Genomic DNA, 288,358 nt, shown 5'->3' on the forward strand with positions numbered 1-288,358 from the left:
AATAAATGGGAGTGTTTCCATAATTTCTCTTTCAGACTTTTCAAGATTAGTGTATAGGAATGCAAGAGATTTCTGTGCATTAATTTTGTATCCTGCTACTTTACCAAATTCATTGATTAGCTCTAGTAGTTTCCTGGTAGCATCTTTAGGATTCTCTATGTATAGTATCATGTCATCACCAAACAGTGACAGTTTTACTTCTTCTTTTCTGATTTGGATTCCTTTTAATTCTTTTTCTTCTCTGATTGCTGTGGCTAAAACTTCCAAAAGTATGCTGAATAATAGTGAATAATAGTGGTGAGAGTGGGCAAGCATGTCTTGTTCCTGATCTTAAAGGAAATGGTTTCAGCATTTCACCATTGAGAATGACGTTGGCTGTGGGTTTGTCATATATGGCCTTTATTATGTTGAGGTAAGTTCCCTCTATGCCTACTTTCTGGAGGGTTTTTATTATAAATGGGTGATGAATTTTGTCAAAAGCTTTTTGTGCGTCTATTGAGATGATCATATGGTTTTTCCCCTTCAATTTGTTAGTATGGTGTATTACATTGATTGATTTGCATATACTGAAGAATCCTTGCATTCCTGGGATAAACCGCACTTTATCATGGTGTATGATCTTTTTAAAGTACCCTTGGATTCTGTTTGCTAGTATTTTGTTGAGGATTTTTGAAACTATGTTCATCAGTGATATTTGCTTGTAGTTTTCTTTTTTTTTTGTGGCATCTTTGTCTGGTTTTGGTATCAGGGTGATGGTGGCCTCATAGAATGAGTTTGGGAGTGTTCCTCCCTCTGCTATATTTTGGAAGAGTTTGAGAAGGACAGGTTCTCTAAATGTTTGATAGAATTCCCCTGTGAAGCCATCTCATCCTGGACTTCTGTTTGTTGGAAGATTTTTAAACACAGTTTCAATTTTAGTGCTTGTGATTGGTCTGTTTATATTTTCTATTTCTTCCTGGTTCAGTCTCGGAAAGTTGTGCTTTTTTAAGAATTTGTGTATTTCTTCCAGGTTGTCCATTTTATTGACATATAGTTGCTTGTAGTAATCTCTCATGATCCTTTGTATTTCTAAAGTTTCAGTTGTTACTTCTCCTTTTTTTTCATTTCTAATTCTATCGATTTGAGTCTTCTCCCTTTTTTTCTTGATGAGTCTGGCTAATGTTTTATCAATTTTGTTTTTCTCCTCAAAGAACCAGCTTTTAGTTTTATTGATCTTTGCTATTGTTTCCTTCATTTCTTTTTCATTTATTTCTGATCTGATCTTTATGATTTTTTTTCCTTCTGCTAAGTGGGGTTTTTTTGTTGTTGTTCTCATGTTCTTTTGACTAATGTGTTCTTTCTGTATTTTATCAATCTTTGTAAGTGGCTTTAAATCCTTCTGGATCTGAAAATAAGTTTTGTAATGAAAAACATTTAAGAGATAAGTAAGTAAACAATGTCCAAAAATGAATGCATTAAAGGTTCATGATCAGAAGAAAATTTAAATTACATAATACTCTTATGGGTTTTGACTGTCTGCAATGACTTCTCCATTTTCAGTTTCTCCAGCAAATCCCATAGTCTTCAAAGGGCCAATATTTTGTTGTTCCCCACATTAGCTTCTTCCATTGGCTGTTTTTTAAATACTTTATTGTTTGGAATTCCAGGTTCAGATGCTATTTAGAGGTAGGTGACTATCTCAAACACCTCTTCTCTCTGTTCTTTGTCTAATCTTTATTGCCCTTGGTCTCCCAGATACATGTCCTGACTCAGAAGGAGAGAAACAAGTGGATAATGCATGGTAGGCAGAGGAAGATGATGAAAGCAAGATAGACCTGCAATATGGGAGAAAGAAGTATTGTCTTTATGCACAGCTGCTTGATCATTGTAAATTTCACCATTGATAATAGTAGCACCCAGCTCTGGAACACACAGGGGTTTCACACTTTCTCATGAATAAAGTCCCCAATCCTCAGGTAGACATTTGAGACTTTTGAAATATGGCCTATGGATTCTTCTTTTTGGTCTCTGTTCTCACTTTCATGCTTTGTCCCCATTGTTCCCTCTGTTGGAAGTTCCCTTCCTCCATTTTGGCCACTCCACTTCTTATCTGTCACTTCAGGCCAAGGGGGCAGAGACTTCCCTAGTTGTTTTCTCTTACATCCAGTTTTGGAGTTAACATGTTCCCCTCAGCATTCCTTCTAAAATATTTTGACTTTATCTCCAGTTTAGCACTTAGCATATTTCAGCATGTTTATTTCCAGAATTCTAGGTATTTTGTGTTTGCGTGCATGTCATTTCCTTTCTTATGTCCTTAGAAAGTTGATGGCAGGGGCTGCTCTATATTCATCTTGGTGTTGCTCTTCCTCCACAGAACCCATTGTGATGATTCACACATAAGAGACATTAAATGATATTTATTAAATGAAAGAACAAAGAGAGGAATACATGGAAGGAGGATCAGATGATGCCAAAAAGGAGGCAGCAAGAGAACACCATTACTATCAGCCAAGGGAGTGTGGGTGAGAGTATTATGGGTGAGATTAACTGAGGAATTGCAGTTCAGTGGCGCACAAGATGTTGACACTAAGAGAAGGTGGAACTAAGGTATGTGTGAAACTTTGAAGAGACAGCTAATTGCTCAGATATTTGGTCACACCCTCTTCTCCTCCTGTTCACTCCTCCCATCAACTTATTCATAAATCAATGGTCATATGCTTTGCTTTATTTGAATTTAATACTTGGGAAATCCATAAGAAATAATGTCTTACTATAATGTAAAGTAGTGTCCTTATCTGTGAGAAAGCTAAGAGGACAAATATATGTCCTGGGAAACCATCACAATAAAGAATTTAGGAGAATGATCTACTGACTGGTCTCTGTAACCTGTTTCTCTTCATTTCCATTACTCCTCCCAGTGTATCTCTAGATTTTTCACCCATTCCTGATTGCAAATACCAATGGTGTTTGAGGATGAGATGGGGAGAATGCAGCTTCTGAATGCCTTGTTTTATTTGCATACCTCCCACCTACTTAATAATATACACTTAGCACACATAATGTCCTTCCATGTGTAAAATCTTCTCTGCCCCCAACCACCAGGAACAGATGCCTCCAGCATCCAGTCAATTTATTTGCCATGGTGCTCATCACACTGAACTCTGAGAGTGTGCTCCTCACACATTAGCCTGTATGAAGGTACAGATATTGTTTTATATCATTAAATCTGACCCAGCATCAGAGTGTCTGGCTCATATGGGCTCATTAAAGAGTTGTTGAGTGAATATATACAAGCATGAAGGAGTGAATAATATAGTAAAATAATCAATTCTCTTTAGCTTGCTTGAAATTACTTGGCTTCTCTTACCTTTGGGTTTTTACTTTTTGAGAATAGTCAAGGACTTTGGGATGTTATGACTCTCTTAAGTAACAGGCAAAAATGTAATTTTATGAAGATTTAATGATATAATATCATTGCCATCTGGTTTTAGCACTCAGGGAATTTAATAGAAAATTTGTAACATTGTCTTTAATTTGTTTAAATATTTATGAACATCACTTTTGAGAAAACATATCTGGGGTTATTGTTTTATAGAAATCATTTTGGTGTGGTTTCAATGGTTTGGTGGTTCAACCTGTTTTAATAAATTCTACTAGAACTATCTGTAAATTTTCTGGAATCTGAGTGGGTGTCTTTTTGGATCTCATTTCTGCTTGTCCCACCTTCCAGGGCCCCAGATTAAATCAGTGTGTCTGCCACAAGGATCTTGGGACATTCAGACCAGCAGTCCTCATCAGAGCTCGTCATCATCTGATATGGAGTCTAGATAATCTGTGTCAACATATAGGAGAAATCCAGAGAACAAACTGTCTGCCCAACCTGGGTCCGAGAAGAGGCCGTTCTGGTCAGTGAAGAAGATCTCCAGCCAGACTTCATCTTCTGGCTGCAGATAGATGACTGTGGACCCCGAAGCCACATCATGGTTTCCTGTGTTGGCATCAAAGGTCTTTATGCGGTACTGCCCATTGTGTACCAGCCCAATTGCCAGATGCTTATTTGCCAATGTGATATCGTAAGAAAAGTAATAGATTCCTGGGAAAGCACAGATGAACTTCCCTGTTGCAGGGTTGTAGTGCTCTCCCTCATTGAAGAGGACCTTGTTAAATATAATTGGTAACCTTTCTTCTGGGTAGCTGGTTGTGATGCCAACAGAAAAGGCAGATTTGAGCACGATGCTTCCACATCTACAAACACCAGGCAGCCCTGTGTCCCCTTGCTCTCCTCTGTCTCCCTTTGGTCCAGGAGGCCCAACAGGACCTACTTCTCCTTTCTCTCCCTCAGGTCCCATGGGTCCTTTCTTCCCAGTCTCTCCTTGGTCCCCTTTCTCTCCAGCAAGGCCCAGTGGTCCAGTCTTACCTCTCAAACCTTCAAAAAGAGTTTATAGTTTAATTAACAGTTTCTGTAAATATAGAGTCACAAACAACATGCCCACATACCCTAAATTTTTTTCCTCAGTCAACTTTCAACAGTATACTACTACATAATTAATATTTAAATAAATAACTGATGCACTAAAATGGAAATAGAAAAATTTCATCAAAATGTCAAGAACATTTTCCTGAATATCTGAGAACTCATTTAAAACCTGATTAATTTAAAATAAGTAACCGTCATTTTGATGACACATTACCTGCTGCTAAATTAGACACATATATATACTTATCTCTATAGGAGGAATTCAAGGAGCATGATATTATTCCCCAGAGTGAGGTCATGGGGGCAGACAGAACAAGATGAATCCTTAGAGGCTACTTAGTCTTATGCGCCATTCTGCTTCTATCAGGATTATTAATATTGGGTTGGCCAAAAAGTTTTGTTTGGGTTTGGAAAAAACCCGAACGCACTTTTTGGCCAACCCAATAAAAAGTTAATCAAAGTGAGATTAGCTCATATTTATTGAACATTTACAATGTATCAGGGTTAATGCTTTAGGTGCATGCATTATATTCTTTAAGCCCTGCACAACTTTATGAATTAAGAATTATTATTACTTCCGCTGTAGATGAGAAAACTGAGCCATGGAGAAATTAGTTTGCTCAAGGAAACAGAGCTAGGGAGTGATGGAGCTGTGATCTGAACTCATGCCTGCCTGACTCTGGCATCTGAACATCTGGGGCAGTGGCCAGAGTGTCATTTGTATAGTGCACCACAGTAAGGGCTCTTCAATATGTCATGATAACCAGACAACAGTGACTGCCACCACTGTGCAGGAGTTCTTTTTTGGAGGAGAAAACCGAATCCCAGAGGGGTGAAGAAACTTGCTTCAGTAGCAAGACTAGGACTGGAATCCAAGTCTTAGCCTAGTGATGTTTCTCCTTCATCAAAATGCCTCTTACTTTTGGGGCTGAAATTAAAAAAAACTTTAATTCTTTTTGGCTCTGCAGCTAAATGGTTGTATTATTTTAGGCAAGTCCTTTACTTTCTCTGGGTCTCCATATTTGTAGAAAATACATAAGGGCTGTGAAAGGATTTCAACAAATTCAAAATCATCATACTGGAATATTTTCTGTTTGTTCAGATATTTATATCTACAGATCAACCATAAGCTAAATGTAGAGAAAATGTGATCATAGGTTGAAAGTGATAAACAAAATCTATTTAATTTTTAAACCTTATGTGTAATAACAGTGACTTAAAAGCATAAAAAATGTCATTCAATTTTATGGCCAAATCCATTCCATAAATATTTTCTTGAAAAGTATCCAAATGATTGGTAATTTGTAATGCACTTTTGTAGTCAGTGAAAGCATATTGTTGTTATGTTGTGTACTTTTACTCTTAACTATGTATTTGTTCTCAGGAACTTTTATTAAGCTAAACCTTTTATCTTGATAGTGCTTTGATATCATTTATTTGAATATTACACATACATCAATGTATGAATTTGATCATTTTTCAGTTATTTGGCAAATTTAGCAATGAAATGTTCTGGATAATACAAGTTTCAGGAGAATTAAAGCTTTACCCTTAAAACATCAAGTATTTTGTTTCAGTAATTTTAGAAAGAGGTTGTGTAATAATTTATGATGCCTAGAAAATGCTAATAATGAATGTAACCCTTTTTTGGTGACTAGGATCAGCATTGTTACTGATCATAGGACCATCCTCCAGCTCTAGATGACTTTTGTTATTAAGTCGAAATTCCACTAGCTCCAGCCAGAACAAACTGGTATTTATTTCTGGAAATAAGGCCATAATAGTCTGATCTTTCAATGTTTGTTTCTTTTTGGTAGAAATGAAATATGAATACTATTTTACTATTAAATTAACTTTCGAATCAAGGACTACAACTTATACATTGTTATTTTATTTTCAATAGGAGCTAACTTTTGCTGTCTTCATCAGTGACTGATGCATCAATAAAAGACATTTTGGCATCAGTAACAATTTCTGCCATTAAATTTCATTATGTACTGAAATTTCTTTGCCTCTATAACTTTGGGCACGTCACTTATTGTCTTAGTTTCAAATGCCCCTTTTGTACTATGAAGAAATTGGATCTAAGTTCACTCTAAAGCCATTGGGAAAGTAGTAAACAGTGACTCAGTAGACTTGACAAGCCCTAATTCAGCCATGGATTAGTTAGGTGACTGTGAAGAAGGGGCTTTACCTCTCTGACTTTAGTTTCCCAGTCCTTGAAACGAAGGTGTTGGACTAGATTGCTTGAAGTTTCATCCTCTTGAAAATTCTTTGAGATGAAACTGTAAATACTAAGATGCAATTTCACAATGCTAGCTGTGAAAAGATCTTTATAATCTCAACACTTGGATCTCTATAGCTATTTAATATTTTGAACTGCTGAGAGTTAGATAATCAGGGACTAGTGGTAATAATTTACAGTAATTCTTTCTGTTTGTATGAAGGATTTACCCTTGTGATAAAAGCCAATTAATGAAGAATGGAATGAAGGGATAAATCATTCCCCCTCCCTATTCAGTCAGACATATGCTGGGTAGAGAGGAGAATTATGGAGTGTTAGTCTATGCTTAGATACTGAAGCTTAGAGAGAAAGAATTTCTTCTTAGTTCTCCACAAAACAAGCTTACAAGGATTTTTTCTTCAGTGCCATTTCTTTTTTCCATCCATCCATCCATCCATCCATCCATCCATCCATCCATCCATCCATCATCCATCATATATGTATGTGTGCATGCATACATTTATCTAAACCATCTAATACTGATGGGTCATCCACTACATGCCAGGCACTGTTCCAAGGGCTGAATGCCATTGACATGAATGACGCCTGTCCTACCCTCAAGTTAGCTGTTATGACATATTATGTTGTGATCTGCAAATATGGGCCATAGCTAAGTTCATGAATATCCGAAGCCATATAATGAAGTAGAATAATCTGTTCATGAGGTGGTTCTAGTGTTATTTGAAGATATTTATGTGCATTCACATTAAATTAAATTTGAAAAATATGCTACCACAATAATTGCTATAGACCCATGAGGGAGACAGATATTTTTACAGAAAATTGATAATTCAGTATAATAAACTCTGTATTTGTAATTTAGAGGAGAGAAGCTGGAGAAGACATATACTTGACCTTGCCAGGGGGTTGAGGTGGATGTGGTGGGGATGAATGAGAAGACATATATGGTATTAAAGGGGAAACAGGAAGCAGAAGCTTCCAGCCAAGTTGTGTCCAGTTCCAGCCACATTAAAAGCTAATTCTCAAAGCCAGAGGACTCTGTTCTTATTGTTTGTAAATGAGGTGTGCTTCTCCTCATTGATCACAAAGGCATTCTTACCTTTCTTAGCTGTCGTATATCCTTACTTGTGTATGTATCAATATATATTAGATTTAAATAACTAAGGTTGGGAAAGTTTTATTTTTTTACTTTTGAATCTCAATTTTGTCATTTGTAACATTATTATTATTATTGATTATAATTTTAGCTAATAAGGTTATGGCTGAAATTAAGTACTAAATGTAAAATTGCTGACACACAGTAAGTTCTTAATTAATGGTGATGATGGTGATGATGATGATGATGATGATAGTGACATATTGTAATCATGTGTTTCCATATTGGCCTCCCCCACCCAAATGTTTGCATATTAAGTCAGGGACAATGTCTTGTTCATGTTTGCATTCCCTAGAACAGTGTTCTCAACTGGGAGCAATTAAACACTGCCCACCAAGGGAAAGTTGGCAATGCCATAAGACATTTTGGTTGTCACAATTGGTGGGGGATGTCACTGACATCAAATGGGATGCTGCTAAATGTCATTCAATGCACCAGATAGCCATCCCACAGTTAATAATTATTTGGACCCAAATATCATCAGTGTGGAGGTTGAGAAACACTGGTTTAGAACAATACTGGAGAGCAAGAGGTGCACAAAAAAATTTGTTAAATGAAAAATGCATGAATGGATGGATGAATGAATGGATTGATGAATATGGGGATAGCTGATTTCATATATGGTTAAAATTGTCGCAATTACGAACATTCAATTTGCTCTGAATACATATCTGTATACATATCTTTAAATAACACTAGAACTACCTCATGAAATGGATAGCTCATTTCTAGTTTATTATAAGGATTTGGATATTCACAAACTTAGCTGAGACTAATATTTTCAGATCACAGTGTAATAAATAATAACAGCAAACATTTATGGAATCCTTACTACATGACACTTATTCTATTGAGTACTTTACATGTATTATCTTCCTTAATCTTCACAATGACACTTACTACCCCCGACTTACAAATAAGGAAACTGAGGCTCAAAAATGTTTTTTTCTCAAGGATGTTAAGTTAGTAATTGAAGATGTCATGTCTTTCTGACTCCAGTGAATGTTTCTGTGACTCCCACATTATTGCTTCTAGACACAATAAACTAAAAGGGCCAGTAATATCGAACTATGATCCTGGTGTTATTATTATAGGATTTCAAATGTATTCATGATCATGATACAGCAGTAAGAGTGTTCATATGTGCTACCAAATAGAGCCTTTGAAAGATGAAATGTAAGCTCCAAATGAAAAATTCTTTATCTGATGTTGAAAATTTACCTAAAGATACTTTATCTAGTGTTGATTAAGGGTCATAGATTCAGTAGCTTCTTATTTGCCAAATATTTTCTGCATGATAAATTCAGCAATGAATTGGTATCTAATCTTCTGAATATATATTATGGTATTGTTTCATATAATAACAGTAAATCACGTGCAATGACTAGATAGAGATGTATTTCTTAGATCTACTGATTTTTTCTTCCTGTCTTTTGTTCCACATTTTACACTCAGAAACTTGTTTTCAAAGATTGATTCCATCCAAATTTTCCTCTTTTAGGGTTAACACAGCCTTGCTAGAGTTTCAATTCTGTTTACTTTGAAGGATTGCAGAATCTGGCAAGCTTCATGGGCCAACTTATTTGTGGGGAAAAAAGTGAAAATTACTGAAAGAGTAGGACACAATTGTGTTGCTGTAAAGAGCAATAAGACATCTATATTTCAGCTGCTACAGGACAGGTGGGAGAGTGTTGAACTAGGAAAGGTAGGCTATACAGTATTATTGTCATTTCCTTTGTGACAAGTAAGCCTTTTGTGTCTTTGTTAAGGATATGAGTGCAGAGCAGGATGGCCCCTGTGCTTTCGGCTCCTAGTTCCCGCCTCTCCTTCATCTCTCTGTCTCCTCCCCATCCATTTGTCTGTGTATCCATCCATGCTCTTTCGCATGCAGCCATTGCCCGCTGGCTGTACCAGCCCAGAGGTCACGGACATCAGATGTTCCAGATGACTCCAGCTCTGCCAGTCACTAGACATGCACTTCCGTCTTCAGTAATTCATTTAATCATGCTACCACTCTGTGTTCTCATGTATAAAACGTGATCACGTCCCCTTGAAAGAGTTGCCATTACGATGCAATGAGAATGCAGGTAGAGGGTTTAGAGCAGTATCTGAAGCATAGTGAGGACTCAGTAAATTGTTACGATTAATGAAGGTGAAGTTGAGAAGGGATTTAAAGGGCAATTCTCATTAGAAAAAGCAACAAAACAAGGGAGTGATTTTCAGGTGGGGGTGACAGAGGATGTTTTTTATGGAACTTCATTCATTACCTGCAGCCCCCTTTTCACCTTTCTCTCCTTTCCTGCCGTCTCTACCATCTCGTCCTGGAAGGCCAATCCGACCATGGGGCCCAGGGGAACCATTTGCTCCAGGGGGGCCTGGAGGTCCAGGTAAGCCAGGAATGCTACAGATATATCTTGGGGAGTAGCTGTCTCCTTTGAACTGATTACCCCGAGGTTGTCCACTCGCACAAATGGCAAAACTTGTAACATAGAGCAAGACAAACATCTTTGGCTCTGGAAGAGAAACACACGGACATAAATGCACCCTCTTAGGTGGGGTTTTTGGCATACTGAACATGAGAATGGACATTTTCAAAAATTCACCCCAGGGCTCACCTCTCCATGTGTGTCTAAATACCCTGTTTGCCCTAATAATTCCATTGAAAATTATTAACACTTAATTGATAGAGAGTTCTCAGTGCCCCACACAAGGGTTGGTGGAGATGAAGTCGGTGAAGATTTTTAAAATTCCAGAATAAATCACTTTGTTGCATTTTCTTTTCTGCAGGAATCAATGGTGGGCTTTGAAAAACAATGTTTTGCTTTTGCAAAAGTACACATTTTTAAAAGGAAAATTAGAGATGCAAATGAATAAGATAAACGTTAAAGTTATTCTCACCACTCACAGATAATTACTCTTTACATTTTGACGTATACATCCTTCTGGTGTTTTCTTTCTATGCTATGAAGAAAAGTGATGTTATGACATTCTTGCAAGTCTTTAACTTTTCTTCACTTAACAATATGTCGTGAGCATCTTCCCATGTCAAAAATTATTCATAATATAAAAAAAATTGTTGCATTTTCCTCTACTATCCTTTATGTACAACATTCCCCATTATAGACATTTACTTACAGTTTTCTGCTAGTATAAACACCATGCTAGATAGACATCTTTATATCTAATCTTTGCATGCTTACACAGTCATTTTCTTAGAATTTATAGGCTTTTTAAAGCAAGAGAAAGGAAGTGACATTTTCAGGAAAATCATGTTTTTCATTTGATAATCATGTATAATGCCAATTAGTGTTAATTGGAGTACTGTGCATGTCCTGAGCGGAAGTGTCTCAAACTTTAATTTAAAATCTGCAGGATATAATGCCCTACTGTCCCATTAAGCTGTTAGCACTGGGGCTCAATTAAAGAGCTGAGTGAAATTAAATCATGCATGTTGCCACATGGTCCGAGTGAAGCAGGCAACAGATCTCTTCAGCTCTGATCTAATGGGATTTGGTTTTTCCCTCCACAAAGCCTGGCCACTGAGGATGATAGATCATTTATTAGCATCACATTTGGCATATAAGCTGAGGGGTGTGTAGTGTAGGCTTGGGACACATGATTCTCTAGGCTAATGTCTTAGAGCTATCAGCATTTTGGGTGGGAGTATACATGTGATTCTGGGGTGGTATAAATGAGCAGTTTTTGCACGGTTGGACCTATGCTTTAATAAGAAATCTGTGGAAACAAACTAAAAGTCTACCGACAGATGAATGGATAAAGAATATGTGGTATATATATATGCATACACACACACACATACACAGTGAAATATTAACCATAAAAAAGAATGAAATAATGCCATTTGCAGCAACATGGATGGACTTAGAGATTATCATACTATGCAAAGTAAGTCAGAAAGAGAAAGATATGATGCCATATCAAATACCATATGATATCACTTATATGTGGAATCTAAAATATGATACAAATCAACATATCTACAGAATGAAAACAGACTCACAGATATAGAGGACAGACTTGTGACTGCCAAGGGAGAGGGTGTAGGGGAGGGAAGGATTGGGAGTTTAGGATTAACAGAGGCAAACTATTATATATAGAATGGATAAAAACAAGGTCCTACTGTATAGCACAGGGAACTATACTCAATATCCTTTGACAAACCATTATGGAAAATAATGTGAAGAAGAATGTATTTATATGTCACTTTGTTGTACAGAAGACATTAATACAACATTGTAAATCAACTATACATCAATAAAATTAAAAAAAAGAAATCTGTACAATGCTTGTGTATATGCCTGGTATATACTTGCCAAAAGGAGATAATCATAACAAGTGGGAAAAGCAATTGGATAAGAGTTTCTTTTATTTTTTTGACAGCCACATCAGAAAATGAACCAGCACAGTGTACCACTTTTATAGCGCCCATGAGGAAATTGTAACATCTTGGAATTAGATCCAGAAACTTGCCAGAGCATAGGAATGACAAACTGAGAAAAACATAGTGTGCATATGTGGTTCAAAATAAGTCTGATTCCTAGAAATCTAATTAGTGAAAAACTGAAGCAACTTATCCAAATATAGGCTCTGTATCCTTGACCACATCTCCATGTTACCAGTGCTCTTACCCCCCCACCAAAAAAAATTAAAGAGAACATTTTTCTATGCCCTGTCTGCTTATAGAACACAAACTCAAAATTATTTATCTTATTACTCACCTGGGATTAAGGCACGTTTTGAAAAGCCCAGCAGATCTGATAAACATACCAGCCCTTCCAAAGGTGCCTCAGATGAAAGAAAATGGAAAGAATCTTTTATTCAAACCCTTGTCAGTTAAAACAAGACAGGATGATTAAATTGCTAGATCTTCCACCTTGAAAAAAACTGATTAGAGGAAGCTTTGAGAAGGGATTTAAAAGAGGAGAACAGATACTTATAAGGAGGCTTTTAACCAGACATGGAATGCGATGCTGTAGCTGAAGCCAGGAGCTGGTCCTAAGAGGGAATTGAAACGATCTGGTGAGAAGGTGCTTTGGGCAGTGGCATCTCAGACACTGGTGGAGATGCTGAGAACACACACGCCAATAGTTGGGGATCAGTCTATGAAGGAGCGTTTGGTCAGAGTTGAGGTTATGATGGATAGAGGATACAAAAATTTTAAGGATGTGCTTGGAAGAAGGATGTTAATATTTCCAAGAGCCAGGCAAAGGTACTCAAAGAAAGAATAAATTAAAACAACTGAAACAAAGATATTTGTTGAACAAATAGTTTGCAATTCTTTGACAAATGCACTAGAATATTCTCTGCACAGTAGTTTAAATGCTGAAAGCATTCCCAGTTTGAATACTTTGAAAGGTGCTCAGAATGGTTATCCATTAATAATCCTCATCAGAATTGAGGGATGAGGTGTTGTTGCACCTGACCTGTGATGATGACATAATGGTGAGTGGCTTGGGTTGAGGCTTGGGACTCAGATCATCAGGATGACAAAGGGGTGTGGGTTATAACGGAAAACTACAGTGGCATTATCTGGTAATGGTTCTTCATTTCATTTAAAAGGCAAAAGCCTCATGGTACATGGTTTACAAGGCCCTACTTGATTGGTTGCCCACCTTTCTTATCTCCCTGACTTCATCTTCTTCTACTCCCTTCCCACTTCCTCATCATCTGTCACACTGGATTCCTTGATGTTTCTCAAAGATGCCGATTACACGCTCTGACTTAGGGCCTTCACACTATCTCTTCCCTCTGTCTGGAACTCTCTTCTCCAAGATGCCTACATGTCTCCCTCCCTCATCTGCTTCTGCCTTTGTTCAAATGCTACCATTTCATTAAAGCCAACCTTCACCTCTTCATCTAACATTGCAAACGACCTTCTCCTACCCATGACGTGCCCTCTTTCTGTTCTGTTTTTTTCTATTCTCCATTGTACTCATCATCCTCTAATTTACTAGATTATTCTTAATTTTATTATGCTTTTAAATTTGCAAATATCTCTATCTGATAGAATGTAAGCTTCATGAGGGCAGGGATCTTTGTCTTAGCCATTGATGTCTCCAACCACCTAGAATAGTGCTTAGCACAAAAAACTCAGGTTGAGGGCAAAGGAGATTTTGGGGGCAGGGAAGGTGTGATTTTTGTGGGAAAAAGACTAGATAGAAATTATGGAATATGAGAATATTACAAAAGAAAGAGGAAAGAGAGAATTTAAAGAAATATTCCTGGGGTCTATGGGTCCCTTTTGCAGTATCTGTTTGAGAAGTACAGATAAAGGATATAAGTTGTTTTAATTTTGTATAGTCTAAAGTATTTAAAATATTTATTTTTGTATAGATAAAACATGAACCTTCATAAAATTTAAAAAAAGATGCGCAACGAAAAGGAAATCTCTTCTCTTTCCTCTCAGTCTCCCAGACATGTAGGTTCCCTCTCTAGAGGCAATCACTGTTGCTAGTTTCTTGTGGGTCCTTCTGCCTGTAGGCATACTGTATGCAAATTCCTGCACCTTGCTTTTCCACTTAGCTTGGAGATATCAGTATATAGACAGAGCTGCCTCATTCTTTTTTTAGTCGCTATGGAATATCCATTGTAAGAATCTATTATATTTAACAAGTCACCTATTGATGGATACTTGGGACATTTTTATTCTTGTGGTATTACAAACAATAGTGCGATAGATATCTATATGTATATTCTTTGCATGTGGTTTCTGACATGAGCAGCAAATAGCTTTTCCCAGTATGTTTTTTCACTTCATTCATGTATCTTAAAAAATCTTTTTATCTTGAAGACATTTTTGGGGGTTCAATTTCTTATGTTTAGAAGGTCTTCCCCACTTCAAGATATTAAAAATAATTCTCCCACTTTTCTTTCAATTTTATTTTCATTTTTCACCTTTAAAATTTGAGCCATTGGAGTCTTTCTGATTAAAAAGTGTGAGGTAGGGATCCAACTTTATATTTTCAATACCTTGTATTAAAAAGATCCATCCTTTAACCACTGCCCCACTTGTTTGTGATGAATTTGGTTGTTCTGGCTGGGAATGAACTATGTGAGTCATGGCTCTATACACATTACAATACTTTTAAACAGCTTTTTGAGATTTAATTTACACACCATAAAACTGACCAATTTAAGGTATACAATTCAATGTACACCATAATCTAATTTTAGAACATTTTTAAAACTACAAAAAGAAACATACACATTAGCAGTCACTCCTCATACAAAACACTTTGAAAGATTTCATTCAATTATGTACATTTATGCAGAATATGTGCTAAAATGTATTACTTTTTTCCACTAGTGTGCTCCTTTGGAGTTAGAAAATCAAAGCTCTGGAAATATTGTTAATTTGAACAGATCTGTCCTGGATGTTAGTTGTAAATGACTCTCTATTCTATTTTTCTGTAAGGATTACAAAGTAACAGATCTTTAATTTTTTAAATACCTATTTTAAAAATTATAATACTTTGTGGTACTGTAGATTTTGAAGCCTTCATGTTAATGTATATTTTGAATCTGTAAGTCAGGAATGTAGTATATAGTGTTTTGTAAATATTTTAAGTCATAAAACCCTTTGTTTTGGCTAAATTAGCTATAGAAAATACTTCGAGAAATACTGAATAAATCAGTGCAAAGATTCAACTTCTAGAAAATAGGCCCACAATTTGAGAGCTTTCAGTAAATAACATGTTTTTTTCTTTATTATAAAATAAAATAAGCCCATGCATACATGGTCAACTAATACTTGACAAGGGAGCCAAGAATACTCACCAGGCAAAATATAGTCTCTTCAATAAATAAATGGTGTTGGAAAAAACTAGATATTCACATGCAAAAAAAAAAAAAGAAATTGGAATCCTATCTCACACCACTCAAAAATATAACTCAAAATGGGTTAAGGACTTAAATGTAAGGCCTAAAATCATAAAGCCTCTGGAAGAACACACAGGGAGAAAGCATTTGACACTGGTCTTGGCAACAGTTTTTTGAATATGACACCAAAAGCATAAGCAACAAAAACAAAAATAAACAAGTGGGACTACATCAAACTAAAAAGCTGCACAGCAAAAGAAATGATCAACAAAATGAATAGGCAACCTATGGGGGAGAAAATTTGCCACTCATGTATCTGAGAAGAGGTTAATATCCAAAATACATAAAAAATTCATATTACTCAATACTAAAAACCAAATAATCCAATTAAAAATGGGTAAAGAATCTGAATAGACATTTTTCCAAAGAGGACATATGAATGGACAGCAGGTACATGAAAAGATGCTCAACATCACTTATTATCAGGAAGTTGAAAATCAAAACCCCAATAAGCTATCACCTCACACCTGTTAGAATGGCCATCATAAAAAGACCAGAGATAACAAGTGTTGGTGGGAACATGGAGAAAAGGAGTACTGTACACTGTTGGTGAGAATATAAACTGCTACAGCCACTAGGGAAAACAATATGGAGATTCCTCAAGAAATTAAAAATAGAACTACCATATGATCCAGCAATATCACTTTTGGTAGTATCTATCTGAAGGAAATGAAAATAATTACCTTGAAGAGATGTCTGTATCCCCATGAAAACTCTAATTCGAAAAGGTACATGCACTCCAATGTTCATAGCAGCATTATTCACAATAGCCAAGATGCGGGAGAAACCTAAATTTCCATCAACAGATGAATGGATCAAGAAAATGTGATATATGTGTGTGTGTGTGTGTGTGTGTGTGTATAAAATATACAATGGAATATTATTCAGCCACAAAAAGAAGGAAATTCTGTCATTTGTGACAACATGGATGAACCTTAAAGGCATTATGCTAAGTGAAATAAATCAGACAGAGAAAGACAAAATATCTTGCTTATATGTGAAATCTAAAAAGCTTAACTCATAGAAACAAAGTAGAATTGTGGTTACCGGGGGCTGAAGTGTGGAAGAAACAAGGAGTTGTTGGCCAAAGGGTACAAACAAAGGATCTTCCAGCTATGAGATGAATATGTTTTGATGATCTAATGTATAACGTGGTGTCTATAATTAACAATACTGTATCATACACTTGAAAGTTGCTGAGAGAGTTGACTTAAATGTTCTCATTACACACAAAAAATAATAATTACCTGAGGTGATGGATGTGTCAACTAATCTTATTGTGTTAATCATTTTGCAATACATATGTGTTCCAAATCTTCATGTCATATACCCTAAACTTACACAACATTATATGTTAATTATATCACAATAAAGCTGGAAAAAAATTAAAATGTAGTTGGTAGACATGTAAAATTGTCCAGCTACTGTACAAAACAGTACGGTGATTACTCAAAAAATTTAATATAGAATTATCATATAATCCAGCAATTCCATTTCTGGGTATACCCAAAAGTAGTGAAAGCAGGGGCCCAAACATGTTTGTATACCCATATTTACAGCAGCATTATTCACAATAGCCAAAAGGTAGAAGCAACTCAAGTGTCCATCAACAGATGAATGGTTAAACAAAATGTGGCACATACACACAATGTAATATTATTCAGCTTTTAAAGGAAGAAATTTTTGACACATATTACAATATGGGTGAATCTTGAAGACTTTAATGTCAAGTGAAATAAGCCAGTCACAAAAGGACAAATATTGTATGATTCTACTTATATGATGTGTCTAGAATAATCAACATTGTAAAGACAGAAAATAGAATGGTGATTGCCAAGGGCTGGAGGGAGGGGAAAATGATGAGTGAGTGTTTAATGAAGACAGAGTTTCAGTTGGGGAAGATGAAAAGTTCTGGAGATGGATGGTGGTGATGGTTGTACAGCATTGTGAATGTACTAATGCTGTAGAACTGCATACTCTGGCAAATTTTATGTTGAGTATATTTTACCACAAAAAAACTAAGTAAAAGAAAAAGATTAATTGGGATGTATGGAACCTACTAGTATTCTTATTACTGTGCTTTAAAAACACCATTTACTCAATCCCCACACCACTTTTATGAAGTTGGTGCTATTATCTTCACTTTACATATAATAAAATGGAGAGTCTGAGGGTTCAAGTCCACACAGCCCTAAAAATGGCCCAGGCAGGATTTGAACTGAGCTCTTTTGTCTCTAAACACTTGGGTTTTCCCTGACATCATGTGAGGGAAGCTGTAACATTACTTCATGGCAAAGGGCTCGATTACTAATTCAAGTTGAAAATGTGTTTTGCTTGGAAATCATTAGGAGGAGGATAGGTAACCATGGAGGCCAAAACAAGACATATCCTTGGCCTGCAGGGGAAGGGATTTCACAACAGAAGGGTTTGTCATCCTCTGTCTGCACTAGGAGTGCACTGTGAGCAAGACGGGATCGGACCTGAGCTGATCACACCCCAGTGCCTTCTGTTTGTTCTTCCTAAGCTCTCCCTTTGGGGCCCTGGTTTTCTTCCTCAGAACGGCTTCTTCTGTTGGCCATGAAGTCCCTTCCTTCTCCTGTCTCTACTGCACCCAGCATAGCCACACAACCACATTGTGTTATGGCTAACTATTGCTTTTTCTTCACCAGAATGCAAACTCTATCATGAGCATTTAGGACAAAGACTGATCTACAGTAGAGGCTCAACAAAGGTTGAATGAAGGAAAATATTCATCAATATTTATTCTTATAAACAGTTCATAATTTATAAAGCTCTGTCTGCTGTATGTAAAAGGCTATGACGGCACAACAGTAATCTGTTCTAACATCTGTCAAATATTTTGTCATCTACAGAGTGACATTAAGCCTGTATCATCTTCCCAAGGACCCTTTTGTGGTTGGTCGGACAGGGAACCAATGTCCAGAGAAGTCAGCTAACTTGTTTATGGTCACAAAGCTAGTGTCAGCCCAGAGATTTGAACCCAGGTTTTCAGTTTCATGGATTCTTCTTCCAGAGCCATCTGTTTAATAAACTCAAAAGCTACCATAATGAAATAGGACATTGCAGCCACATCTGCCAAAATTCTAAAAAAAGAGTAAACACCATACCTTGCTCTGGGATGGTGGGTTGCTCCAGAATTCTAAATCCACAAGAGACTGAGGATCTTTCATGAGAGCTCAGAGAAAATCTTGCTTTGGTACCAGACAGAAAAGCAGATCCAAGTTCTCAGAGGTTTCCAAATAGTTGTGCTAAAAATAATTCTCTCCATTAGTCCCAAAGAGCCAGAGGCACTGGAAGTCATTCATTGGGTGAGGCTCAATCAGGGCCAGTTAAAAACCTCGATTTTGTTTGAGTTAAACCTGAAAGTGCCTGCTTTTCTTGACCGTTAACTGTAGAGGTGCCTCCATCTCTGTGTGTTGTGGCCTCGTTTTCAGATTTGTTTACTTAATTTTTTCCCCTCTTCATTTGTTTTCCACTGAGTGGATGTTTCAGGAAAAAGAATTACTCACTGACTGGAAATTAGTTGTTATCTTAGAGAGAAAATGTTATGTCCTTTTTGAGCATTTTCAACGTAGAATATTCAGATTCTGGAAGTGGGATTGTTTCTCATGAGATAACAAGGAAAGATGTCCCTATTCTGGGTAAATACGGCAGGAAAATGGTCCCTCATCTTATGTGCTGCAAAATGAAAGAGGGTGATGAATACTGTACTGCTGTTTTCTTTGTTCTCTGAATGGATAAATGATTGGATATTTTCAGAAGACTAATAGGTCTTTGTTCGTATAGAGAATGGATCACAACTCAAAAGGCAGAATGGTTCTCCAGACCTTATGACGACTCATCTTCAGTGCTATCAATTTCTTTTTGTCCTTTTGATATGAACTTCATGTATATCCTTACAACAGCAGTATGTAATTCATGATGGCGTTTATGGAAACTGAGGGACTTAAATGTTTTTTTTTTATCTTGCTTTCCCCACCATTCTTCTCAAGTTATTAAGAATGCTAATTGAAAGAAATATTTCCAGTTGGGGAAATGGGCACGAATCAAAAATTTGACCAAGAAGATTCGTGGGCTTTATTTTGCCTTAGCTATCCACCCTCCCATCTGGAAGACAGTCTTTTGAATTTATTGGCTGTCCAAAATCTGAGTGCCAACATAGAGTCATAAAAATAATGCCTTGAGCATAGAAGTGAGTCACAGTTTTTGCTAGAGTAGGATCTTAATCGGAGAGAGTTTCCTCATCCTCAAAATAAAATGGTTGTCCTTATATTACTCAGCTATAAAATGGAATGAAATTGAGTTATTTGTAAAGAGGTGGATGGACCTAGAGTCTGTCATATAGAGTGAAGTAAGTCAGAAAGAGAAAAACAAATACTGTATGCTAACACACATATATGGAGTCTAAAAAAACAGTATTGATGAAGCTAGTAGCAGGGCAGGAATAAAGACACAGAGGTAGAGAACAGACTTGAGGACATGGGGGGGAAGGGAAAGCTAGCACAAAGTGAGAGAATAGCACTGACATATATACAATACCGAATGTAAAATGGATGGCTAGTGGGAAGCTGCTGCATAGCACAGGGAGATCAGCTCGATGTTTTGTGATGACCTAGAGGGGTGGGATAGGCAGGGTGGGAGAGAGGCTCAAGAGGGAGGGGATATGGGGATATATGTATACATATAGTTGATTCACTTTGTTGTACAGCAGAAACTAACACACCATTGTAAAGCAATTATACTCCAATAACGATATAAAAAAATAAAATGGTTGTCCTTGATTATTTCTAAGTTTTCTCACCGTTCTTAATATTCTCTCATCTTGTGCCTCATGAGGTGGAACTTAAAAAATAATGTCAGCCACTCTATACCTTACATACAAGTAGAGGTACAAGTCACCTGGAAGGGGATACTTGTTATTGAGAGAGGTTACTCAGGTGACTCTCCACATAAAGGGAAGCACTTGGTAGTGGTTTGATGAAGGTTTTCCTCTCAGGGACCCTTGGCTGGAGAGGGGTTGAGAATATTTACTTAAAGCATCCAGGGCCTTCTGGAAAGGAAGGAACCAAGGAACCAGCCCCTTCTTTCCATGATGTAAACTTAAAGAAATTAGTCATGGATGACAGGGTTGGTTTGGTCCAAAGCCTGCTGTGAAGAAAGAATACTGTGGACCACAGAATGGAATTGAGAGGGAGGTACTTGGGAGACTGGGCCAAAAGCATTAAAGGATTTGGGGGTGGCTGGTTTTGGCGGAGTACGTGGATGAAGCTGAAAGTTCGTCTGTCTTCAGTGATTCTCTCATCGTAGCTCTCCTTTGGGGAACAGTGGTTAACACACAGTGGTGAATTAAGAGGGTCATTATATTAAAGCTTAGTAAGGCGGTAGTACTGGGGTTAGTGAGAGCATCTCCTACAAATGGACAAGCATCTACTAGATTCTGCACAATTAGAGTGTGGCAATTTGGTGGCAGCTAAAGCAACAGGACTAGTGGACAAAACTTTTGTTTTTCACTTTCTGCCTGGGATAGAAGTAGACATGACCCCATTTGAACCAAGAATGCCCCTAGAATTCTTAGATCATTCATGGAGGGGAGGATTTAGATCTTGACTAGTCTACCAGATAATAAAAGAAAATGGGATCCTGAGAACTAATTGGAAGAAAGAAAAATGGCATGACTATATTTGAACTTGAACTGGCATGTAGGTCATAGAGGCTGAATTCTTTCATTAGTTCACTCCTAGCCTAATACCACAGAACAACCCACTGTCTTGTGTAAGAAGGCCCTGACTATCTGACTTGAAGGTAACCTCCTCACACTCCCCTCTGAGGTCTTCTAAAAGGCTGGACTAGAATAGCAGTCCTTATAATCTCAATTTCTGGGATGTCAGCCTGTGGATATGTTCATTTATTTGTATACAAGGGTTGACTTTATTTTTACTGAAGTATAGCTGATTTACAATATTGTGTTAATTTCTGGTGTACAGCAAGTTGATTCAGTTATATATATACATATATTCTTTTTTCAGATTTTTTTCCATTATAGCTTATTATAAGATATTGAATATAGTTCCCTGTGCTATATAGTAGGACCTTATTTTTTATCTATTTTATGTATAGTAGTGTGTATCTGCTAATCCCAAACTTCTAATTTATCCCTCCCCTCCCTTTCCCTTTTGGTAACCATATGTTTATTTTCTATATCTGTGAGTCTGTTTCTGTTTTGTAAATAACTTCATTTGTATCTTTTTTTAGATTCCACATATAAGTGATATGGTATGATGCTTATCTTTCTCTGACTTACTTCACTTAGTATGATAATCTGTAGGTCCATCCATGTTTCTATAAATGGCATTATTTCATTCTTTTTTATGGCTGAGTACTATTCCATTGTATATGTATACCACATCTTCTTTATCTATTCATCTGTCAGTGGACACTTAGGTTGTTTCCATTTCTTGGCTATTGTAAATAATGCTGTTATGAATATTGGGGTGCATGTAAGTGATGACTTCTTAAAGGGCTTTTCTCATTCATTCTTCTTTGGATTGGTACAATCTCCATCAAAGAGCTTAGAAATGGGTAAATGTTTTGACGTCCAAAAGAGGTAGATGTGTTCTTATTTTTCTGTCTTAACTTGACCAAGGGTTGACACAATTTATGGGTGTTCATATTTGCTTTTTCTGTGTCATTCATAACTTTCTTAAATTCCCTTTAGTGTTTGATGGCAAGGTTTCTTATATTATTAAAGTATCACAATATTTTTTCTGTTCTGCAATATTTGATTTTTTCTTCTTAGCTAACTTATTATAATCTATATCTTCCTGGATTTACTCTTCTTCACAGAGAGAATAAAACCTTTGAAATTGTCTCCTAGAACATTCAGACCTCAGATGTTACTAAAGCTTGTTATTGCCTATTTCACTCATCATTTTCACACTTATTTTAGAGACAGTAGCAAAAAAAAATGGGTAGAAAAATATGCTGAAGGAAGTATTGGCTTAAAGTAAAAAAGTCGGGTTCCATTTACACCTGCCACTCATGCCAAGGCCAGGGTCTTATTCTGTATTTTCTAGGCAGACATTTTTTTCTCCTCTCAGCTTTTGATTATTTTCCTGTAGCCTTAACTCACTTTTCAACTGAATTCAGTTCAATCTAGATCAATCCAATCAACGTTCACAGAGCATCTCACAGTGTGCTGGTGAACCAGCTCTCAAGAAACAGGTACAGATTGATAGCTTTGTCAGTTTCCTTGGTGTAAATACTTCCATCACTGCCAATTTCAAGCTACCAACCTGATATTCACTAAATGCAAAGGTGTGTGGAGTTGGCCCTGGCTAGCTGGTCTAAGCTAAATCAGCACAGCACTGGGAATATATATAAGCCAATTCTCGGTACTAGAATTATTTTAAAAAGAAGGTTCTAGCTTATGTGCTAAGACATTACATCATTTTCTCCTTTAATCCTCACCATAACCTCTTGAGGTAAGTAATTTTATTATCCTCCATTCGTAGATGAGGAATTTGGGCAGGCTGATCCACAGTTGGCCCACCTAACCACTGTACCATGTACCCCCATAGGGTATTTCTAACTTTACAAAACCAGGTTCCTGCATCCACACAGCTTGCAGGTGGGTGGATTGCACGCCTGACTCCTCCTCTTCCTTCCCATAGCACTGGGTTCAGGCGGGAATCTAACCTTGTCTTTCTAGCCTCAGTGCCTCGCTTATATCATCTCCTCTTGCTTACAAGTCCCTGTTGGCCATGTCCTTCCCATGCCCTTTTCTTCGTATGCTCACTTTTGTCCTCCTTATGCTTTGCTTTCTCCAGAAAGCCTCCCTGATACTCTCAGCAGGTACAGCCTTCCCTTCCCTCGAACCCTCCTAGCATATTATTTGGATCTCTCTTATGCACATTAACTCATGGATTCTTAACTAGATCTACCGTATCAGCACACTAGTGGATTAGTTCTAGGTACTGATATTTTTCAAAAGCTCTATCGGTAATTCTGATAGGCAGTCAGAAATTGGGAATCTTTACCTTATCTACTTTTGCTCAAATGATGCCTCCTCTGTTAGTCCTTCCAAGCCAGGGAGTGCCAGTGATATAAATCTGACCTGGTCTTCTCACTCTTTTATTCTGTTCTTTTATTAATCACCTCATTACATACTTATTGAGCTCCTACTATATGCCACATACCGAGTGCTTGATCTTGGTATTCAATGGGGAGCAAACATGGAGCCCTTACCCTTAGAGAGAAAAAGTCTAGTAGGGAAGACAGACATTCATCAAATAAGCATAAGACTATGTTTAGCAGTTGTTAATTGGGACTTTCCATCATCTTGGAGTTCACTCAAGGCAGAGAATAATGGGCAATCAGTTCTCATACATCCATTTAAGACTTGTCAAAAACCAGCTGGATCTGATACTAGCTATAGTCCATTTTTACCCAAATAAGAGAAAACTAGAAATTCAAAAAGGATGAATAGTTGAAGGGAGCCATCAAGGTAGAGAGTCATTAGCTGATAAGGGAGTGTCAAGGACCTCTCCTCTCCCTTCCTATGAGGGAGGAGATGGAGGACTCATACCCCCTCCCCAACTCCCAGACTAGTGGCAGGGACCCCAAGAGATTACTGATAGTATTAGAGGTGCCTGCGAGAAAGAAACCATCTTGGTTGCCAGTTGGATATTAACTGAACTGTGAAACTGAAAGCCTTGCAGTTCTCATGGGATCAGAGAAATGTGGGGGAGTTTGACCTACCCCTAAAGTTTGATGTCTTATGTGATCATAGAAATTAGAGAATTTTGAAGGCAGAAGGCTGTCTGGAGAAGAGAGAGCAGTATAGAAGCAGCTATTGGAGAGACAAGGATGTATGAATTTCCCAAGAGGCAGATGACACTGAGGATGGCAACTGGGATTGGGCCATTTAGGTGGGATGTCTTGAGCCAGGAGGGTGTCCTTCTAGGATGAGGAAGCCAGTAAGAAGCCATCTAGCATACCACTGATTGCAGAAGCTGAGGATGGTATGGGGGCAAAGCAGGGTATCACCCAAGGACTTTATCACCCATATTAGGAAACTGTAAATCATGGAGGTCCCTCAGAAGGCCTCTAACGGCCACGGGAAATGTTCAACCAGAGAGATCCAGCATTTGAATATCTGGAGCACCAAGCAGGTATCGGCAGCCAGAAAAGAACCATACCAGTACCTATTAAGTAAACATACTTTGGTCACATTTTTCTAATCCTCCTCCCTTCTGATCTGACTCTGGACATGCCCAAAGTAGAATGAGAGGTAGGAGATGGGTGAAGAGTGAAAAGCATAACATATTCTGAGGTGAAGACTTGGAAAAGAACAAGCTTTCTATTGGATGTGATATTGAGGTGTTGATTTAGATTTAACTTTTTTTTTTTTTTTTTGCGGTACGTGGGCCTCTCCCGTTGCAGAGCACAGGCTCTGGACGCACAGGCTCAGCAGCCATGGCTCACAGGCCCAGACGCTCCGCGGCATGTGGGATCCTCCCAGACCGGGGCACGAACCCGTGTCCCCTGCATTGGCAGGCAGACTCTCAACCACTGTGCCACCAGGGAAGCCCTAGATTTGTCTTTTTAATGTCTGAAAATGAGTCACAATTGACCAACGAGATTGTTCATGTCATTCAAAGTGACCAGAAAGCTAAGGAATTTGCTTGAGTTGTCACGAAAGGGCAGGGAAAAAGATCCAACAGGATTTGACTAGAAAAAGTGGTGGGAGAAAAATGAAGTTGTTTCTTATTTATATCATATTTAAGACATAAAACAATCATTTGATAAATTCAGGAAACTCTGGAAAGTGTTTTCTGAAGGGAAAGTAAAGGGTATTATGGGAGTGTTTAAGCAGGGCAACCTAGTTGAGACCTAGGGCTTGTCTAAAGAAATGACATGTGACCTGAAATACAAAAGGGGAACAGTCATTAACCAGGAAGAGAAATTAGAAAACACTTCCAGGCTGAGAGAATGCCATGTGCCAAGGCACTGAGGTGGAATAGGATGATTTTGAAAGAAGGTCATTGAAAAGAGTAAAGGAGAGCATATGCCTGGAGGATATGCCTGGAACCAGCAGAGCTCTGCTGGGCTTGGAAGGTTCTGGTCTTTATCCTGAAAGGCTGTGAGCAGGGTTTTATGGGGCAGGCTTCCAACTCTCCCTCAACCCCAGTCTGTTACAATAATGAAGTTGATACAAATAGAGGTGATGCTTGCTGCCATTTTCCTGCCTCTCGTTGAGGTGACTTCAATAAGCTATACAGACTTCATTTGGCTTATGAACTGAATCTGCTTTCATTGTTGAGAAAGATGTAAGTTCTTGTGAGAAAAGTGGTTTGCATATTTAAAAAAAGGCAATTCACCCACTCATTGAATGAACAAATGTCATGACCTCTACCTTGTGCCAGGTGCCACCGCAGGCCCTGGAGATGAGGAGCTGAAAGAGGAAGACAGGATTCTAATGCCTTGGAACTCACTCCAGTGAGAATTTCAAGTCATTAGGGAAGGAAGGGGCCTCCAAGGTCATCTGCCTGATTTTCCCATTTTATAGAGAAGAAAATACCTTCAGTGAAAAGTGACTCTTCCAAAGGCCCCATTTATGGATAAGACCAGAGTTAGAACTCAGGTCCCCTGTAAGATTCTCTCTTCTGTACAGCATAGCTGGTTACCAGGACATGATTCCTGACTTCACACAGAGAAGACACTGCAGTATTTTTCATACACATAAATACCTATTACTGTGGATAATTGAGAGTTAACATGGTAGTATTATCACAGATCATAATACTTGATTCTCATCTTTCTACCCCAAATATCACTTCTTATATTTTAAATCATATAAACATTCTTAAAAATTACAGAAAATTTTGAGCATACACAAAAGTAGAGACCAAATGGAAAATGAGTTGCTGTGTACCCACCACTCAGCTCAAGAGTTACTGAGAGGAATATAATCTCATTGATACCCCTACTCAACTAATCCATCACCCCTGCATTTGGTACGTTTAGAAGCAAATTCCACACATCATATCATCTATTTCATAACTATTTCAGGAAAACCTAGGAATTTTTATCATCTTGGATAATAAATAACAGAGTGATTGACACCATGCAGCTTCTTCAGCCCTTGAGACTTTTAACCAAAAATGGGCTTACTTTAGAGTAGTTTAAAATGTCTTAAAAGCTAGGGAGGGTGGGAGGGAGGGAGACGCAAGAGGGAAGAGATATGGGAACATATGTATATGTATAACTGATTCACTTTGTTATAAAGCAGAAACTAACACACCATTGTAAAGCAATTATACTCCAATAAAGATGTAAAAAAATAAATCTTAAAAGCATTTTACTCACAAACTGCTACGCTGTGCACTAAAAGTTGCGAAATGTAATTTTATGTAGTCTCAAGCTTTTTCAGTGAAGTTTTCAGAGTCCACAGGGGAGCTCTCTGATGACTTGTTACAGAAATTCCAAGAAGTTTTGAGCCCAGTAAAGGCCTGTTTGTGGGTCCCAGGGTTCCAGGGAAGACTATGGTGCAGAGCTGGCCTTTAGTCCTGCCATATGTCAAGGGTGGGTGGTACTGCTGCCACGTGCAATTTTTGGCTTTTACTAACATAACCTGTCATACCATCCTAAGGTTGTTTAGGAAACACGAGAGAACTAGCATCATCTTATTTTTAATTTATGTTTTTATTGGGGTATAGTTATTTTACAATGTTGTATTAGTTTCTACTGTACAGGGAAGTGGAGTTCCCTGAGCTATATAGCAGGTTCTCATTATTTATCTATCTTATACATATTAGTTAGTGTATATATGTCCATCCCAATCTCCCAATTCATCCCACCCCTCCTTTCTCTCCTTCGTGTTCATACATTTTTAAAATGTTAGAGAGTCCTGGAATCTTGGGATGCGAAGGCTAACAGAGTGATCTGCATTGTCTTGGGCACTTAAGAATCAACAGGCACAGAATGAAGCCTGTCAACCCTGGGGAAGGATCTCAGTGCAGCTGGACATGGCCACCTCCATCCCTACCATGGTGCAGACGGAAAGGCGAGGTCAGGGGAAAACCTAACCTGGAAGGCAAACCACAGGAACCAAACCTTTGCGTGTTTGCTTTACCACTTCTATGCTTCTTGTAGCAGTGACCTCAATTTGCACATTTCCTTGAGAAATATTTGGCATATGAGAGATTCTGTACCTTTGTTTTTTTTTTAAATTTTTATTTTCTGGTGTTGTGTGTGTTCTTCTTAAAATTGACATATAACTGACACATAATATTTTATTAACTCCAGATGTACAAAATAATGGTTTCATATACGCATATATTGCAAAATGATCACCACAGTAAGTCTAGTTGACATGTAGTACCATCCATAGTTATAAATTATTTTCTTGTGATGAGAACTTTCAAGATCTACTCTCTTATCAACTTTCAAATATACAATACAGTATTATTAACTATAGTTTCCATGCTGTATACTACATCCCAGGTTTATTTATCTTATAGATGAAAGTTTGTGCCTTTTGACCCCCTTCACCCATTTCACCTACCTCCCATCCCTGCCTCTGGCAACCATCAATCTGATTTCTGTATCTCTGAGTTCATTTTCTTTTTTTTTAAGATTCTATGTAGAAGTGCGATCATATAGTATTTGTATTTCTCTGTCTGACTTATTTCATTTAGCATAATGCCTTCAAGGTCCATACATGTTGCAGATGGTAGGATTTCCTTCATTTTTATATGGCTAAATAGTATTCTATTGTGTGTGTGTGTGTGTGTATACATACATATATATATATATATATATAATATATATATATACAACATTTTATTTATCCATTAATCCATTGATGGACACTTAAAGTTGTTTCTGAAATGCCATAACATTGAATAATAGAAAATAAAAAATAGTTACCATTTATCAAGAGTTTTATTATGGCAGGGCACTGTCCTAACTGCTTTATATGCATTTCTTATTTATTCTTTACCAAGAACACATGAGGTAGCTGGTATGATTTCCCCATGATAAGTGAGGGGGCTGAGGTTAGGGAAAGAAGGGCAAGGCTGGTAAGGGGCAGAGATGGACTCCAAAACCTTCACCTTCACTAGTGATCACATTACCCATATGGGTAAAATTGAAGGCCTATTCAAATTTTGGCTTAGGGGTCTGTCTCCATGACATTCAATGCACTCGACAGCAATGAGAATGGGAAACTTCTATTAAAATGTGCTACTTCACTTTTCTTCCTTATACCTACTCTACAGTTCCTCTCTATTTTTATTGTTAGTATATGTTAGTATATGTTAGTATATGTTACACTGGGAACAGTTCAATTGACATCATGCAGAGGCAACCAGCTACTCCTGGAGGGGAAAAAGGGAAATGGGCACTCTGATCTGAAGTGCTGAGTGTGAGGCCTCTGAAAGAAGCACCCTGAGAACAAGTGAAACTAGATAAGGCACAAAGGAAAAGAGAGAAAAAAAAAGCAAGCTACAAACCCTCTGAAAAAAAATGCCTCTGCATCTCTAGCTATTGCAGATGTTGGTGTCTTCAGTGGAGTCTCCTATTGCATGGGGACCTTCAAGATGGCAGAGGAGTGAGATGTAGAGATCACCTTCTTCCTGACAAATACATCAAAAATACATCTACATGTGGAACAACTCCTACTGAACACCTACTGAATGCTGGCAGAAGACCTCAGCTACCCAAAAGGCAAGATAATACCCATGTATCTGGCTATGTGGCTGACAGGGTCTTGGTGCTCCAGCCTGGTGTCAGCTCTGAGCCTCCGAGGTGGGAGAGCAGAGTTCGGGACATTGGACCACCAGAGACCTCCCAGCTCCACATAATATTAATTGGCAAGAGCTCTCCCGGAGATCTTCTTCTGAATGCTAAGACCCAGCTCCACTCAATGACCAGCAAGTGACAGTGCTGGATGCCCCATGACAAACAACTAGCAAGACAGGAACACAAACCAACCCATTAGTAGAGAGGCAGCCTAAAATCATAATGAGTTCACAGACACCCCCAAACACACCACTGGACGTGGCCCTGCCCCACAGAAAGACAAGATCCAGCCCCACCCACCAGAACACAGGCACCAGTACCCTCCACCAGGAAGCCTACACAAGCCACTGAACCAACCTCACCCACTGATGACAGACACCATAAATAATGGGAACTACATTCCTGCAGATGCAAAAAGGAGACCCCAAACAAAGTAAGTTACACAAAATGAGAAGACACATAAATGAGAAGACACATAAAGGAGCAAGGTAAAAACCCACCAGACCAAACAAATGAAGAAGTAATAGGCAGTCTACATGAAAAAGAATTCAGAATAATGATAGTAAAGATGATCCAAAATCTTGGAAATAGAATGGAGAAAATACAAGAAACTTTAAACAAGGACCAAGAAGAACTAAAGACCAAACAAACAATGATGAACAACACAATAAATGAAATTAAAAATTCTCTAGAAGGAATCAATAGCAGAATAACTGAGGTACAAGAACAGATAAGTGACCTGGAAGATAAAATAGTGGAAATAACTACTGCAGAGCAGAATAAAGTAAAAAAGAATGAAAAGAATTGAGGAAAATCTCAGAGACCTCTGGTACAATATTAAACACACCAATATTCAAATTATAAGGGTCCCAGAAGAAGAAGAGAAAAAGAAAGGGACTGAGAAAATATTTGAAGAGATTGTAGTTGAAAACTTCCCTAATATGGGGAAGGAAAGAGTCAATTTAGTCCAGGAAGTGCAGAGAGTCCCATACAGGATAAATCCAAGGAGAAACAAGCCAAGACACATATTAATCAAACTATCAAAAATTAAAAACAAAGAAAAAATATTAAAAGCAGCAAGGGAAAAGCAACAATTAACATACAAGGGAATCCCCATAAAGTTAACAGCTAATCTTTCAGCAGAAATGCTAGAAACCAGAAGGGAGTAGCAGGACATATTTAAAGTGATGAAAGGGAAACACCTACAACTAAGATTACTCTACCCAGCAAGGATCTCATTCAGATTTGACAGAGAAAGTGAAATCTTTACAGACAAGCAAAAGTTAAGAGAATTCAGCACCATCAAACCAGCTTTACAACAAATGCTAAAGGAACTTCACTAGGCAAGAAACACAAGAGAAGGAAAAGACCTACAAAAACAAACCCAAAACAATTAAGAAAATGGTAATAGGGACATACATATCAATAATTACCTTAAGTATAAATGGATTAAATGCTCCAACCAAAAGACATAAACTGGCTGAATGGATACAAAAATAAGACCCGTATATATGCTGTCTACAAGAGACCCACTTCAGACCTAGGGACACATACAGACTGAAAGTGAGGGGATGGAAAAAGATATTCCATGCAAATGGATATCAAAAGAGAGCTGGATCAGCAATTCTCATATCAGACAAAATAGACTTTAAGTAAAGACTATTATAAGAGACAAAGAAGGACACTACATAATGATAAAGGGATTGATCCAAGAAGAAGATATAACAATTGTAAATATTTATGCACCCAACACAGGAGCACCTCAATACATAAGGCAAATGCTAACAGCCATAAAAGGGGAAATTGGCAGTAACACAATAATAGTAGGGGAGTTTAACATCCTACTTTCACCAATGGAAAGATCATCCAAAATGAAAATAAATAAGGAAACACAAGCTTTAAGTGACACATTAGACCAGATAGACTCAATTGATATTTATAGGACATTCCATCCAAAAACGGCAGATTACACTTTCTTCTCAAGTGCTCACGGAACATTCTCCAGGATAGATCATATCTTGGGTCAAGCCTTGGTAAATTTAAGAAAATTGAAATCGTATCAAATATCTTTTCCAACCACAATGCTATGAGACTAGATGTCAATTCCAGGAAAAAAAGGTAAAAAATACAAACGTATGGAGGTTAAACAATACACCACTAAATAACCAAGAAATCACTGAAGAAATCAAAGAGGAAATTTAAAAAAACCTAGAAACTAATGACAATGAACACACGATGGCCCCCAAACTATGGAATGTAACAAAAGCAGTTCTTAGAGGGAAGTTTATAGCAATACAATCCTACCTCAGGAAATAAGAAACATCTCAAATAAGCAACCGAATATTACACCTAAAACAATCAGAGAATGAAAAACCAAAAAACCCCAAAGTTAGCAGAAGGAAAGAAATCATAAAGGTCAGATGCGAAATAAATGAAAAAGAAATGAAGGAAACAATAGCAAAGATCAATAAAACTAAAACCTGGTTCTTTGAGAAGATAAACAAAATTAATAAACCTGTAGCCAGACTCATCAAGAAAAAAAGGGAGAGGACTCAAATCAACAGAATTAGGAATGAAAAAGGAGAGGTAACAATTGACATTGCAGAAATACCAAGGATCATGAGAGATTACTACAAGCAACTGTATGCCAATCAAATGGACAACCTGGAAGAAATGGACAAATATTTAGAAAAGCACAACCTTGAAAGACTAAACCAGGAAGAAATAGAAAATATAAACAGACCAATCACAAACACTGAAATTGAAACTGATTAAAAATCTTCCAACAAACAAAAGCCCAGGATCAGTTGGTTTCATAGGTGAATTATAGCACACATTTAGAGATGAGCTAACACCCATCCTTCTCAAACTCTTCCAAAATATAGCAGAGGGAGGAACACTCCCAAACTCATTCTATGAGGTCATCATTACCCTGATACTAAAAACAGACAAAGATGACACAAAAAAAGAAAACTACAGGCCAATATCACTGATGAACCTAGATTTAAAAATCCTCAACAAAATACTGGCAAACAGAATCCAACAGCACATTAAAGGGATCATACACCAGGATCAAGTGGGGTTTATCCCAGGAATGCAAGGATTCTTCAAAATCCTTGAAGACATAGACACAGATGTAGAGAACAGACGTATGGACACCAAGGGGGGAAAACTGCGGTGGGGTGGGGATGGTGGTGTGCTTAATTGGGAGATTGGGATTGACACATATACACTGATGTGTATAAAATAGATGACTAATAAGAACCTTCAGTATAAACAAACAAACAAAATAACTAATACTAAACTTTCTTTGGGTTATGTGTATGGAAATATGTTAATATAAATGTTTCAGACATTACAAAAAATACACAAATCAATCAATGTGTTACACCATATTAACAAATTGAAGGAGAAAAACCATATGATCATCTCAATAGATGCAGAAAAAGCTTTCAACAAAATTCAACATTTATTTGTAATAAAAACTCTCCAGAAAATAGGCATAGAGGGAACTTACCTCAACATAATAATGGCCATATATGACAAACCCACAGCCAACATTGTTCTCAATGGTGAAAAGTTGAAAACATTTCCTCTAAGATCAGGAACAAGACAAGCTTGCCCACTCTCACCACTATTATTCAACAGAGTTTTGGAAGTTTTAGCGACAGTAATCAGAGAAGAAAAAGAAATAAAAGGAATCCACATTGGAAAAGAAGTAAAACTGTCACTCTTTGTAGATGACATGATACTATACATAGAGAATCCTAAAGATGCTACCAGAAAACTACTAGAGCTAATCAATGAATTTGTTAAAGTAGCAGGATAAAAATTAATGCACTGAAACCTCTTGCATTCCTATACACTAATGATGAAAATTCTGAAAGGGAAATTAAGGAAACACTCCAATTTCCATTGAACAAAAAGAATAAAATACCTAGGAATAAACCTACCTAAGGAGACAAAAGGCCTGTATGCAGAAAACTATAAGACACTGATGAAAGAAATTAAAGATGATACAAACAGATGGAGAAATATACCATGTTCTTAAATTGGAAGAATCAACAATGTGAAAATGACTATAATACCCAAAGCAATCTACAGATTCAATGCAATCCCTATCAAATTACCAATGGCATTTTTTCACAGAACTAGAACAAAAACATTTCACAATTAATATGGAAATACAAAAGACCCCAAATAGCCAAAGCAATCTTGAGAAAGAAAAATGGAGCTGCAGGAATCAGGCTCCCTCACTTCAGACCATACTACAAAGCTACAGTAATCAAGACGATATGATACTGGCAGAAAAGCAGAAATAGAGATCAATGGAACAGGATAGAAAGCCCAGAGATAAACCCATGCATATATGGTCACCTAATCTTTGATAAAGGAGTCAAGAATATACAATGGAGAAATGACACCCTCTTCAATAAGTGGTGCTCGAAAAACTGGACAGCTACATGTAAAAGAATCAAATTAGACCACTGCCTAACACCATACACAAAAATAAATTCAAAATGGATTAAAGACCTAAATGTAAGGCCAGACACTCTAAAACTCTTAGACAAAAACATAGGCAGAACACTCTGACATAAATCACAGCAAGATCCTTTTTGACCTACCTCCTAGAGAAATGGAAATAAAAACAAAAATAAACAAATGGGACCTAATGAAATTTAAAAGCTTTTGCACAGCAAAGGAAACCATAAGCAAGATGAAAAGACAACTCTCAGAATGGGAGAAAATATTTGCAAATGAAGCAACTGACAAAGGATTAATCTCCAAAATACAAATAGCACATGCAGCTCAATATTAAAAAAAACAAACAACCCAATCCGAAAATGGGCAGAAGACCTAAATAGACATTTTTCCAGAGAAGATCTGCAGATTGTTAACAAAGACATGAAAGGATGCTCATAACTAATCATTAGAGAAATGCAAATCAAAACTTCAATGAGGTATCACCTCACAATGGTCAGAATGGCAATCATCAAATAATCTACAAACAATAAATCCTGGAGAGAGTGTGGAGAAAAGGGAGCCCTCTTACACTGTTTGTGGGAATGTAAGTTGATACAGCCACTATGGAGAACAGTATGGAGGTTCCTTAAAAAACTAAAAATAGAACTACCACATGATGCAGCAATCCCACTACTGGGCATATACCCTGAGAAAACCGTAATTCAAAAAGACACATGCACAAAATGTTCATTACAGCTTTATTTACAATAGCCAGGACGTGGAAGCAACCTAAATGTCCATCAACAGATGAATGGATAAAGAAGTTATAGTACATATATACAATGGAATATTACTCAGCCATAAATAGATACAAAATTGAACTATTTGTAGTGAGGTGGGTGGACCCAGAGTCTGTCATAGAGAGTGAAGTAAGTTAGAAAGGGAAAAACAAATACCATATGCTAACAAATATATATGGAATCTAAAAAAAAAAACAAGGTTCTTATGAACCTAGGGGCAGAACAGGATTAAAGACTCAGACATAGAGAATGGACTTGAGGACAAAGGGAGGGGGAAGTGTAAGCTGGGACAAAGTGAGAGGGTAGTATTGACATATATACACTACCAAATGTAAAATAGCTAGTGGGAAGGAGCTGCATTGCACAGGGAGATCAGGTCGGTGCTTTGTGACCACCTAGAGGGGTAGGATAGGGAGGGTGAGAGGGACACACAAGAGATAGGGGATATTGGGATATATGTATACATATACCTGATTCACTTTATTATACAGCAGAAACTAAGGCAACATTGTAAAGCAATTATACTCCAATAAAGATGTTAAAAAAAAAGAGGAAAAAAATTGCAGGAAAAAAATTGTGCTACTTCAAAGTTTAACACTAAAGGAACATGGAATGGTGGTGGAGGAGACTGCATTTTCCCTGTTCCTTTCATTTTCATGGAGGAGGGATTTCCCGAAGCACTCTACCTCTTTATTTATTCTTCCCCAGAGAAGGTAGAATGGATGAATTTGGGATATATGGGAAGAACTAGGTGTGTTCAGCTCTGTTGACTGGGGATGAAATTCTGCCCAGTTTCAGGGAATCTGGTTTAAGAAACTCCTTTACCATCACACCAAAGCAATATTCTTAAAAAAGGTATAATTTATAAAGAGTAAAAGTCATTCTTTTTTCTGTGTACTGCTGAATGAGTTTTGACCAATGAAGTATAACCATCACACACTAGAGACAGAGCATTTCCATTCCCTCTTAAATGTTTCCTCATGCCCCTTTGTGGTAAAAACTCTCCCCCATTCTAGCCACTGGCAGCCACTGATTTATTTCTGTCCCTGTAATTTTTCCTTTTCCAGAATCTCATATAAGTGGAGTCACACAACATGTGGGCTCTTGAATCAGTCTTCTTTCATGGAGCATAAGCTTTTGAGAGTCATCCATGTTCCTTTCTCTGCTAAACACTATTCCACCGTATGGGCGTACCACAACTGGTTTGTCTATGTACAAGCTGAGGGACATTAAACTTGTTTCTAGTGGTTAGCTCTTCTGAATTAAAGCTGCAATAAACATTCATGCACAGGTCTTTTTGTAAACGTGTTTCTATTTCTCTTGGCTGAATACCTAGGAGATAGATTGTTGGTGAATATGTTACATGTATATTTAACTTCATAGGAAATTGCCAAACTGTTTTCCAAAGAGGGTATGCCATTTTGTATTTTCAGCAGCAGTGGATGAAAGTTCTATGTGCTCCAAATCCTTGCCAGCACTTTGTATTACTGATTTTGCTTTCAAATTTTCGCCATTCTAATTGGTGTGTGGTGGTATTGTGTTGTGGTTTTAATTGCATTTCCCTAATGATGTTGAGTATCTCTACATGTACTTATTTGCTATCCATATATCTTCCTTGCTGAAGAATCAGTTCAAATCTTTTCTTCACTTTGGGTTATCTGCTTATCATTTGTTGTAAGAATTTATATATTCTAGATATATATCAAATGTGTGTTTTACAGATAGTTTGTCCAGTCTATGATTTGAGTTTTTTTTATTAGCTATGTCTTTTGAAGAGAAGCATTTCATTTTAAGTGCAGTTTATTAAAGTTTTTCTTTTATATTTAGTGTTTTTATATCTTATTTAAGAAATCTTTGCCCAACTCAAGGTTACAAATATTTCCTCCTAGAAATTGTATAGTTTTAGGTTTTATATTTAGGTTTATGATATCTTTTAATTTTTTATATGGGGTGAAGTAAGAGTCAAGTTTTTTTTGGTGGGGCGTCGGGAATTGAGAGACTGAATATACAGACAATGGCCAGACCATATTTACAACAGACTCTGACCTACAACCTTAGGCAACCTACCCAGGAACCCAACCTTCTTACCTATCATAACAGCCAAGGAGGCCAACTTGTTGTTATAAGCTAGATGTGCAGGAAGTCAGACTACTGTCTCTAGTAACAACTCTGGAAGCCAAACAATAACCCCTGCAAAAATCAGACCCACATAGCCAGGACTTAATTAATAACTGACAACTCCCTAATTTTTGTCTCCACTTCCAATGTAAGTCTAACCAAAGAAAGCCAAATATACACCCCAATCAATCACATAGGATGTCCCTTGTCTGGTAATCCCACCTACAGCTTTCCTATGAAAATTCCCTCCAGTCAGGGCATACCTGAAACCTTCTCTGTCTTCCACTATAAAGATTTCCCACTCCTCTGCCTGTTTTTGAATCCTTGCCAAAATGCAAGTGTTGGTGGCTGACTCCCTTGCTATAGTCAGCTCTGAATAAATAGCCTTTTATTGTTCTCATTTAGTTGGTCTTCATTTATTTCCACAATACGGATGCAAGCTGCTTCGTTTTATTTCTCAATTTGCATAAAATCCGGCAGGGAAGCAGGGGTACTCTTTATTGAGGCCCCCCAATAAGTGTGGGAAAGCCAACTCCTACTTTTAAGGGGTTTGCAGTCTGTAGGGGGAAGCCACTCTTTTGTACCTGAGTTACACTTGATATAAACTCAGGGATAAGAATGTGCACCTTACAGTATGCTCCTTTGGGGCAAGAATCCTATCTTATTCATCTTTGTATCACCCACTTATAACCAAGGCCTAAAATCTAGAATTGCTCAATATATGCCAGTTGATATAATGACTAATTCTAATTAGATGCCCAAATAAAAGCATGAAAAGCAGTCGACAATGAGGATTGGGTTCTGGAAGTAAACACAACGTATGTATGAACAGCCAAGTAAATAACTCTCCTACTTTCCTCAGTTTAGGCCTGGATGTCTCATACTTGACCTCTTGCAGCAGCCTCTTAATGGCTTTCTCTGCCCTTGTGGTTTTTTGCCTTCAAGTCCAACCTCTAGTCTGCTGCTAAAGTGAACTCAAACAATGAGCATTTGATAAATAAATATTGATTAAATGAAAGAAGAATAGCATTCTTCTGTTTAAAACCATTCCAATAATTCAAACTACTCTGTGATTTTATGACCTAAAGAAAAAAATATCTACAAAGGCAGGAAATACACAGTAAACAAACATGTGTTGCAAATCTACTATTTTCCAGGATGGATAAATAAATAAACAAACCAATATTAATTGAACTCAGACCTCATTCATTGGTAGTTCCCATGTTAAAGTGTTGATGAGAGCTAGATGCCTGGTTTGAAAACGTTTTGAATGTCTGAATCTTCAACTGGATTGTAAAAGAATGAAATCATTCACAGCAATGCTGATAATCATAATAATGCTGATAAGAAAGACGAGAGCAAACTGGTATTTCATGCTTACTACATGCCCAGCACTGCCGCAGCACCTAAAGTTTATTTTATCTTCCTAACAGTTGCATGAGGTTGGTATGCCACATTCTAAGCTCCTGAGGACAACAATCAAGGACTTGTTCCTTCCCAGAAAAGTGCATGGATCAGAGGAGGCCCTAAACAAAAAACGCTGAATTGATATTATTATTCCCACTGCGTATCTATGTACGCTACAGCTTCAGGTGGGTAAGGGACTTGTCCGAAGTCACCCAGTTGGTAATTTTTGGAATCAAGGTATGAAGTGTTTGGTTTCAAACAGAGTGTTCTTAGGTCCCAAGTTTCCACAATAACTGCTTCTCCTAAGATATCCAGCTAGACCACAGATGGAACTTGAGGAATCAAGAAATCCTGTGTGGAGTTTCACTCTGCTGGAGCCCAGCAGGCTGATTTGAGGCAAAGCAAAAATGAAGGAGGGCGCCTCTGAGGTCAGCTGGTCAACTCTGGCTTTAGAGTGGCTCATTGAGGTTATATCCCTGGCCCTGGGAGCAATTCTCCTGGGACCCTCACAAGACAGGAAAGAGAGGAGTTAAAAGGGAAGGGGGACCTGAGATCTCATCTCCTTGCCTGGAGAGGAAGTAGGCAGCATTTGCGGCCAGCTAACAATATCCTCCACTTTGTTAAGAGTAATAAAGAATGAGTTCAAAGGCATCCATTATGCAGAACTTGGCCATTTGACAAATACCAGGGAAAATCATAGAAGGTGCAAAGGGAAAGTGGGATTATTTGTTAGTACATCGGTGCCATTGTTTGGAATGGGGAGATTCACCTTGCTCTTGGATTCTGGAGCAACTTGGAAGCCAAAAACACCTGCTGTCCTGTGCAGCTGGTTACACAGGGCTGCTCTTTTTCTATGGGCAGATGTGGTCACTGAGACGTACATATCTGGCCTCTCAGGATATTAGCCAGCGGCCAGGACAAGGGACCTATCTGAAGGGTTGCCCCTGGCATCCCAGAGGAAGTTCCTCAAGGGGCTAATAGTCAACACCATTTATTGGGATTCCTAACTTGAAGGCAGCAAATAATAGCATCCACTTATTAAGCACCTACTCTATGCTAGCCACAGTAATCATGACCACCTAGTGAAGTAGGTATTATTACCTACTTATTACAAATGTTTATTTTTTTGTTGTTCTATATGTGTGTCTGTTCATAGATCTTTTGTTCAAAGATTTGTAATATTGCTCATACACTGTTGCTGTTTGCTTTTTATTTTTTTATCCTCTCATTGTTCTATTTTACAGTAGATTTCTTGCATGTTTGTATTCTAACATTTCTTTTTTGTTTTTAACATCTTTATTGGCGTATAATTGCTTTACACTGGTGTGTTAGTTTCTCATGTATAACAAAGTGAAACAGCTATACATATACATACATCCCCATATCTCCTCCCTCTTGCATTTCCCTCCCACACTCCTTATCCCACCCCTCTAGGTGGACAAAAAGCACTGAGCTGATCACCCTGTGCTATGCGGCTGCTTCCCACTAGCTATCTATTTTACATTTAGTAGTGTATATATGTCCATGCCACTCTCTCACTTCGTCCCAGCTTACTCTTCCCCCTCCCTGTGTCCTCAAGTCCTTCCCCTACATCTGCGTCTTTATTCTTGTCCTGCCTTTAGGTTCTTCAGAACCATTTTTTTTTTAGATTCCATATATATGTTAGCATATGGTATTTGTTTTTCTCTTTCTGACTTACTTCACTCTGTACAACAGTCTCTAGCTCAATCCACCTCACTACAAATAACTCAATTTCGTTCTTCTCATGGCTGAGTAATATTCCATTGTATATATGTGCCATATCTTCTTTATCCATTCATCTCTTGATGGACACTTAGGTTGCTTCCATGTCCTGGCTATTGTAAATAGAGCTGCAATGAACATTGTGGTACATGACTCTTTTTGAATTATGGTTTTCTCAGGGATTATGCACAGTAGTGGGATTGCTGGGTCATGTGGTAGTGCTATTTTTAGTTTTTTGAGGAACTTCCATACTTTTCTCCATAGTGGCTGTATCAATTTATATTTCCACCAAGAGTGCAAGAGGGTTCCCTTTTCTCCACACCCTCTCCAGCACTTATTGTTTGTACATTTTTTGATGATGGCCATTCTGACTGGTGCGAGGTGATACCTCACTGTAGTTTTGATTTGCATTTCTCTAATGATTAGTGATGTTGATCATCCTTTCATGTGTTTGTTGGCAACCTGTAGATCTTCTTTGGAGAAATGTCTATTTAGGTTTTCTTCCCATTTTTGGATTGGGTCGTTTGTTTTTTTGATATTGAGCTGCATGAGCTGATTGTACATTTTGGAGATTAATTCTTTGTCAGTTGCTTCATTTGCAAATATTTTTTCCCATTGTGAGGGTTGTCTTTTCATCTTGTTTATGGTTTCCTTTACTGTGCAAAAGCTTTTAAGTTTCATTAGGTCCCATTTGTTTATTTTTGTTTTTATTTCTATTTTTCTAGGAGTTGGGTCATAAAGGATCTTGCCATGATTAATGTCATGGAGTGTTCTACCTATGTTTTCCTCTAAGAGTTTTATAGAGTCTGGCCTTACCTTTAGGTCTTTAATCCATTTTGAGTTTATTTTTGTATATAGTGTTAATTAGTGTTCCAATTTCATTCTTTTTACATATAGCTGTCCCATTTTCCCAGTACCGTTTATTGAAGAGTCTTTCTTTTCCCCATTGTATATTCTTGCTTCCTTTATCAAAGATAAGGTTACCATATGTGAATGGGTTTATCTCTGGGCTTTCTATCCTGTTGCATGATCTATATTGCTGTTTTTGTGCCAGTACCATACTGTCTTGATTACTGTAGGTTTGTAGTGTAGTGTGAAGTCAGGGAACATGATTCCTCCAGCTCCATTTTTCTTTCTCAAGATTGCTTTGGCTATTCGGGGTCTTTTGTGTTTCCATACAAACTGTGAATTTTTTTGTTCTAGTTCTGTGAAAAATGCCATTGGTAGTTTGATAGGGATTGCATTAATTCTGTAGATTGCTTTAGGTAGTAGAGTCATTTTCACATGGTTGATTTTTCCAATCCAAGAACATGGTATATCTCTCCATTTGTTTGTTTCATCTTTGATTTCTTTCATCAGTGTCTTGTAGTTTTCTGCATACATGGCTTTTGTCTCCTTAGGTGGGTTTATTCCTAGGTATTTTATTCTTTTGGTTGCAATGGTAAATGGGAGTGTTTCCTTAATTTCTCTTTCAGATTTTTCATCATTATTGTATAGGAATGCAAGAGATTTCTGTGCATTAACTTTGTATCCTGCTACTTTACCAAATTCATTGATTGGCTCTAGTAGTTTTCTGGTAGCATTTGTAGGACTCTCTATGTATAGCATCATGTCATCTGCAAACAGTGACAGCTTTACTGCTTCTTTTCTGATTTGGATTCTTTTATTTCTTTTTCTTCTTTGATTGCTGCTGCTAAAACTTCCAAAAGTATGTTGAATAATAGTGTTGAGAGTGGGCAACCTTGTCTTGTTCCTGATCTTACGGGAAATGGTTTCAATTTTTTCCCACTGAGAATGATGTTGGCTGTGTGTTTGTCATATATGGCCTTTATTACGTTGAGGTAAGTACACTCTCTGCCTACTTTCTGGAGGTTTTTTTTTTTATCATAAATGGGTGTTGAATATTGTCAAAAGCTTTTTCTGCAACTAATGACATATGGTTTTTCTCCTTCAGTTTTTTAATATGGTTTATCACATTGATTGATTTGTATATATTGAAGAATCCTTGCATTCCTGGGATAAACCTGACTTGATTATGGTTATGATCCTTTTAATGTGCTGTTGGATTCTGTTTGCTAGTATTATGTGGAGGATTTCTGCATCTATGTTCATTAGTGATATTGGCTTGTAGTTTTCTTTTTGTGGCATCTTTGTCTGGTTTTGGTATCAGGGTGATGGTGGCCTGATAGAATGAGTTTGGGAGTGTTCCTTCCTCTGTTATATTTTGGAAGAGTTTGCAAACGATAGATGTTAGCTCTTCTCTAAATGATAGAATTCGCCTGTGAAGGCATCTAGTCCTGGGATTCTGTTTGTTGGAAGATTTTTAATCACAGTTCCAATTTCAGTGCTTGTGATCAGTCTGTTTATATTTTCTATTTCTTCCTGGTTTTGTCTCGGAAGGCTGTGTTTTTCTGAGAATTTGTCCATTTCTTCCAGGTTGTCCATTTTATTGGCATATAGTTGTTTGTAATAATCTCTCATGATCCTTTGTATTTCTGCAATGTCAGTTGTTACTTCTCCAGTTTCATTTCTAATTCTGTTGATTTGAGTCTTCTCCTTTTTTCCTTGATGAGTCTGGCTAATGGTTTATCAATTTGTTTACCTTCTTAAAGGACCAGCTTTTAGTTTCTTTGATCTATGCTATCGTTTCCTTCATTTATTTTCATTTATTTCTGATCTGATCTTTATGATTTCTTTCCTTCTCCTAACTTTGGTGTTTATTTAATTCTTCTTTCTCTAACTGCTTTAGGTGTAAGCTTAGGTTTTTTATTCGAGAATTTTGTTGTTTCTTCAAGTAGGATTGTATTGCTATAATCTTCCCTCTTAGAACTGCTTTTCCACGTCCCATAGGTTTTGGGTCATCGTGTTTTCTTTGTTATTTATTTCTAGGTATTTTTTGGTTTCCTCTTTGATTTCTTCAGTGATTTCTTGGTTAGTTAGTAGTGTACTGTTTTGCCTCCATGTGTTTGTATATTTTACAGATATTTTCCACTAATTGATACCTAGTCTCATAGTGTTGTGGTTAGAAAAGATACTTGATATGATTCCAATTTTCTTAAATTTACCAAGGCTTCACTTGTGGCTCAAGATATCTATCCCGGAGAATATTCCATGAGCACTTGAGAAGAAATTATAATCTGCTGTTTTTGGTTGGAATGTCCTAAAAACATCAATTAAGTCTGTCTTGTTTAACGTAACATTTAAAGCTTGTGTTTCCTCATTTATTTTCATTTTGGATGATCTGTCCATTGGTGAAAGTGTGGCGTTAAAGTCCCCTACTATTATTGTGTTACTGCCAATTTTCTGTTTTATGGCTGTTAGCATTTGCCTTATGTATTGAGGTGCTCCTGTGTTGGGTGCATAAGTATTTACAAGTGTTATATCTTCTTTTTGGATTGATCCCTTGATCATTAGGTAGTGTCCTTCTTTGTTTTTTGTAGTAGTCTTTATTTTAAAGTCTATTTTGTCTGATATGAGGGTAGCTACTCTAGCCTTCCTTTGATTTCAATTTGCATGGAATACTTTTTCCATCCCCTCACTTTCAGTCTGTATGTGTCCCTAGGTCTGAAGTGGGTCTCTTGTAGACAGCATATATACAGGTCTTGTTTTTGTATCCATTCAGCCAGTCAATGTCTTTTGGTTGGAGCATTTAATCCATTTATACTTAAGGTAATTATTGATATGTATGTTCCTGTTACCATTTTCTTAATTGTTTTGGGTTTGTTTTTGTAGGTCTTTTCCTTCTCTTGTGTTTCCTGCCTGGAGAAGTTCCTTTAGCATTTGTTGTACAGCTGGTTTGGTGGTGCTGAATTCTCTTAACTTTTGCTTGTCTGTAAAGTTTTCACTTTCTCCGTCAAATATGAACAAGATCCTTGTGGGTAGAGTTATCTTAGTTGTAGGTTTTTCCCTTTCATCACTTTAAATATGTCCTGCTACTCCCTTCTGGTTTCTAGCATTTCTGCTGAAAGATCAGCTGTTAACCTTATGGGGATTCCCTTGTATGTTGATTTTCCCTTATTGCTTTTAATATTTTTTCTTTGTATTTAATTTTTAATAGTTTAATTAATATGTGTCTTGGCTTGTTTCTCCTTAGATTTATCCTGTATGGGACTCTCTGCACTTCCTGGACTAAATTGACTCTTTCCTTCCCCATATTAGGGAAGTTTTCAACTACAATCTCTTCAAATATTTTCTCAGTCCCTTTCTTTTTCTCTTCTTCTTCTGGGACCCTTATAATTTGAATATTGGTGTGTTTAATATTGTACCAGAGGTCTCTGAGATTTTCCTCACTTCTTTTCATTCTTTTTACTTTATTCTGCTCTGCAGTAGTTATTTCCACTATTTTATCTTCCAGGTCACTTATCTGTTCTTGTACCTCAGTTATTCTGCTATTGATTCCTTCTAGAGAAATTTTAATTTCATTTATTGTGTTGTTCATCATTGTTTGTTTGCTCTTCAGTTCTTCTAGGTCCTTGTTAAACGTTTCTTGTATTTTCTCCTTTCTACTTCCATGATTTTGGATCATATTTACTATCATTACTCTGAATTCTTTTTCAGGTAGACTGCCTATTTCTTCTTCAATTTTTTGGTCTGGTGGGTGTTTACCTTGCTCCTTCATCTGCTGTGTGTTTCTCTGTCATCTTATTTTGCTTATCTTACTGTGTTTGAGGTCTCTGTTTTGTAGGTTGCAGGTTTGTAGTTCCCATTGTTTTTGGTGTCTGCTCCCAGTGGGTACTTTTGGTTCAGTGCATTGTGTAGGATTCCTAGTGGAGGGGACTGGTGCCTGTGTTCTGGTGTGTGAGGTTGGATCTTGTCTTTCTGGTGGGCAGGACCATATCCCATGGTGTGTTTTCAGGTTTCTGTGAACTTATTATGATTTTAGGCAGCCTCTCTGCTAATGGATGGATTTGTGCTCCTCTCTTGCTAGTTGTTTCGCATGGAGTGTCCAGCACTGTAGCTTGCTGGTTGTTGAGTGGAGCTGGGTCTTAGCGTTGAGATGGAGATCTCTGGGGGAGCTTTCTCCATTTGATGTTACATGGGGCCAGGAGGCCTCTGGTGGCCCAATCTCCTGAACTTGGCTCTCCCATCTCAGAGGCTCAGGTCTGACACCCGACCAGAACACCAAGACCCTTTCAGCCACACAGCTAAGAAGAAGATGGAGAAAAAGAAAGAAGGAAGGGAAAAAAAATAACATAATTAAAATAGAAAAGAAGTATTGAAAATAAAAAAGTAATACAAAAAAAGAAAGAGGGAAAGAAAGAAGAGAGCAACCAAACCAAAAACAAATTCTCCAATGATAACAGGCACTAAATCCTATACTAAAACAACAACAACAAAACGGACAGTCAGAACCCTAGGACAAATGGAAAAAGCCATGCTATACAGAAAAAAAAAATCACACAAAGTAGCATACATATACACACACACAGAAAGAGAAGACGGAAGAAATATATATATATATATATATGAAAAGGAAGAGAGCAACCCAATCAATGAACAAATCTACCAATGGTAATAAGCTCTAAATACTATTCTTATTTAAATATAAAACCAGAAACAAATTAGATGCAGAAAGCAAACCTCAAGTCTACAGTTGCCCCCAAAGTCCCCTGCCTCAATTTTGGGATGATTTGTTATCTATTCAGGTATTCCACCAATGCAGGATGCATCAAGTTGATTGTGGAGATTTAATCCACTGCTCCTGAGGCTGCTGGGAGAAATTTCCCTTTCTCTTCTTTGCTCACACATCTCCTGGGGTTCAGCTTTGATTCGACCCTGCCTCTGCTTGTAGGTCGCCTAAGGGAATCTTTTGGGAAGTCTGGGGTCTTCTGATAGTGTTCATTAGGTGTTCTGTAGGAGTTGTTCCACATGTAGATGTAGTTTTGATGTATTTGTGGGGAGGAAGTTGATCTCCACATCTTACTCCTCTGCCATCTTGAAGGTGCCTTCTGCTCTTTGCTTTCAATTTCACTCTTTAATTGAAATATATTTGTCATATAACATTGGGTAAATTTAAGGTGTACAGCATGTTGATTTGATATATTTATATACTGTAATATGATTGCCATTGTAGTGATAATTAGCCCCTTTATTATGTAACATAATTTTCATTTCTTTTTTTGTGGTGGGAATAATTAAGATCTAGTCTCTTAGCAGTTTTGATAATTATATTACAGTATTGTAGTCTGTATTCACTATACTGTGCATTAGATCTTCAGGACTTACATTTGTCCACTGGTTGCAGGTTTATACACTTAAACAGCATCTTTCCTCTTCCGCCACCCCTAGACTCTGAGAACCAACATTTTACTCTCTGTGTTTATGGTTTAGCTTTTTTGGATTCCACATATAAGTGATATCACACAGTATTTTTCTTTTTCTGACTTATTTCACTTAGCATAACACCCTCAAGTTCCATCCTTGTTATCTCAAATTGCAGGATTTTCTTCTTTCTCATGGCTGAATAATATTTCATTATGTATATGATATCATCTTTATCCATTCAACTGTTATTGGGCACTTAGGTTATTTCCATATTTTGGCTGTTGTGAATAATGCTGCAATGAGCATGGGAGTGCAGATATCTCTTTCAGATTCTGTTTTCATTTCCTTTGTATATATACCCAGAAGTGGGAATCCTGGATCATCAGTTTGCTTTTTCTTTAACCTAATATAATATCATAAGGATTTCTCTTCTGTTATTCTTTGGAAGAAGTAATTGCCAAACAATATCTGTCAAGAAATTATACCATAATTTATTTAACCTCTACCTCCCCCTTTATTGGACAATGAAGCTGTTTCCATTTTTTTCCTATTATACATGAGATTATATTGAAAACTTTTGTGCATAAGCCTTCATCCTTATTTAGGATTATTTCCTTAGGATAGATTCCCAGAAATGGAATTACTGGGTCAAAATATTTGCATGTTTTATGTCTCTCTTGGTACATGCTGCCAAACTACTTTCCAAAATGCTGTGTGAATTTATACTGCCCCATCCTTTTATGAAAATAAGGAATGTAAGCCCCTTAACAGTCAGGCACTCCTAGTCCCTGGAACACAGACAGAGCCAAGAAACTCCAAATTGGAGGTGACGTTAAAGGTCAGCAAAGCTGACCCCTACTGATGCTCGATCACAGAGGTGTGTTTTGTGGAGAGCACATCAAATCTTGTTCCACAGTGGTGTTGATAATTGTACCCTCTCTGGGTTGGTTGGCCCCAGATTCTCTACACAACCTCAGCCAGGGGTTAAGCCTTGTTCATTTGTAATTTCACAGAAATTTCACAGCCCTGTCCCATGCTGGACACATAGTGGGTGCTCAATCCAGCTTGGCAGATTGGATATAGGTGATGAGACATACTGCCTGGATTGAAGCTCTCTCATTGTTTCCCTAGGTAGACAGTCTGGCAGGACACCAGAGGCAGCTTTGTGTTGGGACAGAACAGTTGGCCCCTGGTATGGCCAGAGTTCAAGGGCACCAGAGACCCTCAGTCTCCAAGATTCCTCTTCTATAGGGTCTTTGAAGTGTGGGACACTCTTAAAAATCTTCCTAGAGACCCTTGCTCAAACAGTCGCATGACCAGGGAGGAATCATGTGACCAGGGAGGTAGAATCTATTTCTATCTCTTCTTCACCCAAGGTGTCAAGCCCTCCTGGCCCTCCCTTCAAGGTACTACCCTGACTCAGACCTACCTGTGACATTTGCCCTGGTCATGTCCTTCAACCTGGCCTTCCCTTGCCCTTCAGGCTGTATAGAACTCACCACTTTTCAAGATCCAGCTGAAAGCTGGCTCTGCTAACTCCATGCAGTTTATTCATTCCATGGAGATTTATCCAGCATCCCCTAGGTACCAGCTCCTGGCCGTGTGCTCAGGGCGGCAGTTAGACAAGCCTGTTCTAGTCCTTGCACACACTTGATTCTCTTAGAGATCTACAACTTTGTATGTTGTTCCTCTTTTTCAACCTTCAAGATCTTTCTCTCTGCTTCTTTACCTGGTTCACCCCCACACTCATTCAAAATATCTTCATTAATATTCAACTCTGTGCCCAGGCACTGGCCAACATTGAGTCACTTCCTCTTCTTACAACCTTAGAAGGTAGTTACAATGACCATTATTTTCATTTTATACATGGCAAAACTGAGGCACAAGAGGTAAGTCTCCTGTCTGAGGCCGCACAGTCTTAGACTCTTAACCACTGTATTTTACTGCTTCTTTTAGTAACTACATACACTAAAGACAGCAAGGGCTACAAAGAAAAAGAAGAGAGGCTGGTGATAGACATTAAAAAGGGGGGACCTACTTTAGTACAGGGAGTCTAGGAAGACCACTGTAAGGAAGGGACATTTAACAGGATTCCTGAGGGTGACATAGCTGGGTAAAGATAGGAGAAGAGCCTCTCAGGAAGGGAGAACAGCATGTGTAAAAGTCCTGTGGCGGGAGAGGGCTTTGGGAACTCTAGGAAATGAAAGGACAGTGAGTTGCAGCTCACAGGACAAGGCAGCCTTTAAGAGAGGAGGTCAGAGAAATAGGCAAGGTCACATCATTTCAGAGCTTGAAAAATTTGGCTTTTATCCTAAGAGCAATGGGAGCCATCAGTCAGGGGAAACCATGATCTTTGTAATGCTGAAAGTGATGCTCTGGCTACTATGTGGGGAATGGGTCAGAGAGGGCTGGGCAGGGGAGGTTGCTGACCAGTGGGAGGTTGATGCAGCCAAGTGGGCAAGAGATGATCATGGTTGGTCACTATAGTGGCAGGAGATAAAGAGATGGCGAGATTTTGAACATATTTTTGTTTAAGTCCTGATGGTGTCCCATGGGAAACTCCTTCCACAATTGTCAACACCAGCTAGCTCCAGCACCCTCTCTCTGCTCCCATGGGACCTCACCCTCTTCTCAGCCTCTTGTCACATGGGCAGTGATCTCCACCTTATCTCCTCTGCTTCCTCTCTGGACTGTGAGTTATCTGTTGTTCATTGTTTTGCTTGCTGCTGCACACCTACTTCTAGAACAGTGCCTGTCAGTTGGTAGGTGCTTGATAAATGTTTTTAAAATTTGTTGAATGGGTCATTTACTGTGTACCAGTCTCTGAGCAAAGTTTTATATACATCATCTTGTATGCTATGCTCGGCAATCTCATATGAGGTGGTTACTATTTCATCCTCATTTTACAGATGAAACAAAGTCATAAAGGGTTAATTTCCTTTTTCACACTCATGTAGCTATGAAGTATAGAGCCAAGGCTGGAATCCAGGTCTGCTGGTGACAAAGACCATGTGTGGGTCACCTAGCTATGCTTCCTGCCTGCACCTCCCTCCAGATGTGCCTCTTAGGAGAGCAGGATTCTTGCTTGGATCGTCACTGCATTAAACATCCTGGCCCAGTACAGGAGGCAGCAAGTAGGTGTGAATGAAACTCAACCAAATTTAGTATAGACATACAATGTAATATTGTTCAGCCATAAAAAGGAATGGAGTACTGATATGTATTACAACACGGATGAACTTTGAGAACAGTATTCTGATTGAAAGAAGCTAGACACAAAAGGCCACATATTGTATGAGCCTATTTGTATGATATATCCAGAATAAGTAAACCCGTAGAGACAGAAAGCAGATTGGGAATTGCCAAGGGTTGGAGCTGGGATTTAGGAATGGGAAGTGACTGCTTAATTGGTCCAGAGATTTCTCTGGGGGTGATGAAAATGTTTCAGTACCTAGATGGAGGTCATGGCTGTACAACATTGTCATTATACTAGTTGTCACTGAACTGTTTAAGATGGTAAATTTTATGTTATATAAGTTTCACCTTGATAAAAAAAATAATACATGGGAATGAAATGTATTGATACTAGCTTCAGGGTAGTAGTTAATTGAGGAGCAAGAAAAGGATAAAAAATGGGGCTTTAGCTAACCTATAATTTTTTATTTCTTTATAAATAATTTTTTAATTTTTTTATAAAAGATCTGAAGCAAAAAACAAAAAATCTGCCATTACTTGAGTTGTCGCTGGAAATTCTTTCATATAAAGAAATAGAGCTAAGACAAAACAGTGCAATAGCTGAGCAAGAGGCAGGGTTGGCCAAATTTCAGCATAATTCTCTTTCCAACAAAGCCTCTGACTTTAACGTACAGGAGGAACTTCATACAGTGTGTTGTGGTCACAGTACCTGTCGCAGAATGAATGCAATGTCAAAGTGAGACCTAACTACAGAGATCAGCTTCCCATAATTAGTCTCTCTTCCCTCCATTGGCAGAGGAGTTGTCTGAGACAGCAGGGCACATCAGAGTGGAGGGCTGGATCTCCCCAGTTGAAGCCAAATCCAATGTCATGAAAAGAGCTGGTAGTGCTCATGCATGTAGGGGAATGGGGTTCAGGCACCAACACTTACTGAGGGGTCCATGGACACTGCCTGGGCCCCACCACTGTGCAAGTGCCAACATGGCTTACTTTCAGAGTCACCTCTTGGGTGGGTTGCATTTGCCTCTGTTTTGCAGCTGAGAAAATGGAGGCTCAAATGTGGAGCATGCTCAAGATCACAGGGGAATAAGACAGGGCTGGGATTCCACCCTGTCTGTCTGGTGCCAGTAACCTGTGTTCACTGCAGTGCTTCCAGCCTGAGAGCAGACCCTGGCACATAGAAGGTGTTGGATCAGCACTTGTTCAATGAATAAATGAATGGTAGCAAAACAAGACAAATTTTTAATGGCCTAGTGGTTTGGTAAAGATGCAAAGAATTCAAACCGGCTAAGGGGCAGGTGTGCTCATAGGTTATTTGTGCAAATATTAAGCGGTACAATCATTCAGTGGTACCACATTTATATTGACAAATATATATGAAGAGTCTGAAAATTTTACAACTCTTTGTCTCAACACTTCTATTCTTAGGATTTAATTTGAAGAAAATTTTAAAAACGTAGGCAAAGCTATATATACAATGATGATGATCACAGCATAATATGTCTTTTTATTTTGGTCTTATCTGTTCTACAGTTATAGATTGACTAAGTCAATGACACATCAACAAAAGGACCACTTTGTAGTCATTAAAATCTATGTTCTGTAAGAACATTTAATGACAAAGACAAGTGTTTATAATATGTTACTTAAAGGAAGAAAGTAGGCTAACAAATACTGTCTCTAGAGTTGGAACATTCATTTTGGCTTACAAAGTAATATATTATCAGAAGATGAGACACCTCAATTCTAAAATACTAATGTGGCTATATTGCCTTGTGAGAAGGTTATGGTTGATTTGTACTTTCTACTTTAATTTCTAGTGCATTTTCTAAGTTTTCCATGAGGGACAATAAGCATATTCCTTTTGGTTTTAAAAAGTCAATAAACACTAACCCACTCTACCTATGCAATGGACAGTATCCTGTGTGGATGAAAAGAATGTTCTTTTTCTAAAAGAACTAAAACATTGATAATATAAAATATTATTTGTGGATATATATCTCAGTGTATTTTCTCTTCCTCCTCTCTTTTTTTTTTTTTGTTTCTTTAATGTATAATTTTAGCTCCTTCTCTTCCTGGTACCAGATTTAAACATTTGGTTAAAGTCCCAAATTCTCTTCTTCTACACTTACTCATTGATGAATTTGACAGCAAAGAGTCTTGAATTTTAGACATCTGGGAATGGCTGTGATTTTGGATTTGTTTTGTGAAAAGATGTATTTGTTCAGTTGAGCAAGTGTGAAGCAAATGCTTTCAGCATGTCTATTAATCTTAGTGGCCAGAGTGATGTAAGGGTATGCTCACTCATGTTTTATGGTGTTTGGTTTCATAAAAATATGTTTGGTTTCAAGGCATTGGCCCCTATTCTCTGTTTACTAGGAACGAGTTTAGAGTATGGAAGGCATCTTGAATTTTTTCCCAAACTTAGTTTGTTTTTTAATCATCGACTGGAACTTTGTGATGGTTATGACTAACACATTTTGTGAGTTCATGAAAACGTTTGTTTTAATAGGAAAAACCCCAATAGAATAGCACTAGAAATGAACCAGAAATGCCCGACACCATGTTTTACCAAAAAACTCCTGCTGGAGGATTTAGGGATAGATCTGAAATGGCTGTTTATGCTTACCACACCAATAAGACATGGAGGAGTCTTCATTTTGGTCATGGATTCTAAAAAGTAAAGGAAGAAAAGCAAAGGGGTTTTCCAGCAGAGCTGAGGAACTGAAGCCTGATTTATAATAGTTGGGACATAGCTGAAATTCTCTTTGGCTCACACCAGAGCTGAGGTTAATAATGTGCCCAATGGCATAAAATTAGTTTGTGTCTTCAAGAATCATGTTAGAACATTCTTTATCTTTATCAAGCTTCAGAAGTATGAGATGGCATGCAACATTGGCTATGTTAATACTTAGTAAGAAGGTCCCAACACAGAAATGTGTACATAGGATTTTGTAAGGAGAAAAGAAAAAGAAAGAAAAAAACACTCTATATTAAAAAAAAGAGGTCAGAGAGAACTATAAGAAAATGTTTCTTGTTTTTCATTTTTTTTATGATCATGGAACTATGCTTGTTGCTCTCTACCTTTCACTATTTCTGAAATTCTTAATGGTCAGGCATTATATTTATAATAAGAGACTCATTCATTTATCCAACAGAGAGGTGCCAATCACTAACGTTAGAGATTCAAAGATAACTAAACCACATATCTGCCATGAAGATGCTTATAGCATCCCAGGGGAAAGAGACAAATAGATTTGGAGTGAACAGTTGCCATGAGTGAGGTATGTTTGAGGTCAAAGTGTAAATCAAAAGAGCAGTGGCCAATAAAACTCTTAGAGGAAAACATAGGAAGAACACTCTTTGACATAAATCACAGCAAGATCTTTTTTGATCCACCTCCTAGAGTAATGAAAATAAAAACAAAAATAAACAAATGGGACCTAATGAAACTTCAAAGCTTTTGCACAGCAAAGGAAACCATAAACAAGATGAAAAGACAACCCTCAGAATGGGAGAAAATATTTGCAAATGAATCAACGGACAAAGGATTAATCTCCAAAATATATAAACAGTTCATGCAGCTCAATATTAAAGAAACAAACAACCCAGTCCAAAAATGGGCAGAAGACCTAAATACACATTTCTCCAAAGAAGACAAACAGATGGACAAGAAGCACATGAAAATGTGCTCAACATCACTAATTATTAGAGAAATGCAAATCAAAACTACAATGAGGTATCACCTCACACCGTTTAGAATGGGCATCATCAGAAAATCTACAAACAACAAATGATGGAGAGGGTGTGGAGAAAAGGGAAGCCTCTTGCACTGTTGGTGGGAATGTAAATTGATACAGCCACTATGCAGAACAGTATGGAGGTTCCTTAAAAAACTAAAAATAGAACTACCATATGACTCAGCAATCCCACTCCTGGGCATATACCCAGAGAAAACCATAATTCAAAAGACGCATGCACTCCACTGTTCATTGCAGCACTATTTACAATAGCCAGGTCATGGAAGCAACTTATATGCCCATTGACAGACATATGGATAAAGAAGTTGTGGTACATAGATAGAATGGAATATTACTCAGTCATAAAAAGGAACGAAATTGAGTCATTTGTTGAGACGTGGATGGATCTAGAGACTGTCATACAGAGTAAAGGAAGTCAGAAACAGAAAAACAAATATCGTATATTAACGCATGTATGTGGAACCTAGAAAAAATGGTACAGATGAACTGGTTTGCAGGGCAGAATTTGAGACACAGGTGTAGAGAACAAACGTATGGACACCAAGAGGGGAAAACCATGGTGGGGTGGGGATGGTGGTGTGCTGAATTGGGCGATTGGGATTGACATGTATACACTGATGTGTATAAAATGGATGACTAATAAGAACCTGCAGTATAAACAAACAAACAAAAAAACAACTAATACTAAACTTTCTTTGGGTAATTTGTATGGAAATATGTTATTATAAATGTTTCAGACATTACATGAAATTTCTAAAAATCTTATATGTTCTGGTATAATGTTATAAGTCATAATTCTAGTTATTACTTTAAAATGTATATCTCAGAAATAACTAAATTTCCTTGTCAATTACATTATTATGAACTTTCATCAAATCTTTAACCGTGGTCATTTTTAAGTCTTTTGTCATTTACAGACAGTTCTGGGTGTACTCTGATGCTTTTGCAAAAATGTTCCTATAAAAGGGTTTCATCTTCAAGGAATTCATGGAAAGGACTCTGACAAGTACAGGTTTCTGGTAACTGACTATACTGCTGAACAGAATGAATAAGCATTTTCAGAACTCTAATGGAAAACTGAAGAATTCATAAAAGCACTAACAAAAGATCAAGATAAAAAAATTAATTACATTGGACTGAATGAACTGATGAGGATGATTATAATTTTTGTGACTTTCTGTTTGAATAAAAAAAAAATCCCACAAGGACTCAGAGGCAAAAAATATACACATCCATTTTCACTACAAAGTAAAGGAGCTGTTACAGTGGAGGATTATTGGACTGAATGTCAATATTATGACATAGTATGAGTGTGTTTCATGTTTGGTAATTGCAATCATTGTTACTTTTGTTGTGGTCATCCATTTACAATGCTTGGTCAGTTTATTTATCTCTTGTAAAAATAAAATACAGTGTGTGTGTGTGAAAATAAAAAAAGAACTGACTATATCAGAAATTAATGAAATTACATCTACAAAGGAATACTTTGGCATATTGAAAATTAATTAAATATTATGTGTATGTATGTTTGTGTATATTTGCACATATATGCTATATCTGTGTATATATACATATATGGGTGTATATATACATATATGTGTGTGTTGTACATAGATATGTTTATATATATAGTCTCGTTATGGAATGGAAGATAATTTTCTGCTATTCAGGAAAAATATTGCTTTTAACAACAACAACAATAAAAAGCAGTGGCCATTATACTTATGTGCAGAGTCAAAATTTTAAAATAAATGAATGCACATGACTTGACCATGAGACAAAGTTTTCTATGTACGAAAGAATATCATCTCTTTGAGTCTGGGTCTGGGTCACTCTGTCTAGTTATGTGTGTTTGAGAGCATGGGACCTAAAGACTGAGGTGGTCCATTCTGCAGGGAGCTGAGTGAGGCACACACATGTGCTGGGGTTGAGGCTTGGCAACTTGTCAGTTTGAGGAATGTCATGAGTTGGTCTCTCTGAATCTTGTCTCCATCTACAGAGGCCATAACTTTACTGATGCATCTCTTGAATATTATAACATTGATGTACAGTTACCTCGCTCCCTTGGATTCTGTGTTTTAGATGGATGACCTTCTTTTAAAATTTTAACTATAACAGAAGTATATCCTTTTAGCAGGAAGTAGAGTGATAAAGAGCTCAACAAATTAGTTAGAAATCACTTTTCAGAATGAGAACACAGGTTCTGCATTAGGTCTCCAGGGGTTTTCCAAAGAGATAGAGCATTAATTTGGATTGAGAGTTGTTTGTTTTTGCTGTTGAGAAGTCTTATTGTGGTGTTTGTTAATTTTTAGCATCGCTTCCATGTTGTAAGTGGTTGAGTTTGCTCACATTGTTTATCTCTGAGTCAAAGGACTGTTATTGATTTATTACAGAAATATTTCTTTAGTGTCTGCTATGTTCCTGGCCTTTCTCAGAGCTGAGGGGACAGTGATCAGAAAAAATACAAGATCCTTACCTTCATGGAGCAATAGATAATAAACATGTAGACAAACAAATAAATAAGGAAATGGGTGATGGAAGGGTTGTGTGCAGAGGCTGCCTCTTGTTAGATCCGCATTGCTGGTGATGTGCATTTAGATCAATTTTGGTGTCAGTTGTCTGGACAGGGTGGACAACACCTGGACTTTGGGGTCAGAGTCACCTGGGTCCAAATCAAAGGAGTGGTGCCCATTGGCATTCTTAGCTGTGTGACCTCGGGAGAGTTACATAACTACTCTGAACCTCAGTTTTTCTCATCTCTGCTTTGGGGACAAGGATACTCCCTGTCAGGTTTGTTGTGATGATGAAATGCATTAAGGTAAGTGAAGTACGTGGATCATATTTAGTGCTCAAAAACTGAGATACTTGCTCTTTTTTATTGGAGTATAGTTGATTTACAATATTGTGTTAGTTTCTGCTGTACAACAAAGTGAATTAGTTATACATATTCATATATCCACTCTAAAGGTCATTACAGAGTATTGAGTGGAGTTCCCTATGCTATACAGTAGGTTCTTATTAGTTATCTATTGTATTTATAGTAGTGTGATACCTACTCTTTTTTATGCTATCTGCATCTCCTATTTCTGGTTCTGTTGGGATTGCGGGAATCCTAAATCGAACAGCTTTTCCCTGTTGTATCATCTCTGGAAAAGTAGCTCTGCAGGACACTTGTGACTTTTCCAGTTTTGTTTAGCTTTCTTTACTGGTCATAATTTGAATAATGGCCACCCAAGGATGTTCATGTCCTAACCTGTGAATATAGCAAAGGGGTTTTGCAGATATGATTAAGTTGAGGGTCTTGAAAGAGGGAGGAATATCTTGGATTAACTATGTAGGCCACTGATGTCATCGCAAGGGTCCTTATAAGGGGGAGGCGTGGGGTCAGAATTACAGAGAGAAGGTGATGTGAGGATGGAGGCAGAGGGAAACAAAATCATAGGGAGAAGATGCTATAATGTCTTTGAAGGTGGAAGAGGGGACCAGGAGATGAGAAGTGTAGGCGACCTCGAGAAGACAGAAAAGGCAAGGAAACAGCTTCTCCTCTAGAGCCTCCAACAGGAACACAGCCCTGTGAACCCATTTCAGACTTCTGGCCTCCAGAACTGTAGGATAATAACCGTGTTGTTTTAAGCCACTAAGGTTGTGATAATTTGTTATAGCAGCAACAGAAAATGAACACAGGTAACAACGGGAGACCCTGCCTGAGTTCCAGGCAACAGGCAGAGTACGAGTCTCTGGGGCTGGGCTTCTTAACATGATTTCTGAAGCTCGAAAGCATGGTTGGAAGCCCAACTCTACCACCTACTAACTGTGTGATCCTGAGAATGTGACAGTCTCTCTGTACCTTGGTGTGCCTTCTATAAAATAGGATGAAAGCATACATTTAGAAAATATATTAGGACATTGGCACGGGTGAGTGCTCAATGAACAAAAATTGTTAACATAAATGAGTTCTTACTGAAATGAATGGCTGTCTCCCTGGAATAGCGGAGGATGAATGAACTGTTGCCAGGGTGCTGGTTGAAACTCACCAGTTGTTTGAATGTTATGAAAGATGATTTTAGTTAGTATACATGTTCATTTCCTTAGAGAGTCTCTTTCAGCTGGGGCCAATGGTAGTGTCTTTCCCTTCCTGTTCACATATGGAAAGGGGATGCAAATTGGATGACAGATGCTTCTCAAAACTCTGTTTTGTCTTGGTTATAATTCAAAATTCATGTTGAAGCTCTAGCAGCCAAATAAAATGTTGCCCTTTGAACTTTTTGCAATTCCATTTGTCTCTGGTAGATCACAGGCTGCTTTGTTTCTGCTCTGCACAGAGTTATTCCCCTGATAATTCTGAAAACCAGGGAGAAAGCACGTTCACATGAAATTGTTGTGATATTTCTAAGTTTATCTAGTTAAGATCATACTGTTCTCTAATGTGGTTTTATATTTGAAAAACAGAAGATACCATTTGTGTGAATTTAACCTAAGGAAATAGTTCTTAATTCAATAAAAATATCTACATATAAAGATGTTCATTGCAGCATTAAAAACAACCAAAAATCAGAATAAACTATAATGTTACAAAATAGGAGAATTGTTAAATATATTGTGGGATAGTCACCCAGTGGAATATTATGAAGCTAGTTGAAAGTGTGGTTATAATAGGGAAAATATTTGCAATCCACTGTTAAAAGAAAAATCAGAAGATGAAATCTGTTCAGTGTAAATATAATGTTTTTTATGATTATAACTCACACATTAACAGCCTAGCAGGAAATATACCAAAATACTGTCATCCATTGTGTTAAGCTGGCGGAATTTTGAATTGCTTATTTTCCCTTCTATTTTCCAAATATTTAGCAATATACTTACATATCTAAGGGAAAATTAGTTAAAAAAAACAAAGCAATAAGCCAAAGCTTCAAAACAGTATGGAGGATGTCCAAGAAAACTATGAATGCACACTTTTATCTAAATGAAAACACCTAAAGAGTTCTAATTTCTTAGATCAGTGTTGATGGCAAGAAAACAGGGGTGAGAAGTCTTGGCCATTAGCACTTATCAGGGCATGTGGAGACCTTTCTGGCACATACACTTTCTAGCTTAAAGTCAACCAATTTGGTTTCATGAAACAAAGAAGAATTTTTCCTTCCAAAATAATTCAGTTCTGATCATGTCAATAATCCCCATTCCAGCACAGGGGCTACAGAAAAAAGAAAGAGGAAGAATATCTATTATTTACTGAGGGCTGGCTATATGCCAGTCTCTGTGTTGAGTTTTTTACATGTACTGTCTTCGCTCATCCTCACAGGTCTGTTTGGTGGGTACCATTGTATGGGTTTTACAGACGAGTTGCTCAGAAGACTGAACACTCGTTGGGGCAGAGGCAGGCTCAGACCTGAACTGTTGGACTCCTAAACTCATTATTTCAACCAGGAACTTGACCTAACTAGGCTTTCCTGGGACCTTAAGCTAATTCTGTATAATACTCTGTTTTTAAGAGATGCAACACTGTCTCACTAGATCTGTAATTCCCTGCCATGGCTGTGCAAGGGGAATTTTTAAGTTTAGTTTAGTTTCAAATAGGCAACACAATGGTGTTTGAAAAATTCATATAATAGAAGTATATATAGTGAGAGTAAGTCTCCTTCCCACAGCGATCTCTCATTCTCCAGTTTGTCTTTTCTGAGAAAACCATCGCAAATGGGGAGCACTAAATAAATACAGGTATCAGGGACCCATTCTCAAGTTTTAATGACTTAAAACCTAGGTTTGCCCAAGAACCTGAATTTTTTAACAGGCTTCCCTGATAGTTTGGATGAAGGGCCTGGGGCTGAGGATCATTGTTTCAGTGATACAGTGGTGTCTAACCAAAGAAAAAAATAGTAAATAGCAAATTCACACTGCTTATGTCAACAATATTTCACTTGCATACAGCCTTTCAGGAATATAGGTGTTTGATAAAACTAGTTCACCTTTTCTTGGATTTGCAAAATCCAACAATTTTAGAGAGTGGTATGTATTATTTGGAAATGTTTCTCAGCAGAGGTAGATTTGAAAATCATCTCAGGATTCCGTGTATCCTGACTCCAGCTGTTGTCCGGGAAGGAGCACTGACCTAGGGGAGACTGGGTGTCTCAGTCAGCTCAAGCTGCCGTAACAAAATACCACATACTGGGTGGCTTAAACAACGGCATTTATTTCTCACAGTTCTTAAGGCTAGGAAGTCCAAGATCAAGGTCCCAGGCAATTTGATTCCTGGTGAGAGCTCTCTTCCTGACATATAGATGCCATCTTCTGGTTGTGTCCTCACATGACGGAGAAAGGGCACTCTGGTCTCTCTTCCTTTCCTTATAGGGACACTGATCCGACCAAGGGGGGTCCCACCCTCATGATTTTATCTAAATTAATTACCTCCCCAAAACCCCACCTCCAAATACCATCACACTGGGGGCTAAGGCTTCAACATAAGAATTTTGAAGGAACATAAACACTCGGTCCAGAACACCGGGCTCCAGTCCACTCTGCCAATGTCCAGCTGAGAGTTCTTGGGCTACTTCGATTGTCAGGCTTTAGTTTCCTCATCTATAAAGTAAGTTGATTGGACCAGCTCAAGGGTTTCCAAAGTGATCTCTAGTGGGATCTGGAGCTCTCTCTGGGGCTGAGATGGAGGAAGGAGGTGGTAATTGGGCAGGTAGGTATCTACCTTAAGAGACCAGATGCTTCCTCACCCTCATCATTCCTCAAGACCATTTATCTATCTATCTATCTATCATCTATCTATCAAATCATCTCTCTATCTATCAAATCACCTATCTATCTATTATCTATCTATCAATCATCTATCTATCTACCTATCTATCCTCTATCATCATCTTAGTATTAGTTAAACTCCAGACTGCTTAGATTTCACCAGCTTTCCCACTAGTGCTCTTTGTCTTTTCCAGGACCCAATCCAGGAAACCACATTTCAGTTAGCGTTTTATTTGATTTTGCCTTTGATTAGATTTTATTCAAATTAATGGTTCCAGAATAACAACACAAAATGCTTGATATCCACTGGGTTAACTGCTCACTAGGTGTCTTCCACTTATTTGGGCTTAAGGCAGACATGTATGAAGATTAACTGATGCAGGGAGATGAGTAAGGTCTTCGGAGTCAGGCAGAGCTGGTCTAGCTTTTACTCTTGAAGGATATCGGACAATTCACTGAGCCTCTCTGAACTTCAGGATTCTCATTTGTAAAATGGGAGAGTAACACCTAATTTGCACATTCTGAAGATAAAGTGAGTTTGGCACAAGATGCAACTGTAAGTGACATTTTGGCTCTGGGGGCTGTTTTCCACATCCATATGGTGCTACTGACCCTCAGTTTTAGGGCTGCCTAGGCCACCACTCGGCTATACTATTGGTGCTGTCCTCCTGACACTCTTGTCTCCATGCCAGCTGAGCCTTTTAAACATGTGCATGTGCCTGGAATAATATTTAATGGCAGGCTGCTCTCCTGCTCCAAGGAAAGGCCCTCTGATATCCAGTGTTTCTTCATACTGTTGAGATGGGATTTAAAACATGCATCCTGATTCATTTATTTGAAACTAGAAAAACATTACACAATTGATACATATTAATCATGGGAAAATTAGACTATATGGATAAACAACAACAACAACAAAAAAGAAAAGAGAAATCAGCTGTTAATCAGACCACCCAGAAATAATCCTGTTATCATTTTGGCATCTACATCTGGAAAGATACATATTCTCTCTCTCTTTTAAATTATATTATTCTATGCATTACTTTTTTGGGGAATCCTATTGTCATTTACTCTATATTTACTCATGTTTCCATATAATAAATATAATTCTATAATGTAATTTAAAAATGATATTATAAGTTTGTATGGAAATTGTCTTAACTAATTCCCTATTGTGGGATGGTTTGGTTGTTTTTAACTTTTGCTTTTGCCAGTAACATTGCAATATGCATCCCTCTAGTGAAATCTTTGTGCACTATTCTCCAATTTGGAAATTTGAAGCTGGCAGCTGTCATACTCGGCCCACACCCTCCTTTCCTCTTGCTTCCCTTTGGAGAGTCCCCTGTGTGGTTTGTTATGCGTGTGGTGAAGGGTATGCTCCGTCGAGGGCAGCAAGCACTTGTTATTCATCTTCTCCTCTCTGATACATGGCACCATTATGAGCTCTCCGTATGTTCCTACCGTGTCTGCCACCTTGAACTTGTGCCCCCATTGCTGGTTCTGCTTGGATATTGATGTCTGGGTTCTTAACTCTGGTCCATCCCCTTACTCATTCAGTAGAGATCAGTTGAGAACCTAAGACGTGCAAAGCAGGAATCTGGACACTAGGTAAACAGGGCAAATAAGACAGAAAATGGTCCGAGGCAATGTTAGAGTAGAGATCTAAATGAGGCAAAGGTGTGACCAATGAATCTGGGTGTACGAGCAGTCCCTGTAGAGGAGTAGCCACTGTAAGGATGGTGCAGCAGGAACAATCCTGCCTGTTCCCAGGAAGGAGATGAGATAGCCGGGAGAGAACAAGGGCCAGGGTGTTGGAGATGAGCTAGGTTATGCTGGGCTACATCATGCTAGGTCATGGAGGCCTTGGGGAGGAGTTTAAATTGTATTTGAAGTTCAATGGGAAGGCCTTGAAGGAAACAGGAGAGGAACATGATCTGGTTTTCATTTTCAAAAGATCACTCTGCTCAAAATTTATCCTAAGCCAAAATTATCCAGATGACAAAACACTCAGCAGGGAGAATGATAACTCCTCAGCAGATACTGACTTAGAGGAAGGAACAGGGTTTTCTGAGTTTTAGTTTCCTGGGCTTTCCAACTTTCTTTTTGTGGCAGATACTGTTATAAAATCAATATTTGTTCCCCATCTACTTTTGCTACTACAATTCCAATTTTGTCAGCTGGCATTATATGCCCACTGCCTAGCCTCATTTGCCAGTGGCCTTGGGAGGCATGTGACATGATTATAGCCAATAAGGTATATATATATAAAACAAACAAACATTGAATGGAGAATTCTGGAAAGATTTGCTTTTCTGAAAGCACCATACACAATTGGTACTCACCCCCTCCTTCTCCTCTGCCTGTGATGAGCACAGAGGTGATGTCTCAAGCACAGAGTCATCCTGATGACAAGCATGAGGATGAAAGATAACATGTTAAGGATGAAATGGTGGGAAAAGAGAAGCAGTCTGGGTCTCAGGGGCTTTAATGAGCAGCTGAACCCATGCCAACGACCCCCTGACTTTTTGTTGTGTGAAGAAATAAAAACCCTTGCTAGTTTAAGCTGCTGTTACTCAGATATTCTGTTGATTGTAGCCAAAGCATTCCTAAGTGATGCATTTATCACTGAGGAAAAGTGAGCGCTGACTTCATTAGTGATTCCCCAGAATCATATGTAAATCATTAAAATTCTGAACAACTCAATGTGTTTAAATTGAAATGATTACTGAACCCAACTTGGGAAGCCTGAGTTTTGTGGATTAGGGTCCATGATCTCCATGCTAAACCTAAGTCTACTTGATATTACCTGAAGAAAAACAAACTAGAATCAAACTGAAGGAATGGTTGAACTTCAGATAAATATTTGTTCATAACAATGGATATTATTTCCTAAATGATGTTTCCAAGGTTAAAAGACAATTTTGAAAAAATATTGTTTGACATTATTTTGCTTTAAAAAACCTCTGTATGTTTCCACTTATATATTTACTTTCTGCCATGAAAGAGGAGGATTCTATGCACTTTTTGCTCCCTACCAACCCCAACTTCCTGATTTTTGTTAGTTACATTATTATTTTGGGATTGCCTGGAATGATCATGTTTATATTCTCTTCTGCCAACTCATTCCCACTGTTCGTCTGTCGTGGTTCTGTGATTAAATGAGTTCAGTGTTTACTGTTGTCCTTTTCTCCATGGCTGGGTGTTTAGTTTTGATTCATGCCTTGTACTCTGGATTTCGTCATCATATATTTCTCAGGAAGTGTTTTGTTACTATAGCCCTTGAATTCCTGCATGTTTAAGAATGTTTCATAATATTCTTGCATGTTAATGCCTGTTTCTTTTATAGACACAGCAGAATATGACTAAGTAGAAAACTCTTTGGGTCACCACTCTTTTCCCCTTAGAACATGATAGATGTTGTTCTGTTTACTCGTGTTGAGTGTTGTTTCGGAATGAGAAAAATCTTGTGATTCTTGTTCTTTGCATGAGGCAGACGGAACATTTCCGCTTGAATTTCAGTATCTTCACAGTGCATTCGCCGATGTTGCCAGTTCTGTTTTTTTCCCCCTAGGATACAGTGTGTCCTTTAAATCTAGAGATACCTAGCTTTCTTTACTTCAAGAGCTTTTTAAGCTTTTTCCTGTTCCCTCTTTTTTTTTCTGTTCAGAATACCAGTTTGTACTCCTCAGTTCGTATTGTCTTGTCTGTCATCATTTTTAGCTCATTTTTCCTTTCTATTTCATTTCACGTGATTTCTTACACTTGGCCTGTGCTCTCAACAGTATTTATCTATTTTCTGCTGCTTCTAAGTTGACTTTCATCCCTCTAATTGCTTTATTTTTATCTTCCATTTATTTCCTGAGCTCTGCCGGTTCACTTTTCGACTGGTTTTCTTCTTATTTCTCTTTTGATCACTTCTTTGAACTTTCTTTTCTGAAAAACTATGCTTTCAGTTCATTGAAGACTGAAGAGAACTTATTTCTTTGTCCTCTGGAATAGATCATTCATGTCGTGTGTATTTTTTTTTTTTTTTTTTTTTTTTTTGCGGTAGGCGGGCCTCTCACTGTTGTGGCCTCTCCCCTTGCAGAGCACAGGCTCCGGACGCGCAGGCTCAGCAGCCATGGCTCACGGGCCTAGCCGCTCTGCGGCATGTGGGATCTTCCCAGACCGGGGCACGAACCCGTGTCCCCTGCATCGGCAGGCGGACTCTCAACCACTGCGCCACCAGGGAAGCCCATCGTGTGTATTTTTAATCTGCCTTCTGTATTTGTTTTTTTCTTCCTCTTGCAATACCCATGCTGGGGCCCTTGCCGCCTGGTTTCTTTCTCAGTATTACTCAAATATGAGTAGGTGCACCCAGCTGTTTGACTAACAGTAGTGCAGAGGGGGGCAGGAGCATTGTTAACTGGGCTCCAAATTTGGTTGTGGTCTCTGGCCTCCTACCCAACAAGCCTTGATGAATTGTCTCCTTCAGGCTTTTGTCTCCAGAGGGTCAGTGTAGCTCATAATGAAACATTTATAGCTATGACTCCAGGGTTCTCTCTCCAAGCCCTACTCACCCCTTTTCACGTCCAGGTTCTCCCAATCAGAGGCTCTTTGTAAACAACAAACATGGCGAGTCTTCCTGGTTCCTCTTCATATATTTGCCCCTCTCTTCCCCCTGGCTATCTGCAATGTGGAAACAGATTTTTACAGGAATGTTCTGACTTCTCCTATGTGAGGTCTATAGCACTGGAGCCCACCAGTATCTCCCTTTCTATCCCCTTCTGTAACACCTCCTTCCTCCATCCTCAAAGCTAAGCATGGCCAGATGGATTGCTTGGCCAGGAAAATGTGAGTGGAAGTGACACGAATCACCTACATGCTTTCATTCCCTTCCACAGTGAGCTATGAAGTCTCAAGTTATGATTGTGGTACAGGAAGATGGTGGAGTTGGCCACGTCCCTGACTGCCTACTCTGTTGTCCCGTGTTGAGCATGTAGCTATAGCAATATTGTAGCAACCACAAAATGTAGCAATAATAACAACCGCAATAAACAACATAAAGTCTTTGCTGTCTTAAGCCACTGAGATTTGGGGTTTGTTTGTTACTCCTGCATAAACTAGCCTCTTTGACTAAAACAGGGAAAGAAAAGCCAACAATTTCCGTATCAAATGGTAGGAAGTGCAGACACGGAGGAGGTTGGAAGGGCTGGTTGGAAGGTGCACATCAGAGCAGAGCATTCATCAGCCGTCCTGGACGCTGACCAGCTTCATGGTTTCCCTAAGTGTTGGAGGGGCAATTTCATAGAATCTCCAAAGGAAGGTCTCTTGTTGCAGAGGGTTTCAGATTTCTTGTGTTCACCAGGAAACAAAACAATAGAACTTTTCTGTTTCTCTCTGCTTCCTTTCATATATCTTCTTGTGCACCAAATTTAGTGCCATTGACAGCTTTATTTACTACCTCTGAACAAACTTGACTGATTTCTGATGGGTTATCCTGATCATCTAACCCTGTAAGGTGATCATGGGAGCTCATGGGAGCTGCTGTCTTCAGGTCTTCCTGCAATTTATGGTCTGTAAATGCTTTCTTCTATTTTTTTTTAAATAAGGTATTTCTCCTCTCCACAATTAAAAAATGCATGTGCAATCCTAGACATTCTCTAAGAATAAAGCATTACATCTTTGATATACTATTGAGCCTAGAGACAGTGATCTTAGCTCCAGTCTTGTTTCCCTAAAATCCAGCATGCATGTTAGACCACAATAATATCTCTTCCCTGGAACCAGGCAATCTAGGCTAAAACCCCTGTCTTGTCATTCTTTAATGGCACAGCCATGGAAAAATTGCATAAACTTTCTGGGCTTATTTTTCTCATCTGTAAAAATGTGATAATAAAAATGAACTTTTTCATCCCTTAGGAATATTGAGAACAGCAGATGTGCTGATATCTGGGAAAGCCCCTGGAGCAGTGCCTGGTCCCAAGTGGGCACTCAGGACAGATTTCTTGAAAGTATCTTATACATTTTGCAAATGGCATATCCGTAATTCATTCATGTACTCAACACCTATAGAGTTATTTATAGTAACATAAAGAAGTGATAGTCAAATTAAGGTACCAATTAAAGTCAAGTGTTGTACATATCCTGAGATTCCAACAGTTAAATTTGCATGCTTACTCTGTGGTCAAGCACCAGGCTAAGGCTTTACATGGGCCGTCTCATTCAACCCATACAACTCTCCATGTATTACTATCATTATCCCCATTCTAGACAGAAGGAAACTGAGGCTTAGGAATGTGAAGGAATTGGTGCAGCTCACAAAGCAGCAGAGTTGGGATGGGCGGTGCAGGCAGTGTGACTCAGAGTGCATATGCTTATCTAGAGTGTTTGCAGAGAGACCATAGATGCTGGAAGCCAACTGCTGCCTCAGGATGGATGGTCATGAAAGGTCGTCTGGAGAAATGGCTGCGTGAGCTCAGCCCTGAAGTTTGAGTAGGCGGTGCCCACTCAGAGGAGACCTGAGCATGGGCAGAGATGGTCACAGAACAGAAATGTTGAAAGCGTGGAGTTTTGGAAGGTCAATATTGGAGGAGAAGGCTTGAGTAGTAGGCAGGAATCTGATCCAGACATCAAACAAAAGTGCTCAGACACTGATGAGACCAGTGATAGTTAAACATGAGGCTAATATGACTGGTTGGCCATTAGTGTTTGGTAAATGGATTCTAGCCAGGGTTAATTAGAACTCTTGGTAACTCCAAGTGTTTTAAAATTCCCAGCTGGGTGTGGAAGAATAAAATTGCTATTGTTTCTAGGGTCTATAGGCTTCTTTTTACCTAGGGTCATATCTCATCATGTTTGCATTGCTGGAACAAAATATAGCATCTGACCCGTGACTAGCACTCGAGAAATTGTTGGCTGAGTGAGTGAATAAATGAATGACTAAGTAGATTAAGGATAGTAGCCAAGATGGAGGAAAACAGCCAGACCAGATTTGTTGGAATGCTTGAGCGCTGGTCTGGTAGAGGGTGGGCTTTGCTTGGGGATGGGAGGTGAGTGGTGGGACTCTATCCCACTGTGTGCTCTGGTAACTTCAAAAGCAGTTTGGATGATCTGGGAATTTTTGGAAGCAGGATTATGTAGTTACGTGCCTCAGGTGGGAGATTTTCATGTGGGTTGTTAAAGCAACTCCCTGGCTGTGGGTGGGGTTTTTTGAGGTGGGCTGTTAGGTGTCCTATGATAATTTAGGATCTAGAGGGAAGCTGATTCCAAAGAATGTTGCTTGTTTTTGTTTCTCAGAAAGCATGTTTCTGAGTGAAGCCTTAAGGACTCTTGGGAGTGTTCACAGCCTGGAGGGGTTTGAGATCATCTTGCTCTTATGCCTGTGAGCCCCTCGAAGGTAAGGGCCGTGACTTAGTGCCCTCAAGCTCAGTGTGGCTCAGAGCACATGTGTTTAACCACTATCTATGGAGTCTCTAGTGATACCCATAGGAACTAGGAGCAGACTACCACCTAAGGGTGGATGGTCACCAAAGGCCTTTTGGAGAAATGGATGCCCAAGATCAGCCCTGAAGTGTGATGAGTGGATTCCCAATCAGATGCAGGAACCCGGAGTGCGGGCCTGGTTATAGAGCAGGTATGCCAGGTAACTGCAGACAGTTCAGCGTGGAAACACAAGAGTCTGAGAGGGTTCTCTGAGGATCAGAAACTAGGGTTGCCCTGCTCCATGACCCTCGACCGAACTCAGACCCACTTGCCGCTGTGGTGGGAAATGCCCCTCCACACTGACAACTGCCCCCAGAGTTACCCATGGCCCTCTGCTTCCCTACCCGAGGGGCCTGCTTTGGAGCCTGTTCAGCCAGACTGTGGGCTGCCAGGAGGGCTGGAAATGGGAAGCCCCAGGGGAAAACCTCAACCCATGTGGGACCTGGATGGTGGATAAATACCCCAGCCTCCCATCTTGGATGAGACCACTCGGAGGTGTGTTCTACACAGACCCTCCGGGTCCCCAGAGGGATGGAGCCTCAGCTGCTCACGGTGTTAATCTACTCAGTAATATACCATGTTTTGGGGTTTATTATCCCTATTCTGCCTCACTTTCCTCACCTCCTACTTTATGTCACCAAATCTTTGTCTTAGGGTTTGCTTTAGGGAAGACCAAGCTGCCAGGCAAGTACTATGATACCCTGTGTTATGTATACAGCTGATGCTCAATAAATATTACTGAAATGTATGAGATTTACTTAATCCCCTCACCCCCACCCTCAAACCATGATTAACACTGGCAGAAGAGTTAGTGCACAATTGTGCTAATCCACTGACCTCTGGATGGGGCCTCTCTGGATCAGTCCCTGTCTGCCCCTGGATCTCCCGTTTGGAGACACTGCTCCCCTCCCATCCACAGATGGTCCATTCTCATCTTCAAACTTGCCCGAGGCTGGCTCAGGCCCACCTCGGTGCAGAACTGGACTTATGGGGCCCAGGATGCAATTCTAGTGGCCAAGTGTCCACACCTGGCTGCCCTCAGGCTGCAGCCCTCCTGCATGCCTGCTGCCCACAAGGACTGGAGGGACATCTGCCTTGATAAGATCCTTGTGAAAATCTCAGCTGCACTAAATTTCTTGCTTGGCAGCTCTGCTTGGAATTGTCATGTGGCTGTGCCCTGATCAGGAACCACTGTTGTTGAAAGCCCTCATCCTTCCCCGTGACTCACCAGAACCAATCTCCTCAGGGAAGCATCTGCCCAGGTTCAAGCCCAGATTTATGAGGAATCAGGCTTTAAATTTGGAGTCATACCGACTGAGGTTAAAATCCTACCTCCACCATTTACTGGCAGGATGAATTTGGGTAAGATAGTTATCCTCCCTGAGCCTTGGTTTGCTCATCTGTAAAATGGTGATAATAATACCTGTTTCAAGGGGCTAGAGATAATAAATTTAGGGTGCTCTATATTTGCTCAGCACATAGTAGGCCTAATGATTTTCTGCTGTCTCTTCAGTCTCGTTTGGATTGCTGGCCCTGCTTGTGGTCCCTTGGTCTGGACCCTGCCTCCTTCTTCTTTCTCCATCTCAACTCCCAGCCCATCATGCCTACTGCAGAGGAGGTCTGAATTATGACGCAGGAGACTGGCCTCTTAATTGGGTCATTGTTCTAATTGTGTTTTCTTCAATTCTGAATCTGTCTCTTTGACATCCATTCATCACAGAGCCAATTGTATTCACCATATTTTATTATTTTCTATATTCTTGATGCTCTAGCATATATGGCCTCACTGCCCTGGGAGAGACTGCTCCTCCCAGGGCTCACCAGTTTGTGGAGATAGCAAAGGGCTGGACTGGGAGTGTGCCTCTCCTATGCAAAGTCCAATCCAGAGCCCAGACCCCCAAAGAGCTCTTTTACCCAGGTCTCACACACCAAGCCAACACTCTCCCTGCCCTAAATCAACCCAGTGACAGGTGCCAGGCACCTGGGGACAGTCCCTATGCCCCAAAATTGGCTGAAAGTTTTGAAACTAACCAATCCCCTTTACCTGTTCCTGCCTCATCTTTCCAGTGGAAAATGTAATAAAGGTCCTGGTCTAGCATTTTCTCTCTATCCCTCTGCCTCCTGACCAACCAGGTGCTTCCCCAGGTGGCCCTGGGTGTTGTGCTCTCTCCATGTCATCATCAGGCACCTCTATAAATTAAAATCCCATGGTTCCATTTTGAGATATTCCTACTTTTGGGAAACAGATGGAGTGTTTAAATTGTTATTAATGATTCTAATTATTAATTGGGTACAAATTTCTTAACCAAGGCCCTTTAGGGTGCTCTAGGTAAGAAAGTGCTAGAGCCAGGTCTCATGGCTTATGACCAGTGAGACTCTTCACCATCTCACCTGTGATCCCTGAAATGTGAAGACTGGATTCCAATTCAATTTGGATCAGATACTTATTTGGGGTATTTTTTGAAAATTATAAAATAAATATCTTTTCTGTGAAAAATTAAAGCAATATAGAAGTATGTAAAGAAAAATGTGAATCCCTTTCCACAAATATCCTCCTTTGAATCCTCGTCCTCAAAGAATCCCATTAACAGACTTGTGTGCACATCCTTCCACACTTTTTTTGTAAATTCTACACAAACATGTACACATATTGAGATAATTTTCTTTAAAAAGTGGGATCCATACATATCTGTTTTCTACAACATGCTATTTCACTCCACAGTGTTCAGTGAGTGTCTGTCTCTGCCCCTGCATCTGAGTTTCTGTGGTCTGAGAGGACTCTGAGTCATCTGGGCATTCCCCTACTGTTCTGCGTCAGGCTGTCTAGTTTTGTCAACTCAACGATTTCTTGAAAGCTCTCTCTGCTACAAGCTCAGAGAGGTACCTCCTTTGCCTCAGGTCACACAGCGTGGGAGTTACCTGGAGTGATGGTTCTCTAACTCATCCAGTCCTCAGAATATCCAAGGGACCCTTTTAAAACTACAGATGCCCAGGCCCCACACTACATGTTCAGAATCAGGATATTTAGGGGTAGGGCCTGGGATTCTGCATTTTAACAAGCTCCCAGGTGATTCTGGGGAAGGTGCGGGTTGGGAACCCACTGGCCTAGAGCGTGTGTCAGCTTTCCCAGGGGGTCTTATCCCTCCTGCCCTCTCGCAGACACTGTGGGGGAGTACTGCAGAGTGGCCCCGTGAGAGGAGTGTCCAGTTAGGGAGACAGTGTCTCCAGGCAAATTCACAGTCTATTTCTGGGCTTTTATTGCAATTGTTATGATTCTTCCTTGTTGGAGGTTAACAAACTCCCAGGCTTTGGCATTCGCCTGTTTTCCTGGTTCCTCTTACCCTGACACTTTCACTGAAATCCTTCTTGAAAACACTCTTGATGTTTTTTTTTAGAAAATGAGAATTACTGCAGTTTCTTGCTAAGAGATGGAGAAAGGAAATATGTTCATAGGGAGACAAAGCAGACTCACAAGGAATTTCTGGCTTAGACATCTCTCCCATTATACCCTCTAATCTGCTCTCCCTGGGAGCCTCATGGCCTCACTCCATGCTCCTAGAAAGAAGCCTGCCTCTAAGCATTCCTGGAGAGGCTGAGCAAGGGCCAGATGAACAGGGATGTCCCTCAGGGCTTGTGGATTGTAGAAGGCAGGGCTAGCACCCTTGGGCTGGGCTGCTCTCCTGGACAGATGCCTGTGAAGAAACTGAAGAAGCACTGGGTTTGGGAGAGAAGGTTTGGTTCACATATGGGTTCTGCCCCTCTGTCCTTATCTGTACGGTGGAGCTGACATGAAGTTTGTATCCATGCTGGGGCCATTGCGGTGAGGAGAAAACAAGGTGATGCAAGGTACGTGCCTCTAGATACACATGGGCATGGACCACGATGGGATGAACATGCAATCTCAGTCTCCTGGCAGTAAATGAAGTCAGGTTTCTCCATGTCTGGAGTGGAGAGTTTAGGGATTTTGATAAAAGAACACTTAAGTGCAATGTGGTATCTATGGCACATTCCCAGAATTTTCAGTTTTCTTTTTTGGTGCTGGCTAAAACTTTCTCTAACAAAGCCATTCTGATTACTATCACTCAATCCAAGGCTAAAGGAATATTCTAGAATACCTGGTTTACTCCTGCTTAAAGTAAGTCCAGGCAATAACCTGGATATCATAAATGCCTTTTCCCTCCCTCCTTCCCTCTCTGGTCCCATGTCTCCTTCTTTGCCTGCCTGTGTTTATGAGGCCATATTGAAGTTGAGAGTTGAAGTGTGTCAGATCTGGCTTCAAATCTTACCTTATCTACTTAATTCCTTTATGCATCAATTTTTTTTTTTTTTTTTTTTTTTTGCGGTATGCGGGCCTCTCACTGCTGTGGCCTCTCCCATTGCAGAGCACAGGCTCCGGACGTGCAGGCTCAGTGGCCATGGCTCACAGGCCCAGCCGCTCTGCAGCATGTGGGATCCTCCCAGACCGGGGCACGAACCCGTGTTCCCTGCATCGGCAGGCGGACTCTCAACCCCTGCGCCACCAGGGAAGCGCTATGCATCAATTTTTAAATCCAGAAACAAATGGGAATAAGAATAGCTACTAACTCAGATGATTTTGAGGACCAATAGCAATAGTTAAAATTTATAGAACACTTAGTACATGCCCAGTGCTTTACCTATGTTAACACACTTAATCCTCAGTTATCTTATGAGACAGGTACTATTATCCCACTTTGCAGATGAGGAAACTGAGAGATTAAAAACCTTGCCCAAAGTCACATAGCTATTAAGCAATAAATTTATAGTTCTCACTACTATTATTCCAATTCATTCTCTCAGATGAAAATTCTGAACACAAAGGATCACCTGTATTAACTATGTTAATAGAACAGAGCAAATCTCTCTTCTCCTGGGGGTAACTTTGTCCAGATAGTGATATTTTTTCCTGCTAGCTTTCTTTTTCCCTGCTTCCCCTTTGCAGCACAAACTCGAACCTCACCCCATGGTTAAGGGTCTCATCATATCTTATTTGCATATGGTTTATTATTTATAAGGCATATTCACATATATTGCATTTGACTTTTAATAATACTTGTAGCTATGAGACATAGTAAGTTTTGTTATTAGCCCCACTTTGGAGATGAGGAAACTGAGCCTCGAGGTTAGGGCAGGATGTCCAGTGGGATTCTCAGCTCTGTTCTGACTTGCACTGGTTTCTGGATCTTGAATTGTGATGTTCCTGTAGAGGGCCCTGCCTTTTATTGTCTACCCAATATCTGTTCCTACTTCTGGGACAACCTCTTGATTTTCTGTTGGGGACCTTTTTCTCTCTCCACCCATGCTCAGCCTCTCCAGGTTGTTCCATTGCTCTGGTCACAATGATTCATTCATGAGAGGGCTAGTGACTTACAGGAGTCCAGTGAAACTCAACCCTGGGACTTTTCTGCTGGAATTAAACTGCTCTAGGATGTAGGCCTGGAGCTCTTGGTGACCCTTTCTGCTAATGCCAGAAGAGATCTGACCAACCATGAAGCCGCCTCAGAGAAATAGCAGAACAAAGAGATGCGGAAAGACAGAGTTCAGACTATGTTCTTAGAGTACCTGGATCCAACTGAACCTGAAGCTGGAGATCTACCCCAGACTTTAGTTATATGCATTAATGAATTCCTCCTCCCCTTTTTTTGCTTTGAAGCATCTTGATTTTGATGTTCTCTCACTTTCAATTGAGAGAGTGCTAGCTGATAGCCTCTCCAAAGAAACTGCCTCTTGGGGAAGAGGCAGGAACAGTGGCTAATTATATTTTTTCCTATTTTCATTAGGATGTGGGGTACTGATTAGGTGCCCATAAATATTTGTCAGTTCATTAATCATAAGTTTAGTGGAAGAAGGGGTAATTGTTGGGAATTTTGAACTATTACTTAAAAATTCTTGCACACTGGACAAATACTTCCTTTCTTGAAATATCCAGGGGAATTTGGAATAACTTTTCTTTGGGGTTCTTTCCAACTTGCTTTATTTCCCACTGAGATAAACTATAATTCACATGGATTTGCACTGGAGCAAGTCATTTTTATTTATAGTACTGTTAGCTCAAATTCCTTCCTAAGAATTTTTACCACTTAAGCCCAAAGATTTGATTTTTCTGAAGTGCAAGGTGAACCATATTACTCCTCTCCCTATAATGCTCTGTGGACTCCTCATTGCTCACAGAAGGAACTCCTACCATGGGTCTATAGATTTTAGGGAGTACATTGATGTCATCATCCTCAGTTTGATGTATCAACTTGGTTAGACTTCAGTCCCTATTTTATCACCAAACATTTGTCTAGGTTTTGCAGAGAAGGTATTTTATAGATGTGACTAAAATCTGTAACTGGTTAACTTTAAGTAAGGGAGGATTTCCTAGCTAATCTGGGTGGGCATGATTCAATCAGTTAAAAGATCTTAAACACAGAGCAGAGGCTTCCCTCATAAAGGAGAAATTCCACATAGAGACCTCAGTATCAGCTCATCCCTGACAATTCGACTCTGCCCTTCCTGGAGGTCTCCCCGACAGATTTCAGACTCTCTAGACAATCTCCACAACTCCATAATCCAATGTCTCACAATACATCTCAATATATATTATCTCCTAATTGTTCTGTTTCTCTGGTTGAACATTGATATATACAACTGGTAAACCCCTAACTCCCTGAAGTTGTAGGTGGAATGGATGCAGAGGGTTATGTGGAGTGGAAGTAAGACCATAATCTTCATAAGGGCCCTGTCACATCACAAAGACTAAGTCTATGGGATAAAGGCCGAAGTTCTCAGCACGATGCACAGTTCTCCATAACCTGCCCCTGCTGACCCTGTCAGCCTCCTTTCCTGCCTCCTCAACTTTCTCACGCTTTATAATCCAGGATTACCAATGCTCCTGGGCCTCTCTAGATAGTTAATGAAAATCTATACTGGGAGCAAGGAAGGCACCCCAGAGCTTTCTGGGTGTTCCAGGTAAGGTTTCTCACTCTCCCAGCTCCAAGCCTCTGTGGACCTGTCACAGTTCTTGAAGACCCCAGCTTACTTCTCCTTCCCACTTACAGCCTCACTTACCACCACTCTGCCTTGAGACTCTCGGGGGAGCCTCATCACACCCTTAATGCCAATGTATGTCCTTCAAGCTCCCAGGTCATCACTCATCCTGTGGACTCTCAGTCTGATGGCCCCTTTCCCAACCCAGCTCCCGCCCTTTCCAGGGGTGGACCAGAAGTCCCTCCCTGGTGTCTCTTGGAACTGAAGTTCCACTCATATCAGCAAAGTCCTCTGTATCCTCATCTTCCTTTCTGGATATTCTTTCACTTTCTTGTTCTGACTGAAGCCTGGGTCTCCCCTGGGGACATCTCTGTTCCTGCAGCCCACTCAAGTGGTAGCTCTTTCTTACCCTCGCTCCTCATTCCACTGGGCCTGGAGGTGAAGTTGGTCACCTCTTAGCTCCTCCCTGATGTTACCAGATCATTCATTCTCCTGCCTCTTTATATCCCTCCAGCACTGAATCTCATGTCATTAGTCCATGCCACCCACCAGTCATCTACTAATCTATATCATGCCCCTCAATTTTGGAGATGTCTGCTCCTGGTTCCTGTCATTTTCTCCAACACCACTGTCATAATTCTCAGTGATTTCAGTATCTGCTTAGAAAACCCATCACATACCCTGGCTTCAGAGTTCCTGTGATAGTGTAATAGACACAATATATACATTATATAGGAATAGAAATTATGTATGTGGTAAAATATATACATACATAATCATACAATAATGTATAGGAATATATAAAGTAAATTATTTTTGTAGTAAAACATATTACTATATTTACTAGATACATTACTAATATGTTACCTTCTCCAGACACTTCCCCTCCAGTCACTGCCCCATTTCGCTGGTCCCCTTTTTAGGGAACTCCTTGAATAAATGATCTCTACTCACTATCTACAATTTCATTCCTCCCATTCTCTCTCAAACCTACCCTGTCAGGCTTCTGTCCCACCACTCCACTGAAATCACCTATGTCAAAGTCATGAACAACCCCATGTCTAAATCAGTGGTCACTTCTCAGACTTCTTGGTAGTTGACCTATGGCTCTTCCTTTTTTTCTTCATTCATCCCTGAGAAGCCACTGTCTCTTGGTTTTCTGCTTGCCTCTTTGTTTCTTCATTGCCTCCTTTCCTGGGTCCTGCTTCTCTTCCTAACCTGTAAGTGTTGGAAGCCCAGGCTCAGTCCCCAGACCCCTTCTCTTCTCTATCAACACCCTCTCCCTTGGTGATCCCATCCAGTCACATGGCTTGAGATGTCTATTTCCAGCTCAGAGTTTCCTCCTGAACTCTGGACTCACATCCAGCCTCCACTAGACATCTTCATGTGTGTGTCTACTAGATGCCATGACCCTAACGTGTCCAACATAGGAGCTCCTGTCTCCCTCCTCAACTGCTGCCCCTGCTCTGCCCCAGCTCACTAATTGGTAAAACATTCTTTCAGATGCTCAGACCAAATAACTTGGAAACCCCTTGATGCTCTTCCTTCCCAGAATCCTTCTGACTCTCCTTAAATGTTATCTCAGTTATCTTAAATGTTATCTCAAGAATCTCACCATTGCTCAGCATGTCTACTGCTGCCACATTTGTCCCTTTCAACAGTGTCTCCTGCCTGAATTATTGTGACGACATCCATCTGGTCCTCTTGCTCCTGCCCTTGGAGAAGGCACTCAACAGAGAAATGTTATGCTATGACTCCCTGATTGATCCTTCATAAGAGGTCCATGTGACCCTTCTTAGAGTGAAAATTGAAGGTTTAGAAGGAGCCACAGGCCTGCTCTTCCCCACCATGTTACCTCATAGTCTCCTCTCTTCTTCACTCATTTGGCTCCAATCATACTGTCTCTGTGCTACTCCTGAAGCATATTCCTGCCACAGGATATTTGCACACACTTTTCTTCCAGCCTGGAAAGCTTTTCCCTCAGATGTGTGTCTCTATCTCAATCTCTGTCTCTGTCTATGTTATTGTGATATATATAATAAGAAGTATATACTTGGTCTTCCACTAGATTCTGACACAAGACTTCTAAAATTCTTGGAATTTCCTAAATGATGAGAGCGTTAAAGGTATCTTTTGTTATGTTAAGTAGGTGATTTTTTGGAAAGCTCCTAAGATGGGGGCTGGTTGCCAGTGGAACAAACCACTTGCATTAGAGGGTTGGAATTTTTGGTCCCATGCCCCAACCTCTGCCTCCATCCCTTATCCCCACCTCAGGGGAGGGGACAGGGGCTAGAGATTAGTTCAGTCCAATGGCTAATAATTTAATCAATCATACCTTTGTAAAGACGCCTCCATAGAAACCTAAAAGGACAAGGTTCAGAGATCTTTCTAGTTGGGGAACACGTGGCGATTTGGGGAGAGTGGTGCCCTCAGAGAGTATGGAAGCTTGGTGCCCTTCCCACGTATCTTGCCCTGTGCAGTTCTTCCATCTGGCCTTTCCTGAGTTATATCCTTTCATAGCAAATCATAATCTAGTAAGTAAAGTATTTCTCTGAGTTCTGTAAGCCTCTCTAGCAAACTAATCAAACCCAAGGAGTTGGTCGTTGGAACCTCTAATCTACAGCTTTTCTGTGAGGAGCATAGGCCGCAACCTGGACTTGTGATTGGCATCTAAGTTGGGGCAGCCTTGTAAGACAGCGCTTAACATGTAGGATCTGATGCTATCTCTGAGTAGAGAGAGTCCGAGTTGAGTTGAATTTTAGGACACCCAGCTGGCACAGGAGCAGAATCATAGCTGGTGTCACAGAGAATTTCTTATTGTGGGAAAAATCTTCACACATTGCAATTGGAGTTAGAATTGTAATCATCTATACCTATATCTATATCACCTGCCTATACCTACACCTACACGTACATCTACGTACATCTACATCTAAACCTGTATCTCTCTCTACCATTATCATCTCTTTTTGACCTAAATCAAATAGTCTTCCAGTAATTTCTCCAGAAAAAAAAATGTTTATTCGGAATCATCAGAGAATCGCAATTTGTCATCTACAAAACCATGACGAGCTGCATGCAGGTCCCCACATGGCAGGGGAAAGAGAATGCTTTTATGAAGGGGGAAGGAAGTTGAGGCTCTGGTAAACAAAGAGTTCATGGCTTTTTATTGGCGAGTCCTTGCCAGGAAGGAACAGGCGTCTTTGATCACAGGGCATGAGAACTCCCCCTTCTTGCCTCCTAATTTTATTTAATTGAGGTTTCTGTTTATTAATTTTTTACATTCGTTTCTTTCTATCATACATACCTACCTCTATCTACACTCACACCAATACCTATACCTATACACTGACATCTACATCTATATCTGTACCTGTATCATCATTTTGCTCTATCACTTTTTTTTAAGTTTGCATTCAAATTTCACTTGGCCAGTGAGGCCTCTCCTGACCACTCTTCTTAACATTGCAAATCTAACCATTCTGTACCCTTTTAAACTTTATTTTCTCCATTACATTTATCATTATCTAACATACTACTGTGAACAAAAAAATGTTTCCTGTCACTTCAGTAGAGAAAGAAGGTTGCCTGCCATTCCAGTAAACAAAGGACATTGGGGCCATCAAGCCCTCAGCCACTGCAGCACCCCAGACAGTGCACCCTGAGGGGATTCAGGATGAAGAAAAACAGAACACTGGCTCTAGATAGTTAAGATGCGTATCTAAGTAATGACTTCAAAAAGGCCAGACTCTCGCACCTTCCCATACATAGGAAAGCACCTAAATCATTAACTTGAGATGTCTGTTTTTTTTGTGGTTAGCAGTACTCTTTTAATGTTTGATTACATTTTTTTTTTCCAGAAGAAACTCCTCTCTATCCTGGCTCCTCCCTTACCTCTTTGGAACAGTTCCTCAGAGCAATCTGAGAGGCTGTATCCTGGGCTATAGTCCTCAGTAAGTTCCCCGAATAAAATATATCTTATAACTCTTAGGTTGTGTGTTTTTTGTTTGTTTGTTTTTATTTTTGTCAACATTGTGTGTTTTACTTATTTATTTTTCTACCATGTTTTTTCCCCATGATGCATGAGGTGAGATGCATGAGGTCAGGTATTTTCATTTGTGCTTTTGGTGGCCGAGTGTTGAGCATCTAGAGTAGTGTCTGGTGAGTATTAGGGACGTGTATGTATTGATGAAATAATTAAATCAAAGCTAGCAATGTTGCTAAACAATATTTAATTGGGACCCATGACTGCTCATATCTAAGTCTTCATTTAGCTAATTTCTGTAGTAAGCCTCCCTTCACATGGCCACCTGAAGGGTCTCATGCACAGGACACAGACCAGGTAAGGAACATCTTGTTACAGCTGGTGCTTTGGTCACAAATGCCTGAGAAGGATCCCAGAACCCTGGTGGGCTGAGCTGGGACACAGATATCATTCATGTTCTCTGTGGATATCACTCTGATTGCCAGGAGAGGCAGGTCCAGGGAAAACAAAGACAAACAGACAGCTTTTTCCTTTGGCTTCTAGGTCTGGTTTTGAAATAACAGTTTGGTATTTGAGCTTTTTCACTGGCAAAATAAAATGCCACAAATAGAATGTCCTTAGTCATCTTAATTACATTTTATTACTGTGTTATGATGGGATTTGTCTGTTCTTAGGCAGAGCAGCATAATGTAAAATGTAATCCATAAGGTGAAGATTGTCAAACTTTTAATGTATGTCCATTTTATTGTGAATTATTTATCAAGGGAGCCTGCTACTGGTGTTGAAACCACAATAGTCCTGGAAAGTCTACTGAGTGCTAGAGCGGGGATGATGCCACCCCTACAGTCCATTTTCTGAACAGCAGTTAGAGTGGTCTTACAGAATTTAAGTCTGAACCTGTCAGTCACTCTCCTGCTCAAAACCCAGGAAGAGGTTCGAGAATCCCTCAGGATAAAGCTCAAAGGCCCTTGCAAAGGCCTTAGAGGCTCTGGATCCCCACTCCTTTCTGACCTCACGTGTCCACCTCATGTGCTTCTTTCCAGCCACCTGGCATCCTCCTGTTCCTGCAACAAGCCAAGAGTCATCAATCCTGCTTTCTCTCCTGCTTGTTAACGCCCCAGCCCAGAACACTCTTCTCCCAGATGCTGCTGTGGCTCATTCCTCTTCGCCTTCAAGTCTCTACTCAAATGTTAGCTTTCCTTGCCCCCAGCCTTCTCTGACCCACCTGTCTAAAGCAGCACACTTGCCCTCTCTTATCCCACTTCCTTCTTTGTGGTCCTCATCACCTCTGACACACACACACACATATCTTTGTGTTTTCTTTGTCTGTCTATCCCTCAACTGGACTCTGGCAGGAGGGAATTTGTTTTGATCATGGCTCTGTTTCAAGTGCCTAGAATAGTGCCAGGCACTTTGTGGATACTTAATCCTGCCTCCCTGTGACTGTACTGGTTTTGTGAGTGACCAGAAGTCGTAAAAGGCAAGCCAAAGAGACCAGTACTTACTTATTTGCAAGAGATGAGATGAGAGAGAGGGAAAGAGAGAAAGGGGAAAAGAGAGAGGGGAGAGAGAGAGGGAGAGGGGCACAGAGAGACAGAGACAGAGATTGAGAAAACCACTGTTCAGGAAACCCCCAAGTTTTACCCTTGTTCTCACAAGAGAATTCTTGTTTGGGGATTCCTGAAACACTGGCTGAATCTAGACCCGGTCCACCCATATCTGTGCTCTTCCCACTGTGATGTGGGAGAGGGAAGGTAGGACCAGGGAAGGAGAAGTCGGAGCTTCCCCCAGAGGTCACTACCTGCTCTGGTTCACCCGCCAGCTGCCCACAAGTCTGAGCACGAAACTTCCCTGAACTGACCCTTAGGATTTTAAATAATCAAAGGAAGACAGTCTAAATCTGAAACATTTGGGAGTTAAGAACCTGATCTGGCCCAGGAAAGCTGATGCTTATTAAAATCTTCAAAGGCCAAACATGCAAACGGCCCATGTTTTAGATTATCTCCCTCATTCGTCATGTCTGCAACAATTGTCACAGCACTAAAATCAAAAGCTCCAAGAGTTCCCTTTTCCTCCTACACACACCTCTTTGCTGGAGAAGTTCCAGAACATTCTCCAGACTTGTGGGTCCCAAAGAGAGCATATGTGTGGTCAGGGGGCCTCTCTGACAGTCTGCACTTGGGCCAAGTTATTTTCAAAACTGAGATGAGTTTAGAGAGGTCATTATAGTTCAGGATTTAAAATAAAAGTTTCAGGAAGACTCATGTGTTTCGCTTAAAGTGCAAAATATATGGGTGATGTCATGCTGGCTATTTTTATATGAGGCCTTTTGAAGATAAACATTTGCTATAAATTTCAATCTGTCAGGGGAAAAGAAGGGAATATAATTTTTTTTCTCGTGCTTACTTACTCTATGACAAGAACTAGTCTGGGTGCTTGCGGTGCACACTTGACCAGCTCACTGTCCTATCTTAAGCAATGACCCCAGTTTCAACCTCCTAGAGAAAAACAAAAAAGCATCATCATAATTCCCTCAATTTCCCTTCTCGCCTTAATTTATTCACATTCCCAACCATCCTCACTCACTTCCTGCCTGTCTCAGTGGAAACAGGTGTGAGTTAAGACTCATGATCTTTTAAAACCAAGCCTTCCCCCTTGGTGGTTGTTTCCACCCACCTCTTGCCTTACCTAGATGACCTTCTCTAATTCTCAGGTATCTTCAACTTCCACCACTGACTGCTTTCTCTCAGCCTGTACAAATGTTCAAGTCTCTTTCTATCCTTGAAATAACCTTGACTTTGCTCCCTTGACCCACCTGTAACCACCATGCGTCTCTGTTCTTCCAAGGAAAACAAAACCTGTAGGTTAATGGCATCTCATAGGACCAAAAAGGGGTGAAGAAAGCATATCAACTCTTCAGAAACCACTTTCTGAAAGCATCCATATGTGCCCGGCCTTTCTGTGCTTAGGAGTAGGTGGTTATGACTATTTCCAAACTATATCAGTTTGAAGGCTCAAAAGTTGCCATAAATTTCCCAGATTTCCTTGGTTTCTAGAGTGGTCTAGCCAAGATCAATGAGACATTAGAGATTGACAATTAAGGGTGAAAGTCTTGGGGGAATGTGTCTGCACAAGTGTCTGAATAGGGAGGGAGATATATAAAGACAGTGGGGAGTAGAGATTTTTTCTGTTCTGGTTTTGAGGCTTTATAGAGAGAGTTGTTAATGTCAGGGGCTGAAAGCAGTGGTTCTAGGAAAACTTTTCAGGAAGACACTTCCAGTAAAGACTTGAGTCTTTGGGTACAAGCACAACTACTTTGGGGCCAGGTGACTCAACATGGAGAGGTGACTTTCTCTCCATCTCTGCCCAGAACTTAGTAACACTGGCTGCATGGAGATGATCAGTTTCGGGAAGACAAGAGATTGCATTCTTCATAAGAAAGTTACCATTCTCAAGATGACACCACTAAGGTACATGACTTGCATAGTGGACTGTGATTTGGACCATGATTTGCATAAGGACTGTCGCAAAGGAATTCAGGAGCACATGTGGGCACAGCACAGAGATATTTGGGGGAAGTTGCTCAGAAAGAGGAGAGGGCATGACACTGGATTGTTGATATTATCAGTGTCTTTATCAGTATGCCTGGCCTGGGGAGGCCAGAGGACTGACATGTGATCTCCAAAAGGGAAGAGATTTTTGTCTGTTTGGATCACTCCTGATTCAATAAATAAATATATATTTAGACAGATGTAGAAAAGAAACTTAAGGTTACCAGAGGGTAAGGGGGGGAGGGATAAATTGGGAGATTGGGATTGACATATACACATTACTATATATAAAATAGATAACTAATAAGAACCTACTGTATAGCACAGGGAACTCTACTCAATACTCTGTAATGGCCTATATGGGAAAATAATCGAAAAAAGAGCAGTTATATGTATATGTATAACTGATTCACTTTGCTGTACACCTGAAACTAACACATTATAAGTCAACTATACTCCAATAAAAATGAAAAAATATACATATATCCAATGAAAATGAGATGAATTTGATTGCATTGGGGACAGAAAAAGTGGTCAGCCTGCAGAGAGCTGGATATTTAGTCTGACGTGCTACACTCCAGGAAGAAGTGGCTAAGTTCAGACTAAGCGTATGAAAAAGAGAGTGGAGAAAGATAATGGCCTCTTGTTAAGAAAGTTTGGCTGTAAAAATAAGGTGAGAATTCAGATGGAAGTCTGAGAAGGTTATGGGATTCATTACATGCTACAATGTGGTACAAACTGTACCGTAATAGGTAGGAAATACAAAATAGACTTGAGAAGATCATACATTATTTTGACTAGCAGGTCTTGCATTATCTCAATAACCTTCCTATCAACCAGGTGAGAGGGGTGGGGCACGTGTGTTCATTCCTTTTTCCAGGTAAAGATCCAGAGAATAAGTTTAAATATCTTGCTAAAGGTCACAGAATTCATACGTGAACAATAATCCATGGCTTTGAATTACATTCTATCATTTTTTTCCCACCTTACCGTAGTGCAGAAATGAGGTTTTGGCTGATGACCAGATTTCGATTCTGTGATCTCTTTTTGGTTTGTTTTGTTTCCATTTTTAATTTTGCAATGGTGATTATGAGGTAATAAGCTTTAGTCATCCATCTTTGACTGGAAAGGTCAGAGTGACATGAGGAGATAATTAAAATAGAAAGAAACTCAATTTAAAACTTGGCTTCCTGGGTTAAGATGAAGATAATGTATTGAAACGGTTGAACGTCTCCGTGAAGGTTTCAGTTCACATCTCAACAGCACAGAACAAGTTGCACACATTCTAAGAATTATATCCCTTGGTAACAAACACTGAAGTCACTTTTTAAAATGTCACCAAATGGCTTTATTGACTCTGTTTTGTAACATGTCATAAGCAGATGGCACTTTGAAGTATATGATGCAGCTTGAAAAACATAATTGCTTAGACATTTTTGTCTGGTTTGCTAAGATAATGTGGTGAAGCCCAAAATGAAAGAATCTTGGTGTGTGCTGATCAAGAAAGGCTACACACCATTCAGGGGCTTTGTTCTAATTTCTTGGAGTCAAAGGGTTGATTCTTCAACTGTCAGCTCTTGGCTGAATTTGGTTTTATGAAGGTTTTTGCACTTGCCAAATAAAAGGTGCAAAGCAAAAAGAGAAGAGAACTACTATTTCTCGAATGTCTATTATCTGTCAGACTCTTTATATGGTATCTAATCTAATTCTAAAGCAATTCTATGGGTAGCTATTATTACTCTTATTTTGGATATAAAGAAAATGAGGTCCAGAGACATTCCACACCTAGTTGTGTATAGAGCTGGAATCCATACCTTCATCTGATGTCCAATCCACTTCTTTCCATTACTCTGTAGTACTTTAGGTAGAATCCTGTCCCCACCTACTTCTTATTACTTGTTTTAAAATATTTTCATGCTCACAATTAAGTATTAAAATAAATGCAGCTAAAAATATCTATGTAATGTAGTTCTATTTATGTATCAAATTCCAAATTTATTGCTTTCAAAAATAGGAATTTATAGCATATTTTGGCAAATACTGTAGACCGGCTAATGAACCATCCCAATCAACTTCTTCCCTGCCTTTCTCTATATAGAAGACTGGAAACAGAAGACACAAGCTTCCAGAGTCCCTTGCAGCTACGGGTGGCCATCTGACACAGTTTGGTCAATAAGATGCACACAGAGAGTCCCAGAAGAGGGCTTTCCTTCCCAATAAAAAGCCAAGGTTTGACAAGAAGTTTTTTGCCTTCCTGTCTGGAATATGCACTCACTGCCTAGAGATACAGCAACTGTCTTGCCATCATGAGGATGTAAATCACGTGCTAATGCTGGTGAAGCAGGAATATAGAAGGAGCCTGGTTTCTTGGTGACATCTGAACAGCTATGCCATCTTTTGATCACCTACCTCTCAGCTTCTTTTTATGTGAGAAAAATAAGCCCCTTCCACGTGAAAGGAACTGGGCATTCAGATACTCACAGACAAGTGTAATCCTAACTGATACACATAATAGCCAGAATTTTAAAAGACATTCCTGCTTTCCAACAGTGTTCCATTTTTTATGTGACTTTGGTCCTGATTTATAGTTCTGAAGCATTGGAAGTACAGACTCAAGTTAGATAGTAGATTCATTGGAATGGTGTTCATTTAGTTGGGCACAAACTGGAACAGAGTTAAGTCCCCAATCTAATTGTGGGAAAATGGCCAGCAGAGCCTGTGATCATAGAGACTATGTTTCTTCCAAAAAGTCTGGACATCACTCCACCCAAAGCAATCAGTGAGGAGCAGGAAAGGGAGAGTAAGGTGGCTGGACTTAACCCATCACCACCATTTTGCTTTGCTTGGATGCAGACTTAGTCTTTGGTTGGAAAAACTAGAAGGGAACTTGGGGAATCATTTTGTCCATCTTTTCCCCTTGGGGAAGGACCCCTCTGGAGTTATACCAGACATATGATAACCAATCCTGTTTTAATAGAATCTGATAAAGCCCAAGAAACTGCCAGCAACACCATAACTACCAGGAACATCATTTAAATCTGTACTGCTTATTGGTCGATATATCTGGTTCTAGTATTAATAAAGAAAAATGTCATTAAAATAGCATACATAGTAGTTCTTCTTCTCCAAAGATGACAAATCCTCTGACTTTTCCCCAGGAGGCCATTTCAACACTTAAAAACTTGCAGTAAATTCTTTTTTTATTTAAATAGAATGTGCATTGCATGTGGGAATGAAAAGCCCTTTATCTTTCTAAAGCAGAGTAGTGGAGTGGCAAGTTGGTTGGTTGTGGAGTAAGGCAGCCCTAGATTCAAGTTGTAGTTCTTCCACTTCCTAGCCAGTGAACTTGATTGTTACTTAACTACACTGAGCCTCAGCTTCTCATCTGTAAAATAAGCAGAGACATAGCCACACTATACTTGGATTGTGGCAAGGAGCTAATGTACGTAAAATGCTGGAATATCATTTGCATTGAAAGTGAGTACCCAGGACTTCCCTGGTGGTGTAGTGGTTAAGAATCTGCCTGCCAATGCACGGGACATGGGTTCGAGCCCTGGTCCGGGAAGATCCCACATGCCGCAGAGCAACAAGCCCATGAGACACGATTACTGAAGCCTGCGCACCTAGAGCCTGTGCTCTGCAACAAGAGAAGCTGCCGGAATGAGAAGCCTGTGCACCGCAACAAAGAGTAGCCCCGCTCTCCGCAACTAGAAAAAGCCCGCACGCAGCAACGAAGACCCAACGCAGCCAAAAAAAATAAAAAAATAAAATAGTGAGTATACAATAGTAGTTCTCTCCCACCTTGCTCTCTCTACTGGACAGCAGCTCACTGCTTACAATAGCTTTAGAGCTTCAAGGAGCATCCCTGAATTGCCCATAACTCTCTACTACCAGTTAATTAAATTCAAAGGCCTAATCTCATCCTCTTTGCTCTTATTTTTCAGTGCTTGGATTCTAACTTTGGACCTTGTTTTCAAAATCATTTTTAAAAATGTGTTTGCAATTTGGAGAGATCACATTTTTATAAATTAAACACCAAATATCAGTATTTGAGAATCAAAAACATTGACCTGTACATTTTAGGTTGCCATGCATACAAAAGTTGTCGATCCATAATTGGGGTTTACACCATGGTGCTAACAGCAAAATTGAGTAATTAGACAATCATCTGGATTGTTCCAGCCAACAATACTCTGACCACAAATATTTGGTGGATTGGGAGACAAAGACTCCTCTGGTACAAGTTATCTGCACTGTGACCTTCACTTTGGATGGTTGCTGTCTCAGCCCCAAATGAGGTCTGCTGCACAATTTTAAGAAAGGAAACATTTCAGACCATGGATTGTTTCTTAAAGCCATGCACATGACTCTTGGCTAATAGAATGTTGGATCAGCCAACTTCTGGCAGCTTTGTGTCTTGGCTCCACTGACATATGTGCAATTTCAGACTTGAAGACACACATGAAGTCATTGGGAAGCTCACACAATTCATCTCTAAAAATCTGCCATACAGTGGTTCTTGTCTTTTCCAGCAATGTAATCCCTAGGAATTGTGATGATTGGAATGTTTTAAAAGGAATCACTAATTAATCGTCATTCACTTAGGACTTATTCATTTATCTTTGTTAAGAAAAACTTTTTGAAAAAACCAGAGAATGAAAGAATGAAATAACTGTAGTATAGTTTGGTTCAGGGATTTTGTTTTTCTTGTTCTTATACAATCACTCATAGCATAATATCCTAACACAGGGAAAGTAACCGACAAAACCCACTTTCAGTACTAACAGAAGCCCCATAGATTTCCTCCACCTCTGCAGTTTGGAGGTGATGAAACCAAGACCTAACAAGTTTCAATGATTTGGTTAGTGTCATGTGGTGAGTTAGTGGCTTAACCATGGCTTTGGTGTTTTTCTTATGATCCGTGATGGTGCTAACTACCACTTCCTCAGTGAGGCAATCCCAGAACACCTTAGCTAAAGAAGTATCCCCTTCCCCACACTTGTAATCACTCTGTCTCATGACCACATTTTATTTTCTTCATAGCACTTATCAGTCTTCCAAATTACATTCTGATTTATAATTCTGTTGACTCCTCCTCTAAAGGTTTGAAGGCAGAGACCTGGGCTCTTCTTCACTACTATATCTAGAATAATACTTAGTACATAGTAGGTGCCCAATAAATATTTGTGGCTTGAATGGACCATAACTGGGAGGAAAGGAACTTCTCTTCATTGGGCATCTACTATGCTGGGTATTATGCTGATTGTTTATGTCTGTTACACACGCTTGAGAGGTAAATGACATACTTGGAGCCTTGGAGTTAGAAAGTGGTGAAGCCAGGATTCAAAGCCAGGGATACTCACTTCAAATCCTGAAGCTGGCCAACACTGGGAATTATTTCCAGTGTTCAATGGTTCCTGCTCTACCACACCTTCCGTGACCTCTATTTGAGGTATCTGGACTTCCCCGTATGTGTTTTGACATCTCCCTGTTGGCTTGTATGTCTCTGTGCTGCCCTAATCTCCAGAGAAATCAATCTGATTATGTTTTATTCAGCACTGTGAATATTCTATGTTGCTGGTTTCTCTGTGTAAAGTTCATTGAGTAATTTTCTCAGATTATAGATACAGCTCATGCTCTTCCAGCACGGTGGTGAATTCCACTGAGTTGTACTGACTTATAATAAAAGGCCTATAAAGGGAAAGAAATCGACCCATCTGCTGACACTGAAGCCTGATGCAATCAAAGGGGTTTATGACAAGAAGTTCATATGGTTACAGGGCTTAGAAGGCAACATGTGCTGAAAGATGAGGAAAACACTGGGATAGAAACAAAACAGTAAATCACTCTGAAATAATGTTGCTTCTGACCGCAGGGAAATCCAAAAAATTGAATGGGGGAAAGTGCTCCATCTATTGTCCTTAACAGAACTTTTCATCTCCTTCAGGTGAAGGTCGTATGGGATGCCACAATCCATTTTTCTCCAGATTACAAAACATGCTGAGCAGAGTGACTGTCAAACTTTGATGCAGATCCGAATCCTCTGGTGAATGATTAACACAGGGACCCAGGGACCTGCTTTATTTAGTTAATGAGGCACAGAGTAAAGGCCTCCTGAATGACAAACATAATCATCCTTCACTAGCTCAGTCTTCCTTGCAGGGTGCAGTATGGGCCTGACCCAGTCCAGAGGATGGGGTTGTGAAAAGAGCATAGGACTTCAAAACTCTGTGCTTCACCCCCAGCCCTGCTAATTTCTAAGTGTATGACTTTGGGTTACGTCTTCAAGTCTTTGAGCTTCAGTTTCCTTGTCTGAAATCCTCACGGTCCATGGTCAACAACACTTACCTAGAAAGCCATGAACGGATAAGTGACCTGGAAGATAAAATAGTGGAAATAACTACTGCAGAGCAGAATAAAGAAAAAAGAATGAAAAGAATTGAGGACAATCTCAGAGACCTCTGGGACAACATTAAATGCACCAACATTTGAATTATAGGGGTCCCAGAAGAAGAAGAGAAAAAGAAAGGTGCTGAGAAAATATTTGAAGAGATTATAGTTGAAAACTTCCCTAAATTGGGAAAGGAAATAGTTAATCAAGTCCAGGAAGCACAGAGAGTCCCATACAGGATAAATCCAAGGAGAAACATACCAAGACACATATTAATCAAACTATTAAAAATTAAGTACAAAGAAAAAATATTAAAAGCAGCAAGGGGAAAACAACAAATACCATACAAGGGAATCCCCATAAGGTTAACAGCTGATCTTTCAGCAGAAACTCTGCAAGCCAGAAGGGAGTGGCAGGACATATTTAAAGTGATGAATTGGAAAAACCTACAACCAAGATTACTCTACCCAGCAAGTATCTCAGTCAGATTTGACAGAGAAATTAAAACCTTTACAGACAAGCAAAAGCTAAGAGAATTCAGCACCACCGAACCAGCTTTACAACAAACGCTAAAGGAACTTCTCTAGGCAGGAAACACAAGAAGAGGAATGGTAATAGGATCATACATATCGATGATTACCTTAAATGTAGATGGATTAAATGCTCCAACCAAAAGACATAGACTGGCTGAATGGATACAAAAACAAGACCCATATATATGCTGTCTACAAGAGACCCACGTCAGACTCAGGGACACATACAGACTGAAAGTGAGGGGATGGAAAAAGATATTCCATGCAAATAGAAATCAAAAGAAAGCTGGATTAGTAATTCTCATTTCAGACAAAATATATTTAAAACAAAGACTATTTCAAGAGACAAAGAAGAATGGATAAAGGATGCATATGAAAGAACCCAAAAACACAAGGGAAGGAGGCAGTAGTTAGAAATGTGGACTTCCTCCATTATGATAAAGCTGGATCATTTACTCCCAAATCCAGCCCTGCCAGCCATCACCTGTGTGGCCATGGACAAGTTACTTAGTTACTGCTAGCCTCAGTTTCTCATATATGTGAGACGAAAACAATACTTTACTTACATCAACTCTCAAGCTTCATGGAAACCCCACTATTATTACCTTTATTTCATGGAAAGGAAACTGAAGCACAGAGGAGTTAAATAACCAACCCTGGGTCACACAGAGGCTACTCACCATGTGTCCCCAGGTGCTCTGGTTGCAGAGACACTACTCTTTACCAGTGAGCCACCTGCTCCAAAGACCACATGATACATGGCCAGTAGACAGCCAAACATATGGCAAATGCTCAGTAAATGTTTCCCAATATTTGAAGAATTTCCGTTCACATTCCAGACATACATCCCTCCACCTTATGATTCACTGCATCACACATGTTCCCTGCAGCCATAGAGCTCTTTTTTTTTTTTGCGGTATGTGGGCCTCTCACTGTTGTGGCCTCTCCCATTGCGGAGCATAGGCTCCGGACGCACAGGCCCAGCAGCCATAGAGCTCTTGATGAGGGACCCTGGAAAAGGACATGAGGTCCTGGGGAAGCTGTAGGGACTCATGGAACAGAGGTTGATCTAAACAGAACTATTTCTTTTAAGTGAGCTACACTCCTGCAATTACTTCTCAGCCCTTAACCACAATCTAATTTAAAATACACGTAAAGGGAGACTTTCAAGATGGCGGAGGAGTAAGACGTGAAGATCACCTTCCTCCCCACAAATATATCAGAAATACATCTATATGTGGAACAACTCCTACAGAACACCTACTGAATGCTGGCAGAAGACATCAGACTTCCCAAAAGGCAAGAAACTCCCCTACGTACCTGGGTAGGGCAAAAGAAAAAAGAAAAAACAGAGACAAAAGAATCGGAACAGGACCTGTACCTCTAGGAGGGAGCTGTGAAGGAGGAAAAGTTTCCACACACTAGAAAGCCCCTTCACTGACGGAGACAGGGGATGGCAGGGTGGAAGCTTTGGAGCCACGAAGTAGAGCACAGCAACAGGGGTGCAGAGGGCAAAGTAGAGAGGTTCCCGCACAGAGGATCGGTGCCGACCAGCACTCACCAGCCCGAGAGGCTTGTCTGCTCACACACCGGGATCGGCAGGGGCTGGGAGCTGAGGCTCGGGCTTCGGAGGTCAGATCCCAGGGAGAGGACTGGGGTTGGCTGCATGAAGACAGCCTGAAGGGGGCTAGTGCGCCACAGCTAGCCGGGAGGGAGTCCGGGAAAAGTCTGGACCTGCCTAAGAGGCAGAGACCATTGTTTCAGGGTGCACAAGGAGATGGGATTCAGAGCACCACCTAAACGAGTTCCAGAGATGGGCGTGAGCTGCGGCTGTCAGTGCGGACCCCAGAGACGGGTATGAAACACTAAGGCTGCTGCTACAGCCACCAAGAAGCCTGTGTGCAAGCACAGGTCACTATCCACACCTCCCCTCCTGGGAGCCTGTGCAGCACACCACTGCCAGGTTCCTGTGATCCAGGGACAACTTCCCCGGAGAATGCACGGTGTGCCTCAGGCTGTTGTAGTGTCACGCTGGCCTCTGCTACTGCAGGCTCGCCTCGCATTCCATACCCCTCCCTCTCCCTAGCCTGAGTAAGCCAGAGCCCCCGAATCAACTGCTCCTTTAATCCCGTCCTCTCCGGACAGGGGAACATAAGCCCTCAGGCAACCTACACGCAAGGGCAGGGCCAAATCCAAAGCTGAAGGGAGCTGTGCGAACAAAGAAGAGAAAGGGAAATCTCTCCATGCAGCCTCAGGAGCAGTGGATTAAATCACCACAATCAACTTGATGTACCCTGCATCTGTGGAATAACTGAATAGACAAAGAATCAACCCAAAATTGAGGCAGTGGACTTTGGGAGCAACTATAGACTTGGGGTTTGCTGTATGCAACTGACTAGTTTCTGATCTATATTTATCTTAGTTTAGTTTTTAGTGCTTGTTATCATTGGTGGATTTGTTTTTTGGTTTGGTTGCTCTCTTATTTCTTTTTTTAAAATTACTTTTAATTTTTTATTTTTGATAACATTTTAAATTTTTTATTTTTAAAAAACTTTATTTTATGTTATTTCTTTCTTTCTTTCTTTCTTTCTTTCTTTCTTTCTTTCTTTCTTTCTTTCTTTCTTTTTTTCCTCCCTTTTTTTCTGAGCCGTATGGCTGACAGGGTCTTGGTGCTCAGGCCAGATGTCAGCCCTGTGTCTCTGAGGTGGGAGAGCCCAGTTTAGGATATCAGTCAACCAGAGACCTCCTGGCTCCATGTAATATCACACAGTGAAAGTTCTCCCAGAGATCTCCACCTCAAGACTAAGACCCAGCTCCACTCAATGAACAACAAGCTACAGTGCAGGACACCCTATGCCAAACAAATAGCAAGACAGGAACAAAACCCCACACATTAGCAGAGAGACTGCCTAAAATCAAAATAAGGTCACAGATACAGCAAAACACACCAGCGGATGTGGTCCTGCCCACCAGAAAGAAAAGATCTAGCCTCAACCACCAGGACACAGGCATCAGTCCCCTCTACCAGGAAGCCTACACAACCCACTGAACCAAGCGTACACACTGGGAGCAGACACCAAAATAAAAAACGGGACCTACAAATCTGCAGCCTGCAAAAAGGAGACCCCAAACACAGTAAGTTAAGCAAAATGAGAAGATGGAGAAACACAGCAGATGAGGGAGCAAGGTAAAAACCCACCAGAACAAGAGGAAATAGTCAGTCTACCTGAAAAAGAATTCAGAGTAATGATAGTAAAGATGATACAAAATCTTGGAAATAGAAAGAAAAAATACAAGAAATGTTTAACAAGGACCTAGAAGAACTAAAGAGCAAACAAACAATGAAGAACAATAAAATAAATGAAATTAAAAATTCTCTAGAAGGAATCAATGGCAGAATAACTGAGGGAGAAGAAGTGATAAGTGAGCTGGAAGCTAAAATATTGGAAACAACTACTGCAGAGCAGAATAAAGAAAAAAGAATGAAAAGAATTGAGGACAGTCTCAGAGACCTCTGGGACATTAAACACATGAATGTTTGAAATATAGTGGTCCCAGAAGAAGAGGAGAAAAGGAAAGGGACTGAGAAAATATTTGAAGAGATTATAGTGGAAAATTTCCTAATATGGGAAAGGAAATAGTCAATCAAGTCCAGGAAGCACAGAGAGTCCCATACAGGATAAGTACAAGGAGAAACATGCCAAGACACATATTAATCAAACTATCAAAAACTAAACACACACAAAAAATATTGAAAGCAGCAAGGGAAAAACAACAAATACCATACAAGGGAATCCCCATAAGGTTAACAGCTGATCTTTCAGCAGAAACTCTGCAAGCCAGAAGGGAATGGCAAGACGTATTTAAAGTGATGAAAAGGAAAAACCTGCAACCAAGATTACTCTACCCAGCAAGGATCTCATTCAGATTCAATGAAGAAATTAAAGCTTTTACAGACAAATGAAAACCAAGAGAATTCAGCACCACCAAACCAGCTTTACAACAAATAGTAAAGGAACTTCTCTAGGCAGGAAACACAAGAGAAGGAAAAGACCTGCAATAAGAAAACCAAAATAATTAAGAAAATGGTAATAGGAACATACATGTTGATAATTACCTCAAATGTAGATGGATTAAATGCCCCAACCGAAATAAATAGACTGGCTGAATGGATACAGAAACAAGACCTGTATATATACTGTCTACAAGAGACCCACTTCAGACCTAGGGACACATCCAGACTGAAAGTGGGGGAATGGAAAAAGATATTCCATGCAAATGGAAAACAAAAGAAAGCTGAAGCAGCAGTTCTCATATCAGAAAAAATAAACTTTAAAATAAAGACTATTACAAGAGACAAAGAAGGACACTACATAATGATCAAGGGATCAATCCAAGAAGAAGATATAACAATTGTAAATATGTATGCACCCAACATGGGTGCACCTCAATACATAAGGCAAATGTTAACAGCCATAAATGTGGAAATTGACAGTAACACAATAATAGTAGGGGACTTTAACACCCCACTTTCACCAACGGACAGATCATCCAAAATGAAAATAAACAAGGAAACACAAGCTTTAAATTATACATTAATATGAACTGAATTGATATTTATAGGACATTCCATCCAGAAACAACAGAATATACTTTCTTTTCAAGTGCTCATGGAACATTCTCCAGGATAGATCATATCTTGGGTCACAAATCTAGCCTTGGGAAATTTAAGAAAATTGAAATCATATCAAGTATTTGTTCTGACCACAATGTTATGAGACTAGATATGAATTACAGGAAAAAAAACTGTAAAAAATACAAACACATGGAGGCTAAACAATACAGTACTTAATAACCAAGAGATTACTGAAGAAATCAAAAAGGAAATAAAAAAATACCTAGAAAAGAATGACAATGAAAACATGACGAACCAAAACCTATGGGATGCAGTGAAAGCAGTTCTAAGTGGGAACTTTATAGCAATACAATCCTACCTCAAGAAACAAGTAGCATCTCAAATAAAAACCCTAAACTTACAGCTAAAACAAGTAGAGAAAGAAGAACAACCCCCCCAGAAGTGAGCAGAGGAAATAAATCATAAATAAAAGATCAGAAATAAATGAAAAAGAAATGAAGGAAACAATAACAAAGATCAATAAAACTAAAAGCTGGTTCTTTGAGGAGATAAGCAAAACTCATAAACCTTTAGCCAGACTCATCAAGAAAAAAAGTGAGAGGACTCAAATCAACAGAATTAGAAATGAAAAAGGAGAAGTAACAACTGAACCTGCAGAACTACAAAGGATCATGAAAGATTACTACCAGCAACTGTATTCCAATAAAATGGACAACCTGGAAGAAATTGATAATTTCTTAGAAAAGCAGAACCTTCTGAGACTGAACCAGGAAGAAATAGAGAATATAACCAGACCAATCACAAGCACTGAAATTGAAACTGTGATTAAAAATCTTCCAACAAACAAAATCCCAGGACGAGATGCCTTCACAGGTGAATTTTATCAAATATTTAGAGAAGAGTTAACACCTATCTTTCTCAAACTCAACCAGAATATAGCAGAGGGAGGAGCACTCCCAAACTCATTCTATCAGGCCACCATCACCCTGATACCAAAACCAGACAAAGATGTCACAAAAAAAGAAAACTACTGGCCAATATCACTGATGAACATAGATGCAAAAATCCTCAACAAAATACTAGCAAAGAGAATCCAACAGCACATTAAAAGGATCATACAGCATGATCAAGTGGGGTTTATCCCAGGAATTACAAGGATTCTTCAATACACGTAAATCAATGTGATATACCATATTAACAAATTGAAGGCAAAAAACCACATGTTAATCTCAATAGATGCAGAAAAAGCTTTTGACAAAATTCAACATATATTTATGATAAAATCCTCCAGAAAGTAGGCACAGAAGGAACTTATGTCAACATAATAAAGGCCATATATGTCAAACCCACAGCAAACATCATTCTCAATGGTGAAAAACTGAAAACATTTCCTGTAAGATCAGGAATAAGACAAGGTTGTCCACTTTCACCACCATTATTTTACATAGTTTTGGAAGTTTTAGCCACAGCAATCAGAGAAGAAAAAGAAATAAAAGAAGCCAATTTGGAAAAGAAGAAGTAAAACTGTCACTGTTTGCAGATGACATGATAGTATACATAGAGGATCCTAAAGGTGCTACAGGAAAACTAGTAGAGCCAATCAATGAATTTGGTCTAGTAGCAGGATACAAAATTAATGCACAGAAATCTCTTGCATTCCTATACACTAATGATGAAAAATCTAAAAGAGAAATTAAGGAAACACCCCCATTTACCACTGCAACAAAATGAAAGTAATACCTAGGAATAAGCCTACCTAAGGAGAGAAAAGAACTGTATGCAGAAAACTATAAGACACTGATGAAAGAAATTAAAGAGGATACAAACAGATGGAAGAATATACCATGTCCTTGGATTGGAAGAATCAACATTGTGAAAATGACTATACAACCCAACACAATCTACAGAATCAGTGCAATCCCTATCAAACTACCGAAGTAATTTTTCACAGAACTGGAACAAAAAATTTCACAATTTGTATAGAAACACAAAAGACCCTGAATAGCCAAAGCAATCTTGAGAAAGAAAAACGGAGCTGGAGGAATCAGGCTCCCTGACTTCAAACTATATTACAAAGCTACAGTAATCAAGACAGTATGGTGCTGGCACTAAAACAGAAATATAGATCAATGGAAGAAGATAGAAAGCCCAGAGATAAACCCATGCACATATGGTTACCTTATCTTTGATAAAGGAGACAAGAATATACAATGGAGAAAACACAGCCTCTTCAATAAGTGGTGCTGGGAAAACTGGACAGCTACATGCAAAAGAATGAAATTAGAACACTCCCTAACACCATACACAAAAATAAACTCAAAATGGATTAAAGACCTAACTGTAAGGCCAGACACTATCAAACTCTTAGAGGAAAACATAGACAGAACACCGTATGACATAAATCACAGCAAGATCCTTTTTGACCCACCTCCTAGAGAAATGGAAACAAGAACAAAAATAAAGAAATGGGACCTAATGAAACTTAAAATCTTTTGCACAGCAAAGGAAACCATAAACAAGACAAAAAGACAACCCTCACAATGGGAGAAAATATTTGCAAATGAAGCAACTGACAAAGGATTAATCTCAAACATATACAAGCAACTCATGCAACTCAGTATCAAAAAAACAAACAACCCAATCCAAAAATGAGCAGAAGACCTAAATAAACATTTATCCAAAGAAGATATACAGATTGCCAACAAGCACATGCAAGAATACTCAACATCACTAATCATTAGAGAAATGCAAATCAAAACTATAATGAGTTATCACCTCACACCAGTCAGAATGCCCATCATCAAAAAATCTAGAAACAATAAATGCTGGAGAGGTGTGGAGAAAAGGGAACCCTCTTGCACTGTTTTTGGGAATGTAAATTGATACAGCCACTTTGCAGAACAGAATGGAGGTTCCTTAAAAAACTAAAAATAGAACTACCATACGACCCAGAAATCCTACTACTGGGCATATACCCTGATAAAATATAATTGAAAAAGAGTCATGTACCAAAATGTTCATTGCAGCTCTATTTACTATAGCCAGGACTTGGAAGCAACCTAAGTGTCCATCAACAGATGAATGGATAAAGATGTGGCACATATACACAATGGACTATTACTCAGCCATAAAAAGAAACGAAAGTGAATTATCTGTGGTGAGGTGGATGGATCTAGAGTCTGTCATACAGAGTGAAGTAACTCAGAAAGAGAAAAACAAATTCCATATGCTAACACATATATATGGAATCTAAAAAAAAAAAAACCAGATTCTGAAGAACCTAGGGGCAGCACAGGAATAAAGACACAGACGTAGAGAATGGCCTTGAGGACACAGAGAGGGGGAAGGGTAAGGTGGGACGAAGTGAGAGAGTGGCATTGACATATACACACCACCAAATATAAAATAGATAGCTAGTGGGAAGCAGCCACATAGCACAGGGAGATCAGCTCGGTGCTTTGTGATCACCTAGAGGGGTGGGAAAGGGAGGATGGGAGCGAGACCCAAGAGGGAGGAGATATGGGGATATATGTATTTATATAGCTGATTCACTTTGTTATAAAGCAAAAACTAACACACCATTGTAAAGCAATTATACTCCAATAAAGATGTTAAAAAATACTCATAAATGACACATGTTCTAGAACAATGTATTATTTATGAAACTATGCAATCCATTCATAGAATTACTATTAATACAAACTTGTAGTTTTACCAGTGCAGTCTAGATATTTACATACATATATTGCAATGAATGCATTGTCTTTTCCAAAGCTATATGCAGTTATGGGCACATTTATTTAATAAAATAAACAGTAAATAAATCAGCACCCTTAACCAAAAGTAAATTGAGCACAGGGTTTATACTGCTACAAGGAAATCTCCACAAGACAATAAGAGCTTTAATGTTTTCTTTTTCCTCTATTTAAAGCCTACAAAACAAAGCAAAAACCTTCAACTTGAATTATGTAGCCACTGACTCGATGATCATTCTGTTTTTCAGGGGAGGTGACGGAGCCCCTTCTGTTTGCTCCCACAAATGTGCCCATCAGCCTCTTACTCCTCTTGTTTATGGATCTATAGCCATGAGAGAGAATATCTGCCAAGTCAAGGGCTGTTTTCAAAACTAACCCAAGCAAAGCCGATTCTGACTTTTGCTTTCTCTCTTCTGTTCCACATGAGCTGCCCCCAGAGGAGATGTTTCATTGAGAAAGTCCAGGTCAATAAACACCCCCAAACCTCAGAGAAGAACAGAGAAAGAGTAACACCAGCGTGAGCCAAATGACTCATCTCTGGGAGGAAAAAAAGACTGAAGAAGTTCATTTCAATTGGGAGATGGGGATCTTTACTTACATCGCTTGCAAGACCTTCCAACAGTTTGAGTCTGAACTCTACTGCACACAGATGTGGAGCTTTCACTTGAAATCTCCCTCCCTTTGGCAGTGAGGAGGACTCATAGCTCTTTGGGGCTTCAGATTGATAAGTAATTTCCTGATTCATTTCCAAAGCATCCTCCCAGGCTTCGAGCAGAGGCAAAGGGAGAGGAACCAGCCAGGCCCACACTGTGCGGAGATGTCACGGCCTACACAGACCTCCCAATGGTTCGATCGAGCCTGAAAGAAGGGTTTGTGAACTTCACAAAAAAAAATAAATCTCCTCCTCTATCAGTTAACTCACTCCCCGAATCACACTTGAGAAAGAGCACAAAGAGTCTAGACAATATTTGCCCTAAAAGTGTAAAATTCAAGTTGAACGGCATCTTATATTTCTTGCTGGGGGAAATTGGGGGCACCTTTGATGGGTCTTCAGGGCAGGTCGTGGTTGTTTTCTCATGAGCCACTTTAAAGAATGTTCTTAGAGACCAGGCTATCCAGCCCCTTCAGTTTACAGAGGAAGAAGATCAAGATGAAGGGTGACAGGCCTTGACCAGGATCACACAGGCTGTGAGGGGAAGGATTGGAACCAAAAGGCCTCCTGGCAGTCAAACCAGAACTCTGTCCCCTACAGGTAGGTGGCGACAGACACAAAATTTTGAGGTCTGGCTCTTGATCTTTAGGACATATATCACTGGATACTTCTGTCCTTAATTCTTCTGTGCCTCAGTTTACCCAGCTTCAAAATGAGAATCCTAATAACAGCTCTCCTTGCTTGGTCATACAATATGGTGATCTCTATGAATAAGCATCATCAAGGATGAAAGCAATTACACTATATGATGGACTTTTATCAACCTGGCCCAAGTTACATGCTGCTCTTCTCCTTTCCATTCTCATGTTCCACCAACATTATTTTCTGTGCTAGAAGAAGCCATCAAGTGACCTTGGGGGAAAAGGAAAATATTGGTTGGAGAATGGTATGGGGCATGGAGAAAATTTTAACCTTGGAAAACCAGGTCAAGATCAGATGACTAGGTAGAGCAAGGCTTGACATTTGCTATGGAAAGGACACCGGGTCTGGAATCAGAAAATCAAGGCTTGGCTGCTCTGTCTCTAACACTTACCAGCCAAGGGAGCCCCATTTAAATATTCCAAACCACAGTGTCATCCTTGGAGACATGATCCTTGTCCTGCTGTGCTCACCTCCTTTTGCTGTGGTGAAATTCAAATGAGGTCTTCATTGAGATGGTGCTTATCAGCCTGTGCAGCCTTTGAAATTGGAAAGCAGTGTTTGCCAGCACTCAGCACAGCACTTCACACAGAACACATTGTTGATGGGGTGGTGCAAATATCACTTCCCCTTTCATCTGTGGCATTGGCTCACAACACTTAGTGCCTGAGATCCTGGGTTCTTGGCCTTTTTTTCTTCTCCTTTTAAGGAGTATATTTCACCTTTCTTCCCTATCATCCCATCTCTTGGCACTTGTCTCCCCATGCTGGCCACTACTGGTTTTCTTAGAGTTTAAGTGTCCTTCAATTTCTCATGCAACAGTAAGAATAAAAACAAGGAGAAAACATTTTGCTCAATCACATGGAAAAGCATCTGAAGTCTTGACACAGACTGGATCTTTGTTTTGGAAGTTGTCACAACCAAACACCAAATGAATCAAGGTCAGCCTCATTTTTTAAAATGCTCAGCCCCAAACTAGCTCATGTTTAGTTATTCCACCACTTCCTTTGCCCTTTCATAAATCTATTCTTTAAATGTCATTGCAATTAAGATTTGCACTTGATCATCTATAAGAGCAATTTTCTAAGTGAGCCTCGTTTTAGTCAGCTTGGGATGACATAACAAATTATCATAGACTGGTGGCTTCAAAAATGGAAATTTATCTTCTCACAGCTCTGGAGGCTGGAAACCTGAGATCAAGGAACCAGCATGGTTGGGTTCTGAGGAGAGCCCTTTCCCTGGTTTGTAGACTGCCTCTTGCTGTGTCTGCTACAATGGAGAGAAGGAGAGATCTCTTTCTCTCTTCTTCTTTTTATAAGGCCACAGTCCTTTTGGATCAGGGCCCCACTCTTATGACCTCATTTAACCTTAATTACCTCCTAAAGATCCTATCTCTAGATTCATTCACATTGGGGGTCAGGGTCTCAACATATGAATTTTGGGGGAGACACAAATTCGGTCCATAGTGAACCTGGAGAAAGTGAGAGAAGAGAACTAACATTTATTGAGCCCTTACCGGGCATAAGGTCTTGCTTGTTTCTTTTCTCAGTCAGTCCTCACAACAACTATGATAGTCGGTATTTCCTTTTCCAAGGTCACAAAGCCAATAAGGGGCCGTGTCCAAATGTAAACTGTGGTAACCAAAGCTCTGCTCTTTCCAAGACACATTCTGCCTCCACCTCTTTTTCTCTCCTTGATTCTGATCCAGGAACCTCTATTTCTCTTTCATGCTAAATCCCAGCTCAGTTGCATTGAGGCAGGACATTGTTACCCACAGCACTTTGAGAAGGCAAAGTGGGTAGAGGGAGTTCTGTAGTTTCCCTTGGGGTCCCCACTGAGTTTAGGCTGACAGCTGTGGAGAGCCTGCCCAGAATGTTCTCTCCCTGCTTTCTTCTCAGCCTCCTTTATGTTGATACATTTTTCTCATCATTTCAAACTCAGCTTGTGTTCCTTCCTCAGGGAAGCTTTCTTTGACCTGCTCCTCACCTACTTTAGCTCTCCCTTGCTCTCTCTTACATATTATCCTATACTTCCCCTTCATAATTTTTTTCCTTTTGTAAAACTTCATGAATGTTTCTTCACAGTTGTAGTAGTTGTTACAATAGCTATAATACTTCTAAGAAAATGTGCATGATGTTTGTCTTTCTACTGGTTTGTAAACTCCCTGAGGGCAGGGATGTTTTTCCCACTGAAGTATCTGCAGCAATTAGACCACTAACAGGAGGACATACAGGGAAGGAAGGGAAGGGTAGGAAAAGGTGAACCAAGGAAAATAAATAGTAGAAAGAGGATAACAGATTCCTTTACAGTCATGTGACTGGCACATATATGCCTGAGAGAGAGCTCCATCTAACTGGAACCTTTATTAAGTCTTCTGCATACCACCAATTTTATTCTTCTCCTTGTTATTTTGCATGGGGGTTCTAGATTTGGCTGATCAAAGATGGAATTCTTAGACTAAGGAGGGGTAGCTGAGGAACAGATCTTGTGTCACACCTGCTGGCCTGCTTGTCCACATCTGGACTCCTGCAAGGGCAGCACAGCCTGGCTCTTTGCACGATGGAGATGCCTGTTCATATCCCATCAGACTCAGTTTCTTTCAGGGAAGAGAGGAAGTAAGACCTTGGTGGGACAGGGTATGAAGTGGTATAGGGCCTGCCAGGAGGAATTTGTTACGAGGGATAGACATTCTCAGCTAAAGAAACCACATGCACGAAGACATGAAAAGATGGTGTTTTTTCTTCAGAGAACTACAAGGAACACACTTTTGTTGGTGGCTGGCAAGGAAATGTGATACTATAAATAAAAGAGTTAGATAAATATTTTGTGTTTTCATTATTATCTATTTCTCAGCATTGTTTGGTGGGTCAGTGAGAGAGTTCATGTGGAATTGTTTTAAAAACTGGAAAAATCCTATGAAAACTTGCTTATTATAAATTATTTTGTATGAAGATAGCTTGGAAGAGATACCAAGGAATTATGCTGGGAAACCAAATTATTTAAGAATTTCTTTTATTTATAAACTGAAAATTTTGTCTAATTTCCTTCTTCTAATCCTCTTTTTAAAGACTAGATTATAAATTTATAGTATCTGTTAAATATCAGTCAGCTGGGGTATATGTTTTCAGCTTGGCATCATCCATCCCTGGACCTTTCTTCTCTCTCTCTTACAGACCAGGGAGTGGGAGCCTGGGACAAAATTTCCCAGAATCCCTTGCAGTTAGGGTCCCTGATCAGAGACAGCCAGGAGGGTAATCACAGGGATGTGAAAGGCAGAAAGGACTAAGAGGACATTCTTTGGTGGCAGTTGCAGGCAGCGTGAAGACAGTCAACTGATGCAAGGTTTACAGGAGCTTCTATGTGAGATCCTGTAATCACACATTAGTGTGGCTTCCTAGCAATCCTGCACTCTGGGTTTCCAGAAAAACAGTATGTTCTTTCTTCAACTGTTGGTTCTACAGCCCCCCCCCTTTTTTTTGTGGTATGCGGGCCTCTCACTGTTGTGGCCTCTCCCGTTGCAGAACACAGGCTCCGGACGCGCAGGCTCAGCGGCCATGGCTCACAGGCCCAGCTGCTCTGCGGCATGTGGGATCTTCCCGGACCGGGGCACGAACCCGTGTCCCATACATCGGCAGGTGGACTCTCAACCACTGTGCCACCAGGGAAGCCCCTACAGCCCCCTTTTTAAAAAACTTTTTACTTAGAAATAATTATACATGAATCAACTAGTGTATATAATAAACTAATATATAATATTATTATACTTAATATATACTAATAATTTATAATTATAATTTTAATCAGAGGAAGTTGAAAAATTGAATAAAAAACAAATAAAACAAAAACTAGGCTCCCTCAAGGGTGACATCTTACATCACTGTAATAGGAGATCAAAACTGGAAATTGGCATCAGTGCAATAGTATTAACTAGACTATAGGACTTATTCAGATTTTAGCAGTTTTTGCATGGATTTCTTTGCGTGTTGTATAGGTCAATGAAATTTGATCCTACATATAGTTTCTCTATAGTTCTTTCAATGATTGTTTAAGGCTTTGATTCTCATCTTGAATCCCTACCTAGAGTGATTTTACCTAACTGAATCCTGACTGGTATGATGGATAATTTCCTGGTGTTATCTCATATTTAAAGCCTTGTAGTTAAGTTTTGTTTCTTACATTTATTTACTCAATTAACATATTGCTCATTGGGATACCACCTCATAAAGGTCAGAATGGTCATCATTAAAATGTCTACAAATAACAAATGCTGGAGAGGGTGTGGAGAAAAGGGAACTCTCCTACACTGTTGGTGGGAATGTAAGTTGGTGCAGCCACTGTGGAAAATAGTATGGAGATTCCTCAGAAAACTAAAAATAGAATTACCATATGATCCAGCAATTCCACTCCTGGGCATATATCCAGAAAAAACTATAATTCAAAAAGATACATGCACCTCTATGTTCATTGAAGCACTATTCACAATAGCCAAGACATGGAAACAACCTAAATGTCCATCGATAGATGAATGGATAAAGAAGATGTGGTACAAATATACAATGGAATACTAATCAGCTATAAAAAAGAATGAAATAATGCCATTTGCAGCCACATAGATGCCAACTAGAGATTACCATACTAAGTGAAGTAAGTCAGAAAGAGAAAGACAAATACCATATGATATCACTTATATGTGGAATCTAAAATATGATACAAATGAACCTACCTATGAAACAGAAACTGGGTCATGGACATAGAGAACAGACTGGTGTTGTCAAAGGGGAGGGGGTTGGGGGAGGGATGGAATGGAAGGTTGGGGTTAGCAGATGTAAACTTTTATATATAGAATGGATAAACAACAAGGTCCTACTGTATAGCACAGAGAACTATATTCAATATCTTATGATAAACCATAATGGAAAAGAATATTAAAAAAAGAATATATATATATATATGTATGTATAACTGAATCACTTTGCTGTACAGCAGAAATTAACACAACATTGTAAATCAACTATACTTCAATAAAAAAATGAAAAAAATTATTGCTCATTGGTACTTTTTTCCATCTGTTTTCTTTACCCATTGGCTTTGCCCAGGGCATTGTCACATTACATCATTTACTGCAACAGATTTTTAGTTATTTCTTGGGCTTTTAATTGCTATACTCTCAAAGTCATCCTTATTACAGTGGATCAAAAATACAATACTATTTTAATCATTCCTAAATAATGGTAAAATAATTTACATGTGATGACATAGGAAACAAAAAATTAGAGGTATAGGAATTGGATTGGAGGAAGCAAAGTTATTATTATTGACAGATAATACAATTGTGCACCTAAACAACACAAACACATTTTAAAAAGGCTATTAGAAATTATGTATCTTCAATATGGCTGCCAGAGTAAAAAAAGAATACACTAAAAATAGCTTTCCTATATTCCCAAAATAATCATATATAGAATAGAATGTTTAAAAAATTATAAAAAATCCTTGTGATAGCAAAATGAGGCTGGCTTCTCTGCAGAGGAAGGGGAGATCAGCCTCTCCCTAACTCTAGGCTGTGTTTTCTCCCTTGGGCACTTAATCAGCTTAACTTGTGCAAAGAGGCTCACAAAATCTTGGTAAAATATATTTTTTTCCCTTCAGATTCTTACCTCTGACTCAGTAACTACAAGTGATATAAATCTGGCCTTGGGGAAGCCAGTTTAGCAACAAACGCTATAACACTGTTTGTCCCTAAGGAGCTAGATACATTTCCTCCCAAAGTGCCCTCATCTGGAGAGATGCCCTCTGGCTTCAAATTAAATTTTTTTAAAAAATTATTTCCCATAATGCATTGAAATGACTTGAAACCATTTATTTCAGAACCTAATCTTTGCATTACATTCCACATTTAATTGGCTTTCCCAGAATAAATGAACTGTCTGCCCTACAGGACTATGCAAGCCTTCATTCTCTCCACTAATGAACTAAGAAGAAATCCTTACTAACATTTGTTAAGTGCTGGCACTCTTCATTGATTATTTCTAGGCGTTGTCTTAATTAATCCTCACACTCATATGGATAGAAAATTAAAATCACTTATCCAAAATCTCGAGGCTACCAAAATGTAAAACCAAGATAAGAATCAGGTAGTGAGGCTCCAAGTATTTTCAATGCCACCAGAATATAGTGCTTTTCTTGTGGGTGACAATACTTTTCTTCCCACAAAAGTTTAAAAATCATTAGAGTCTGAGAGTCAGCCTGGGTTTTCATGCTATGCATGAGCCCTAATGAACTGCATTGGCTACATCATCTTAGTCTAAAAAAGTAAATTTGTGGGAAAATGTTATGTAAATAAATGGTACAAGTGATACTATGTATTGACAAAAATTGTGAAATTGATGTGAATGCTGTTATTTGGAAAACCCAAAGGTAGTGGAAGTCCCAAGTATGTGACCCTGACTTGTGGATGGAACCCCTGTCATGAGGGAACATTTGAATTTGCCTCCAAAGTGGAGTTAATTCTTTAGAAATTCAGCACTTTAATAATGGCAACAAAATTCTCGTCCCTCACTAAAGTTTAATTCAGAAGGCTCTGTTTTCCTCAAGATGATTCTCCTTCAAAGACTAGACATTGCTTTCTTTCTAATTTTATTTTAAGATTTTGATTGAAAACATTCAAATGCAGGCCTGGCTTCAAAGCATAGTTTGTAACCAAGAAGGATTTCCTGGTTTACATTGCTTAATTAATGATAATATTGATTTAAAAGAAGAAAGAGTTCCCACATCTCAGCAATTTCCATTAGTAGTAGATGCAACCCCTATGTAAACAGTTAAACCAAAAGTTCCCTTGAAAGAATTCAATCTAAAGTTCTTCCAGTCTCCAGTCTACTCATTTCATAATCATCACCATCTTCTTTGCTTTGCTTTCCCCCCCCCACAATTTTTTCATTCTTCATGCTCTGCATCATGACCATGCTGGCTCAGCAAGCCCACAGTAATTGCACATACACTTCTTGTCCTAATCAACAGTGAAGTTTCCACTTACTTGGTGGATTAACCACTATAAATGTATTTAGTGAGGTTGGTATGTTTTAGTCAGACAACACATAACAGCTCCTTTGAATATCACAAGCAAATCTAAATCACATGTTATTTGAAAGGTGAATATGTTACCAAACAAGAAAGGAAAAGAAAAAGAAAAAAACAAGGGAGAGAAGGAAGATGGGAAGGAAGGAAAGTATGAAAGGAAAGAGGAAAAGGGAGAAAGAAAAACACTGAAATAAAAACAAAGAGAACAGGGGGAATGCAAAGCAAAGGAGCAGATCATGTAACTCTAAATAAAACACATGGTCTATGCATTTTTCCATGGGACTATCTATAGAAATAGTATTTCCCTACTATTTCGTTGGTTTTGGGTGTACCATAGCACGTCATTCTTCTATTGATGCAACAAACTAATAAACTGACCTAACAAGACCTCAAATGCAGTTAAGATTTACACTTACAAGTGCTATCTTTGATCAGGGTGACCAACTGTCCCGGTTTGCCTGGGAATGAGGGAATTCCCCAACGTGGGACTTTCAGTTTTAAAATAGGGATATATTAGATAAATCAGGAAGGTTTGCATGGGACTGAGGAATTTTCCAGGGTGTGAGACTTATACATTACTAACACCAAGAAAATCCTGGGCAAACTGAGAAAAGTTGGTCACTTTGTCTTATGTCCTTTGACTATAGTGTAGGAAACTGTTCAGCTAATTTTAGCACATCTTCTGTGTGCCAGGATCTGTAATAAGTGTTGTACATACTGTAGTGGACATTTTTTCCCTTCCTGTCTAATACCCCAGTATTCTTTGGGTACTGCTTCACTATCTTTTGTGGCTCTAATCAGGCTCTCATGTAGAGTGCCCTTCACTCCCACCATCTCCCTGGAGGTGAGAAAATCAACCAGGCTGGACCAAGCCTAGTAGTTGGCACCTGACACAATGGAAACAGTGATTAGTTGAGGGCTGAACATGTAACACAAGAAAAACAGCCTTTGGGAGAAAGCAGTCCCTTTTGCTTCTGGTGAAGACTATCACTGGTCATCCTGTCTACCATACATGACAAAGTCAACAGACACAGAAGGAGGTAGGGCAGCAGAGAGAGAGAGAGTGAGGATACAATGCATTATCTGAGCCCCTGGATCCTGCCATTCATGAAGGTGGCACCATTCCTAGATTGCCCAATTACATGAGTTAGTGCATTCTCTCCCCTTTTAAAGACATTCTAGCTTTACCAATGTATAACTGACAAATAAAATGGAAAGATATTTTAAGTGTACATTGTGGTGATTTGATATATATTCCCTTTTTCTAAAGCTACTTTGAGTCGGGTGCCTATCACGTGCAACAGTAGAGTTATGACTCGTAGGCATTCATGGACTTAGTCTTCTAATCTGGACTCAGTCCTGTGAAACAGGTATAGGCTGAACCATATGAAATCACCAATATTTGACTTCTCTGGACTTCAAATATGGCAATTTCACTTGGTTCAACTTAAGTATTATTTCCATTTTACAGGTGAGGAAAAAACTCAGTGGTGATAAGTAGTATGCCTAGTGTTGCACATTTATTAGATAGCAGACCTGGAATCAAATCCAGGTGTGTTTGATTCTTAAGTACACAAATACATTTCCAGTTGTTTATGCTGCCTGACAAAAAGAAATATCTTGAGAGCTACCTTTTGCTATCTAACAAATGCCTTGAAAAGACACTAGGTTATGACTCATACCTTACGTATGAAGTTGTATATGGTGCCAAACACCTGCTTATTGCTTCCAAAATTCCAGTTTCACTGGATGTTTTATGAAGAGAGGTCTGATACATAAGTGTGTCAAGCAAGATGGAAACCCCATTCAACACTGGTGTGAATTTACATTTTGGTAGGGATAAACCTCCAGGTGACCACGTATCAGATTTCCAAATTTACTCCAGCTTTGGTTTTCACTGACAATCAAGAGATTCAATTTTTTACAAAGGAAAGGTTCCTTACCCGTTCTGCTCTCTGTACAGGGATTGCTTAATTGTTTCCCATAACTCAAACTTAATGCATTTATAATGCAGTTGTGTCAGTGAGATAAGCATTCTGGGTATTTTCCTTTATCATCGGCATCCCATGCACTTGCCCACTAATGCAACAGAATGATGCTTGCTCGGAAAACATTTCCTTCCATGGTGGTGCTCTACATGCTCTAAAAACCTCAGAGTAGGATTTGGAGAAGTTCCTGTGTCATTTTTTTGAGCATTTTTTATATGTCAGGCTATTATAATTCAGGATTGTCTATTAATTTTAACAAATGGTAGAGAAAAGGGTCTTGTTACAGCATGGATGTTATTCTATCATAAATATCTTTGGCATTATCTGCTGAGCATCTCTTTTGCATGTATTTCCCTCCCTCACTAACTGGTGGCAGGCTATAGTCATCAGCTATTGCAGCTATAATGCTGCAGCATGATAAAAGATCTCTAAAACAAGCATTTCTTTTCTATCACCATGGTAGGTCTGAAACTTGTCCAAGATCACACACCTGGTAAATGATGAAGCTGAGATTCATTTGTTCAATGGATATCATTGAGCTCCTACTAAGTGCCAAGCAAAAGAAGATGCTGATAAAAACCAAACAAAAGGCTATTTATGTCTTAGCTGATGACATTGCAAGTGAAAACAATATCATTACAGCTCTGGAGAGAAAATCAAAAATAGAGAATATATCATGCAGGAAAAATTTGACATGATCTAACAAAGTCAGCAGTGCTGTGTTTGCCAGAGGTTGGGGATATGGACACACTGGCCAGACCAGTAGCTATAGTTAGATCATAACAAGATCAATTAGACAATGCAGATATAAAGGCACTCCAAGGGGAAGCTGGTACTGCATTTCTAATTTCCTTTGCGAGAGAGGACAAAGAAAAGGGAAATATTTAAAACCATTTTTGAGTGTCTATTCTGTGCCAGGCATTGTCACATGAGAAAAATCCCCATGGAGATCTTCTGAGAAAAATGCATTTCACACTTCACATCTCTCTGGATATCATTTTCTTTAGTTCTAATGCAAGGATAGTGTTCTTTCTTTTTTAGCATTGTTTTAGTTTGTGTCTAGCACATTGCAGGACCCCAGTGAATGGTAGTCTTCTTGGCAGACTCTGTTAGTTGCTTCTCAATGCTGATTTTGATATTCTTTCTTACTAACAGAGGTCTCATCTGTTTGGGGGCAACAATGGCACCTGGTAAATACCCATCTTCCCAGACTCCCTGTGGTCAGTGAATGTCATGTGACCCACCCAGTAGGGACAATAATATGTAAACAGAGGTTGATGGAAGATGTTGCTAGGAAACTTCCAAAAAGGGAAAGACAGCTGGTGTCACCTGTTCAGATTTTGTTCTTTGTATTTTGTCTTCACTCAGAAGACAGTTATGACACTGATGTAGACTCGACATCTTGTGATCCTGATAAAGGGAGTCATATACCAAGATGGAAAAGCAGAAAGGTAGAAGGAACCTGGGTCTCTGATCACCTTGTGGAGCCATTGTAGCAACCCTAACTGCAAACCTCCAAACTCACTTATTTTTAGGTGAGAACCACAAGCCCCTATTTAGCCAGGGCATTGAAGTTGAGTTTCTGTTATAATATATGAAGTCAGACATTCTTGATTGGCACAGCTCTACTTCACCTTCCCACCCTGTTCTCAATATGGACTATTTTCAGATTTGTGTATAATACTTCATGGTTGCAAAAGATTTGGCCTCTTTTTTGAACAAACTTTCTGGAATAGTTCATTTTTCTTTCTAAATGAGGCATTATTTGGCTGCAGTATAACAAAATGCTGCTTGAAAGAAAACACCAATTAAACATGTCTTTTTTTTTTAAACCAGTCATCTAATACACGATCATGATAGCCTACAGAAACAGCTCCAAGCTGGCTGAATGACTGTGCTGAGCTTGATTTTGCCAACCATGGCAACATAAGAGAAAACAAAAATCAGAGCTTAAAATAAAAAAGGACATCCAATGGAAAGTGATGCAAGCAAGGAATTCATAAGGCTTCTTTTAAGGCTTGCACTCTTTAATCCTATAACTTCAGCAATGAAATTTGCTAGAAGAAAAGCAAAGAATTTCAGGGCAGAGAATCCAGCTTCAAATCCCCGCTGAATCACTTACCAGCTGCAGGATTTGGGGCAAGCCTTTTCATTGGTCTAGGCTTTAGTTTTCCATTCTGCAAAATTATGATGATAATGATAAGAACAACAACAACATCAGTACCTACTTAAAGAGTTGATGTAAAAGTAAGGTGATATATGTGAAAGGGATCTGTACATACTAAAATATTACACAAGCTTTCATTGTTATTGAGAGGTGAAAATACACGTCAAGTATGAAATAGCACTGTTTGTCTAGTTGCTTTCTAGCACGGATGCATAGTCTATAGGTGTGAAACTGAGATGCTAAAGGATATATGGACTGTAAATTCTCTGTTGAAGATGATCGATCAAGGTCTTGCATGGTTATAATTAAATGTTTCTGCAAATGTAGGCATCAGACATTAATGGCGGTGGGGAAAAAAGGAAGAAAATGATAATTTTTTTGAGCACTTATGGCACTTTGGTGTTTTACATATAGGATCTCCTATAATTAATTGGAGGTGTGAAGCTGCAACCACAAATCCTCCAAGGACAGAGCTTTTACATTTACGTAAGTGGAGTTATCCTGGATGCAAAGTTGGTGGGATGGCATGGCTAAGGAAGAAGGTTGAGGAACGATGACTCAGATAGGTAAGTCTGGGTTTGGACCAGGCTGAGGGGAAAGGTCTGGGATCTGAAGTTAGATTATTAATCACTCATGGAAGGATGAGAGCCTCCTTAACCTTGGATTAAACCCTTTTATCTGGAGGAGAAGAAGGGAAAATAATTTCTAACTATTAAGATGGGCTCCATCAGCTCTCCATACTTACACCTCTTAGGTAATAATGAGTGCAAACATTTTACTGTGTGGCTGGCACTGTGCTGAATACTTTAAATTATTAAGTCACTTATCACCACAACAACCCTGTGAGGTAGGTACTATGGTTATCCCTCTCTATTCCTCTATTTTCCAGATGAGAAAACTGAGGAATAGAGAGTTTAAGTGACTTGCCCCAAATCACCCAGTTGGATTGGAATTGAGGTAGCTTGGCTCCAGGGCCCTGCATTTCATGATGATGTTGTTTTACCTCTTAAGGGGAGAAATAAAGCAGAACATATGTCAGACAGCTGGGCTGTGAATCTTGAGGACTCATTTCCTTAAGAAAGTCCAAAGAGTTCATGTGTTTTCTTGGTGAAATAAAGGCTGAAGGATTGCCCAGAGATCCTTTTGGCTTTTCAGTGAATTAAAATGTAACCCTCTACTCATATACATCAAAGTTTCTCCTTATTCTAATGTGAGATTTAGGAATTTGGGAAGACATCTGGAATTTGTTTATGCCATTTGGGTTTTGAAATTCAATATTAACTTCTTATAATGAAAGAGAAGAAGTCAGAGTGGGCCAGATTAGCGAAATCTGACACACAGGACATAGATTGGCGAACTTGGCTTTACTCTCTGGCTAAAATATTCCTCCAAATACCCCGGACCATTCATCTCCAAAAGAAAAAACACATTTTTGAAATCATTTTGACCTTCTGAATATATGTCAATGGAATAGGCTGTATTTCAAGGTTTTCTTTCTCTTCCAGATAACTTTGTAAATGCTCAAGTGACTCACTTGCCCATGCTAAGATTAAATATGGCACCAAGATAATTAGAAAAGTATCAGGTTGACTGTGTCAGTTTTTCATTCTGATCCTGGGGATGCAGCATGGGTTTCAGAGTCAGGCAGCCAAGACTGGTTTTGCCAGTTGTGTAATTTCTGGATAATCTCCCCAAACCAGTTTCTAAACCTAGAGGATATCTCAAGCAGAAGGTGTGAGGTGGAAAGCAAGGATAAAAACTGGGGATATTTAAGATGGTTCATTATGACCAAAGTGGAAATTACTTGTGAGGCCAGTTAGGTGATGGAACCTAAGAGGTAAGATCATAAGAAGTTTTGTGTCCCAAGCCAGGTGTTTGGACTCTTTCCTGAAAGCAATAGGGAACTAACAAAGGGTTGTTTTAATTGTAATCTTTTAAAGCACTGAACAGAACTGTGTTTTTTAAATTATGAATGTAATAGCTTATTGTAGAAAAAAATAGATAAAGAAGAAGGGAAACACTTTGAACTAAACTTCGAGAGGTTTGTTAACTTCTTGGGAATGTTTTCCTTTTTTATAGATGGATGTTTTAATAAAATGTAATCAGATTGTAACCATTCTTTTATAATCTTCTTTTCTACTACAATTTTATAAATACCTAGGTAAGTCAATGTAGATTTGTTCACATTGTCATTTTAATAGCTGTATTGATGTGCCATAATTTAATATTGTTCTATTCTTGGGTGTTTCTGCATGTTGGGATAATAAAGATCCCTGTAATGAACATCTAAACTAAATTTTATTTTATTTTATTTTTTTGTGGGTTTTAAATTTTGGCGGTGCCACGCGGCTTGCGGGATCTTACTTCCCCAACCAGGGATTGAACCTGAGGCGTTGGCAATGAAAGCATGGAGTCCTAACCATTGGACTGCCAGGGAATTCCCTGTAACTAAATTATAGCACATGTCCATAATAATTTCCTTAGTCTAAACTTTAAGACATGGAAGGATGTGCTTATTTTAAAGAGTGTCACATATATTGCCAAGGCACTCCTCAGTAAAATTGTTTATTGATACCTTAACCAACAGAATTTGAGGCTACTCATTTCATTCTAGAGCCTGAGCAGGACATGACAATTAATTTCTGATAGATTAGAAACAATGTTCCAAGAAAGCAACAAAGATGATGAAATTAGAGTAATTATGAGGAATGGGGATTTCGAATGTGGAAAATTGCCAACTTGAAAGAGGGAACTGGTGGCATCTGCAGATATTTGAGAGACCACCGTGTGGAAGGAGGCTTGACCCTGTTCTGGGTAATTCTCAAGGACAGAGCTAGGATCAATTAGTAGAAGTCCCAGGAAGAGAGTCTGCCTTAATAGGAGGAAGTTTTTTTTTTTTTTAAATCAATTTCATGCTAAAATATGCAAATGGCTGATGCAGTATCTTGGTAAGATGTCTCAGGGATAATTCCAGTTGTTGTCTGTGTCCTTTCAAGGAAAAAAAACAATTCTACAATGCAACATTTTATCTTTTTCAACATCCATGGTGTCCTCTGTGCTAGTTAATACTTACACTTCTTAAAAATAAATTGAGTTGATAGAAATTGACCAGAGTCCTACCAGGCTGAGTTTAAATGCAAATGTTAAGTGTGTGAATAACTTTTAGATACAGTCAATACTCATTATTTGTGAATTCTGTATTTGCAAATTTGCCTACTTGCTGAAATTTATTTGCAACCCCCAAATCAATACTCATAGTGCTTTCCTGGTTGTTTGCAGATATGCACAGAACTGCAAAAATTTGAGTCACCTGACATGCATGTTCCCAGCTGAGGTCAACCAAGGCTATGGTTTACTTTCTTCTTTCAGCTTTTGTACTATAAACAAGAATCTGTTTCACAGTCTATGTACTGTCATGTTTTTTGCACTTTTTGGTTTTTGTTGGTGATTTTGCTGTTTAAATTGACCCCCAAGCGGAGAAGTGCTGTCTAGTGTTCCTAAGTGCACAAGAAGGCTGTGATATGCCTTATGGAGAAAATACGTGTGTTAGATAAGCATCATTCAGGCATGAGTTGCATTTCTGTTGCCTGCATTCAATGCTAATGAATCAACATATGTATTAAAGTGTCTTTAAACAGAAACACATGTAACACAAGGGTATGTGTAGGTCAATTGCTGAAAATGCTGTGACCAGAAACTTCTAGGAACCTAACTTTGTATTTCCCCTAGGAGAAATGAATTTGCTAATTCAGCTTTTGGAATGACCTTAAATAGGACATAGCTACTGTGAACAGCAAGAATTGACTATATGTGTTCTTAAAACACTGATGGAGTCCTTTTGCTCACAGAACCCAACTCTCAAATGCCTAGTCACCCACTCCAATCCCAAAACCCTAATTATTCAGAGGATACCTGGCTGTCCATGTGGAGTACTTGAGGCTTTTCAGTGAGCCAGACCATGCTATTACACCTGCCAGACCTTGATGGAGGAGGCCAAACCCAACCAAGTCAGGGGTTAGGGACAGCCCAAGTCTAGTGACATTGCCTTTTTCTGTGATGAGTTATTTAAATATAGTCTGTCCTCTAATAGTTAGGACCTGTGTTTTCCTCCTATTTAATCTCCCTTAATATAGAGCACAGTTTCAAGTGACATGAAAATCTTTCTGGATGGGGAATAGCAGTGAACCTTAACAAGCCTTAAAAATAACTGTTGTGAAAAGACCAAAACTCTAATTTGAAAAGATACATGTACCCCAATGTTCATTGCAGCATTATTTACAATAGCCAAGACATGAAAGCAACCTAAGTGTCCATCAACAGATGCATGGATAAGGAAGATGTGGTATATATATATACAATGGTATATTCCTCAGCCATAAAAACGAATGAAATAATGCCATTTGCAGCAACATGGATGGAACTAGAGATTATCATACTAAGTGAGATAAGTCCGACAGAGAAAGACAAATATCATATGATATCACTTATATGTGGAATCTAAAAAACTGATACAAATGAACTTATTTACAAAACAGAAACAGACTCACAGACATAGAAAACAAATTTATGGTTACCAAAGAGGAAAGGGGGCATGTCTCCTTCCTGACTCTCCTCTGTGGTTTGTCTGTGAAAACTGCTGATAGCAATATGTCTTCAGGAAATGCCAAAATTGGGCACCGTGACCCCCGTTTAAAGCAACTGCTGTAATGTCAGATGGTCAGTTCAAAGATAACAGCCTATCTGACTACAAAGGAAAATATGTTGTGTTCTTCTTTTACCCTCTTGACTCCACTTTTGTGTGCCCCATGGAGATCATTGCTTTCACTGATAGGTCAGAAGAATTTAAGAAACTCAACTGCCAAGTGATTGGTGCTTCTGTGGATTCTCACTTCTGTCACCTGGCATAGATCAACACAGCCAAGAAACAAGGAGGACTGGGACCCATGAACATTCCCTTGATATCAGACCCCAAGTGCACCATTGCTCAGGACTATGGCGTCTTAAAGGCCGATGAAGGCATCTCATTCAGGAGCCTTTTTATTACCGATGATAAAAGGTATCCTTCAACAGATTACCATAAATGACCTTCCTGTTGGCCGTTCTGTGGATGAGACACTGAGACTAGTTCAGGCCTTCTAGTTTACTGACAAACATGGGGAAGTATGCCCAGCTGGCTGAAAGCCTGCCAGTGATACCGTCAAGCCTGATGTCCAGAAGAGCAAAGAATATTTCTCTAAGCAGAAGTGAGCACTGGGCCATTTTAGGGCCAGGCTGCAGTAGATGGCCATGAGAGCAAAACTATTGTCTTTTGTACTATTGTCATGTTTAAAACACGGACCTTACACTCAGCCCAGATGTGGTGTGGGACAGGACAGGCCTTTCCTGCAGGGGTTGGGGAGGCCAGCCTTTCTTCCTCTGGAGGGAATAGCCTGAGCTGTATTATGGGGCAGGAAAACTGATGTGTATAGTTGTAGGGTATCACTTTTGGTCTTTTGTAGTTTTATTAAACTTGAGCTGAGACCTTGTTGATTCTTCATTTTAGGGGGGCATTAGCCTTTGAGTGTAAGAGGAATTCACTTTTTGCTTTCCCTCTTTAGGGGAAAATGAGGTGTGAGAGCTGTCTCAGAATCAGGAAATTATACTGAGGGGAAATGCAAGTAGATACAGGGAATGGACCTGAAGCAAAGTGTTTCATTTCACCATATCTGGAGAAAAGCAAGACCTACTATAGTATTGGCCAAGGCACTGCAATTTATGCATAAACTGGGTAGCAGGCTAAGAGCCCAATGAGATTACTGACATTTACTTTTATACTACTGGGAGGGCTGTATGAAAACCTGAAGCTTGGCCTCTTCTGATAAATGCCTGGTACTTGTTCTGTAAAAGATCAGAGATATAGGCTTCAGTAGCTTTGGAACTAAAAGTGGGAGGGGGAGAAAAACACAAGCACTGGTGTTCATAGGGTAGGACTTTCTGTGTCAAAAGCACAGTGCTGAGCACCTCGTAGCTTCCCTGGGTTTCTATCCTTGATTTAAGGGTAGTTCTTTCTTGTCCTCATATTATTGTCCTGAGGGAGGGTTGTCAGTGGGGCAAAGGCGGATTCCTCCTGGGCTCTTGAGGCTAGGGCAGATTCAGGACTGAGAATCCTTCTGTATATCATGTGGTGCCCTTCTAGACACCTTCCAGACATGGCTACCCCAGCCTACCTACCCCTCCAGTATTCAGACAAGCAAGAACTATGAGCGGCAGTATAGGATTCCCGGGGCCTTTAATAATAGCTTATTATATGCCAGGCACTATTTCGTATTTATTCAGTCTCCATAATAACCCTCTGAGGCAGGTACTGTTATTTAGGGGATAGTTGCTTCTTAAGCCCTGTAACAAGTAGTAGCACCTTGAAGCACTGCAGAGAAATGGTAACAGGTAATAATCCCATATTCCAAGGCAGGTAGCAAGTCTGGATCTGCTTTGGTCTTTTGACCAAACTTCTTTGAGCCTTGTTATCTTCATTTAAGATCTCTACTATAATTCTTTATCAAAAATGATCATCTTGTACCCAATAAAAGTCTTGTCTAGCCAAAAAAAAAAAAAGAGGAAAGTGAGGGATGGATAATTAGGAGTTTGGGATTAACATATACACATTACTATATATAAAATAGATAAACAAGAAGAACCTACTGTATAGAACAGGAACTATATTCAATATCTTGTGATAACCTATGATGGAAAAGAATCTGAAAAAAAAAATATGTATAACTGCTATACACCAGAAACTAACACAACATTGTAAATCAGCTATACTTAAGTTAATAAAAATAACTGTTGACACTTACTGAGCATTAAGAAGACTAAAAAATGTATGAAGGACTTTGGTGAAAGCTGTTGTGCCAATCTCCCACCCAGCAGATTTCTCTGCAGACCAGTAACTAAAGGGTTAATATCTGGCAGAGCAGGGGGCTTCCACCCCCCAGCTCCAAACTCCAGATTGCTGAGCCCAGCGCACTTGATCTCAGTTAATCTCCAGCACTGCTCTCTACATTGCCCTTCTTATCCACATTTCTTTGATGAGAAAAATAAGCTTTAGAGAGGGTGTGAGACGTGTCTAACACACACAACTAGAAAGTGGCAGAACTGGGGTTTGAGCATAACAGTTTTCAAGTAGCCAGTCCATGTCTGAAAACTGGCAGCCGAATTTGATCCACTGCTTTGTTTGGGGTTTTACAGGTGATCTGAATTAGTTGCTATTATTTAAACATTGGGAAGTAAATTGAGGGTGTCCGAGAAACTGGTACCAGAGCATGGAAGCTCTGGTTTTCAGGTCTTCACTCAGCCCAGTGCATTCATTTGCATTTCCTGCCTGGCTCTGGAGGCATTGATTTATGATCATGCTGACCTCTGTAGTCAGCCCCTTACTTTGAGTATAATGCTGTCGTGTATATTATTTCATCTCATTCTCATGCTTTTATGACTATTCTGCAGCCGAAGGAATTTGCCCAAGATCAGATGTCTAAGTGAGCTGAGATGCAATGTTATTTCTCTAGCCTCTTCTCCTACACCGTCTTCTTGAATTATGCACAGACCCACTACCTGCGAAAAGCAAGGTCTGGTTAAGATGTTCCTAATGCAATGGACTCTGGAGATTGCTCTGATAAAAGCGAGGATCCAGCAGTGCAGAGCAGGGGTGGGGTGAGGCAACAATGTCTCTATGCAAAATTGTTCTTTAAGTGTGAAGTTCAAGTGAGCCCTCCATGTTCTGCCATTCTTGCTTTGGGACCGTAGTTTAAATTTGTGTTCTAGGGCATTGGGAACAATTCTCTAAGAGGCAAGCACATTTTTTTCCCCAAGCAGCTTGCTTCTCATCACCATCTCCTTGCTTCCTAAGGTCAACATCCTGGTAGTGGGGGCTCCCTTTCTTTAGTAGGTGTTCTCTGCTGGAAGAGTTCCTGGAATTCGCTCACTGTCAGGGTGACATTTCCACATCAAAGGCCACAGGAATTAGGCCATCCCATGGGAGCCCATCGGACAGAGCACAAACAACCTAAAGATGCCTGTCTCATCCAAACAGCACACAGCACAGCCAAAATGGCATGCAAAGCCTCCCGACAGCCATGGCCTTGAGTGTCATGGAATTCTGAGGAAAGTCCCCCAGCTGGTCTCCCCACTTCCAGTCCCTCTTCCAAACCATGGCCAGCTTAATCCTTCTAAAACTGTTTCCTTCTTGTCTCCCTCACTCAAAAGCCTTTGATGTGTTCCCAGTTCCTTGAAAATAAAGTCAGAATTACCTCTCCTGTGTTCTGTGTCCTTCACGGCTTGAACCTTCTCCAACCCTTATCTAGCTTTCATCTCACTACTTTCCTTCTGGAACATTCTTCTCTGATCAAACAGGGATACTTGGCCTTCACCAAAGACTCCATCTGCAAATTTTTCTTTTTTCTGTTCTCCACTGGGTGTGGGGGTCTGTATTCTTTCAAGACCCAGTCCAACCTTCTCTCTTTTGATGTTGAAGACTTCTGATTCTCATTTTCCCTAGTTGGAAAGTGAGTTGTGTTGAGGATTAAGTTCGCTAAACTAGCCGACCACAAAAACTGCTGTGGAGGAGGAGGAGATGGTCATGCTTCTTCATGGAGATCCACGAATATTGGGATGTCCCTTGACTGAAGTTTTAGATTCACACAAAACATTGGCTTCCAGTTTCCAAGTGTTGAAATGAATACAAGGCTTATCAACTCAGTATATAATATATTTCTTTTTTGTTACCTTCTAAGTTTCATTCATTCACTGATTCAAACAGAGTTTGGATAAATAGTAGTCTCAATCTATGCTTCAACTCATATCTTATCCACACACTTGCCACATTTTCTACTTCTTTTTCTTTCTTGGTAAATGGGACTAATACCATTCTGAAGGGGTAACTGAGAGGACTGAATGAGATAATGTTCATCGATTATTGTGTCTGGCATGTGTAAGGCACATGCCAGACACAAAATTGGCACTTAGCAAATGCCCAGCTTTCCTTCTGATGAATTTTGTAATCAATCCGGGACATCACAGAGAGGAATCTTGTCCAAATTACCACATGTTCCCTGGACTGATTTTTGTCTGAGATACAAGCTCTACCTGAAGTGTTTGTATTTCATAGGTGTATTGCATGGCTTCTCTTGAATTTTTATTAGACTAATTTTTGAAGAAAATCTGAAAATAAGAGCCAAAAGAAAATGTTCAGCCGATCCTTCCTTATATGGGCATTTTGGCAATTTTTCTGTCCAAACTAAACAGCCTCTGTTATGTTCTTACCCAACTTGATTCCCAAAGAGTCTAAAACTTGTCATGGAATGAACTTGCTAGCCAGTTTCTTTTAAAATATAGTATTAAAATATGTTTTAAAAAGGCAACACAAAATATCTCTGGCTCTTTCATGTGGACATTGCATCAGCAATTTCCAGGCCTTTTGATTGGAAGGAAAAACAATGTTTTGCTCACTCCCCCATCTGAGTATAAGGGATAACTGATAATAATATCTACAGGTGGCAGCCCAAATGGAAATCATCTCTTTGACACAGATGATGCAGCTATTTGGAACCCATATTTTTTTATTAAATTTCATTCTCCTCTAAGCTAATATCCCAGAAATCAAAGAGCCCTCTGGACCCTATATACCTGGAGGTACTAGGAGGAAAATATTGCTTGCAAATGGATACTGATCAGTTTTCAGGGGTAATCAAGGGGCGTGGAGATTCAGTTTGAGCAAGAGAAGATGGCCAAATGAGCTGGCACAAGTTGGATGATTTGGCAGGCAGAAGTCAGCAAGGATGATAAGTCCAGGGAAGGAGGAAGACATGGACAGATGGCGGAGAGGAATGATGTTGAGAATGACCATTGCTGTCCAAACCCCGCTGCACTTGCGCATGGAGCATTTTCAGGTTAGTGTCTGCTGTGGGCAACCTCAATTCTGGCTGCCCCTCCGCTATCTTCCTGGGCATCTGTGTCAGTGATGACAGACCTCATGCCCACCTCTCTCTGAAATGCTTTGTACCTTGCTCAAGCCCTTCTGCAGCCTCGGATACATTTTCACTTTTTCATTCATTTCATCCAGAGGTCCTGGGGCCAGGACACCACCTTTCACGGCATAGTTTTTGTCATTTTGCAGATTTCAAAGGAAGCACGCAACTCTCCAAGGATTGAGCTTGTGCTTTATCTGGAGGTACAGGGCCAGGGTAAAAAGACTGTGGGCTTTGGGGTCATAGAGACTCAAGTTCGAATCTTGGTTTTGTCACTTATTTTTTTTTTTTTTTTTTTTTTGGCAGTACGCGGGCCTCTTACTGTTGTGGCCTCTCCCATTGCGGAGCACAGGCTCCAGACGCGCAGGCTCAGCGGCCATGGCTCATGGAGCTAGCCGCTCCACGGCATGTGGGACCTTCCCGGACCGGGGCACGAACCCGTGTCCCCTGCATTGGCAGGCGGACTCTCAACCACTGCGCCACCAGGGAAGCCCGGTTTTGTCACTTATTGACTCTGGACAAACCACGGGGCCTCTCTGAATCTCATTTCCTCATCTGTAAAATGGGAGGCAGCCACTTTACAGGATTTTGTGAGGATTAAGAGCAGCCATCAAGTGACATATTTGACACACAGCAGAAAATGGAACAATTGGCAGTTAAGATGAAAGGAGTGGTGAGACATAAAGCAGAGGGCATAATTGGTCAAGAGCCTGTGATGTATCTGAAATCATCAAGATGAAATCTATTTGATCAGTGCAAACATTTTTTTCACTATTTCCCCAAATTTAATTTGGAAGTGTACAAGACGTGGTAGACTCAGCTTTGGTTCAAATATGTTTAGGTCTCCCATATTCTAGAAATAACCCGTTTTGCTTTTGCTAACTCCTCACGCTGTCTTCCTCATTCTTCCCTTCTGTGTTCCACCATATTTGTTGAAGGATTAAGCTACACCTGCTGTAGACTCTTCCTAGTCACTCACTCCTTCCTTTTAAGCCTGATTTCTGTTCCCACAGCTCTCCTGAAAAGTATCTCTAGAGTTTAGAAAATTATCGATGTGCTCACACCAGTGTGTACACATCCAGCCTCGTCAACTCTGCAGCTTTCCACACCATTGGCTAGTAACTTTCTCTAAAAAGGCAGTTCTCAAACTTGGCTGTATATTAGAATCACCTGGGGAGCTTTAAAAATTATTTACACCTGGATCCCAGCATCAGGGATTCTGATGTAATGGTCTGGGGTGCAAACTGGGCTTTAGGTTTTTTCAAAGCTCCCTTGTTGATGATTAAGGTGCAGCTAGGGTTGAGAACCACAGCTAAGACTCTCTTTCTCTTTTATTTGTATAATATTGCAAAGCTCTGTTTCACATCTTCTGAATTTCTTTTGGGGTCTTCCTCAAATCTTATTCTCACAGTGTATTTTTCTGTAATAAAGGAGGCAAGTGTTGCAGTTAAGGCAATTTATAGTTAGACTTTTTGCTATGGTGTTGCTAAAGGAAATCTGTCACTTGTGGTTAATCAGAAAGCTTACCAAATGCAGGTTCAAGGTATGGCTGGATACGATGGGGAAAGAATGAAGAAATGAAGGAAGGAAAGAAAATCTTATGCTTTATGATCCAAAAAATAACCCTGAGTATCTAATGCTTTCTCTTCTATTGCATTTCAACAGAAATACCAGGAATATTAATCTTAGCTATGACTGATTGAGCACCATGGTATATCCTCATAGCAACCTCAATGAGATGGATACTATTATCCTCATTTTTTACATCAAAGAAATGGAGATGGGCAGAGTTAGTTCCCCAAGGACACAATCTTAGAAAAATGACAAAACTGTGATTTTTAACTCGGGTCAAATCCTCTCTGTATTAGAATCCTAAGTAATTGATGCCAAATCTTGGAGAATTGCTTCCAAAGTCCTACTTGAGGGAGATATTAAAATATCTGAAATCATACTCACATCTCCCATTAGTTTTCCCGTCTCCAGGGTAGGACCTTGCAATCCTTGTTTGTGTGCTTTGGTTTTAATACTTCTCATCCTCTGGTCACACAAGCTACCTCTACTTCAGCTTGACAATGGCCCTATTGGCATGTGGTGTCCAGAGTCTAGTATAACAGTGATAGCCTTAGGCACATTTTGGGATATGGCTGAGTCAGTAACAATACAGAAAATCTGTGATGATGGTTACATTTCTATGTTCAGGAGAAAGTGTTGAAAATAAAGAACTAGGTTTTCACGGAGAGGGAGTAGTCTGAGATGGAGATACAGGTTTCTCTGCAGGCTTCAGAGGGAAGGTGACAGTGACAGAAAAGAGGAAAGAGTACAATGGAAGGGAAGATGAGGAAACTGAGTATCTGTAGGGGAAAGTAGAAAAAGATTCAGAGAAACATTTCCTTCCTCCTTCCTTCTCCCCTCCCTTCTTTTCCTTCTTTCCTTTATCTGCTATTTTTCTCCCATGAACTTCACAGCTGTTGCTTGAACCCACATTCAGTAAACTTTTTTTTCATACATAACTACTCTCCATAGTTGATAAAAATCTCACACCATTATTTTTGCTTCCCACAAATATAATACATACAAATATTTTTCTGAAATACTAAGGTTAGCAAATAAAGTATCTTGAGACTAATATAACCACATACAACTGCTGTTCTACTGACTTCCAGGAACAAAAGAAAAAGAAAAAAATTATTATCAAGATGCTCTGGGTTTCCTTTTATTAGTGTTAGGGATTTGGAATTATAATCATCTGCCAGTAATAATTTATACATTCTAGTTGATTGTCTACAAATAAAATATCGCTGGCTCTGCTTTGTGATTTCTGGATTTGACACGACACTGACAATACTGCGGATTTCTTTTAGCAACCTCCTAGCAATGCCTTCAACTACAAAATTCCTTCATTATAAGATTTGCATTCTTTACTACAAAAAACAATATTCTAAATAGGATTTGAATGAGCTTTTAACACAATACAACACTGGATAGCCAGTGAGAGATTAATGAACTGTTGAAAAGAAAGCTGAGATATGGAGAAAACAGTTGCTCCAAGATATGGAGAAAACAGTTGCCTGGGTCAGGGAAAGAGGAAAGGAATTCATTTCTTCTCCTCCAGTACTTTACCCCAGCACACCAGAGAATACATGGGTCACTTTAAGCCTGAAAGGACTCTGCGTTTGGCTGCCAGGAAGTGAAATTTCACGCTCAATCACAGTAACCAAATTGGGTCTTGTGGTTCACATATTTTGTTTCCCTTTTGCCTCAGGGCTTTGACTTTTTAATTTCTACTTAAACTGCTTCATTTTGCACATTTCTTTTAACTTGCTTCAAATCCTGTGTAAAAGGGGCATTCTGACACTTATGAGATTTGTACTATGTACCAGGCACTGCTTGGGGCACTCCAGTTATAGGGGCATACATTCTACAGGGTATGAAGTGTAAAGATGAACAAACAAAACATAGAATTTAGACTTCAGGGGTTGTTGTGGAGAAGAGGACAAGAGGAAAATGAAGAGAGGAGAGAGGACTTTGGAGAAGGTGATGGTTGGGATAAAAGAGAAGGGCTGAGAAAGTAGAGGAAGAGAGAAATAGGAGGAGAATACATGAAGAGGAGCTTACAGAAAGTGAGAAAAGAGAAGCTGTGTAGAATAATGAACTGAAGGACACAAAGAATAGGGTAGAAAGAGGGAAATGGCTAAATGGTGTGGGCTGGGTGGGAAGAAGTCTAAGGGTAAGGGTGGAAAAGAGAAAAAGACAGGAGAGGCTGATTATCTGTAGAAGAGGTTGGGTGAGAAGGACGTAATTGTGTCCCCACCCCCCAAATGCAGAGGTCGAAGCTCCAATCCTCAATGTGATTATATTTAGAGGTAGGACATTTAAGGAGTTAATTAAGTTTAAATGAGGTCATGAGGGTGGGGCGCTGATCCAACAGGACATGTGTCCTTATAAGAAGAGGAAGAGACTGTGTTCCTTTCCTGCTAGAAAGAAACACAAACCCACCCATTAGCAGAGACGCTGTCTAAAATCATAATAAGGTCACAGACACCACAAAACACAACACTGGACGCTGTCCTGCTGACCAGAAAGACAAGATCCAGCTTCATCCACCAGAGCACAGTCACCAGTCCCCTTCACCAGGAAGCCTAAACAACATACTGAAAAAACCGTACCCACTGGGGGCAGACACAAAAACAATGGGAACTAAAACCTGAAGCCTGTGAAAAAGAGACCCCAAACACAGTAAGTTAAGCAAAATGAGAAGACAGAGAAACACACAGTAGATGAAGGAGCAAAGTGAAACCCACCAGACCAAACAAATGAAGAGAAAACAGGCAGTCTACCTGAAAAAGAATTCAGAGTAATGATAGTAAACATGATCCAAAATCTTGGAAATAAAAAGGAGAAGATACAAGAAACGTTTAACAAGGACCTAGAAGAACTAAAGAGCAAACGAACAACAATGAACAACACAATAAATGAAATTAAAAATTCTCTAGAAGGAACCAACAGCAGAATAACTGAGGGAGAAGAACGGATAAATGACCTGGAAAATAAAATAGTGGAAATAACTACTGCAGAGCAGAATAAAGAATAAAGAATGAAAAGAATGGAGGACAGTTTCAGAGACTTCTGGGACAACATTAAATGCAACAACATTTGAATTATAGGGGTCTCAGAAGAAGAAGAGAAAAAGAAAGGGACTGAGAAAATATTTGAAGAGATTATAGTTGAAAACTTCTCAAATATGGGAAAGGAAATAGTTAATCAAGTCCATGAAGAACAGAGTCCCATACGGGCTAAATCCAAGAAGAAACATGCCAACACACATATTAATCAAATTACCAAAATTAAATACAAAGAAAAAAATATTAAAAACAGCAAGGGAAAAACAACAAATAACATAAAAGGAAATCCCCATAAGGTTAAGAACTGGCCTTTCAGCAGAAACTCTGCAAGCCAGAAGGGAGGGGCAGGACATATTTAAAGTGATGAAAGGGAAAAACCTACAACCAAGATTACTCTACCCAGGAAGGATCCTATTCAGATTCAACAGATAAATTAAAACCTTTACAGACAAGCAAAAGCTAAGAGAATTCAGAAGTACCAAACCAGCTCTACAACGAATGCTAAAGGAACTTCTCTAAGTGGGAAACACAAGAGAAGAAAAGGACCTACAAAATCAAACCCATAACAATTGAGAAAATGGTAATAGGAACATACATATCGATAATTACCTTAAATGTAAATGGATTAAATGATCCAACCAAAAGACATAGACTGGCTTAATGGACACAAAAACAAGACCTGTACATATGCTGTCTACAAGAGACCCACTTCAAACCTAGGGACACATAAAGACTGAAAGTGAGGGAATGGAAACAGATATTCATGCAAATGGAAATCAAAAGAAAGCTGGAGTGCAATTCTCATATCAGACAAAATATACTTTAAAATAAAGACTATTAAAAGAGGCAAAGAAGGACGTTACCTAATGATCAAGGGTTCAAACCAAGAGGAAGATATAACAATTGTAAATATTTATGCACCCAACATAGGAGCACCTCAACACATAAGGCAAATGCTAACAGCCATAAAAGAGGAAATTGACAGTAACACAATCATAGTAGGGGATTTTAACATCCCACTTACACCAATGGACAGATCATCCAAAATGAAAATAAATAAAGAAACATAAGCTTTAAATGGTACATTAAACAAGATGAACTTAGTTGATATTTATAGGACATTCCATCCAAAAACAACAGAATACACCTTCTTCTCAAGTGCTCATGGAACATTCTCCAGGATAGATCATATCTTGGGTCACAAATGAAGCCTTGGTAAACTTAAGAAATTGAAATTGTATCAAGTATCTTTTCTGACCAACACTCTGGGACTAGATATCAATTACAGGAAAGAAAACTGTAAAAAATACAAACACATGGAGGCTAAAGAATACACTACTTAATAACCAAGAGATCACTGAAGAAATCAAAGAGGAAATCAAAAAATAAGTAGAAACAAATGACAATGAAAACACGACGATCCAAAATGTATGGGATGTGGCAAAAGCAGTTGTAAGAGGGGACTCTATAGCAATACAATGCTACCTCAAGAAACAAGAAACATCTCAAATAAACAACCTAACATTACACCTAAAGCAATTAGAGAAAGAAGCACAAAAAAAGCCCAAAATTAGCAGAAAGAAGGAAATCATAAAGATCAGATCAGAAATAAGTGAAAAAGAAATGAAGGAAACAGTAGCAAATATCAATAAAACTAAAAGCTGGTTCTTTGAGAAGATAAACAAAACTGATAAACCATTAGCCAGACTCATCAAGAAAAAAGGGGGTAGACAAATCAATAGAATGAGAAATGAATAGAAGAAGTAACAACCGACAGTGCAGAACTACAAAGGATCATGAGAGATTACTCCAAGCAACTGTATGCCAATAAAATGGACAACCTGGAAGAAATGGACAAATTCTTAGAAAAGACAACCTTCTGGGACTGAAACAAGAAGAAATAGAAAATATAAACAGTCCATTCACGAACACTGATATTGAGACAGTGATTAAAAATCTTCTAACAAAAGGCCAGGACCAGATGGCTTCACAGGTGAAGTCTATCAAACGTGTAGAGAAGAGCTAACAACTATCCTTCTCAAAATCTTTCAAAATATATCAGAGGGAGGAACACTCCCAAACTCATTCTATGAGACCAACATCACCCTGATACCAAAACCAGATAAAGATGTCACAAAGAAAGAAAACTACAGGCCAATATCACTGATGAACATAGATGCAAATATCCTCAACAAAATACTAGCAAAGAGAATCCAACAGCACATTAAAAGGATCATACACCATGATCAAGTGGGGTTTATCCGAGGAATGCAAGGATTCTTCAATATATGCAAATCAATCAATGTGATACACCGTATTAACAAATTGAAGGAGAAAAAACATATGATCATCGCAATAGATGCAGAAAAAGTTTTCAACAAAATTCAACACCCATTTATGATAAAAATCCTCCAGAATGTAGGCATAGAGGGAACTTATCTCAACGTAATAAAGAACATATATGACAAACCCTCAGCCTACATCATTCTCAATGGTGAAAAACTGAAACCTTTTCCACTAAGATCAGGAACAAGACAAGGGTGCCTACTATCACCACTATTATTCAACATAATTTTGTCAGTTTTAGCCACAGCAATCCGAGAAGAAAAAGAAATAAAAAGAATCCAAATCGGAATAGAAGAAGTAAAACTGTCACTGTTTGTAGATGACATGATATATACATAGAGAATCCTAAAGATGCGACCAGAAATCTACTAGAGCTAATCAATGAATTTGGTAAAGTAGCAGGATACAAAATTAATGCACAGAAAACTCTTGCATTCCTATACACAAACGATGAAATATCTGGAAGATAAATTAAGGAAACACTCCCTTTTACCACTGCAACAAAAATAATAAAATACCTAGGAATAAACCTACCTAAGGAGACAAAAGACCTGTATGCAGAAAACTATAAGACATGATGAAAGAAATTATAGATGATACAAACAGATGGAGGGATATACCATGTTCTTGGATTGGAAGAATCAACATTGTGAAAATGACTATACTACCCAATGCAATCTACAGATTCAATGCAATCACTATCAAGCCACCAGTGGCATATTTCCCAGCACTAGAACAAAAAATTTCACAATTTGTATGGAAACACAAAAGACCCTGAATGGCCAAAGCAATCTTGAGAAAGAAAAATGGAGCTGGAGGAATCAGGCTCTCAGACTTCAGACTATACTACAAAGCTACAGTAATCAAGACAGTATGGTACTGGCACAAAAACAGAAATATAGATCAATGGAACAGAATAGAAAGCCCAGAGATATACCCACGCAATATGGTCACCTTATTTCTGATAAAGGAGACAAGAATATACAATGGAGAAAAGACAGTCCCTTCAATAAGTGGTGTTGGGAAAACTGGACAGCTACAAGTAAAAGAATGAAATTAGAACAAACTGTAACACCATACACAAAAATAAACTCAAAATGGATTAAAGACCTACATGTAAGGCCAGACAGTGTAAACTCTTAGGGGAAAACATAGGCAGAACACTCTATGACATAAATCAGAGCAAGATCCTTTTTGACCCACCTCCTAGAGAAATGGAAATGTAAACAAAAATAAACAATTGGGACCTAATGCAACTTAAAAGCTTGTGCACAGCCAAGGAAACCATAAAGAAGACAAAAAGACAACTGTCAGAAATGTTCGCAAATGAAGCAACTGACAAAGGATTCATCTCCAAATTTTACAAGCATCTCATGCAGCTCAATATCAGAAAAACAAACAACCCAATTCAAAATGGGCAGAAGACCTAAATAGACATTTCTCCAAAGAAGAAACACAGATTGGCAACAAACACATGAAAGAATGCTCAAGATCACTAATCATTAGAGAAATGCAAATCAAAACTATAATGAGTTATCACCTCACAGCAGTCAGAATGTCCATCATCAAAAAATCTAGAAACAATAAATGCGGGAGAGGGTGTGGAGAAAAGGGAACCCTCTTGCACTGTTGGTGGGAATGTAAATTGATACAGCCACTTTGCAGAACAGTATGGAAGTTCCTTAAAAATCTAAAAATAGAACTACCATACGACCCAGAAATCCTACTACTGGGCATATACCCTGATAAAACATAATTGAAAAAGAGTCATGTACCAAAATGTTCATTGCAGCTCTATTTACAATAGCCAGGACTTGGAGGCAACCTAAGTGTCCATCAACAGATGAATGGATAAAGAAGATTGGCACATATATACAGTGGAATATTACTCAGCCATAAAAAGAACCAAAATTGAGTTGTTTGTGGTGTGGATGGACCTAGAGTCTGTCATACAGAGTTAAATAAGTCAGAATGAGAAAAACAAATTCTGTATGCTAACACACATATATGGAATCTAAAAAAAAATGGTTCTGAAGAACCTAGGGGCAGGACAGGAATAACGATGCAGACATACAGAATGGACTTGAGGACACGCGGATGGGGAAGTGTAAGCTGGGACAAATTGGGAGAGTGGCATGGACATATATGCACTACCAAAGGTAAAATCGATCGCTAGTGGGAAGCAGCCACATAGCACAGGGTGATCAGCTCGGTCCTTTGTGTACACCTAGAGGGGTGGGATAGGAAGGGTAGGAGGGAGATGCAAGAGGGAGGAGATATGGGGATATATGTATACATATTGCTGATTCACTTTGTTATACAGCAGCAACTAACATACCATTGTGAAGCAGTTATACTCCAATAAAGATATTAGAAAAAACAAAATAAAATTAAAAAATAAGAAAAGGAAGAGACTCAACACCAGATCTCACTCTCTCTCTCTCTCTCTCTCTCTGACATGTGAAGACATAGAGAGAAGCTGGCCATCTGCAAGCCAGAAAGAACATTTTGCCTGGAAACCAACCCTGCTGGCACCTTGATCTTGGAATTCCATCCTCCAGAACCACAAGGAAATAAATTTCTGTTGTTTAAGCCCCCAGCCTGTGGCATTATCCTGTTATGGCAGCCTTAGTGGACTAACACAAGGCATATGGAGATTTAAAGTTAGCAGAAGCGGCCAGGAGACTCACTTTTCACCCCACCTTGCCCATCTCTGGGCACATGGGCAGTAAAATACATTTTACTTTTCTTCCTGAAATTCAAGAGACAGAAGGACTCCGGCTCTGTTGGCAAGGGGATCATGTATTCACGTACATATGTGTCACTAAAAACTGATGGTGGGGCTTTGAGTCTCATCTGTAAAATAGGATTAAACATAGTACCAAACTTACAGCTGTGTTGGGAGGATTAAATGAGGGTTTATCTAGATGTATACCTCTGTGTAGGAAGTGGTCTCTGTTAGCTATTGTTATTAATAGTGTGTGTGTGTGCAAAAAAAAAAAAAAGAAAATTTTTTGAAGGGTGAGGGCTCCTGAGGTTTCCCACATAGCAGGAAAATGGGAACAGATTTTATGTCTCTAGATTATATTAGGTTGAACCATATGACATTGTCATTTCTATAGGTCAGAAACACAGTAAGTGTTTTTAAAATAGGAACATGTCACATAAAAATCCAGATATGTGGATTTTCTTGAAAAATCTGAAGATCTGGCACCATAAGGTCACATTGCACCTGGACACCCCCCGCTGGAGCAGGTGGTGACTGCCCATGTTAGGTGGAGCTTGTGGTTTGAGGCCTCCTGGGTCTCTGCCATATGCTTATTCATTCATGCACAACAGCTTGGTCCTGTAGATTTAGGATTGTCGCCCCTGATACAGCATATGGTGCAGAGCTACGCTAATGTGTTGCTGACAACAGCCAGAGAAATGGGTATATCTTCTTTCCCAGGCAAAAGCATTAGGTCAGCAATGTAGATTTGTGTAAGCAAATGGAAAGCACAAATCATCCCAAACCAAACATCTTTGGCCTTGAATAATCAAAACAACCAGGGAGAGGCACTCTGGATTTCACTCATCATTTTGCTTTGACAACATGGTGGAAACACTTTCATCTTGGCCGAAATTATTTCCCTTGACGAGTTTACATTCACGTGCAAGTCCATTCACTGAGTATCTAGTGTGTGTCCATTCCTCTTGCTTGTACTTTTGTTTCTAATCCCTTACTAGATGTCAGTTTGTCCAGTGAGAAGAAATCCCCTAAGACAAAGAGGCTAAGGTAAAAAATTAGCTGCCCAGCCAAAACTATCAGGCTCCTAACATTAACTAGTATTTGCATTTCACCTTCTGACTTGCAAATTTTTCTCACATAATATCTTATTTAAGATATCAATGGGTCCACTGGACTAGGTACTTATTTTTCTCATTTTCAGTGATGAACAGAGGCTCAGAGCATTCAAATAACTTGACTACAATCACACAACCAGGAAGGGTTAGGACTGAAACTGCCACACAAGGAGATCACAATTCCAGATTCTTCATTTCTTTAGTTAACTAGGAAGAAAAGCAGCACCACAGCATGGATGAAAATAGGCTTTGCTGTAACTAAGTTAAAGAATAATCTGAGTGTCTTAGTTGTTGTTGTTGTTGTTGTTTTTATGAGATTGGTTGACTAGCAAAGCTGATGCAAATTTAGCATTAAGGAAAATAGAGTATTTAAATCACAGACAGTAATAGCTCCCCTGTGCCCTAGGCTGTCAGACAGTATCCAGAGTAATAGTTAGTGCAGCTCTGGAGAGTATCTGCTTCTCCCTAAGGCATCACTAATCAAACTCTACATTCTTTCCTGCTAACCTTAGATTGGGTTCAGATTTTTCTCAATACAGGGCTCTGCGTAGCTGTTACCCATCCCAGGAAATTGATATGGAGCTAGCTCTAGATGTGAAACTCATCTGGTGTCCGGTGTTCAGGTATAGATATCATTTCAAGAGAGGCATGAATATTTTTGGTGAACCACATAGTGTCTGGGGAAATTCCTTCCTGCAAGTCCAGGGATACCCTAGAGAGAGTTAGGAAGGGAGATGGTGATGGTCTTTAAATATTTAAGAAGCCAGAGGAAAGAGGTGGACTTCTTGCTACTGCTGAAAGCAGAACAAGGACCAGGGGAGAACCATTAAAAAAGAGCCAGATTCTGGCATAAGAAAGAACTTTCTGGTGACCAGTGGTATTTTAATGGAAGAGGCTGCTTTATTAAGTATGAGCTTTTGGCTATGGCTGGTGTTGAACCTGAAGGTAGGGTCTGTAGTGTGAATAAATTCTCAAAGTCTTTTTGGAGACCATTTTATCTCAGACTCAAGGACAAACAGGAGGACGACCAACAATTTCTGTAATATTATAAGGACACCACACATAAATTGTTTTCAAGAAATGAGAGTTTTTAAGTCTCTAAATTATATTGGAATTATATTAAATTGCCATTTTTTGTAGGTAATAGAGTAGTTGAAGGTCAGCAGTTGTATAAGGCTCAACATAATTTATACAAAGGCAAGGGAATAGACTCAATTCTTTAGACCTATGTCATATGGGGAAAAGGGATACATGAGAAACTGTGAAGACTTCACTGTGCATAGTTTTTGGGTTGCTCTGGACTGATTGGGCTTCCCCAAAACTCACATGTTGAAGTACCTCACTATATGATTATTTGGGGATACCAACTTTTTTTTTTTTTTTTTTTTTTTTTTTTTGCGGTAGGCAGGCCTCTCACTGTTGTGGCCTCTCCCCTTGCAGAGCACAGGCTCCGGATGCGCAGGCTCAGCAGCCATGGCTCACGGGCCTAGCCGCTCTGCGGCATGTGGGATCTTCCCAGACCGGGGCACGAACCCGTGTCCCCTGCATCGGCAGGCGGACTCTCAACCACTGCGCCACCAGGGAAGCCCAAGGATACCAACTTTTAAAGGGGTGATGAAGTTCAAATGAGGCCCTGAGGATGGGCCTTAATCCAATTTGACTGGTATCCTTATAAGAAGAGGAAATTGGGACACACAAAATGACACCAGGGATGCTCTTCACATAGGAAAAACCACGTGAGGACACAGCAAGAAGGCAGCCATCTGCAAGTCAAGGAGAGAGGTCTCAGAAAGGGTCAAACCTGTGGCACCTTGGTCTTAAACTTCTAGCTTCCAGAACTGTGAGAAAATAAATTTCTGTTATTTAAACCACCTAGTTTGTGGTATTTGGTGTACATGGGCATATGGATATATGGAGGGGAGCAGTAGGGGTGCAGGGAATGAGGAAGGTGGGTAAGAGACAAATTTTCAAAGCCCCCCGATTACCATGTCAAGGAATATGGTCTTTATTGTGAAAGAAAAGAGGGGATGCTAATGATCTGAGGAACTGATATGAACACCTGTGATAAAATGGGTTGATAATTCAAAGACTCCCTAGGGCTTCCCTGGTGGCGCAGTGGTTGAGAGTCTGCCTGCCGAAGCAGGGGACACGGGTTCGTGCCCCGGTCTGGGAAGATCCCACATGCCGCGGAGTGGTTGGGCCCGTGAGCCATGGCCGCTGAGCCTGCGTGTCCGGAGCCTGTGCTCCGCAACGGGAGAGGCCACAACAGTGAGAGGCCCACATACCGCAAAAAAAAAAAAAAAAAAAAAAAAAGAATCCCTAAACTGAGATTCTACTGATGTTAAATTAGATTTTAGAGTGGCCGGGGGTCAAAATTACTCCTAAGAAGTCTTTTCTAAAAAAGTTAATGATGCAAGAAAGAAACTGAAACAATCACTTACCAGTTTAAGAGAATAAGCTGCTTTGAGGTGGCAAGGCCACCAGCTAAAATTTTAATGACAGCTCTCAAGTATCATAGTGTACATCTGGCAGGATGCGTTTTAAAGCAATGACATCAGCTATGGTTTTCTGTTATTGGTAGTATGAGAAGGCACTAAAAGTGTAAATATTTAATACTGGTTTGTAATTAGCTTTTGATTGATTAGGACTAACTTCTTCCCCTTGGCTTGGAGGCAGAGACAGACAAATGCATGTTCCACTTTGAGCTTCCTTCTAGCTCTGTGGCCTTGGGCAAGTCACATTACCTTGCTCTAATCTTTCAAATAGGATTAAGTCTCCCTCTCTGCTGCCTTGCAGATGAGTGATGAGATGGGGTAAAAAGCCATTCCATGAGATTATCAATATGTCAAAGAGAATCACACTATGTTCATGGTGGGAAAAATCTCTGTTTAAAACAAATGTTATAGAAAACAGCCTTGTGGTTGCCAAGGGGGAGGAGGGTGGGAGGGATGGGTTGGAAGTTTGGGATTAGCAGATGCAACGCATTATATATTGGATGGATAAACAACACGGTCCTATTGTATAGCACAGGGAACTATACTCAATATCCTGTGATAAACCATAATTGAAAAGAATATGAAAAATGTATATATATATATATATATATATGTATATGTATAACTGAACCGCTTTGCTCTGCAGCAGAAATTAACACAACATTGTATATCAACTTTACTTCAATTAAATAAATTTTAAAAATGTTAACTGGAAATGTCTACTGAAGGATTAGTCAAGAACAGAGCTCTGTTAGAGAATAAGGAATCCTTTCCAGGACTCCATGTGGCAGGGTGGAAAATGTATGGGTTTTAGAGATGGGAACAACTTTAAACACCTACTCCATCCCTTAGTGCTCATAGGACATTGGATAAGTGACTCACCTCTCTCATCTGAAAAATGGGGACACGTAGTAAGTACATGTGAAGTACTGGCACATAGTAGGTTCTTAATAAAAAGCCTCTACTAAACTCTTGTGGCAAACGGAGCAACTTTGGAGAAACCATTTCATCAATTATTGGGACATGCATCCACTGACCATTATTGAATACCTATTGGGTATGCAACAAAATAACTTAGGGAAATATTTATTTGTGTGTGTTCTCCACTCCCAACTTATCCCAAGAATGTTGCCCGGCTTTTTGTGCTTCCTTGTTTCAAGGTTGTATAGGCAGAGCAGAAAGCAGAAGTTTCTTGAAAATAATACTTTTTCCTTTCTTTTCTGAAAGTCCAAGCCCAAGAGTATATGGTGGGAAAGAGGAGAAGGCAGGGCCTTTGATGGGAGATTTCCCCAGACCTGGAGGGACTGGGTGTCAGATACTGTGGATCTGTGAGAGGTGGAAATGCTCACTCTGTGTGACCAGACCTCAGAGGGGAGGGCTGCCTAGGACTGCTCAGACCCCAGGTTCCTGGCTGGACAGTGACTGCCAGTTCCCAAGCAGGGCTGGAAAGCAGAATCCACAGACATCAAAAGGACAGGCAATTTATAAAGGTAGGCATAGCTGACGTGAAGGAAGACCTCACCGTTATCGGTATTTGTGGGAGTAGGAGCCTGATCATTTCTGAAAGTAAAGTTCCTGCTGTCATTAACTCTTAGAATCAAATTTAAGTTGTATTAAATAAAATGGAAAAATATGAAATTTCTTGCAGACCTGTGTTTGTAGATTGATTCAGACCTACTATAATTGTAAGGCACTGGAAAATCTAAAGATGAATTCATTCCTACTCTCTGAAACTCACCCTATGTGGGAACTGGCGGAAGTCATATGAGTCCTGCATGAATAACTGTCATTCAAAGCACCACAAGATCCTGATGTGGTATCGCACTGCAGGAAGAGTTTTCAGTCACAAGAGGTAGACAGCTGAATTTTGCAAAAGGCAGACAGCCAAGAGGATGGATAAAAATTTCCCCTGAAGGGATATATTAAAACACACTCTCCCCCAATCACTGCATGCCGCTACCACTGTTATGTAATTGCCATAGCTGGAAACTCATAAAAGTTTTGCAGACTCTGAAGTTCTTTGGGAAATATGCCTGTTTGATACGAAGTCTGGAAACTGGTGATGGAATAGGGGACTGTATGGTTAGTGATTTCCATAAAAGTGCTTAGAGTTTATCTCCATGGAGATTGAAAGCTGAGAAGGCTCTCAGAGGTCAACCAGCTCCTTTTGGACCTTCCATTCCCACCCCCTGTCATCTTAAGGGTTAAATCTGGATTTAGTGAGGCTTCAAGGTTGTTGTTTTGAAAGACCACTATGACAGTCAAGGCTTTGGCGTAGCAGGTTTAGGAGACTGGGTCCAATGAGCATCTTCATCCCTTAGCTGCTGTGGCACCAACTACTGCCATCTCCCACCTGGACAAACATCTCTTCCTAACTGGAGGTTTAGTCTCTTCCCCTGCTGTACAGACCGATTAATCATCTTAAATTATTATTCTAATGAACCACCAGGGAGTTACATTCTTGTTACTTTCTTGTTTACAAAGTTTTAATGATTCCTCCATTAAAAATATCCAAACTTTGTGGTTTGGCATTCAAGGCTTTCTAGGATCTGATTCCAACCACGTTTTTTTTTTTTTTTTAACCGTCTTTTTTTTTTCCAGAAAATAACATAACTTTTTATTCATTATACATTTCTATAACGATATAACACTATTTTCCAACATTTTCTAGCTTAATGCATTTTCCTACATTTTCTTTTATAGAATTTTCTTAATTTTTTTTTCTATTTTTAAATTAAGATACAATTGACATATAACATTATATTAGCTTCAGGTATACAACATAATGATTCAGTAATTGTATATATTGTGAAATAATCACCACAATAAGTCTAGTTAACATCCATCACCAAACGTACTTATAAATTTTTGTTCTTGTGGTGAAAACATTTAAGATCCAACCAAGTCTTTTGAGCTCATTTCCCTCTTCTTTCTATGCACACCCTTTGTTCTACCAGGGTGGCTTTCCTCCTACTCCTCACATTGGTCTCTTTCATACTTTTGTTGATATTCTTTTCACTGCCTGAAATTCCCCTCCCATTAATCCTTATACATTCTTCAAGACCAAGTGACACATTATCTCCTCTGAAGAGTCTTTCCTGGGTAAGGGATACAGAGCATCACATGGACTTGAGTTTGAGACCGTACTCTGCCCCTTACTTCCTGGAAGACTTCTGGCAGGTTACTGCTTTTCTCTAGGGCTCAGTTTGTTCATCTGTGAAATGGGCAAGTCAACACCCACCTTGTATCCTTATAAAGTACACATGGGTTATCATATTGTAAAGTACTTAGCACAATTCCTTACACTTGGTATATGTCAAAGAATGTTACCTATTACTCTGATTATTCCAGGGACCCAAGGTCTCCTTTTCTCTGAATTCCCATTCACTTTGAACCCCTCTTATAGCCTTCCTTGTAAACCTAATTTTGCATTTTAGACATAAGAGCACACATTTTATTTTCTCCACTCAGCTGATGACTCCTTGAAGGTGGGATCATGTTTTATCCTAGTTTTTGCCTTTGCTTTGCCCTCTATACACAGGCCCTCAAACCATAGGCAGAGTTTGGCCTTTTGGGTGTGAAAGCTAAGACAGACAAGAATTTGCTTTGCTGTTACTTTTCTCTTCCTTCTAAAAATTGACAATAGTTTTAAGAAAAAAGTCAATTTCCTTTGACAGGAGAATCCCAGTTTGGGAGCTTTTTTTCATAGAAATATGGAAGACAATTCATGAAGTGGCTGGTGGAGATTGATAAATTTCAATTAAATCTTGGGAAATGTAATTGGCTTGAAGGTCATATATCCTCAACTCATTGGGCCAACCCAATCATTTTCCAGCATGCATTCTGAGTTGCATGGTTTGTGTGATACTCTTCGGGGAAAATAAGTGGTTTCATATTCTAACATGTTGGAAACATTAGAGTCTAATGACCCACTCATGGAGAGACAGAGGACATGTTAAGGAACTAAAGCATGTGAGAATTCCTGCAGTAAAGAAACCAGCATCTAATAGCTAGTAAGAATAACTAAAATTCATGGAGCTCTTATATGCCAGACACGTTGATAGTAGGCCCTTTTCATGAATTCTCTAATTAAATCCTCAAAATGCCCCCATAAGAATGTATATAATGAACCTCACTTAACAGATGAAGAAACTGTTGATTGAATGGGTCCAAGTTCACATGGCAGTTAAGGGATGGATCAGGGATCTGAAGTCAGATGTTTGTGACCCGAGAGCCTGAGTTCTGATCCTCTGTGGTGTATAGTTTTTCACTTTCCTAAATTTGCCTGTCCAGGAAATACTTTTGGTTATCCTCTTATTAATAACCCATGAAACTGGTATTCCTTAAAATGCACTTGGGGAAATAGCGCCTCAACACCCACAGGGAAGCAACCATGACCTTTACATCTCTGTGCCTTTGTCCCCTGGCTTCTGCCTGGATGCTCTTGACCCTTTTGTCTCTCCCATGATATTTTACTCCTCCTCCAAGGTCTAGTTCAAATGCAACTAGAAGCTCTCTTTGATTTCAGAAGGCTGATTTGCAAAGCCCCTCTTTGTGTTTGCCATGAACTTTCTAGGCTGTTACCATTTGGTCTCTCTGTCAAGGGTCAAGTTCAAAGAGCCTTGATAAAGTTTCTGGCACTGAGTAGACACACAATTAAGGTTTATTGAATTGCGATGGTGTCTTTATCCCAGGTGCCCTAGGGGTTGATTCTGAAGTCTGGGGCTTCTCAGGTCCTGATCTACAGACTTGGGGTGTGAGGCTGCAGCTGGCAACCTGGGCTAAACCTGGTTCAAACTCTTTACAGGTTCAGACAGCGTGGCTTCTGCACTCCCTGGCAGCTCATTAGTTAATACTCTCCTCCCTTGTCCCTCGCAGATGTTGCCTTTCTCTCAGCCTCTCTGAGGTGAGGAGACACTATTAGGTCGCAATGGACTGATCATCAGTGTCCTTTTCGGGACAACCCTGACCTCTCCTTTCCAGGGCTCTGTCCAGGTTTCATCACAAAACCCCCAAGTGGCTGCGCCTCAGATGAGTCAGCTGGCTTGGGGCTTCATTAGAAACTCTAATTCCTTTTTTTTTTTACATCTTTATTGGAGTATAATTGCTTTACAATGGTGTGTTAGTTTCTGCTTTATAACAAAGTGAATCAGTTATACATATACACATGTCCCCATATCTCTTCCCTCTTGCATATCCCTCCCTCCTTTTTTGTTTTTGTCCTCTTTGGGGCCTCCTCGGGCCCAGAGGTGGGGCCTGGAGGGTCTGGCTTCCAGAAATGCCGCCAGCTGCCATGGGAGCCCAAGATGGGAAGTGCGTACTCCATCCCTGGCAGTCACCTCACGCCACACTGCACATTTCGTGGCCGCACCCATCCCCAGGGTGCATTCAGGCGCCACGCAACCCCTGGCCATCCCAGCTCTCCGGCTGCCTGCGATGAGGTCACAGGGTGGGGTCCTGGAGACCCCCCTCCAAATAGGGTGGGGGCTTCCCCAACTGGACTGGGAATGGCCAAGAGGACGAGAAGGAGCAGATGCTAATCATCTTGTCTGTCCAACCCACCGTTCCCTTTCTTGAGGTTGCATGGCTGGCTTGGACAGAACAGGAGGGAGAGAGGGAGAGCAGAGAGGGTCTGGGAAGGAACAAGACAGTGAAGCCACAGGCGGGGTCCCTCACTTCCTCCATTCACAAATGCGGATGGAGAAAGGAAGTAATGCTTTCTCCTTGCGACCTTGCCATGAGTTGATGGAACTGCCTTCTCGGTTTTCTACAATCACATCCTTCTCTCTGATCTGAATTTCTCTCCTTCCCTGAGATCACAGAAGGCAGGGGACGTTGCTGTAATCCACTTTATGTCAACAGAATTTGACACACAGGGAAACACAGTCCAGAAACAGATCAACAGCTTGTACAACAAAGCAGCTAGAGCCCTTTGCACCCCAAGAGCCATGGCTTCGGGGCAGCATCTCACTTCCTCACCCAGGCCTAACTGCCTTGTTGCTAGAGTTTCTGCAGCAGTGGGTTTCACAGACTGAGGTCGCTTGGATGTCCCAAACCACTCAAGCTCCAGCAAACCTACAGGGCTTTCTGAGTACATGTGTGTGAGTGAAGAATGAATGTGAGCTCTGCTAAAATCGCACCCTGCTGGGGGGATTTGCAGATCTCCGTGGATATCTAGTTTTTTGCACCTGGAATTCTGCTTCAGAAAGATAGCAACACTGATAACAGAGACTTTCTCAAGGAAATAATAAGGACACAGCAGACATTTACTTGCCCCTCCACCTAACACCACAGGATGCTTCTCCTATGACCCATGCATAGAAAAACCAGGACTGACTTAGGCTCTCTGCTCCCTACCTGTTTCTGAGGCAATCAAGAAGACACAGCCACCCTATTCAGATGAGAGCATTGCCAGTCAACAAAAACTTCACAGATTTTGAGTTGAACTTTTTCACTCTGCCCAGGACACAATATCTATAACGGTCCTCTCATGTCACTCCAAAGGAAAAGTAAAACGATTTATTTAACTTTTAAAAAACATAGGCTGCAAAACAAGTTTATAAGAAGTCAGAGTAAGCACCCTTCAGAGAAATTCTGGAAGGATGTTAAAATCTTCCATGGGAAAGATTTCTGAGTTAATAGAAAGATCATAGCTCTGGAAGTTGAGCTGCATATAATGGGATAAGAAAACATAGGTAATCTGACCTTTGCAATAAATGAGCCCATCACCACACTGGTGAATGCTAGGTGCATCAGATTGGAGATTTTGAAGATGTGCACATACTTTCTGAGAGAAATGGCATTTTTCATACAGTCAAAAATAGTTCACAGCTGTTCCTGCGACAAACGGAATAGAAAGTAGGAGAAAACACTACAGCTGAGGTTTTCCGACCTCTGACTTATCATTTGTTGACATACTTTCTACAAGTTCCCCATTTCTCTACAAGTAGCTGTCTTAAGTCTTTCCAGTAAATATTGTTGACAAAGGCCAAATAGAAGGGAAAAAAAAAAAACAGAAAAACTGCAGTGAAAATAGAAGCTTACCTTTTCTAGGCATTGCTGACATCAAACCTTGCCCCAAATCATGAGGCTTTCTTGCTTTGGTTGTCCCATGAGTTTAGAAACCATTAAAAAAGTTTACAGCAGAAATATGTGTTTATCATTCAAAGCAGCTTCAAAACAACACACATAAAAAAAACTTGATGAAAAATAAAGTGCCCGTCTGCGCGTGAGAATGCTTTTGAAGCTTGGAGTTCATGCTGCTGTGCAAAGTTTTGCAACTGTCTTTCTCAGTTTAAAAAACCTCCCTCTCCTCCCCGGCACTTGCCAACTTCTATAATTTAAAGCAGCTGTGATCCTTCCCATAATACTCACATTTCAAAGAGCTTAATATATACTCTTGTTAGGAATCAGTGGGAGTGGGTGACGTCCTTCTGCAAACCTCAGGCTGAGGCAAATGAAAAGCAAGGGTTTCAGATATCTAAACAGTTCTGTTTCTCTCTTTTTTGCATTGCTCTTCTCACCGTGTTCCTTCAAGTGGCCTTTGCCTTTTAAAGTGACGCCTTAAGACCAAGTGGTATCACTTCACTAGAAGCAAAAAGCACATAGGAAAGTTTAGGTCCCTACTTATGGAACAATAATGTTAGTGAAATTGTGTTTAAACATCATTTTTGCTGACACAATTATTTCCATACAATTCCTCCCTAATGTATCTGTTTGAAAATTTAAATTAGTGTACATTATGTTTTACTAAGAGGGGAAAATATCTAAAATGATGTTATTTGCATTGGTCTTATTTTAACCTTTATTCTGTATGCAAATCATAACCTCAGGGAAGGAAATTTGCTTTGCAATCTTTCCGTGTAGCTGAAGAAACCTTCTGACATTAAGTCTGCAACCAATGTTAGCAATTTTTATGATTTCCACTACCCTTACCAAACTGCCATTAATTTCTCTCTCTCTCTCTCTCTCTCTCACACACACACACACACACACACACATTTGTGAATTGACATTTCAGCAAATGTAAAGTGTGGTCAACTGAAAATGGTGATTTAAAACATATTTATAGTCTATCTTAAAGCATGTCTTGCTCAGCACCTGATAGATGGTAAGTGCTTAATAAATATTTACTGGATGAATAAAGTATTGTGTAGGCTCAGATCAACCAACAGTTTTGACAATTTTGGTTTGCATATATGTTCCCATAGGGAAGGTTAATATGTCAAAGCTTGTACAGAGAGTAAGCATACGACAATGTGTACCTCTGCCATTTAATTAATGGTTATGGTATAATAAAATTCCCTAAATGAATACAGAAAACATTCATTAAACAAATAAACCATTCAGTGGAGAATAGAAATGTTGACACCGGCACAATCCATTAAGTAAGCTCACTGTGTAAGCTTACCTAAATAAATTTTGAGACAAATACCTCATTCATTGTGTAAAAAACTACAGGTTATTTTCCACTGTGTTTTTGAGTCATCTTAAGTAACTATTATTATGCTATGGACAGAGAGTAATACCTCTGAAATAGTGCAAAGAGAGAAAGGATAGGAAACTACAGGGAAATGGTCAGGTTTCAGATTTCCTTTGCTATAAAAGCAAAGAACAAGGTGGAGCATATTTTTTGCTCTGGCTTCTACTGAGGAGACGTCCAGAGGCACAAGCACAGGTGGTGTCATAGACCTGAATCAACCATTCCAGATATATCTGGATCAATCTGTTCCAGATTCCAGTAACACATCTCTGATGTGTTACTTAATTTCTTTAAGTGTTGGTTTCCTTAATTGTGAAAGATTAAATACAAATATGTTCAAACAACTGATTTGCAAATATACACCTAATACTGCATTTTCCAATAATATTAATAAGCACCTAACTACGTATAAGGTACTTAGCAAGACCTATTTATGAGTCACCTTGATGTAACACAGCACCTAGCCTTATTTCCCCTGACCAGTACCAAAATTGGTAATGGACATGGGATGTTGCTCTAACAAAATCCTAAACTTGGTGGCATTGGCCTAATAGTCAGGATGTGGGTGGCAAGGAAACTGATACCAAATGCTGGAAAGGTGAGATGTTACGTTTTGCAGTGACAAAACATTTGGTTAAACTGACGCCTTCCACAACTTGGAAGGCTCTGTGTACCAAGTAACCTTGTAGATCTAGAAGGAGAAAATGCAGAGAAAATCATTAGTTGTGTGTGGTGGCCACTATTGACTGCATTGACAAGTGTTTCAAGAATGAGATGAGCCCGGGAAAGAAATAGCTAAATTACAAAGAGAAATAAAAGGGAATAGAGACAGTACATAAATTTGATGGCTTGCAAGAGACTGCCAATTTTTTTGAGGGACTTATATTGTTAAAATAACCATAAACCTATCTGAAAAATGTCATGAAAGACTGAAAACCACTTCTTCCACAAGCAGAAGGTGGACTGTTGGCTGCATGAAGGGCCAGGTCTTCAACACACACCTCAGAGGTGGACAAGAGGACCCTCTTGGAAGGAGTAACTTCTGGCCATAGAGAAAAACAGACAAGGAGTCCCCCAAGAGAGCAGATCTGGTGCCTTATGAAGAATCTTCTCTACCCACAAGGCAGAGGGTGGGTGTGTCAGCCTGGCCATATGCAGTATCAATGACTGCTGTGTGTCTCCCATTTTTTCCTTTTCTAGACAGGAATTTTTATTATAGTTATCCTATTGTTATTATGCCATTTGTACTTTGTGTGTATTTGTGTTTGTGTGTGTGTGAGAGAAAGAGCACACTTGTTACTTTGGTTTATCGATCACTTTCTTTTGGTTCATAGGACACTGGATCAAGAGATGCCACATCCAGACTTAGACAAGGACAAGAACTTCACAGAACCAGAAGTCCTGGACTTTGAGCTGGTTGCAGTGACCAGATGGGAGTTCCTTTCGGGAGGGTTAAGTGTGCTCTGTGTTTGAAAAGAGGGAAGGAAATCTCAATATATTTGGTGACCAGAGGGTAAACTATAGAGGATACTTTAAGTGTTTACTGGTGTCTACATTTTCCTCACCATTTCCCAGCCTCTCTTGTAGTTTGGTTGACCATGTGACTGATTTCTGGGCAATGGGATTTGAGCAGAAGTAATGTAGGTTAATTGTGGGCTGAGGTAGGTAGAAACTGGTATAACTATGCCACATTCTTTCTTTCTCCTTGTCTACAGGGCAAGAAGCAAAAGACTCAGAGGTGCTGAAGCCCTATAATAGAAGGAAGCCCATGCCTCAAGGCATCCTTTAGAGGCCTGCTACCCAGGAAAGCTGTGTGACCTGCATCAGACATTATTCAGTAATATGCAAACCTATATTGAGTTCCCCCACTGAGTTTGGGGGTTTATTTGTCAGAGTTAGCTAGCATCAGTTACTCTAACACAGATAGCTATCTTGAAAGATTTTTGGAAGATTGATTGAGATAATAGAGGTAAAGAATGCAGAACAGGGCCTGACACAACAATAAGTGCTCAACAAATGATAGTTATTTTCATATTAACGATAATTTCTCACTTTCTTGCTCTGGCAAAATGAGTCTAGCTAAATGCTAGTTGTGAGTACTTCTGTAAATTTAGGTTTTCTACATTGTGTGCTAATTGGCAAGATAAATTGTAAACCATGGAAAGATTAGAAAGAGAAATAGATGTTGAAAACAAAACTTATTCCCTGTCTTTCAAAATATATGCATTTATTAAGAAAATTGTCCAGTGGTTTACTGTCAGATTTCACAAGCAACCTTCAAAGCAGGGGATAAAGAAAGTTATAAATTCCAAGTTACAAGTTAAGTACTCTCCTTAACCTTTAACTAGGAAACACCAAAACAAAATACATTTGTTTTACTATGTATACAGAACAAAGCCATCATCCTAACATTGACTGTTCCAGGCTACTTACTCCTCTGTAGAAATGGGTAAATATCTCATTAATACTAGTTGAGAGTTAATTTTTCTGAAAATTGCCCCCCACTCAGGCCATGTGTGTTTTTTTTTTTGCGGTATGTGGGCCTCTCATGGCGTCTCCCGTTGCGGAGCACAGGCTCCGGACACGCAGGCTCAGTGGCCATGGCTCACGTGCCCAGCCGCTCCATGGCATGTGGGATCCTCCCAGACCGGGGCATGAACCCGTGTCCCCTGCATCAGCAGGCAGAATCTCAACCAGTGTGCCACCAGAGAAGCCCCCATGTGTTTTTTTATACTGTCTTTGAACAGAGGTATAGAAAGCCCTGGTTGATATATTTTGGTTCTACCTCAGGTATTTTGAGCAATTCCCAATAGACATGTGGCTTCCTTCATTCCACAAACTCAAAAAGGGTAGGCCTTTTTCTCTTCTACTATTTTAAAGCAACAGCAACAATAATTACAATTTGTTGAGCACTAACTACATACTAGGCACTGTTTCATGTGCTCTGTAAATGTATTAACTCACTTTATCCTTTCAATAATCCTATAAGGTATATACTAACATTATCATCATTTTATGGCTGGGGAACCTAAAGCACAAAGAGATTAGGTGACTAATTCCAGTCACACAGCCAGTAAGTAGCAAAGCTGGGATTTAAACCAAGTTGTCTGGTTCCAGTACCTGAATTTTAAATGCTGGTTAAAACACATTCTTCATGCCAAATAAAGAAAATATGCTTACATCATGTATTTTCCTTAGCATCCATTGCATTGGAGTACTGATTACTTCTGAAAGACACTCTAAACTCTTAGAGGCAGCAGGTTGTTTTTCTTGGAAAACATGTACTTCCCTATCTGAATGTAATTACAAAGTTTGAACATTTTTCATATATTAAGCTTTGTGTTCTTATAGTTGACTTTATTTCATCTCCTTTGCATGCATCAAAGCAGCCAAGTTTCCAATTATATCCTGAAACCCAGATGGTTTCATCTGGATTTTATAATAAAGCCTTTGCTGAGTTTTATCAAACATGTGAAGACATCGAGGAAGAGGCCAAAGAAGAAATGAACCTTGATGGGAAACTTCATCTTCCTCTTGGAAGACATTAAAGGTTGGAGATTGGAGACCAAATGAAATGTTTTTTATTGAGAGTGGTAGGAAATCAAGTCATCCCTCAGTACCCATGGGGATTGGTTCCAGGACCCTGGCAGATACCAAAATCTGATGATGCCCAAGTCCCTTATATCAAATGATGTAGTATTTGCATATAACCTACCCAAATCCTCCCTGTATACTTTAAATCATCTCCAGAATACTTATAATACCTAATACAAAGTAAATACTATGTAAATAGTTGTAAATCAGTGTAAATGCTATGTAAACAGTTGCTGGTGAGCAGCAAATTCAAGTTTTGCTGTTTAGAAATTTCTGGAATTAAAAAAAAATCTATCCATGGTTGGTTGAATCTTTAGGTGTTGAACTGGTGGATATGGAGAGCTGAGTGTAATTCAATCCTAACTTCAAGGTACAGCCACACAGGAAGTGCTGATCTTCTCCAAATTTTCAGGTAGTACACAGATGTGTATTTTGTGCTCATCACTGTTGGGTACTGGAGACACAGATGAAGCAGAAGACATTTCTTTGAGTTTGCAGTCTCTGGCTAACTCATCATGGATTTTGGTAATGGGGAGCAAATCTGAACTCCCTTTTTACTTTCTTAGTGATATAGGGGAGCAGATCAGCCTATAGAAAATAGTCAAAATTAGGAAAGGAGATGACTTATTTGTAGATCCAGGATCACAGATTTGGAAGCAGATTTGAGGGTGTTTTAATTCACTCTCATACTATTCATGATCAATCTTCATAGCCTTGGCAGTTGGCTACTCCACTCTGCTTGATGATTCCCAGGGGAAGGAACCACAAAAAAGCATAGAAGAATACTCTAAATAACAGTGACTATTCCTGCTCCATTTTCCACCCATAAAAGCCTTTACAATATGTGAAGGCAACTCTCAGCCTCCCTCCTCCACCACAGCTTCCTCTTCCTTTTTCCATGTTCATTGATTCTGGTGATTTCAACTGTTCTTCATGCAACATGATAGCAATTAGGTCACCATCTTGGTTGATTGCCCTCCAGTGAATCAATATCCAATTAATGGCTAAATAACTCATGAGCACTGTTGTAAGGTTACCAAGAAATCAACAGTTTAAAGTACAGTCTCTCAAATCTGCCTTAAAATGTACCTCAAAATGAGGTACAATCTCATTATCCCACTCTTTGCCTCTGTATGTATGGCTCACCTATATCACGGCATTTTGAGGTGTCTCACTCAGCTCCTGACTTTCTTCCCTCTGCAGGGTCTTCTTTCATGAGCTGGTCATTCACCATTTCAAATCTGCAGAACCAACCCTACTCTCTCCCCTGGCATCACTCCTGTTTTTCTGATGCCTGCTAAGTCTCACTTCCTGGAGATAGTACATTCCCTTCAGGTTTAATATCTCTAAAGCAAATCTATTTTCACTCAAACCCACTCTCCTGAGTTGCTTAATTCTGTCATTAATACCACAATCCTCGACATTCACAGAAAGATAGACAAGATGAAAAGGCAGAGGGCTATATACCAGATGAAGGAAAAAGATAAAACCCCACAAAAACAACTAAATGAAGTGGAGATAGGCAAACTTCCAGAAAAAGAATTCAGAATAATGATAGTGAAGATGATCTAGGACCTCAGAAAAAAAATGGAGGCAAAGACAGAGAAGATGCAAGAAATGTTTAAAAAAGAACTAGAAGAATTAAAGAACAAACAAACAGAGATGAACAATACAATAACTGAAATGAAAACTACACTAGAAGGAATCAATAGCAGAATAACTGAGGCAGAAGAATGGATAAGTGACCTGGAAGACAGAATGGTGGAATTCACTGGTGTGGAACAGAATAAAGAAAAAGAATGAAAAGAAATGAAGACAGCCTAAGAGACCTCTGGGACAACATTAAACACAACAACATTTGCATTATAGGGGTCCCAGAAGGAGAAGAGAGAGAAAAAGGACCAGAGATAATATTTGAAGAGATTATAGTTGAAAACTTCCCTAACATGGGAAAGGAAATAGCCACCCAAGTGCAGGAAGAGCAGTGAGTCCCATACAGGATAAACCCAAGGAGAAACATGACGAGACACATAGTAGTCAACTTGGCAAAAATTAAAGACAAAGAAAAAATTATTGAAAGCAGAAAGGGAAAAATGACAAATAACATACAAGGGAACTCCCATAAAGTTAAGAGCTGATTTCTCAGCAGAAACTCTACAAGCCAGAAGGGAGTGACATGATACACTTAAAGTGATGAAAGGGAAGAACCTACAACCAAGATCACTCTACCCGGCAAGGATCTCATTCAGATTCGATGCAGAAATCAAAAGCTTTAGAGACAAACAAAAGCTAAGAGAATTCAGCACCACTAAACCAGCTCTACAACAAATGCTAAAGGAATTTCTCTAAGTGGGAAACACAAGAGAAGAAAAAGACCTCTAAAAACAAACCCAAAACAATTAAGAAAATGGTAATAGGAACATACATATTGATAATTACCTTAAACATGAATGGATTAAATGCTCAAACCAAAAAACACAGGCTTGCTGAATGGATACAAAAACAAGACCTATCTATATGCTGTCTACAAGAGACTCACTTCAGAACTAGGGACGCATACAGACTGAGAGTGAGGGGATGGAAAAAGATATTCCATGCAAATGGAAATCAAAAGAAAGCTGGAGTAGCAATTCTCATATCAGACAAACTAGACTTAAAAACAAAGGTTATTACAAGAGACAAAGAAGGACACTACATAATGATCAAGGGATCAAACCAAGAAGATATAACAATTATATATATATATATATATATATATATATATATATATATATATATATATATACACCCAACATAGTAGCACCTCATTACATAAGGCAACTGCTAACAGCTATAAACAGCTATAAAAGAGAAAATCAACAGTAACAAAATAATAGTGGGGGACTTTAACACCTCACTTACACCAATGGACAGATCATCCAAAATGAAAATAAATAAGGAAACAGAAGCTTTAAATGACAAAATAGACCAGATGGATTTAATTTTTATAGGACATTTCATCCAAAAACAGCAGATTACACTTTCTTCTCAAGTGTACACGGAACATTCTCCAGGATAGATCACAGCTTGTGTCACAAATCAAGCCTCAGTAAATTTAAGAAAATTGAAATCATATCAAGCATCTTTTCTGACCACAATGTTATGAGATTAGAAATAAATTACAGAGAAAAAAATGTAAAAAACACAAACACACAGAGGCTAAACAATACGTTACTAAACCAAGAAATCACTGAAGAAATAAAGAGGAAATCAAAAAATACCTAGAGGGCTTCCCTGGTGGCGCAGTAGTTGAGAGTCCACCTGCCGATGCAGGGGACATGGGTTCGTGCCCCAATCTGGGAGGATCCCACATGCTGCAGAGCGGCTGTGCCTGTGAGCCACTGAGCCTGCGCATCCGGAGCCTGTGCTCCACACGGGAGAGGCCACAGCAGTGAGAGGCCCGCATACCGCAAAAAAAAAAAAAAAAAAAAAAAAAAAAAAAACCTAGAGACAAATGACAGTGAAAACACAATGATCCAAAACCTATGGGATGCAGCAAAAGCAGTTCTAAGAGGGACGTTTATAGGTAGGTATACAAGCCTACCTCAAGAAACAAGAAAAATCTCAAGTAAATGATCTAACCTTAAACCTAAAGGAACTAGAGTAAGAAGAAAAAACAAAACCCAAAGTTAGCAGAAGGAAAGAAATCATAAAAATCAGAGCAAAAATAAATGAAATAGAAACAAAGAATAGCAAAGATCAATAAAACTAAAAACTTGTTCTTTCAGAAGATAAACAAAATTAATAAACCATTAGCCAGACTCATCAAGAAAAAGAGGGAGAGGACTCAAATCAATAAAATTAGAAATGAAAAAGGAGAAATTACAACAGACACTGCAGAAATACAAAGCATCCTAAGAGACTACTACAAGCAACTCTATGCCAATAAAATGGACAACCTGGAAGAAATGGACAAATTCTTAGAAAGGTATAACCTTCCAAGACTGAACCAGGAAGAAATAGAAAATATGAAGAGACCAATCACAAGTAATGAAATTGAAACTGTGATTAAAAATTTTCCAACAAACAAAAGTCCAGGACCAGATGGGTTCACAGGTGAATTTGATCAAATATTTAGAGAAGAGCTAACACCCATCCTTCTCAAACTCTTCCAAAAAATTGCAGAGGAAGGAACACTCCCAAACTCATTCTATGGGACCACCATCACCTTGATACCAAAACCAGACAAAGATACTACAAAAAAGGAAAACTACAGACCAATATCACTGATGAATATAGACGCAAAAATCCTCAACAAAATACTAGCAAACAGAATCCAGCAACACATTAAAAGGATCATACAACACGATTAAGTGTGATTTATCCCAGGGATGCAAGGATTCTTCAATATATGCAAATCACTCAATGTGATACACCATATTAACAAATTGAGGAATAAAAACCATATGATCATCTCAATAGATGCACAAAGAGCTTTTGACAAAATTCAATACCCATTAGTGATAAAAGCTCTCCAGAAAATGGGCATAGAGGAAACCTACCTCAACATAATAAAGGCCATATATGACAAACCCACAGCAAACGTCATTCTCAATGGTGAAAAACTGAAAGCATTTCCTCTACGATCAGGAACGAGACAAGGATGTCCACTCTCACCACTATTATTCAACATAGTTTTGGGAGTCCTAGCCATAGCAATCAGAGAAGAAAAACAAATAAAAGGAATACAAATTGGAAAAGAAGAAGTAAGGCTGTCACTGTTTGCAGATGACATGATAGTATACAGAGAGTCCTACAAATGCCACCAGAAAACTACTAGAGCTAATTAATGAATTTGGTAAAGTTGCAGGATACAAAATTAATGCACAGAAATCTCTTGCATTCCTATACACTAATGATGAAAAATCATGAAAGAGAAATTATGGAAACACTCCCATTTAGCATTGCAACAAAAATAATAAAATACCTAGGAATAAACCTACCTAGGGAGACAAAAGACCTGTAGGCAGAAATCTATAAGACACTGATTAAAGAAATTAAAGGTGATACCAACAGACAGAGAGATATGCCATGTTCTTGGATTGGAAGAATCAACATTGTGAAAATGACTATACTACCCAAAGCAATCTACAGATTCAATGTAATCCCTATCAAATTACCAATGGCATTTTTTATGAAACTAGAACAAATCATTTTAAAATTCATATGGAGACACAAAAGACCTCGATTAGCCAAAGCAGTTTTGAGGGAAAAAAACGGAGCTGGAGGAATCAGACACCCTGACTTCAGACTATACTACAAGGCTACAGTAATCAAGACAATATGGTACTGGCACAAAATCAGAAACATAGATAATTGGAACAAGATAGAAAGCGCAGAGATAAACCCACACACCTATGGTCAACTAAACTATGACAAAGGAGGCAAGGATATACAATGGAGAAAAGACAGTCTCTTCAATAAGTGTTGCTGGGAAAACAGGATAGCTACATGTAAAAGAATGAAATTAGAACATTCCCTAACACCATACACAAAAATATACTCAAAATGGATTAAAGACCTAAATGTAAGACAGGTCACTATCAAACTCTTAGAGGAAAACATAGGAAGAACACTCTGACATAAATCACAACAAGGTCTTTTTTGATCCACCTCCTAGAGTAATGGAAATAAAAACAAAAATAAACAAATGGGACCTACTGAAACTTCAAACCTTTTGCACAGCAGAGGAAACCATAAACAAGACGAAAAGACAACCCTCAGAATGGGAGAAAATATCTGCAAATGAATCAATGGACAAATGATTAATCTACAAAAATTAATCTATAAAATATATAAACAGCTCATGCAGCTCAATATTAAAGAAACAAAAAACCCAATCCAAAAATGGGTAGAAGACCTAAAGAGACATTTCTCCAAAGAAGACATACAGATGGCCAAGAAGCACATGAAAAGCTGCTCAACGTCTCTAATTATTAGAGAAATGCAAATCAAAACTACAATGAAGTATCACCTCACACCAGTTAGAATGGCCGTCATCAGAAAATCTACAAACAACAAATGCTGGAGAGGGTGTGGAGAAAAGGGAACCCTCTTGCACTGTTGGTCGGAATGTAAATTAATACAGCCACTATGGAGAACAGTATGGAGGTTCCTTAAGTAACTAAGAATAGAATTACCATATGACCCAGCAATCCCACTCCTGGGCATATACCCAGAGAAAACCATAATTCAAAAAGACACATGCACCCCAATGTTCATTGCAGCTCTATTTACAATAGCCAGGTCATGGAAACAACCTAAATGCCCATCGACAGATGAATGGATAAAGAAGTTGTGGTACATATATACAATGGGATATTACTCAGCCATAAAAAGGAATGAAATTGAGTCATTTGTTGAGACATGGATGAATCTAGAGACTGTCATACAGAGTGAAGGAAGTCAGAAAGAGAAAAACAAATATCTTATATTAATGCATGTATGGGGAACCTAGAGAAATGGTACAGATGAACCTGTTTGCAGGGTAGAATTTGAGACACAGATGTAGACAACAAATGTATGGACACCAAGGGGGGAAAACCACGGTGGGGTGGGGATGGTGGTGTGCTGAATTGGGTGATTGGGATTGACATGTATACACTGATGTGTATACAATTGATGACTAATAAGAACCTTCAGTATAAAAAAACAAACAAACCAAGAAAACAACTAATACTAAACTTTCTTTGGTTTATTTGTATGGACATATGTTAATATAAATGTTTCAGACCTTACGTGAAATTTCTAAAAATCATATATTCTGGTATAATGTTATAAGTCATAATTCTAGTTATTACTTTAAAATGTATATCTCAGAAATAACTAAATTTCCTTGTCAATTGCATTATTATGAACTTTCATCAAATCATTAAGTGTGGTCTTTTTTAAGTCTTGTCACTTACAGACAGTTCTGGGTGTAAAAACATCTCTGATGCTTTTGCAAAAATGTTCCTATAAAAGGTTTCATCTTCAAGGAATTCATGGAAAAGACTCTGACAAGTACAGGTTTCTGGTAACTGACTATACTGCTGAACTGAATGAATAAGCATTTTCAGAACTCTAATGGAAAACTGAAGAATACATAAAAGTGCTAACAAAAGATAAAGATAAAAAATTAATTATATGGGACTGAGTGAACTGATGAGGATGATTATAATTTTTGTGAGTTTCTGTTTGAATAAAAAAAAAATCCCACAAGGACTCAGAGACAATAGATATACAAATCAATTTTCGCTGTAAAGTATAGGAGCTGTTAGAGTGGAGGATTACTGGACTGAATGTCAATATTATGACATAGTATGAGTGTGTTTCATGTTTGGTAATTGCAATCATTGTTGCTTTTGTTGTGGTCATCCATTTACAATGCTTGTGTCAGTTTATTTATCTCTTGTAAAAATAAAATACAGTGTGTATGTGTGAACAAAAATATACCACAATCCTCTCAAGTTCTCAGGCTTTTAAACATATGTTATTGCTTTTACTCCCTCTTCTACTTCCCTAAGACATCCCATCATTAAATCCTGATTGTCGTTTCTTTATTACGTCTCTAAAATATGACGTCCTGGAGCAGTTATTTATTGCAATTTATTTACCCCAGTGTCTCTCTGGACTGTAGTCTATGGAATCATATTGTGAAATGTTCCATGGAGAGGGACATAATGGTAAAATAAGTTTGCATGATACTAGTTATGTATGGGAATCTCTTAGTCAGCTTGGCCTGCTGTAACAAAGTGGTGGCTTAAATAACAGACATTTATTTTCTCACAGTTCTGGAGGCTGGAAGGTTGAGATCAGAGTGCCAACATGAGAAGTCTCTTCCTATCTTGTAGAGGTGCTTTCATGTTGTGCCCTCACATGTTAGATGGCCTTGGCATCTAACAGGGCACTTATCTCATCATGATGGCCCTCCTCTCATGACATCGAAATTTAGTTATCTCCCAAAGGCTCCATTTCCAAATATCATCACATTGAGTGTTAGGATTTCAACATGTGAACTTTGGAAGAACACAATTCAGTCCATAACATTCTGCCCCTGACCCCACAAAATTCATATTGTGCTTACATGCAGAATACATTCATTCCTTCCCAATAACCCCCAAAGTCTTAACTCATTCCAGGATCAACTGAAGTCTAAAGTACAAATTCTCATCTAAATACCATCAAATCAAATGTTGGTGAGACTTGAAGTATGACTCATCCTAAAGCAAAATTCCTCTCCAGCTGTGAACCTGTGAAACCAAATACATTACTTGCTTCCAAAATACAATAGTGGAACAGCATAAGATAGTCTCATTCCAAAAGAGAGAAATAAGAAGGAAGAGGTGATGAACTCAAGCAAGTCCAAAATATAGCATGTCAGTTTGCATTAGATCTTAAGACTCTAGGATAATTCTCTTTGGTTCAGTGCTCTGCCCTTCAGACCCACTGGGGTGGTTGTCATCGCCATGTCTTAGTGGGGTAACACAACCCATGTGACTTTGCTGCTGGTGGTCCCACCCTGTGAAACAGAGGTGGAGGCAGCTTTGCTGCATGCAGTGTATTCTGGGTCTGCTATGAGAGTGGCAACACTGATGGTCTCTGATTCTTCGTCCCTTTTCTTGAAAGATAGCACATGTTTACTAATACTAATCCTATAGTGAGCCCACCCTCATGACCTCATCTAAACCTAATTGCCTCCTAAAATCTCCATCTCCAAATACCATCATATTTGGGGTTGAAATTTCAACATATGAATTCTGGGTTGACACAGTTCAGTCCGTAGCACTCTCTAAGAAGGGTGTATCACTTAGCTATTTCTATGTAAAAAACAAAACAAAACAAAACCCCCCACAGCTTTTAAAACAGCTTTTTAGTGGCTTTTAAAACAGCAGTCATTTATTATTCCTCATGAATCTGTTGGTTGACTGGACAGTTCCACTGATCTTGGCTGTGCTTAGCTAGGCAGTTCTGGTCTTGGCAGGCACTCCCTCATATGTCTTGTGGTCTGCTGGCTGTTGGCTTATCTTGGATGGCCTTGGCTATGGCACATGACTCCTTTCCGTGGCTCTCATTCTCCAGAAAGATAGTCTGGACATGTCCTCAGGTAATTATAAGAGTCTAAGAGAAGAAGTTGAAATACGCAACACATTTTTCAAGTTTTTGCTTGCATCAAGTTTGCTATTGAATCATTGGCCAAAGCAAGTCACATGTTCAAGCCCAGGGTCAGCATTAGAGTCTACCAATTCAGATATGGATGCAAGAATGTGCAAAAGTTTGTGCCATGGGTGCTATCAATCTTCCACTAAGGGGAAAAAATATTCCATCTTTTTTCCTAAAGAAACACTTGATTCAAAGAATGCCTATTTTGAGGCACACATTATGGTACAAATATTGTGCAAAGCAGATTTAGGAAGAGGCTGTTCTAAGGTAATTACACTTTTTGGGAGAAAGGAAAATTTCCATCCCTCTCCTCACATCTCATCTTCAGCCCTTAGGAGAGAAAGAGATAATACTACTACTTTTTCTTTCCACTCTCTTCCTTTCCTTGTCTAGTGTCCCTTTAATGGAGAAAAAGTTGGTCCAAGATTTGGTCTGCTTGGTCCAAGACTGAAATTTACTGGCCAGAGTTCACTGGGTGGAGACACATCCTTGACAGCCTGGGGCTTTGTTGTCTGAGCTCTCTTCTGATTCTGTGATAGAACAGGGGATGACTTCTGCTCTCAGGGCTGGGCAAAGACAACTATCCTGTTTACCCTTTCACTTCCTCTTCCCCTGGTGAGGTGTGTGTTTTTCAATTTCCTATTTCCATGTAATAACAGGAAAGTCATCTGCCCAGAGATAGGTCCACCATTCTTTCACTCTGTTAGACTTTTGGGCCAAACAATTGCTTAAGTAAGTGGGTTTGGCATTGGTTTGTGGATTTGGGGGTGGAAGATGGAAAGTAGCAATGCTCATTTGGAATTTGAAGCATAAACCTTGTGCTTCAACACTAAGCATGAGAAAAAATCAGCTTTCGATCTCCTTGACTAGGGTGTGGTATGAATGGGCATTTGCAAAGCTATTAAAGAGCATTATTTTATTCCTCACTTGGCCACTAATTTTTACATACATAGTTCTCTTGTCCCAGCAAAACCCTGCCTACAAGGACACTCAATGCTTTCAAGCTGTAGTCATTTATCTCACTCACAAGGTATTTATCACTTTCTGCTTTATGTCAGTTCTTTATACGACTGCTTTTTTTTTTTTTTTTGTATTGAAGTATAAGTTTCTCAAAGGCTGGGATTATGTCTTAGCCTTCGTTGTAACTTTCTATTATCCCCATGGTGCCTCACATAATACTTTGTATTTATGAACATACTAAAAAATAAAAAAGCTACCAAATGAAACCACATAAGGGAAAAACCATTTGGAAGGTTATGTTGTAAAAACATGTTCAGAGTTACCAAGCAAATTTAAGGTGGGCATGTATGCTTTCATCCATTTTCAAACAGATGTGAAGTACTACCAGATATAATGCTTGGGACTGGACGTTACCATATTGTGAACCCTGTGAAGGAAGAGAGAGACTGTGTGAAATTGAAATTATTACATTCTGATGGTAGTTCATTGCCAGAATGAAAGAGGAAAATGGGAAGAGAGTCAAGAAAACATTTTTGCTTGAATTCGGTTCCAGGGACGGACAAAAATCCCTGGCTCAACTTTTATTTTGCTTTCATGGATGAACTTGTACCTGATTGTGGAGTGTGATTCTTTCAATTCACAAAAAGTCAAAATAAAATGTTAGGGTAGATCTTCAGATTTATTTCAGAATTGGCCAGAACTTGAAATAATATATTTTCATTGATGATAGTGGTTCTTTAAACTTGCTGTGTGCTTTCTGTCTTTCTTCTTCAAACCAAAATATTAGACTGGAATAAAGTTAAGAGTTCAGTAATATAATGCATATAGTGTTATATACTTTTTAATGTTATCAAAGTTTATAATAATTGTAGCATGAATGTGATGGGATCTCACTGGGTAACTTCTACTTTAGGTACCTGACTTATAAATACAAACTTAATCTCAAACATACTGGTGAAAAATGTATATTTACTAAAGCTTTTGAGAGGAAATAGAGGAGATTGCATCACACATGCAACAGCAACACTTAATCCAAATTACAAGGCTGCTATGTTTAGATAATTGTCAATAACAGAATTCCTCCAGGCTACCTCTTTTTGGCCCACTCTGATGCTACCAGCCTTCCTGGCTTTTGCTTTATGACTTAGATTCAGCTCTGCACCCAGCCATGTGGACTAAGAGCAGAGCCTGGGGCCACCAGGGTTGGGATGTTTTCCAAGAAATTGTTTCCAGGTATTTGGTCCCCTCCTTTCATGAGCTCCTCCTTCACCTTACAGCTCTTTCTAGGGCAGCATCCTTGAACAGAAGGATCATAAAGTTAATTTACCAACCAAGATTTTTCAAAAACCAACCAAGGTTTTTCAAAATCAGAGGCTCAGAGGTAGTACATGATACTCCAATGACAACAGCTGTTGCCTGGTTGAGAGCCTGAGCTCTAGATTCCAAACTTTCCTCCAAGGCAAATGTTCTTTATGTTATGCACAGATTCAGTGGCATGCCTATATCACTCCCAGGGTATGATTTAAAAGATTTAAGAGGCAAGGCCCTCCATCTAAAAATATCTTCTCAAAAATGCTATTTGGGTGCCTTGTCTTTGAAATGACTCCCATAAATTGCAAGTCATTCTGGAAGGATTTCCTGAGCTTCCTAGACCCCTCATCATTGCCCTGAGCCATTAGCTCCTGGAGTGCCCTGTCTGCTAACTGTTGACATCCCATTCCAGTGAGGACAGGGATGATAGTTGGTTTTGTTCACTAGAGCAAGTCACCCACTAAACACTGAACTATTTAATTGGTTATTCTATCAGTCTTTTGCATGTCAGAAAAAAATGAACTTAATACCAGAGTTGCTTTTCTAATAATTTAGGAAAACCAGCCTCCTTAAGTGTATAGGAATATTATTTGCAGGAAGGAGAGAGAAAGGAAGCATGCTTAACTTTTAAGCAGGAGTTTAGATTTAAATACCAGCTGTCTGTGCACTTGTCCTGTAACCTTGGTGGAACACTGAGGCTCTCTGAGTCTCAACTACTTCATCTTCAGAAGGAAAGTAGCCATTATCGTAAGTAAGCTGATTGAAGAATTAAATGAGATAATGCAAATGCAATCTAAAATGAGCTATATTTGCTCATAGTTTGCCCTATGCACTTCTTCCATTGCCTGTTTCAGAGTTATACTCTTTCGTAATAAACTGGTAAGCTAGTAAGTAAAATATTTTTCTGAGTTTTGTTAGTTGTTCTAGAAAATTAATTGAATCTGGGGAGAAAGAGGTCGTGGGAACCTCCCATTCATAGCGGGTTGCTCAGAAGCACAGGTGATAACCTGGACTTGTGATTGGTGTCTGAAGGGTGGAGGGGCAGCCTTTTTTTTTTTTTTAAAGACAAATCTATTTATTATTTTTGGCTGAGTTGGGTCTTCATGGCTGTGTGTGGGCTTCCTCTAGTTTTGGTGAGTAGGGAATACTCTTCATTGTGGTTCATGGGCTTCTCATTGCAGTGGATTCTCTTGTTGTGGAGCACTGTCTCTAGGCACGTGGGCTTTAGTAGTCGTGGTGCTCAGGCTCAGTAGTTGTGTCTCTAGGGCTCTAGAGTGCAAGCTCAGTAGTTGTGGTGCAGGGGCTTAGTTGCTCCGTGGCATGTGGGATCTTCCCGGACCAGGGATGGAACCTGTACCTCCAGCATTGTCAGGCGGATTCTTAACCATTGCAGGAGGGGTAGTCTTGTGAGGCCGAGCTCTTAATCTGTGATATCTGACACCATCTCCAGATAGGTAGTGTCAGAATTGAGTTAAGCTTGTGGGAGGCCAGGTCAGTTTTTGCTGAGAATTGGAGAATTGCTTGAGGTGTTAGAAAAAAAACACTTATCATACAGGCTAATCCCTGGAACCTGGGAATGTCATGAGATATATCTCTGGTGATTGTGTTTTACGATGTGGCACAGTTGACCTGAAGAGAGGGGATTATCTAGGTGGGTCTCATCTGATCACAGGCACCCCCCAAAGTGGAGAGATTCTTCTGGCTAGTTGGTGGCAACACCAGATGTCAGAGGGATTCCAAGGGTGAGAAGGATTCAATGTGCTGTTGCTGTTTTGAATTTGGAGGTGGCCCGGTGAGGAGAAATGCAAATGCAGAGAGTGGACCCCAGGTTACAGACAGTAAAGAAACTAAGCTCTCAGTCCTATGACCCCAAGAAAATGAATTCTGCCAACAACCTGAATGGGTTTGAAGCAATTCTCCTTCAGGACCCTCAGATAAGAGTGGCCGGGCCAATACTTTGATTTTGGGCTTCTAAGCCTCTGAATATGATATCCAGCTGACCCTGTACTGCACCCCACCCCACCTTCTGACCTACAGAACTAGGAGCTAATAAATGGGTCTTGTTTTCAGTCACTAAGATATATGTATATGTATAACTGATTCACTTTGCTGTACACCTGAAACTAACACAACCTTGTAAATCGACTATACTCCAATAAAAGTTAAAAAAATAAGTTTATGGTAATTTGTTATGTAGAAATAGAAAACAAATACCTGAGGCTCTTGCTAAAATGATCATTCTGAATCTGTAGGTCTGGCACGGAGCCTGAGGTTCTGCATTTCTAATGAGCTCCCGGGTGATTCAAATGCTGCTGGTCTGGAGATTAAATTGGGTAGCAAGACGCGAAAGAACACAAACATTACAGTAATGCTGGTCAAACTCTCTTTTCCACCAGTATTATATCATTTAGGAAATAAATAAATTGTTATTATTAGCTCTACTTTTTTTCCTGGCAGTCTTTTTTTCTAGGATTGTTCTTGTAGTTTGCTTATTTTACAAGTTCAGTTGTCTCTCCATATCGTAATGTGCTGGAGTGGAGAGAATGGCCTTCATCTAGGGTCAAATTCTATCTACCTTTCTCACTAGTGATGTGACCTTGCATAAATTATCTAATGTTCAGGAGCTTCAGCTTCCCCACACTAATGGGCCTACTACAGCCTTCCTCACAGAGAGTGATGGTCAATCTTGTCTCAGTTTGGCTATGGTGCCAACTGTTTGGTCAAACACCAGTCTAGATGTTGCTGGAAAGGTGTTTTGTAGATAGGATTAGCATCTATAATCAATGGCTTTTTTTTTTCTTTTTGTGGTAGGCGGGCCTCTCACTGTTGTGGCCTCTCCCGTTGCGGAGCACAGGCTCTGGATGCGCAGGCTCAGTGGCCATGGCTCACGGGCCCAGCCACTTTGCAGCACGTGGGATCCTCCCAGACCGGGGCACGAACCCGTGTCCCCTGCATCGGCAAGTGGACTCTCAACCACTGCGCCACCAGGGAAGCCCTATAATCAATGACTTTTCAGTAAGGGAGACTAGCCTCAATAATATGTGTGGCCCTCAACAAATCCAAGGAAAGCCTTGAGAGTAAAAGCAGGTATCCTAGAGAAGAAGGAATTCTGTCTCAAAAGTGTAACATAGAAATCCTGATGGAATTTTCAGCTTGCCAGTTTGCCCTACAGATTTTGGATTTAGCAGCCCCCAATCACATGAGCCAATTCCTTTAAAAAAATATATATATATATTAGATCTCTCTATATCTACCTATCTATATCTATCCATCTATATCTATCTATCTATCTATCTATCTATCTATCTATCTATCTATCTATCTATCATCTCTTTGAGTTCTGTTTCTCTAGAGAATCCACAGGAGTTAAGAGAAATAGTGGCATATTGGAGGCATTAATAAATGTTTATTATTATTTTTAATTTGTATCTCTCCATGTTGCAGTAGATGGAGGAATGTACAAAGGAAGAGTTCCTTGTGGATTCCCATATTTCATCCCCCTTATTTGGTCACATCTGTTGACCATGTTCTTAGTCCTTTTTCCTATTCCAAGGGTGGGTGGTGGTAGAGATTCAGCAGGTTTCAATATATTACAGACAATGGAGATGATTATCATTGACATGAGCAGCCAAATTGGGGATCAAGTTATAATCATTCTGTGAAGGGAACCTGAAAGCAATTGCTGGGGATAGATGGGAAGAAAGGAAGCACTTCTCCTGAAATCATACCAGTACCATAATGATGATGGTGCTGTTGTTTCCCCTTTGAAGTTATGTCTCTGATTATCCACATCTGCCTTCTAACGGGCTTGTCAGCAGCGTTTGCACACTGAAGAAGTCAAGGGTTGGTTGTTGGTTCTGGATGTGGATAGAAGGATCACTTCATGTAGGAGAAACTGGAAGTGCATGGATTGAAAAATAGTAGCAATTTTCTGTATCTGTATGGTTTTTGCACCGTAAGAAGTGATTTTCATTTCTTTATGTTGCCTCACTTTTATAAGTAGTGCGTTGCTATCTCCATTTAGATATGAAACCATGGAGGCTCTAAGACTTGGGGGTTTCTCTGTGCAAGTCTTCCCAGCAAGTCAAATGCAAAGCCTGGGTCTGCCTGGTTTTAAGACAGTCCCTTTATCTCTGCAATAGCCATCTCTATCCTATCTGTGCAATCCAGAAGGTTGCAAAAATCACTGGCATCAGAAACTCTTCTTTGATCTTCCCTCCTATGGTGAGTGGAGAAGCCTAATGATTAGAGAGAAACTCTTGGGGCATGGGGCCCTTCAATGTTGGAACCATTGCAATGTGACTCAGGGCAGGAAGGAGGGGGTGGAGTTGGCAGGAAGGATAGGGACCAACAAATGCATAATATGCCTAAATTTATTAGTGCTCAAGAAATGAGGTCAGTTACATGAGGAGCAGGATTATAAATTTTTTAATGTGGACCAGACAAGAATTTTTGGAAAGAAATTAATTCTCTTGGTGGCAAGGCACATTTAATTTTATACATCCCAGAGATGCTCAAACTCTAATGCTTTTGGGGGCCAGAAGATAAGTGAATGTGCTGGCTGTGTACAAGATAGTGGAGAGTCAAGGCTACTCTGGAGAACTGGGGAGTCCAACCAAACATGACATCTACAGGTCAAGTTATTGAGGACATGGTGTTCCTATCTCCATCTCTAGGACCAAACAGTTCTATCCTTCCTGGTCATAAGGCAAGAGCTCAGGTTCACACTCCCTGGGGAAACAGGAAAACCACCAGCTGGAGCCCAGCTCTCCCCTCCAAGTGGGAAAGGGAGACAAGCCTATGACATCGAGGGAAGTATGGTGTCTGGGGCCCCTCTCAAATGGGAAGAAGTTCAGGATCTAAGTAATGGATGAGGTGCCCAGAATCCCAGAGGAAGATATGATATTTTGAAGGATTTGCAAAGGAAGCAGCAGGAAAAAATCAGAGGTCAGAGCTATCTTCAAACAGGGAGGGAGCCCACATGAGTTGCTAGCAATTCACAGTACAGGTTTGCAGTGGAGCCCGTGTCTAAAGAAGTCTGAACTCTGAATTCCTAACTTAAGCAGACCGTGGACCAGAACATCATAGCCTCCTGTGCTACCTGACCTGGCTGACTCTCCAAAGTGACTTATCCTTTTGCCAATTTTGGTTTTCAATGAATAATCTTTGATTTCAAAAGTATTCTTCACTGAATTTGAATACTTGGGCTTTCAACTTTTTGTTTTCCATGAATAACTTCCCTCGATTTATCTGAAGTCACATAGATGTTAACTAAGGGACAATGGCTGTGCCTGTAAATGCTGATGGGGGGAATACAGTGCTGATCTAAAAGGGGAAAGGCTCAAGTTCATTCTTTGAGAAGAACTACCAGAAAAAAAATCCATTTTCATTAGTCAAGGGACTACTACATGGAGCTGGGGATTTGGCAGTGATCACAAAAGGCCCGTCTTCCCGGCGGCACTGGTGGAGCGGGAGGTTGGGAGACACCAGTTTGTGTGTGGAAGCCCATGAATTCATGTGACATTCTATTTACACTGCTGGAGAGAGTGGTCTCTTAAACTCAAATTTGGCTAGAAGCTTGGGATTCTTTGGTAGGCTCATCTTGATATAACTGTGATGAATCAGGGACCGCTTTGAACTTTTAAGTGAGAATTATTAGTCATTTATTTGTCTTTTCACTCATTTGGCAAACAGTTATCAACCACCCACTGCATGGCAGGCTGTGTCCTAGGCTTTAATTAAAGCAATTCACAAAATAAACAAAGTTCTGCTCTTCCAGAATGTATGTCCCAAAGGATTGGGGCAGACCACAGAGGTCAATTGAACAAAGACCGTATTTCACCAGTTCTTAGATGTGCATTTTTAAAGTTGCAATAATAAGAACTGGAAATATGTCTGCATACTTACATATACACACACTCAATGTATCCTGGTACCTATAACAACCACAAACAAACAAGCAAATAAGACTCTGCTTTGTAGTAATTACTGATTTCAATGGTATAATTACTCCCACTACAGCCAATTTTAAGCTACCAATGTGATGTCACCACTGAATATGGAGTTGGGAACAGGTACAATAAATGCAAGTAACATCAAGAGCATAGATAATAATAAAATGTAGTAAAATATTGAAGGTGTTATGAGTTTTTTATATCTGTTACCTTTATTTTTAATATTATTTATTTAACTTTAAGTTTATATAATTTAATTTTAATAACAGCTGTGCTAACAATGGGCTCACAGAGTGTCTGGAAATTTAAAAATGAGATCTCATGAGCCAGTACGGCTGTGTCTGGCATGCCACTGACACACATACATACACACACATGCACAGTCACATGCATACACACATACATGTACATTTTGGGAATCGTGTGTGCACTGACTGAAAACTCCAACTCCAGTCTGAGTGGTTATTCTTGTTTTTTCCCATTCCATCTTTATTTATTTTTATTTATTTAATAAAAAAATTGAAATATCGTTGATTTACAATATTGTACTAGTTTCAGATGAACAGCATAGCGATTCAGGCTTTTATTTTTTGCAGATTATATTCCATTATAGTTTATTACAAGATATTGGGTATAATTCCTTGTATTATACAGTAATTCCTTGTTGCTTATCTATTTTATGTATGGTAGTTTATATCTGTTAATCCCATATTCCTAATTTGTCACTCTCCTCTTCCTCTCCCCCTTGGTCATCGTAAGTTTGTTTTCTATGCCTGTGAGTCTGTTTCTGTTTTATATATAAATTCATTTGTATTATTTTTTATATTCCTCATATAAGTGATAGCATATACTGTTTGTCTTTCTCTGTCTGACATTTCACTTAGTATATGATATTCTCTAGGTCCATCCTTGTTGCTGTAAATGGTAAGATTTCATTCTTTTTTAGGCTGAGTAATACTCCATTGTATATGTATACCATATCTTCTTCAACCAATCCCTGTTCCATGTTTAAATTTCCCTTCTTCCTTAGTGAGAAGCCTGGATACAAACAACCTCAATGACATATTAGTCATTTGCTCAATCTTATTATACATCTAAAGTAGTTTTAAAATTGCTTTACCCACACCACTAAGCAAAACAAATCTACTAAGAGGAATTCAGTTGTTCCCCAGTCCTCAACCACATTTAAGACTAAGAGTACACAGTGACACACTGTGTCACAGTTACTCAAATTAGTTATCCACCTACTGAACCCCATCAGTATTCATTTTAAATACATTTGGGTTTATTTATTTTAGTTTATTTTCTGCTTTAGGTTTTCTTTCCTCCTTTCCATCCTCGTTGATTTAAGATTATTTTTAAAATATGTAGAAAATAAACTTTCTTCTGAAAGTCAAATCTATGCAGAAGGTTTACTCAGAGAAATGTCACCCACTCCTGTATTTCCTCCGCCCTGTATTCCCTCTGCCAACATCAGTACTTTCTGCTTTATCCTTCCTGGGTTTCCTTTTGTAAAGTTAAGCAGGTATATGTTTCTTAATTCCTCTTCTTTTTTACACAAAGGATATATTTTTTGCATGTTGCTTTCATCATTTAACATTATTTCCGGGAAATCACTCCATATCAGTTGTTAGAGCTCCTCCTCATTCTATTTTTCCAGATGCATAGTACTCCATTGTATCTATGTATTATACTTTATTCAACCAATATCCTATATTTGGACATTTAAGTAGTTTCTATTATTTTTAATTATAAATAAAGCAATGGATAATCACATGCACATGTAACTTCATATTGTTGAAAGTGTATGTTTGGGGTAAATTCCTAAATGTGGGATTACTGGGTTGATGTGCTTATGTTTTATGTTTAGGTTATTTTGTTAGGTATTACCAAATTTCCCTCTCTTGGAGTAGCAGCACTTTGCATCCCCTCCAGCATTGAATGAGTGTACTTGTTCTTCCAAAGCCTATCATATTTCTATGCTTAAAGTGAAAAATAAAATTTCAAATGGCCTGGATTTGAAATCTGGGAGTCTTGGATTTGAGCCAAACCTCTGATTTTTACCATTTGTTTGAGTTTAGGAACTCCCCAGTTTCCTTATGTAGAAAATGGAGATGGTGGTTGCAGGATTAAGGAGAGGGTGCAACGTATCAGACAAAGCTTTGGAACCTGAGAAGATGTGTACAAATGTTGCTTGCTTATACTGTGCTTTTGCTTGCTTTACATTAATCTTGATTAAGATAAGCTTCAAAAACAAGAACTCTGGCAACTCAAGGTTCCAAGTAGACAGGAATCTCCTTCCTTATGGTTTTACTATCTGTGGACCATAGGGCTGACAGATAAAATACAAGACACACAGTTAAATTTGAATTTCAGGTAAACAATGAATAATCTTCAGTATAACTATGTCTCGAATATTGTATAGGGCATACTTATACTCAAAATGTACATATATATATATATTACCTGAAATTCAACAGGGCACTCTGTATTTTTATTTGTTAAATTTGGTAACCCTATGAAGGGGATAAGAGAATAAAGATATCTAAGTGAAATGTCCTGTCCTTGGTCCAAGAGGGTTAAGAATCCAAATTCAATATCCATCAATGGATGACTAGATAAATAAAATGTGATATATACATGTATGCAGTGGAATACTATTCAGCTTTAAAAGTGAATAAAATTTGCAGCCATGCTACAACATGGATGAATCTTGAAGATATTATTCTAAATGAAAGAAACCAGACAGAAAAGGTTACATATCGTATGATTCCATTTATATGTGGTACTTAAAGTAGTCAAATTCACAGAGACAGAAAGAAGAAGGTGTGGTTGCTAGGGGCTGAAGGAGTGGAGAACAGGGAGTTATCGTTGAAAGGTGATGGAGTTTCAGTTGGGGATGATGAAAACATTTCTGGAGATGGATGGTGGTGATGGTTGCACAACAGAGTGAATGTACTTAATGCCATAAAATTGCACACTTACACGTGGTTAAATGGTAAATTTTATGTATATTTTACCATAATAAAAAAATTCAGTGTGAGTTACTTGCCCTTTCTGGTTCTCAGCTTCCCCATCCACAAAATGGACCACTAGACCAGTGAGGAAAGATGGAAATAGAGTGTCCTTGTCTGCTTCAGAGTCATGCATGGTCTTGTTGAAAATACGAGCTCCTCACTCACCCCCACCCCTGCATCTGGGCTTTTAATTCAGTACAATTCAGATATGGTCAGGGAACTGATAGTTTTAATAAGCTCCTCAGGTACAATGTAAGCAGCAAGAGAGTCTCATTCACCAGAAGAATCTCGGCACTTTAACAAGGACTTCAGGAGCTGACATAATTAATGGATCTCACTGAGTTCCTGTATTCACACCAAGCATCCTCCTTCTGGAAGAAATATCTTTAGATGTTTTTGAAAAAGTTCAAATCCATTGGAAATCAACCCAAACAGAAACTCAAAGGCTAAATAAAATATGTCTAGGTTGATTTCCTGCACTGGCATAGATTTTATTAATCTATTTTTTCCCTTGCATCTTGCAACTTTCCTCTCATATACTTGGCATATTTCCCCCCATGAAGTTTTCGGCTTTAACTTTGAACTTTGCTCTTTGAGAAACATCACCACACAATATTGATCTTTGTCTTATTTGTCCCTTTTATCGGAGAAAGAATGTAATTTCCGACAAGGTGTTAATCTGTAGATTAAAGGGGATTTCAAATTGTCTTTAGAGAAAAGGTCTACACTATTCATTACTGGAAGGAAGAAAGAACAACAAATTTTCAGACTTTTAAAAGTCACTTTTCACACACACACACACACACACACAAAAGAATCCCTGTCTGCATTTTGGAACTCCAAAGCTGTCTCACTGGTTCATATTAAAACACTTAATAAAATAACTACCGTATAGGCTTCCATGGTCCAAAATGGGTAATCAAAGCAAGCTGCCCCATCCAATAGACCTTCCTTCCTTGTTTTACAGGATCTAACATTGTCTGCCCTGCTTGGTCTATAAACAAGGCTAATGAGGTCAACCTGGAAGTAAAAATTCCAAAGGCGCTGCTAATTCTATCATTCATCACTGAAAATAATCAGAAAAACCCGTTTGTTAAGAACTTAAATGACTCTGGGAAAGGAAGTATATGATATAATTGTTTATACTAGTGAGTGGGTGTAAAATAAGTTTTTCTCAAGGGCAGGTGGAGAGGGAGCTGGGAATGTTTGTAGCGTGTAAGAATATCAATTTTGGAGACAGATTTTGCTCAACTTTTGGCTCTGCCTTTACTAATTGTGTCATTTTAATAAAACTACTCAACCTCTTTGTAAAAAATAGATAAAAATCCCTGTAGCTGATGCCAGAGGTACAAAGGTAGATGGTGATGATGATAATAATAATAATAATAACAACAGCAGCAGATATTATTTAGACGGCAAGTCCTTATGTAGTCCCTACTCTGTGCCAGATGCAGTTTGGAGAACTTCATATTTAATAAGCAAATTTCCCTTACTACCCCATGAGGAAAGTTCAGCTTTTATTACTATTTCACAGATGAGGAAATTGAGGCACATTATGAGGATTAAGCAGTGTCACTAGAATAAGAGCTCCCTGAAGGTAAGGACTTTTTCTCCTGCTCTGTTTTCTTCACTGCTGTGACCTCAGTCCTTAGAACAGTTCTTGGTACCTAGTAGAGGTTTAATAAAGCTCACTGAATAAATGCATGCATGAGCACCCAGTAGAGGACTTGTCATATGTTCGGTGCCCAATAACTGGCTGGCCCCTTCCACCCAATGTCTACAGTGCCCCGGTTGGCAGGTATTTGTTGAGTGGTTACTGTGTGCCATGCACAGACCTAAGTCTTTTACATTTATTACTTCATTGAATTCTCACTGTAATTCCGTGCAAGTGGTACCATTATTTCTCCCATTTTGCAGACATGGACACTGAGGCCCAGAGAGATCCTTACTTGCCCAAAATCATACTCTTAATCAAAGGCACAGCCACAACTCAGAATCAGGTCCTTTTGACCTCAGATTTCATGTTCTCCATTACCATGCAGTGATACAGCAAAGTTCTTATTTTTGAGATTTAGAAAATCAAAAAGAACTTGATAGAGACGACAGAGACACACATGGCTCAGCATTTATGGGAGAAAATGTTTAGCTACTTATCAATTTGATAACAGTAGTTTCTCTCCCTTTTCTTTCTGCAGCTCAGCTCTGACTTCAACACCGAGCCCACTAATGACTACACGTGGTCCCTGCATAAAGTACCAGGCTCTTCACAAAGTCACCACCACTCACTGGCATGTTGCTGGTGGTCAATAGACGTTTGCTGTGTGAATGGGCCTATTCAGTGACCTGATTTCTCAGTTTCTCCACATGCAGCCAATGTGAAGTTATGTTAGCCTCTAAAGTATCATGTGCATCTATCAGTGTGAGCAGGACAGGACCTTGGGGACAGCAGGATTTTTAAAATTAGCATTTGTTAGAAGAATGACAAGTTTATAAACTCTCAATATTCAAATGTGTAGTGAGAGTAATCAAGTTCTTTCATTTATTCATTTATTTTGTATTTATTGACAAACAATGCATTTCAGATTCTATGCTTCATAGTAGAAATAGAGAGAATAAAATATTATCCTTGTCATCTACTTGCTTAGAGCTATTGTGAGAAACAGTTATCAAAATAATCAACTTTATAAAAAAGCCACAAAATTGAACTTAAAAGAAAAAGAACTTTTAAAAACCCTAAAAAGGAGGCATGTATATACTGTGATAGAGTCCAGCAATTCATTTCCTATTTCTTCATGAAACTTCCTCCTAATTGTATTTTTAAAGCACTTTCTGGGCAATAACTCATTAATACCCAGAATGGTTGGATTAAGACCATCTAGAGAACATTTCCAGCTCTGTACTCTGTTGATTGTGCTCGCAATTAATTACACAAAAGAGGAGGAATTGCAATCGGATTCAATTCTTTGGTAAAAAAAAATTTAGATATTAAGATATATTTCCCCTATCTGAGCATCTGACCAGCCAGCCAAATATCTCTCCATCTGTCAGCCCGTCCGTCCATCCATCCATCCATCCATCCATCCATCCATCCATCCATCCATCCATCCATTCATCCATCCTTCCATCCATCCATCCCATCCACCTAACTGTTCATCCATCCATCCATTTTATAAAGCAAGAGACTGAGGCCAGAAGAGATGAAGTGAATAGTGCCTGGCACATAGTGAATTTGCAATAACCACTGGCTATTATTATTCTTCACTTCTTCAGTCAGCTTTTACTGTGTATTGCCGATTACTGTGCTAAACCCTGAAGATACAGAAATACACCCAGAGCTGGGAGGCAGATATGCAAGAACTTAGAGATAGTAGAATAAGTTCAATAAGGAGAGGCATCTGTACTTAATGAAGGGTCTTCAGAAGACCTAAGTCCTTCTACTTCTCTAATACAATAGACTTACTTATTTTCTGACAAGCCTACCATAGAAGTAAGGTTTAATAGAAAGAACTCAGGCTTTGGTACTAGGAAGAGCTGCCCTTATCCTTTATTGCTCACATGATCTTTGGCCTCAGTTTCTTCATCTGTGCATTCCATTCTGGAGGCTCTAGAGGAGAACCCATTACCTTGTCTTTTCTACCTTCTAGAAGCTGTCCTGATTCCTTGGCTTATGGTCCCTGTTCTCCATCTACAGTGTCAGCAGTGATAGGTTGAGTCCTTACATTACCTCACTCTCTTCCTTTCCTGCCTTTCTTCCATTTGTAAGGACCCTTGTGATTACATTGAGGCTACTCAGAAAACCCAGCATAATCTTCCATCTCAAAGTCCTTAATTTAATCACATCTGCAGAATCTCTTTTTACCAGGTAAGGCAACATATTCCCAGTTAGTGGGGGATTAGGTCACGGATATCTTTGAGGGGCCATTAATCAGTCAACCTCACTGAGTAACACCACATGAAGTATCAATAAGTCACAAGGGACAATTGGGAGGAAATGGTAAATATCCAGGTGTGAGAGAAAACAGTGACAGCTGGGCTTGGAAGAAGTGGGGAGTTTGGACATTCATGGGTAGAAAGTGAGACACTGGGGCAGAAGAGCAAAGTAAGAGAGACGTTCAGGGTGAGGTGAGGTGGTAGGGGAGAGCCACCCTACAGGGCAAGTGCCTGGACTGGCTGAAGATGGATGGAGGGAGGACAGAGCACACCTGAAGGACAAACAACAGGATGATACAGGATGAGAAAGTGGTTGCAGGTGTAAGAAAGAGAAAGCATCATGGGAGGGATATAACTGCATTTGGCTCAGTAACTGGGTTTTAACGGACACCTTCAGGAAGACACGTCACCCCTCCTCTCACCCTCAGCAGGGAGGCCCCAACCGGTAAATCATAGTAACACAAGTGCAAAGGGAGAGAGGAGGCATTAGCAAAGGAGGCCTCTGTGGTCACTTTCACATTGAAAACTAATGACAGAGACAGAGGTTGGAACTCAAAAGAGGAGAACGTGGAAACAAAATTCATTTTGACATGAAATTGCAGATGGGAAACCAACCAAGCACATATTTCTATTTCAACAGATAGAAAAGGAAGAGCCTGTCTAAACTCGGGCTGTGTGGAGACCCTCAGGCCATGGCCTCCTCTTAGGGGGCCTGGAATTAGTATTCCAAGTGTCATAAAATGATTATGGGACCTACATTCCATCTCTGATAATCTGTGCAACCTTGTTCAAATAATTAAATCTCCCAGGGCCTCAGTTCTCAACTGGAAAATGGGGGTAATGGTATCTAACTCACATGGCTATTGTGAGGATTAATGAGGTTAAATGAGAGAACATATGTAAAGGGCTTATCATGTTATTGGACATATAACACATGACAGTTGACACGTAGTCAGAGCCTGACTACACTTCCTTACGCTGTATGATTACTCTTCTATTCTTTCTGGGTCCCTTCATCTCTTGCTTGTTCTGGTAACAGTTTCCTTAATTATGTGTCATGTAATTTATACCAGTGCAGTGTACAACTCCTTTCCCTTCCACCCAGTAAAATACTGGATCATCTGGTGAAAAATCTTCAGAAGCTCTTTGTTGCCTTCAGGTTAGACATACGAACTTCTTGGCCTATTATTCAAGGTCCACCACTGTTTGACCACAGCCTTCTTTTCCTACTCACTGCTCCCTAAACATGAATCTTTGACTTCAGCCTAACAAATAAATCCCTGTTGGGATCCCCTCTCACTCCAACCCCCATCCTGCCATTAAGTCAGTCTTGTTCTAATCTTTGGTCACACCTTGATCTCTGTCTGGAATGTCTTCTTCATCAAGTCATTCCACTTGTGATGTAGGCTGACAGAAAAGGAGAAGAGGAAGGAGGTTATTAGTGATGAAACCAACAATGACAGGAGAAACAGCAGGCGGGGTATGGGGGCATATGCTGGTGGAGATAAGGATAGACGGAGCTGTTGGGGTGGAGGAGAAAGAGTAAGAACAGATTAAGAAAGCGGGAAATTATTATCTTAAAGGAAGATGGAAAACCTTCATGTTGAGGTGGTGGAGATTGAATGGAGATGGGTGAGATACAGATAAGTCACCATTTCCAGGCCCAATAATCCATGAAATAAAGGGAGACGGAAGAGGACATCAGAAGCATCTAAATTCCTTGAGATGGCAGGAGATGTCTGCAGTCATCTGGCCCCTTCCTGCTCGGTCAGCCCACCTCACTTTACCTTCCGTGACACACGGTTGCCTATAGCCTCCCCCGACTCTGGTTACCCACACCCTGTGTTGTTCACTGCTTTAAGTTACTCATGGTCTTTTTCTCATCATGGAACACTCTTTCCCTGCTTTGTCTGTCTCTCATACATTAAAATGTAGCTCCAAGAGTAATCTCCAAGAAGCCCTATTCAATGGATGCAGCTTTCCGTCCCCCTTCCCTCCCTTCCATCTCTGTACTAGCTCTGCCCCTCCTTGCATATCTATTGTTACAAGCATCCTTCTTTCTGCACTCTATTTATTCACTTGTCATTAGCTCCATTACTGTAAACTGTCAAGTGTAGGAGATGTGGTTTACTTACTTATAAATGTTCAGTGCTTATTCTATCATGTAGTAGATTCCCAGAAACATTTATTAAGCTAAATCAAGTATCTTAGGAAGAGTTGTTGACATGGTAGGTAAGGAAACAAAATGAGAAACTTTAAGGTAAAAATCTAAGAATGACGGTGGTTTTAGTACATAAAAGGAATGGAGGTGAACAGTGCAGTGGGTATAAAAAATATTGTTGCCTAGATCAATAGAAAATGTTTAACAAAAACCATGTAATGGCCCCAGACAATCAGAAGCTATAAATCAAGAATGATTGCTGATGATTTTGTGTAAGTCAAGCTATCATTATGATTAGGATCTAAAGGTGTTGCCATTTCACCCAAGTCCTGAAAGATAAGAAGGGAAGCAGTGTGGTAAAGAAGTAAGAGAAAGAACCTTCTCAACAAGACAGTTCTTTTGTGTCTGGTAGCTTTTGCCATATAACAAACCAGCCATAAATAACAAACATGTGTTATTCCTCACAAATCTTTGGGCCAGCTGGGTGGTTTTCTGCTCAGGGCTGGCTGGGCTGATCTCTCTCTTCAGCTGGCATAATGGAGGGTCTACTGTGGTTCCATTCAGATGTATAGTGGCTGGTAGAATGCTTGGTTCAAGGGTCCTCAATTGGTTGCCTCATTTCTCCTTCCATTGTGTCTTCTTTTAGGAGGCTGGTTTGGGCTTCTCCTCATGGTAGTCTCAAGGTTCCAAAGAGCAAAAGAAAGAGAAAACCCCAGTGATCAACTAACTGCTTATATCACAAGTTCTATTGTCTTGCGGCCAAAGCAAATTTCAAAGTCAATGAGACAGGGGGCTGAGGGTAAGAGAACAGGGAGATGTGAATCATTCAGGAGCAATTACAACAACAGTCAACCACACTTTGGGAAGTCCTCATGGGGAATGCAACCCTTTTTGGAGAGCGTCAATCTGGTGTGATGGACGTGAGAGAGGAGTGAGGGTCATGAGGTGAGGGTGGAAAAGCAAGTGTGAAGTAGGACCATGTGCTTTGATTTGCCAGGCCAAATGTAAGTGGAAGTGATATGACTTCCAGGCCAATCAACTAATTGCCCATGTGAGATTCAACCATCCAATTTTCTCCTACCTTAGCAATAACAGACAGAAGAAAAGGTTGAACCATCACATGGAGGAAAGCCAATAGAATGAGTCACCCAGACCCTCAGGGCACTTTGTGTGAAAGATAAATATGTCTTTGTTGTTTAAAGCCTTTCAGTCTTGGAGACTGTTTGTTATTACAGCATATCCTAATCCTTGCTGACTAGTATAGAAGTGAAAATCATAGATCAGTTAAAACCACAGAGACAGATGACCTAAAGAAAGCAGGAAAGTGTGTCCAGGACTGAGTCTGGGGTAATTGCAACATTTACAAATTAGGGAGAAAGAGAGAAGCTTGCAAAATAGCCATTAAAAAGATAAATCTTTTGGGGGGCAGAGTCAAGATGGCAGACTAGGAGGACACAGAATTTGCATCTCCACACAACTAGGGCACCTACCAGGCACCAGTGGGGGACAATGGACACCTAAGGGGATGGGAGGAACCCTCAGTGACAGGGTACGACATGGGGCATGGGGAGGAGTGAGGGGGGAGGAGAAGTGGAGGTGGGACGGGACTGGTGCCCCTGAGGGGTGGCTGGGGGAGGGGAAGGGATCCCACGCTTGAAGGGGGAAATTCAGGGGCCACTGGGAGGGCAGAGAATCGGAAGGTAGTGTGGCCAGTTTTCCCCTGCCCACTTGGGCCCCCAGGAGCCTGCTGAGATCTGGGCTTGATCCTCTGCCCACTGAGGCCCCCTCCAGCTGTGCCAGCCCTGAGGCAGTGGGAGGGAGGGAAGGGGGAGCAAAAGTAAAGTACAGAGCTACAGGACCAGCACCCGTGAGTGGTGGCTGGGGGAGGGGAGGAGTTCTTACACCAAGTGGGACCCACCCATGGTTAGGGGTCCAGCAGGGACGGGTGAGACCCTGGGGGAGACCCATGGCTGGGGGTCATGGAGGAACAGAAGGGAATGCAGCCAGCACTTTCCCTGTCCACTTAGGCACCAGGGAGCCTGTTGGGCTCCCAGGCCTAATCCTCTGTCTTCGGAGCTTCCCTCCTACTGAGCAGAGCCCAAGCCCCGCCCCTACACCCCCACCCAGGGCCTCACCTCTACACTCGGAGACCCCCTCGGAGACCCCCTTCAACTGCGCTGGACCTAAACCACACCCACAAACCCTCACCCGGGGCCTTACCTCCAAACTCCTGAACTCCACACTCTGGAGGCCCTCCTTTGGAGGTGCTGCCTCTCCCCTTCTGCACACAGGTCCTAAGCAGAGGCGCTGTCCCATGTTTGAACGTCACCCCCCACTCGCCTAGGTTCTGCCCCAACCTAAACTTCGCCCCTGCCTAGTTCCACTCCCACCTAAATTCCACCCCCATAGCCAAGGTTTTTTTTTTTTCTTCTGTTGTGGTTTTATTTTACCTTGTTGGAGTTGTTTCAATTATATTTTTATTTTTCCTAATTTTTTTATCCTTCTAATTTTATTTTGTTTTTATTCTTTGTTATTGTATAACTCCTTTTTTTTTTTTTTTTTTGCCATGCTACACTGCTTGTGAGATCTTGGTTCCCAGGTCAGAGGTCAGGCCCAAGCTCCTGTGGTGGGAGCTCCCAGTCCAAACTACTGGACTAAAAGAGAACCTCAGATCCCAGGGAATATTAATCAAAGTGAGGTCTTCTGGAGGTCCTCATCTCAGCAACAAGACCCGGCTCTATCCAACTGCCTGCAAATTCCAGTGCTGGACACCTCAGGCCAAACAACCAGTAGGACAAGAATACAGCCTCAGCCATAAAAAAAAATATGTTACAGATGAAGGAACAAGGTAAAAACCTACAGACCAAATAAATGAAGACAAAAGAGGAAACCTACCTGAAAAAGAATTCAGAGTAATGATAGTAAAGATGATCCAAAATCTTGGAAACAGAATGGAGAAGATACAAGAAACATTCAACAAGGATCTAGAAGAACTAAAGAGCAAACAAACAGTGATGAACAACACAATAACAGAAATTAAAAATACTCCAGAAAGAATTAATAGCAGAATAAACTGAGGGAGAAGAACGGATAAGTAAGCTGGAAGATAAAATGGTAGAAATAACTGCCAGGGAGCAGAATAAAAAAAAGAATGAAAAGAATTGAGGACAGTCTCAGAGACCTTGGGGACAATGTTAAACACACCAACATTCAAATTATAGGGGTCCCAGAAGATGAAGAGAAAAAGAAAGTGTCTGAGAGAATATTTGAAGAGATTATAGTTGAAAACTTCCCTAATATGGGTAAGGAAAGAGTCAATCAAGTCCAGGAAGCACAGAGAGCCCCATACAGGGTAAACCCAAAAGAGAAACATGCCAAGAAACATATTAATCAAACTATCAAAACCTAAATACAAAGAAAAAAATATTAAAAGCAGCAAGGGAAGAACAACAAATAACATACAAGGGAATCCCCATAAGGTTAACAGCTGACCTTTCAGCAGAAACTCTGCAAGCCAGAAGGGAGTGGCAGGACATATTTAAAGTGATGAAAGGGAAAAACCTACAACCAAGATTACTCAGCAAGGATCTCATTCAGATTCAATGGAGAAATCAAAAGCTTTACAGACAAACAAAAGCTATGAGAATTCAGCACCACCAAACCAGTTTTACAACAAATGCTAAAGGAACTTCCCTAAGCGGGAAACCAAGAGAAGAAAAAGACCACAAAAATGAACCCAAATCAACTAAGAAAATGGTAATAGGAAAATACATATCAATAATCACCTTTAATGTAAATGGATTAAATACACCAACCAAAAGACACAGACCCACTTCAGACCTAGGAACATATACAAACAAAGTGAGGGGATGGAGAAAGGTATTCCATGCAAATGTAAATCGCAAGAAAGCTGGAGTAGCAATCCTCATATCAGATAAAGTAGACTTTAAAATAAAGAGTGTTACAAGATATAAGGAAGGACACTACAAAATGATCAAGGGATTGATCCAAGAAGAAAACATAACAATTATAAATATTTATGCACCCAACATAGGAACACCTAAATACATAAGGCAAATGCTAACAGCCATAAAAGGGGAAATTGACAGTAACACAATAATAGTGGGGGACTTTAACACCCCACTTACACCAAAAGACAGATCATCCTGACAGAAAATAAATAAGGAAATACAAGCTTTAAATGACACAATAGACCAGATAGACTTAATTGATATTTTTAGGACATTCCACCCGAAAGCAGAAAAATACACTTTCTTCTCAAGTGCACATGGAATATTCTCCAGAATAGATCATATTTGGGTCACAAATCAAACCTTGGAAAATGTAAGAAAATTGAAGTCGTATCAAGCATCTTTGTTGACCACAACTCTATGAGATAAGAAATCAATTACAGGAAAAAAACAATAAAAAACACAAAAACATGGAGACTAAATATGTGCTGCTAAATAACCAAGAGATCACTGAAGAAATCAAAGAGGAAATCAAAAAATACCTAGAAACAAATGACAATGAAAACACGATGATCCAAAACCTATGGGATGCAGCAAAAGCAGTTCTAAAAGAGAAGTTCATAGCAATTGAAGCTCACATCAAGAAACAAGAGAAATCTCAAATAAACAATCTAACCTTACACCTAAAGCAACTAGAAAAAGAACAAAGAAAACCTAAAATTAGTAGAAGGAAAGAAATCATAAAAATCAGAGCAGAAATAAATGAAAAAGAAACAAAGAAAACAATAGCAAAGATCAATAAAACTCAAAGCTGTTCTTTGAGAAGATAAACAAAATTAATAAACCTTTAACCAGACTCATCAAGAAAAAAAGGGAGAGGATTCAAATCAATAAAATTAGAAATGAAAAAGGAGAGATTACAGCTGACCCTACAGAAATACACAAGCTCATAAGAGACTACTACAAGCAACTATATGTCACTGAGATGGATGATATGAAAGAAATGAACAAATTCTGGGAAAAGTACAACCTTCCAAGATTGAACAAGGAATAATTAGAAAATATAAACAGACCAGTCACAAGTAATGAAGTAGATACTCTAATTAAAAATCTTCAAACAAACAAAAGACCAGGACCAGATGCCTTCACAGGCGAATTCTATCAAACATTTAGAGAAGAGTTAACACCCATACTTCTCAAACTCTTCCCAAGAATTGCAGAGGGAGGAACAACCCCAAACTCATTCTACAAGGCTGACATCACCCTGATACCAAAACTAGGCAAATATATATAAAAAAAATTATAGACCAATATCACTGATGAACATAGATGCAAAATCCTAAACAAAATACTAGCAAAGGGAATCCAACAACACATTAAAAGGATCATACACCATGATCAAGTGGGATTTATCCCAGGGATGCAAGGATTCTTCAATATACACAAAACAATCAATATGATACACCATATTAACTAATTAATGAATAAAAACCTTATGATCATCTCAATAGATGCAGAAAAAGCTTTTGACAAAATTCAACACCTGTTTATGATAAAAACTCTCCAGAAAGTGGACATAGAGGGAACCTACCTCAACATAATAAAAACCATATATGACAAACCCACAGCCAACATCATTCTCAATGGTGAAAAACTGAAACCACTTCCTCTAAGATCAGGAACAAGACAAGGATGTCCACTCTTCCAACTATTATACAAAATAGTATTGGAAATCTTAGCCACAGCAATCAGAGAAGAAAAAGAAATAAAAGGAATACAATTGGAAAAGAAGAAGTAAAACTGTCATTGTTTGCCAATGACATGATACTATACATAGATAATCCTAAAGATGCCACCAGAAAACTACTAGAACTAATCAATGAATTTGGTAATGTTGCAGGATACAAAATTAATGCACCAAAATCTCTTGCATTCCTATACACTAACAACAAAAGATCAGAAAGAGAAATTAAGGAAACTATCCCATTTACCTTCACAACGAAAAGAATAAAATACCTAAGAATAAGCATCCCTAAGGAGGCAAAAGACCTGTACTCAGAAAACTATAAAACACTGATGAAAGAAATCAAAGATAACATAAACATGGTGGAGAGATATACCATGTTCCTGGATTGGAAGAATCAATTTTGTAAAAATGACTATACTACCCAAAGCAATCTACAGGTTCAGTGCAATCCCTATCAAATTACCAATGGCATTTTTCACAGAATTACAACAAGAAATTTTACAATTGGTATGGAAACATAAAAGACCCCAAATAGCCAAAGCAATCTTGAAAAAGAGAAATGGAGCTGGAGGAATAAGGCACCCTGACTTCAGACCCTTATCTTTGATAAAGGAGGCAAGAATATACAATGGAGAAAAGACAGCCTCTTCAGTAAGTGGTGCTGGGAAAAATGGACAGCTACATGTAAAAGAATGAAATTAGAACACACCCTAACACCATACACAAAAATAAACTCAAAATGGATTAAAGACCTAATAAATGTAAGGCCAGACACTATCAAACTCTTAGAGGAAAACATAGGCAGAACACTCTATGACATAAATCACAGAAAGATCCTTTTTGACCCACCTCCTAGAGAAATGGAAATAAAACCAAAAATAAACAAATGACACCTAATGAATCTTAAAAGCTGTTGCACAGAAGGGGAAACCATAAACAAGACAAAAAGACAACCCTCAGAATGGGAGAAAATATTTGTAAATGAAGCAACTGACAAAGGATTAATCTCAAAAATATACAATCAGCTAATGCAGCTCAATATCACAAAAACCAACAACCCAGTCCAAAAATGGGCAGAAGACCTAAATAGACATTTCTCCAAAGGAGACATACAGATGGCCAACAAATGCATGAATAGATGCTCAACATCACTAATCATTAGAGAAATGCAAATCAAAACTACAATGAGGTATCACCTCACACCAGTCAGAATGGCCATCATCAAAAAATCTACAAACAATAAATGCTGGAGAGGGTGTGGAGTTAAGGGAACCGTCGTGCACTTTTGGTGGGAATGTAAATTGATACAGCCACTATGGAGAACAGTATGGATGTTCCTTAAAAAAATAAAAATAGAACTACCATATGACCCAACAATCCCACTACTGGGCATATACCCTCAGAAAACCATAATTCAAAAAAAGATATGTACCACAATGTTCATTGCAGCTATATTTACAATAGCCAGGACATGGAAGCAACCTAAATGTCTATCAGCAGATGATTGGATATAGAAGATGTGGCACATGTATACAATGGAACATTACTCAGCCATAAAAGGGAATAAAACTGAGTTATTTGTAGTGAGGTAGATGGACCTAGAATCTGTCATACAGAATGAAGTAAGTCAGAAAGAGAAAAACAAATACTGTATGCTAACACATGTATATGGAATTTTAAAAAGCAGTACCGATGAACCTAGTGTCAGGGCAGGAATAAGGGCACAGACGAAGAGAACAGACTTGAGGGCACGGTGGGGAAGGGGAAGCTGGGATGAAGTGAGAGAGTAGCACTGACGTATATACACTACGGAATGTAAAATGGATGGCTAGTGGGAAGCTGCTGCACAGCTCAGGGAGGTCAGCGCAGTGCTTTGTGAGGACCTAGAGGGATGGGATAGGGAAGATGGAGGGAGGTTCTAGAGGGAGGGGATATGGGGATATATGTATACATATAGCTGATTCACTTTGTTGTACAGCAGAAGCTAGCACAACATTGTAAAGCATTTATACTTCAATAAAGATGTGAGAAAAATAAAAAAAATAAAAAAGAGCTCCTGAAAATTAAAAACAACAACAACAACAAAGATATAAATCTTTGGGTGACAACTCCACATCCTAATGTTTTTTTTCTGTAAATTCATGTATGATAAGGACTAACAGTTTTAATTAATATAGAGATACTGCCAAGGGAAGCAAATGCCACCTTTGGGTTTTCCTGGCTCACTTCACACCCTGAAGCTGCGTTTACCAAAGAACCAGTGAAAGGGTGTACAGACCAGTCCACAAACAAGCAAGCAAAACTCTCATGTGAATGCAAATCACAACATCTTTTTATCTAAACGGGGCATGCTTAAGCTGAAGAAAAGGGCAGCAGAGGTATATTCCTGCACTGTTCATACTTTGCATCTTCCTCCATGTTTTCTTGAGTTTTTCCAGTAATCCCCTGAAGGACACAGGCTTGTATCCCACTGGCCTTTCCGAGTACCCTTCCCATATGTGACTTCTAGTTTAAAGCTGCAGGAGCTAGGAGTCTGGGGGTGGCTTTGTTTCCTGGGGTCATTTGTTGCAGAAAATTTATTTTCTGTTTTCAGAGGTGTCCTGTGAATGTTGAATATCAGCCTTTCCCCCTGTAGTTGATGTCTGCAAAATGTAATTGTAGTCTGTCCTTGTGATTCTCCTGGGCCTGGGGAGAAGCTGCCAGAATTTTCAGCTTTGCTAATTTCTTAGATGGGGGATGTGCTGATCTTCCTTACGCTGTGTCTCCTCGCTGTATAATTTTGTTCTTCTGAGGAACAGCACGGATGGGTATGATCTAGCTCAACTTTGAACCAATCAAAACAGGCTTTGCCAAGCTCTCTCTAATCTGTGTCAAATTTCACATCGAATGTAGGTAGCAAGGGATGATGACACTCCCGAGACATACCTTCCATCCTTCCCTTTGAGTTCCAGTGTCCCAAACAAATCTGGGAGATTTGGCTCTGCAGTTGAAGCTAAACTGGTCCCTTATAGGCAGTTAACTCAAGATCAAGTTTTTAAACTTCAGGATTCAACTTCCTTTGACCTAAACTAGGCAGTAAAGCTGTTTTATCCTCCAGGGTACCCCCGTGGTGAGAGAACTCTGCAGAAGGCTATCTGCATAATATCCTGGATCTCATGATTTCTCTGCTTCGAGTGTTCTCTGACACCATATATAGTCAGCCCTGGCTTGTTCTTTGACAGTCACCCCAAGGACCCCCCTCCTCCAGAAAGCCTCACTGGCACCTCCTCTCATCCCTGTCTGAGTTGGGTGTTCCTCCTCTGTGCTTCCATAGCCCCTGTGGTCTACTGCCTTCATGGCATTCCCCACCCTTTGCTCTAAGTACCTAGAAGGAGCTGCTTGGGTATACATGGGCTGTGTCCTGGACCAGGTCTTTATGCATCACATCTCATCCAAAGCTCAAGGTCAGTGCCATTGGCCTCTTCATCTTGCAGATGAGGAAATAGAAGGTTGCAGGGATTAAGGAACATGCTCAAGGTCACATGCATGGTTAACAACCGACACCTTAGATTCAAATCAAGGCAGCCAAACTCTACATGGGCCTCCCCATGACTCCCCTGACTCCATCTAGTCAGGGATATGGCATGTCCATCTTTGTGTCCTGAGCACCCAACAGAGGGCTTGGCGCATGGTGAGAACTCTAGAATTGGCCGGCAGACTGATCACATACAGAAGTAAGCCACGCGCAGGTCTGTCTTGTGGGGCTGCAAGTTCTTTGAGAGTAGGGGCCATAACTATTTTATAACTGATAGCTAGTCATCAGCAAAGACTCTGGTACAGAACAGTAAAATCAAAAAGAACAGCAAACACAACAGTGAGCACTTTCCCCATATGCCAAGCACTACTGGAAGCACTTTATATCTACAACATTTTTAATCTTGACAACAACCCTATGAGGCAAGTTCTCTTATGATGCCTCTTTTATAGATGAAGACCCTGAGGTACAGAGTGGTCAGGTAACTTGCTCAAAGTTGCACAGCTGGAAGGTTGGAGTTCTGATCTATGGTCCCAGTCAGTCTATAGAGGGTAAATGCTTATCATGAAATATAAATGAAATAATGGGTGGGTGGCTTTCTGCACTTGGTTTGATAGCAGTGTATGTTCTTCCTTATCCTTGGGTGTGCTTGGACTAAAGAGTTACTGAAGTGGAAGATGAGATCTAGGTCCCCTTTCTCACAGTTTCAGCCAAAGTTCCTGCCTGGGCATATGGAGAAGAAGAGAAGCCAGCGTGTTCCCTTCTTGTGTCTTTTAGGCAAAAAAGGCAGCATCATGGTCACAGACACTAGAAAACTACTGCCATACCTCACACGTGGAGGGACAAGAATAGAACTGGGAGGGAACAGAAACTGCTGAGGACCTCACAATGGGAGACATCTTCTCTGGGGAAGATCAAAACAGCACAGTCTACAGAAGTCTCATATATTGCTCAGCTTCATCCTCTTTTTATGAAGAAGGAAAATTGGGCCCAGAGAGGGTCTGACTGGGTTTTATCACACAGCAGCTAATGAATGTTATCAGGAGCACATCTCCAGGTGGGAAGAAAAAGAGTTCAGTTGTACTTGAAAGAGAAATGCAATCAGTGTCTTGAAACTTTGTACGTGTCAAGCACTGTGTTAGACCCTAGAGAAACCTGATTTCATTTAATCCTCAAACAAACCTAGGAAATCTGGAAGATCACCTTTCAGATGAAGAACCCCAGACTTTGAATCCTTTTGCCCAGGGTCATGAAGCTTGTGTGTATTTGAACCAGGGGATTTTGAAAATGTCTATTTTGTCTAGAGGTTCTTAAATTTCTAAAGGTGGAACAATTATTTGGCATAAGACCAACTGCTCAACATTTGCACTAGCCATAATAAAGAATATTACTCAAAAGGCAATTAATTTAGTGTTGCTATAATGATAAAGAAGACTCCTTCACCTCTTGACTCCTTTTCTTTTTTGAGTATTTCTTTCAAGAGCTAAACACATTGACTGCTTAGTTTAGATTAGAATCCTTCACTCAATCTGGATGTCCAGTCCATCTCAAACACAGATGAGGGAGAATACCTTGTTTAATCTCACAAAGCATGCAGTCCAAGAAAACCAGTTGCATAATGGAATGACCAGCCCTGCCCTAGAATTTCTCTCTGTGACTCTGGAGATGCTTAGGGCCCTGGGTCCACTGGGCATGCTCAGAGCATGATTTCAGCCATAGTACAGGCTGAAGGTGGGGAAGGGGGGGTGTGGGCTGAGGTCACACCTATTGCCCATCTTCTCAGGGCATCTCTGTCCCCATTCTCCAGGTTGGGACAAGTCCAGCTCCAGTGCAGGAAGAGGTGGATATTCCTGGGCTGGGTTGGTGGGCTCTGGCATTTTCCCAGAGTAGCCAGCTGAGGCAAGAATCCACTCTAAGTTGCCAATTTAGTATGAACTCATAGCAGGAGTGCAACAATCCCCAAAAGTCAAGGAGGGGGGCAATTTAACTTTATGAGAAAGGAGGAAGGACATTTCTCTTGTCATCATACTTAAATGGACCTAGAGACAGATCTGCTCCAGGTCACTGCTTGAAAATCAAGGTTCTTACTCACATTGTTGTACCATAGGGTGTCTTCAAGCAGCAAGTTGACGGAAATAGTGAAAGAAATGGAATATTCTCTGGAGGGGAAGCAGGAATTTTGAGATATGTTTTCTGTCCACCTCATCCAGGATTTATTGAATATTATCTTCAAATCACTTAACTTCTTCATGTCTCAGATTCCTCAGCTATTGAGAGGAAAGGAATTCATAGGCCCTTTTTGGCACCCCGTAAAGATGTTGCTAGAGGCCCATTAGTTTAAACCTGAAAACATTTGTGATTCTGGTACAGTGTATGATAGAAAAGAAAAGGGATTGGAATTCCCTCATTTATGTAATGAACATTCACAAACTACCTACCAGGTACAAGGACCTTTTTCTAGGTACTGAATCATTACTTGTATGTTACTTTATGTATTTAAATTATCTTGAGATCTTTAAACATGTCTAGCTCAAGCTGCTGTCTGGCACTCACTTGTTGGAGGGAATTTAGTGCCCCAAATGACATCATCTCTGCCTCTCGCTTTTATCCAATTACAGCAGTAACCTGGATAATATAAAATCCTTTCTAAGTCATCAGTCATAGCTGACAGCCTGGGCTGATTTCTTGAAGCACATATTTCCATTTCAGTGAAGTTAGGCTCATGCCAAAAAGCTGCCGGTGCACAAAAGCATCATGAGGAAATTAATCTGTGACCTGTCATCAGTGACAAAGCTATAGACATGAGACACACACCTTCTCCTCCTGTCCCATCCTCTTATTTTGGAAAACTGGTCTCAGGGCTCCATCTTCACATGTATCCCAGGTGATCGGATGTGGGATCGCTCCCATTGTCACAGCATCCTTCTCCCACACAGCACGTGTGTGTGCATGCTCCTGGTGACACACTCCTGTGGCTGAAAGCGGGTGTGGTTTAATCTTCATTTTCATCCGAGACCTGCTGTAAAAAGTTGAGCGCTAACCAAGATCTCTGGAACACCACTCATCATTCTCACGGATGCTTTTTTTCCATTAGCGTCATCAACCATTATCCACCATGGAAGATCCAGCCACCTGCCATGGGGCTCAAAGAGTCACAGTGTTTTTCTGATGGGCAACACAACTTCTTGAAAGTTAGTTGTAATAAATTGGATATTCTTTTTGTCCACTCAGCTACAATTATGCTTCTACTGGTGGTCTGAATTGTAGATTAAGGAGCCTTACATTTTTTGATAAAGGTTTGCATCAGAGACTGAATGTAAGTCTTTACAATTGAGCTGAGCAGACAACATTCTAAAATTGCGGTACTGGTTCCAAGACACTTTTCACTCAGATCCTCAAGAAGACAGCAGGTATGCAATCACTCATCCACTTAAGCCTGTCAGGAAGGAAATTGCTTATGAGAGGAAGGGAACTGTTATGTGAATTTCCATAAGATTGCAGGCCAAGACAATAATGTGTCACTACTTTTCAAATATTGGGGAACAAAAACCATCACCACCCTACCATTTCTCTGGCTAAATGCAACCTGCTCTTCTATTTATCCAATTCACTGAAGAAATTGTATTTAGCTGCTTAGAAAATTGCAAGACAATCTATAAGAAATCGTGTATTGCATATTATGTTTTTTCTGTGGATACTGGCTCATGCTCCATGTATTTGTTTTAGCTCACTCTGACAGATGGGGTTTGAGCTGTATAGGGAGGAGAGAGGGTGGAGGGAAACATTCTTAATTAGTGGTTTCATTCACCTATTTAGGGAAGGGATTGTGTCCTAAAGTTTTGCTTGCAGTGCGTTGATTCTCCTTTTCAGGTATCAGTGGCTCTTACTTTGGGAAATCAGTCTTCCCCACTCCATGGTCTGGGTATTCTGACCTCTACTCAGAGATGCCAATCAGTTTCATGCTGGTCCATCATAGTACCATATTACCCTGGCCACAATGATTGATTCAGAGTTGGACATACGAGCCAAGCAGGGCCAGTCAGGTCTTCATTGGGATTGCTGTATGGGCATCAGGTAAAGAAGTCCTTCTTCCACTAGCATTAGTAAATCAGGAGGCTGTGAGTCCAAAGTTCTGTGTGGCTATCTTATCAACCAGGTGAATAGAACCAGTATGAGAATAAAGCCAAGAAGAGGCAATTAGATCTGAAGGGTGGCGAGAAGGCATAGCCTTGATCATCTCCCTTCTGTACTGACTTTATCAGCCTAGACTGGCTTTAAGCCATACAGAGAACCCACCCTTGGACTCATGGTTGGTTATGAACAGCATACAAAATCAACTCCACCTTCTATTAACATGGTTTGAGTTAGATATCTGTCATTTGCGTATACCACAAAACATTACTTGTGTGCCAGGCAAATGGTTAGACACCATTCTCTCTGGATCTCTCTTAAACCACACAGCATCCACAGGCATGAGAGAACATTGTCCCCATTTTACAGATAGGGAATATCATTCCTATTTTACAGAGGTTCAGAGAGCAGTGAGAACTCACCCATGTTCCCATGACTAGTGATGGTACACCCAGCTTTATACCCAGGCTATCTAAGCTCTCTCCACCCTGCAGAGTGGCTCTCTGAGTCACTTATCCTCACTGTTTTTCAACGTTACCTCAGGAAATCTAACTAAATTGGCACACATAAACATGGAAAAACCACAAGGAAATGGGAATGATGCTGCCACGGTACAGGCACACCTTGGAACATGAGCTGTTCTGAAGAGAAACCAGCTTCATTTATGGACATTGACATTAAGTTTCTCCTGGGATTTCTTTCTGTGTTTTACATGAAATTAATGAAAAATGCAACATACACTTTTTGAATTAGATTGGGGTAGCCTCACCAGATCTGTCCTGAGGAGTTATCAGATGAGAAGGAGAAACCATTTGGAACTAAAAACCACTCCTGATTTTCTTCAGTAACTGGATTAAGACAGATTAGGATTAGATTAGATTAGATTAGGAAACAGTTTTCACAGCAACTCATTGATAGCTCTCGGAGGACCTGTCTGTAACTTTTTGCTTTTACCTGATGCCATTTTTCTAGCATCTGGCCAGTAAACATTAATCTGGACATAAATGCTAAAATGGATGTGTAGGCATACATAGCAACCAATCTACTCCCAAGTCTTATGTTCAATAATGATCACAAAAAAAGGACAATAGAAGCTTCTAGATTCTTAAATTGCTCAATGTGCTAATTAGTAGGCTATATTAGGCACCTAGGAATAGGGATCATGATAGCTACTTTACTGGGCATTAGGTACTAGATACCTGACATTTTCTAACATACTTATAAAAACTTTTTAAGGTAAATATTCTTGTCCCCATTTCATGGATTAGGATACTAAGGTTCAGAGAGCATAAGGAACTTTCCTGAACTCCCCCAAATGAGGAAGGTAGGGTTCAATTCAAGATCTCTCTGATTTCAATGCCTGAGGTCTTCCTGCTTTGTTATGTGAACTTTCTGCCCAAGATCTGGACTCTACTCCACCAAGTTCATTATTGAAAACATGATTTCCACCCCCAGTGTATGTACTGACAAGGACATAAGTTGATGGTGTGAGGGTGCCTAGCTGTGAGTTTCATCACCTGCCAGGTTTCAGGCTGGATTAGGCTGCCCTGGCTGTCTGGTCAAAGTCAAAGTCAAGATATTTGTCCTTAGACAGACATAGGTCCAAGTCCCAGCTCTAGCTCTTTGGCTTTGGGGAGCATCTGGCCCTCTCTGGGCATTGACTTTCTCATCTGTGAAATGGGGCTAATCAGCTGCTTCATGAAGTTGAGGAAAGAATCAAATGAATGAGCTGACAAATAAAGTCCTTAGTACAGGACCTGCCTCAGTGTAATAAACAGTCTGAATCCATTTTTGGTATCTGACTGTTGACAGCTCTTAAGATTTACCCCTCCCTTCTCCCACTTCTGCCTCACATCTGGGCAAGTTGATTAGAAAGACAGGGTGGTCCCTCCTTTGGAATTGATGGGAGATTCAAACTATTTAAGCCCTTGAAATCCCCAACCAGCCCCACCCCTTAACCACAATCGAAACCTCAAGCCAGTCTCCCTCCTCTCCTTGCTGTTTCAAACCAGTTTCAGGCTAGCCTGGGAAGCTTACTCTGCTTTCCCTGAAAAGCCTTATTATGTAAATAATAAAACTTTTTGTACTTTCTTGGTTGGTGCACATTATCAGTCTTGACGTATGAACCAGATTTGGAATGGGTGAGGTCCCCCCTGTTTCTGAAGGATGTCCACAACACACAGAGTATATTAGCTAGCATTATTATTACTGTTATTAAAAAGTTGAATTTTGGGTTTTTAAATTTCATGTAAGAGCCTCATCATTGATAGTATTAACTTGAACCTATACATTTAATTGACAGTAGTCACTCTAGAAGGAATGGGAGTTAGTAGGGTTTTTAGAAAGACTGGTAGGTTGCTTATTCCAGGTTTGCACAGCTGTGAATCCAGGGTGAGGAGCGGGAGGTGGATGTTCCTGGGATGGGATGCGGGCTTTGGCATTTTCCCAGAATGGCCAGAAGGTGACTGAACCAAGAATTCACTCTAAGTTGATGATTTAGTAGGAAAAATGAAGGGTCGAGACTGAAGAAGAGGTTTCCATTGTCACGTCTGAGGAGGAGATGGGAAGGGTAAAGGACCAAGGCCAACAACAGTTTGGGAGCTGAGTGCATGGTCATCAGACGCAGCATGTTTTATTCATAGGTTCTTATTAAGGTAAGTTGGTTGGTTCCTCCTTAACCCCCTCACTAAACTGAGTGTCTCCTTACTGCATACCAGACTAGCTTAAAGCAAAAGCAACTGAATTAATAATTTGCATGCTATTTTCTCATGGCAATTGATAAATGACCAGCTATATGTTGGCAACTTAACACATCAGTCTCCTGAAGGGAATATGGCCTGAACCCATCAGTTCTTACAAAGCCGCTGGGACTGTAAGTCTGACTAATTTTCCTTCTCTAGGAGTTAGACCCTGAAACATCCTGAGATGACATGAATCTGCTCCAAATCACCTGGCCAAACAGTGAATACAATCTGTCCACTGGACAATGTTTTCCTAATGTGAACATTGTTGAAACACAAGGAATGTAATTTATGTTTTAAGCTCAGTCAACACAGTAGCATGAGCAGAATTTATAAGCTCTGTATAAACAAAGGTATGATGTTTAGATTCAGAGTGACAGAGCCAAAAATATGAAACTTGGATGCTGTGTGCTATTGTCTGTGTGCAATGACTCATATTTCTTGAAACAATGAAATAAAGGGTACCCATGTTCAGAACCTGGCAAGCACACCCAAGTGAGATCTTTCAGGGTGAGTCAGCTCTCCCCATACATGAATGATGATCTGTTACTCAAATGGGATCAAGAGACAAGTGCTCAGGAGAAAGCCTGAGGGAACAGAGACGTGTCATTACTTGCGGATACCATACCCTCCAGGACACTTACAGCAGTGGTGTACCTCGGTAATAGATGTAAATTGCCTTAACACCCTTTCAAGAACTTGGCTTCTATGCAAAATTCTTTCTATCTGAAGTAATTTTTTTAAAGGCTGGTTCACCCCAAATTGGTTTTGCAAAATTTACTTTATATAGTATGATCATAAAAGTAGTTATTCATAAAAACATTAGTATAGGGGTATTTTTCCCCAAAAGATTTTTTTTTCTCACTAGGGAGAGGAAACCATTGTGAAGATAGTGTGAGTTAAACATTTTATGCTGTTAGTTGCCTATATGTTTCTTTTCGACAATTAACTGTCTCACCATTTCCTCACCCTCCAGAATAAAGATTTTATTTATTTATTTATTTACTAAAGTATAGTTGATTTACAATGTTAATGACTGCTGTACAGCAAAAGTGATTCAGTTATACATATATATACATTCCTTTTTTAAACATTTTTTCCATTATGGTTTATCATAGGATATTGAATATGGTTCTCTGTGCTATGTAGTAGAACCTTGTTTCAGAATAAAGAGATTCATGTTTTTAGCTCCTAAATCTTCCCCCTTTCCTTCCTCCCTCCCTCTTTCCCTCCTTCCCTCCCTCCTTTCCTTCCTTCCATCCTTTTTTCCTTCCTTATACCGCTCCTTTAATAAACAATAACTGAGGTTCTACTATGTGTCAGACTATAGTTTAAACTCTATTAGTTGGTTAATTAAAATGACACAGGACTCAGTTTACCACTGATTAGCTAGAAGATGAGGAAAAATAGAACCAATATAAAATAGAATCCCTTCATTGCCTTAAGAGGGAGAGGTGAAATAGTGAAGTGATCAGGATCACGGCCTTGTTATTGGACCACCCATCATCTACAGCCCTTGTGCTACCCATCCTTCTCACACCGGTCATCTATAATCTTCATTTCAATTTCCTGATCAGCCACTTTAATCTGGCTTGGAAATCATCACCCCAGAAGGGCTCTTGCTAGTAGTCACCAAAGGCTTCTAAGCTGCTAAATCCAAAGGATATTTTTCAACTATAATCTCACTTGATGTCAGAAGAATTTCATGTTTTTGAAACAAGCGCTTGGTTTTGTTTTCAATGATACAATACATTCTTTGTTTTCAATAATCTTTGCAGGTTTATCCTCCTCTTTTTGTTCCTTACATTAAACTCCAACATAGATCATTTTCTTAAATCATTTCCTTAGTCTCTCCTCAAACAACTTCATCAGCGTCATGGCTTCAATTTCATCATCTGTATGTTGGTGACTTATGCATTTATATCAGTCAAGGCCTTCCTTCCATCTCTCCACTCAACCTCTGCACCATGGTAATTCAAAGGCATCTTACGTTCACCAACTCCAAAGCCAAACTCACAATTTCCTTTCTGCCTTCCCATCCAAGATCCTTCCGCTCTCTTGTTCTCAAGAACAGAACAGCAGAATCTTTCCAATTCAGTTGGAAATCTAGGGTCACGCTTGACAGTCCTATATCCACTCAGCAAGTCCTATAATTTTATCTCCTAAATATCTCTCACAACTGTACACTTCTATTGTCCCTACCAACACTCCCGTTCTTTTCCCAGTTAGCCCCAAATCATTGTTCAGGTTGCAGCAGAAGCAACTCACCTTGAGAAAAGAGCCTTTTCTGACTTCCCAGACAAGGAGAGGTTCAAACGTTGTCCATTTCACAGCATGGCAGCCCCTTTCTTCACTTATCATGGTTTGCAACTATACATTGAATTTTGTGATTATTTGATTAATATTTGTCTCATCCATGATAGTAGAGAGCTTGCCTGACTTTACCCTCATGGTATTCTCAGTACCATTGTTCCTCAGTATCTGCAAGAGATTGGTTCCAGGAACCCAGGTGGATACCAAAATTCACAGATGCTCAAGTTCCTTACATAAAATGTCACAGTTTTTACATTTGACCTATGCATATCCTCCCATATACTATATACTTTAAATCATCTCCAGATTACTTATAATACCTAATACAAGGTAAATGCTATGTACATAGTTGTACATACAACATAAACACTATGTAAATAGTTACTGGCAAGTGGCAGATTCATGTTTTGCTTTATGGAACTTTCTGGAAATTTAAAAAAAAATATTTTCTACCTGCGGTTGGTTGAATCCACTGATGCAAAACCTGTGGATACAGAGGGCTTACTGTATTCGAGAACGGTACCTGGAACCTAATGGTCAGTTAAATATTGTTGTTTAATGGGAAAAAATTCCTGGCTCTCTCTTTCATTGTCTGTGTGGACTTGAGTGTATTTTTTGCCTTCCTCAAACCTCTGCTTCCTTGTTTGTGAAAGGAAGATATAATTCTTACACTTGGTGTTTACATGAGCTGGTGTATTTGAAATATTTCTTAGTGAAGTGGTTTGTTAAGTACTCAGGAAATGGCTGCTCTCCCCCACATACAAGTTCATGACTTGGTTGGGGAAAGAAAGTCCTATTGGAAGACAGAATGCATTTTAAATTATTATTTTTTTATTTAAGATTTTTTTTTGATGTGGACCATTTTTAGTCTTTATTGAATTTGTTACAATATTTCTTCTGTTTTATGTTTTGGTTTGGTTTTATGGCCATGAGGCATGTGGGATCTTAGCTCCCTGACCAGGGATTGAGCCCACACCCCCTGCATTGGAAGGTGAAGTCTTAACCATTGGACCACGAGGGAAGTCCCTAAAATTATTTTTAAAATATGTTGTGGGCAACTGGATATGGGGTCATGGGCCACCAAACAAATTCAGAGCAAGCACCACCCAGATGCAAGGCCAGTGAGGATGGTGTCTCCAAAAGCAGGATTAAGGGATGCTTGGGTCCTGCTAGTGTTAAAATACCTAAAAATAAGCAAGACTTCCTCCCTAACTAACCAGTTTTGCAGAAAACACTCAGGGATGTATAGAGATTATATTGCATTTCTTAACAGGCAGGCATACTTCCTGGGGTCCAGCAACAGCCAGAAGGGTAGGAAAATATTGACTCTTGCCCCTCAAACAACACCCAGTGAGAATGGCAGAACCTTGCATCATGTACGGCATTAGCATCCTTGTGGGGGAGTGGGATGCTGTCCCTCCAGCTAGGAATATGCTGCCATTCCTCTTGCTTTGAAAATTTATGCCATGCAGAAACTTTCTTTGACCTTTACCACTAAACAAACATGGTGGCCTCTGTTGTGTTGGGCTCTTCTGCTGATTATGTTATGATGAGTTGTGCACAAAGATGGGTAGGATTAGGTCCACATTGCTGGAGTAAGTATTCTAGGTGGAAGGGACTTTTATATGCATAAAAGCACAAAGGCAGGAAGGTAACATGAAAAATGGTCATCCTTGGCATTGGAAGTGTAACATTCATGAAAGAAATAAATGACTCTAAATCAGGAAAGAAAATTTGGCACGAGATAAGGAAGGGTCCTGAATTTCTGTCCAGGAGCTTTTATTTTACCTATCTATCTATCTATCTATCTATCTATCTATCTATCTATCTATCAATCTATCTATTTATTTTCTGCAGGCCATACAGAGTTATTGAAGACTTAAGCAGTTGACTGTCAAAATGGCTTACATTTAATAAGATTACATCAGTGTAACAGAGTGGTTAAGAAAAGAACTCATTCTTTGGAGTCAGACTACCTGGGTTCAAAACCCAGCTCTAATACTTACTTGCTGGAAGACTTGGGGCCATGTGCTTATAGTCTCTGTGCCTCAGTTTCTTCATCTGTAAAATGGAAATAATAGTTGTACCTATCTCATAGAGTTCTTGTCAGGATCAAAAGAAATAATAAAAGTAAACTGCTCAGAGGGATAACTGCCTCTGAGTAAGCCCTCAAGAAATATGTCTGTGATGGTGGACACTGAGGCTTTCTAGAAAGAAGAGATCCATATTGCAAAATAGAAGAAGAAAAGACAAACTTAGGGAAAAAGTGGGTGACTTCAGCTTTGGCTTTGTTGAGCTTGTGTTCCCTTCGTGATGAGCAGATGGGAACTTGATTCTAACACTGAGGAGTAAGTTTGGGGCTAGAACTGCAGATGTGTAGAAAGTAACTGCAAAATAATCATATTTGAAGTTTTAGGTGTTTTACCTAGTTTGGGTCATTTACTTTATAAAAGCTGTATAGTAGAGATAGACTCTCCCCACAAGCTGTGGATTCCATATTTGCGAATGTGCCTACTTGCTAAAATTTATTTGTAACTCCCAAATCATAGCATTTTCCAGGTCATTTGCAGATATGCACAAAGCAGTGAAAAGTTTGTCTCACAACACACATTGCCAGCTGAAGCTAGATGAGTTGATGCTTTACCTTCTTGTTTTAGCTCTTCTACTATAAACAAGTTGTTCTTTCCATGGTCTGTTTAGTGCCATGTTTTTCTGCATTTTTGTACCTTTTGTGGTGATTTTGCTGTTTAAAATGGCCCTTGGGCATAGCACTAAAGTGCAGTCTAGTGTTCCTGAGTACAAGAACACTTAGGATGTGATGTGCCTTTTGGAGAAAATACATGTGTTAGATAAGCTTTCTTCAAGTATGAGTTACAATGCTCTTGGTCATGAGTTTGGTGTTAATGAATCAACAAAATATCAATAATATACTACATAAGGTACTCTAGACTGAAATGTACATGAAACAAGGTTATGTATTGATCAGTTGACAAGAAACTTGTGATCAGAGGTTCACAGGAACCTAACCCTGTATTTCCCTTAGGAGCAATTGTTCAGTACTTAACCAAATTAGTTTTTTTGATGACATTACAGGAAATAACTCCTGCAGATAATGAGAATCAACTCTAGATATAAGAATACAAGTTTCAATAGAAACACAGAGAAGGAGAAAGTGATCAATTCTCTTTGAGAAGGTTAAGTGTCATAAAGGAGACGAGCTTCCTAAAAATTATACAGAAGTTCATTAGGAAAATGATGTCCAATTGGCTAAAGGCAGTAGAAGGAAGAGAAGTGACTAATATCCCAACTTTCCAGTTTTAAATTGAGCTCTTTGCCACACACTAGATTTTCCAGTCACAGTACAAAGTTGCATGACATTGAAAACACATGTTACCCAATTGCATGGAGAGTGCTAGCATTTTAGGGAGTAGTTGAGAAGTTGCATCAGCATCTTCAATCCCATTTGTCTTTAATCCTGCTTAGTCTGAGTTGTTGATTTTTCACAAAGCTTCTCTGAGCCTCTAAGATACCACCTCTAAGATGGCATTCCGTGATCATTTTCATAGGAAGATATGGTCTTATGAATGATAAAAAAATTACTACCTTATTTATACTCACAATGATACAATTGATACTTATTGATATGACTCACATTTGTACAGTTCAACATTTTCCAAAACAGTTTGCATCCTAGCAACTTTTTTTTTCTTCCTTTTTTAAATTTTATTTTATTTTAACATCTTTATTGGAGTATAATTGCTTTACAATGGTGTGTTAGTTTCTGCTTTATAACAAAGTGAATCAGTTATATATATACATATATCCCCATATTTCTTCCCTCTTGCATCTCCCTCCCACCCACCCTCCCTCCCTATCCCACCCCTCTAGGTGGTCACAAAGCACCGAGCTGATCTCCCTGTGTTATGCGGCTGTTTCCCACTAGCTATCTATTTTACGTTTGGTAGTGTATATATGTCCATGCCACTCTCTCACTTTGTCACAGCTTACCCTTCCCCCTCCCCGTATCCTTAAGTCCATTCTCTAGTAGGTCTGCATCTTTAATCCCATCTTGCCCCTAGGTTCTTCATGACCTTTTTTTTTTTAGATTCCATAAATATGTGTTAGCATACGGTATTTGTTTTTCTCTTTCTGACTTACTTCACTCTGTATGACAGTCTCTAGGTCCATCCAACTCACTACAAATAACTCAGTTTCATTCCTTTTAATGGTTGAGTAATATTCCATTGTATATAAGTGCCACATCTTCTTTATCCATTCATCTGTTGATGGAAACTCGGTTGCTTCCATGTCCTGGCTATTGTAAATAGAGCTGCAGTGAACATTTTGGTACATGACTCTTTTTGAATTATGGTTTTCTCAGGGTATATGCCCAGGAATGGGGTTGCTGGGTCATATGGTTGTTCTATTTTTAGTTTTTTAAGGAACGTCCATACTGTTCTCCATAGTGGCTGTATCAATTTACATTCCGACCAACAGTGCAAGAGGGTTCCCTTTTCTCCACACCCTCTCCAGCATTTATTGTTTGTAGATTTTTTGATGGCCATTCTGACTGGTGTGAGATGATATTTCATTGTAGTTTTTATTTGCATTTCTCTAATATTTAATGATGTTGAGCATTTCTAGCAACTTTGAGGATAATTAGACTCTTAATTTACAGATGACAATCTGAGTCTCAGAAATGTTAATGGCTTGTCTTGGGCAAGCAGCTCATAAATGCAGTGGCTGAGACAAACCCAGGCCTTCTGGCCCCAAAGTTCATGTTATTCCTGCTACTTAAGTGAATTTCTAGTTGGGTTTCAGGGTGATCCAGGTTTGTACTGAGATGCCTCAAACTGTGATGGGAGGTTGGTGATGACCAGAAACATTTGACTACACATTCTCAACTGCCACTTTAACCCGACCAGCTCTGCTTTTATTTTATTTTTAAAAATTATTAATCTATAAATTCAGGTTTATATGTTTCATTATAATGAAAGGTATAAAACTTAATTTCCTCTGCTTTCAGAGGTTTAAAACCTGTGGAGCCACAGCACTGAAGATACACTGGAGAGGGAGAAATCATGTGAATTGAAGGAAAGTCTTTGATCTGGGAGGAACTTCCTTGGTGTTTATCCAAGCTCTTGATTTTGCTGATATGGAAAAACAAGAGCAAGAAGGGGAGGTTACTTCCCCAGATTGTGTCATAAAAAGAAGATCGCTTGTTCAAGTTAACTCAGGGTGGAACATAGCTTTCTGGGATGGCAGCTTAGCATGAGCATGGGCCATAGGCTTCGAAGCCAGAAGGACTGGGTTCAATTCCACCTGTATGATCCACTGTCTCTCAACAGCCCTGGGCAAGTTACTTAATTTCTGAGCTTCAGATTCTTCATATATTAAAATGGGAATGGAAGTACCTGATTGGGGGGCTTAAGGGAACCATTAAATAACACCCCTGTCACCTCCACTGCGTCTGGAGCCCCTTGAAAGACACCTGCAAGAATCACACAGGTGGAGATCAAAACCTCAGTTTTATTAGCATCAAGGCTGAATTGAAGAAATGTGGTGTGACTCTATACCTACGTGAGCTTCCTAAAATGTCCTCCCTGAATTCTATCTCCTTTGCTATTGCCAGGTGGAGTCCAAGAACCACTTACATCTTAGGAAGCAGCAGAGTGCTCCCCTGGAAGCTTGTCAAATCCAGGATCAGAGAGTATGTGTGTCCATGAATGGGAGTGGAGCAGGGTGCTGCTGCTAACTTCTTTCTCTTGGGAGCATACATTAGGGAAGCCTTTCTTTCTCCCTTGGGGAGGGGATATGAAGGGTGGAGAAAAGCCCTGTGTGTTCAGATCATTGTCCTTTAAGGGCCTTTAAATGAGGTGCTACATGTGAAGTTCCTGTTTGATGCCCTCTGCACTGTATGTTCTTGATATAAAGATAGTATGTGGTGTTGGCAGAAGCAAGCCCACAAACCCAGACCCTTAGTCCATTATTCTTTCCTCTACGATTAAACACGTGAGTATACTACCCAGGGTTGGGCCATCTTCAGGGTGGTTTAGAACTACGTTTCCTACCACACTCCATTTTCTATAACACAATACCTGGTGGCAACACAGAATCAACATAATACACACATAGTGTTTCCTTAGTTTGTCCACCTAATGGGACCTGGAGATTCAGGGGTATGTGCATATGTGTTTGTGTTTGTGTGTGTGTGTTGAATCTGATGAGGTAACAGGAAAGCATCTAGCCCAGTAAAATAGGCATCAGAATACATAGGAGTCATTTATTTAGCACTTGATCCATACAGAGCACATGCTGAGAACATTACATGCATTACCTGTAGTCCTCATAATAACTCTGCAGGATGGATGGGTATTATCCTTGAGAATGAGGAAACTATCAGAAATCAGGTTTTCAAATCAGGTCCAGCTTGTTTCAAAGTTTCTCTCTTTCCGCCACTGCCTTCTGCTATAATAAGTCATCTTTTCCCTGCTTTGAAGGAGGTGTGCATGGAAAGAGGATGACTGTTCTTCAGATTTAATAGGAAAACAGCAGCAAACTCTACCTGAATATAAAGCGCAGTGGAGCCGACAGCCCCTGCATGCAAAACCACCTTTGAGAGAGAGTGGATTCTGGATGCAATGGCAGAAACCCAGAGTTCCCTCTGCAGGATGACTTCCACTTAGATAAAGAAAATCCAGTGTCCAAGGCCACAAGGCCTCTCCCTGTTTAATGACTTGGTGAGAAAAACAGGGCTGATCGGGAAATTACCTGGACCCTGTTTTTCAAAAGATCAGCTTGGTGCTTTGTGACCACCTAGAGGGGTGGGATAGGGAGAGTGGGAGGGAAGGAGACACAAGAGGGAAGAGATATGGGGATATATGTATATGTATAGCTGATTCACTTTGTTATAAAGCAGAAACTAACACACCATTGTAAAGCAATTATACTCCAATAAAGATGTTAAAAAACCAAAAACTAACAAACAAACAAACAAAAAACAAAAAAAGAACAGCTGCAGAAACTGCCGTTGCCAGGTTTGCCCCCGCTCTGGCTGGATGGCTGATGCCCAGCAGGCAGCCTGGGTGGATTCCTGCCCCTACCCTCCCACAGTCTGCCTTTGATGTGAGTTTCTTTCTCTTGTCAGTGCATTTCTCTTGTTTGTGCAAGTCTTGGTGTGATGTGCCTTCAAATAGATCTGGCCTAACTTGGATGTAAGCCTTCTTTTTTCTCTCCCAAGCCCCCTTTATGTCCTCCCCTGGTGTGACCAGAATCAGGTCATCAGAGCCATGGACAGCACTAAGTCAGGGAGAAGCTTTGGGGAAGAGACAGAGAAGGGGTTTGAGCCCGGCCTGGGTCCCAATCAAGGGCTTACAGACATCAATCCAACATCCTTTTCCTCTTGGCAGGAGACATTTCAACCTCTTTTCTTTTTTTTTTTTTTTTAAATAATTAATTAATTTAAAAATTGAAGTGTAGTTGATTTACAATGTTATGCCAATGTCTGCTGTACAGCAAAGTGACTCAGTTATACACATTTAGACATTCTCTTTTTATATTCTTTTCCAGTATGGTTTATCACAGGATATTGAATATAGTTTCCTGTGCTGTACAGTAGGACCTTGTAATTTATCCATCCTGTATATAATAGTTTACATCTGATAATCCCAAACTCCCAGTCCTTCTCCATCCCCACCCGCCCTGGTGACAACAAGTCTGTTCTCTATGTCTGTGAGTCTGTTTCTGTTTTGTAGGTAGGTTCATTTGTGCCATATTTTAGAAAATCAGGCTTTTAATAAGTGTTGTTAAGAGAATAACAATTACATGACATGTTGATAAATTGTGACATTTACTGTCCTGTCCTTGGGTCCCCACGTATACCAGTGGCCAGTAGGGTGTATATATTTCTAAATGAATTTCCAATGCGTCATTAAAAGGAAAACCCAGGCGACAGCTGCAGCTTCTTTACTCATGAACAAGGCCTGACCACATTCCACAGTTTCTCGGCAATGCAGAGAAGAAGGGTGTCAAACTCCAGCCATCTGGCCGAGTGGTATCTTTTCTTCCATCTCAAAGTCTGGTTCTTTCTTATTTTGCTGTCTGAAGACTGCTGCACTGCTGACACCACAGAAATAATTTTATCCAGAAGTGGGAGGAAGGATTCCTCTGCCTATTGGTAATTAAGAGCCTTGGTTTTATTGGGAATGAATTCCAATTTGGAGGGGAGAGAGATTTGAGAAGAAAACACTTTTCCAGCTGTTGTATGAGGCAGGCCATGGTATCATAGGGGGCATTCTGCTCTTCTGTCTTGTTCCCCTCTGTACCCCTTCCTTCTGGTCATCATATCTTTCTTCAGACTGTAACCTTTGAGATACTACAAAAATAAAAGTTCTTGCTTTATTTTCTTGTTATGATATGATGTTTCTATTATTTTTAAAATTCTTTCTTACATTCCTCTCCTTCCTATTGGGTTCAAATCCTTTCTTTTTGAATGTGGCTGACACAGATTGGCTTACCCAAGCTCTAAAATCAACCCAATTTTCTATGACTGCCTCCATTATAGAGCCTGTAAAGGTGAAATCGTTGATTTTCCAACCTTCCTTGTAGCTCCAATAATAATTTGACTCAGTTCTGGCCAGTGAGAAATAAGTTAAAAATTGCAGAATCTATCCTGAACTATTCTTCTTTTTTCCTGTCTTGAATAAAGATCTGATGTCTAAGCCTGAAGCTACCACCTTGTCACCACGAGGTGACAAGCATAAGGGAAAGACCAAGAGAATCTCAGAGAGACTACTGCTGATATCATATCGGATAATAATTGGTATTTTTTAAAATTTTCTGTTTATCCAAGTGCCCATTTATGCTACTTGCTTAATAGACACACACACACATGTGCATGTGCATGCACACCCACCCCACCTCCCCACACACACTGGGCACTTACTATGGCGGCCTCTGCTCTAGTAATTTGAGATTCATTAGTAAACAAAGTAGACAAAGATTCCTGTCCTCAATCTCATTCTTTCTCTTCTCAACTTCTGGAACTCTCATTAGATACCTGTTCAATACTGTACTTCTCTCCTTCCCATCTCTCACCTTCACTTTCATATTTTCCATCTCCTTATCTCTTTGAGCTACTTTCTGATTGATTTCTTCATCTCTATTCTATTGTTTTCTTATTCTCTCTCAACTGTGTTTAGTTGAATTTAATTGTTTAATGAGTTTTTGGTTCATCTTCTGCTGAAATTCTGGAAATTCTTCATTTCTAGGTTATTTTAGAGTTCATTTTGAAATCTACAGTTGCCCTCAGTATCCATGGAGATCCTGGAATTAATATTCAATCCAAGGTTGGTTGACTCTGTAGATGTGAAACTCACACACACACAGATATGGAGGGCTGACTGTACCTGCTATTTTATTCAAAAAGTTCTGTTTTATATTACCTTATTTCTTAACTTGACTATTTAAACATGTTTTACCTATTTATAAGTCCTTTTCATGTTATTCTATTATCACTAACTGTTTAGTTGTGAATTATCCTACCTACTGAATCAACTGACCCACCCTTTCCTTTAACAGTTGCAATATTTGGGTGCTTTGTAAATTTTAAAAATATGAATTCATCTTTAATGGGAGTTGTCTTCCATTGGAGTCTCTCTTGTACCTACTATTGAATGAATCCTTTGCTTTTTTCTCTGCATAGGCCAAAAAGAAGATGAAATATATATATAAGTAAATTTTTTAAAAAGTCCTAATGGAGGGCCACACTAAAGGAATTTTGTATTACTTCATATATATATTAAGATATATAAATATATATAAAAAATATATGTATATAATCTATACTACCGGGCATAATATAGTGAGTATTTTTAAGAGTAATTCTTGAGGGGACTCCCCTGGTGGTACAGTGGTTAGGAATCCACCTGCCAATGCAGGGGACATGGGTTCGATCCCTGGTCTGGGTGGATCCCACATGCCACGGAGCAGCTAGGCCCGTGCGCCATAACTACTGAGCCTGTGCCCTAGAGCCTGTGAGCCACAACTACTGAGGCCCGTGCACCTAGAGCCCATGCTCCACAACACGATAAGCCACCACAATGAGATGCCTGTGCATCGCAACCAGGAGTAGTCCTTGTTTGCTGCAACTAGAGAAAGACCGCGCGTAGAAACAAAGACGCAATGCAGCCAATAAATAATTAAATAAATAAATAAATGTTCCTTTTAAAAAAAAAAGAATAACTCTTGGAAGCATTAGTAATAGCTGGCTTGAGGATTTTGGAAGAGAGCATTAGTGACGGATTGAATTCCACAAGTGCTATATTCTGCTATCAGTGTATCTTAATAGTGAAGTTTTTGTTATTATAGTCCATGAACAGACATTTTTTAAGAACATTTGCAAAGATGTCAAGTAATTGTGTAGATTTAGTAGAAGAAATGAAACAAATGTGAGAATTGAGGCTCATGAAATTGTAATCATTTATCATGTCAGGAAGTGGGATGGTTTTAATATGGAAAAGTTTTTAGAAACTGGGAAGCCAGGGACTCTAATGAGGTTTCCAAGGCTGGCTTTTTAAAATTATCCTGTAAATCAGGAACCTAGGGGCAGGACAGGAATAAAGACACAGATGTAGAGAATGGACTTGCGGACACAGGGAAGGGGAAGGGTAAGCTGGGCCGAAGTGAGAGAGTGGCACGGACATATATACACTATCAAATGTAAAATAGATAGGTAGTGAGAAGCAGCTGCAAGCACAGGGAGATCAGCTCAGTGCTTTGTGATCACCTAGAGGGGTGGGATAGGGAGGGTGGGAGGGAGATGCAAGAGGGAGGGGATATGGGGATATACGTATATGTATAGCTGATTCACTTTGTTATAAAGCAGAAACTAACACACCATTGTAAAGCAATTATACTTCAATAAAGATGTTAAAAAATAAATAAATAAAACCATCCTGTAATCCAATGATGTAACATATCGACTAATACCCTTATTGCCATTAAGTGCTGGAATCCGGTTAATCTAAGAAAAATTTAAAAATACACTAACAGCAACATCCCTGTTCTTATAGTATATAAAATATAACCAGCATTAATTCAGAATTCTGTCCTTAATACTTGCATTTGCTTTTAATTGTGCTCTGCTAAGATTTACAGGTCAACTTCATTACTTACCTGCTGCATTTCCTTTGCCAAGTTACCATCTGAGACTCAGTTTCCTTATTTATAAAGCCAGGATGTTAATTGTAGCTACTGTTATGGCTGTTGGAGGATTAAATGAGATGAATTTCATGGAGTGCTAGCACTGCATCTGGTCCCCCGAGAAAGTATTTATTATTATTTTTATTTTCAATCTTCCTAGCTAGCCCAATTGTCCAAGGTTTTCCTTCCATGTAAATTTCACATCAAAGACATAATCCAAACTTTTAAGTACCAAGAAGATATATTTCCTGCAAGAGCCACAGCAAAAATCCATCCTGTTCACTCAGCATCTCTTGCATCATCATTGGCAGCAGCCCACAATTGAATAATTCTGCTCTGGACATGGTGCACCTTCTCAAGTACAGAGAAAACAACATGGCAAGAGAACCAATGAGTCTGCAAGTTCCCTCACCCCAGGCCTGTAATTCATCTGTACCATGAGAGGATATGGCCTCTGAGCATTTGAAAGTTTTCTGAGGAATGTAGAAATAAGCAGAGTGAAGATTATGTTTTTAAACTTGTTGACAACCCGGAATGGGGAGTAGTTGTTGCCAACGGCCTGTAGAGAGAAAAACTGAAAATGTTAGAGCCTTACACTGTCTATAGTTAGGTGCTGCAGACACAGAGTGGGGAAATTTAAAGAAGGCCCTAGAACACAGTGTCTTCAGAGGAGTGCAGTACAAAGGTCTCAAGGTTTGGGCTCAAATGACCTGGATTTCACTCTCAGTGCTCCTGCTGGATAATCTCTTGGTCATGACCAGTTAACATCAGCTCTGTGAATATTAAGTTGTGATCAGTAAAATGGGGACAATGATAATCTAGCTCAAAGAGCCATTCTGAGAATGAATTTACATGGACTAATTCCATTCGTTCACTCATTTGTTCATACACTAGTAGAGGCCTTTACTAAGTGCCTCTTCAGGTGAGGCTCTGTGCTAGGGAACTGGAGAAATAGAGATGTAGGAGAATTGGACCCATCTGATCCCATTGCAAATGAGACTTTAAAATTCTCTAAGTGTTCTGCTCTTTTACTAAATGTTCCTACTTGTGACCCCAGGGTGTGAAATAAGTCAGAAGTCAGCCTCTCTAGTAGACGTAATGTTGATAGGTCTGGAGTCCCATCAGATCAGCATCCTCTTGTCTCCCAAAGCCGCTCCTGAGTCAATTCCCTGGGGACTCCTGAGCGGCCTGGAAGAGCTGGAAATCCACTGCCCCACAATGGGAGCTGCCTTTCTGTGTTACTCAGTGAAGTTTCTCATGTTCTGTGCTCCTCAAGCAGGATTGGCTTTCAGAGTCTAAAGAATCAGAGGCAAATCCTAGCAAGAGTGGCCTGCCACAGGGGCCACGAGAATGTGTCTCCAGACCCTCGACCACTGAGAGCTGAGTCCTACGAAGGCCCAGCTGCTAGGCTTTGAAATCATCTGTCGCGTTTGTGCCCAGGCTGTGCCTTCCACGGCTGTTGCTGCTAAGGACTGAACATGGTACTGGAGATACTAGGAAGACTAAGGGACTTCTCTGATGGGCAGCTTTATCTCAAGGACTCGCTGGTCCCTTGGCCAAATCCTCTTTTAACTTGATGGCAGACAGTCTACGATGCCTCCACTTAATCTCATCTTCTTCTCCCCTTCACCTAGTCAGATTCCCATCATATTCTGATGGCCTCCCAGCCTTTCCAGTCTCCCTTTTCATTCTCTTTTACTGGCACTTCCTCCAATAAAATCCTGGCACTTTTAATCCTGCCTTGGCATCTGCTTCTTGGAGGGCCTAGACTAACACATCTGCCAGTTGCCTCATCCTGCTTTCTTCTGGGAATTCAGATTAAATGGCCCGGCTGCTGCTTGTGGATCCCACGAGAACCAGTCCAGAACAATGAGCATCTGTGCAGCTGGGCTGGAATATGAGGGCTGTAGGGCCGAGTCAGCGAGGGAGTGTGGTTCCCCCAGGACAGCAAGTGGAACAAGCCCACCTCTGAAAGAAGAGAAGCACAGGAACTGGCGAAAGGCCTAGTCAAGTCAGTAGCAAGGAGGGAAGCAGAACAGGATCAGGAGGGAAAAATGGACCTAGGAGGGCAGTTGAAAATGAAGAACATCAAGTGCTTAGGGAGGCTCACTTTTTAGGTGGTGCCTGATGTCCATGATCAGGACGGTTCTGGAAATTTAAATGGACCCCACAGGGGTTAATATAAAATATTTGGCACGTAGATTTTGATACGGGGTGGTGGTCAAGATCAGGGAAGCCGAAGGAGTTGGTGAGAGTTCTGAACAATGAGCCAGACTGGGGATCAGCAGTGCATGACCTTCACCAAGCCTGACCTTTCTCCTTGACCAGACACTCTGACTGGAAGGAGGCAAGGGTCCCATAAGCCTCTGGAGAGGGAGATGACCTGGGGATCCTGGCAGACAAGTGGCAACGTGCCATGATGGAAAATCATGTGTAGTAGGACCAGCCACTGCTGCATCCGAGGGCCAGTGTGGCCAGTTAACAGCTGGGAGACTTCAGGCAAATTTCTTCATCTTTCTTCACTTCACTTACCCCATTTATAAAACAAGGATAATAACACCAGCCTTGAAGGTCATGGTAAAATGAGAGATAACGTAAATATAGTGCTTAATATAATATTTGGTTCATAATGGGTGCTCAAAATATGGGGCTTATTATTAATATCAGAAACCAGTAAGTTTGCATTAGCAGGGATATGTCAGACCAGGTGACAAATGAATAGCCCCAGAATTCTGATAATTAGAAGAATGAGTTATTCTGAGACCCAAGTAGTTTTTCTATACTTTATATTCGAGCAGAATTCACTCTTAGAATAAGATCTATCCTATTACTCAGGAGTTTCTCATTTGCAAGACTTTCCTTCCACCTTTCAAAGTCAACTAAAATGACTGTCATCAAAAAGGAAATTTGTGTCCAACAACTGAGAAGTTCAAAGGGTGCACTTGGCCTCCAGGTGCTGGACCAAGTGTGCAAATGATGCTCTGAGTCCTGTGTGTCTTTTCCTTAACATTGCTTCACTTGCCTGAAGAGGCTAAGATGACTGAGGGCAACTCTGGGACTGTAGCATCTTTCCAGACCATGATCCCAGGGGAAAGAGGGCATCTCTTTTCAGAAAATTCCAGCAAAAGATCTGGGGAGTAACCGACTGACCTGGTCTAGTTCAAGTGTCCATACCTAAGCCAGTCACTGTGGCCAGAAAGTGGAAGTATCTTTGATTGTCCAGTCCTGGTCAGCTGCTCATGCCTGGGGCCGGGGATAAGAACAGGTGAGGAAGGTTTCCAGAAATGGTTGTATAGACAAAATCATATGCCCAAGACATCTGCTCATAAGAGGGCTTTTTTTCCTTCTACCATTTTTCTTCATTACCAGAAATTCCCTAGAGGGCCATATCCCTCTTCAGAACTAGAGACATTCTCACAATTAACAGTTGGTTCTATTTGATCTTACAGATTGGGGAACAACTAGAGACACCTTTAGAAATTTAGACAGAAGAATAATTCAGACCCTATCCTTAGAGATGGACATTGGTGTGGTAGTTTAAGTCATACATTATTTCAGATAAAGGACTTAGAATGAGAATCTCCCTTCTAGTTGAAGGAATGAAAAATGCCTTCTCAAATATTCTGGGACTTAAGTGTATAAACTGACTGTCGACTCACATCAGTTCCTAACTTTTTAGGCTCTAAAACAGGCTAAACATATTGGAGGGTGGTTATGTATTTTTCTTTTTTCTTTTTTTATGTATTTTTCTTTGCCTCCCATCCTCTTTCCTTTTCCTGCCCATGTTCAATGATGTATGTCATGAATCACATGTATCCTCAGGAGCCAACTTCTCCTGGAGGGGATGAGATTCCTCCCAACAAGGGTGCTGGGACACATCTGTGCTGTGTCAGGCTATGACACATTGGCATGGAGAATCTTCCGGACCGTACAGATGCTGCTGGCTTCAACCATCTACTGCCTTTGGCATTAGTTCTTTCTTAAAAGCTGATTATGTAACACTTCATTTATTTATTTACAGCCAATAAATACTAACTTTTAAAAACTAGAAAAAATGTAAGTATAAAGAAGAAAATACAAGCCACTTATAATTTTATCCCATCCCCAAGAACCTGCCATATTTAATATTTTAATGTATATCATCCCAGCTTTAATCTACATAATTCCCTTTGATTTGAGGGATTGGTTTCTAAAGAGTTCACCTAATTTAAAAAGAGCAAATATTGAAACTGATTCTTTCATAGGAATTAAATATAAAGCAGCTGGAATTGTATTCTTGGTTCATGTGAATCTACAACCCTTATGCTGAAGGACACCTTTACCATGTACATCTTGTAACCAAGTAACCAGACTTCTTTTCTTCCAGTTTTTCATTATCCTTTGCTGGTTACATGATGACTTTGGTAAACCATTGTCTCATTTCATGCTTTTCTCACTCCAAAATTTACACTACAACATCTCATTTCAGGCCATATTATGACCTTCTTTGTAACACCTAATTGCATCTAGTATTCAATTCCAAAGTTGATTATTCAGAAAGGTTTTCCTGTTCAAGTATCACTTTCTAATGAAAATTTGGTCAACATTATTTGAGGATATAAAATCAAAACAGTTATAAACAACAAGGTCCTATTGTAGAGTACAGGGAACTATATTCAATATTCTGGGATAAACCATAATGGAAAAGAATATAACAAAGAATGTATATATGTGTATAATTGAATCACTTTGTTGTACAGCAGAAATTAACACAACATTGTAAATCAACTATACGTCAATTAAAAAATAAAATAAAAACAAATTTTTTAAAAAGAGTGAATCTTTAACAGTGTGGTGGTCCAAGAAATCCCTCATCTGAGGGCCAGAGCAGACAGCCATGTGGACCCCAAGATGGTGAAGATTCCTGATTCAGCAAAGGGGGCCCTCCTCATAGCACAAACATCAATGAACATTCTCTCAGACCTTTAGATTTCAAATTCTTTGAATCCTGACAGTTTTTTAAAAGCTCGTATGGATTTATAGTATTTTGATTTTATCCTGAGATTCTAAACATTTCTATATCCCACTACTGTAGATCCACAAAAGCTGTGACCTTCTCTTTGTGTTCGTGTGTGTGTGTGTGTGTGTGTGTGTGTGTGTAAACCTTCGCTCACAGAAATAGGGTTCACAGCTGACACTGTTTGGAAATATGCTCTTTCAACTTAACAACAAATCATTGTTTACAATGTGTGACACACAGAAAATAATTCAGAATCAGCCAGAACAGAGACTATGGTTTTTATCACATCTTTTAAAGTGTTCTCACCAAGTGGAGACAGATATCCAAAGGCACCCAATACCTGTGATAGGTCATTTATCTAAAGCTCTGTAGTAAAGTGTTCCTAGTTCTTACTCTAGTCTGTGGACTCCAAAATTCTTAGCAAAACGCAGGTCTTCTTAAAATCCCTTATTCCAGTGGAAATTAACCAAACGTCCCTCACTGCTGCTCTAGGTGCCAGGTTAGAACAGCAAACACGATCTGGGCTCCCTCTGAGCATGAGTCTTGAGGGAAGACAAGTGATAAAGCAAGGGCAGGTGACAGACAGCTGCTCAGCCTGAATGATAGGAAGGCATCCTACTTAACTCAGTACGGGAAGGCTGCCCCATGGAGGAGACGTTTCAGCTGAGACCTGAAGTATCACTCTTGGGAGGGAGAAGCAAGGAGTTTTTTGGAGAGGAAGAGAGCAGTGTTCCAGGATGACAGAATGGAGAGTTTGAGAATTTGGAAGGAAGAGGGAACATGGTAATTAGAGTTTCTGAAGGGCATCCAATTCCATAGGACCCAAAGCAGAATGATGGGGAATCTGAGGGAACATCTTGGAGACAGATTTCAGGTTGATGTAAAGGGACATTCAGAGAAACCAGCATTGACTGGTGACATCATGGCCTTCCTCAGTGTTTGTCACAGGTGTGTGTAATCAGGGTGGGGCTGCTGGAGGGGGAATCAAGTTTTGGGATGGGGTCAGAGAGATGACCCAGATACTCTCTGATCCTATAAAACATAATCTATCTAAAAACCACACATACAACTGGAGCCTCTTCCCTTAGTTTTATGACTTGGTGTTTTTACTTTGGCCAAATACCAAAGAATATTATTTAATCCCTGTAGAACTGTGCACAGAACTCAGCTTGTGCTCAGCACAGATCTTGTTCAACTGCCATTCATCTGAAGATCTAAAGAAAATTTAAATTGCTCTTGGGCATTCACGTAGCAGAAAATAGAATTTTGAAAGTGTTGAAAAACATATTTAAAAAGATAAAGTCCATGACCAGCATTGAATTTAGAACTGGAAGGGCCTTGGGCCAACAAGATTACATCTTCACTTTACAGATAATAAGTGGAAGCAAAGACAGACACAGTGACCTGGGCCACGTCTCCTGGACAGTGAGGTCCAGACACAGGGCTGGTGAAGCAGGCCTCCTGACTCCCAAGCCACTGTCTTTCCGTTTGATCTGGGCACTTCTGGGAATTCCTAAGAAATAACACCCATGTATTTCACAGAAATTCAAATGAAGTTCAAGGAGTCAAATATCTAAAGAGCTGTATGTGTCAGAGGCCTTTGTTCATGCTCTACCTAGGTCTGGGATGATCTTTATTAATCATCCACTTGGCTGGCTCAGCTGAAATGGTACATCCACAAGAAGATCTCCAGTCTAAAAGTGACCCCTTATTATTACCTCCTATGGTGCCTATTTTTTCCTTCAAATGCTTAGCCAAGTTCATTGGTGCATGTACCAATGACCCAGTGGTACATGCACCAATGCAGAATTTACAGTAAATTCTGTGAAGTCATGGACCAAGACTATTTCTCCAACTCCTCCACATTCAGGGATAGCATAGTGCCTGGCAATGATGGGAGGGCTCGGTATTCTCCATCTGCCCCCCTGCACCCACCCCGTCTACTCCAACCTGTTCTGGAGCTGAGAAGCTGACTTTCATTACCTGCATCAATAGGTTTCCCTTGACCTCTGACTTCTGGTCAGGTTCTGGCAATGGGAGGGGCAGGCAGGGGAAGGGGGAAACCTGTTTTCCTTCCTCTGCACCTTCTCAAGTAGGTCCAAGGGTGCTGGCGAATCTTTCCACCCAAAACACAGATCCAGTCTTTGGTTCTCTCTTGAAGTTAACCACTTCCTACCCCAGCCCCTCCTGGGTGCTGAAGGTGGTAATGGCTCCCCTCTGTGGCCAGTTCTGGTTAGTGCATCACACCATTGTTTCATTTTAATCCTATCTAAGTCTTTGGACATATAATACTTTATTAAATTTTTCTCAAGGGCTCCATCTGAATGTGCTCTCCCTGACTTGCTGAAACTCTTAACGGTTTCAGTAGTTTTTTGATAAAATTTAATTACATATATTAAAATGGGGGAAAAATCATACACATTCCATAGAGTTCCAGGGAGGAGAACTAAGACCATTGTGGGGAAACTTCAGTGAAACGTAGTGGCATGTTTAAAGAAAAAGACATGAGAGACATGTGAAAGCCGATCATCAAGGAGAGTGAGTGGGTCTTATAAGTGGGAATTCAATAGATGCTTGTGAAGTGAAATAGTTTTAATCATTTCCATGCCACGTAGATCACACTTCAACGGAATGGGGCCGGCTGCATGATCTTGGTGTAAAAAGTGAGTCTTTGGGGCTGGGCTACCCACAGTGATATGGCAACCACCATATCACAGATTTCCTTTCCTCTGCTGAAAAAAAAAGCCCAGACTAAGACTATTTATAAGAGATCTTTCAACTCTAAAATTCCCTGATTCAGCATTTCCATGATGTGGGCTGGCTGTGGCATGGCATAGAATTCTTAGGAAGGATGGAAACAATCTCAGAAGGAGGGTCTTTTGTTTGAAGACATCTTAGCAGTTGTTAAAGCTGCTATTTTGTCAGATCTCTTCATGAAGAGGTCTGCCTCTCCCCTCGAGCTTGGACTTTATAGGTCAGACAAGCTCACCCATGTACCATGTGGCCAGTGTCCACCCAAAGAGAATGTTGGATTCCTTGTAGGCAGAGACTGAGTTCTCCAGCATGGAAACTGGCACATTGAAAGTGCTCAATGAACATTCAGAAAATGGAGGAAATAAATGTTTGTGACAGAATTTCCTGGCTCCTTTAGGCCACTGACTTCAATCCTATTTTGATTCTGTATTTTCCTGTCTCTTAACCCCTTTTGACCTAATTTTCCATTCCTGGCTCCATATTTTCTCCTTGGAACCAATAATGGCTTTGGCTGCTCCAGAACTGGCCTTTGATAATTGCCACCTGTGGAGTCTGCGTTCACACACTGACTCATGTGCTTCAGGAAACTACAGCCCAAACATATCCTTTTAGATGCCACAGAAAAAGCAAGTTATGTGCCAAATGGGTCTCCATCATTCAGCCTCATCTCAGTTTTGACCTTTACTTCATCCCTAACTCATATTTCCTAAACTCCTATCAGAAAGGTTTATCATTCACTGAACAATTAAACTGCTTAGACCATTTAAATGTCTTCAGCAACAAAAAGCCATAATTAACCTGTCCTGACAAACTGTCACACACTTTGACTGTCACAGTAGTTTCTCAATACATTTGGTAATAAAGAGACTGCTATGCATTCCTCAACTCCTGTTTCCTTTTCCCTCTTGGGCACATAGCTAAACTGCATCTCCCAGACTCCTTTGCAGTTGGGGGGGGGTCATGTGACTGAGTTCCAGCCAATGGAATGTGGGCACCAGAGATGTATGCCACTAAGAAGCCTGATCCCTAAAATCTCCCACGCTAACCTCAGTGCTCTCTCTCTTTCTCTTTTTCTTTTTTAATATTTATTTATTTATTTGGTTGTGTTGGGTCTTAGTTGCAGCTTGCCAGCTCCTTAGTTGTGTCATGCAGACTTTTAGTTTCAGCATGCATGTGGGATCTAGTTCCCAGACCAGGGATCAAACCTGGGCTTCCTGCATTGGGAGCGTGGAGTCTTAACCACTGTGCCACGAGGGAAGTTCCATCTCTCTCCTCTTTTGTTTGCTCTTTGGAGTCAGGGTATCCAGTGACAGATTCTGAGGCCTCAGGGATGTTGGAGCCAGTAGATGAAGGAGTCTGAGTCCCTAGAAATGATAGCAGAGCCACTGATGAAAGAGCCTGGGTCCTTGAATGCAACAGAGAGGCCTCTACCAGCTGACTTTCACCGTAATTAACAAGAAACAGCCTTGACTGTATCAAGCCACTGAGATGTGGGGCTGTTTGTTACTGCATTTGCTCTCTAATTCAATACATTCACTTGCCCCAAACTTTGAGGCTTCAGATCAGCCTCCTTGAATCTTTAAACTGGCACTTCTCATGGGAGAAATTTGACCAGTTCTAAAACAGAATTATATCAAGAAGTACATGTTTAGACAGAAATATTTCCCTTAAATATCTTTCCAATGATATGTGTATGTGTGTGTGTGTTTGTGTTCAAGGTTGAGAGAAATTCTTTCAGTAAAGTAAACAGATTGGCTTTGAGGTTTAATAATCTGGTATATGTTGTTACAACTAAAATGACCAAATAGAAAAATAACATCTTAAGGGGAAAAAAGAAGCTATCTCCATTGTCTCTGGTGGTCAATGATTACTGTGGCAAAATTATTGTCTGTTCTCCCAGCCTGTGCTGTTTTTGGCAGAAGCTCCAACTTATGACCTTTCTAAATTAAAGTTTTCCCTTGGAGAAGGAGTTTAAGAGAGGAATTTAACAATGAGGAAAGAACAGATAGGTTTCTGCCCTGTAGAGTGTGCCAGCTACATCACGTCTGAATCCTCAGATAGGGCATGCTCCCCCTAATTAGCCAACAACTTCATGCATTTCAGTAATTTGGTTTTCCAACAGCTGCTGCCCAGGGCATGTGAAATGAGGAAAACTTCAAGTTGTTTCCTAGTTGTTTTGATCATTTCTCTAAGAGATATCATCAAAAATATAATAGGGGAAAAACCAAGACAAGAAGAACTTCATTTTTTCCTCTGTGTTTTTTTTTTTGCTCCAATTGATATCTGCCTTTTCTTCTGCCATGTGCAATGTGCAATGAACTGGCCAATGTTGCTACAGCTGAGATAATCAGCCAAAATATGGGAAACTCCAAAACCTTGTATCTGGGGAGAATTCCAAAGGCTACTTGGGATTGTTTACCATGAAGTTTCTTGTTAAATCTAAATGATTAGTACTCTATAAGACCAGTATGGCTAAATTAAATTGTAAATTAGTCCATTGCAAAAAGCTGGGAAATACCCTTTTTATTTGCTTCCCATTTGAGCATCATAATGGCATTGGAAAAGTGAGTATTATCAGCAGCAATACTTGAAGTCAGTTCTTCATAGACCCAAGATTCCTAAAGGATAATTTTCATTTCTCCAATGTCTTGAGATTGTCTGGGGGCAGGGGTGGTTGGGATAGAGGCAGACTTGGATGGAGGTATAGACTTTGCCACTCTCATTTAGTGTGACTTTGAGAAGGTTACCTATGCTCTCTCAACCTGTTTCCTCTTTTGTAATCTAGTGATAGCAGAATGCACATTGAGGTTTACTGACAGGTTTATGTGGGATAGCAAAGGAACAGTGTCTGGATCAGTGACTGGCACTTAGCAGATGTTCAGTAAATACTGTCTTCCTCTCAGAGACTGGCAGTGGAGACCCTGATGATCTCTGTGTTATCCCCCTGAAAACTCTAGAAAAACAGCTTAGATATACAGGGGAGGGAGTGGTCATCTGGTAGGAGAACACAGTGGTCAGAGACCCTAGAGAGGGGGATCTTTCAATCTCCTCCCTTCACGGAGGAGGAATTCAAGTCTTCAAGAGGGGAAGTAGTGTGTCTGATGCCGCCTACCTAGCAGGCGGTGGAGCAGGGACTCGGGTCTGCTCCTTTGTGCTTTTTACACCTTTTATTGAGCATATACTAAATGCCAGATATTTACAGCAACCCCATGAGAAGGGCCTTATCATGACTCCCATTTTACAGCTGAGGACATTGAGGCTCAGACAGGTAAAGTTACTTGCCCATATTCATTCACCTAGTGCTTGGTAAAGCATCCCTGGTCCATTGGACTCTGAAGACTTTTTTCAACACATTGTTTTCTGCCACCAGAAAGAGGCTCTGTGAGTCACCAGTACATTCCATTTCCAGAGGTCAGAACTCCAGCCAGACATCCAGAGACGAACCAGAGGTATAGAATCGGTAAGCCAAGCCTTTTCTGCTCATTTATTTCACACTAGATGTAAAAGTTCAATCAGCAAGGACATCTCCAGCCAGCGTAGACTTTTTAGACTGTATTTTCCTGATGAGTTGCAAAGGGGCTTCAATCCCAGATTCGTTTGACAGAATAACAGAGCTAACCAGCTTCGTTCCCACAAACACCATTTCCAAGTCTCTATGAGGTAACTTCAGTTCACTGTCCATTTGAGACTGGAATAGACAAGCTCTGGGGAGTCCTCCACACCCACGGCACAGCCAGCATCTGGATGCCCAGACAGAAGCGTGGCCAGTTAATGCCATATTTTAAAGAGTTTTCTGTGAGCAGTTGTGGCACCAGGGAAAGATCCTGGCAGACGACAGAAAATTAGAGGAGAATAGACAGGGGAGGAATATTGTTTGCAGCCTGGGCAGCTTTTGCATTAACATTGTCTCTTCTTTTCTGCCCAGTTTCAAACCTGTGAGTTTCTAACAAAAGGATTCTGGCCCAAATCTACAACCTAATATTGTGGAAAAACCATGCACAAAAGGAGGGTCAGATGGTAGCAGCCCACTGCACCATTCCCAGCCCTTGTTTTCTGTCGGGAAGCAGAGCACAGTAATAAAACACATGGCGGCTTTGCCTCTTCATAGCAGAGGGAACTTGGACAAGGTTCTTACCTTTCTCGACCTCAGTGTCCACATCTATGATAGTGAAAACAGCTGTACTTACCTCAAAATTTCTTAAGGGAAATAGGTGAGCTATAAGCATGGACCCCTTATGACAACCCCAAGTCCATGATAAGCACCATGTAGATATGATGTACCCCTTCTCATTGGTAAGATGGGGATAAAAGTACATAGGGTTTTTGTGAGGAACAAATGGCTGGATGTTTCTGAAGGACCTAGCACAAGGCAGGTGCTGGCAGGTAAGTACTGGGTCTCATGCAGAGTCTGATCAGAGATGCCTCTGCGAGTGCTGGTTTGGGGAACCTGGAAGCAGATGCCCAAGTCTTTTCTCAGCCAATTACCAAATAAATATTATACAGATCAGGTGATTAATGAATGCAACTTATTTTTCCAGGAGGTGGTATTTAAGGCAAATGAAAAAGTTAGGGAGGCAGCAAGGTAGGCAGAGGTCAGGAATCCTGGCTTGGAACGATTCAACATTCAAGATAGATGTAACCTTGGGCAAATCCCTCCTCCACGTGGACTTCAATTCTTTCTTCTGCAAAAGGAGAGTCTAGGTGACGTCCCAAGTTCCTTCAAATGCTAATATCAAATAACATTCCTTTTGGGCATTGCTTCCATCCATGGCTGGTGGGAATGAAAAATGGAAACAGTTTAGCACTACCTAGTTCAGATGAAGAGGTTCAGACCCACCTCCATGGCAGCATGTGTTGGTAACTTTATATTTGTTTATTCCACAAATTTTTTTTTTTTTCCGGTATGTGGGCCTCTCACCGTTGTGGCCTCTCCCGCTGTGGAGCACAGGCTCCGGACGCGCAGGCTCAGTGGCCATAGCTCATGGGCCTAGCCGCTCTGCAGCACATGGGATCTTCCTGGACCGGGGCACGAACCTGTGTCCCCTACATCGGCAGGCGGACTCTCAACCACTGCACCACCAGGGAAGCCCCACAAATATTTTTGAGTCCTTGTTATGTGTCAGTCACTGTTCTAGGAGCTGGGGAGACACTGATAAACAGAACTAATAAAACTTCAGCTCTTAAGGAGCAGGGTAGACAAACAAAAAATTAAGATAGAACAAGCAAGTGAGTGCTTAAGAGAAGCTGAAGAAGAGGGAGAGTTGTGATTTTAGACGGGGTTGCTGGGGAAGCCTCTCAGAAGGTTGTGTGGATGTGAGCAATGCCTGGCACCTAGGCAATAGGTTCTGAGTACAGGCTAGATGAACACATGCCTGAAAGAGCAGAGCCTGAATCTTGAAAAGACTGATTTGGAGGCATATGTGGATAGTCAGTATATTTTTGTCTGAAATGAATTAGCTCTGACAGTTTCCAGAGCAAGACTGAAATGATTACATTACCACTATTTTAAATCTGAGCAGCACATGGGGAATGAGAACCACATTTTCCTCCCAAACTAGGCCAAAAGGTGAGACCCCGAGCAGTTATTTGCACATTGCTGCCCCCTCGTGGTTGTATAAAATATAGCCACAACTTCACCTTTGTTTACTTCTAGGGTAAAACATGTCGATGGGCATGCACCACCATCACTAGAGTAGAGAATTTTGAATAGAAGACCATCAGTTGTGGACTTTTGTCAGGGTAAGTTGATTTTAAGAGTTGGTATAACAGGTAAGAAGTTGATTCATGACTGCATAGGTTTAGATGGGAACACAAAACCATCATGGTGATGTAAGTACAAGAAGGGGTACAAATAACCAATTATCAAGCAGCTGACAGCATAGAAATGAACACTTAATAAACAAGAAACTCATGTTTTATACATACTTTTGGCAAGAAAGTTAACAATGGAAATGAAGATTGAAAATCTAAGCCCTTCAGCATCTCCTTCAAACTAATAAGAAAATAGGTAGATTTAAAAACATGAGAAAATCAAATGTCATTTCATAATCTTCCTGGCATATTTATCAGGAGAGAAATGGATTAATTCTTAATTTGATGCAAAAAATGAAATTAATAAAAAAACTATCAGTGTGGTGGCCATATCTTTCAAATCCCAAAGTCTGAACAGAATGACCTAAAGGGGCAAATGGCTAGAATATATGAAATAAGAACTCTTTTAGATAAGTCAGGAAAATGATAAGGCATCTTATTTTCATTGTGATAGAGCAGGTCATGTCCGCTCAAATACCACCCTTCACGAGTTTATAGGGATCGTAATGGATCAGAGTTCTTAGGAGCCTAAGATATTTCCCAGTTCCCAAATTCCAGGAATGTTTCCTGGGGAGCCCATGTGTGGACTTCAGGGACTCTTTAAACTTTTGTTTGGAAGCCCTATTCCCAAAACATTTAGGGAAGTGTCAGATCCAAATAGTTGGGAAACTCTAAGCTAGTTGTCTGAGGCAAGTTCTCCATGAAATGAGAGACTGGTGTCCGCTTATCACTGTGATTCTTCTAGCTGGAACATTGTTTCCTTCATACACACTTTCCTTATTTTCCCTCTTATCAAGGTGATCAGTAATCAGGTTATTTCTGTTACTAACTGGACTTGTGACAAGTTTTCTAGCCACTCTGAACCTCTGTTTTCTCATTTAACAAAAGAAGAAAGGATAATCTACTAGAAAAGGTTAATGAGAACTTGAATAAGGATAGGCATGAGAAAGAAAGTACTAGCGATAGATTAATAAATACTTTTAAAAGCAAGCTTGTTAAACAGTGATATCTATATAAACTTAGAAAGCATTCAAGATTCAAAAGTGATGTGAAGTCTTATCTGATGAATTATTCCTGACGTTAGGTTCCTGGTAAGCTACAAGCAATCTATCAGATAATGAAAATTTCTTACTGATGGGCTTTGTCCATTTTTTTTTTCCACGTGTTTTTCTGTCAGAGAGTACTCTGAAAGCCATTAGAAAGAAAATTCTGCTGTCTTTTTTTTATGTTTGAAGATAACATGGCTGACCCCATTTCTGTTCACATTTAGTTCTAATTAAAAATAGTATTCTATTATAAAGGCCAATGTTTCCTGTATCGTATACTCAGGAAAACTGCCCTGGGTCTGCATCTTGGGGTCCTTGTTTGCAGAATGGACTGCTTTTCTTCTTTTCCTTTAAATCTTTAAAGTTCTTATTTTTATTACTACAACAGTAAAATGTGATTACTGTAAATAAAATTGAAAGAGTACAGAAACATGTGGCCTATAAAGAAAACATTGTCCATAATCCCAACCTTCTCTCATAGGTTCGGCATATTATCATGTTCATTTTATTTAATGAATAAACCGATGTGTGTGTGTGTGTGAGAGAGATTTAACAAAAGTGGTATCATACTAACATGTTGTTCTGCAATTGGATTTTTTTTTTAACTTTACACATCTTGGATAAGCTCTACATCAATCTGCCTCTTCTCTGTCTCCTTGTCTCTCTGTAATTTTTGTGTATTCCACAGTGAGGGGTACCTGTTGTAAATGAGGTTTCCCTTCTAGGTTGCCTGCTGCCTTTGATCAAGGGGAGATCAAAGGTCTCATTCATGCAAAGGTCTCAAAGCCTGGAGAAAAGGAAACAATAAGTGCCCTCATTTGAGACTGCAGAGCAGTGGGCAGTGATGGGAAGCTGAACCCGTGGAGGATGGAGGATTTGGAGGCATTGTGGACAATGTTCCTTAGCAGCTGAAAGATGAATGGCACTGTATTAATCTCATCTTACCCATATGAATCATAGACTTTATTTATTTAAAAAATGTACATATTAACCATTTATTTCTGATTTGTACATAGTTTCCTTCCAAGGAGGAGTTAAGGGAGAGGTATGTCAATTATTGGTATGAAATGTAGGTATATAAACTTTGAAGGTAGTTGGCAATTTATTCTCTTAATATTTAAAATATGCCTACCACTCAATACAATAAGATTATAGTAACATTTTTAATTGACTTACAAGATTATATTAGCTTCAAGTGTACAGCATAATGATTCAGTATTTTTATAGATTATACTCCACTAAAAGTTATTACAAAACAATGACTATAACTTCCTGTGCTGTACAAGATATTATTGCTTATCTATTTTGTATATAATAGTTTATATCTCTGAGACCCCTATCTTGCCCCTTACCTTGTTCCTTCTTCTCACTGGTAACCACTAGCTTGTTTTCCATATCTGTGAGTCTGTTTCGGTTTTGCTGTATATATTCACTTGCTTCATTTTTTAGATTCCACATATGAGTGATATCATAGAGTATTTGTCTTTCTCTGTCTGACTCATTTCACTAAGCATAATATTCCCTAGGTCCATGTACATTGCTGCAAATGGCAGAATTTCATTCTTTTTTTATGGCTGAGTAATATTTCATTATATATATACATATATTATATATTATATAATAGTACTATTATATAATATTTATATATCTATATCTATCTATCTATCTATCTATATATATGTTACATCTTCTTTATCCAATCATTTGTTGATGGACACTTGGGTTGCCTCCATATATTAATATTAGCTATCGTAAATAGTGCTGCTATGCACTTTGGGGTGCATGTATCTTTTCAAATTAGTGTTTTTGTTTTTTTCTGGATATATACCTAGGAGTGGAATTGTTGGGTCATATGGTAGTTCTATTTTCAGTTTTTTGGGAACTGCATACTGTTTTCTGTAGTGGCTGCACCAATTTATATTCCCACCAACAGTGTATGAGGGTTCTCTTTTCTCCAAATCCTTGCCTACCTTTGTTATTTGTAGACTTTTTGATGATGGTCATTCTAATAGGTGTGAGGCAATACCTCAGTGCTTGTTTGACTTGCATTTCTCTAATAATTAGTGATGTTGAGCAACTTTTCATGTGCCTGTTACCATCTGTATGTCTTCTTTGGAAAAGAGTTTATTCAAGTCTTCTACCCATTTTTTGATTTTGGGTATTGAGTGGTAAATAGCTGTTTATATAGTTTGGATATTAACCCCTTGTTGATCATATCTGTATCTCTCCTTTGATTCTAAATGATAATCTTGCTGGATAGATCATCCTAGGTTGTAGATTTTTCCCTTTCAGCACTTTGAATACATCATGCCACTCCCTTCTGGCCTGCAAAGTTTCTGTAGAGAAATCAGCTGATAGCCTTGTAGGAATTCCCTTGTATATGACTGTTTTTCTCTTGCTGTCTTTAGAATTCTCTCTTTAACTTTTGCAATTTTAATTATGATATGTCTTGGTGTGGGTCTGTTTGGGTTCATCTTGTTTGGGACCCTCTGTGCTTCCTGTACTTGGATATCTGTTTCCTTCTTCAGGTCTGGGAAGTTTTCAGCCATAATTTTCTCAAATACATTTTCAATCCCCTTCTCTCTCTCTTCTCCCTCTGGGACCCTTATTATGCACATATTGGTACACTTAAAATTATCCAAAGCTCTCTAAAGCTGTTTTCATTATTTTAATTTGTTTTTATTTTTGCTGTTCTGATTGGGCGATCTCCATTATTCTATCTTCCAGATCACCTATGTGTTCTTCTCTATCACTTAGTCTGCTATTCATTCCTCCTAGTTTGTTTTTTATTTCAGTTATTGAATTCATTAACTTCATTTCTGATTGGGTCTTTTTTTATATTTTCTAGTTCCTTGTAAAATTTTTCACTGTGTTTATCATTCTTTACCCTAATTCAGTTAACATTTTTATTACAATGCCTTGAATTCCTTATCTAGTCAGTTGTTTATCTGTTTCATTATTTATTTTTTCAGGGGTTTTCTCTTGCTCTTTCAATTGAGAGCTCTTCCTCTGCCTTTTCATTTTGCTTAACTTTCTCTGCCTTTATGAATTTAGATGAAACAATAACCCATTGTGGTGTTGAAAGGGTGTTGTTTTGTGGGAGAGTCCCTATACTGACTACATGTGCCCAGTGCCTTTGGTGAGAGGACTGGATTTGACAGGGACACAGCAGTCACATCTTTCCTCAGGATGTGCTGACAGCTATCACTTTGGTAGGGGGTGGGGCTGGAGATTTAGGGGCTGGAGCTCAAGCAAGTGAAGTGGGTCTTCCCCTCTGCTCAATGCCCATCACCACCCTATTGGGGGTGGGGTCTGATCCCAAGTTGCTGGAGCAGAAGCCCTGTGGGTTGGGCCTGAGCTGGCTCTGTTCCCTTTAAGTGTGTGTTTTAACCTCTCTCCCAGGATTGGGACCCTTGCCCCAGAGTAGAGGAGTGCTGAAGAAAATGGGACCCATGCAGGGCCCATTCAAGGCTACATCATCTGAAGAAGATTCCATGTATTTCCTTCTGGTTCAGCTCTTGTTTTGAATCCAAATGTCAGCTGAGCCAGGCTGTCTTTGGAGATCCAAACGAAATGACTCGAATCCCACTCTGTACACAGAGATTTCTTTTCCAATCTCTGAAGGGATTTTAGGGTGGGGTGGGATGGGCTACTTAAAGGCTTTTCCAATCATTTTTAAATCTTCTACTGCTCCTATGCTAGCTTGGTTTATAAATTGCCACAATGTTGGCCACAGACAGGGTTCTGAACTGTCCTTGAGGTGCTGTCTGTGCAGCACCTGCAATTATTTCCCTCGCTCCTCTCAGGCACAGCATCACGTGGAAGTCCCCTTTCCTTCACAGCTGATCACTGGCCCCAGCCGTCCCCCCCTCCCTGATGGGGAGCCACACCACAAGGCAGGTAGTGCTGGCGTGGATTCCTGGGGCCTGAGTGGTGGTGGAGTGGCCGCTGTCAGAATTCTGGGCTTCTTCTGATGCACTGGTTGAATACGCACCAACAGTGGCCACAGCAACCCCGCCCAGGCCCTGCCCCAGGACTGGGTCTCCTCTATGTCCCAGAGCTGAGTCTTCTCCCCAGACCTGGCTGTCCCACATCCAGTGCAACACTGTGACGTGGAGTGAGTGGAGCTGGAGTGTGCACCCAGGCAGCCACAGGAAACCTGGCAGCCTCTAGAGAAGACCTCTAACCACCCTTTCCACCCTGCCTGGGGGTAAGCCAGTGAGTGTGTCCCTCATGAGTGGAGTCCAGGCTTCCCACAGCCCTCCTGGTAGTCTCAGCCAGTGGTCCTCCAACCAGCTAAGGAGGCTTGTCATCCTCATCGTAGGAGACCAGGACTGGGGCATCCAGTCTGTGGCTCTCACCCCTCACTCCCCAAGGTGGGGCTCTGCACATATATCCTCCCTTTTCCTCTGAGTCCCCTCCCAGGGGCACAGGTACTGACCTGATCATTTTTCTTTCCTTCTTACCCAATTACCTGTGGATCTTTCTTACAGCTTTGGTTGCAGGAAAGTCTTCCTGCCATTTTCCAGTTAATTTTCAATGAGAATTCTTCCACATGTAGATGTATTTTTGATGTGTTCGTGGGGGGTAGGTGATTCCATGCCTCTTACTCTACCATCTTGATAGATTCCCTCAGTAGAAGACCGAGAATCAGAGACTTTAGTTGACAACCCTATGAAGTAAGTGCTATTATTCCTAGTCTACATGTTAAAACATCTAAGCCTTGGGAATGTTATGTGAATCCACCAAGTTTACACAGCTAGAAAATGAAGGAGACAGATTTCAAACTCAGGGCCATCTGATTCCAAAGTTCATGTTCTTGTTTTAAAGTCATTTTAAATTTGTCAAAACTATGCATACTCATATTTCTACCTTTATGTCTCTAAATAAACTACTTACATTGTCACTTGTTGATCTGTTTTAATCTTCACCCTCTCACTTCCAGTCACTGGATATAGGTATTTACCTCTCTTCCCAGCTCCTGCCTCTGCTGTTATCACATTTCTCCTATCTCACCATTTCAATTCTATCATAATTTGCTTAGAAACTAATATCAACATTCAATGGATATTTTACAATGACTGTGTAAGCTCTGTTGATAGTTAAGCCATGGAGTATATTCTAATGCTGTTGTAAATAATACCTTCTCTTGGATTTCATTTTCTGTTTGTTATTGGTAATTAGATATACAATTGATTCTTGTGATATTGACCATGTACCAAGCAATCTTGCTATATTAACTTATTAATTTCCACAGCTTATGTGTACTTCCTTTGGCTTCTCTACATATCTTTGAATACTGGTAGTTTTTCCCTTGCTTTCTAATAGTTACTACATTTTTCCTTAAAGTAAACTTTCTTGAGGAAAAATTCATATACAATAAAATGAATGACTTTTAAGTATACAGTTCAATGAATGTTGACAAACATGTGTAACCAGGAGGTTATTACACCAGACAAGATATAGAACCCTTCTTCTCTCCCCGGCTGGTCAGTAACGTCCCACATCTTTAATCTCAGGAAACCATTGATCTTATTACATTTTTCTTTTCTAGAATTTTCTACTTTTATCGTCCTTTTCATTTATGATGTTGGTTTCAACCTTTTCTTTTTTTGTCCTATTATTCCTGCTAGGGGTTTATCAGTTGTATTAGTATCTTCAAATAACAAACTTTGGACATTGTTGAGTCTCACTGTTGCATGTTTCTTTTCTATTTCATTGATTTCTGATCTTTTTTATTCTCTTCTTTGGATTTAATATACTGTTTTTCTTTTAACTTCTTCAGATTGATGCTAGATCACTGAGTTTTAACTTATCTTTTTCTAATAGACTATAAATTACCCTCTAAACACAACTTATCTACATTCTAGAAATTTTGATATATTGTATTTTTATTATTAATTTCAAGATATTTAAATTTTTTCATTGTGATTTCTTCTCTGACTTCAGAGTTAATTCAAAAGAATACTTCCTTATTTTCAAATATAAGATTATTTTCTAGTTATCATTTAAAAATTAATTTCCAGCTTAATTCTGCTGTACTTAGACTATATTCTGTGTGATTTCAATCTCTGAAAATTTTTGAGACTTGCTTTATTTTAATGTATTGGTAAATACCCCACATGTATACTTGACAGCTTGTGTATTATGCAGTTATTGCTTGCAGCATTCTGTGTGAGTAAATTAGGTTGATTGTGTTTACCATGTTGTCAAATCTTTTATATTTGTATTGCTTTTGTCTACTTGTTCTATTGATTAAGTAGAAAGCTGTATTAATATCCACCATTTGACTGTGGATTTGCATATTTTTCTGTTTGGATCTGTTTATTATTACTGCTTTAGATGTCTAGAGGCCATTTTTTTCATGTTTGTTTATAGATACTACATCTTCCTGATAAATAAAACTTTTATCTCATAAAATGGCCCTCTTCCAATTTAGTAATATTTCTTCCTTAAGGTCTACCGGGTCATACCAGGTATTTACTTTTTAAATCCAATTTATTGAGGTATAATTTCATACAATAAACTCACATTCTATAAGTATAAAGTTTAATTAATTTTTTAAAAGTTATATAGCTTTGTCAGCACTACTGTGATCAAGATATAGAATATTTCTGTCACTCTATAATGTTCTATCTTGCCTCATTGGAGTCAATCCCATCTAAAAACTTGTTCCACCCTATTCCTTTTCCTCTTCTTTACTATTTTCTTTCAAAAAATTATTCTAATCTTCCCTTCTATGAGCATGTTATTAAAATTTACATACTGTATTGTAACTTACTGCACTATACATATTATAACTGTTATACAAAACATACATAATGAGTTTTACTAAAAAATGTAATATATTACTGACATATACTTTTATTGGTAACTCTGAGATTTACAATTTTTATTTTTTAGACTTTTTATTTTATTTTTTAAAATTTATTTATTTATTTATTGTTTTGTAATTACTTTATTTACTTTATTTAACATCTCTAATGGGGTAAAATTGCTTTACAATGGTGTGTTAGTTTCTGCTTTATAACAAAGTGAATCAGCTATACATATACATATATCCCCATATCTCCTCCCTCTTGCATCTCCCTCCCACACTCCCTATACCACCCCCTAGGTGGTCACAAAGCACTGAGCAGATCTCCCTGTGCTATGTGACTGCTTCCCACTACCTATCTATTTTACATTTGGTAGTGTTTATATGTCCATGCCACTCTCTCACTTCGTCCCAGCTTACCCTTCCCTCTCCCTGTGTCCTCAAGTCCATTCTCTATGTCTGCATCTTTATTCCTGTCCTGCACCTAGGTTCGACAGAAGCATTTTTTTCTTGTTTTTAGATTCCGTATATATGTGTTAGCATACAGTATTCATTTTTCTCTTTCTGACTTACTTCACTCTGTATGACAGACTCTAGGTCCATCCATCTCACTACAAATAACTCAATTTCATTTCATTTTATGGCTGAGAAATATTCCATTGTATATATGTGCCACATCTTTATCCATTCATCTGTTGATGGACACTTAGGTTGCTTCCATGTCCTGGCTATTGTAAATAGAGCTACAATGAACATTGTGGTACATGACTCTTTTTGAATTATGGTTTTCTGAGGGTATATGCCCAGTAGTGTGATTGCTGGGTCGTATGGTAATTCTATTTTTAGTTTTTTTCAGGAACTTTCATGATGTTCTCCATAGTGACTGTATCAATTTACATTCCCACCAACAGTGCAAGAGGGTTCCCTTTCCTCCACACCCTCTCCAGCCTTTATTGTTTGTACATTTTTTGATGATGGCCATTCTGACTGGAGTGAGGTGATACCTCATTGTAGTTTTGATTTGCGTTTCTCCAATCATTGGTGATGATAGGCATCCTTTCATGTGTTTGTTGGTAATCTATATCTTCTTTGGAGAAATGTCTATTTAGGTCTTCTGCCCATTTTTGGATTGGGTTGTTTGTTTTTTTGATATTGAGCTGCATGAGCTGCTTATAAATTTTAGAGATTAATCCTCTGCTGGTTGCTTCCTTTACAAATATTTTCTCCCATTCTGAGGGTTGTCTTTTCGTCTTGTTTATGGTTTCCTTTGCTGTGCAAAAGCTTTGAAGTTTCATTAGGTCCCATTTGTTTATTTTTATTTCCATTTCTCTAGGAGGAGGGTCAAAAAGGATCTTGCTGTGATTTATGTCATAGATTGTTCTGCCTGTGTTTTCTTCTAGGAGTTTTAGAGTGTTTGGCCTTACATTTTGGTCTTTAATCCATTTTGAGTTGCTTTTTGTATATGGTGTTAGGAAGTATTCTAATTTCACTTTCTTACAAGTAGCTGTCCAGTTTTCCGAGCACCACTTATCGAAGAGGCTGTCTTTTCTCCATTGTATATTCTTTCCTTCTTTATCAAAAATAAGGTAACCATATGTGTGTGGGTTTATCTCTGGGCTTTCTATCCTGTTCCATTGATCTATATTTCTGTTTTAGTGCCAGCATACTGTCTTGATTACTGTAGCTCTGTAGTATAGTCTGAAGTCTGGGAGCCTGATTCCTCCAGCTCCATTTTTCTTTCTCAAGATTGCTTTGGCTAATTGGGGTCTTTTTTGTTCCATACAAACTGCAATTTTTTGTTCTAGTTCTGAGAAAAATGCCATTGATACTTTGATAGGGATTGCATTGAATCTGTAGATTGCTCTGGGTAGTAGAGTCATTTTCACATGGTTCATTCTTCCAATCCAAGAACACAGTATATCTCTCAATCTGTTTGTATCATCTTTAATTCCTTTCATCAGTGTCTTATAGTTTTCTGCATACAGGTCTTTTGTCTTCCTAGGTAGGTTTATTCCTAGGTATTTTATTCTTTTTGTTGCAATGGTAAATGGAGTGTTTCCTTAATTTCTCTTTCAGAGTGTTCATCATTAGTGTAGAGGAATGCAAGAGGTTTCTGTGCATTAATTTTGTATCCTGCTACTTTACCAAGTTCATTGCTTAGCTCTAGTAGTTTTCTGGTAGCATCTTTAGGATTCTCTATGTGTAGTATCATGTCATCTGCAAACAGTGAGAGCTTTACTTCTTCTTTTCCGATTTGGATTCTTTTTATTTCTTTTTCTTCTCTGATTTCTGTGGCTAAAACTTCCAAAACTATGCTGAATAATAGTGGTGACAGTGGAAAACCTTGTCTTGCTCCTGATCTAAGAGGATATGCTTTCAGTTTTTCACCATTGAGAATGATGTTGGCTGTGGTTTTGTTATATATGGCCTTTATTATGTTGAGGTATGTTCCCTCTATGGCTATTTTCTCAAGGGTTTTTATCACAAATCGGTGTTGCATTTTGCCAAAAGCTTTTTCTGCATCTATTGAGATGATCAAATGGTTTTAATCCTTCAATTTGTTAATACGGTTTATCACATTGATTGATTTGTGTATATTGAAGAACCCTTGCATTCCTGGGATAAAACCCACTTGATCATGGTGTATGATCCTCTTAATGTGCTGTTGCATTCTGTTTGCTAGTATTTCGTTGAGGATTTTTGCATCTAAGTTCATCAGTAATATTGGCCTGTAGTTTTCTTTCTTTGTGACATCTTTGTCTGGTTTTGGTATCAGGGTGATTGTAGCCTTGTAGAATGTGTTTGGAAGTGTTCCTCCCTCTGCTATATTTTGGGAGAGTTTGAGAAGGATAGGTGTTAGCTCTTCTCTTAATGTTTGATAGTATTCACCTGTGAAGCCATGTGGTCCTGCGCTGTTGTTTGTTGGAAGATTTTTAATCAGAATTTCAATTTTAGTGCTTGTGATTGGTATGGTTATATTTTCTATTACTTCCTGGTTCAGTTTCAGAAGGTTGTGCTTTTCTAAGAATTTGTTCATTTCTTCCAGGTTGTCCATTTTATTGTCATATAGCTGTTTGTAGTAATCTCTCATGATCCTTTGTATTTGTGTAGTGTCAGCTGTTACTTCTTTTTCATTTCAAATTCTATTGATTTGTGTCTTCTCCCTCTTTTTCTTGATGAGTCTAGCTAATGGTTTATCAATTTTGTTCATCTTCTAAAAGAACAAGCTTTTAGCTTTACTTATCCTTGCTATTGTTTCCTTGATTTCTTTTTCATTTATTTCTGATTGGATCTTTTTGATTTCTTTCCATCTGCTAACTTTGGGGTTGTTTTGTTCTACTTTCTCTAATTGCTTTAGGTGTAAGGTTAGGTTTTTTTTGAGATGTTTCTTGTTTCTTGAGGTAGGATTGTATTGTTATAAACTTCCCTCTTCGTACTGCTTTTGCTGCATCCTGTAAGTTTTGGGTCGTCGTGTTTTTATTGTCGTTTGTTTCTAGGTATTTTTTGATCTTCTCTTTGATTTCTTCAATAATCTCTTGGTTATTTAGTATTGTATTGTTTAGCCTCCATGTGTTTGTATTTTTTACAATTTTTTTCCTGTAATTGATAGCTAGCCTCAGAGCATTGTGGTCAGAAAAGGTACTTGTTATGATTTCAATTATCCTAAATTTACCAAGGCTTGATATGTGACCCAAGATATGATCTATCCTGAAGAATGTTCCATAAGCACTTGAGAATAAAGTGTATTCTGTTGTTTTTTGGGTGGAATGTCCTATAAATGTCAATTAAGTCTGTCTTGTTTAATGTATCATTTAAAACTTGTGTTTCCTTATTTTTTTTTCATTTTGGATGATCTGTCCATTGGTGAAAGCAGGTGTTAAAGTCCCCTACTATGATTGTGTCACTGTCAATTTCCACTTCTCTGGCTGTTAGTTTTTGCCTTATGTATTGAGGTGCTCCTGTGTTGGGTGCGTAAATATTTACAATTGTTATATATTCTTCTTGGATTGATCCCTTGAACATTATGTAGTGTCCTTCTTTGTCTCTTGTAATAGTCTTTATTTTAAAGTCTATTTTGTCTCATATGACAATTGCTACTCCAGCTTTCTTTTGATCTCCATTTGCATGGTATATCTGTTTCCATCCTTTCACTCTCAGTCTGTATGTGTCCCTAGGTCTGAAGTGGGTCTCTTGTAGACAGCATATATCCAGGTCTTGTTTTTTTTATCCATTCAGCTAGCCTATGCCTTTTGGTTGGAGCATTTAATCCATTTACATTTAAGGTAATTATCTATATATATGTTCTAATAACCATTTTCTTAATTTTGGGGGGTTTGTGTTTGTAGGTATTTTCCTTCTCTCATGTTTCCTGTCTAGAGAAGTTCCTTTAGCATTTGCTGTAAAGCTGGTTTGATGGTGCTGAATTCTCATAGCTTTTGCTTGTCTCTAAAGCTTTTGATTTCTCCATTGAATCTGAATGAGATCCTTGCTTGGTAGAGAAATCTTCGTTGTAGGTTTTTCACTTTCATCACTTTAAATATGTCCTGCCACTCCCTTCTGGCTTGCAGAGTTTCTGCTGAAAGATCAGCTGTTAACCTTATGGGGAGTCCCTTGTATGCTATTTGTTGTTTTTTCCTTGCTGCTTTTAATATTTTTCTTTGTGTTTAATATTTGGTAGTTTGATTAATATGTGTCTTTGATTGTGTCTCTTTGGATACATCCTGTATGGGACTCTCTGTGCTTCCTGGACTTGATTGACTATTTCGCTTCCCATATTAGGGAAGTTTTCAACTATAATCTCTTCAAGTATTTTCTCAGTCCCTTTCTTTTTCTTTTCTACTTCTGGGATCCCTAAAATTTGAAGGTTTTTGCGTTTAATGTTGTCCCAGAGTCTCTGAGACTGTCCTAAATTCTTTTCATTATTTTTTCTTTAGTCTGCTCTGCGATAGTTGTTTCCACTGACTTATCTTCCAGGTCACTTATCCGTTATTCTGCTATTGTTTCCTTCTAGAGAATTTTTAATATCATTTTTTGTGTGGTTCATCATTGTTTGTTTGGTCTTTAGTTCTTCTATGTCCTTATTAAACATCTCTTGTATTTTCTATATTCTATTTACAAGATTTTGGATCACTTTTACTATCATTACTCTGAATTCTTTTTCAGGTAGACTGCCTATTTCCTCTTCATTTGTTTGGTCTGGTGATTTTTTACCTTGCTCCTTCATATGCTGTGTGTTTCTGTGTCTTCTCATTTTGCTTAACTTACTTTGTTTGGGGACTCCTTATTGCAGGCTGCAGGTTGTTAGTTCCTGTTATTTTTGGTATCTTCCCCCAGTGGCTAAGGTTGAGTCAGTGGGTTGTGTAGGCTTCCTGGTGGAGGGGACTGGTTCCTGTGTTCACATGGATGAGGCTGGATCTTGTCTTTCTGGTGGGCAGGACAGCCTCTGGTGATGTGTTTTGTGGTGTCTGTGACCTTATTATGATTTTAGGCTGCCTCTCTGCTAATAGGTGATTTTGTTTTCCTGTTTTGCTAGTTGTTTGGCATAAGTTTTCCAGCACTGTAGCTTGCTGGTTGTTGAGTGGAGCTGGGTCTTAGCGTTGAGGTGGAGATCTCTGGGAGAGCTTTTGCTATTTGATCCTATGTGGAGCTGGGAGGTCTCTGGTGGACCAAAGTCCTGAACTCAGTTCTCCCACCTCAGAGGCACAGGATGACACCTGGGCATAGCACCAAGACCCTTTCAGCCACACGGCTCAGCAGAAAAGGGAGAAAAAAGAAGAAAGAAAAAATAAAATAATTAAAATAAAAAAATATATTATTAAAAATAAAAAAATTAAAAAGTCATAAAAGAAAGAAAGATAGAGAGAAGAGAGAAATCAAACCAATAAACATATGCACCAATGATAACAAGCACTAAAAACTATACTAAAGAAAATCAAAAAAATGTACAGACAGAACCCTAGGACAAGAGGTAAAAGCAAAGCTATACAGACAAAAGCACACAAAGAAGCATACACATATACACTCACAAAAAGAGAAAAAGGAAAAATAAGTATATATCTATATGTAAAAAAAGGAAGAAAACATCCAGATCAAGAAACAAATCTACAAATTATAATAAACTCTAAATACTAAACTAAGGTAAACATAAAACCAGAAACAAATTAGATGCAGAAAGCAAATCCCAAGTCTACAGTTGCTCCCAAAGTCCATTGCCTCAATTTTGGGATGATTCGTTGTCTATTCAGGTATTCCAGAGATGCAGCTTACATCAAGTTGATTGTGGAGATTTAATCTGCTGTTCCTGAGGTTGTTGGGGGAGATTTCCCATTCTCTTCTTTGTTTGCACAGCTCCTGGGGTTCAGCTTTGGGTTTGGTCCCACCTCTGCGTGTAGGTCACCTGAGGGGGTCTGTTCTTCGCTCAGACAGTATGGGGTTAAAGTAGCAGCTGTTTAGGGGGCTCTGGCTTATTCAGGTTCGGGGGAGGGAGGGGTAGGAATGTGGGGCGAGCCTGTGGTGGCAGAGGCCAGCATGACATTGGAACAGCCTGAGGCACGCCATGCGTTCTCCTGGGGAAGTTGTCCCTGGATCATGGGACACTGGCAGTGAGTGGCGGGCTAAACAGTTTCCTGGGAGGGGAAATGTTGATAGTGACCCGTGCTCACACACAGGTTTCTTGGTGACTGCAGCAGCAGCGTTAGCATTTCATGCCCTTCTCTGATGTTGGTGCTGAAAAGCACGGCTCCCGCCTGTCTCTGGAGCTGGTTTAGGCAGTGCTCTGAATCCCCTCTCCTCGTACATCCCGAAACAATTTTCTCTTGACTCTTAGGCAGTTCCAGACTTTTTCCTGGACTCCCTCCTGGCTAGCTGTGGTGTACTAGCCCCCTTCAGGCTGTGTTCATGCAGCCAATCCTAGTCCTCTCCCTGGGATCTGACCTCCAAAGCCGGAGCCTCAGATCCCAGCACCCACCCACCCTGGCGGGTGAGCAGACAAGCCTCTCAGGCTGGTGAGTGCTGGTTGGCAGCAATCCTCTGTGTGGGAATCTCTCCACTTTGCCCTCTGCACCCCTGTTCCTGTACTCTCCTGCACGGCTCCAATGCTTCCCCTCCACCACCCCCTGTCTCCACCACTGAAGAGGCTTCCTAGTGTGTGGGAACTTTTCCTGTTTCACAGCTCACTACCAGAAGTGCAGGTCCCATCCCTATTCTTTTGTCTCTGTTTTTTCTTTTTCCTTTTGCCCTATCCTTGTATGTAGGGAGTTTCTTGTCTTTTGGGAAGTCTGAGATCTTGTGCCTGTGTTTAGTAGGTGTTCTGTAGGGATTGTTCCACATGTAGATGTATTTCTGATGTATTTGTGGTGAGGAAGTTGATCTCCACGTCTTACTCTTCCATCATCTTGAAGGTCTCCCTCTACAATATGTTTTTATGACTTATAAAATGCAATATAATTATTGCCATTTTCATGTCCTAGTCCCTAGAAGGATGATAGAACCCTTTAACTACATTTATCTACTTTTGACATATCTGTTATTGTTATTGGTTATTTAAATTCTCTCTATAGATCAAACTCCATAAGAAATTTTATTTTTATTTATTCTTATTTATCCATTTATTCATTTAGATTTACACATACTAATTATTTTTCCTTCCATATAACTTCTATTTGTGACAATTTTCCTTCTCTTTAGCATTCTTTTTTGTCTGTTGGTGACAAAATTCTCTCTTTTTTTGTCTGTAAGTGTTTTTGTTTTACCTTTGTTTTTGAAGAATATTTTCCCTGGGTACAAGAATTTGAGTTGTCAGTAATTTTCTCTATCACTTCAAAGACATCATATATATATATATATGTATATATATTTGCTTCTATTGTTTCTGGTAAGAGTCAGCTGAAGATAATTTTATTTTAGATCCATTTTCTTTTTTTGATATTTTCTCTTTTTATTTGTTTTTTTAAAATCAATTTTATAAAGATATTTTCATTGGGATATATAATGTCTTTTGAATCTGTGGTTAAGCATCTTTCCATAATTTTAAAATGCATTTTTAGCCATCAAGTCTTCAGCTATTGCTTCTGCCCCATTTGCCTTTCCGCCAATGTTTTATTTTTATTTTTTATAAATTTATTTAATTAATTTATTTATTTCTGCTGCATTGGGTCTTCGTTGCTGCACGCAGGCTTTCTCTAGTTGTGGAGACCGGGGGTTATTCTTTGTTGCAGTGCACAGGCTTCTCCTTGCAGTGTCTTCTCCTGTTGAGGAGCACAGTCTCTAGGCACTTGGGCTTCAGTAGTTGTGGCATGTGGGCTCAGTCTTCGTGGCTCGAGGGCTTTAGAGCACAGGCTCAGTAGTTGTGGTGCATGGGCTTAGTTGCTCTGAAGCCTGTGGGATCTTCCTGGACCAGGGCTTGAACCCATGCCCCCTGCATTGGCTGGCAAATTCTTAACCACTGTGCCACCAGGGGTGTCCTCCACCAATGTTTTAAAATGGGTCTGACCTGCAGTTAATATGACAACAATTTTTTTTTTTTTTTTTTTTTTTGCGGTACGCAGACCTCTCACTGTTGTGGCCTCTCCCGTTGAGGAGCACAGACTCCAGATGCACAGGCTCAGCGGCCATGGCTCATGGGTCTAGCCACTCCACGGCATGTGAGATCTTCCCAGACCGGGGCACAAACCTGTGTCCCCTGCATTGGCAGGCAGACTCTCAACTACTGCACCACCAGGGAAGCCCAATTTTGACTTAACTTGTTATCAAGTCTTTCCAAAGCATGACCCCATCTCTTATGGGAAAAAAAAAAGTGGGACCTCTATTTTCTTTTTTCTCTATGTTTTCTATTGTTGCTGTAACAAATTACCACAAAGTTAGTGGTTTGAAACAACACAAATTTATTACCTTCCAGTTCTGGTTAGAAGTCCAACACATTGGGGTAAAATGTATCTCATTGGGGTAAAATCAAAGTAGGGCTGTGATACTTTCTGGAAGGTCTGGGGAGAATATGTTTCCTGGCTGTCAAATTTCCTTGGCTTATGATCCCACCTCCTCCATCTTTAAAGCCAAAGATGTCAGGTCAATTCCTTCTTTTTTCTTTTTTCTTTTTTTTTTTTGATGCTTCCAACAATCACTTTAATTACTTGTTTATGTAACAGATAATAACCTTGAATCCTTTAAGGTTAGAAGACATGAGCATTCATTCATTCTCTCACTCATTCTACAAATGTTTCTTGTGTACCGACTGTTTTCCAGGCACTGTGGACACAGCAGTTCACAAAACATACAAGGTCGTCTGTAGCCTACAGTAACCATGGAATCCAATACGAAGGGACCATCAATGGAAGAAAATTCTGTTTAACAAGTATTCACAAGAATTTTTATGCAAATGTGATTTTCTTATGGTTATAAGGAAAACAAAGCCAGCAGTCAATGTTTCAGCTGATATTCTGACCAAGATATAGAAAAGCTGGATTTAAACCACCTATGGTCCTCAGACCAGAAGTAAAGCAGAATTCATGCACAGTAGATAAGAGTTTATCCCAGAGAGGGCTAGACTTGTTCCAAAATATGGGGATTTTAGACATCTCAATTCCAAAAATGCATAGTGATCCAAACAGGCATTTTAGAAATAAAATGTATGTCTGCACAACTGTAATTCACAGCTTTAAAACACTTGCTGCCCCTTAAATATATAATGGCTGTGATTTGACACAGCTCCAGCATTACCAGTGAGAGTCTCTGACATGACATGTTAACGCAGAACACAATCTCACTGCCCTATCGCTGTCACCCAGAGGGGTTTCCTTAAAATGCTGAGTAGCCATCTTCAGTCCTGAAAATAGGAGACTGCAGCATACTGCCCTGCACTGGCTGCAGCAAATCGTCCTTCAATTACCAACGGTGTGCGTTTTAAAAGGAGCAATCTCTGAGCAACTTCTAGAAACAAACGTCTACTCTATACATTAAACATTCTTACTTCCTATGGCATTTGGTTTTTCTAACAGATGTACAAATGCGTGAGCGTATATTCCCAGCTGAGGTCTTCAAACCAACCATACCTTTCTCCAACCTAAAAGTCATGGAACACTTCTCTTTCCATAAGATGTTTTTCTTTAGAGAGGTAAAGTTTAATCAGTTATGCATTTATCAAGTCTAAAGTGTAGTATTCACAAATGAGACTGAATCTTTACAGCTTCCAGAAAAGAAAGGAGAAGAAAGAGTTTGTGTCTCACTCTCCAAGAATCCCGACCCATCCCTCCATCCAAACAGGGAGAAAAGATCAGGAAGACGGCACTTAGCACCTTCTAGGGGAAATTCGAGCAATCAGGTAGTCTGACCATTTCATTCTACAAATGACTAAACTAAGGTTAGAAAGGTTGAGTTGTCTGAGCCCATGATACAGGGTAGTAGCAGAGGCTGAATCAGGACTCTATTCCCGGTTTATCACTTGTTACCAAAGAGCTGGATTACCCAAGCTCTTTGATAACAGTTCTTTCAATACCTTGAAAATGATCTGTGTCTTCATTTAATTCTTTTTTTTAACATCTTTATTGGAGTATAATTGTTTTATATTGTTGTGTTAGTTGCTGCTGTATAACAAAGTGAATCAGCTATACGTATACATATATCCCCATATCCCCTACCTCTTGCCTCTCCCTCCCACCTCTCTATCCCACCTCTAGGTGGTCACAAAGCACCGAGCTGATCTCCCTGTGCTATGCAGCTGCTTTCCACTAGCTATCTATTTTACATTTGGTAGTGTGTATATGTCAGTGCCACTATCTCAATCAAAAAGAATCATGTACCACAATGTTCATTGCAGCACTATTTACAATAGCCAGGATATGGAAGCAGCCTAAGTGTCCCATCGACAGATGAATGGATGAAGAAGATGTGGTACATATATACAATGGAATATTACTCAGCCCTAAAAATAAATGAAATTGAGTTATTTGTAGTGAGGTGGATGGACCCAGAGTCTGTCATACAGAGTGAAGTAAGCCAGAAAGAGAAAAACGAATACTGTAGGCTAACACATATGTATATGGAATCTAAAAAAAAATATGGTTCTGAAGAACCTAGGAGCAGGACAAGAATAAAGATGCAGATGTAGAGAATGAACCTGAGGACAGGGGGAGGGGGAAGGGTAAGCTGGATGAAGTGAGAGAGTGGCATTGACATATATACACTACCAATTCCTTCTTATGTTGCTATCTCTCTGGGGTTAATTTCTGAGAGCCTCTTCCACTTTTGAGGACCCCTGTGATTACATTGGGTCCACTGGATAATCCAGGATAGTCTCCCTATATTAAAGGCCATTGATTAGCACCTTAATTCCATCTGCAAGCTTAATCCTCCTTTGACATTTAATCTAGCATTTTTATAGGTTGTGGGGATTAGGGTGTGCACAACTTTGGGAAGCTATTATTCTGCCTACTACAGAGCTTACCCTTGTTTTACCTGGATTTACATTCTATTAGGAAAATAATATAATTTCCAGTGTAAATCAGGTTTAGGAGCTGTTATGAAATGAATGTTTGTGTGCAAACTACCCCCTTTCCCAACCATCATATTTATGTGTTGAAGCCCTAACCCCCAGTGTGTCTTTATTTGGAGAGAGAGCCTCTAAGGAAGTAATTAAGGTTGAATGAGATCATAAGGGGAGTCCTTGATCCTATAGTATTTGTATCCTTATAAAAAGAGACATCAGAGATCTCTCTCTCTCTCTCCTTCCCACCCCCTCCCTCTCTCTCTCCACATGACCACAAAGAAGAGGTCATGTGATCACACAGCAAGATGGTGCCACCTACAAGCCATGAGGAGAGACCTCAGCAGAAGCTGAATTGCCTTGATCTTGGAACTTCTAACCTCCAAAACTGAGAGAAAATAAATTTCTGTTGTTTAAGCCACTCGGTCTATGGTATTTTGTATGAAGCCAGAGCTAAGACAGGAACAAAAACCTTGGACCTTGGTCAGTGTAACACTGAATGACGGGTGGTTTTGACCCAGAAAGGATTAATCCTTACCATGGCCTACCCTCTGTTTTTGTTATCTGGGTACAGCCCATTTCCACTATTAAACTATATATCCTGAGACACAGCAGGAACTTATGTCTGATAGATTTTTCAGCTAACCCGTAACACTTATCATGATGCCTGGTACATAGTTGGCGCTCAGTAAATATTAACTTATTTTTAAGTTGAACCATTGCTTTTGGGAGTTGAACTGTTGCAGTTAATGGTTTAACCAGATTGTTTTAGTTTTAGTCACTTTACTCCCCCAAAGCTAAATATGTTTATAATAACATACTGCTTACAGAGCTTCTTGCCAAGTGGCTGCACTTCATCCTTTAAGAGGAAAAAGCCCTAACTCACTTTTTAAAAACTTGTTCTGGAATTTTTAAGAGGTGTTCCAGTGCTCTGTGGTCAGATTGTACTCATGTCTTCAACTGTAGTGCTGCATTATAGCCCCAGAGTTGGCACTGATGCATTGTTGAAAATATTATCAGTGGTAAGGGACCTACTACTGAGAATTTTATTAACACAAATGAGAGCCCCTAGGAGGATCTCTTGGTAAGAAGTTTACTGATTACAAGCCTCCTCTGTCTAGACATTTAAATAGTCTGGCCATTTAGATTCATTAGATTTGGGACTTAAACCACTGAAATACTTTCCTGTTACAACAATGGTAGAGTTTCTGGATTTTGCTTCTCCTATGACTTCTTGCTGGAGCTGATGGGCACTGTCATGCAATGTGTTTGCAATTACTACATGGTTGGGGGCTTGCTTCGTATGTGTGTGTTTGAGCACTGGGTGGTGACACACCATTTCCTCGGTCTTGGAAGAGCCTCACATTTTTTCTTCTTCAGTGCTAAGAATTCCAGAATAATCGACCAAGAATTAGATGGAAGCTTGGGGGTTAACTCATCCAGCCTCCCACATCCCCACAGTGTGTTTCAAAGATTTTTAAAATGTAAATCATATAACAGATTAACCAAGGATGTTCATATACACATGCACACACACACACATTTCTGAAAAATGTTTTCAGGAAACAATACTTACCCTTTCTGTATACAATATATACCGATCAACCTTATTCTAATTTCTTCTATTGTATTCTGATCATATATATGTGTGTGTGTGTGTATATACATGATATAAAATGTATAAGATATAATATACGTCGATGCTGGTTTGGTACCCACTAAATTACTTTCATATCTCACTAACATGTTGCAATCTGCAGTTTAAAAACACAGGACTACAGAATTACTGGCAGATGTTTGGTCAACCCATCTTCATTTGAACAGTCCTATCATTGAGGGGTTTAATACTTTATGAGCAAAATTCACAGGTGTAATACTCATTGAACAATTGGTCTTTAATAGTGTCTACTTAGGTCACCCCCTGGTCTAGGCAGCGTGTGCTTTCAAGAAATGTTCCCTCCAATCAGGTTTGAACCTGAGCATGGCCTGAATCTCAAGATGTGTGGCCAGTAAGACTGGCAGGATTCTGCAATACATTTAGGGCTCTTCGTTGTTCTATGTAACTTCAGGATCCTAAGGTGCTACTACTCTCAGTTGAAACTCCATTTTTCTAATATAAAGATCCCTTCAACTATGTGGCCAATCTGATTAAATAAATTTTAAGGATGTCAATGACATGCTCAAGTGCCTACTTATCACATTATTAATTTAGTTACTATATATATTTATTTATTTATAAATCACATTAACATACATACAGTATTGTACCATATGAACAATAGTACATAAAAAGATACATTAGTTAAACATTTTTTCTCCTACCACATTTCATGAAACAACTTTATTCAGTTCTCCACTTGCCTCTTTAATGTAGCTTTTTGGTCATCTCTAGACCCACTTTGTGTGTTCTCTATGGAGGACGTCCAGAGCACACCAACTCCATTGCCACCTAAGTTATTTGAGATTCAAAGCTTTTTTGATCCATGATGCTGTTACTGTAAACTTTATTCCAAGCAATTAATATCCTTTTGCATTGTTTTTCTTTCATTCTTCATGTGTAATATTTACAGGGTAACAACTTACTAAGTTGTTTTTACAACAACTGTATGGAGACATAATCACAAACCATAGGATTAATCCATTTAAAGTGTACAATTCAATGGTCTGAGTATATTAGAAGGGCTGTGAAACCATGAACTCAATACATTTTATCATTTTCCTCACCCCAAAAAGATACTCTGTACCCATTAGCAGTCATTTCACAATTCCTCCCACCCCGCCCTGGCCCAGGCAAGCACAAATCTACGTTCTATCTTCATGGACTTGTCTATTCTGGACACTTCATATAAATGTCATTATACAATATGTTTCTTTGGGACTGGCTTCTTTTACTTAGATTATGTTTTCAAAGTTCATCCATGTTACAGCATGTATCAGTATTCCATTTCTTTTCATTTAAATTTGTTTTAAAGTCACCTTTAAATGGTTTGTTTAAAGTGATAACCTGTGCTTCAATCTGGAAAATCATACCCCCTCCCCAGAAATAATGACTAAGTCTCTGTCAAATTCCTTTTCCTTCTTTTAAAAATTTAATGCTCTCAGGTGACTTCCATCACTTTGAAAATCAGTGCTAACTGAGTCCATTTCAGGTTAATGTATCTTGAAAAATAGTTCTGCTTTGTTCCAAATAAAGTCATGAGAAGAACTCCTGTAATACGAGAGACCTTGTAAGCCCTTGAAAATAGGGCTTCTTTTGTTCTGAGGAAAATCCCCATATCCCCATGTGTCGTACATAGTGGAAATCAAAGCGGTTGTATGATCTTGAAGTCAACTCGGTGACGGAAAGTGATATTTCTTGAATGCTAAACAAAAGCCAGGTACTGTGCTTGGCACTCTTTCTATGTTATCTGACTTAATCTTCACAACATCCTATGAAACAGAAAATACTTTCTTCATTTGATAAATAAGGAAACTGAGTGTTCGGTTTGAGAAGTGGGTCAGGTGCCTTTGGTTCCTCTTGCCTGACCTTTTCCTGCACATTAACTCTGATCTTCTTCCCACGTGTCTTGCTTCACACAGTGTGCACTCCATCCTCCATGAAGTCCACCATGACCACAGCAGGACTGTTCAGGGTAAAATAACAGAGGAAAAAAATCCATTTTGTTTCCCCATCTCAAACTCCACCCCCACTGCAAAACATGACTGTGGATCCCTAAGCCTCTGATATTGAGTAGGGACATACACTGGGGGAAAAATATGATGTACTTAAAGATGGTGGAGAATAACAGTAATAATGAAGAAGAAGATGATGATGATGATGTGATGATGGTGGTGATGATGATGACAATACTAACAGATGTTTATTGAGCATGTACTGAATGCCAAGTCATAGTGTCAGAACTTAAGGTGCCTGATTTCACCTGTTCCTCAAAACAAGGTTTACGAGGTAGGTTCCACTATCACTCCTGCTTACAGGTGAGATTATCGAGGTTTAGCTATGGAAACAACCTGCTCCAGACTACATAGCTAACAATAATGGAGCTAGGGTTCAATCCCCAGTTTATCTAATTCCAGATCTTCTCACTCCTACTTCATGGGGGAGATATGGTATTAGAAGGAACTAACCAAAGAGGATCTCCCTAAAAGTAGTCATTTTTCAAAAGGAGCTAAAAAGGAGATCCCACTATGTGAGCAAGCAGATCCTTGAGAAGCAGCTTTGGTAAATTAACTTCTATCTTCCAGGCCAGCAGCCTCTTTTTTTTTTTTTTTTTTAAAGTAAAATACCATATACCACTAGGCATTACTCTTCTTGACAGTAGGAGATTACATTCTGGACCTGACTGGAGTTTTTGTCGAGGAGAATTTGTTACAATTTCAAAGAAGTTTCTTAAGAGAAATGGCTGTTTTGCATTTATTACACAGGACCTAAAAATATGTCAGGTTTGATCTTCTACGAAATCACCTTGTATAAACTTCATGCTTCTCTTCCGCCCCTCCTGACTCCCTGCTTCTTCCCGCCTTTGCACGCAATGACTGTGGCCAAAGCTCCCCCCAGACAGCCCAGCTTCCAGAGGCCTTGACCCACATTTTGTAGAGCTTCTTTTTGTCTGCAAAGTTGAATCTCTACTGTCCTGAAAGCACAACTTGGAACTCTCCTTCTCTACAAATCCTTGTTAAGAGCCTGTCCAGGGATCCTTATATAGCTTTGATGCTACAGCAACCGGTCAGTCAGTCACCCTGGGGAAATGAAAGCCAAGATGCACAGATCATAATAATGCGACAGTAAAAATGATAAGAAGTCCTGTTTGTTGAGTAGTTATTGCTTATTACGAGCTGGCAAATGGGCTAAGTGTTTGCATATGTTGCCTGTGATTTCAAAACAATACCTCATTTACCTTAATACCCAAATGATGACAGTTTAAGTCCCATGACTTGATTTCTGGGAAGTAGCCCTTCTCAAAGTGTCCCTGGCTGTTTCCAAGAGGTCCAGGTTGACTTACATATGTTCAGGGACATAACCTTGATTTTTTCCACCACGTATTTCCTGTGGTGTCTCCATGCTGATTTCTTTGCTTCTAGTGTCTGGTGGGATAGCCTCTCTCTGAGAAGAGTGGTTGTTGGTAGTTATTACTCTTCCTCCCATTTTGGCCTCAGAGGAGGTTGGCATTGTTCTTCCCTTTGTTACCCGCTCTGAATCACAGGGCAGGGCCATGTACAATACCTGACAAACAACTGGGATCAGGCAGTGGAACAAGATTGCACTGAGGATTCAGGGATAGTGAAAGGGCTGTGCAAGGCTGGTTGTAACCTGTAATTCCTCCCAACTGGCTTATTCTCATTCGAGGGTATCTTCTTAGAACATTTCCTTGACTGGTGGCCTGTCCTCCACATGCCTCACCCTCTAGTTAACTTCCTACCACTACAAACACTCCAGTTATCTTCACACTTCAGTTTCTGAGCTGAACTCATCCTCACCTAATCTGAGACTTGTGCCTGGTCCTTGTTGCTCTTCTCAGCATCAGTATCTTCTCAGGATTACTGACAGCAAGGACCTCAGTTCCCTAAAAGGAAAACTACTCTCCATAGATGTAGAGTCTGGCCTGATGGCTCAAAAGAGATAATCCCACAAGAGTTTAACATCAGCATGTCACTGAAAGATGTAGTTCTTCAGCAGAAAATAACAACACAGTGTTGGGAATGGCACAGCTCCTGTCCTCTGCCTTCATGCTTCTATGTGGAGAAAGCTCCATTATGGTGACGCTACTGCCTCTTGCCCCATTCCCTGTCCAGGGACAGAGGTGTGACCTATCCGATTAATGTGCCTGGAAAAGTTCAGTCCGCCTGCCTCTGTGACTGCTTGTTTGCAGAAGTGAACATTCAGGAACAAGACTTCACAGGGAGAACCCTGAGGTGGGTCAGCTCAGCCATTGTTTCTGAGGTGGTAAGTTTGCCTAATTCAGGGGTGAAATATTAACAATAAAGATCCTATTTTTATTTCTACTCACTATATTCCTAGGATTTTCTACCAACTGGCTTCCAAACTCAAAAGTGGAAAGGGGTATGTTACATACAGCTCCCTAAACCTAAACCTAAACCCATGTGTTGGAGGACAGTAGCCCAAGGTTGATGGATTCCACCTCAGTTCAATTCCTGTTCAGTCTCATGGGGTCCAGTTGCATCCCTGGCCATGTACCATTACATCAGTCAATATCCATAGGTGTGGAGAAGAGCTAAGGGTAGTCCTGGGCTCCGAAAATACAGTGCTCAACTTGAGAAGGCCCTCGATGATGCTTCTGTGGTATATAAGCAAAATATGTTGTCTCCATTCCACAGCATGGACCAAGGGTGTGTCCGGGTGACTTTCCTCTCACAAATATTGAGTCCTCTGCTTAGAACCCCTCAGTGGATCATCACCTTCTACACTGGGGGTCATCAAGGTCTGGGATGTGTGGTCTCTGTAGCAACTGCTTAACTGCCACTGTTGTGCACCAACAGCCATAGATGATGCATAAGTGAGTAGGTGTGACTATGTTCCAGTAAAACTTTATTGACAAACCAAGCAGTGGGTCAGATTTGGCTCCTGGCTATCATTTGCCAACCCCTGTTCTATGTTACTGGCTCCAAGCTCCTCAGCTTAGCATTCAAGGTCCCTCATTTAGCCCCTACTTATCTCTTTAGCTTCATATACTGCTCACTTTTCACCTTTCCAGTCCCTCTGCTTAGAATCCAGAGATACCCAACTGGTTAGAATAACTCCACCTCCCCCACCCCTTACATGCATATACACACATGCATAAACACACACACACACACTCACACACAGTCACACAGGCACAGGCACAGAGGAATGCTCTTCTGTTCTGTGATTCTGTGATTTTACACTTGCTGTTCCCTCTGCTTGAAAAGACTTCCTTCTTTCTTCACCTGGTCGAATTCTACTCACCCTTCAGACTGGATTCTAGGATGACTCTGTCCCTTGAAAGCCTTCTTCAAGCCACCCATGGCTGGGTTGGGTATCTCACGTCTTCGTTTCCATATAGTTAATGCATAGATGAGATGTTTTCCATTTCTGAGTCTGTCTTCCCTGGCTATTCAGGGAACTCCTGGGTCCAGGGACTCAGTTTCATAATTTCCACATCACTGGGGCATCAGAGAGTATCCAGCATGGATCAGCTGCTGAATTTGTGCAGAACTGAACCGATGAAGCCAGAGTGATCCAGAGAAAAAGGGGCAGGTTTTCCTGCAGATATTATAAATGGGACATTCAGGGGTAAGGTGAACTGACAGGCTTATAAACAAATGGGATAAGATAGAAAAAGCCAGGGATGAGGACTGTAGTATGACATGGGAATATTGACACAATAAATAATGGGATCTGAAGAATGGATTGGCAGCTTTGACATTCTTTACTTTCTGCCTGAGTCCAAAGGCAAAAAGCATAGCTTCCACGTACTAGAAATTCACAATGCAGTTGGCAGTGCAATATTAAAGAAAATGAAATAATCAAAAAACCATGGGAAAAAAAGCACATTTTCAAACGCTCGGTTATATGGGACAGATTAAATTTGGAAGACAGGATGATCAACAGAAGCTAGAATAGTTAAAAAAAAAAAGCCTCTGGTAGTGGTATTAGGGAAAGAATATCAAAAATATCATGAAATTTATAACTTTTAATTTTTTTACTAAAAAACTTTTTAACTGGTGTATCATACCCCCCAAATTACAAATAAGTGCACATCTCAATAAATTTTCACAAACAGAACACATTTCTGTAATTAATACTCAGATTAAGAAACAGAATATCATCAACATCTCAGAAGCCCCCTTGTGGCCCCTTTCAGTCACCACCTACTTCCAAGGGAAACTACTACCCTGACGCCTAATAGCAGAGGTTAGCTTTGCCTATCAGTGAATTTTAGGCACATAAAATGATACAATGTGTACTCTTTTGTGTCTCTTTTCTTTTGCTCTTCATTATATTTTGAAGTTCATCCAAGTTGTTATGTTTGTTAAGAAGTTGTTATGTTTAGAAGTTATGTTGTTATGCTTAGAAGTATTTTGTTCATCCTCATTACCGTTTAGGATTCCGTTGTATAAATATACCACTTTTATTTTTTCATTCTTCAATTGATGGAAACCTGGGTGGATTCCAGTTTTTAGCTGCTTTCTAACACAAGTCTTTTGAGAGACATATGTATGAATATCTGTTAAGTACATACCTAAAGAATGAAATTATTGGGTCATAAATTATATATATGTTCAGCTTTCATAGATAATGCCAAACTATTTTTCAAAATGGTTGGACCATTTTATACTCCCACCTGCAGTGTATAGAACCCCAAACACTCCACATCTTCTTTAATTCTTTGCCTCATCAGTTTCTTTCATGTTAGTCATTCTGGTGGGTGTGTAGGGTACCTCTTTGTGGTTTTAATTTGTGTTTCCTTGGTGAATAATGAAATTGGGTACCTTTCCACAAATTTATTGACTATTTCTATATCCCTTTTGGTTAAAATATTTAACCCTTTTTGAGGTTGGGGGTTGTCTGCACATTCTTTTGCACATTGATATATAGGAGATATATATACATATATATATATATATATATAAGAACATATATTTTATTTTTTTAAGTTTTATTATTATTATTTATTTATTTCTATAAATTTATTTTATTTATTTTTGACTGCATTGGGTCTTCATTGTTTCTCACGTGCTTTCTCTAGTTGTGGCGAGTGGGAGCTACTCTTTGTTGTGGTGCACAGGCTTCTCATTGCTGTGGCTTCTCTTGTTGTGGAGCACGGGCTCTAGGCATGTCGGCTTCAGTAGTTGCAGCATGCAGGCCCAGTAGTTGTGGCTCATAGGCTTTAGAGCACAGGCTCAGTAGTTGTGGCTCATGGGCTTAGCTGCCCCGTGGCATGTGGGATCTTCCTGGACCAGGGATTGAACCTATGTTCCCTACATTGGTAGGCAGATTCTCAACCACTACACCACCAGGGAAGCCCTATATTCTTTATATATGTTGGGTATATGTCCTTTGTCAGATAGATAAATTACAACCTGTCTTGCCTTTTTATTCTCTCAAAAGTGTTTTTAATGAACAAAATAAACCCCCATAATTTCTAATTCTCCCTTAGATCTTTGAATTATTGCTGCTTTCTAGTTCATAGACTCAGTGAATGAGAAGAAAGGATTCTATTAGGTATAGAAAGCTTGAAAACAATAATAGAAGGAAACTTAGAGTTCGCCTGATTCAAATCCCTTGGTTTTTCTCTTGGGAATCTACAGGCCAGAGAAGATGGGTAACTTGCTCTGAGTCACTGACTCAGTTAACAGAATTAGGGCCCGGGGCTCTTGTCTCCTAGTCCAGTGTTCTTACATGGCCACGTTCACTCTTTCTTTCGAGTGGTGGGAACAAAATGAGTGTCTATGGCAAGTGACAGCACAGTTGTTAAACTGTATCTACATCGGTGAGAGTTTCATCAGCCCCAGGGCCAGAAGACAAAAAGAGCGGACCTTTCTGCACCCAGCTTCCTCTACACCCTTAACAGGAGCTGCACTACATTTAGGAAACTCTTGATATGTATTGCTAAGCCTTGCTAGGCTGTGTGCAGCCTGATAGCTATGTCTCCATTCTAAAAATTAATTAAGAGTTATTTACATTGGCAAAATACTTGGGACAATAAAGAGAGATAGCAGGCTTAACTCTACCACAGTTTTACTCTAGTAAGTAAATGGGCTCTAGCCCAAACCCTGATTACCCAGAGTGGTTAGGAAATTATAAGGTCAAAGCAACAATTCATCTCATCTTAAGGAGCCGATGAAACAGCTTGTCAAGGCCACATTCCTCACTGGCCAAAGCCAAGTGTACCTGTTGAGTCAGCACTCTGCCCTTGGGAAGGGACGGGCGGACAGCCTGGCTACTGCTGCTGGTGGAGTCCTACAGAAACAGTGCATCTCTCTCAAGTGGAGTGAGTGTTAGCAGGGACTTCAATGAACATGTGCCCCACTCGTAATCCTGGTACCCTCTGGGGAAATTTGACCCCTCCTTCACCAGTCAGATTAAGCTTCAAACAACAACAACAACCTAGTTTGATTAAGATTTCACTCCTAGTTCTCATCAGCATTATTTATTTACATATATACAAGAAGTCAGAAGGATACAACCACATGTATCTCTGGATGGTGTTGCTATGGATACTTTCTATTTTTTCAATCTGAAATTTCTAATTCTTCTACTAAGTTGAGCCATAGGAAAATATGCTGGCTTTATAGGTCAAAACTGGCTGAATACCAGCAATTTCAAGTGTTTTGACCTTATGTAACAAACAAGTATTACTGTGGAATTTTAAAAATGAAAAAGGTTTTTATTATTTATTTATTTCTGTTAGAATAAAAATAATACTAATATCTACCACCTTTCTTTTTATTGCTAAACTCTCCACTGCACCCCCAGCTTACTGTTTAATCTGCCTAACAAAGCTATAAGGGGGGCTATTATGAACCCTATTTTATAGATGAGAAAACTGAGGCTCAGAGAGGCCCAGTGAACCAATTACCCCACTAGCAAGGGCAGGGTTGTGAATCAGAGCTCAAAGCCTTTGCTGTTAATCATTACCCCATCCAGCGTGATTCTGTACCCTCTGATTTCAACTGAAACTCTAAGTCAGAAAGTAAAGGCAAACCTCCTACGGGAGAGACCCAGCGTTTGTGGGCAGGACTATATCTTATTTATGTGGGATCATGCTATGTCCCCAGAGTAGATACCCAGAAAGGATTTGCTCAGCAAATACAATAGTTAGGGCTTAAAAAAGCAAAGGGAGAGAAACAAAGGGAGAGACACGTCCCTGTCTTTAGCTTTTCCAGTATGGCTCATAAGTAACACACAGGTCTCCTAACTCCCCATCTCCCACCTCTGTCCCTATTGCCTTCCCAAGGACCACTCCAACATTCACCAGAATCAAAACAAAGGGTGCATGTTAACCATGGGCCAGCAGAGGGAGAACCAACACTAGACTCTTCCAAGGTTGAACGTAAACCTCTTCCCCCTAGAAAACTGAAATCTCTGTTTAAGCTGCCCAACGTTTTTCTTGAACATCTCCTGGGACTGTGTAAGTTTCTGGAGACAGTCTGTTACTTTCATGATAAAGGCAGCTGTTATTTATTGAGCACTTACTGTGAGCTGGGATCATTGTTAAGATACTTGACAACAAACCAGTATTTAAAATTCGATCTAGCTGACGTCAGAGATCAAATGTTTTACCTCAGACCTGCACCCACGGTCCTTGGGTTTCAGAGGGGTTGTGAATTCCCTGAAAATTGTACCTAATTTGTGTGTGGTGTGTGTGTGTGTGTGTGTGTGTGTGTGTGCATCTGTCTGTGTGCCTGTGTGTATATGTGTGTATATAGGCTTATGTGATTTTATTTTATTTTTTTTTCTGAGGAGAGAGGTCTTAACCTTCATGAGAGTCTCAAAGAAGTGAAAGACCCAATAAGATTTAGGGTCTATCTTAAGAAGAGAGGGTTAAGAAAAAGCTGCCTTGCTGACTGACATGAGAGAGATGTGAAACCATTCCTTGTTCTTAAGCCTCTGGCACTACGACTGAATGGGATGGGGTCAGGCAAGCGTGTAACAGTCAAGAACGTTGATCAATGAAGGATGAAGTACAAACTCTTAAATCTGTGTTATCTAAGCCATGTTGGAATAGAATGAAACACCCTGTACTGGTGAGATAGTGAAACCAGTTTTAATCAGAGAAAGCTCCTAGAACACAGTGTGGGTGGGCATGGGGGAAGGACAGACAAGACAATGTATGTGTTTGTTTCAGAAACAGAACAGAGTAGGGAAGTGGGAAAAAATGTCAAGGTTATTCCAGGAGCATAATCTATTCCTCTTGGATAGCACTTTACAATTTACAAAGTTCCTTCAAATACATGTATGCCAGAGGTCCTCAAAACTGTTCTGTGTGGTCAGCAAGATGGACTACCAAACTGTTTCTAATTTGTGACCAAATAAAAGTAACCGTTGGACACCATGTTGGTTTCAAACTCAAGCTTTCAAATGTTGTAGTGTGTTGGAGGAGCATAGCTTAGTGATAAAGAGCTTGGACTCTGGAATGGACTGTCTGGCCCCATTCCAGCCACCTGGAGAGGCAATGCAGGCATCAAGAAGTACTGCCTGCAAGATGGTTAATGCCCCAGGAGTAACCCTCAGGCAGGGGAAGGAGAAGCAGTTGTGAATAACTACTCCAGGTGTCTTGCCCCTTGGTGATAGATTTCTTAGGTGAAATGCATGGTTTCTCAGAAGGTTCTGGGCAGGGCTGAACCTCTGGTGGCCCACAGTGGTAGCTGTGTCAACACTCTCCATCAGCTTTCCTTCCTTCCCTGTCTCTCCTCCCCAGTCTGTCTGGGATGGCCTCTGAGCTTGAATCTTCCTAGAGAAACAAATGTCCAGACAGGTTCAAATGTGCAATAAACTTCTGGGGAGAGATGCCTCTGTTGGATAAAGAGGAGGAGCGGGAGTGGGCATGGAGTCTCTGGGTGGAAATGCAGACCTGCCCCTGGGAAGGAGAGGGGAATGAAGGAGGGCTGGCTAGGAAGATTCTGGGTCAGCAGAGCAGCATAAGACAGCTCTGACCAGGTGGATGGGGATTCCATGAGCCAAAGTCACTCAGCTGAGAAGTCCCAGGCCACATAGGCAAGGGCCTTTGTAGGATGCCACTGTGTTCAACCTGTAGCTGGTGAGAAGTGTGGCCTCACCACTGACGCGGAGGTCGATCCAGAAGGCTGGGACCTGGGGCTTCCAATCAGACAAGCGCCCCATCAGAGGGGATCGGAGTGGTCCTTTTCATATGTATCCTTATTTCTGAGTCTTATCCTGTAGACTCACACAGAGACATAGCTCACTAATTCATTGATGCATGGATGAATGAAAATAGAGTTTAGGGTCAACACCCACAGAAAGAAAATGAATAACTCCCGTGCAGGGCCCCTTCCAGTAGCTGTGAACTTACCCTTCCAAAGAGCCCAGACCCTTACCACATCACATGGGAGCCTTGAGGAAAAGACCCAAACCAAGACAGACCGAGCAGAAAATGGAGAGGCTGACTTGGCTGAGTGAATTGTATCCCTGGGAGCAGTAGCAAGCAGTGGAGAGAGGTCCTTCACAGGACCCAGGAAGGTGGGCTCTGCTGTCAGCTCAGCCAGTGATCAGGCCCTTGACCTCCACACCGGTGAAATTAGGACTGATTATTTGGCCAGGTTAGGACCACAGAAAGTGAAAATCCAGCTCCAGTTGAGGGGTGGGACTCTGGCAACCTGCCAGGGAGTGGCAAAACCATGGATCCAATTTTCATGCATGGCCAGTTACAATAAAGTGCCCGGGGAAGGTGAGGTGTGGGGAGCTCGTGGAAGCTGCCATAGAACCTGGAATAAAAATTTCTAACACTGTGTGAGTGGGTGGTTGCTTCGACTGGAAAGGGATAGCTTAAAGAAAGACAAGACAGTCATCCCTAGGTATACAAGGGCGATTGGTACTAAGACCCCCTGGGATACCAAAATCCTAGGATGCTCAAGTCCCTTAAATAAAATGGTGTAGTATTTGCCTATGACCTCTGGACAGCCTCCTGTATACTTTAAATCTTCTCTAGATTACTTATAATACTTAATACAATGTAAATGCTATGTAAATAATTGTAAATACAATGCAAATAGTATATAAATAGTTGCCAGTGGGTGTGCAGCAAATACAAGCTTTGCTTTTTCTAACTTTCTGGAATTGTTTTCATTTTTACAATTATTTTTGATCTGTGGTTGGTTGAATTTGGGGATGCAGAACCCAGGATTCAGAGAATCAACTGTATTAAGCACACAGTTTTAAATTTCTGGCTCAACATAAAGGGTTAAAATCATCAAGACTCTAAAGACTCTATTATCTTTTGGAGCTGCAGGCCTGAAATAGCCAGAAACCAAGCCCAGGCCTGGTCTTTCTTAATGGTTAAGGTCAGGCCTGTCTTCTCCAGATCTAAAGGTTTTTGATTACATACTTCAAGCAGCACTTCAGTAGGCTGCCAGTTATGTTCACTCTAGGAATCCCACGAATAATTAGCCAAAGGTCTCCACAATGAAGATGATTTTGACTGGCGTAATGGTGCTAAGGTTTGGCATGGTTAGCTAGCTTAAGCTCACACATTGTAAGAAGAGAAGGAGCATGTCTGTCCCCCATCTTTGCCTGTACTTTCCCAAAACACATCTCTTCCAGCATCCAATCCAGTGCTGAAGAAAATCGCTTGATCATGGATGCCGGAGCTGAATGCCTTCTGAGTAACAAAAATCTGCTTCCTACACACATTTTCAAAAAGATAGAGCAACGAAATATCACATTCCAAGAAATATAGTCCAGAAAACAAAGGCATAAAACTAACCTCAGTCTATACTGCATCTCTCAAAGAATATTAAAGAAAATGTCATTTATATGTGCCCACATATATATTTTAAATTATTTCCTTCCATTCCTCTTGCTCCTAAAACTGTCTAGAGAGCTCATTTTCATCTCCTCCACCACAATCCACACGTGTCCTCCAAATGGTCTTCTCCTTCCTTCTTCTCCCTATTTCTTTTTGCTCCTTCTCTCCCCCACCTACAGTAAATCTTGGCTCTTCCTGGAGTAGATAACTCACTTCTACCTTTCTGCTTCTCCCCACAACTGAACTATAATATAACTCAAATATAAAATAAGGCTGGAGGGAGGGGAAAAATTCCCCCTGGGCACTGCCATATTTTCATGAGTGGAGAATGGGATGGCAAGAAGAGAATGATAATTTGGGCACCTTTTACACATGGCATAAAAGACATTGGTGTTAAACCAAGGGTGAACTTTGTTGTGACACTTAACTTCAGTGAGCCTTGTCTCATCTTTAAATGCGGATCCCTAAACTTTCCTTTCATTTAGTTTGAATATTAAGTGAGATAATATGTCTGTCAAGTATTTGACATAGTACTTGGTATGTGGTCAACAAATGGGAACCGTGATGGAAAGTTGAAAACCTCCTTCTAGCCATACTTCGCACAAGTGTTGATCGCATGTGTATTATTTTTCTTCCCAACATTTTATCTAAAGTTTTTTCAAACATTAAGAAAAGTTTTAAAATTACAGTGAATACCTAATGTACCTACCAACATATATTCTACAATTAACATTTCACTATACTTACTCTATCACCTATCTCTCTATCCTTCTGTTCATTCATCAGTTCAGGTTGTTTTTGATACATTTCAAAGTGAGTTGCAGACATCAGAACTCTTCACACCAAATACCTTACCATGAGTGTTTTTAAAGACCTTCTGAGAAAAATATTGTAAAATAACATTTTGTCTTTAGTAGGAGTGCTGATAGGTCACCTTTTCTGCCAAAATGTAGGTCAGACTCTCACACATTCCCTAGCTTCAAAGCAGCATTTCACAAAGTGTGTTTCATGGAACCCTAGTACAGAACTATATGAAAAAATCCTAAATATCTGTGGTAAAAAAGTTTCAAAAACTTTAGAGTAAATAAAATTTGCAAAGTTCTCTACTGCAGGACTTCTTAGAGACTTTGTTAGGCTAATATGATATATTAGGTGTTATATCCAAGTTATTTGACCATAAGAACTCAATTTTCTTCTGAGAAACCTGGAGCAGAATGAGTTCTACAGAATACACTTGGGGAAAGTATACCTCTACCTAAGTCCTACCCTCTTCCCTCTCTTCCCCATAGTTTACACACATTGCATGATTTCTAGATATTGGTCCTATCCATTGTCTTCTGGAAAGCTCCCCAAGTCTCCTAGATCATTTCTGTCTCTAGTTACTATGTTTCTCTCAAATGAGTATGTCTCTGAAACAAATTCTCTTTGTTAACAGTGAAATTGCAATTAACTATGGACTACTGCTCGCAATTATAAAAAGGTAAGTTTAGTACAATTGAAAAGAAAATTTAAAGTATATTGGGGAAAACAGCAAATTTTAAAACAGCTTTTCTATGGTAGAAACAAGATGAAAATTTAATAGCTTGAAATGTTTTTATAAGCAAATATAAATAATAGACTATACAGGAATAATAGGATATTCTTAGAATATACCTAAATATCAAGTTTAGAAATATGGAGGTCAGCTTTGCTCTTCGTGAAACCATCCTTTGTTATCAAACACAGAGGGATGGATCGTAAGTTGTTCAATATCTCACACCTACCATTTAACATGTCATTTAATCATGAGGTCTGGTTGGGAGAACCTTGGTCCTCCAAGTTCACCTTCCCCATCAGCTGCTCAAAGGAGATCATAGGTGAATGAGCTCTGAAAATTGTGTAAGTCACAAAAATGTTACTGTTTTTATTATCATTATCATCAGAGAAGCAGGATAATAAGATCTGAAATGACCTGAAAATATGTCCCGCCTTAATTCTTCTCTTCTGACAGGACCATGCAAGGTGGCAATGACCTGGTTTTCTAATTTGTTTCAAGAAGGATATTGCTTTCAAGGCCACTTAGCCATCTGCCACCGTATCTCACATATAGCATCTTGCTACCCTCAGAAGACACAAAGTACTTTCTAAATGCTGGCATTCTTTTAGCATTTGATGAAATGTCTTTGACGTGTAAGATTTAGGAGAAAGGAAGTATAGCCAACCTTCAGAGTCATGTCTATTCTGCGAAAGGGGCCAGATACTCTCACTTGCAAAACCACCTGACAGAAAACTGAGCAAGTAAAGATCTGATTCTCTGGTGCTGACCCACATCAGAAGGAGCCCAAATGGTGGTGAGGGGAATAGAAAGAAAGTACCGTGAAAGAGAAAGCAAAGCGTGGACTTAAATATGTAATCGCATGGATGCCTTTCTCTAAAATGTAAGGAGTGGAAGGGCAGTTTTAGCATGTCTAGTGGACCCATGACATGCAGAGCTCATCCTCCTGGTCTACCTCCAGTTTACTTGCCCAGCTTCACCTTCTGCCACTCTCCAATAAACTAGTGAAGACGCCACACAATCTCTCACTTCTCTGAGCTTTCGAATACACTTTTTCCTTGACCAGTGACACCCCTCCTACTCCACCAAGCTATCTCCTCCTTACCCTTCAGAGGTTTTCCTGGCATTACCATTTCTATGAAGCCTATCCCTGGTGATATAGGAGGCCACTGTCCGGATCCTATACCTCATACAGAATTTCTATCATAGCACTTTCTGTGTTATTTTATGATTGCATATTTATTTTTCTTCTGACTATGAGACTAACTTTCTTGAAAACAAAGCTTTAGCATCTTGACCCTAAAACCTGGGAGGTATTTAGTAAGTGTTTGGTGAATTCATATATGAGTGAATCCAAGAGGGATCACTTTGTGCATAGATCTGTCAATATTTAATTAAGATTATTCAGGCCTAAAGGCAATGAGCAATGAGCTCAATTTATTTTTGAAATAAATGCATTAAGAAAAGAGCATAGCACAGGGAACTATATTCAATATCCTGAAATAAACTATAAAGGAAAAGAATATAAAAAAGAATGTATACATATGTATAACTGAATCACTTTGCTGTACAGAAAAAATTAACACATTGTAAATCAACTATACTTCAATAAAAAAAGAAAAAAGAAAAAAGAAAAGAACATGACAGTAACTTTCACAGCAAAATATTGTAATATTCTGTATTGCAATACTCATATTGTAATGATGTTTACAAATTAACAGTATCTGTAAATGAGCAGGCTCAAAGCTCCTCAAAGCCCACTACTTCCTAAATACACTTCCTAGATATTATTCTTAAAATAATCTCACTTGATTATTACTTTGTTTGTTTTATTCAATATTTATGGGTGAATAAAAAGAAACGAACTTGAGTTATTTGTAATGAGGTGGATGGACCTAGAGACTGTCATACAGAGTGAAGTAAATCAGGAAGAGAAAAACAAATACTGTATGCTAACACATATGTATGGAATCTAAAAAAGAAAAAAATAAGTTTCTGAAGAACCTAGGGGCAGGACAGGAATAAAGACACAGACAGAGAGAATGGACTTGAGGACACAGTGGAGGGGAAGGGTAAGCTAGGATGAAGTGAGAGAGTGGCATGGACATATACACACTACCAAATGAAAAATAGATAGCTGGTGGGAAGCCACCGCATAGCACAGGGAGATCAGCTTGGTGCTTTGTGACCACCTAGAGGTGTGCGATAGGGAGGGTGGGAGGGAGATGGAAGAGGGAGGAGATATGGGGATATATGTGTATGTATAGCTGATTCGCTTTTTTTGTATAGCGGAAATTAGCACACCATTGTAAAACAATTATACTCCAATAAAGATGTTAAAAAATATTTATGGATGAGATTGACAATGTGTTATTTAGCCCTATGTGTATATGGCTTGTTTTATCTTCTTGGTCCATTTCTTGAAAACCTTACAATTGGATCACATATTTGCTTACAGCAACTTAAAGACATGAATTCTCAAGCCAGGACAAACTTGCTTTTATCTCTGTGCTTTACAGCTATATGACCTTGGATATGTTCCTTAAATTAATTAACTTTGATTTCCTATTTTACAGAAGTTGAGAGAAGGGATTCCTATATTATTGGGTTGTTTTGATGATTAAATAATGAATAAAAAGCATGTGGTAGATAGAATATGCTAAATAAATGTTAACTCTATTCTTTTCTGTTCTCTACATAAACAAGATGTGGTGTCAATGACTCTTCCCTAAACCAATGGCCTTGTTGGATAGAAATCTCTACAGGGAAACTAACGTGACTTGCCCTTGATAAGGGGTAGTATTTTCTCAACCAAGAAGGATCTGATATCAAATTGGTTAATCTTTTTCGGGGAGGGGGAAGGGTAAGCTGGGATGAAGTGAGAGAGTGGCATGGACTTATATATACACTAGCAAATGTAAAATAGATAGCTAGTGGGAAGCAACCGCATAGCACAGGAAGATTAACTGGGTGCTTTGTGGCCACCTAGAAGGGTGGGATAGGGAGTGTGGGAGGGACACGCAAGAGGGAGGAGATATGGGGATGTATGTATATGTATAGCTGATTCACTTTGTTATAAAGCAAAAACTAACACACCATTGTAAAGGAATTATACTCCAATAAAGATGTTTAAAAAAATGAAAAAAAAATTGCTTTGACAAAAAAAAAAACCCTAACAGTGTAGTAATAAATGTTCAGATGAATCAGAAAATTCAAATAGGCAGAGAACAAGTTAAAATTATGAATATTCTGAGAGAGAACTACTGTTAAGATTTGCTGTATGATCGTCTGGAGTGTTTCTATACATATATACATATATGTAATTCTATGTATTTTTTCACAGCCAAAATAGAACTCATGGTATACATACTGTTTGATAACTTGTTTTTTGCAAACACTCACTCTGTGTTATAAACATCTTCCCATCTCCTGCAAACTGTTTATTGCTTGCATATGGATTAGGGGGGATTTTAATATTTGTATGGTATTGCTTAATTTGATGTTCCAAATTTTCTGTGATATTAATGATGGTGATGATTCTTAATTTAAAAAAATAAGTGAAAATTCAAAGTTGTCACTGTCTCTTTCCTGCTTGACCCTTCTGTCCATTTGGGGACTCTTACTGGATGAGAATTGAAATGTTCAGAAGAGACCCAATTTGGTACAAACAGAACCAACAGCTGGATGGCTTTTTTGCTTCTAGCTACAGTGATAAAGAGGACACTTAAAGCTTGAGATCTAAGTGTGCACTATATTTAAAAATGATGAAAGACATAATCAAACAAGCTTTAAAGACATATGGACCCAGAAAGTGCTTTTCCTAGATTTCAGTTCGATCAAGAACCAGTAAGTCAGGCTGTGAAAAGTACTTAAATTGCTAGCTTTGTTTCAGCTTTTACTTTGCAGGATTTTTTTTTTCTAAGTGACCTGATTTCAAGGCACACCGTTCCCAGTGTGACCTTCTCTGCCATGACATCCAAACTAACCTTGTTATTTCCATGTATATGTACTTCTAGGCAGCAAAAGCTGTTGACATACTTCCCTGTGCAAGGCCTAAATGGAACAGGATTGAAAAGCTCATCAGATCATTTTATCTTCAACCTGTTCAGAGTCTGGAAACTTGTCAAGGCATACGGATTCTGGATGATCTGTCTTCCCTCCTCCCTCTCCAACTGCCCCAACGACCTCTGATCTTCTCTGACTACCTAAGTCCTAGGAGACCAGTTCTCAGAAATGAAAACTCTCTGTGGTATGAGCTCCAGGGGGTGTTATATATCAGCCTTGTAACCCTCATCAAACTCTGAGGGCACAGCCTGTTGCTTATTTTCAAGATTTTTCAGCCAACAGGTATTGTTAGCCAAACTCATAAATGATATTCAAAGTCATTAACCAGGCATTTAGGGTCTGTCATCATGAGGCCCCATCCTTCCATTTCTTTTGTTCATGTATGCCATCTCCGTCTCACTGAACAACTCACTGTGCCAGGCTCTTTTTTTTGTTTGTTTTCTTTGCTTTGTTTCCTGATGATTTCATCTCTGCATGCTGCCCATCCTCCCAGGCCAAAGACCCCACTCTCCTCCTCCTGAAGTTCATCCCTCATGACACAATGACACAACTTATTTGTCCACTTAATTCCTATGTCCTTTCATATTTATTTTTCTGTAGACATATTTTTGATTTCTATTTTGCATTACACTATTTCTGTCTATATCTCAGTATCCTGTTAGCCTTAAAGCTTCTCAAGGTCCCAAACTGCTGTAATTCATGTTCATGTTGTTTAACATAAACATAGTGCCTCATACACAGTAGGCACTTCTGGTTCTGCCATTATCAAACTAGGTATGGATTAGGGAAATACTAGCTGCTTTAGCAAACAGACCCCAAGATATATAATGTATCAAACATAATAGGAGGTTACTTCTTATTATTCACATTCCAAAGCAAGTATTATTTACCAGTGGGTGGCTGTCCTCCATACAGTGATTCAGAGATGCAGGCTCTTTTAGATTTGTAGTTTCATAACCTTCAGTTCATGGCTCTCAAGTTCAGTCATCTCCATCCTCACCAGCTGAAAGGGGAAACAAGTATGGAGGAGACGTGGTAGGTTTTCATGAACTGGGCCAAGAAGTGACAAAGATCCCATCCATTTGCATTCTATCATCTAGAACTCCATCATGTGCACAAATCATCTACAAGGGCAGCTGGCAAATGTAGTCAATGTGCCCAGAAAGAAAAAAAAAAATGGACTAAATGATCCCTAGGTTCCTTTTACTGCTAACTAAAGGGACATTTGATTCTGCTCGTCAAACTGTCCTAAGTTAGTAAAGAAGAACTCGTGCATTTTAGGGAGAAATATACATATACACATATATGTATATATGTGTATAAAGAACATTTTCTCCATTAATTCACTTAATCTGAAAATTTGATTCCTCATGCAATTTGATTAATGGAGGTTCTATTGAACTTTATGGGTGAGACTTAAACCATTAAGTTAGTAGAATACCTAAGGCATGGGGGAGACAGGAAAAAACATGCAGATTAACACCTGTGACACACTAACACTTGGGTGTCAGTTTCTACCTCTGTATATGTAAAATGATAAGTTGGATCTGACACCTTCCAAAGTCCCTGTCAGCTCTAATATCTTATAAATCTAAATGACAGAATAAAACACTAGTTTGCATAACAATGTATATGCCACAAAGAAACAACTGCATTCTTGGCCAGGCCCACTTTTAGGAGGATGCTTTTTGGATGAAATAAACTTTTGATCCAAGGTAAGAAGATGGAATTAGGTGAGGCCAAAAGTGTGTGCAATCTCTTATAGGATAAACTTTCATTTCAGAATTTGATTATTCTTAAAGAAAACAATAGCATAAACTGAGGTAGATTCATCCATGCCACTGTCCAATAGCAGAGGAAAAAATACTTATGGTTAAGGTAACTACTTAATTTAGTTGTATCTAAACCAGTGTGAAACTAAAGTTCTCTTTATATTTGTAACATCGATAATAGTGACAATAACAATCATTTACCAAGGGCCTATTAACACACATTTTTCATTTAATCTTCATAAATACCAACAAAGAAAGGTATTATTTGCCCTACTTTAAAGATGGGAAAACTGAGGCCCAGAATCCACAAGGTCATTCAGTTAATAAAGAGTAAATCTAGAATTGAACCTGGTATCCTTGTCTCCAGAGGTACAGGCTTGATCCCTACAGAAAACTTTGCCTTGTGTGTGGGCAAGGGCATTGTTCAAGTTCTACCTAGCCTTTGAAACTCACCTGTTCTAGGAATCTGGCAGGCAGCCAGCTCTTCAAGCTCTAATCACCTAGACACTGTCTGTGCCACTCACTTGAAATTTATTATATAAAACTCTGAATTGCACTGATAGCATCTTTTCACAGAAGGCATTCCCCACATATTAGTTGATTGACACAAATCTTGCACCAGCTATATATTAGTCAGTGTCAGCTAACTGCTATAAAAAATAATCCCCATATCTCAGTGACATAAAGCAAAAAAGTTTTATTGCTTGCTCATGTCATAGTCCAATGCAGGTCAGTGGTGGATCAGGTAGGGAAGGTAAGGATGTGGGTTCTCTGCTCCACACAGTCATTTGGGGATCAATGTCCTCCCTTCACAGATGTCTTTGCCTTCTCCAAGAGCCCTGGAGTCCTCCATTCAATCCTGCCAAGTGATGAAGGAAAAGCAAGAGTATAGAGACAGCCCATGCCCGTTTAAGACCTTTTGGTTGGTTGGAGATGAAATATTGCTTCGGAAAGATCAAGTCATCTAGTAAGGAAGAGGAACAGGTGATCCTAGTCTGGATCCTCTCCAGTCCATCAGCTGGGCTGGCTGGTTGCCTGCTCAGGAGTTGGTCAAATCTTTGCCATGTGGCATAATTTTCAACTTTGAATCATTTACATGGATAACCAAATTTGAATAAAACTAAACATCATCCAAACAAACCAAAAAAAAAAGCAAACACTTCATATTTCTGGAAGTCAGCTTCCTCATCTGAAATGGAAATGACAGAGCAGTTGTAAAAATTAGTACAGAGGCGGTGCTTAATCAAAGTTTGTTGAGTTTGATTCTCAGCTTTTCATAAGCAGTAGGAAGCCTTCATTCATTTCAGTCACATTGAAAGGACTAATCAACAGATTTTCAGGAGGTCCTAAGTATGGTTGGAAGAAAAGATAAAAAATAGGGGAAGAAGAAGGAGAGACAATGAGACAAAAAGGATAGAAGATGTAGCTAACAAAGGTGTTGGTGGTACCGACTGTTTTCAGTGTGTCTCTCCCAAAGCCTGATCTTAGGTAAGGTTTTGGAGTGACAAGGACCTGTTTCTCAGAATACCCATCATGGGTCACAAACAAGGTGGAGGCAGCAATCATGTTGGTGCTCGTGTCTTCTGCAGGTAATTAGATGAGAGACAAAATTGGGAACATGCATCAGGCCTACAGGAAGACAGTCATACTATTCAATTTTTTTTATAAGAACAGTAACACATAGATCATCATTAATCCTCACCTTCATCAGAAACTGCTCTGACCTAGTTTCCCACGTGAATCATTCTCTTTGAAGGCAGACCCAACCCACTGCAGACATTCAGGACTTTTTCCCCATCACTCCCAACTTTCATCTTTCACCACATTTTATCTTCTCAGCATAACAATGCCCTGTTTTGATTCTTTGCAAAGACAAGGTCCTCAAGCCTCCATCAATTTACAGACACTGTTCCCTGTGCCAACGAAGGTATAACATAACAATTATAAGCCACCACACAGTTATCCCTATTCTGCCTACTTTTGGACTTGTTATGTAGTAAAATCAAAACTCTTGATATGTTTAAACCACTGTTTTTGGTTTTGGATTTCTATTACATGTCACCAAATATAATTGCCATTGATACAAAACACTAAAAAATATATATAAATTATACATTTATTTTAATTGAATGAGAATGAAATTACTCAATGAAAATGCATAATATTATATGCATATAGTGATGTTAGAGGGGGTGTCTCTTTAAAAAAAATTATTGTACAGCAGGTTCTTATTAGTTACCTCTTTTATACACATTAGTGTAAATATGTCAATCCCAATCTTCCAATTCAATGCACACCAACACCCACCCCCTTCGGCTTTCCACCTTTGTTGTCCATGCATTTGTTCTCTAAATTTGTGTCCCTATTTCTGCCTTTCAAACTGGCTCATCTGTACCATTTTTCTAGATTCCATATATATGTGTTAATATACGATATAGTTTTTTCTCCTTCTGACTTACTTCACTCTGTATGACAGTCTCTAGGTCCATCCACGTCACTACAAATGACCCAATTTTGTTCCGTTTTATGGCTGAGAGATATTCCATTGCATATATGTACCACATCTTCTTTATCCATTCATTTGTCGATGGGAATTTAGGTTGCTTCCATAACCGGGTAATTGCAAATAGTGCTAAAATGAACATTGAGGTGCATGTGTTTTTTTGAATTATGATTTTCTCTGGGTATATGCCCAGTAGTGTGATTGCTGGGTCATATGGTAATTCTATTCTTAGTTTTTTAAGGAACCTCTATACTGTTCTCCACAGTGGCTGTATCAATTTACATTCCCACGGACAGTGCAAGATGGTTCCCTTTTCTCCACACCCTCTCCAGCATTTGTTGTTTGTAGATTTTCTGATGATGCCCATTCAAACCAGTGTGAGGTGATACCTCATTGTAGTTTTGATTTGCATTTCTCTAATAATTAGTGATGTTGAGAAGCTTTTCCTGTGCCTCTTGGCCATCTGTATGTCTTCTTTGGAGAAGTGTCTATTTAGGTCTTCTGCCCATTTTTGGATTGGCTTGCTTGTTTTTTTAATATTGAGCTGCATGAGCTGTTTATATATTTTGGAGACAAATCCTTTGTCCACTGATTCGTTTGCAAATATTTTCTCCTATTCTGAGGGTTTTATTTTCGTCTTGTTTATAGTTTCCTTTGCTGTGTAAAAACTCTTAAGTTTCATCACATCCCATTGTTTATTTTTGTTTTTATGTCCATTACTCTAGGAGGTGGATCAAAAAAGTTCTTGCTGTGGTTTATGTCAAAGTGTGTTCATCTTATGCTTTCCTCTAAGAGTTTTATAGTGTTTGGTCTTATATTTAGGTCTTTAATCCATTTTGAGTTTATTTTTTTATATGGTGTTAGGGAGTGTTCTAATTTCATTCTTTTACATGTAGCTGCCCAGTTTTCCCAGCACCACTTATTGAAGAGACTGTCTTTTCTCCATTGTATATTCTTGCCTCCTTTGTCATAGATTAGTTGACCATAGGTGTGTGGGCTTATCTCTGGTCTTTCTATCCTGTTCTATTGATCTATATTTCTGTTTTTGTGCCAGTACCATATTGTCTTGATTACTGTAGCTTTGTAGTATACTCTGAGGTCAGGGAGTCTGATTGCTCCAGCTCTGTTTTCTTCCCTCGAGATTGCTTTGGCTATTCGGGGTCTTTTGTGTCTACATACAAATTTCAAGATTTTTTCTTCTAGTTCTGTAAAAAATGCCATTGGTAATTTGATAGGGATTGTATTGAATCTGTAGATTGCTTTGGGTGGTACAGCAATTTTCACAATATTGATTCTTCCAATCCACGAACATGGTATATCTCTCCATCTGTTTGTGTCATCTTTGATTTCTTTCATCAGTGTCTTATAGTTTCCTGAGTTCAGATCTTTTACCTCCTTAGATAGGTTTATTCCTAGGTATTTTATTCTTTTTGTTGCAGTGGAAATGGAATTGTTTCCTTATTTTCTCTTTCTGATCTTTCATTGTTAGCGTATAGGAAAGCAAGAAATTTCTGTGCATTAATTTTGCATCCTGAAACTTTACCAAATTCATTGATTAGCTCTAGTAGTTTTTGGGTGGGATCTTTAGGATTATCTATGTAGAATATCATGTCATCTGAAAACAGTGACAGTTTTATTTCTTCTTTCCCAATTTGGATCTCTTTTATTTCTTTTTCTTCTCTGATTGCTGTGTCTAGGACTTCCAAAACTAAGTTGAATAATAGTAGTGAGAGTGGACATCTTTGTCTTGTTCCTGATCTTAGAGGAAATGTTTTCAGTTTTTCACCACTGAGAATGATGTTTGCTGTCGTTTTGTCATATATGGCCTTTATTATGTTGTGGTAGATTCCCTCTATGCCCAGTTTCTGGAGAGCTTTTATCATAAACTGGTGTTGAATTTTGTCAAAAGCTTTTTATGCAACTACTAAGATGATCATATGTTTTTTCTCCTTCAATATCTTAATGTGGTGTATCACATTGATTAATTTGTGCAAATTGAAGAAAGCTTGCACCCCTGGATAAATCCCACTTGATCATGGTGTATGATCCTTTTAATGTGTTGTTGGATTCTGTTTGCTAGTATTTTGTTGAGGATTTTTGCCTCTATATTCACCGGTGATATTGGTCTGTAATTTTCTTGCTTTGGAGTATATGTCTGGTTTTAGTATCAGGGTGATGGTGGTCTCACAGAATGAGTTTGGGTGTATTCCTTCCTCTGAAATTTTTTAGAAGAGTTTGAGAAGAATGAGTGTTAACTCTTCCCTAAATGTTTGATAGAGTTCACCTGTGAAGCTGTCTCGTCCTGGGCTTTTGTTTGTTGGAAGATTTTAAATCACAGTTTCAATTTCATTACTTGTGATTTGTCTGTTCATATGTTCTATTTCTTCCTGGTTCAGTCTTGGAAGGTTATACCTTTCTAAGAATTTGTCCATTTCTTCCAGGTTGTCCATTTTATTGGCATAGAATCGCTTGTAGTAGTCTCTTATGATGTGTTGTATTTCTGTGTTGTCCACGGTAACTTCTCTTTTTTCATTTTTAATTTTATTGATTTGAGTCCACTCTCTCTTTTTCTTGATGAGTCTGGCTTAAGGTTTATCAATTTTGTTTATCTTCTCAAAGAACAAGCTTTTAGTTTTACTGCTCTTTGCTATTGTTTTCTTTGTTTCTATTTTATTTATTTCTGCTCTGATCTTTATGATGTCTTTCCTTTTACTAACTTTGGGTTTTGTTTGTTCTTCTTTCTCTAGTTCCTTTAGGTGTAAGGTTAGTTTGTTTATTTGAGATTTTTCTTGTTTCTTGAGGTAGAATTGTATTGCTATAAACTTCCCTTTTCAAACTACTTTTGATGCATCCCATAGGTTTTGGGTTACCATGTTTTCATTGTCACTTGTCTCTAGGTATTTTTTGATTTCCTTTTTGATTTCTTCAGTGAGCTCTTGGTTATTTAGTAATGTATAGTTTAGTCTCCATGTGTTTGTGATGTTTTATTTTTTCCCTGTAATTTATTTCTAATCTCATAGCATTGTGGTCAGAAAAGATGCTTGATATGATTTCAATTTTCTTAAATTTACCAAGGCTTGATTTGTGACCCAAGATGTGATCTATCCTGGAGAATGTTCCTTGTGCACTTGAGAAGAAAGTGTAATCTCCTGGTTTTGGATGGAATGTCCTATAAATATTAATTAAATCTATCTGGTCTATTGTGTCATTTAAAGCTTGTGATTCCTTATTAATTTTCTGTCTGGATGATCTGTCCATTGCTGTATGTGAGGTGTTAAAGTCCCCCACTATCTTTGTGTTACTGTTGATTTTGTCATTTAAATGTTAGCATTTACCTTAGTATTGAGGTGATCCTATGTTGGGGTCATATATATTTAGAATTGTTATATCTTCTTCTTGGACTGATCCCTTGATCAATATGTAGTGTCTTCCCTTGTCTCTTGTAACATTCTCTATTTTAAAGTCTATTTTATCTGATATGAGTATTGCTACTCCAGCTTTCTTTTGATTTCCATTTGCATGGAATATCATTTTCCATTCCCTCACTTTCAGTCTGTATGTGTCTCTAGGTCTGAAGTGGGTCTCTTGTAGACAGCATATATATTGTTCTTGTTTTTTATCCATTCAGCAACCTTGTGTATTTTGGCTGGATACTTAACCCATTCACCTTTAAGGTAATTATCGATAGGGTATGTTCCTATTACCATCTTTTTTCCTATTACCATTTTATTAATTGTTTTGCATTTGTCTTTGTAGGTCCTTTTCTTCTCTTGTGTTTCCCAGTTGGAGAAGTTCCTTCAGCATTTGCTGTAGAGCTGGTTTTGTGGTGCTGAATTCTCTTAGCTTTTGCTTGTCTGTAAAGCTTTTGTTTTCTCCATCGAATCTGAATGAAATCCTTTTTGGATAGAGTAACGTTGGTTGTAGTTTCTTCCCTTTCATCACTTAAAATATGTCATGCCACTCCCTTCTGGCTTGTAGAGTTTCTGCTGAGAAATCAGCTGTTAACCTTATGGGAGTTCCCTTGTATTTTTTTTGTCATTTTTCCCTTGTTGTTTTTAATAATTTTCCTTTGTCTCTCATTTTTGTCAGTTTGATTACTATGTGTCTCAGCATTTTTCTCCTTGGGTTTATCCTGTTGGGACTCTCTGCACTTCCTGGACTTGGGTGGCTATTTCCTTTCCCATGTTAGGGACGTTTTTGACTATAATCTCTTCAAATATCTTCTTGGGTCCTTTCTCTCTCTTCTCCTTCTGGGAACCCTATAATGTGAATTTTGGTGTATTTAATGTTGTCCCAGAGTTCTCTTAGGCTGTCTTCATTTCTTTTCATTTTTTTTTCTTTATTCTGTTCCATGGCACTGAATTCCACCATTCTGTCTTCCAGGTCACTTATCCATTCTTCTGCCTCAGTTATTCTGCTATTGATTCCTTCTAGTGTATTTTTCATTTCAGTTATTGTATTGTTCATCTCTGTTTGTTCTTTAATTCTTCTAGATCTTTGTTAAACATTTCTTTCATCTTCTCGATCTTTGTCTCCATTCTTTTCTGAGGTCCTGAATCATCTTCACTATCATTATTTGAATTATTTTTCTGGAAGGTTGCCTATCTCCACTTTATTTAGTTGTATTTATGGGGTTTTAATCTTGTTCCTTCATCTGGTACAGAGTACTCTGCATTTTCATTTTGTCTATCTTTCTGTGAATGTCGTTTTCATTCCACAGGCTGAAGGATTGTAGTTCTTGCTTCTGTTGTCTGCCCTCTGGTGGATGAGGCTATCTAAGAGGGTTGTGCAAGTTTCCTGATGGGTGGTACTTGTGGTGAGTAGAGCTGGGTGTGGGTCTGGTAGGCAGAGCTCACTAAAACTTTAATCCACTTGTCTGCTGATGGGTGGGGCTGAGTTCCCTCCCTCTTGGTTGTTTGGCCTGAGGCGACCCAGCACTGGAGCCTACAGTCTCTTTAGTGGGGCTAATGGTGGACTCTGAGAGGGCTCACACCAAGGAGTATGTCCCAGAACTTCTGCTGCAAGTGACCTTGTCTCCGTGGTGAGCCACAGCTGCCCCCTGCCTTTGCAGGAGACCATCCAACACTAGCAGGTAGGTCTGGTTCAGCCTCTTATGGTGTCACTGTTCCTTCCCCTGGGTCCTGATGCACACAATACTTTTTGTGTGCCATCCAAGAGTGGAATCTCTGTTTCCCCAGACCTGTTGAAGTCCTGCAATCAAATCCCAGTAGTCTTCAATGTCTGATAATCTAGCAATTCCTCCTCCTGTTACCAGACCCCCAGGTTGGGAAGCCTGACATTGCACTCAAAGCCTTCACTCCAGTGGGTGGACTTCTGTGATATAATTGCTCTCCGATTTGTGATTCACCCACCCAGCAGTTATGGGATTTGATTTTATTGGAATTGCGCCCCTCCTACCATCTCATTGTGGCTTCTCCTGTATTTTTTGATGTGGGATATCTTTTTTGATGAGTTCCAGTGTCTTCCTGGTGATGATTGTTCAGCAGTTAGTTGTGATTCTTGAAGGAATCACAAGAGGGAGTGAGCACATGTCCTTCTACTCTGCCATCTTGAACCAATCTCCTGGAGGGGGTGTCCCTTGATGTTGGAAGGAGTTGAGTGCTTTCTAGAACTAAAATAATTCCGTTGCAATTACTTGGTGCAAAGAGGTATGTTGCATGAGGATAAAGTGTAGAAATAGGCAGATCAGCAGAATTTTGGAGGCTGGATGTTTTCATCTGCCCCTAGAGTCCCTCTTCAGTCTTCTTCACCCTGTTCTCTGCCTTGGGAAGTCAATCTATATGAACTACATCAATGTGGAGAGTGCATGAGATCAGATGGAAGAGGTGAAGGACATTGGGATATTTATTACCCAGTTTCCTCCTGGTGGAGTTTCCCTGGGCTGTGTCCCTGGATGTGTCTCCCTCTACCAAAGCTCACTGGTCTTTTCAAAGTGGCCTCTCTGCATGACTTTCTCGTTCTGGGTTCCAGTAGCTGAGGGGTTAATCTGGGATCTGTGAAAAGAGTTCAAAAAGTCTGTAAACTTTAAGGGAGAAAATAAAATTACATCTTTTTTTTTTTTTCGGTACGTGGCCCTCTCACTGTTGTGGCCTCTCCCGTTGCGGAGCACAGGCTCCGAACGCGCAGGCTCAGTGGCCGTGGCTCACGGGCCTAGCCACTCCGAGGCATGTGGGATCTTCCTGGATCGGGGCACGAACCCGTGTCCCCTGCATCGGCAGGCGGACTCTCAACCACTGCGCCACCAGGGAAGCCCTAAAATTACATCTTTATATTCACTAATCTCTGACCAAAATTTACCATTTCCTTCAATTATCAAATTAGGCAGCACACCATAATGGCACTGGCAATGCCCGTGGCTACTATCAGGAATATTTCCTATCACTTTACAGAAGGTGTAGATATGCCCAAATATTTTTATGCTCATCACTACTTTGAAATTGTAGTGATTCTTAGACTACCGCCAGATCTTTTAAGGTAAAATGCCAAAAAAGAAACATTTATATTAATACATTACAAACTTATTTTATTTAAATATTTTATTCATCATATTTTAATAGAATTGGCTTCTTTTGTAACCCTAAGTATTTTATTGAATTCATTTAAAAACTTTATTTTGAGTTGGGGGTCTTCAGAGTCCAGCAGACAGATAAAAGTTTAGGAGTCTATGCAGTAATCACTTCCTGTCCTTATTCCATTGAGCCTGTTGGTGGTGACTGCTCCCCTCTCACTAGTGTGGGGGGCCTGCATTTGTCATTTCTCTACTCCCTGAAACACCATTTAAGTAATCCCTTTATTAAACCCTCCTTAAATTATCCTAAGTTTAGCTGTCATCTCTGTCCTGCTGAGATGCTGACTGATAAACCTTGTAAAGGACTTTGGCTTCATAGTCAAGAGTAGTTTTGGGATCTTGGGCAGGTCACTTGACTTCTGTGAGCCTCTGTTTCTCTCATTTGTAAAATGGAGGTAATACCTAACCCACTAACATTAAAACATTCAGGTTATTGTCAGGACAAGTCAATGTAATATGTTTGAATATTAGTTGACACACTAAAATTAAGCCCTGCCATTTACATCTCAGCTTTCTTTCCCTTCCTTCTCTCTGTTCTGCTTGGCCAGCAGGTTGGCAGGACCAAAATATATTGCTTCAGCTTGAAGATAGGGGTCATTACAGAGGACAGTAGCACTTGTGTTGCTTCTATTGTTAAGGCTTTGCAGCTGAGTCAGGGGAAGAATTGTTTTTAGTCTTTCCCTCTTCAACCAACTCTAGATGAAGTAAGTTCTCATTTAAGAACCCAGACAATATTTCTCAAACAGGAATAATATGTAGACATTACTTCCAAGAATATTTTAATACATAGTTATTTCCCTGTGTTGTTCAATTTTTAATTGCAATATTATTTAAATGTGTACAAATAAATTGGATATGTACTCTTATGCTTATAGTTCTTATACAACTATTAATCAAAAACAGATTTGCAAATTAAATACAGAAGATGATTAAGATGATAAAGTGAGCATATGCTATAATGCCCTTTTCCTCCTCTAAATATATAGAATAAAATTGCCCATAACAGTGCTGTGAAACAAGAGGGACTATTTTCCACAGACCAGAAATTATAAAGAATTTCTGAAAGGCTTGAGGCAGATGGGATATGAATAATCAATGAAGCTGTAGCCCTAACCCTGCCGTGGGGAGCTTGTTCCCAGTTGGGAGTGGCTTCAGATACTCCATCTAAATGCTGAGGATTGGATACTGGAGCAGGAGGGAGATCTAGGGAGCTCTTTGTGGTCAAAGTGGCTTCTACCAGAGTAGGAGAGTTCAGATGACTTGCCCCCTCCCCCTCATGGCTACCATGCACATCTCACACACGAGGGCAGCAACTGAAAGGTCTGTTCCTAGGTGGGAGCAGTAAGTGGAGGCATTGGGCCTAAGAGGTAGAATAGGCCCCTGGGTGGCTGGTGATACTCAAGGGAAATAAGGAGTCTCTGTGACTAGAAAACTAGCTACTAACCTTCCAGCTAGCAGTACATCCACCTTTGGTTTATCATCACTGGCAACAGGCAGTATAATCCAGCTCTCAAATAGTCAAGCAATCAAAGACACAGAGACAAGCACAAAACAAAGATTCATGCAACATTTAAGAAAGTCAATCTAACAATTGAGTCAACAAACTCAACCAACATTAGTTGTGAGAACTAAAGAAATCAAATTAATGTAGCAAATACAGAGAGATGAGAAAGGACATTGGATTCAAATAAAGAGACTCAACTAGAGATCTAGGTTATAGAAAGTTGTTGGAATAAAAGGAGAGATTAGCAGATGTACTAAGTAGCAGAATGTACAGAACCAAGAAGAGAACCCATAACTGGAAGATCATTGAGAAATTTTCTCAGAAGGCAAAGTAAAATGGCAAAAAAAAAAGACATCAAAGAACAATTAAAAAATAAGAAGTTCTAAGAGGGGATCTGGAAGAAAAGACACAGAGAATAGATAGAAAGAGATAGTCAAAAAATAACAAAAGAAACATATTCAATTTCAGGAAGATATGAGTTAAAAAGGACTACTAGATATTGGGCAGGAGGAATATAAAATGATTCACATCCAGAAATATTGTAGAAAAAATTTAGACCACCAAAAATAAAGAGGAAATTCAAAAACCTTTCTGACAAGGGGGAAAAAGAGCTTCTCTACAAAAGGATAAGAATCATATTGGCATAAGTCTTCTAATTCACAAGACTGAATGCAAGAAGAAAACATAACAGTATCATCAGCATTCTATACCCAGCCAAAGTACTGTTTAATTCAGAGGGGAGGACAAAATAGACACATTTCAGTGACTAGAATGTTTTGCCATCCTTAAACGCTAACTGAAACAATTACTAGAAATTGCAGTTGGTAAAATGAATCAAAATAAATCTAAGAAGAAAATACGGGGTGAAAAAGGAAAAGAAAAACAAAAACAGTAAAATATATTACAAAGAATAAAAATGTTTTGATTATTAAAATATATGATAAATAAATCTCAGAGTTGGTACTGAAAGCAGATCAAGGTAATGTGGGAATTTAAAATTTGGTAAGGTTTTGTCCTATTTAGGAAGAAATTATAGACACCAATTAACTCTAGATATTGATAAAAAACAAAACAAAACCCTAAGCATAGTTGGGAACTAAGAACTCCCACGTAGCACAAAAGACTTACCTGAACACTATGCTAAGAGATTTGAGCAAATGTTAGTCTGGTTTCTACCTGCACTAGGCAGTGTCCTTAAGGGTGACGTCTGGGCTGAGTCTTCATTCAAGAAAACACAATGCTACCAAACTGCAGAATGAACATTATCCCAAGCCACACTGACAAACCAGTTTTAGTAATTCTCCACTTTCTCCCCTCCTGTAATTTTCCATTTCCCTGTAACCCCCTTTATGTTCTCCTATAGCCCACTTTTGTTCCTTCTCTGTTTTCCCTTGAAAACCTCGGTCACCTTTGTCTTAGTTGCCGTTGAGCTCAGTCTGTACTGGAGTCTCTTTCCCCTATGGCAGGCGTCTGAATAAAATCTACCTTGTTGTCTTTAACAAGAGTCCAGCCCTGTTTTTTGGACAGTGTTAAAAGTTTTAGATAGCAATTAGAATGGTAAAAGTAAAATGTATAGTTTCTGAGTCTGAGGAGACCTCAAAGAAGGTCTCTTTCAGAAGGAGACAAATTTAAGCCAACACCTGAGGGACAAAAATGGGGCAGACTTTCCAAAACCTGGGGCAGGTGTATTTTCATACAGAGGTCACAGCAAATACAAAGGTCTTGAGTTGGAAAAGTGCTTAGCAATTTGGAGCAACAATAGCGACTAAATGTGACAAAAGTGAAAAGTGGGAGAGTGTGAGGTGAGATTAGGGAAGGAGGTGGGGTGGCTAGTAAGTTACCTGGCTGCTTGATTTTGGGGGCACCCCCATTCCTGCCTAGATCTCTGCAATAATTCTGAATGCTTTATAGTTCAGCTGTGTCCTTGTCTATCTCTCTCCCCAGGCAAGGAGCTTGAAGAAGGCAAGGACTGTATCTCATGGTATTTCCCCAGCACTTCACAGTTCCCCAGCCAGTTCACAGTAAGTGCTCAATGAATCGGTGGTTGTCAATTCCTGAGCTTTTCTTGTCTCTCCCCCATGAAGTCTATAACTCTGCCAAATTTGAGATTTAAAAAGAGAGAAGAAACTGTCTTATGTTTCTTCACAGAGTCCTGAGACATTGTAGAAATAAGGCTACAGCTGCAGGCAAGTCCCTGAAAAAGGTCCAGGCTTCGAGAGGGGAGGCACTCTCCAACACATTACTTGACTCTGACCCTCTTACTGTCCCCATGCCCCCATCCCCTTAACACACAGGCAGCTTGGACCTGAGAAGTTGAAAAACAGGCTCCTGAGTTTAAAATCCTAAGCATCTTCCTGGGATATGTGCCTACACATTGCTGGTCATCCCACTGAGGCTGTCCTGCAAAACTGAAGATTGACACATAAAGCTCTACAGCTTTTCATCAGGATACAATTAAGTGTCACTGGATGGGTAATGGGTGGCCCTTTCACCTAAGAGAGGTTTCTCAGAGGATTCCATGTTCCCTTTGATAAAACAAGATGAAATGAACTATTGACCAACTCAGTGGGTTTATATTTTCTTGGAATAAAGAAACACTAGGAGAAGTGACTTGCTCTTTTTCTGGGAGCACTCAGATGGTTCTGTTGACTGGACTCACCTTACAGGGGGCTAGGGAAATAGCTCTGCCCCCCCCCCACTACCATGGAGCTCATGAACTTATTCTTTGAGAACTGAAGTCTTTCGTGATTTACCCTAGAAATAAAACAAAGTTGTTATGACTGACATGGCTTTACATCCTATAAGAGAATTTTTTAATTTTGTAGAGAGAAGTGTTCTGTTCCTTGAGAAAATCTAGAGTGATAGACAGGGGTGGCTTAGTCTAATTCTCTCCATATTAGAGACCAAAGTTCCGTAAACATTGATGTCAGTGATTGCCTCAATCCTATTTCACACTGAAGGTGATGCAAGATTATTAGGAAAAAGGCCTCTTGCTTGGGTGTTTTGAAAATTAAAAAGATGTTCAGATGATTCTGCTATACTCCCATAGTTAAAACCGTCACTTTTTAAAAAATAACAGAATGTATGCAATTTCTCTTGATTTTGGTATATAAGTTTGTGTGTTTATGTGCTTGAGGAGTGAAGGTGTGAAGGTGAGTTCCAACATGTGTTTCTCACTATTTTTGGAAGGCGATTTAGAGAGGTACTGATTCCTGGAACAAGTTGAGTTTATAAACTTCCTTACTCATCCTCTTAGAAACTGGTTTAGACATATCTTTCATGAAATCTTTTCTGATTCACCCAAGGAGCCTTGATCCTTTTTCTCCTTTGACCCCGCTCCACCAGGAACAAACATTTATTCAGGTGCTTACAACTCTGCATAGTAATTTATGCTTATCTGTACCCCCCATCCCCAGCCCCATCCATAAGGAACTTCTCCATGGGCTGCATAGAATTCTTCCTCTCTATAACCCTAGTTGTCTGTAAATGTTTGCTGAATAAATGAGATTGAACAGACAGGGCAACATTTCCCAACTGAGGGACTGTTGATCCTCCAGACCTTTATAAAGGCAATAACTAATATTCACAAGCTATTTTAAACGTTAAATAGTTTTTTTAAACATCTTTATTGGAGTATAATTACTTTACAATGTTGTGTTACTTTCTGCTGTATAACAAAGTGAATCAGCTATATGTATACAAATATCCCCATATCCCCCCCTCTTGCGCCTCCCTCCCACCCTCCCTATCCCACCCGTCTAGGTGGTCACAAAGCACTGAGTTGATCTCCCTGAACTCTGCGGCTGCTTCCAACTAGCTATCTATTTTACATTTGGTAGTGTATATATGTCAATGCCACTCTCTCACTTCATCCCAGTATCCTCAAGTCCATTCTTTATGACTGCATCTTTATTCGGCCCTGCGGTGTCCGACTTCCGGCGTGTGTGCGGGTGGGCGCACGCGGCCACCGTCCGGTTGACTTTGCGGAGCCATGGAGGGTGGCTTCGGCTCGGATTTCGGATTTCGGGAGCTCCGGCGGCGGGAAGCTGGATCCCGGGCTTATCATGGAGCAGGTGAAAGTGCAGATCACCGTGGCCAACGCGCAAGAGCTGCTGCAGAGGATGACGGACAAGTGCTTCCGGAAGTGCATCGGGAAGCCGGGGGGCTCCCTGGACAATTCGGAGCAGAAGTGCATCGCCATGTGTATGGACCGCTACATGGACGCCTGGAACACCGTGTCCCGTGCCTATAACTCGCGGCTGCAGCGGGAACGAGCCAACATGTGACCGCGACGCGCCAGCAGGCCACCCCCCCAGCCTTGCCCCAGCCCCGGACCCATTTCCGTAAATGCTGTTTGTGAGGCGGGGGCCAGCCTGTGCGTACTGCCTGCCAGAAGTTTATGAGAACAAGATTGGTGCTGGGACAATTGGGACTCTTCCCGGCCCCTCCGCCTACATGCACACGTGTTAGTGGGTGTAACTTGGGTCTTGGGAGACCCCTGGCCCCGGTGCCACCTCCCCTTGTGCGCCGGTTACCGAATTAAGTCCTGTGGATCCTGCTGGGGCCGCAGCAGAGTTGACACAGCACGGGTATTATTCAGTGGTCGAATAAATGGAACAGCGGGAGCTAAGTTCACAGCTGAACTTCTCACCCACCTGGCGAGGGGGGTTTTAATTTTAAAGGGAGGAGTGAGGTTAATGATTGGGAGGTACACGCATTAGTCTACTGGGGAAGGGGAAAGGCTTTTTTGAGGGAGTTGGGGACACCGTTTTTATCCTGTTTTGGTCTTTAATGTATGTACTGGCCTCTGGTAGGTGTGTCATTTCCTATAAATGAATCAAAAAAGAAATTATTACTTAGTCAATATGACTTTCCTTCTTGGTTGACAAAATCATTGAAAACATTATGTCTTTGTGGAGAAATTGAAAACAATAAGAAGAAATGGACAACTGGAACTTTGGAACATATTGGCTACCCAAACCTGTAACTGAGGGAGACTTAGAGCTAGGGAAGAGTGGTTGATTTGCTGACTATCTCTGAAGCCAGGCAGAGGAGATTTCTGGGTTACAGAACAATGGAGGCTTCCCAAAGGGAAACACAGAAGCAACCAGGAGAGCAAATAAAACTATGCAGGATCATGCCTCTGATGTTACTAGGAGACAGAGACACCATGGCCTTTAATTTACCTGTAAGTAGAGGAAAGGGTGAATTCCAACAGAGTGGGTGTGAGAGTTTAAGAGGAGGTTTAAGAGAAGTGTAGAGGACAGCAGGGAACCTTGAGAAAACACAAATGAAAGAACCCTGGAAAAATATACTGTCCAGCTTTAAATGCTAAAATACAAAAACAGGCAGCAACTTGGAAGTTCACACCACTGGATACAGGGAAGGGTTTTGAACATGTGAGAAAATGGAAAGGCATAATATGAGAAGCATTACTTCTGGGGGAGATACAGATATATAGAGAAGGAGACAAATCAATGAAAGAAATGAAGAGTAATTAGGAAAGATTAAGAACACTCTGAGAGAAATAAACCCTCCTTTCCCCATGCCATCATAACCCAAATTATCTATAAAAGAAACTGCACAAAGGAGGAAAGAACCGAGGAGCTCTTAAACTAGGAACCCTGTTGATGAAACAAATAAGAATCCAGAAAAGCAGACCATACCCATATAAAATTACTGTAAAACATTTGAAAATAAGAATCAAAGCATTTCTGCTGATGGAAATTCTTACCAGAAAATTCAACTAAGCAGAAGAAAACTCTAAAAGAACTGTAAATAAACACATCAAAGTAAATTAATTTAGGGATATGAAATAATAACAAAGTAGAAATATAAAAACTAAGACAAGAAATAGACTCCCCCAAACCCCCCCAAAACCACTTAGACTTGGGGAAGAAATAGAGAAAAAGAGGAAATTATATCAGTAATGAAGACTAAATTAAAAAGTGCCCAAAATAATTATAGAGTCAAAACTTTAATAAAGGATATTGAAGAAAAATAAACAATCAAAAGGATAAAAATGAATTAAAATGAAGTAAAGAGCAAAATAAAAAGAATAAGAGGAAAAGTGGTTGAAATGCAAAGCAACTGGCAAAGGAGGTCCAATATATCTATGATTGGAACCCCAAAGATGAGAATCAAAACAATGGACCAGAACTAATATTTAAAATTGTAAGTCAAAAAAAGTTCCATAATCTACATGTAGATAGAGTTAAAGGGTACTAGGAAAATTTAACCTGAAACAATCAACTCTGAGACATGGACTGGTAAAATGAATAGAGTTCAGAGGAAAAGAAGAAATCTTCAAGCCCTTTAGATAAAAAGATGGATTGGATCTTATATTTACCAAAGGGGAAAGGTGTGTGTGTGTGGGATAAATTAGGGATTTGGAGGTAACATGTACACACTACTATATATAAAAGAGATAAACAACAAGGACCTACTATATAGCACAGGGTATTGAGTATTACTCAATATTTGAGTATTAAGTAAATACTCAAACAATATTGAGTATTACTATATAGCAGAGGTATTGAGTATTACAAAATACTCAATATTTTGTAATAACTTATAATGGAAAAGAATCCAAAAAAGAATACATATATATGTATGTATAACTGAATCACTTTGCTGTACATCTAAAACTAATGCAACATTGTAAATCAACTATACTTCAATAAAAAAAGAAATTAATTTTAAAAAGTTGGAATTACTTAGAAATACAAGAGAATTAGATTGGCCTTTTGAAAACAATATACAAAGCAAAGCAACAGTGGAGCAGGATGATCTATTAGAAAATAGGCTTCATTCAACAAGGAGATAACAGGACAAAATGATTGATAAAAAATAAGATGAAGACATAACATGTTCTAACAAAGAAGAAAGAATGCAACTGGAAAAAGGGGAGGTGACTTCCACTTCTGGAATGATGGAGAAGACATATATTTCTATATTCCTACCACTAGACAAAGCTATACCTGAACATTATGTGTGTGTATATCTATCTATCTATCTATCTATCTATCTAGATATTAAACATAAGAAGACTTAAAAAGGTGGAGAGAAGAAGGAAAACTTTCTAGCAACCTCAGGACCCAGGAAATGACATGACAGTGTGTTTCTTTGTTTTCTTTTTGCCTCATCTCTCTCAGATTGGATACAGGAGAAACCACAAGCCAGAAATGCCAAATAGATGAAAGTATTCTGAAGAAAAGGCTGCTCTTTCTAACAAAAGGGCCAAGGGTAGAAAATGTTTAGACAATAACTGCTTTACTCAAGCTTAATATCATAGAAAGAAATGCAGTCCCATCACTACCCCCCAAAGAAAAAGACAAGTGGGAGCCTACATGACGTTTTTCAAGTGCTGCAAGAAAAAAATTTTCTTTCCTTTCAATCCAGAATTCTGTATCCTGTAAAAGTATCCTTAAGGAATTAATGGGAAATGAAGATATTCTTATGAAGGAAGACTAGGAAAATTTGTCACCAGAAAGATGGCTAAAGGAAGTTTTCTAAACAGAAAGAAAATGATAAAAGGAGAAATGTTGAACATTGGAAGGAAGAAAGAATAACAAAAAGGGTAAAAATATGGGTAAATGCAAAAGACTTTCCTTGTTCTCTTGAGTTTCTGTGGAACTGCCTGATGTGGTTCTCAACGGATGTCAGAGAAATATATAAGACAATTTTATTAGAAACAAAGCAGGTAAAGAGATGTAAAGTGAAGCAAGCTTTCTACACTTCACTCAAACTGATACAATGTCATCACTAACAGACTGAGATAAATTATGTGTATAATTCAATACCTAGCACAACCACCAAAAATGCTATAGGAAGAAATATAGTCAAAAACTTCTGCCAGGGGCTTCCCTGGTGGCGCAGTGGTTAAGAATCCGCCTGCCAATGCACGGGACACAGGTTCGATCCCTGGTCCTGGAAGATCCCACATACCACAGAGCAACTAAGCCTGTGCACCACAAATACTGAGCCTGTGCTCTAGAGCCCACGAACCACAACTACTGAGCCCGTGTGCCACAACTACTTAAGCCCGTGTGCCTAGAGCCCATGCTCTGCAACAAGAGAAGCCACCACAATGAGAAGCCCGCATGTAGCAACGAAGACCCAATGCAGCCAAAAAAAAAAAAAAAAAAAACTTCTGCCAAAAATTGGGGAAAAAAATGTTTAGTCAGAGGGCACAGAAAGTGCAAAGGCCTTGAGCTGGAAGAGTGCACCAAATCGTACCAGCACTATAGGTAAATGAAATCAGAATTCTAAAAAATGTTCAAAGGATCTATGGGGATAGGAAAAAGAAAAGAGAATTGAAAAATAGAAAGAACAAGCAAGCACCAAAAAACAGTATGGCAGACTTAAGCTTTAACATATCAATAATTAAAGGTAGTATTCTCAAAATGACAAACTAGAGACGGAGGACAGGTTAGTGAGGGCCAGTGTTCAGGGATTTGGGGAAGGATGGGAGTGGGTGTGACTATAAATGGCGACACTAACAAAATCTTTGTGGTATGGATTCGTTCTCTACCTTGATTGCAGTGGTGGTTACACAAATCCACACCTATGAAAAATGACACGGAACTGTATACACATCATACCAATGTCAATTTCTGGTTCTGATACTGTGCTGTAATTTTGTATGTTGCAAATGTTGGTGGAAACTAGGTGAAGAGTACATGGGAATTCCCTGTAATATGTTTGCAGCTTCCTGTTAATTTATACTTATTTCAAAATAAAAAGTTGAAAATAAATAAAAATTTTAAAATGGAAAGAAAAGAGAGGTAGTGGAAAGAATAATAACTCTTTTAGATGTAAAAGGATACCCTCTAAAACTGAGTAAAAGGATACCTCTTAAGTAAAGTGTCAATCCCAGTCTCCCACTTCCTCCACCCCCTTATTCATACATTGGTTCTCTACATCTGTGTCTCTATTTCTGCTTTGCAAGTAGGATCATCTATACCATTTTTCTAATTTCCAAAAGAGAGGGGATATGTGTGTATGTGTGGCTTATTCGTTTTGCTGTACAGTAGAAACTAACACAACACTGTAAAGCAACTATACACCAATAAAAATTAATTTAAAAAAAGATACCCCTTAACACAGATATAGAAGATAGTGAAGGTTAAGTAAGAAAATAGAAAATTAGTGGAACTATAAAAAGTATTAATACCAAGAGAACCACAAGACTAAAAATGAAAATTTTTCCAAATACTAAAAGAGGAAAAAAGGCAGCACACCAAGTAGAAAAGGAAACACAGTAAGTATAATGTAATATATACATATATCACAATATAAGATAATAAGACAAAATTGAACAAACATTTTAGTCGTCTCAATAAATGTGAATGGGTTTAACTCATCTATTAAAAGGAAATTATAAAATCAAGTTGGTTCATAAAGCATAGCCCAATTCCATACAATATACAAGAGATACTCTTTAAATGAGTGATTCAAAAGAACTGCGAATGAAGGGATGGACAAAAATTTACTGGACAAAAGGAAATGAAGTGAAGTCAGGCACCTATACTGTGGAGCAGACTGCCTAGTGTTCATCCCCCTCATTCCCTCTCAGACCCCATCTCCTAGTAAGAACCCCTCCTTTATTCTGCTCTAGTTCCGCTGTCCTTGCTGGTCCTCAGAAATTCCAAATAGCCTCCCATATCTGAGCTTTCTGCCTGGATCACTCCTTCTCCAGATACCCACTTAGTTTGCTTCTCCACTTTTTTCATATTTCTTCCCTAAAGTCTCCTTATCAGAAAGGATACTTAACCTCTACATAAAATAGAAATCCCTATCACTGAAAGGTAAGATGGAAATTTCCATAACACTTATCACCACTTGACTAGGGCATGTATGAGTCTGCTCGGACTGATGTAACAAAATACCACAGGCTGGAATGTGGCTTAAGCACAGAATGTATATCTCATATTTCTGAGGGCTAGAAGTTCCAGATCAAGGTCTGGCAGGATTTGATTTCTAGAGAGAGTTCTCTTCCTGGCTTGTCGATGGCTGCCTGATCCCATCATTCCTCACATGGCCTTTCCTCTAAGCACATGTTGGGGGAGGGAAGGAGAGAGAGAGAGAGAGAGAGAGAGATGCTCCCTTCCTCTTCTTAAGATTCCACCAATTCTATGGGATTAGGATCCTACTCTCTGATCTTATTTAACCTTAATTACTCCACAAAAGCCCTATCTCCAAGTATAGACACATTAAGGCTTAGGGCTTCAACATATGAATTTTGGGGGGGGGACACAATTCATTCCATGGCATGACCTAGTTATCTTTTTATCATATGTCTGATGTGGGTTTCATGAGAGCAAGAACCTGTCTATATTCTGTTCACTGCTGTATTCCTAGTGCCTCGAATATGACCTGACATAATCAGAGCTCAACAGAAAACTGAATTAATGAATACATGAAAAAAAAATAAGTGGATGATCTTTGGTGTGCTAATCCTAGCTTGCACTTGCTGATCTTCCCTTTTTCATCTATAAAATGGGGTTCATAAGTATACCTGCCTCACAGCTTTGTTTTAAACATTAAGTGTGACATGAAAAGATGCTCAACATCACTAATTATTAGAGAAATGCAAATCAAAACTACAGTGAGGTATCACCTCACGCTGGTCAGAATGGTCATCATTAAAAAGTCTACAAATAACAAATGCCGGAGAGGGTGTGGAAAAAAGGGAACCCTCCTACAATGTGGGAGGGAATGTAAGTTGGTGCAGCCACTGTGGAAAACAGTATGGAGGTTCCTCATAAAACTAAAAATAGAATTACCATATGATCCTACAACCCCATTCTTGGGCATATATCCAGACAAAACTATAATTCAAAAAGATACATGCACACCTATGTTCATAGCAGCACTATTCACAATAACCAAGACATGGAAACAACCTAAATGTCCACTGACAGATGAATGGATAAGGAAGATGTGGTACATTATATACAATGGAATACTACTCAGACATAAAAAAGAATGAAATAATGCCATTTGCAACAACATTGATGTAACTAGAGACTATCATACTAAGTGAAGTAAGTCAGAAAGAGAAAGACAAATACCATATGCTATCACTTTTATGTGGAATCTAAATATGACACAATGAACCTATCTATGAAACAGAAACAGAATCATGAACATAGAGAACAGACTGGTGGTTGCCAAGAAAGAGGGGTTTGGGGGAGGGATGGAGTGGCAGGTTGGGGTTAGCAGATGTAAGCTTTTATATATAGGACAGATAAACAACAAGGTCCTACTGTATAGCTCAGAGAACTAATTCATTATCCTATGATAAACCATAATGGAAAAGAATATAAAAAGTATATATGTATAACTGCATCACTTTGCTGTACAGCAGTAATTAACACAACATTGTAAATCAACTATACTTCCATAAAAACATAAACATTAAGTGTGACAGTTCATGCACAATGCTTCATATTGTACATGGCATATGATAATATCGAGCACAATATACATAAGTTATTGCAGTTGTTATGACTGTTGTCGCCAATGTTATGATTGTGTTGAGGTTAATCCTCAACTGCACTCCCCAATCCCCCTTGGAATGGGACTGAATGGTGGAGGCAGGGAAAGCCAGTGCCAGCACACTCTATAGGGATGGTGGTCACTGATCCCACAAGATGTCACATATGGGTGCTCTTGGTTTTAGTTTGTACTTTGATATGAAATTTGAGACATTTCCCTGGCTTCAGAACAAAGAGAATCATGTCCTTGGTGTTATAGCCTACGTAGGTACTTAATTTCCTGAACCTCCATCTTGTTTCAGGTTTTACAGTGTTGTTATGATCTGACCTCTTCACAAGTTGCTGTTTCCGTGGGATGTTGGGGACCCTCATTTGAGATTGAAGGGGAGAAGGAACATGCCTTTTGGGTCAGCCCTTCAACCAGACCCACCCCAGCTGGAAGGCTCTGGTAGTTCATCCCATGACAAGGTCTACAGCCAGGCACCCCTGGGGGGCACAGAGGAAGGAAAACCAAGTGATGTGTTTGTCCAACCCTCAGACTCAGCCAGCTGCTTCTCACACTTCTCTTTGTTTTATCTCAGGAAAAAGAAAGCATTACCATGTCTTCTTGTCACCACTGCTCTGTCTGCCAACCCTCACCACCTCACATAAACACTTCACAGAATTCTTGCTCAGAAATCTGCTCTGGGTGGATCTGGATTCTGTGAGCTTTTGTCTTGGGGGAAAAACTAGTCATTGTTGACAAGCAGGTGAGCGTTGTGTTTGTGCTCCATGACCCATCGTACTTGCAGAACTTGGATGCCATCCTGTTATGCCGGAGCTGCGTGGTGAGGTTGTCACCAGCACCAGCTGACAAAATATCTTTCTAGAACATTCAATTCCACGGTGTTTCTCTATTTCACTCAGCTATTCCCAAGGGCATTACCTCTTTTTCTGCATGGAAGACAGCTATGAGTCCTGGACCAATGCCTGGTATACACACAGACAGACGCGAGATGTGCTTCGGCGTCAGAACCGAAAGCTTCCTTGACAGCCACTTACCTGTCCCATTTTTGCTTTTGGGAATAGAAATATTGATAAGGCAATAGTTATCTCCTGATGACAATTGCCTCCAGGAGAGACAAACCTCGAGGAGGAGTACCTTAAAACAGAAACAAAACAAAACAAAAGAAATCAGAGCCATCAATGTTTGCTCCAGCTATTACTCCACACTGCCAGAAGATGGGGCCGCATCTATTTTTTCTATATGTTTTTGCAAACTACAGCCATTGTAGGGAAAACCTATGTTGGTAGGTTCATTCCACAGTGAATGATTGTAGTCTTGGCTTTATTTTGCTCTCTGCCATCCTCCCTCCCTCCCTCCCTCCCTTCCTTCCTTCCTTTGTTTCATTCTCTTTTTTAAAAATAAAAACTGCTTTATTCTTAGGAAACTATTAAAGAACTCTCTCCCCCCACTTCTTTAAATACACATAAAGGCCACCCCTCAAATTTGAAAATGAATAAAATAGGAGTCATGGCCTTTCCACTAGGGTGTCACTTCCTTCAGTTTTCTACTCAGAAAAGAAAAGTTCAGTAACATCTGCTATACTTATATGGTAGGGCCTTATTCTAGGCCACTGGAAGCTTCAGAAGAAAGGTGGAACTCTAGTCAACAAAGAGGTATTATCTGTCCTCAAGAGTCCTTCCTGGGAGACCTCAATCATGCAACTCCCGAGTCAGGAGGTGATAAAACAAAAGGTACTGAAGCTAAGGCGACTGTGAGTGTTTTGGGGGAAGGGGGAGATATCTCCAAGGATGAGCAGAAGGAGGTGGAAAATGGGCTAGAATTGCAGAGAAATGCCATGTTTTTTTTGTTTGTTTGTTTGGGTTTTTTTTAGATGTTGGGGGTAGGAGTTTATTTATTTATTTATTTATTTTTGCTGTGTCGGGTCTTCGTTTCTGTGCGAGGGCTTTCTCTAGTTGCGGCAAGTGGGGGCCACTCTTCACCGCGGTGGGCGGGCCTCTCACTATCGCGGCCTCTCTTGTTGCGGAGCACAGGCTCCAGATGCACAGGCTCAGTAGTTGTGGCTCATGGGCCTAGTTGCTCTGTGGCATGTGGGATCCTCCCAGACCAGGGCTCGAACCCGTGTCCCCTGCATTAGCAGGCAGATTCTCAACCACTGCGCCACCAGCGAAGTCCGCCATGGTTGTTTTTTTTTTTTTTTTTTTTCAGCTTTATAATTTACTGTATTCATCCTCTGAAATAATTGATTGTGTTTTTTTTCTCTGTTAAAGGCCTAATTTCCCTGTTCATTCAACTCCTCTGCCCTAGTTCTTTTTAAAAAAATTAAAACCCGATTGATTGGAATCAAGTGCAGCCATCATTTCCATAACAATATCAACAGCTTCAAAATCAGGCTCATGACTTCCGAGCGAAATTATATCATGGCTCCTGGAAAATCGGCTTCAGGGAACAGCTTTTGCTAAATACTAATGTGGTTTCCAATCAGGCCACAGCACACAGAGAACCGTTGTCAGCAGGGGGGAAAATAATTTGTTGGGTTTGAAGGGCCAGGCCCTCTCATACATCTTGGCAGCACTGGGTACAAGGAACTTACAGATTTTATTGTGTGATTTAGTTCCTGATGAAGGTTCCTAGACAAATGGTCTGACTGTGGTTAAATCTTGCTTGTCTTGGAATCAATTTCAGTTGGGAACCAGTTCTCTCTGAACAGATTTGCCAGCTTCCTTTGTTCATATTTTCTATTTAAGATTCTCTGGTGTCTCTTAGGGTCAGTAAAGTCTTGGATTTGCATAGCTATGTATAAGATACTCACTGGCTAGAAACACCTGCCTTGTGTATCTTGGTTTGTGGGCAAGCTTAGGGAAGGCTCTTGTGAGCTCAATTCAATGCCAAGAGTTCTGAGCCATGTTGTGGTTTGCTGGAGAGGTCAGTGGTGTCGCCAGAAATACTTAATCCTCAGAAAGTCAGATCAGGTTAAATCCCTGCAAGCCCAGTTTTCTTCTAGACTTCAAACAACACAGAGAGATAAGAACATACACCATCCATGGATATTACAGACATTCCTATCCAAGCTTTTCATTCTTAGATGAGATGAAGGTTGACCAGCTGACTGACCCACCTTCGCCAAACAGTTCTGCAAAGGCCATAAGCCCTGCTTTGTCATTTGGGCTATCTTCTCATCACAAAGCAGGCAATGTGTGGGCATGCTCCAGTTCCTCACCTTTCTCCCTGGACAAACCACAAAGCCTGTGTAATGGTTAAGTCACAGTGCATTCAGCTCACATCTTGACTTTATTCACCACATGCAGCCTTAATGTAAGTGCTTAACCTACCCTATAAAATGGGAATAATCAAAGTATCTGCAGTGAGTATAGTGCCTGGCACATAGTAAGGACTCAATACATGCATTACTCTCCTTTTTCTTCAGCAACAGACAAAAAAAGGAAAAGCTGGAAGAAACTTTAGAAATAATCTATTCCAGTAATTTTCAAATATTTTAAAGCCATGGAGAATGCTTTGTAGAAATGAAATTGTGGGCAGAAATATAAACCTAAGAAACAGATTTAAGACGAGGAACTCTGAAGAAGGTGTGAGGACCTGGAAGATGGGGGGCCTATCTGATTGGCCCTCCTTCCTCTCCATCTCCCCCAGAACACTCTTAAAAAGGTCTCTAGAACTCTAAGTATTGCAATGTTTATACTCTGGCAATCACTCATTTAACCCAATTCCACATTTTAAATAACAGGCCAAGAGAAGGAAGGAGACTAATGTATGGTCATATGGCTAAAAACAGACCTAGTCAGACTTGACCAGTTTTTATTACATACTTTTGAGTTAGGCACTGGAGATAAAAATGGGATATATGGGTCTTCATCTACTCTATTTTCTGAAGGAAAATCAGGGTTTATGATCTTAAAACAAGCACAATATTTTGATTCAATATTGTTCTGGAAAATTAGAGATGTTTGGTTACAGTCAAACAAAGATCCACTCTGAGTGTATAAGCTAGTAGTTGAGACCAGATAGCCTCATAAAAGATGACTAAGGCATCTTTGGCTTTGAACCAAATGTGTGGTCCCGACACAATTATAAGATCCAGAAGTGGTAAAAATCTGGGAAGGTTGAAGTGCATGGGGAATGCTCCATGGAGGGTATTATTCCTATGGTAGCCCTTGAAGAAAGGACAGAGCATTGGCAAGTGGAGAGAGAGATAAAGGCCATTCACTCCAGAGGAACTCTATGGAAAGTGGTGTGGAAAACACAATATGTGTTGAAGAAAGTTGAAGAAACAACCAGCTTGGTAGGAGATGAAGATTCTACTAGAGAATTGGAGGTAATCACATCATAGATACCGGGGAAGGGGATGGACTTTATTAAATGGGGCACCCCTGCAGAGTGTAAGCATGGAGAAGCCAAAGTGTGCAAAATAACATTCTGGGAAAATTAATCACATCATAATAAGTACAGGATGAAGGGAGGAATCAGGAAAACAAATTGGGGAGCAATTACAGTAGTTCAGACATGACATCATGAAGGACTGGGCTTGGGGGTGGCACTGAGACCCAAAAGGAAGGGGAGGGTATGAAGAGCTACACAAAGAAGGAAACAACAAACTTTAGTGACTCAGCAGATGCTGTGGATGAGGAGAGAGAGGAGCTCAGACTGAGGGCAAGATATGAAGCTGGGGTGGCCAGCCTGTGTGCTGAAAATGAGAGTCTATAAAGAGAGGCATTTAGGAGGCCCTGGTGAGTTTTTAGCTAGTTGAGTGTGCAGGGATGGTGAGATGTTAGGTAGACCTAGAGAGCATCCACAGTGCGGTGGTTAAGAGGTCAGCTCCAGGGGTCTATCGGTTCCACCACTCCCAGTGGTGTCCCTTTGGGCAATTTATTTAAATTCAACTCTCTTAAGCAACAGTTACCTCATTTGATGGTTGTGAGGATGAACTAAGATAAGGCATATAATGTGCATAGGACAATGACTGACCCTTGGTGGGTGCACGCTCTCTACCTCGGTGTCTGTCTGTAGCTGTAGCTCTAGCTCTTGAATTATCCTGGAAGAAAGATGTGAAACACTCAAACTTAGCGAGGAATAAAGATAAAGGTATTTAATTCATTTTAGAAGTGATAGTTGAAGATGTTAGTTATCTCTTGAAAAGAAGAGAGAGGGGTACCAGGAGGAGGAGTCTCTGGCCACCCAGGGGATAGTAGAGAGGGGACTCTGGACCAGTCCACACAGTTTATTATTAAGGTGCTTGGACTCTCAGTCCCACTGGGGAGTCCCCACTCTGATGGACCAGGACAGACAACAAGCATGACAACTTGGGAGTCTGGCCCATCGGACGCCAAGTGCAAGGCAGATGAGCAGTCACATGGGCCCCTTTCTCTTGATCCTATCCTCTGATCCTTGCCTCTCTCTGAGGCCTTACCATCCAAATGGTCATAAAAGTCGAGGGAGGGCAAACTCAAGAGCAGAGATTTTCCCAAACACCTAACCCTACAGTGGAAGCCAATGCCATTGTTATTATGACTGATTTTGGAATTAAAGAAAGAAGGGAATTAGGGGAAGAAGAGAGAGGGAGGGAGGGAGAGACACAGAAGGTCAGGGAGGACAAACAGTATAATTTTATAAAATTAAGACTCTAAAATCGGTCTCTTATTTTCTTTCAAATGTTCTCCTGTGCCCCAGTGACATTGAAAAACTTTGTCCTTGGTGTGAGCAATTCAGAACAGCCTTCCTGGCAGGGTGAAGTGGTAAAGGTGGAAGAAGTGAGCTTCTCCCAGTGAATCATGTCACAAATGGAGGCCATAAGCCACAGAGGCGAGGAAGCCTGCAGTCTGAAGATAAAGAGGTACAAGTCTAGTAAACGATGCTATCGTTTGGGCAAGAAGAGGAAGTGGAACCCAGTGGTAAGGCTGGAGAGGAGCCGGCAAGTGAGGACCACAGGGTGCCTGAAGCCGAAGGCGAAAGAGGACAAAGAAGAATTTGATGGAGCGGGACGGTTCTTTCAAAGACCCTCCCATCTCTGACCCTCACCTGAATTGGGTCTCATCTGAGGTTAGTGCTGGGCACCTTTCTAAAGCCAGTTGGATCCCAGGGGGAGCTCTCAGGACCACGGCCTTATATAAGAACTAGGGCAACCACAGATAAAAGACGATGATTTGGGCATGTGCAATCAAGACCAGTGTTGGGCAGATACCAGACTCGAATTCCTGCTCTGGTTCAGGCCCCCCAGTAGCATGGGCCGGGGCTACTCACCACCCATCGCTGTGATTAAACAGCAGTTATTTATCTCATGGTGTTCACCATTTTGACATCTGTCAGCTATTTGCTATAAAAAATGATAATAATTATAACAAATATAACAACAAAAAATAACCATTACTGTTTGGGACTGGTTTAGAAACAAAAGGCTCTTTACAAATGATTTAGCATCAGAATTTTCCTTAGGTTGCCTCAGATTTGGCTTTCCAGGTCATAAGATTTTAAAACCCCAAGTGTTTGGAAGTTTAGTCCAGAAGGAAGAGTCTTCGGCTGGGAGTCAAAAATGCCCGCTTCTGACCCCAGCCACACATTTCTTGCTCTGTGACCTTGGGTGACAATTTCTCTGAGCCACAGTCTTCTCCACAGTAAGTGCAGTGGACGACGTGTACTCTGGGTCTTTCCCAGGTTGTGGTAAGGAGCAAAAGAAAGAAAGAGGTTGAGATTACACTGGTGCAGAAATGTGCTGATTAGAAACACATGGGAGGTGTGGGACCATTTGTTTCTAAATCACTCATTCAACTGCTAGTTCTTCCTGGGGTGACTATTATTAGTGTTAGGTGTTGCAGCCAACCTTTCACCTGCAAGGGCTCTCTTGCAAATGTCCAAAACATTAAAATTAAAAATAGGTTAAAAATAGATTCAGGGTACATCCCTCAGGATAAGAAAGGTTAGCCGAAGATAATCCAGGCGCCTCCAACAACAAAGATGTGATCTTACATGACATGCTCATCACGGGACTCTGTCTCTCACTGTCACAGGAGCTCAGGCCGATGAAACTGCACATCTCCAATGTGCTGGTCACCACGCTCTGAGAGTCTTGGCCCTGTAACTGAATGTTCAGCCCAGAAGTGACATACCTCTCTTCCGTTCACAACTTGTTGGCCAGAACTGGCCACATGTCAGTTTCTGTCCCCCAGTGTCACGGAGCCAGGAAGTGAGTGCATCCTTCCAGGGACCCGGAAGTAGAGGACTGGAAGGAAGTCCTTAGCCAGCCACAGGGACTCTCCATTGATCCCTGCAGGGGTGGTACTTTGGCTCTTGCTAGTGATGGAGTCACCCATCATTCATTTTGTGTAACAAGCATTCATTGAGTACCTGCTGTGTGTCAGGAATGGTGCCCAAGATGGGAGATGCAAAGTCATAGACAAGTTCTCTGCCCTCAAGCACAGCATTAGGCATACACACTGGAGGGTACATGAGTGGAGTACTGACTGGAACAGTCAGTCATAGAGAGGCTGGGGAAGAATGTTGCTCCCAGTAAGGACAGCAAGAGCCAAGACAGGGCAGGGCCAGCACCGCGAGTGTGGGCCCTCTAAGCAGAAGTTTCGCTGGAGCATCAACTGTGAGGTAGGATGGCTGAGGGTGGGGAGTTTAGATGAATGGAGGACCAGTTAGGAGGTAGTGACAGCATCCAGGGAAGAGAGGTGAGGCCTTCACAGGGCGGGTGAAGCAGGGATGGAGGGAAGTGCTCAGGTTTAGGAAACTGTGGAATGCTGCCTTCAACTCTAAGCTCCTCCAGGAGCCCCAGAGCACAGAGGGAGGGAATAGCCTGCAGCCAGGTCAGAGCTGGCCACTGTGTCCCCTCGCTTAGAAGCCAGACTTTTTTGGTTTAATCCCAGCTCCCCCGTTTCATGGCTGTGTTACCCTGGGTTAGTTATTTGACCTCTCTGTGCTTTAGTTTCCCTGTTTTCAAGATGGGAATAATGAAAAAGACAACTCATGGCTATGAGATTAAACCAGTTAATATGCATAAAGACCTCAAGACAGAGGCTGCAGGGTGTGGACCATTGCTCCTAGCACCGCAGGGGGTTCCTGCCTCTCCCAGCCAGGCCTGGCCTGTTCTGCCAGCTGAAATGTCAACATGGGCGGTTCCCATCTGAAGTTCCCATGGACAAAGGACACTTTGGGCCCTGGGACCTGAGCAGTGTCCTTTTCTGTTTGCTTCACAGAGGCCTTCCTTTTCTGGCCTGCAGGGTGGGCGGGCTCTGAGCCGCAGGTCATTTTCTGCTGAGTCACCCTGCCGGCCCCTCCTGGCTGGCATCTGCCCCCAGCTTCCTAGCAGGAGGGGCCCGCCCCCCTGAGCCGTTTCTGTTCTGGGGGCACAGCAAATAGCATTTTACTTGGGGAGATCCAAAAGCCTTCCTAAGAAACAATAGAGGTTTTTTTTATGGGGCAAGGTGGGCTGTTTGCCAGGGTAGCCTGCCAAATCATGCCAGTAGAGGAGGCCCTGTTGTCACTGGGCTTTGTGCCATGAATTTGCATCCGTCGAACAGAGCAGGAAGCAACAACCCAGAAGGGCCTGGGTTCCGATCTTATTTTTACCGCTTAAGACAGATGTGCCCTTGGTGGAGGTTTAGAGACTGTTTCACTTCCACAGCTGCCACGCTGGGTAATAATAGTTGCTGACCTTTTATGAGCACTTGCTAAGTGCCAGGCTCCCTCCTATGCTTTCAAAGCATCTTCTCAATCAGTCTTTACCAGCTTGTGAACTAGGTTCTCTTCTTATTCCTGTTTAACTCCTGAGGACACTGACTCTCAGAGAGATCAAGTCGCTTGTATGAGGTCACACAGCAGGCCACTTGATGCCAGGGCCCATTCTCTCAAGTACACCTGCCAGCAGGCTGCAGGGACTGATGGATGGGGATGTGTGAGTCTCACACAGTGGGTGTGCAAGCGGGGGTGGCCTCAGTTGGTGTTTTTACTATTATTTATTCCTTTAACACGATGTGATTATCCCTTTGAAGCAAATGAACAACAGCAAAAACACAATGCAGCAACACCGTTTCCTAGGCTGGCTTTTGTCCTGAATGAAGTGAGGACCAGTCTTCTCTCTTGGCCCCCACATCATTATGACACGGAGGGTCTGTGGGCAGAGACCCCAGGGATGAGGAGACCACACCCAAGCCACATACTTTACCCTGGTTATATTTGCTTCTGAACTGTACTGGGCTGACCTTGTTTTGAAGCAGAGTGACCTTCAGTCTGCATGTCCTCATTTTGTGGTTTAGGACTGAAGTGTGTAGGTTGTAGAAATTGCATGGATTCCAGACAGACTGACCACACTTAAAATGCCACCGACAGGTGTGTGATGCCTACTCTTTTAACTCCATGTGGGTCAGATACACGTTACTCCTCAGAGTAAGAACTTTCTTAAACCAACCTGGAGCTGGGCTATTTTGCTTGCTAGCTCATGGCCCAATAACACCAGGGTTTTTTTTTTTTCTTTCTTTCTTTTTAAGAGTTTTCAAGAGACGTATATACGCTCCTCTCCCAGTGTCCTTTCTGGTGCCCAGAAAGAGTCCTGGTTGCTGAAGCCGAAAGCACATTCTTCCCTTGGTCACCATCAAAATCAAATTACCGAGCAAGCAGGTGCTGACGAGGCCTGTCCCCACGCAAACTTAATTAACAAAATAGGTAAGTGACCCAGTTTCCTGTGGAGTGACATTTCCTGAGGAGTGACACCTTGTGACAGGGACACGGCTTGGCAAGATGTGCAGCTTGGAGCCTGGGATCTGCCTGCCATTTGGGCTCCTGTCGGAGTCACTGTCGAGACCATTAATCTTCAATTTATGGCTGCACCTTCTCCTCGGGGGGGGTGGGTTTTCTTGTTCTGTTTTGTTCGGCATGGCATTCAAGATTCCTTCACAGAAATCTGTGTTGGGGCAGCAAAATGCTATGTGAATCATGTCCTCGTGAAGTCACCATCTGGCCAATATTCCTCTTGCTTTGCAAAATACCAAGGATATCCTTCGGCACAGATGCTGGGCCAGATCATCACACA

General features: G+C 39.7%; 2 protein-coding genes and 1 pseudogene across 4 annotated transcripts; 2 read left to right on the top strand and 1 right to left on the bottom strand.

Moving 5' to 3' along the window:
• Window positions 1-2,432: 2,432 nt before the first annotated feature.
• C1QTNF7 (C1q and TNF related 7) lies at window positions 2,433-140,333 on the bottom strand. 2 transcript variants are annotated; one of them, XM_081230878.1, is made up of 4 exons: window positions 140,313-140,333; window positions 109,920-109,974; window positions 10,125-10,370; window positions 2,433-4,405 (listed from the first exon to the last, which is right to left on the bottom strand). In XM_081230878.1, the coding sequence occupies exons 2-4, from the start codon at window positions 109,948-109,950 to the stop codon at window positions 3,774-3,776; spliced, it is 909 nt and encodes a 302-aa protein (XP_081087004.1). In that variant the 5' UTR covers window positions 109,951-109,974; window positions 140,313-140,333; the 3' UTR covers window positions 2,433-3,773. The 2 variants fall into 2 exon arrangements, with proteins under 2 accessions (XP_081087004.1, XP_081087005.1); XM_081230879.1 differs by lacking the exon at window positions 140,313-140,333 and adding an exon at window positions 118,247-118,335.
• LOC308622131 (peroxiredoxin-1-like) lies at window positions 114,606-115,253 on the top strand (annotated as a pseudogene). Its single transcript has one exon. The product of its transcript is annotated as a peroxiredoxin-1-like (transcript).
• A 130,469-nt stretch (window positions 140,334-270,802) lies between the features above and the next one.
• On the top strand, window positions 270,803-271,171 carry LOC308618079 (mitochondrial import inner membrane translocase subunit Tim13-like; the record flags this gene model as incomplete). Its single annotated transcript, XM_081235472.1, is given in 2 exon segments — window positions 270,803-270,820; window positions 270,822-271,171. Coding segments are annotated over 2 exon segments (294 nt in total). The 3' UTR covers window positions 271,098-271,171.
• Between the last annotated feature and the right edge of the window lie 17,187 nt (window positions 271,172-288,358).

This window comes from Mesoplodon bidens, assembly GCF_964165515.1.
Source record: "Mesoplodon bidens genome assembly, chromosome: 1".
NCBI lineage: Eukaryota > Metazoa > Chordata > Mammalia > Artiodactyla > Ziphiidae > Mesoplodon > Mesoplodon bidens.

Coding starts and splice junctions, on each gene's coding strand:
- C1QTNF7 (XM_081230878.1), bottom strand. CDS start 109,950: ATGAAAAGGCTTGCCCCAAATCCTGCAGCTG. Junction 10,371..109,919: donor TGCCCCAAATCCTGCAGCTG/GTAAGTGATTCA, acceptor TTTCTCTTCCAG/AGCCAAAGATGTTTGTCTTG. Junction 4,406..10,124: donor AGGTGAAAAGGGGGCTGCAG/GTAATGAATGAA, acceptor CTCTTTTTGAAG/GTTTGAGAGGTAAGACTGGA.